A 288,358-nucleotide genomic window follows, 5' to 3' on the forward strand; every position below is an offset into this window, starting at 1 on the left:
TATTATTATTATTATTATTATTATTATTATTATTATTATTATTATTATTATAAATGTCTCCAATCCTCTTCTCGATGTTGATTTGAAAGATTGACTGACAGGCAGGCTCACACACATGGTTTGTTCATCAATTAATGTGCTTTAAGTAAACCAAGATTTTCATAGAACAGGCCTTCCCCAGTTTGCTGTCAGTGGAAGATGTCAGAGAGAGTTTCGTGCTAGCCGTGCTCTACAGTCAGGTCTGAAACAGTAAAGGAATTGTAGGGTGCGTGTGGGCCGTCCCAGTGTCACAGGCTGAACCTAAAAAACAAAATTTATTGAAAATCTGTCACCTTTCTGCTAAGCAGTGGAATGTTTTCCATGGTTTTTTGAGGAAATGCATACCAAATGTGTGGTGAACCAGGAAATCGTTCTCAGTGTTACGGTACGCTTTGTATATAGAACAACTATGCTCAACTCAAACATACATTTGGTTAGATATTGTTTACATGTTTCACTGTGACACTTTTCCCAGGAATCTGTGTTTATGAAGAAATACACTACCACAACAAGGCCTTCCTCAGCACATTGTATTCAGTTGTTCAGATTTAATTGCTTCCTATAGTGTTTTCTTGCCACAAGAAAGCCAGCTCAATCAACATCTTGCTTTTCTGCTGGTGTGTTTTATGTTTGACGAGTTGTTTTTTTTCTGTGTGTGGGCGTGAGTGTGCCAGGGAAGGACACTGTTCTTCCTGCTTGTAGTTTTAAAGCCAGGATGATAAGCAATTAAGTCTTTATATTGGTTGACAAAATAGATGGGCTGCTGTTGAATGGCTATTGCAACGTTCTGCATCAGCGTAAAACCGGTTGTTTTAGGATCAGAGATTTTAGCCAGTAGCCAGACCTACTTGACTGCCCCAGTGCTGTGGCCTGTCAGTATGGCCTTTCTTATTGTAGCTCAGCCAGATGACGTTTAAAAGCTCCTTCTCTGGATTATTTTCCATGACAGCCCGTGTTGGGAGTGGAGAATAATAAGAGTTCTCTAGGTACACTATAGTGAATAAGACGTTGGCTGAGCGCTACATGCAGTAAGGGAGTTTATGATTAGTGTGTCTTTGTCGGCTCTGTCTGTGGTGCAGTGAGGACTGGAGTTTTCCTGTCACATGTACAGTAAAAAGACTCATCCTGGACTGAAGCAAGAGATGGGAATGGCTGTCTTCACAACAAGAACAGATGGAAATGTAGCCCTGCTTTTTAATTTTCATCCCCAGCCTTGCATTCCCCCCCCCCCAAAAAAAAAAAATGGCTCCCTTACTCTCCTGCACTGAATTTGAGGCTAGCTCCTGGCCACTTCATTGCCTCCAGAGCCAAAACAACTGGAAGAAAAGGAAATGGAGCAGAAGGCTGTCGGGGGTGGGTTATACAATTTGATACTTTTTCCATTATTTGAGCCAGCATTTAAATAAATAAACAGAACATGGATTATCTCAAGCTTTTGAAGTCCAACTTGAATCAGTTTAAGTTTGCAATACTTACCTATGGTAGCTAGGCTTAGAAGTCAAACTCGGGACTTTCTGCAGTTTCATCTGTCATCCTACCTTCACATCGCAGTGGACGCAAAGTGTTTCCCCCTGTGCCCCCAGAGAGAAAGCTACATTGCGAAATCCACGTTCTTCCACTCTGTGAACTAATGTCTCCCCCTCCTCCTTCCCTGGTCTGGCTCCTGCATCCTGCAAGATGGTGGCCTCACTGTGAACCAGATGCTTGGAAGCACCTCAAACAGAGAGGATCTTTCCGTAAATTTCCCTTCTGCTGAGGCAGTGGGGGTCACGGAGGGTACTTTTGTACTGATGCATCCATTGTGTTCAGCCGAGTGTCAGGTGGGTGGAATGGAGCACAGAAACAATGACAGAGAGCAGCCCATGACATCCACGTGCGTCTGCAACAGGCCAGGGAGCAGGATGCCAGTTCAGGACAGGGTGGCTGGGAGGTGGTGTCTCATGCTTGCTATGAAATCACAAATCTGAGAGGTGAGGAAAGGCTTTAATGTTGGGAGGAACACTGAGTTTGTGTCAATGTATGTTTGTCTGAAAAGAAAGCTGCGATTTCCTAACAGGCTTCTTCTTCTTCCGCAGTGTAATGTAAAAAACTAAACTCAGATCATTGAAAATCATCATTAAACACCTGGAAGATGTGTACAAAAGAAATAAAAGTAAACACAAGCAGCATCTTCAAAATACTTTTCAAACTCATGATCCTAAATCATGTTACAAAAAAAACAACCCCAGAATGATAATTACTCAGGCTATAATAATTGTATAGAACACAAAGGCCTGGAAATTCTCCCTGTGCTCCACCAATTAAATGTGGCAAATTAGTCAACTGTTTTAGTTTGTTTTGTCCCCCAGTCCTGACCTCTTCCTCCTGCAGCCACACTCCCCAGAAAACACACTTATATGCTTGTACTTATTGGGTGTTGCATTCGTCACGAGTTATAAAGTAACCCAACCACAGTGAAGAAGTATAATCAGAGCACCTGAGCTTCAGATCCACACGGTATCTGTTTGTTCCATGGTTTGTTTGCAATGTGGAGCCTAACCTGTTTGGTTTCTTTTTAGTGCTTAGCGATTTTTGTTTTTCTTTTACAGTAAGTCTAGTTTTAAAAAAATCTAATACTCTTTGTTCTTTTTTCCTTATTGACATCTTCATTCCAATCTTGTCTACTAGCCAAGTAACAGAAAATATTCTTTACTACTGTAACTGCTCCTTGGCATCATAAGAAAATCATAAAGTAAATTTGCACTTTATGCAATATTATAAAGTGGCAGTATGATACACTGTTTCAGGGAGTACAGTATAGTTCACAATCTGAGCAACAGCGAGCAACATATTTTAATATGCTTAAGAAAGCTTGATTTAAAATATGCTTCCTTTTCTAGGTTTGGGAGGCACAGCTGTGTTCAAGTGAGCTGCCTAACGGTCCTGGAATTCAGGGCTGTGGAGCTCCACTGCATGGAGTTTGCATTTCTCCTTGTTTCCACAGGTTTACTCTGCTTTCCAGAAATGTGTTGGCAGGTTATCTGGCTGCTTTAAATCGTCCTGGATCCCCGAAGTCATGTTTCCACTCTGATAGGATGGCTCTGCTCAGGGAGAATCTCCTCTGAGCAGTTTCAGTGCCTGACCTCACTGTGTTAAAGTAAGCACCAGTGGTAAACTCACCAGAACTGTGACTGACAATGTGGAAGCTCAGTGCTGTTATGTCCAGTGACCAGTGATCCCTAAACCTGGTCTTGGAGGAACACTGTCTGCTAGATTTTGTTCCAGCTGATTTCTTAATCACTGGGTAACTGATTTCAGTTTTCTGCATATTTGTCAATTTGTTATGAGCTCTTAAAAGGTTAAATTAATGTGTAATTGTTATCTATCCTATACTAGTGTCTGAGTTTCAGAACTCTTCTTATTCAGAGGAGGGAAGCCAAATGGACCTCTGTAGAAGGAAATAAACAATTAGTGTAGGAGTATCTGATAGTGTCAATTTGTGTCAAATGATCATTCAATGGTCTAATTGTACAGTAAGAGCAGTTTAGTCAGAAATAACAATGAGCAAATTCGGCTGAAGTTCTACTGTATATGCAGAAGTTGTAAGAAGCTATACTGTACCTCTGAAGTTGGCATTTTTGACTCTCAGACCAAAGAAACAAAAAAATCTTAACCAACAATCAGATCAACTGTTATTAATGACCACTGGAGAATTAGAGTTCATCTGGGATGGAAAACAGCAGAGAATGTTCTTGCAGGTCAAGGACGGGATCGCCGATGCTTTCCTCCCCAACCGCACATACAACTGATCACAACCATTTATTGTGCATTGCATAAGACAAAACTCAAAAACAATTTTGATTCTAAAAGTCTGTTGTAAAATCTAAAAGGCTTTGGAAAATTGGTGATTGGTAATTACACAGCTGATGGAAGCTCTTAAGTAAAATAGGTTCAAACACAGACAATCGAGCATTGAGATTCACAAGTGTCTATCCATTGAAGTCTGATCATGCAGATGCACTTATTGATTTGTAAAAAATGACAGACTGGCCTCACTGGAAAACACTGAATTAGTTCTACAGCTCAGCTGTGGTGTACAAATGGTGTGTGCAATGATGAATTAGATGGTGGAAAAAATGTCTACAGAACTTCCCTGGAGATTTTTGCATTTTTCCATCAGAAAATATTCCATGGAAATAGTCTATTATAGAAGTACAGGTGGAGATGTACTGTATCTAATAACTAAAAGATTTATATGAGGTACTGGCATGTGTGAATCTAGGAAGCAGCAGGCTGTTCTCTAAGGAAAGCATCTTTATGCCAAAGGTCCACAGTCACCTCCACATCACAGCTAGACCCAGCAAAGCAACCCCTGAAGCTGCGGCGATGCAATGCTATTTGTTTTTTTAAGTCTCTAAACCAGCATGTAATTATGCTTCAGCACTTCAGCATGCTTTCCTTAAGCAATAAAGAAACTTTTTTAAGTCAATTAAACAATGGCAGATGTTTATGGGGCCCCTTTCAAAACTGAAGTTCTCTTCCCACATCATCAAAGTTTCGGAGCAGAGCAGGACCTTCTTCTGTGGTGAGGGAAGAGTGATGTGCCCAATCCTGCCCAGATGGGTCCCACATCTCACTCTGAATTGAAGTATTTCAAATACATGAGCTCTAATGCATTTTGAACAAGCTCCAGGTGGCCTGGGTTGAGTTGCATTTTCCTGACAGATTGACTGCTGAAACATGAATGGTTTAACAGTATCTCTATTGACAAAGTAATAAAAGCGTTATGGACTTAGATCACAGGGTTTGGTTACTCTAGTATGTCCCCAAAACACACACACACCGAATGAGAGGATAAACACGGGAGCATGGAAGCTGAAGTCGTCATCTGTGGATACAAGGGAAATCACACAAGCAGGGCAGGTGACTCACTAAGTGACTCACTAACTCACGTTTGAATCACTACATATGTGCATCGATTCAAAACTCTGTTATTTAAAAAAGGTTTTGTGCAAGTCTTTCACTTGCAAAATACATGCATAAGTAATGGCCTTGGGATTTATATTTAAAATGTATTTTTTGACTATGGCGATTAAAGTGTTTTAAATACCGAATACCATATTGTGCTATATTTTAGAAGCAGAGAGAGGTGGACTTTGACTAGTGCTGGAGTAGATCTCATATACTGAGATAAAAGCTTTTTCCAAGATAAGAATGACATCCAAGGAGATTTATTCCAAAACTACCTTCCATGTCAATGACCAAAATATACATTGTCTGTAATCCTTTAATAACAACACGTATTGGTATTAAAGTACACATATGCATCAGTCAATAGTTATTTCTTGCACTACAACTCTTTATTTGTATATTATAAATAGATGAAATTATGGCAGATTTTATTTAATCAATCATGAGATCTGTTAGGCTTGTTTGTATGCTGTTGTACATCATAACATTAAATCAATTTTTGAACTGTGGATCAAACTGCACTGTAGCCAGACTGATTTCTTTAGTCTATGTCATTCTTTAATTTCACTTCTGCACATCCAAATGATACTGTACAGCACACTGTGAAGCCCTGAGGGAAGTTGAATCGGAGTGCAGTGTACTTTTCACCTCGGCACTCAGTTTTTGGGCTTTCAGCATTATGACCGTAAAATTCTAGTATCGTTTTGCCTGATGAGCACATCTGGCAAGACACACAAACACTTTTTCTGCTCTGGAGGCTTTCAGGAAGTGCAGATGTAAAAGTTAGAATTCTGTTTCCTAATAAGCCTGTCATCGGGCAGCTCTCCGGTGTCCAGGTACCTATACCATTAGGGAGGGGGAAGGGGGCATTTCATTGCTAAGTTAGGTGCTGATACCCATTTTATTTTAATGACATTCACAATGGGCAGAATATTTTTAAAACTTTATTGGAAAAACAAATATTATAGAGTACTCACTGGCCATGTGCTCACACTGATGTTTTTTTCTCGCACTGTCTGACTTTTTTAAGCTGTGTTATTTAACTTGTTGCTGCTGCTGTTCAAATGTTTTATGTTTTTGGTGATTCCTTTAATATCTTAGTATTGGCGCATACGTCCAAATAAGCATTTCATTACACTTTATTCACAAACTGAACCAAACTAATGACAAAAAGAAATAATATTATTCAAATAGTCTAGGTATTTCATATTGCTGGAAGAAACAATCTTAGCACAATAGGTTGACTTTATGCTACTGGACACTTTCTTTCCCATTTTGTAAGTGGACATGGACAAATATTTCAAAATACTTTATTTAAAAAAGTTCTGTTGATAAGAAAGCAGTTATTGAATGGATTGACTATTTAAATCGAGATTAAATTACTGTCTCTGGTGGCCTTTAGCTGCTTGTGACTCATGGAAATATACTGGGCAGCCAGGAGCAGTGTTTAATTCTTCAATTAAAGATTAGCCAATCTTTTAATTGTGAGCACTATCCCAAAGCCCTTAAGAATGTAGGGGAAAGTAAAACACAAAGTGGATGTATGTAAAGTTTACTTTAAAATAAGGTTGCGAGGTCACAGGCAAGATGAGACCAGTTTTGCTCATTTGGATGCTCATGCAAACAATAAGGTTTCTGCCTTTAAACCCAGGTGTCAGCTATTTAAGTAATGTCTCTCTCAGTTCAAGTCATTCAATTTGAAAAATTTCTAAGCAAGCCAGCAGCACAAAATCAAAGAAATCAATTCTGGTGTTGTAAAAGCAATGTGACCCATTCACGAGCCTGTAAATTTAATAGAGCAGTAGGTATCTCACTCTCTTATGCCTGGAGGGGCTGACTAGGGTACTTACAGTATGCTATGTTAGCATTCACCTCTGTTGACTGCTGTATGACCTACTATAAACACCACTGATGGCCAACTGACCACTACAATTTTCTACTGCAGCATAACATCAGGCCCCTTGGAGGTCTCTTTGTCCTGTCCTACAGGGCAGAGGCACAGCTGAAAGTACCCTTTGAGACTCCTTTGCTTTGTAACTTAAAGAAAGGCAAAATGCAGCATTCATTCGTGTCTGGTCAACGTGTGTTACGGTGCGAGATATTCAAGCCACATGCACAGTCTACATGTGGTTACTAATCACACTACAAATAGGTGTTGAGAGCCAAGGAGCTTTCTGAGACTGATAGCCAAGCTCTTGCCAAACAGTTTGTCTTCATTACGTAAGAAAATGTGACAGTGTTCTCAGTGTTTTTCCCAAATGCAAGTGAATTATAGGCCAAAGGTCCTGTGGAGACATATTTCTACAATGCTCATTGTTTTCACCTCTTGCTGTAGTTTCTAGTATGATTAAGTTCATTGTACAGGATCGGCTTGTGCTGTCAGGTTTTTGGAACTCTAAACAGTATAAATAAATATAATTTGCACTACAATGTAACATTTATTTACATGAATGGTCATAGGTACTAATAAAGACATACAAATGTTTTTTCTTTCTGTAACAGAATGTAAACTTGAGATGCATTAAAAATAGCTACATTTTGCAAATCAATTTCTGTGGCACCAGAGGTGATGTCTAATTTTACGCCATATAATATTTTGAAATGCAGAATCTCTCTTTCCCCTCTCTGTTCCCTGTTTTACCCACATGAAATATCCCCTCATGCAGCTTGTTTTTAGATCAGAACTCTTCTCTATTTAAAAAACATCTGTGGGAGAATCCCTCGCTGTCCTCTTTCCAGCAGAACCGTGTCTCCCATGTGCTAACAGCCAGGCACAAGCCCTTTCCATACCTACATCGATGCATTAAAGGCTTCTGGACTGTATCTGGCTAATATAGAACCTAAAATTATGAGTGCATAATTTTCTTTGCCTGAGATTCTTGTTTACAAATTCCAATTGAAGGCTGTGAATTTGAGAGCTTTAGACAGACAGTGGGAGCAGTACCTTCAGCCATTCAGCCTAGCTCTTAGAGGGTCTCAATGTTGGCATCTCTCTGTGTCCTGCTGGCTGCTGACCCCTAGAGATGAGAGTGGAGAGGATGTTTCTGGAAGTTATTACTTTTGTTATTCAAGTAAAAATAAACAATCTTTGCAGTAAAAGTAGTATATGGATTCAGTTAAATTTGTTAAATAAATTAAGTATGCGTGTGTTTTGTTTTGTTTTTTAAAACATTATGTTGGATAAAACAGTATCTAGGTCTACTATAAATAATGTAATCACATCTCTACTAATGAATACAATGTGGTCATTCTCATATAGAAATGTTGCAATGGATTTAGCCAGTGAGACATGATGCTGCACAAGAGTGGCTCGAAAGTCCCAGGATGTTAACTGCATTGCCTTCTGACCCCAGACCACACACTGCAGCCCAACAGGAGATCAGACAGCCTCCACAAAATACTACCTGCTGAGTCGTTCACTGGAAGCAAACCCCTTTGCTTCTGGCAGCTCGGCCTTTAAAGGACCCAATGCAGACAGCGGTGCAGAAGAAGGGTGCATATGGAAGAGCTGAGGGGAAAAGGTGCCAGTGCCTGTTTCAGTGGGTGTTGGTGTCAGGGTGCCCAATGCAGCACAGTAGGGCTTGATACCCACTGCATCCAAATGGCCTCCTTCTATAACCTCATGGTGAGATTATAGGTCAGATCATGCAGAAACCGGTACTCACCAGAGATCTGCAAATTTCCCAAAGGAAACCCTTTACTGTACTCGGTAAAAAGCCCATTCATTTCTTTTTGAGTCATCATTGGTAGGCTGGTTAGTCCTGGATTCCTATTCTCTAGATGTCAGCTTTGAGCGTTCAAAGTCCCCGAGCGGGACTGGTGTAGCAGGGAGCATGGAGCCGCCGCTGGGACCCCTCCAGGCGAGGGCGAGGGGTCAGCACACACTTTGAAGCTATTTCTCGAGCCTCCCTTCAGCATGGAAAAAGCATTGCCATGCTGACATAACACACGAGCCGCAAAGAAAGCTTGAAAAAATGCAATAAAATGTATGAAGAGGCTCAATGTATACGTGGGAAAATGCCCTTTTTTGATTGGAAACAGTTCCTTACGAGCCACTGTAATGAATTTACAAGAGTCACATAAAACCAGGGGAAAAAAAGTGTTAGAATAACGACATGCTTTCGGCACTTCAGCGCAGCGGGGAGCGCAGAGGGGTGGAGGGATCTGGTAGGTATGAAAATATGGTCACATTTCACTGCTAATAATTAGAGGGCCTGTGGTTTTTCCATTTGAAAATGAGGGGTTTACACGGAAACGTAGCCTAGGCAACTAGTTTTTTCAGCAAGTTTGGAGATCAACGTCATTCAACCTGCAAACCCACTTCAAAGCCTTGTCAGAAAGGGACACTTTGGGGTCATGGAAGACCATCATGCTCAGCTGCAAGCAAGATCCAATGGACGGAAATCCTAAAGCACAGTTCGGCTGCAGAAGCATATGCGCAGCTGCAGGTGTGTATGCGCAGCTGCAAGTGTGCATGCGCAGCACAGTGGCCATCTGGTATCAGGGTGAGCTGAACGTTAAGAATAATGCTAGAACTGTGCTGTCCATTTCTAATGTCAGTTCAAAACTGGAGCTGGATTGCCAAAGCACTTCAGGTAAAAAGCAAAGATTGGTCAGTGTGTTAAGCTCGGAGAGTACTTGGAGTGAAATCTAATGGTGTACAAATACCAATAAACAAAAAGCTGATTAGTTTCAACCATTAATTAAATGCTAGCTTGGTCAAACCTTTTAAGAAATGCTGCAGATTTTGCTGTTTGACTCTCTTGCACAATCCCAAGTGCGGGATTTTGCTCCAACAAGATGTTATTTCAGGAAGAATAAGTCAGATTCCTATGGCAGAACATGTCAGCAGTGCAGTTTCCAAAGAAACAAGTGAAAACTGAATATATCCCTCACTTGAAAGCCCCTAGCTTTTGAACAATCTCTGTTACAGTTGATCCTAATGAATACACACTAGAATGAAAAGATATTGTTTCCATGTGTAGCTCTTCTGTCTTCACCCTTGCGCACTCCAAGTGATTTGTACTCATTCTTGCTGTATAAATAAGAGATAAAATTATCTGAAAATCAAGAAAGAAGTGCTTGTTTAGAAAGTGTGGGTGGCTGCACTGGTGCACACACTCAGAGTGACTTATGCTAAAGTTCTTACAAACCTTATGGAATAGAATTCAAATCCCATGTTTTCTGCAGCAGGCTTGGCACCATGCAGTAAGAAGCCCAGGACGTTAGCTGCTGACTGACATATTTTGGGCTCACAATTTCAGTGAGTGTGAATGTAAAAATGTCAAGGCTACTCACTTTTCTCCTCTGTTTTATTCATATAGAAGGGGTAAATGGAAGGATTGAAATGTCTATAATCATCTGTGAGTCAAATCATTGGCAAATCAGAGTTCTGTGGGAGAGTGCTTTTAATATAAAGCCATGGAGAAACCACTTGAATTGATTTGGTGCTGCCTGCAGTGGCAGCACAATGGCATTATTGTCTTTTAATGCTAAAAATAATACTCAGGTATTTTCTTTACATGTGGCTTTGATTGTACATGCACAAAGGCTACATTGTACATGCTACAACAAGGCCGGTCACCACATGAAATTAATGGTTCAGAAAGCCTGGTACACCGCAATATGTGTATTAATGTGAATGGTTGATAAACTAAGGAGAAGCACTGTGGTGGACGGGGCTGTTATTGGGCGGGTGTTGAGCTCAGCTCTTCTGGTATTAATATGTGTTTTGTCCCTGTGTGATTGTGGGATTGTCTGTCCTCTGCCACTGGGCACTTCTGTGACCACCGTGCTGACAAGAGCACCAAAGAGGGAGGAGATTTGGAGAGCTCAATATGTAATAATGTGATAACGTCTCTTGGTTTATTTTAATAAAAATTGAATAAGCCTTTATTTTGCTTGCTATTGGTATGAATGTTATTCTTCCTGTAAATGGTGTATATGTACTGTAAATTGCCCTGAATAATCAAGTCTGTTAATAATTAGATATTAGTCATTAATATCCACCAATGATTATTAACATCGTTATTCAGATACAGAATTGTTTAATTGGACTAAGGAAGTGATCTTCACAGACATGGTGCTGCATACAGCTGCAATTTGAAAGAAGCAGCTTGAAAGAATCCAGGGTATCTGCTTCAACAACATGGCTGGGCAGCTTGTTCCATACCCCCACTACCCTTTGTGTAAAGAATTCCCTCCTGTATTCAGTTTTAAATCCACTTCCACATAGTTTAAACTTTTGTTCTCTGGTTCATGTTTCACTGTTTCATTTCTGCAGAAATCTGCTGGGTTGAGTTTGTTAGAGCCTATGAGGATTTTGACTGCTTTTTTCAGGACCAATAGTTGTCTTCACTATTCTAAACTAAAAAAGTTTGGTTCCTTCAGTCTGTCAGTGTACGTTCCCTTAGGTGTCAGCATGTATCTGTTTGCTCCTCTTCTAAAGAGCAGCGATACAGTAACCTTTTTTATAACACGGTGACAAAAATTGGTCACAATATTATAAATAAGGCCTTATTAATGTGTTTTACAATTTCAACAGAATATCCCTTGATTTAAGCTTTTAACCTTTTTTCCCCGAATGCTTACTACCTGCAATTGGTGACTTAATCTTTTACCAGAAACTTTATCAAAAACGTTCTGAAAATCTAATACTGCATACCACATGCCCTGTGTGTATTCATTACGGTTGTTGCTTGTTCAAAGAACTCTTACATGTTGGTCAGGCAAGACCTACTTTTCTAAATATGTGTTGACTATTCCCAAGGAAATTATTTCCATATAGGAGATCCTCTAGTTCAGTTCTAATAATTGTTTCCATATCCTGACATGTAATAGAAGTCAGACTAATTGCTCTTTAATGACTTGGTTCAGTCTCCCCCCTTCTCATGAACGGGCACTTCCTTAGCAATTCTGCAGTCCTGAGTGCGCCCCTGTCTGAAGGGACTGACGGAAGAGGTGTTTCAATGGCTCCTGATTAACATCCCTCATTTCCTTGAGTACAATTGGTAAGATAATCTTGAGTGCTTCTATTACCTAAAACACTTCTCCCTCTATTTAATGCTATTTAATACAGAACTTTGCTCTTCTACTGCCTGAGGCAAGTTGTTGACTCCTTCTTTAGTGAACACCTCTCATTGTATAGCATTTCTCCATTTTTGTCCCTGATATTTATGATGTCATCTTGATGGTTCTTTTGTGGCTGTAGTAGTGAAATAACTTATTTATTTTAGCCTCAATTGCAATATTCCTTTCAATGTCTTTCTTGGACTTCATTTTTTTTACCTGTGCTTGCAGTTCATTATGCTCTTTTTTAATCAAAATAAGGTGAGAAGGCTCTATCCTCTGCTGAGTGGAGGCTAGTCTTTGACAGGCTTAAAAAGTTTGAAGCAACAGATCTCACATCAAGAGATGGACTAGATTCGTGGAGTTATTATTGAGATAACTTGGACCTAATCCATTCAGAGTTTTTAATAGTACACAAGATGTAGAGTTTTGAAGCCCTTTCACTTCCCCAGAAGACACGCCTGTACATACAGTATAACGCTACAGTGATCTAAAGTTGATTAAACAAAGACTTAGCATTTCAGTGTCAGATAGGAAAGCAAGAGCAAGAGATTAATGTTGTACAGACGAAAGAAAGGTGTTCTTGTGATATTTTTAATGTGAAAATTCACGTAAGAACAAGCAGCAAACATACCAAGATTAAGAGCTTCCAACATTTTTTTAGGAAATATTTTTTACTATCACTTTTAAACCTCACTCCTGAGTACAGGGAACACATAAACACCTGTTGCAATACCAAATATGTTACAAAATACAGAGCAAGAAGAACCATCAAACAATACAGTGCAGTACTATATGCAATACAATGAAAAACACGAAACCAGATCTTTACAGAACTTTTAATCACAGTGTTGCTTCACTGATAGCAGTGTTGCAGCCTGAGATCATGGCAACAGATGCTGACTGTAACTGAGAAGTGGATCTTTCTAAACTTAAGATGTAATAAAAATAGTCAAACAGATGAGAAAGAGATAGCAGTTTCCATCCAGGCCTTTAAAATGTTTTTTTATATCTTTTGTCATTCCCGCTAGAGTAAAAAAACAGCTAGATTGTACTGATAATAGTAGCTCAAAGACATCTGCCAGAAGAAGTACTCTCTGGGGTGAGAGTACTTGGTAGACACCACATGTCACCAACATGTATTAATTTTCAGGGGCTCTCAGCACATGCTAATACTATACGGTATGTACCCATTGTCCCAGATGCACAGACCTGACATTACAGGCCTTTTATCATTTTCATCTGTACCTTCCTGAGTGGTGCAGCATAGATTCTGTGAGCAAGTTTAAAATGGATAAGCTAGTGTACCAAGTTTTTCTACAATGTGGAAATATTCCCCCGTATTACACACCAGTGAGGAATAAGTAGGTGGGCTCTCAAGACTGATGGTATCTGCGGCGGACATTCTCTCTTATGTGATCTTGTTCCTGTCATTCTTAAAGAAACTGACTAGTGTGTGTCAGCTGCAGCAGGACACTGTGCTGTTTGCACGTTGCTCAACTTGTACGTGCAAAAGTGTGCCACAACCTGTTTGATAATCTTCCACCTATTAACCCTATATTGTATACGGCTCTGTAGACACCCTAACAATGAAAACTTTCCTCACTCTTCCACTGTCCTGTTACAGTAATAGCTAAATTAATAAGGTCTTTTGTATTGTGTCCTAGATGACTATGACACGGAGGATGTTAAGTTTATATTACTGACTGTCAACAAAACAAACTTTGCCTTAGAGGCATTCTGGAAAGGTTCCATTAGTGGATGAGAAAGCAAAGGAGTTTCATAACAAATCTCATATATAAGTAGAAATATAAATAGATATTAAATCAAAAAGAATCCTGACAGTGAGTTCTGTTCTCACAAATCCTGGAATGATTTTAAAATCTACATCTTAGATAAAGGGGCGAGATCATGTTAATTAGGCAGAGTTCTGACAGATAGAAGACAGCATATGTAAGCTATTAAGTGTGTGAAAATATTTGTTGACTTTATTCTATATTTGTAACATGTGAATTATAATAGTGCCCATATGAATCATTATAGAATTTTTGTTTAAAATAAGGACTGCATGCATAAAAAAAAACTATTTTAAGTGATGAAGAGCTGAAAGGAAAACCAGCAGACACCGTGACCCTCAGGGGTGGAGCTGAGAACCTCAGGTCTATAGAATACTCCTGACACTACAGCTTTGAAATGCTTAACAAGTCTGACCCGTCTAGAGTCTGTCTCAAGAGACCCTTTTTTTACCTCTAGGTTTAATTCTTAGCCTGACTAGTCTTTTCAATAAATAGCTCTACACCTCTTCTATCTTTCCTATCTCTTCAGAACAGAATGTATCCCCTAATGATGCATTCAGCTCCATCAATGAAACATTATTAATATTTTGCTATAAGTTGGAAAAAGGAACATTTTTAAATGAAATGTTTCAATTATCATATCCTTAAAACAGGACCAACAAACTGGGGATTCTGGGTAAAATTTCAGGTTCACAGTCTCAAGCTGACATGCACAATAGTTATATTAAATACATCCCCTTTCCTTTAGGAAGCTGTCTAGAGCACAAGGCATGGTGGGAAGTAAAGGCAATATAGCCAACGGGAACGTGTTCGGTTTGATCTCTGACATCCTACCATGAAGAGTGGGATGAAGTTGCTGCTACCTGTCCAGGTCTAATTGGAGTCTAACAGTACACCATCAAGCCCTCCTTTCTAATCTTTGGCCAATGTTTGTGAGGATATTATGTCTAAGTATATAAAGGCAGAAAATACAGAGCTGGATCTGTAACAGATACCTTTAGTGGAATAAAAATAACATGAGCCCTAGTAGCAGGAAAAAGATCCCCAAAAATTCTAACAACTAAAACACTAGAAAGTTTAAACTAAAGGTTTCAAAGAGAGTGTAAAGGGTAGAGAGTTTAGATGGCAGCCTTCTTTGATACCCAGAGTTAAAAAGAATTGATCCTGTTTACATTCAAGCAGTAGATGCACTATACAGCATACTGATCATATACAGTGGATAAATAGACAAATGTTCAGCAAAATCTATCAGATGAAAGAAGCCTGTTTAGTGTCAGAAGTAATTGTCCTTCATGAAAAATGTCTAATCATTATGAGTTAAGGAGAAAACAAATGCACCAAGCCATCAAACTGGATACATTGAATAGATTTTTGTATCTGTATTTAGAAGAGATAATTGGAGAATTATAGTAGATTCTTCCTTTTTCTTAAAATAGAAATTGATGCTGAATTTCAATTTTGGTAGAATGGGACTGTCTCTACTGAGAACTTTAACAGAATTGGGCCATTCTGTTTCCATAATAACATTTCTGGCAGCAACTTCCATCCAAGTTAACTGAGAAAGGTAGCTGTAACTTTGTGAAGCTGATTTTAGGAGTCTATGAGCATAAGTTGGGTTGCATCCATATGTCAATATAAGACACCTGGATAGGGCAGAAACCAAAGCAATACTGTCATCACTGACACCAATGAGGCTTATCACATATCAGTCCCAAGTGCATGATGGTGAATAAACTGACCAAGAAGCAACATGTAAATAAATAACTTGAGATCATAGGACAGCACCCTGTGGAATATCCTGAGCTAGTAACAGATTTAAAAATTGCTCCTGGTTGTTAAATAGGTGACAGAGCAGTGAAGGGAAATGTTGGTAAGCCCAAGGCAATTTCTGTGTGCTCAGTAGGGTTGATAGTATCAAAAGCTGCACTTTTCAGAAGGAGAACAAAAAAGCTGCACCCTCCAGAAGGAGAACAATTTTAGCCAGAGTCCTAAAGGAGTCCTTTAGCCAGAAGCTGTCAGAAAAATCAATAAAACCCATAATATGGACTGTTTCAGCACTGTGCCTCTGTCTACAGCCTGACAGAAAGAAGCACATTAGATGCAAGATGAGATTGTAATGGATCTGCCACCAACTGTTCCAGAATTTTTTGAAGAAAAGGAAAACGTGAAATAGGCTTGTATTTTTTAAATACTTTTGAGTCCATATTTTAACACCGGTGTGATAACAGCAAACATTTAGGCCTACAAACTCAACACCAGTAATGGGGAAAGTACAAAACTGAAAAAAGTGCTGTTCACAAATGCAAGACCCTTTGTATCAGCCCATGTCTTGATAGATTATTACTGCAAACACCCCTCCCTGCTATGTATCTGGCTCAAGCAGACCAGACTCTGAGCAATGGCTCCTGCTTGTGTAAATTCATTGAATTGATGAATAATTTCTCACTTCTACCCCGATCTGGGGTTCAGTGGCTCAGTTGGTGCAGAATGGCTGCAGTGTGCCACCCAGATGGTTACTGCCCTTCAGTGGGGGATGAGTTAGGTCTCTGTATGTAACACATACTGCAAACTTCAAGATGTGATCCCTCTCCCCCTTCCTCTTCCAGATGGGGTCTGGTGCTCTTGTGACACTCTCCTGTGATGCAGGCAGAAATTAAAGGAAAGATGGTGAATGGCACTTCACAAAATAAAATATTAATTTAGTAAGTTTTAAAACATTCCACACGAGTACAATACAGACATGAACATACAGACATGAACAAACAAAAATTTTTATTTGAATGGCATTTTTCCAGGGACTTTATAACTGGGTAAAAGCCAATAAAGATACTAGTTTCAGGTTTTACAGTTGGAATTACATCAAGGGGTCATAGAACCCACATGGGTCTTGATGCCTCCAACATCAACTTCTGAACACCCTTTAAGAGTCTCCTGGCTCTCATTAGGACACAGAACCCTGGGGACTCTGTGGTTGCCATAGAAACCAGGTAAATGCTCTCTGGTTGAAGTGGAAACCACAGAAGTCTAGACGCGCGACAATTTTCATTAAAAGCAATCTACATACCAAGATAAATAGTGCGTTGATCTTGGGAGGAGGGCTTGTCAGCCCAGGCATTTCCTTAAATTAAAGAAAATACCTTTTTACAATAAAATAAAAACTTCTAAGTGAGAAAAGCCAGCTGGCCCTGACCAGGGGAACACTGACTGCAGGGCCCATCACTGCTGTCTCTGAAAGATTCCAGGAAGGGAAGTGGTGTTTGGACCATCACTTCACAAAGTAAAGACAACTGTTGTGATGTGACAGCTTTTTTTAGGTTTTCAAGCATGGACGTTTCTGATCAGTGATGATCAAATTAAGGCCCAGGGGACAAAACAGCATTCAATCATTGTGGTAGACAACCAGACAAATACAAATTAAATGTGGGGTGTTGCAATACATAACAATATCCCTTATTCAATCTTTTGGAAGCACTTAACCTCAAATGAGCTACTGTAATAATGGAGGAGTAGAAGTGAACTGTACTACCTTTCACTAGGAGGAATCCTCCTGTCTGAGCTACCACATAATCACCTCAACTCTTAACATCTGTTACTATTGAAAACACAAATGCTCATTAATAGATAGTTAGTAGATAGTGAGTCATTAACAGTTACAGACCACCAATGCAAACTTCCCTTAATTCAATATCCCTAGAAAATAGAAGGTGCAAAGAAAAAGAAAAGCTGTTGCTAGTGAGTATTGGTGATCCCAACAATGTGCACAAGTGACTGTTAGGGATGAATGTGTGTGTTCAATTTGAAACACTGCTAGTTATAGAATAGTGAAGGTGTGAAAGGTAACGTAACTACACAAAAGCTGGACACATGACAAAGATGTTACAAAGGATAAAACAACTGGAAACTGTTACAGCAAGGCATTTTTTTATCAAAAGAACCTTGATAGTAAACTCGAGAGCTAACATGACAAGCTGTGAAGTGTCTCAGCTTACAGCACAGCATGTAAACCCTTTGCAGAACGTGATTTTACTAAGAAGGGCATTTGTAAGGTGATGGAAATTATGCTCCCAGAAAAAAAAACAGGAGCTTCTTATACAGTAGCCACTCTTGCTCAAAATATAGTAGCCAGTAGAAGTGAGTAAAGATATGCTTAATTTTTCACTGACAGAATAGCTTTTAATTATCTTATGAGAGGGTAGCATGGTGGCACAGTGGCTAGTATTGGTGCCTTGCACCACTGGGCCTTGGGTTCAATCCCTGGGCTGCTATCTGCATGGAGTTTGTATGATCTCCCTGTGTTAGTGTAGGTTACCTCTGGGTGCTCTAGTTTTTTTTTTTCTCACAGTCCAAAAACACACTGGTAAGTTAATTGGCTTCTGTTGAAATTGGCCCTGATAGAAGTATGTTTGTGTCTGTGTGTGACCTGCAATGGACTGGCATCCAGTCCAGGCTGTACCCTGCCTTGTGCCCTTTGCTTGCTGGGATAGGCTCTGGCTAACCAGGGACTCTGAAATGGAAGAAAATGGACGTGTTGCGCTTAGCTGATGATGAGTGTTTGTGCAATGGAAAAGCCCCTTAATCTCAAGGGCTGTAGTGAGACAACAAAAAAGCAAGATTTTCCAAGCAGCGTCAGCCAAGACTGGAAGCTTGTATTTGCCTTGGACTGAGTGTGGTGTTGTGATGTGTGATGGAGTTCCAGCAATGAACAGGGACAGCTAGTTTGACTGGCTGTACAGGAAAATGTCACTGTATGATTCATTAGGAGGTGCTGGGCCTAAAAGTCCTTGAAATGGAGGATGTGATGGGTACAGTAGTGACAATTAGCGTGATTCAGGCAAGAGCTCTCCACCACAGGCAATTTGGTAATTTCCTCTCTGCAACTGACGCAGAAGATGGGAAGGTATTTTACCACAGTGATGTGCGCTGGCTGAGTCACGGTGTAAAACTTCCTTTTCACTCAGGTCAGATGTGGAACAATTGTCCCAAACCTGTGATTACAGCAAATAAAACCTGGAGTTTGTATATAACTACTAACAGACATATTTAATTTTTATTCATTGTATTTTAATAACCACTGTAAGAAATGTGTGTTTAAATACTTATTGTAATTACCATGCAGAGTATGTGTTAGGTGTAGGGTAACTAGTTTTGGGTTCTGAGAATGATTTAGCAGTGAGCAGTTCTGGTGTGAAACTAGAGAGAAAACCAGAAACGTCAGTAACACTGAGCCCCGAACAAACATGCAACAGTCACACAGGTCTACGAGACTCTATATAAATCTGATAGCAGGAGGCACATCTTTACTTTGGGAGTATTCAAAAACCGAAGAATTAAGCATATTGAACATGTAAATTAAGTGTCTGGCTCTGGTAAATTGGACTTGACCTGCTTGGCTAATTGCAGCCCCTTGTCTTCTGGCTGAGGAGGCTGGGACCCCCTGCAGAGTGAGGAGTGACACAGGTAGAGAGGAGGAGGAGGGATGCAGGGGGCAAAAAAGAGAAGCATAAAAGGTGCATATATGGTGTTGATATTTTTATTGAGGAAATAGCATCAGGAATGAGGAGCATTGAACTTCTCAGCTGTCGCCCCTCCTTAATGTTTGTAGTAAACTCCATATAAAGAACTGTAGACGTTTGGAAGAAGCTACCCAGCCAGGCTGTTAAAGGTGGTGCCATGGATTTGTATAAAAGTACTGTATCTTGATGAGATCATCAAACCAATCCGCTCTATGATCTGAAAACCCCCCCTCCCATTGATAACCTTCCTTATGTCCTTAAAACTAAGGATATTTAACAGAACAAGGCCTGGTGATCCCTGTGGGTAATTTAACCTACTAACTATGTAATTATGTCCTGAGAGAAATACTGTAGATCCTTTGAAGGGGAACTGCAACACTATTTTTGTATTTCAGGTTAGAAATAATCGGCATTGATGAGTGCATTTCAAATCACTGTGAAAGTAAAATGCACATACTGTAGTAAATCCAGTTTACACCACAAAATAGACAAAATGTCCAAGTATGTGCAGTGCCATATTCTAGGATTCAGAACAAGGAAACAAAAACGTCTGACGTGATGACATGATGTGGCCCTATTACACTGTAAACAAGCAGGCTTGTGAATACATCTCTTTTGATCCCATAGAAATATTGCTTTGAACTCTGAGACAGTTTTACCAAGAAGTATAACTTACTGATTAACTCTGCGTGCAGATCATGATGGCACATTTGTGCAGCACAGCCTGCGCTCCTTCGCCAGTGTCTCGCATTACATGAGCCATTATGGTGACTAGCGAGCACCACATTCAGGGGAACTGTAACCCGTGACGAGACAGGGGTTTGCAACAATGTGGCGACTTTCACAAAGTTCACAATTTTGTGTTTAATTCAAAATTTGTAAAATGTTTCTATAATGTCAGTGAATTTATTTTGTTACCAAGATTAAAAGACCGGTCTGAGAAACGGGGACTGCAGCTCTCCTTTAAAGGGACAGAATAAATGATTAAGGGTAAGCAGCTTCTTTAACATCATGATCTCACACCAATTGATTGACTCTTTTTTGTTTTCTTTTAGGATCAAGGCTAAAGAGCAGCAAAATCCCATTTTGAAAAGTGCATCACACAGCAATCATACTCCTACTTCATCTTTTCCTTCTTTCTCTTCCTGCTCCCCGTCCCGCGTGGAACAGAGGTGATAATTATTATGTGATGTTCAGCAGCATCCAAGAGCCATAAAATCTCACCCCATTCCTCCCAGCTCTGGGAGCAGGTAGTGCAGCCGGCAGCATCTGGTGATGTCATTCAGCTCCGACTGCGGTTCGGAGCGGCAGCACAGTCCCAGCCCTTTCATCCTGGAAGCACGGCCTCCCTGGATTCCTCCGGCACGCATGACGGATCGCGCGTGTCCTGGAGAACCATTAGCCAAAAAAAACGTCTTAAATTGCTTTTTAATCGCCATCCCTCATGCCTCCTGTGGGCCTCAAGTAGAGTCTCTAAATTGGCTGTATTAATAGCTAGAAAAGGAGCACTTTCATGATTTACTGCCGAGAGCGGTTGTTGTGGGAATGGGGATGGAATCGAGGTCGGCACTGTGTTCAGGATTTATTACGTTTGATATTTCTTTGTTGTAAAAATATGATAAAAATATGATATCCCTTCCTGTGCATGCATGTATTGTAATTGCCAATTGCCTATTCAACCCCAATAAGCAATAAGCATTAAATTCGTTCGTTATTTTTTTTTTTCTTTAGAAAAGCAACCCATCAGATGGGAGAACAAATTATGGTCAAGAGCATAGAAATTGTTTGTATTCCATAATACTTAATTATTTTTTCACCATGTGCATAGTTGTCAGATTTATGGTCTTAAGATTACTTTATTGGCTATATACAATTTCTTGCATTAAGGATTTTTCTTTTCACATACCCCAACTCTTCCTGAGACACACAGGCATGGAAAGAGTAGCTTGGGGTCAAAGCACAAGATCAGCCATTTATACAGCACCCCTGGAGCAGTGGGGGTTAAGGGCCTTGCTTAGGAGCCCAGCAGTGTAGGATTTCTCTGGTAGCCACAGGATTTGAACCAGCAACCTTCTAGCCACCCACACAGATCCTAAGCCACAGTGCCACCACACCACCCAAGTCATCAATGCTACTTCAGAATCCAGTCTTCTTTTCAGTTCTGTCAGTGATAAATCATGTACTGTTTAGTCATGTTTTTTTTTTTATTGTCCTTATCTGTTCAGTTCCACATTGTGACTTGAGGCTTAATAATGCACACATAACATGAGTCATAATACACTGCAGATATAAATATTTGCCCTGCTTATTTATCTGCTAATTGCAAATGGGTGGATTCCAAATGGGGCAGTACTGACATGTCAGTTATCACTGCTGTCTCATAGCTCATGGGTCAAAGGTCTGACTATGCTGGAGTGCTTTCTGTGTGGAGCTTGCATGTTATTCCCCCCATAGTATCTGGGTTTCTTACAACAGTACAAAGACACACTGTGTTAATTGGTGTCCCTAAATTATACCTCTGTGTTTGTGTGTGTACCCTGCGGTTGGCTGGTGTCTTGTCCGTTGTGTATCCTGCCCATCACAGAAACACAATGGGATGATTGTTTAGTGATTGAACATATTATGGTGTGATGTGGGTCTGCATTTCTGCTGAAAAATGCGCAGATCTAGTATCGGTACATAAAGTATCTTTATTGAAAACCCAAGAAACAAAGTATGATAATTATAATAATAATGTTTTTTGGCATTTCTTCAACGTGTCCTTTTCCCTTTAATTTTATTGGGGTAAAATGAAGGATATGGAAATATCATAAAAGACAGAAACTCATTAAAGAACTGGAAAATAGAAAAACTAAATTGAACTTCAAACGAGAAGCAGTAGGATATTATATCATAAAAACAGGGAAAATGCCAATTTGTTTGATATTTTATGTCTCAAAACGTTTATTATTATACATATACTTTTATGGAGAGGTCACGATAAGTGGGGCCCAGAAAATTATATTTAGCAAAAAAAATACTGGCTCTTAGCTCAGTGTTTCCAATTGTACAGTTAGATTGACTCCAAACTGCATACCAGTGCCATATTATTTCACAAACAGGTATGGATGACACTGAAAATATTTTTTTTGAAAGAAAAGTCCTTATTTGAAACTCATGATAGTAGCAAGAGTGCTTGCCAATCCACAAGTATTATTTTAATAATACCACACCTTGTTTTTTCTAAAGTAGAATCATTGAACCTTCGTCATATGCAAAAGAGTTCATACATTATTTTACAAATTCCCAGGTTTTTAACTCAGGATATATTGAGTTAGATGGTGCCTTTGCCCTGTTACTTCCTCACATACTTTACAAAATGCTAAAACCCCAGGAAGCTGGAAGGAGACCACTGCCTGCCTAGGGCATCTGTTCAAAGACAGCACACGTGTGATCGTCACGGTTCCGTGGGTTGTCGTGCCCCCCGCCACTTGTTCTGTCCCATCCTGCAGCACCTGGGGCGCGAACCCAGGTCTCTGGCGTAACGCAACAGGGCACCAACCGCGCAAGCTAAAGGAGACCTCCCCCAGCCCAGGCAGCTGGAGTCCCTGCTACGCGCAGTGAGGGCGCTGACGTCACCACACCAGCTCCGCTACACCAGTATGCTTGCTGGCCCCGCACAGCTCTGGAAGGCCTGGAAGTCCAGGAGCAGACACTGGCCTGTTTGTCCTTGTCCAGTCCACACAGAACCACACAATGAGCCAATACACTGGCATAGCTCCTGGGCCAAAAAACAAATAAACAAAAGAAGGAATACTTTGAATATCCACATCTCTGCATCCTTACACCCTTCTGGTATCTGAAGAGATACAAAACCAAGTAAACACCTAAAACTGAAAGCAGCCCGAAAGGAACTATCTTAGACCAGCTAGGGGTCCAGATTTGTCAAATGGCTCTTTGATCTGTGCCTTCAGGCAAGGTTGAATACACGGACTTTATATTTTGAGCTAATCTTTTTCGCTCCTTGCAACTAGTGACTGGCAAGCTTTGCAGATGTCTCTCCGGCAGCACAGCGGTCTCCCACCTGCGGGGAAGGTCTCCATTACAAGACACATTCACTGTGCTGTGAAAGTGCAGCAGGCAGTCTGTTTAAAATGACCTACCGCAGCCCACAGCAAAAAAACTCATTTCTCCCTTGTAGGTAAGGCAACAGCTTGTTTGGAAACCAGCATGGTTTTCATGGAAGCAGACCCAGCCCGAGGAGCGCGATGGGCAGGAGGAGCCGTAGGTGCGCCAGTCCCCCTGCAAGGGGCCGTTCCTGTGTGAGGGGCCCGCTGAGCGAGCCCTGCTTTCACACTGCAGACAATTATCACAATAGGGCTTCAAAAATGCCTTCACCGTGGAAAACAAAAGAAAACAGCCCCCAGGCCCTGGAGCTCTGTATTATTTGGTCTCACTTTGCCAGTGCTCACCTGGGGTCGACTGGCCTGCTTCCATGTTGCCTCATTATTGAAAGCAGTCTTTCCACTCCTCATGCTGCAAGCACATGGCGGCTGCGCGGCGCTTCACCGGCTGGGAGCTGGTATTGATGAATAAGAAAGCCAGGGTGTTCAAACGTGGCCTTCAAGCTCCACAGTTATCAACAGATACAGCTCAGGGCTGTCCTGTGACTGTATCTTATTGCAGGCACAGAAAAACAATTCTAAGGTAGATTTATTGTCGGAATAAAAAAAGGGACTCAGCCTGCGATTTTGTTTTTCATATTTTCCATTTAAGTGTTTAAATTGCAGTTGTTTCATCCTTTATATTTGTGTAGAAACTATTTGTGAAAACATGCCCTCTGGTGTCCACTGGTGCTCCGCATGACTGTGTCTAGTTTCAGTTGTCTGTGCGCACCGTGCATGAAGCATGTGTATGAGTGGTCCTCTAACAGAGTGGTCTCTAACACCACTGTGCCACCCTCTTTTCCAAGCAGCCTGTACAGAAGTCAATACATGCAGCAGGGGAGCCACACACTGTGCCAATGTCCCAACCAAGCAACCTGTTCCTTGAATGCAGGGTTCATGTAAGTAAAGAGCTCAGCTGCAGTAAAAAACAGCAAAAAAACAGCATCCCCCAACACATCTTTGCACACTGTCTTAAACACACAATAAGAAGATAAAGAACAGTGAGAACTAATGGAATAACAGCGAGTCTTGCAAAAATTAAAAAATTGAGTTTATGCACCTCACAGCCTTTGTGTAAGTGCTGTTACTTGTAGTGGTCCTTGTTTAGAGGTACAGTAAGACCTAAACCTCTTCCGGAGGGGAGAGAAGTACAGTAAACGGAGATCCGGCAGGGTGGGTTTTTAAAGCTTTGAGTTTTAATTTAGAGAAATAGAGTGAGTCCACAGAGATTCTGGTGAAAATATACATTACCCTCTCTAGATTCTTCTTGTCTTGGGCAGATTTGTTGCTATACCACACAGTGATGACAGATCTGTAAAAGAGGGTCATGTGACACTGCAAACCCCTTTAACAGGCTCAGGAAGAACAGCCTCTGGTGAGCTTTCTGGACCAAATGGATGTGTTGACCCCCTATTTTAGAGTGTGGAGATGGTGGTGCCCAGGAACTTAAGATTCTCCACCACCACTACAGACTGACTGGTGACATACAGTATAATAATGAGACTGCACCCTTGCTTCACCCAAAGTCATTACAGGTCCTTTTGTTTTACTGACATCAATTCTAGGTTATTGAGGCAACACCACAGACCTGATTCCCTAATTTATTCGGGTATGCACTACCAGCTCATCATTGTTCGTGACAAGCCCTCTGAGAGTGTTATCAGCAGCGAATGTGAACATTTTGACTAAATCTGAGATTATGTGAAAATAGTCATATGTGTCCAAATGGTGGTAGATTTCAGGAGGAAAAAGGACAAACCTACTCCTGTCTACATCCATGGGAGTGACGTGGAGATGGTGGTCTCGTACCTGGGAGTCCACATCAACGATAGACTGGAATGGTCTAAGAACATCGAGGCCATCCATAAGAAGGGACAGAGCTGACTTTACTTCTTGAGGAGGCTCAGGTCCTTCAATGTATGTACTAAGATGCTACATATGTTCTATCAGTCGGTGGTATCGAGCGCCATTTTCTACGCAGTGGTATGCTGGGGCCCTGGGATTAGAGCAGTGGATTCTAAAAGGCTGAACAAGCTCATCAGGAGAGCAAGCTCTGTCACTGGGTCTGACCTGAACCCCTTGGAGGTAGTGGCTGAGAGGAGAATGGTGTCCAAACTAGAGGCCATCATGGACAACATCTCCCATCCCCTCTATGACAGGCTTGTAGAAATGAAGAGCACATTCAGCAATAGACTGATTCATCCACGGTGCGACAGGGAGCGCTACAGGAGGTCATTCTTGCCTTCTGCCATAAGACTGTACTGTACAATGCATCCACCTTGCGTCTGGGCAGAGGCAACATTGACAGTGACCTGTTTCTGGACTGAACGCATCTACACATCTACTGCTACATCTGTTCTCTTTCTTTTCCCGTTTACAACCGTTTTTTGTGCAATATATATCAGGGACCCGTGCAATACATTTATATTTATATCTATATCTATATTAACATCTATATTTATATTCATATGTGTGATACGATTTTTCTGCATACTGTTCTGTTCTAGTTTGTTCTTTGTGTATCCGGACTGTGAGTAACTCTTTTAGTGCACCCCTCACTGTACTGATTGTATTGTATGTATTGTACTATTATTATTATTATTGTATCATTCGTTACACAGTGGCTGTGTTGTCTGTGTAAAGCTGTGTTGCACTGCAATTTCCCTCACGGGATCAATAAAGTATCTATCTATCAAAAAGTAAAGCAGAGGTAATACAGTAGCAGAGGCACTGTGGCTAAGGAACTGTGCCTGTGGCTGGAAGGTTGCCAGTTCAACTCCTGCAGCCGGCAGAGGAATCCTACTCAGTTGACTCCCTGAACAAGGCCCTTAACCCCAGCTGCTCCAGAGGTGCTGTATAAATGGCTGACCCTGTGCTCTGACCCCAAGCTTCTATCTCCCCGCCTGTGTGTATGTGAAAAGCCAAATTCCTAATGCAAGAAATGTACAATATGTATATGGCTAATAAAGTGATCTTATCTCTTATCTTATAAGACACAACCCTGAGGAGCTCCTGTGCTCAGGGTGAGAGGCATAGAGATAGTGCCCTTCAGCTTCCCCTTGTTCCTATTAGAATGGAAATCCAGTTGTCAATAACAATGGGTCTGATTGATACCCATCTCTGCCAGCTTATCAAAATGCTTGAGAGGAATGATTGTGCTAAAGGTAGAACTGTAGTCAATAGAGAGGATCCGGGCATTTGTGCTGGGTGCTTTTAGATGTTATATCATGGAGCCCCAGGAGAGTTCATCCTCCACTGACCTGTTTGCTCTGTAGGCAGACTGGCATGGGTTTATGTGCACGTTAGACAGGAAATTGGAAAATGTAGACAGGACATTAGACAGGAAATTTCTTTAAAAAACAATAAAAAGCAATGTTTTGAGGAAGATAAGAAAGGAAACTGTCGCTATGAAAGACTATATTGAAACCCAGCAAAACCGTCATTTCGTAGCATTTTTCTCTGTGCTTGTAGCATGCTGTGACAAAAACGCTATCGGTGAGGAAGTCTGGAGTGGGAATTCTGTCATGACCATACAAAGAATGTTTTGATGCACTGACATATTTCTGTAGATTCCCTTCAAAAAGGTTCTTCAATATTCGTCACAGGGAATCTGCCTGGACACGCCAGGATAGTCTGTGTCACCTAAATCAAATCTATGGGATTTCTAAATGTGGAAACACCAGAAAGACTGAGGATTCCATGACAGGAGTTTTAAAGGCAGCTATTGAATAAGGGGTTTATTCATTTTCCCGGACACGTCAATATTACATTGAGCAATTTGACTGCAGGTTACAAGATTGTTTAAGAATGTAAACCTTTTCAAAGTGTATTCAAATAGGGTATTTTTAGTGTTTAATGGTAATTTACATACTAGTTTAATATATTTTATGCTATCTCTGAACTGGCTTCATCACTCTGCTCTCCTCCCCACTGAGAGCTGGTGTGTGGGGAGTGTACTGGCGCACTATGGCTGCTGTCACATCATCCAGGTGGGGCTGCGCACTGGTGGTGGTGGAGGGGATCCCCATTACTTTGAGTGGAGTGTCCAGAAAAATCGCTGTGAATGAAATGTATTGAATGAATGTATGGAATGAAAATATGTTAATTAAATAAATCTTAGAGTTTAATTAATCTGTAATTTGCTGCAGTTTGCCATTTTCCCCAGTGATTTTCTTACCCCAAAATATACAATTTTAAGTCTTTCTATCTTTTTGAAGACATTATTCTATTATTTATTTGCAGATATTTTGAAGTGCTTCAACATGCTGTAGTATTGCATATCTACAGTATATAATATACTCTTGTTTCCCCAACTGCCAACTGCAGGTGCAGCAGCTTCTGACTCACCTGGGGTTGTTTCCCTTCAGTAAACAGGTGTGCAGGTGCACAGGAACACAGGTGGGCATGCAGATCATGGGGAGGGTGTACCGATTAAACTTGAAGGAGAGATAGGGGCCAGCTCTGGGAGGGCAGAGAGGATGAGAGGAAACTTCCTCTCTGGTAAATATGGTGAGGAAGAGGAAGGAGGATGCCTGGCTGAAGGTGACAGAATGAAACACTAGAGTTCAGGAGCAGAGGAGATCCCTGGTATAATTGTATATGCTTTCTTAAAGAGCACCTATCCTTTACACCTAAAACACAGACTGTATAAGTTAATAAAAAAAAATGTTACATACAAACGTTTCCAAATGAATCAGTGTAATTCAAATGTGGGGTTTTTAATTTTTATAGTGACATGCTTTTCTTACAGGAGCTCCACCAAGGAGTGAATTAAAAAGAAAAGTTTTTATTACAGGGAAATCCACATTGGACAGTAGATTTATAAGTGCTGAAAGGCTTGTCGCTTGGAGAGCCGTCAATGTCTTGTACATCCTGCATTTCAACACACAGAAACCCTTTGAATGTACATCGAGACTATAAATTTGGATGAAGGCCTTATTTGTATTTCTCTTTTTTTCTGGAACCAGATCCGGGAACTGCGGTTCCAATTTTTTGGACACAGCTCTGGAAATAGGTCCAGCTTCCTGGAGCAGACGCCCATCACCAGAGGATCGGTCACGTGCCTTCCCGTACGGACCTGGGCAGGCTGCCTTCTGCCCTGCAAGCACCTATAAATCAGCCCTCTGTCTTTGTTTCCTCGCAGACCACAGGGGAAGGAGCTTGAAAATCTGATCCCAGGTCTTGTCCATGCCAGAGGTGAAGTGTGGTTTGGGAATCCAATCCCGGCGGCTTCGGCCACGGGATGTGTCACGCGTGACGAGGACATCTGACGTCTTTCGGACTCCCCCTGGACGCTGGGGCGGGCTAGAGAGTGCTGACATGCTGCGCACCACTGAACGTACATACATCAGTAAACAGCTGGTTCCCACATTTCCATCATGTTTCCCGTAGTGCACAGTTTCTTACCGTTTCGGTTTTAATATGCATTGTTTGGCAAATCTGAATTTTGTCATTCAATGAATTAAGCACTGGAACTGTTACCACGCAAAACAGTGAAATTGTGTATTTTCTGGTAAATCTTGGCTTCCATTTCCATCATGCTCTGGGTGTGCACTCTAATCAGAAAAAAATGCATAATAATCTTTGAATATTAGAATGGTAATTGTCAACCTTAATCCATCAGCTCCACAGGCACTTACTCTGCCAAAGTATTCTGATTGCTTAGCGGGATGCTGTTAATCAGTAAATGCCTCCAAGAAATCTTCACGTTCAAATATCAAGAACATCTTCATGGCGCTGGACACTGGCAATGAAACTGGGAGTGACCTGTATCGTGACTCCTGGCATGAAGAACGATCTGTGTTTCTAAGATAAGTGCTTTAATCTGTACAATCCTGCAAACTAAACTAAAAACCTGTCTAATCAGGTCTATGTACTGTAGCTATGACAATGTTAAAGAGTCAACAAGCTATGTGGAGATTACATTTATTTTTTTGTCCAACCAAGGAAAATAAAGCTGTTGAACTCAGATAGAACTGTTATGGAAGATGGGAAGACGTCCTTCTCGCTTCAGTTTGGATCGCCCTATTTTCTTGCACACACAGCTCTGAAGGCTGTGAAGAAAATGAGCAGTGATTGCAGGGCCAGAGGAACTGGCTCTGCTTTCAGGATTATGGTGCCAGTGGACCTCCTCTGCAGGACAAGGTTAACAAGCCACTCTTAACCTGGCAGCTTCTGAAGGAATAATTACAGGCTGGGCTTCATATTACATGTACAGTACATGCGGTTACGCTCTTTTACTTCAGGAAAATCTTACCAATATCCCTTCTTGCTTCCCACTCCCCCACCCCACTCACTCATCCCTGAGGGGCAGAGCTTGCATATCTTTTCTTTCTTCTTCTGCTTTGTCTCTCTTTCTCTGCCTGAGAAAGAACTGGCGTGGAGCACACTGCTCCTTCTTTCTGGGCTGTTGGAGAAAGAGCTGAGGAAATCCAAGAAATTTCAAAATTTCATAGCAATACACAATGTGTCATCACCTCCACCCTCAACCTTTTGCTCCTAAGTGCCCTTCCATAGGAGAAAAAGTACTGTCCTGTATACAGTATCCACTGGTCTTACCCATTCTGAAATACTGTGTTATAGAGCCAGGGTAATCATCTTCAAATGTTTTGCACTCCAATAATGTAAGGGATGTAAGCATAAGCAATAATTATTATATGGGAGCAGAATAATGACTTACTGTATGAATGTTCACACAACATTCATCAACTGTCAGTTAAATATACCACAGCTACTGAACAGTGGATTCTAGGGCAGGTTTGGCTGACAAGCACTCTTCCAGAACCCAGCTCTGTGCCCCAGTTAGTCCGCCCCTGTCTCGCCCCCTAGTGATCCCTCCAGGCTTCTCTTTAACAAGCACACGTGTTCTCTTACCCCAGATATTGAACATGTCCCACTTATCGCACACATGGAGCATATATACCTCCCCTGCTTGGAACTGTTTTCAAATAGACACTAACAGCTCAAGACCCATGGTCTTCAATTGGGTCTTGAGTTGGGCTGCTCTGTGATTCTACAGGCTCAACAAGTCAGAGCTAAGCAGACAACACATGTGATTCACCAATGCTGGTGTCCATTTATACAGCTGGAGTGACTGGAGCAGTTGAGGCAAAATATAACAGCAGTTATATTGGAGGCTCTGTGCTGTGGGTGTGGACAGTGGGCCCGGGTGAATGGCTCTGTGCTGTGGGTGTGGTCAGAGAGCCTGGGTGAATGGCTCTGTGCTGTGGGTGTGATCAGTGGGCCCGGGTGGGAGGCTCTGTGCTGTGGGTGTGGTCAGAGAGCCTGGGTGAATGGCTCTGTGCTGTGGGTGTGGTCAGAGAGCCTGGGTGGGCGGCTCTGTGCGAGAGGGTGTGAGAGGCCAAATTGCTTTTCTCTCTCTCTTTCTTAAGACAGACTGATTGTTTGGTTGAGGACTGGGCTCAACTACATGGCCATTGTGAATTCAACTGTACTCTGCAGACTCCACACATGTATACCAGTGTGAAAATGCCATATCAGAGCAGGTAAGCCTTTGTTTAAAGAACATTTTGAAGATCACAGCCATATCAGGTGGCTAAACCATATGGAAATGCATAATGTGGAGCACATGGTCTCAGATGAGAAGCTGGAGCCTGGTGGAGACAGCGAGTCCAGTTCATGCTGTGAGAGCTGCGCACACAGAGCAAGCGCTGCACAGTTTAGCGGTGAACTCACACTTCCTGGAACAGCTGCCCAAACCCCAAAAGCTGAGACTCTCTGCAATACAGCTCTGCAAACAGGGCAGGAAGGGGGTTGAGTAAAATAATCAGCTAATGACTCAGTCCATAAAGGTAAGTGAAGCCACCATCCACAGCCCCTACAGAAACGTAGTTTTCCACTGTCTCAAAGCACGCAAGAGTTTCTACACTGATTCTATCGCTAATATTTCTACTGGCAGTGACAGTATTGCTGATTTCATTGAATTGACTAGGATAGAGACCAAACATTCCATAGGAGAACAATGCAAAGAATCTATAGTCTCCAAGATAAACACAGAGAATTACATTAGTTACTGTATTAGCCAGGGGGCTTGCACTTGTCACATCAGCTATTGTGAAATTTAACAGAAAGTAACCAACACGATAGTCCTACACTGACAGACTATAGGGACTGTCTTATTAGTCTTGAGCACGAGGACCATGAGGGGACCTGTTCCCTGAATTATAAAAGAACAGAGGGAACTTCTTTATACACAAAGGGTTAAGGAAATAAGCTGCAAATACTGCTGGACTCTGAAGAAATGGCTGGATGAGATTGTTAGATCAATTAGCTACTGATTACAAATGAATTGGACTGGCCAATAACCTCGTCTCATTTGTAACTGTTCTTACGCTCTAATATGTTTTCAAAAAGCAGACAGGATTGTTAATACCATATTGGTTCTGCATAAGCAGAATGCTTGTATTCAGTTCCACAAAAAGATTCTTTATATCGACTAAAATGGGCTGGTGATTTCCAGATTGCTCCAACCTTAATGAATGCACAGTCCAATGTGAATTGTTAAGTATTTCTCAAACTGTTTCCAGATCCTCCCGTCTTTGTTTTTGAATATCCTGCAGCACAAAGATGGAGTGAGCTAAGAGGGTGGTGTCTGTTAAAACGCATCGGCAGATTTAATGTGTCAGTCCTGACAAGATTAAGCAGAAAGATGATACATTGGAATGCACTGTAATCTTGGAAAGCCTGCCAAGTACTTACTGTAGTTGATTGCTTTTCCGCTGTAAGGTACCTTTTGTGTTAAAAAATTAGAAGGAATAAAAAAGGTTAAAAATGCTACTTTAAATAGCCACAATGAAGAAGCAGTTTAATGTGAAACTTATTTTGAACTGCTGGTATAGCTTTTAGTGGTTTATGAAAGCAATGCTCCTGCTGAAAAGTTCCTGCTTTAGGTCATGCTACTATCCCCCATCTAAATATACAACACATACTGTATACTTTAAAAACTAAGTTTGCATTTACTAAATTAAAAATAAATAAATATGGGCATTCAAAGGAGCTCAAGAGCCCATTTAATCGATAGTTTATTGGCTGGAGTGATCATGATCATAACAGCTGTGGCACATGGTTCAGGGAATTCAGCCCAAGACCAGGTTTTAACATTGAGCAGTCCAAGGTATGGTGAAGCAACTTCAGTGGGACACAGGACACTATTCTTCTCTTTCACCAGGACTTGAATTAGATCACAATAAACTGTTTATGAATTTAATTTTAAAAACAGTACTGAAAGAAGGAAGGACTGTGTGTATTGTTGTAGTTCTTCTGTTACACTATGGTCTGTGGAATTCTTATACTGTATGATCAGTTATTTCAGCCTTTGGAGAAATTGGAGAAACGTGATTGTGAAACGTTTATTCAATGTCTAATATCCCGTGGCTGCCTGAGAAATGACAATAACATCCTGGTTAAAGGCAGGTTAAAACCTGTCAGCTGACACAGCCCCCGCAGCTACGGTACTATCACACCCCACCTACCCACATGGCCAGGGAGGTGACAGGTGAAGCTGACACACTGGAGGTGAAGGAGTCCAGCTTTGACAATGAAACATCAAATTTCCTGATGATACCAAAATAGGAGGAAGAGTGCAGAAGCGACGGGGGAAATTTAGCAAGATTCAGATGCTGTTCAGGACTCGACACATGTGGCAAAATGAAAATCATTTTAGACAAAGTACTGCATGCAGAAAGTGTATATACTGTACATGGACAAGATGTGTGACACTGAGCACAGTTTTAAACACAACATTATAAAAAAGCATATTCCTGTCCTGGAAAAAGTTGGAAGTGATGTTTTTGAAGCATTTTGCTCCAGAGCAGAATTTTCCACAAAGCTCTGAGGATGTCAGATGAGCTGGAAATTAAAATTAATGTTTTTCACTTAAACATAATCTGGGAATATATCATGGGCTCTTTTCTGAAAGAAGAAGAAAAATGGAGCAACTTCTGAGCAAACAGAATGCTTTGAAAGTTGTCCTGTTAATCTCTTCAGTGTGGAGCACAGGAGACTCGGAGGGGTCCCGAGTAATTTGAAACTCCCAATGACTTTCTTCAGGATTGAGAGTGAATTGAGGACCTGCAGACACATGGAAATTAAGTGCATTTAGCCCTGAGGAGAGGAGGGGTGTCCTACAGCAACAGATGACCTGTCCAGCCAGTCTCCTGGGATCCTGGGAGAAAGAGCTGGATGATATCCTGGGATTGACCTCTGCATGTCCTTTTTTTTCGTCTTCCAAATCACAGTCTCAAACACTGATGTAAATTCATTTCATTTTCAGTTCATTGGCCGGCGTTGAATGGGCAGGCGAGAAATATCAGACAGAAAGCCTGTTAGCAGTCTGTGTCGGATGAGCAAGCAAAGATAAAGAAGGAGAAGCTACAGAAGCTACAGCTTCCAAACAAATTAAAGGACTGAATAAAGAAGCCGGCAGCAATGTTCTTTGAGTGTTTCTTAGCACCTTTGTCTCAGATGTTGTATGAGCAGAGCGTTTCACAGGTTTAATGGTGTGTGTGGTTTTGCCAAATAAAAGAGTATGTACAGTTTTACTTTCTTCTCCTTCTTTCTTCTCCCTGTCACTGGTCCTGTCGTCTTGTCTTTTCGGGGATCCACAGGATGGGGAGGAGGAGGGCGCCCACAGCAGGCCGGCGGAGAGCCTGCAGCAGGAGCTGGACAGTTACTGCCAGGTCTCCCCATCGGCCTCCCTCTTGTGATCAGCAACATATGGCCAATCACACGCATGGACCATTTTACACATCACAGTCCTGGGCCGGCTGTTTTGATGTGCCTTGGAGCTCAGTGCAGAGTCCTGCTTCGCTAATTGCAGCCGATAGCGGCTTGCCCCCCCCAGATTTTTGTGGTCCAGAACGGGTTCAGTTCCCAGAATGCCCGGCCTCGCCGCTGGAGTCAAGCGCTCGCTTCCTTTCGTGTTGCTCTCATGCCTGATTATCCTCATCTTTCTCTCATTTCATGTGCAACTCACGCACACGGGCAGAAAGTGTTTCTATAAGAATATAGCGAGAACTGTGCTTGACAGAAACTTGATTCACTGTCCTGTCACTTCAGTCCTGCACAACTGAGAGGAAAGTGCTGCTTGAAATAAGAAGAAGATAAAGTTGCATAAAACAGTTTATAATAATCGACTGGCATACAATTACAATGTAAATGCTGAAAACGTTTGGATGATTTAATTTTTTTCTGTTCAATGCCCATTAAACTCTAGTATTTAGTATTAGTATTTTACTGTAATTCATAGAATAGTATGCAAGTGTTTTTAGTTTCCATTGGATTGATATGGTACAGTATATTGGTATTTGTTAATAGGAAAGAATTAAACAATAGCTGATTATTTTACAAGGAACAGATGTGCATTTTGTGGTTTGGCAAATATCATGGCATTATTGAAACAAAGAGCAGATTTAAGACACTGCACTTCTCATAAACATATTAATATTTATTTGAAATGTCCATAAACTAAATTAAGCATGCACACAATGTTAATATAGAAGGAGATGCTGTGATTTCAACTTGGATCCAGACTGAAGAACTGTCTCTGCCCATTTTGCTGTCTACACGTGCAGGATGATCTGAATGATCACATAATGTTTCCTGCTCCAATGGGACAAAGAAATAGTTCTTTAGTTCTTTATTTCATTGAAAATCTTGCAGCACGTTATCCTGAAACCTTATACTTGATGTCTTCTGGTTTAGGGAGCTCTCTCAGCAGCCTGTGTGGCAAGGGAACTAGACACATGGCCTCGCTCATTGAGCTGCTGCTCCCCTACCTGCCTGTCGAAAGGGGAGCTTGTGGCGTCTTAAACTCAGCCTAACTATGTGGGAGCTGCTGGTACCTTGCAGCTCATCTCTCTTGATCTGCATCTGGTTTTCATTTTGCATGTTTTCAGCAGGTTTGGTCCTTGAAAGAAGCATGCAGACTCCTGCACCTCTCGTTGGCTAAATGATCTCCAGCCCGTCCTGGAGAGGGGATCAGAGCAGTGTCAGCACACGGGGACGATTCTTTAACTGTGCCCGCACATTCTTTAGATTAATTAATTCTCTAGTTTCTTTTAAGGAAGTGCAGGAGGAAGGTAGCCTCTATCTACTTGTTCTTCATGACTAATTGATTGTTTGATTGGCAGATCACTTTACATTCTAGACTTCTGTGCCTGAAGGCCAATGCCAGAGCCCTTACATGTGTCCTTATTTACTGTGACTGTCTTCCATGTTATCTACTCGGCCTGGGTGTGTCTGGCTCAATAATATTCCCTGAATTCTGACAGCTGTCTCTAGTGTTTCTGTGTGTCAGTTTCAGTGGACCTTTCACCTAGCCTTCACAGGGGTGAAGTGAGACCCTCACAATAATAATAATAACTTGTATTCATAAAGCGCCTTTCCAACCCCAAGTGTGCTGTACATCATGAATAAAGAAAAAGAGAAAAAAGTACAATAGAAACACAAGAGCATGTAGGTTGGTTTTTGCAGAAGTAGACAATCACACTTAGATCTTGGTAAAACCGTAAGTTTTAAGATTAGATCTGAAGAGAGTTAAAGAAGTTGTCTCTCGTAAAGAGGGTCATTCCACAACACTGGAGCAGCTGCAGGGAAGGCGCGGTCACCACAAGTCTGAGATTACAGTGAGCAGAGGGCCGGCCTCAACTGAACAGAGATACATAAGGGAGGGTAAACACGGAGGAGTTCAGAGATACACAGTATGATGGAGCCACATTGCTTAGAGCCTTGAAAGTCAGTAACAAGATCTTATATTGAATATGTGACTTTTTAGGCAACCAACGTAGATAGGTGTAGCAGTGATACGCTGTTAGGGTGTGGTGTGAGTAAGTTTTCTAGCTGCAGAGTTGCTATTGCAACTTGTTGAGAAAAGAGTAAGGAGCCCATAATGTGAAGAGTTGGAGAAATCAAGTCTTGATATTATAAATACATGAATCAGGCACTCAGCATTGGACAATGATAGAAATTCCCTAATGCAGGCGATATTTCTTAGGTGAAAGAGATCTTAATCAAGTTTTTCACATGTGGCTAGAAAGACAGGAGAGGATCAAGTGTTACTCCCAGATTCCTGACTATGGCTGACGTGTGAATGGGGAAGCCAACCCACCATTCATGTGAAGCCCTTCAGCTTGTCCAGCTGCCCACCGGTAAAATTTATGTTTTGTCACTAACTTCAGGGAATTTGATGTCAACGAGAGTTTGATGTCACACCAACAAGAGATAAGTGAGACAAGAAGTTTAATCATAAATCTGAGTATCATCTGCATAAGAATTAAACTGAAGACCATGTTTGCATATATTCTGATTGAGGGGAGGCCTGTAAATAATAATAAGCGAAGGGCCCAAGACTGAACCCTGAGGTACACCATGTTTGACAGGGGCCATAGGGGATTTATATGGACCAAGGGAGGCAAAATGCTGCCTGCCAGTCAGATAAGAGCAAAAATAGTTAAAGACAGAACAAGATGATAGACAAGAATGTCTGCAAGCATTTAAGCAACACTGAATGATTTACTGTATCAAAAGCAACACTAAGATCGGGGAGCATAAGGATACTTACAGCCCCCAAGTCAGAGGCAATACATAAAGTGGCCTGAATGGCCGCTGTGTCTCCCCCAGGTGGGGCTGCTGGTGCAGAATGGCCACTGTGTGTCTCCCAGGTGGGGCTGCTGGTGCAGAATGGCCGCTGTGTGTCTCCCAGGTGGGGCTGCTGGTGCAGAATGGCCACTGTGTGTCTCCCAGGTGCGGCTGCACCTCAGTGGAAGATGAAGTCGGATAAAAAGAATTATGGAAATACAAGTAAATAACGTTTACTTTGTTGTTACTATTATTGCTTTCTTAAATCGAAAAAAAATACTTATTGTGCCAGTGTGTCCTAGAGAGCCTTTACAAGACATGAGCCAGGTAAAAGCCTGTTTGCCAATTTTCTTACCTCCTATTGACACAAATGAAAAAATAGCCTTTTTACTCTTGGCGGATTAGACAAAATCCAAGAAGGTGCCATTACCTTCAGGAGCCAGCATGAGAAACTACCAATCACAGCTTTAGGGGTCATTACAGAGATGCATTACCATGTGGCTTTCGTCTGGATGCTGCTCCGAAAGGGAGCGCACACAACTGCTGTTCATTAGTTAAGGTGCTTTAAACAGAAATGCACTAGAAGGGAGTAGAGTATTCCAAGACTCAAACTGTACAAGCATTTAGCTCAGATGAAACTGAGCACATCAAAGATAAGGTTAAAAGATCCAGCACACAGGGATTCTTCATGACTAGGTGCGCAGGTGGGCCCTTTGTCAGGAACTGATCTGGGGAAAATCTCTCTCTCCTGGGAGTCTTGCTCCTTTGGGAGCGAAGGGGACTGTTCTAGTGTGGAAGGTGAGATCCGAGCTGTCAGTGGCGAGGTGGGAGAAAACCTTGGTATCCCCCTCCTGAACAGGCAGTTTACTCGAACAGCCCCCGATATTGACAGGTGTAGCGTACATACTGTAACACCATTGGAAGGGTTTTGCTGGAAAGCAGAGCAGGTAGGACTGAAGATGTGCGTAAATGAATACTCATTTTAACTGTGATCGTTGGGAAGGACACAGCAGGATAATAGGATAAATTACACACGGATCCAAATATTCATAATTTAGGTTTTTGCACACCATTCTTAATTTTTTCCAATAAAATTTTATTTCATTTTGGTAGCCTCACACACATCAACAAACACATCAGATAATAAAGCATATTAAATCTGAGAAATGTCATTACTTTTATCCAAGCTGCAGTTTTGTCTTGTTAAATTGTTGTTTATTTTTGCTGCTGAGGTCAGTTTTTTTATTTTCTCGGAATGAAGAGATTGCATGATGAAAAATGGAAGAGAAACTGTACTAAGGGACAATAAAAATGCAACAAATGAATAGTGTTTCCAATACCACGTGTTACTTCTTAATGCTTTCAGTATATTTGCCTTAAGTAACCAGATGAAGGCAGGAAGCAGTGTAAAGGCTCGAAACAGTTCAGTAGTCTGTCAACAGCAGTGCTGACGTTCATGTCAAGCAGGAATTGAGTAAATGTCATCTTCACAGTGGGAAATCAGTCAATATTAACCTTTTGCCCACTTGATTGACATAGAAAAAAGTAACTCAGAGAGAGAGATGTTGCTGTGCAATCATATTATTTGTATTGTAAAATTGAATTACATGGTATAAACAATACACTTTCGCAGTTATTCAAGATTTATAAGATTGTGGTTTTAGTGAATTAATCATTGAATGTGAACAGACATTATACGTTTATTATTTTCTCAAATAAACAGACATTTTATCTTTTTATATGATACATTTTATCAGAAACCAATAAAATAGTACATGTATCGCAAATATGGGTGCATAGTTTCTAATATATTGTGTACATGATATTGCTTCACAGAAGGCAAAAGCAAACCCATATCTGATGCAAAACAGAATTTTATAAGGCGTCATAAGGCGATTTCTACATTCAGAACAGTGTTTAACATGAACAACTGAAATGTAACATCCCAAAATCAAGAGCTGTGTAATGACTCAGGAGCTTACGCAGGATTTAAATGGCTTTAATCCTATATTTAAATCAAAAATACCTTACATTTCAGAAATTCTCAATAGTTCAGTGCTGTACCAGTGGCCTGAAATATTAATTGACACTAGGAAATAGCGTTCACAGGGTTGTTAATTCACCTCTGTCACTTTTAACAACAACAGTGCCCATTTTTGATCAATTTAAAGCCGCTTAGGTCTACAGAAATATTGGACTGGAGGAAAAATACATCTCTGATTAAATAGCATGTGATGTTTGTAGCATCAGAGGATTTTTATACAACTGACAACAGTGACTAGTAATTTCTGAGTGATAGTTTTCATCAACTAATGAAAAGGTGGTACTGGAAGCTACACTGTGGTGTATATTTCATCAGCTGTAATCCTGGCACCCTGCTGTAACAGAAGTGCTTTGTCCATCATGGTCAGGAGTACGGGAGTTTATATTCAACACGTCCAGATACTGAGAGCAATGTAAACAGAAATAAAAGGTGTCTATAAAATTGCTTATTACAAATGATAAAACTTTCAACTGGCAAGTTAATGAGACTCGTGTGTGCAGTCCAATTTACAGCATGATTAGCTGAAACAGTGAAACTCTTGACATTGTCTTTGGCTTTTCTCAGCAAAATAGTGCAATATAATAAGGATTTACTCCAGACACAGTATACACACGCTCACTGGCACACTCACACATACTGTACAGTGTGTATTTTACACATAACAAACTGCTTTCAAGCTTCAGTTTAAAGGCTGCCAGGTTATTTGGTATTTAAGGCTGAATTATAACTTTAAACTCATTGGAAAAAAATGTATTAAGCACACCAGGGAACATATCTGCAATGAAACATCAATTACTTATTCAGGAATACTGAGGATATAGCACTAGTTAAATTTTTTCTCTATTAATTTGTTTATAGCTCATAGCCTGACATGGTATTAATTAGAATTCTGTGATGTCTGCAAATACGATCCATGCACAGTGTTTTAAAATCCCTCATACGGCATTAATGTCACCATGAAGGCTCATTTGTGTTAATTAAAGGTCTGTTTGGATACGCTTTTAATTAGGTAAATTTACAGTCTCAATAACATTATGCCTCACTTTTATTTATTCATATTTAATTAATAACTGTTGAATCCTGACTTTTATACTAAACTTCATTTTTTGTTGCTGATGCTTTAACAGAATTTGTTAATGTAAATTGAGATTGTAAATCAGGATTCTTAGATATGTCCTGAAACTGCACTTAGATTATATATTTTATGTTAAAATCTAGTGCACACCACTGTAAGAACTATGAGCTGAAAGATGCAGAGGGAAATTGGCTATTTTTAGAGGGAAATGTAAAAATAAACATGAGATCGTGGATCTAACACTTTGGCCAGGTTGCAGCACATAAGGCTTGTAAATCAAATATTTTCATGTCACTAACACGCTGTACAGACCTGTACACCACATGCAAGCTTTGCATTATTACTTTTCAAGAAAGCTTGATTACATGTGGAAGATTAACTAAGTTTGCTTAACAGTCATTTTGCAGTACAAGAGAAATAACTGAAAGACTATAAGATGTGAGTTTATAATGGAGAGTAGTGTTCACCTTTAATGCACATTGGAAGAATTCAGTAATCCTAGCAAAACATTTGCATGTAACTCACATGCAGGCTGAATCTGGCTTAAGCACTCCTGTGCAGTCGCTTTATTGTAACACAGCTCAGCCGACACACATGCCATTTTTAATCCTGCAAGGCTGCACGTTGGCTTAGTCCTAAACTAGTTTTCCTGTTATCCTTTCTTACTCAGCCACAGACCAGGCTAGGGCTATGACTCCAACAGTAAGGAAGACCTTTACATCGGTATAATCTGACCTACACGATGCATCTTAAAGGCTGGAGGCGTGAACTGCCTGACACGCAGAACGAGCTCAGAGCTCCGCTGTCACACACACTCTCACAGGCATGATGAGCACGAGGAGAGCTGGAGGCCGGAGTAACGAGTGAGCTTCTCTGGCAGAAGATACTCTTGACAGCACAAGTCAACATAACAGCTGCCTGTAGCTGAAGGGAGGGAAGTTACTTCTCACATGTCTATATGTCTTCTGTATAGTTTATTCAGCTAACGAGTGAGCGATTTCATATCACTTGCATCTGATTCAGAAGTGTCTTAACACTTCATATTATAAGCCTCAAGCGTAGTTTGTCATGGTAAATATAATACGTCTCCTGATTATGAAGTACAATGAATCATTTGTATGTAATTAGATCAGCCAAAAGTCAATTAGTGTCCACAGGTATACAGGTAAACTATCTATCTACTATCCATTCTTTCATCCATCCAGCCATCTGTCCATCTGTCTTCAAGCAGTACAGTGGAACTGATTCCCATTCCTTTCACTATGTCTCTGCGCTGTCAGTCAGACAAAGAGTGGGGGGTCCAGTCCAGTGTGAGAATGGCTCTCAGCCACTTTCTGGCAAGTATACCTCTGAAACCGGCAGTTGAAGCAATATTTCTGCCATGCAAATACTTTCATCTCCTAAGCCATGTATAAACCTCATGTTTTTTTGGCTTCCTTCATGAAATGCCTGGATGAGGTCCTTGGATCAATTAGCTACTGAAAAAACACAAACGAGTGAAATGTGCCGAATGGCCTGGTTCTTGATTCTAATAGTTGTTATGTTCTGAAAGTAAAGAGCAATTAAACTTCATGTAAAAAAACATTTTTACAAGTTTTCAAGGAACGTAGAAGAGATCAATTGCATTTTGTTACTGGACAGCCATTGCCCATTACAGAGCTGAAAAATGTTTTTTTTTTCTTTTAATTACAGTGAAAATATTTAACATCAATTGCCATGATGGTCTTTGTAACATTCTAGCCTGGCGTTCTCTCTAAAAAGCTGCTGTGTGAAGAGTGGGGTGGGCAGTGCTGGGCTCTGCCAGCGGCGCTGGGGGTCTGTCCTCTCCCCCAGGCAGGTGGCTCACTGGGAACGGCTGAAGGGCCCCACCAGCTTCATAGCAGCATAGTTCTGTAAGAGGAGAAACCTGGGGTTAGTAGGAGTGATGGCTTCAGTTCTTGCTGGGAAGTGCGGCAGGTTGTGGCCTTCCAGTGGGGCCAGTGCTGAGGCGCAGCTGAGGGGCAGAAGAAATACGCTGCTGACACAATGATGTGAGGGAAATACGGTACATTGCTTCACTGGTTAATGTGATCAGTGTTAAGCAGTAATGCCAATGTCGAGCTGTGCTTATTTCATATGTTTGAATGCTGTTGTTTAAGTTTCTGTCCACCAGTTAGCAGCTTGATGTCAAGACAGGATCTGACTGGCCTGAGCCATTGACCGTGCTCAAGGCCAAACAGGGAGAGGTACTGCTTGTCTACCACACTGCTGCAGTAATGCGAGAAAGACTGTTACGGCAGGATCAAAAGTCTCTAAGATGTGAACACAATGTTTCCAAGTAATAGGTTTATTCCAGCTGAAAAGAGAAGATAGAAAACACAACGTTTCAGCCGTTGAGCCTTCTTCAGGTGTGAGCACCTATACACACTATTGCCATTAAGTAAGATTAGAAATCTAAAAATGCAGGTGTGTGTGAACCCATATGCCTTCTGTGTGTGACATGGAAGTTTTAATTGTATTAATTTTGACAGTGTACAGGTGTATGTCGGCTTTCATTTGTTACAATAGCGGACATCATGTTAAAGTAGTAAAAATGAAGAAGACAGTACGAGAGTAAAAAGCAGCAGAGTCAACATTCAAGCAACGCAAAAAACTTTATAATACATTATATACATTATATATATGTTATTTTCAGCTGAACAAAAACAAAAAATAAAAAGCCAAGATTTGTTTATAGGGAAGGTGCTCGTCCTTCACACTGCCTGTCTGCCTGTGCCACCGTCAGGACCCGTCCTTTACACTGCCTGTCTGCCTGTGCCGCCCTCAGGACCCGTCCTTCACACTGCCTGTCTGCCTGTGCCACCGTCAGGACCCCTCCTTCACACTGCCTGTCTGCCTGTGCCACCGTCAGGACCCGTCCTTCACACTGCCTGTCTGCCTGTGCCGCCCTCAGGACCCGTCCTTTACACTGCCTGTCTGCCTGTGCCGCCCTCAGGACCCGTCCTTTACACTGCCTGTCTGCCTGTGCCGCCCTCAGGACCCCTCCTTCACACTGCCTGTCTGCCTGTGCCGCCCTCAGGACCCGTCCTTCACACTGCCTGCCTGCCTGTGCCGCCCTCAGGACCCCTCCTTCACACTGCCTGTCTGCCTGTGCCGCCGTCAGGACCCGTCCTTCACACTGCCTGCCTGCCTGTGCCGCCCTCAGGACCCCTCCTTCACACTGCCTGTCTGCCTGTGCCGCCCTCAGGACCCGTCCTTCACACTGCCTGTCTGCCTGTGCCACCCTCAGGACCCGTCCTTCACACTGCCTGCCTGCCTGTGCCGCCCTCAGGACCCCTCCTTCACACTGCCTGTCTGCCTGTGCCGCCCTCAGGACCCGTCCTTCACACTGCCTGCCTGCCTGTGCCGCCCTCAGGACCCCTCCTTCACACTGCCTGTCTGCCTGTGCCGCCCTCAGGACCCGTCCTTCACACTGCCTGTCTGCCTGTGCCACCCTCAGGACCCGTCCTTCACACTGCCTGCCTGCCTGTGCCGCCCTCAGGACCCCTCCTTCACACTGCCTGTCTGCCTGTGCCGCCCTCAGGACCCGTCCTTCACACTGCCTGTCTGCCTGTGCCACCCTCAGGACCCGTCCTTCACACTGCCTGCCTGCCTGTGCCACCTGCAGGACCCGTCCTTCACACTGCCTGTCTGCCTGTGCCACCTGCAGGACCCGTCCGTCACACTGCCTGTCTGCCTGTGCCGCCCTCAGGACCCGTCCTTCACACTGCCTGCCTGCCTGTGCCACCTGCAGGACCCGTCCGTCACACTGCCTGTCTGCCTGTGCTGCCCTCAGGACCCCTCCTTCACACTGCCTGCCTGCCTGTGCCGCCGTCAGGACCCCTCCTTCACACTGCCTGCCTGCCTGTGCCGCCGTCAGGACCCCTCCTTCACACTGCCTGCCTGCCTGTGCCACCGTCAGGACCCGTCCTTCACACTGCCTGTCTGCCTGTGCCACCCTCAGGACCCGTCCTTCACACTGCCTGCCTGCCTGTGCCGCCGTCAGGACCCGTCCTTCACACTGCCTGTCTGCCTGTGCCGCCCTCAGGACCCCTCCTTCACACTGCCTGCCTGCCTGTGCCGCCGTCAGGACCCCTCCTTCACACTGCCTGCCTGCCTGTGCCGCCGTCAGGACCCCTCCTTCACACTGCCTGCCTGCCTGTGCCGCCCTCAGGACCCGTCCTTCACACTGCCTGTCTGCCTGTGCCACCTGCAGGACCCGTCCGTCACACTGCCTGTCTGCCTGTGCCGCCCTCAGGACCCGTCCTTCACACTGCCTGCCTGCCTGTGCCGCCCTCAGGACCCGTCCTTCACACTGCCTGTCTGCCTGTGCCGCCCTCAGGACCCCTCCTTCACACTGCCTGTCTGCCTGTGCCACCTGCAGGACCCGTCCGTCACACTGCCTGTCTGCCTGTGCCGCCCTCAGGACCCCTCCTTCACACTGCCTGCCTGCCTGTGCCCCCGTCAGGACCCCTCCTTCACACTGCCTGCCTGCCTGTGCCGCCGTCAGGACCCCTCCTTCACACTGCCTGCCTGCCTGTGCCACCGTCAGGACCCGTCCTTCACACTGCCTGTCTGCCTGTGCCGCCCTCAGGACCCGTCCTTCACACTGCCTGCCTGCCTGTGCCGCCGTCAGGACCCGTCCTTCACACTGCCTGTCTGCCTGTGCCGCCCTCAGGACCCCTCCTTCACACTGCCTGCCTGCCTGTGCCGCCGTCAGGACCCCTCCTTCACACTGCCTGCCTGCCTGTGCCGCCCTCAGGACCCGTCCTTCACACTGCCTGTCTGCCTGTGCCACCGTCAGGACCCCTCCTTCACACTGCCTGTCTGCCTGTGCCGCCGTCAGGACATGAGCAGCTGCAACCCTCACGTAAGTAATGATGTGGGATCTTTTTAATTCGTTTCCTCTGCCGCGCAGATGATGCCACACTATCAAATGTCCACTACACACTCCTGTCACTGCACCCACTTGCCAGTGAGGACTTGTGCTGTCCTGTCATATTCTCTATGTGCCATTATCTTCATTCTGACCCGCTATAATGGCGCTTTCATTTAAATACTTCAATCCCAGCACAGCAGACGGACCAGAAACTTCCCTTCCAACCCTGGTGTTCACAATATTTTAGGATTTAAAAAAAGCATATTCAACTTGGAAAGCTTTGCTTCAATCTCAGAAGTAACCATTTAAGTTGCTTGTATTTCGTGCCTGTCCTCACTTGGTTTTCTCTACAGCTACATGTGTCAAACTGAGTTTCGGCCAAAGACCATGATGAGCCAGGCCCTGTGCTTGAAGATCCCAAACACAGCAGAAATGAGATATCTCTCAGGGAAGAGACATGGGGAGGGAGGAGCGAGCTGGAAAAAGATAATAGCCATCAAATCCTGTTACAGCAAATTATTCTGTGTGTTCTGCAGAGTTCATCTATACAATAAATGTGCAATTGGGCAAATTCTTTTTAAAAAGAATGACAGAGCTGGATGCTAGTGTGGAAATGCAGAGACACAGTCTGGAGAGATGGGAAGCAGAATGGTGTGCAAGGAAACATCTGCATGTGGCTTGAATCACAGTGAGATTCTTTTTTGATTTGTTTTTAATGATGTGGAGAAGAGCAGCGATAAGTTTATGGACGTTTTTATAGTGCTGGCTTGCTGGAACAGCAGTGCCAGCATGCAGACAGGAACGCTGGTTGACATTCAGGTCTCCTTGCTCATCCTATTTAATGACACATAACCCCAGCACATAAAATAAAACAGCTCCAACTCTGCTCTCTCTGCAGCCACACAGGAGGGCTGCACACTCCTTCCTGGGGAGAGCAGCTTCCCCCCTTCTCTCCAGATCATCCCAGTACAGCACACTCCATCTTGGGAAGGTGTCAGTGGCCCTTCAACAGTTGATTATGGCAGCTGAACTGCAACCAAGTGGGCAGAAACCAGAATGAGGTTTTGATATCTGGTTAGCCTGAACTCTGCACTGGGCTGTATTGACTGAAGTGGTTTGAAGCGACATTGCGCTGTCTGTACAGTTTACAGACAACATATCAGAGTCTGTTTCTAAGCGTAAACTTCAGATTCAAGTTACTCAGCAAAACATATTTTTGTTCAGCTGACAAGCCTCTTTCTGCTAATGCTAGAGCCACGATTTAATTCAGCCCGACCTCTAAAGCCGTGGAAACTGGGAATCGGAATGTTCTGTCAATTTTTCACTTAATTATTTTTGGGAAAACCATCACAGTAGATTTTGGGACAATGTGATGACTTTGGGAAAAAAATGCTCAAAACGCACTTAACTAAGGTTTTAAATTGCAGCTCAGAGACTTCTTAATGAAAAAAAAATGTAACGGTCCATAGAAATAATTAATCTTAATGAAGGATACAGTATTAACTTGTATTCAACACAAAAGCAAAATACATTTGCACTTTTCTGTATACAGTATGTAGACCTGTAAACCAAAAATATGTTTAACACATGTCCAAGATGCTTTCATACATGTTTCCTATAAACCTTTCAGTTTCATCGTACAAGAGATATAGGGGATTCATCTCATAATCCAATACTCTGTTCGCAATCTCAAATTTCAGGGGGATTTCTTTTTCTTGACTGAACCTTTACATAAGACACAAAATAACAGAAAAACATTTGTAACACAAGTTAATAGTTTCCATGGCCAAAACCTGACTTCTATTACAAATCAACAGTCTCTCTAAATATTGATGAAGTTCAGCCTCACATCTGAGGAGAGGCACCAGCTGGATCTCATTTCCTACAGATCCAGAGGCTCGGGGCTGCCAGCACCGCCTGGCTCCCCTAACCTCCCTGAAACCCAGACCGACACAAGGGCCAGCATTGTGCATGGCGGCATCGCGTCTGGCATGTTGACATTCTCGGCACAACCAGAACGCAGGGAACCCGGGCGGCATCACCTGAGCGGCATGAGCGGGGCCGCAGACGCTCATTCTCATTCATGGCGCTCTGGCGCGGAAAATCGTATTAAATGCTGGCTCGGATGAGCGGGCGGTAACTAACACCGGACTTTTAATGCTGGATGAGCTGAACTGTGGCCTTGAGATCTTGATTAAAAAAAAATCTGTAGTTTTATTCTTGTCTGTTTGGACTGGCTGATATTGTACGCGCTCATTATGCTTAGTTCCCGAAGTTAAAGCGTATAAGCGCTCTGTTTAGTTTACATGCACAGTGCCCTCTAGCTGTGGCTTTGTTTTTTACAGAAGGTCATTGTTACAGGTACGCAAACCTGGAAATAAAATGGTAGGAAAAGAAAGCATGATTGTGTTGCAGGAACAAAGAGACTCTTTGAGCCATAAAAGCATCAGTACAAAGGATCTTTACACTGGGCAGTTATCAACTTGCAGCCGAATCTCACCGCATCTCAGAAACCCAGCAAGGCAGGGTCTGGTCATCACTGGGATGGGAGACCTCCAGGGAAAACCAGGTTACTGGATCACTAGGTGGCGCTCTTCCCACTGGGCCATAATTTCCAACACAATGTCCCAGTATGTTAACTGCAGACAATCTATTGTAAGAGGTATCACCAACATTAAACCAAGGTCTTGACTACTAGGTCACTAAAGATCCCAACGCACTGCTCATAAGAGTAGAGGTGTTACTGCCCACCTTCTGGCTAAATTCACTCTGGGATTACATAGCCTGGCTTTCCTAAAGTCTCCCTTTAAATCCATTGATGATGCCATTTCTCATGTCCTCATCTGATCTGCTCTGGAGTGGGGCTGGAGTCAACCTGCCATGTGACATCCAGATGGGGGTGCTTTTCAGTGGTAGATAATACGGGCCCTGTCCTGCACATGAAGTGCGCTTGGATTGTTTGACTATGTAAAGCTTTTATACAGTATAATTACACCACTGCCACAGGTTTGGCAACACACAAAAATGACATGTTGACTGTTGAAAGAGAGTTTTAATTCTATTTAACTTGCTCAGAAAAACTTTAAACTGTGCGCTGGAGAAGTTCTTTTAATTTTGAAGTCTTCCAATGTACAAAGAAAAGACAGGGTCTGTAAAGTGATATCAGTTTCGGTATGAGGGTGTTCAAAAATGTTTGGAAAAGCAAAGCTGTGTGACACAAAATGTCTTTCAGCTACTAAACAAAAATGCTCCAGCAAAAAAAAAAACGTATCAAGACAAACGGTGCTGATTGGATCTAAAGTGTGATCCTTTCTCTAAACAGGATTCGCAGATGAGAAAGTATTACTGTATTAGACTCCTGACATTTCCAGACTGGCTTCTTCACATATCTGGCATGAAAAGAAGGCTTATCTTGTACTGGATGTTACGTGTATTCAAGAGCTTAGTAAGCAATAAATTGCAATAAAATCAAGGAAGAACATTAATTGAAACCCAAAAGAAACTGTACATAAGATTCTCTTCTCTCTTTCAGTACCAAAAATACAAATGCAGCTCTCGAGTGCCCCTGACGCTGATCTTTGTCAGTTACGGGTCATCTGAACCTGACGACAGTGCGTGACCGATGCAGGCAGATACACTCTGCTGGACTCTGGCCCTGAAGGAGTTGAGGCTGTGCACCAGTGGCCTAGAAGCAGTGTCATAGGTGTGCTTTCTGCTCCATAAAGGTTCTGAAGAGGAGGTCAGGCAGGGTCTTACCGGGAAGGAATAGAGAAAGATCCCGAGGAAGAGCAGCACGAAGAAGAGGATGAGGAGTGCAACGATGACCCACTTGAACCTCCTCCACAAGATGTACTTCATGGTCTTGAAGGGGGAGGAGAACCACAAGAAAGAGGTCTCTGGCCGCCTGCAGGACAGGAAGAAAGACAGTCAGAGGCCAATCTACCCTCCCATGCTTTCACCATGTTTATACCGTAAGTTTACTGGCTTTGCTGTGGCATCACATGGTGTGAGGCTTTGCTTTAGGACCCTGATTTGGCTGTGCTTTAACGACTGATTACGATTGTAACTTCTAAGGTAGCAACGCTTTGTTTCTGGGAAGAGTCTGGAAAACAGCGAACAGAAGATGGCATCTTTGAAAACAAGCCCATTCTTTGGACAGTGAATGAGGAAACACTAGAAGTGCAGTGCACTTATGTCGAATGTCGTTTAATTGTTACAAGTATCACATCTGGCCACTTCTTGCACTTTGCTTCTGCATTACTTTGATAAAAATGCAAAATTAGCTTGTAATGGTCCATCAGTTATGAACTTGAACTTGAACTTTATTGCCATATGTAACCGGTACTGGTACAATGGAATTCTTACTCACAGAAAGTCTCTCGATTGTAAAACAAGTGTAAAAAACAAGACAAAGTGCAAACAGTGCATCAAGACAATGTACAAACAAACAATAGACAATGTGCAAGTAAACATGTAGACAGTTTGAATGTCAACAATACAGACATGTAAACAATGACTGGAGATGTGCGATAGATAATAAATCATAAAGAGGTAGATGGTGATGGTGTAGGTGTGGTCCGAGGGGGATGGCTAAATGTGTTCGCCAATCTCACTGCTTGTGGATAGAAGCTATTGAAGAATCTAGTGGTAAGTGTCCGTATGCTCTTATATCTCTTGCCTGAGGGCAGTGGGGTGAAGAGCTCATGCCTGGGGTGGTGACTGTCCTCTGTGATAGCCAGAATTCTACCACGGCAGCGGTCCTCACAGAGCTGTTTAATCTCGGTGAGACCGCAGCCGATGATCTTCTGGGCCATATTGACCATTCTCTGCAGTGCCTTTCTTTCTCGCGAAGAGGTGTTGCCATACAACACGGTGATCCCGTTGGTGAGGACGCTCTTGATGGTGCAGCGGTAGAAGTTCACCAACGCATGTATTGGCATCCCCCATCGCTTGAGGCACCTCAAGAAATAAAGGCGCTGCTGAGCCTTCTTCATGATAGAGTCAGTGTGCACAGTCCAGGTTAGATCTTTAGAGATGTGAATTCCCAAAAACCTAAAGCTGGTGACTGTTTCCACTTCCGTTCCATCAATACTGAGTGGGCTGTGAGTGTATGGCCTGTGTCTCCGAAAGTCCACTATTAGCTCTTTCGTTTTCTTTATGTTCAAGTCCAGGTTATTGCTATGACACCACCTAAGCAGCTGTTCAAGTTCAAGTTCAAGTTCAAGTTATGAGACATTAGATTATTCCTAGTAAGGACAGTGGCATCCCGGAGCCTAAACTCTGAGTGCAGGATGAAGAGAAGATACCCTGGAGAAGATGTCAGTCCAACTCAAGGCTGACACACACACGACACACAGGATCAATTAAGAGATCCGAATCAGCACAGCCGACATGTCTTTGAAACTGGAGCCTCAGGAATAAAACCCAAGCAAACACAAAGAGAAAAAAATAAAAGCCTGATTCTGAACAGTGCAAATGGTGTATGGTGTGTAGGCAGTGAACAGCTCACTGACAGAGTCAAGAGCAAAACCATTCCAGACCTTAAAAGCAACTATTTTGAATGTGATTCTTAAATCCACAGGAAGTCATTAAATAAGCATTTTAGTTTGGGTTAAAATAGGAGATTCTGAGCTCTGAACACATTGCCTCCTGTTAACAACACATTTTGATACATCAGGAAGTATTACAGTTATGGAGTCTGACAACTCAAACATATGGTCATCTTTTCTGACTTGAAAAGGTTTGTATGAATACAAGCAATGCTACAAAGATGAAAGATGGGGATAAAAACCTTTGCAACAGTAAAAACATGACCTTCAAACACAAACGCAAAATGTCCCTAAACTGAATATTTGAATGGATTCCAAGACATCAACGGGCAAAGTAAAATTTGCATAATTGATAAGGGGGACCAATCAACACAATTTACCAGAGCTCAGACATTGTTTGTTGTATCCATTTTCGCCATCATCTTCAGGTTCCATGAGAACATTAATACCCAAGACAAATCGGACTCAATGGTTACATACAGTTAGTAAGAAAGAACTGGACAAGAGAAGAGCCCTGTGAGACACAGGAGACACTAGAGATTACATTGCGTGTAAGCACGTGCGCAGTGATGCAAAGATTGCGGGACTCACCTGGGCTCCTCCAGGTGGGGATTCATGTTGGGCTCATCTCTCCCCTGCCCTGCTGGTCGCTCCTCGTGCTCCTGCTCTGACGCTATCTCCAGCGTCATCTCCACCTTCCCCTGCCGGAGACAGAGAGACCGCAGTGTCACGCGGGGGGCTGTCAGGCTGTGCTCCAAGAGCAGAAGGCAGTACAGTTTAATGATATGGTTTATTTAAATTCAGTTGGTTAATGTAGTTGAGAAAGGAGCTGCACTGTGCACTCACTGCAATGATCTTCTCCCCGTTTCTCTCGCCAACACAGGGCCACCAGCCCTTCACTGTCTTCTGCTCAAAGAGGGAAACCAGCCGGTCTGCGGAGAGGGTTTGGTCGAGAAGCTCCAGGCCACACTTCTCAGCAGACTTTGCAGGCCGTACCATGTGGTTCAGGTCCATCTCCAGAGAGCCTGCCAGGGACAAAAAGAAAGAGACAGGTGATCAGTAGCGAGGAGCATAAAAGGCAAGTTCTACCAGCCCAAACAGTCAGGAAGGAGTACTTCTATAATCTTTAATTTCCCATGATTCCAATATTTTTCCAATTGGATATCCTATTACATGTGTACTCTGCATGGTTTTTGTTTTGTTAAGGATTAAACCTGAAGTTTTTAAATAACTAAATGTCATTCGATGAATTGGTCGAGAACAGTATTTGTGAGAAACGTGCACACACAGGTGGGTGTGTTGCAAATATTCAGATGTGTTGTTGTAACAGGGCTCAATGCACTGAAGTGATGTCACCCCCTTGAAACATAGACAGAGTAGGATTCTGCAGCAGCAGAGGACCTGGGCTTCTGGCCCGAGAGAGTTTGTGATCGAATCCCAACAGGGGCTCAGCACAGCTGTGCTTGTCACATTGAATCACTCGACAAAGGGGCAGTGGGGAGGCTCTGTGGCTCAGGATCTGCGCCTGTGGCTGGAAGGTTGCTGGTTCGTATTCCGTGGCTGGCAGAGGAATCCTACTCCATTGGGCCCCTGAGCAAGGCCCATAACCCCAACTGCTCCAGAGGTGCAGTGCAATGGCTGACCCTGCGCTCTGACCCCAAGCTTCTCTCTTTGTCTGTGTCTCACGGAGAGCAAGTTGGGGTATGCGAAAAGAAGAACTCCTAATGCAAGAAATTATTTTATGGCTAATAAACTGATCTTATCTTATCTTAATTAACTCCTGTGTTGCTACTAATCCTTGGAGGAGCAAAAAGAGACTCTTAAAGCAACACCACTGGGAAAGGACTTTACCAAGATAGTCATCAAAGGAGAACTTGTCATTGTCCCAGATCTGGATCACAAACTTCGGGGGGATCTTTGTTTCAGCCTTGTCTAGGCTCCAGAAGTGCTCCTGCAGTAAGAAAGCATTCAACATTAAAGTAATTAAGGATGCAATTAGTAACTACAGCAGAACTATAGAAAAACACAGTGACAGCAGCAGCTATATTAAAGGTGCTTCCCGCTGCAGACCGCACACACAGATACATACTCAAACACATGCTCGGACACACGTGCACACACACAGACAAACGCAGACACTTGCGGACACACACAAACATGCAGAGGTGCACACATTCACAGACACACGCAGACACGCGTACACATGCACAGACACACGCACACACACGCACACACATGCACACACACAGACCTTCTTGTTGACGCTGCAGACTTGCTCTGCAGGCAGGTAGTGAAAGGGGAAGACGAGCCTCCAGTTGAAGTTTCCTTCCCCACCCAGGGAGCGGTAGTGCACATCTGTCTTCTGCTTGTTTTCCTCGTGTCCCAGAAGCCAGCTGCGAACATCCAACAGTGACATCTGTATCACAGCTGCACAGTGCAGGAACACAGCAGCACTACTGCATCAACAGTGTGCGACAGCTGGCTTCCAACTATTGATGGCATGTGTAAGCAGATAGACAGACATGAGAAATATCTACATACACTATATACACACATCGTTGCACAATACACTCATGTGCAAGAACACGAAGATCCTCAATACTGCACTATCCTGCCAGCTGTGAGCACAAGGAAGTGCCTCCTTGTCAACAGTGGCAAACAGGAAAATGTAACTGGAGAAGCACATTGCCACTACATCTGTAAAATTGCATGGTGGAAATAGTGTATATCATTACTGGCTTTAATGAACTAAAAATTTCTTCCTTTTTTGTGCTACCAATTGACTGCCAATTGGAAGCTCACATAGGTGCCCTGTTACTTCATCTATGACTTGGTAACCTAATTTCAATGGCAAGCAAGATGCGTGGTCCTGCCATTTCATTCTATAGCTCATACGATACAGAGCCAACCGTGAGATCAGAGACACTTAATCTGTGGCTGTGTGCAACAGAGCCAGCTGCAGTTCTGGGCATTGGTGCTGTAAACTGTATTACACTGTTTTTGAGTGGGGAACTGTGCCAGCGCGCATTGAGCACAGAAGAACAAGTAAAGGTTAATTGCACGTTGAAAATTAATGCGAAGTTAATTAGTCTGTTGAGCCTTCTTCAGCTGTCACACCTGAAGAGCCAAAACATTATTTCTTCTTTCTACTTTTTAGCATGGAAGTAACCTTTACTTGTTCCTCTGGGTTCGTCATGCCTCACACACTGGCGTGAGACAAGCATGTCCCGGGTCTGGGCCAGTACCGGTGACGTACAGTAAACATGAACAAACTACTGCTTTGTCCAGCTGTTATTTGTAAGTATTAGCTTAAGTTTCTGGTCCACTGAACAGTTCTGCTGAACTGGTGTTCAGTGCTCAGAAGGATGCAGAAAGAGAAGAAGTAGAAATAGCTCTTAGTCACAAGTACACCCTTTGATAGTAGTACAAGTGTGAACAAAACTGTAGTCCAGTTCCTTAAACCCACGGAACATGAAACTCTGAGTGAAACGCATTGTTACAAGCATATTTACTCATTAGGAAGTATTGTATGACAGCCATGTGGAAATTCAATGATGTTGTTGATATAGAAAAACACAGTTAGTTTGTCAACAGGTGAGAATCATCCTTTCCTGCCGAGGAAAACAAAATGTTAGGAATTACAGTTAAAAGTGAAGAATTAAATCAAGGGATTTGATTTGTAAGATTGCATAATGGAATTAATGGAATGCCCTAACCAGGCAGGCTGAAAGAGTTTTATCTTCTATTCTTTTGGCCAGGGAAGACTGCAAGAGTGTCTGATTCAAGTGTTCAAACTCTGCAAAGGCATCAACAGAGTCAGCACAAGGGATTCCATAAGAATCAACAGTGAAACACAAACCAGCGCACACAACTGGGACCTGTGGGCATATGAAACTGAGAAGAGCATGTTTCACAAAGAGCTGTGAGAGACCAGAACAAGCTACCCAGCCCAGATACCCTGGTCTCAGCTGGTCTCAACAGCTGGATGAGTTCCTTGCATCAGTTGGCTACTACGTAGCAACCAAGAGAGCTAGATCAGAACCTGTGTAACAGTATGTTCTTATATCCTTCTTGTGAATGGTCAAAGCAGCCTCGCAAAGCAAAGGCTCAAAAGCCAAAACACTGTTTCTTTCTTTATGACCATGATTGGTGGCCTGAATGCAATGGCATTTCCTTTGCCCCCACAGCAAGCTGAAGCAGCTTCCTGCTCAAGCTCCTGCCTACACACGTGGTACACATCTGCATTAAAGCAGCATGTGGGATGTAATCCCCATTATCCTCTCCAGCGCTCATGGTCCTCTATCTCCTGGCACTCATTACATCATACCCTTTGACATATATGTCGCTCATCTTCTCCCCCGTGATGCTGACGTCATCCAGGATGACATCACTGGTGTTCCAGATCACGCAGCGCAGGAAGAACCTATGGGAAATGAAAGAGGAGAACTGTGGGCACAGGGCAACAGGAAGGACAAGAGAGTAGAGACAGATTATGAACTAAAACACAAGCTAAAACAGAATGTGAGCAATAACAGGACTACACTGGGGCAGAGGCGCGTAGAGAGAAAGACACTGAGAGCAGAAAAGCACAGGAGGGTTCAGAACAGAGGTGTAACTTAAGACCCCAGGAAGCCGCCACACTCACACATTCACATTAATCCTAAACACACAGCTCAGTGGCCTGAAGAGAATGTCTCAAGGGAAGATCCCTTCTGAAGTGTGGCTGAGCCTATGGCGGGTGCAGACTTCAGTAAGCACCTCAGATTTTAAATCGAGATATCGCTGTCCTGCTCTTACCTCTTGGCTTTACGTGGGGAAATGTTGAAAGGGGGCCCAGGGGGGCCCAGGGATTTAGGAAACAGGTCCACCCACAGGTAAAGCCTCCCCTGTGAGAACAGAGAAGAAAACGCGCTGGTCAAGGGATTGAAGACACAGCGATGAGATCAGCACCACTCCCTCCTTAACAAACTGACATGCCCTCACGTCTGACCACAGTTCAGAATAAGGTGACACAGGAGGGATGATATAATCTGGCAAGCATTGGGCACAAAGCTGAATACACCCTGAACGAGACGTCAGTCCATCACAGGGCACACACAGACCAATACAGAGGTATGGATACGCTCACACCAGGGCCAGTTTTTCCAGACGCCAATTAACCATCAAGTATGTCTTTGGTCTGTGGGTTGAAACCACACCAGGAAGAAACCCACATGAACACAGGGAGAACATACAAACTGCATGCAGAGAGACTCTACAGGTGTGGAACTAAACCCAGGGCCACAGAGAGGCTGTCTGTCCACTCTGGCCCTGTGCTCTCTCACCTGTTTGATATCAGGCTGCAGTGGGCACAGCAGTGAGGGTGTCTGTCTGCTCTGGCCCTGTGCTCTCTCACCTGTTCAGTACCAGGCTGCAGTGGGCAGAGCAGTGAGGTTGTCTGTCCACTCTGGCCCTGTGCTCTCTCACCTGTTTGATATCAGGCTGCAGTGGGCACAGCAGTGAGGGTGTCTGTCTGCTCTGGCCCTGTGCTCTCTCACCTGTTCGATATCAGGCTGCAATGGGCTGTACAGCGGCCGTGTCTCCACGTGCTCGGGGACGAGGCCCTGTTTCTGCAGCACACACAGTGCCAGACGTTCCTCGGTGGGGCCGAGATGAGGGTTTGGGGGCTTTGAATCTTCTGTAAGACACAACAGAGCAGGGTCAGAGGTGCCACACTGACGTGGCACATGGCCACAGAACCAACACAGCCATCACCTTTCACCAGCAACGTGCTGAGTCTTTACTGAACCAGGTTCTCTTTGTGCTTAAACCAAGACCCAACAACGATAACTAATAACTGATTTCAGCAGAAATTTGTTTCTTCACCTGACGTATTATTAGTGTCTTATTTTATAATATATTGTTTTCCAGTGGTCCTTATTTTTTTACTTATAAGGAAGCCTCTGGGTTTTTAATGGGTAAATGTGCCAGTGTAACTCCTGAGTCAACCACCACTCTCTCCCTGATGTGGTCTAAGGTCCTTCTTTCACAGAAGCACATGGTGTAGGAAAGGGAGTGTGTGTCCTCACGTGCTGGACAGAAGGATCAGAAAACAAAACTCCAGATTTAGCCAGTGAAGAAAGTAGGCATTTGTATAACTAAAAAGGTCCAGCTCCTTCAGCCTGTCAGTGTAGGACATTCCCTGAATCCTGGAAAGTACTGTGTCGCTCTTCCCTGGACTGGTTCCAAAGTAGCATAAATTGTCCATAAGATGGTGACCAAAATTGTGCACAATATTCTAAAATAGGTCTCACTAGTGTGTTATATAATTTTAAGAGTGATCTGAAGTACTGTATTAAAGCAATTATTCTATGAGAAATACTGTTGGTATACCAAGGAGTCGTTTGAGCGCTGACCTTTGTCTGTACAAACAAAGTGGATGAAAGTTTAAAAACGGTGACCACTCCATTCAGCTCTGTCTTTTGACATTTTGGTCTTCTGTCAGTAGATGGTAGTGCAGATTGGCTCAAAGAATGGTCCTTAGATATGTTATATGTTCCAGAAATGCAGCAATCATGGTTTTACTTTCACAGCATGTGCCAAAGAGAGCTCCTTGAGGACCCTATTAAAACACTATTGAACTGGCCCCGTGTATTGCTCTGAGGCAAATCAAGAGCAGACACATTAATGACTGAAACAGGAGCCGCTTTTTCACAGAGGTGTGGTTTCTGGAACAAGCTTCCCAGCGCAACTTTTGGAGCTGGATTCCCTGGGAGGGCTGGAAGAGATTCTTGGATCAATGAGCAATCCCCAACCAGACCTGCAAGGTGAGCCAGGTCCTTTTGCACGCTCATTTACCCAGGTCAGCAAGCGTGTACTCCTGCCCCCTGAAGAGGATGCGGTCCTGTTTGAAGATGGGCAGCTTGTAGTTTCTCCTCTCGCACAGCAGCCTCAGGAGCTGAGACGGCTTCAGCTGGTCTCTCCACTGATTCACCCCTGACCTGGGAAGAGGCACGGCAAGGTCAGAGCAGCACGCCAAAGCGGAAGAGTTCAGGTTGAAAAGCAGAGAGCTGGAGGGCTTGCCACCAGGACCTCTGCAACATGTGCTTTATGAATATGAGCGTTTACGAGCTCGCCGAGCTGTCTAGCCATCTGGTCAAAGCCAACCTCCTTCCGGTATCAGCGGGAGGAGATCCTTGTATCAGCTGGCTGCCAGCAACCAAGAGAGCCGAACGGGCCCAATGGCTTCTCTGGACCCCCAGCACAAGAACTGTGTTCCCATGACAGCAGCCCCAGCCGGGGGTCTGCGTGCCGCGTGCCACTCACAGGCAGTATGACTGGGGCAGGCCGCAGCGCGCCCCGTGCCTCGACAGGAAGCGGTTCTCCAGGTCGATGACGGTCTCGCCGATCTTCTCGTCCTTGGACAGCAGGTCGTAATCGTACAGCGTGATCCTCAGATCCTTCTCCAAGGGCAGGGTGCACGTCAGCTCAAACATCCTGCGGCAGGGAGACAGACCCACGGGGAGTCAGCACAGCGAGCAGGGGTAGAGGCCAATGCGCGGAGGACCTCACTGGACCGAGGTCAGGCTTCTGAAAGATGTCTTTCTAAGGCAAGACATTAACATCAGGGCTACAGGAGAGTTGTGGTTAAGATCACTTTATTGGCCATATAGATAGATAGATAGATAGATAGATAGATAGATAGATAGATAGATAGATAGATACTTTATTGATCCCGTGAGGGAAATTGCAGTGCAACAGCAGCTTAACACACACAACACAGCCACAGTGTAACGAATTATATACTAATAGTACAATACATACAATACAATACAAGAGTTACTCACAGAACAATTATATACAATTATATACAATATACAATTTCTTGCATTAGGAATGTGTATTTTCGCATACCCCAGCTTGCTCTCATTGAGACACACAGACAGGGAGAGAAGCTTGGGGTCAGAGGACAGGGTCAGCCATTTATACGGCGCCCCTGGAGCAGTTGGGGTTAAGGGCCTTGCTCAGGGGCCCAACGGAGTAGGATTCCTCTGCTGGCCGCGGGATTCGAACCGGCAACCTTCCAGCTACAGGCACCAATCCTAAGCCACAGAGCCTCCGTACAGCCCCCATAAGGTTAGGATACTGGCTTTCACAGCAGCATAAGGTGAACAATCACTGCTGTATAGAGCCTGAAGTGTACAGCCAAAGCAGAAATGGATACAATCAGGCTGAAGGGTTCAGAAACACACTCAAGCCTAGTTCAGACGTTTTTTTAGGGGGGACAAAAGAAGGCTGACTCCAGAGCCAGAATTTCAGGATATAATATACAAAATTAAGGCTTTTAGTTAAAATGCATTTTTAATCAATTCAGATTTACAGGATTATACAGCCTGGTGAAGACTATTAGATAAGAATGCATCATGGATTTCAAAACGAAATAGTATTAAATAAACATCAATACCCAAAGACATGCTTTCCTTCCTGTCCATACTGTAATGCAGGCTGCCTTGAGGATGTGTACAATCAGCTAGGAGGCTGGGAAGCTGGCTCTTCAGGGGATACACATGACAACAGACGTTTGTGGTGTCCTGACTCACTGAGCTGGGCACAGTACCCACTGAGCAAGCGCCTTCATTCCTGAGACAGCAGTGACCCCTGCTGTTTAATGACACTCACTGCAGCGCACTGGACATCCAGTTCAGCACACGCTTAGCAGCTCCGCAAGGTTCTCTACTTTATCCTTCCGCAGGCTTATTCAAAACTACTAACAGGTTTCTTATTATACTGAGTTCAGGCCAAAACATTTTTTCTGTATTTTTCTCATACAGTTTTCATACATTCATGCTGTGTAGCAATGATTCATACTTTAGTGGACTATGGACTGAATAAACCAAATTCAGGAAGAAAGAGAATAAGAACTACCTTCCGAAGACAGGGTCCAGTGTGCAAGGGATGTAGTGGTCCTGGTCATTGACTGATTTCTTGCCCATCGTGATCTTCACATAGGGGTCACACTATGGGAACACACAGTTCAAGTCAATGCCACAGTCTGGAAGCAGAAGATACAGTATGAACATGCCCTAGAAAGGAGTGACGATCTGGGGCATGTTGTTCTCAATAGGCCAGCTGAGCAGACAGACAATGGAAGGGTTAATTGTGCTGCCATTTTCTTCTAATTGGAGGAAATCTATGTTATACTAACTACTTTATATTGAAGGCGGCAGTTTGAGTCTAAAGATTTCGCAACTGGAAGCAACAGGCCAGATTTCAGTCTGAACAGCCCTCCCTCCTTGAACCAGTGCGAGTCTTGGACAGACACTGAGACCGGAGGTAAGAGGGGCAGGGCTGCGAGAGGCAGCTCTGTCTCATTGCAAAATCATTCCACTGGCAATGTGCAAGGGCAGCTTCGCCAGCGAGGATATAGGCAGAGCTGATGTGCTTCTGCTGCCCCCATTCAAACCTGCCCCTGCCAAATGCACTTACTACTGAGGAGCTTTTACTTTTTCCTGCCCGGCTGGCAGCCATGAACTGCAATCCCAGTATATGATGTTGGGGTTTTGCTTTTAAACATCAAGGAATCTAATACTGAGGACTGGATTTTTAACTTATCATTGGTGGGCTGTCTGGAGTCATTCAAGACCTCTCACTCAAACTCATGCTTTCTGAATACAAACCGCCTCAAAGTCACAGCAATCAGAGCAATCAGATCCCTGTGGATTCTTCCGAACGAGTCGGCCGGAGCGCAGCGTGCCTCCCGCTCTGTCAGGGACGGGGACACAGTGTGGAGGCACGCTGTGCTCCGGCCGCTCACCTTGCCATTGGCGTCCTTGGGCTGCAGTCCGACGGCCTGGATGATGTAGACACGGACGAGGCACTCCTCCGTGCCATTGGGCGGCAGCTGGCAGAACTGGCGAGGGGGAGTGGGCAGGGAGGGGTCATCTGGCAGTGGGTAAATCTTAAACATCCCCTGTGGAGGCAGAGAGCAGCAGCAAACATTTACCAAAACATACCAAACATTTACCATTTACCAGCCCACCAATGATCTCTTCGGGAATGCACATGGACCGTTGAGTGAGAGCAGCCCGAAGATCTGTTTGTAGCAATAAACTATTAAACAGACTTCAAATGAAGTTCACACAGTGAATGGCATCATCACAGTGGTAAAAGCCCTCGATTTGATATTTTAGACGCATGTAAGATGTCTTTATCGGACATCAGCCAGTCTGATAAAGTTGATCTCTTAGTACAGAAAAAGCATGGTCTAACATGCCAATCAATAAATGAGGATTTGGGACAGTAAGTACAGTCACACCCAAAACAATGCACACCCTTAATATCTGTCTGATCACTTTATATGAATTCAGTCACTGTGTTTGGCCATTTAATTTTCTCAGGGGATGTGCAATGTTAGTCTGGGTTGCCTTGAAATAAAGTTTTTATAGTATTTTTCTTTCTATATTGTATTTTCAACAAGGTTTTGTAAATTATCCCAAGTTTCTAGCAGCTTGTCTAAAAATCACCCCCTGAGGTTTTTTTTATAGTTTCTGACATTTTTCTGACTCCTTCCTTAGTCTTTACCTCGACTGATACCTAACAGACTCCTGCCAACATGTCAGAAAATCGCTTCTCAAGCAGCAGTGATATTAAGATTATCTCTTTAACTCCTCGCTTTTGACCCTTGAGGTTGCCCCAACAAGCCACTCATCAGAAACTGCACCATCCGTAGGGTGTGTGACCCGAAGCCCCTCTTAGAGGTGACCTCCTTTGCGGGGATCTCACACACCTTGAACTCCCCAACCACAGAGGGATCCTCGCTGTCATCCTGAGACTTTCCTCTGTACAGTTTGAAGGTCTGACAGAAGTCAGTGAGCCCCTCGAAGCCCTCCACTTTCTCCAGCTCCGTGTTGTACACCTGCAGGGACAGAACCAGACAGACAGGCGTTGCAGAGCGGCAGCAGCCAGACCCAAACCCAGGAGCCCCTCTGGCAGACACGCTGTCACAGGGAGCAGGTTCCCGTCTGTGTTGCTCCACATCCAATGTCTGAAATGTCCATACCTGCAGGGTGTCACAGCCCTTCTCCAGGTAGGTCCCACACTTGCTGCGCTCGCCTGTGGAGGCGAAGAACTTGCTCCACCAGTCCATGAATTCCTCCTCCTGTGAAAGCAGCAGACAGAAGGAAGTCAGCCAGCGCCTAGTTCTAATGGGCACATATGAATGTTTTTTGCAGTAATCCTACACGCATCTTGTTATATTGTTCTGATAATGCAAAATCCAGACACTAGCATTCCAAAAGCAAAACTCAAACTCCAGTGTTTCCAATGTACTGTACTGTACGCTTCATTTGTTTAAATTGTAGATGAAAACCAAATTCATCATCGTGACAGTATTCTAAAATGCTTAACTCATGCATGCCATTTACTGAAAGTCTGTAGAGAGGAATCCGACTCGAGCATCGCAAGCTCCTGCTATGTGAAAGTCTGTCTTCTAAAGCTGGCCCTTTCAGAGAGCACTGGAGAACAAGAGATACGGTTCCATAGTTCTGTCCACAGTACGTCAGCAGGAAAGTGATATTGTGCTGAGAAACCAACTTACCCACTGTATCTTCTAGTTCCATCAGGAGAATGCAAGCATGTTAGAAACAATGTTAGAATTATTTTATATAGGAGTTTCTTCAGAGTGAATAGTAAAGGGGCAAAACAAAATAAAGCTCAAGAAACAAGTGGTCAATAAATAAGTGATGAACTTATTTTGGTAATGGCACATTCACATTTCCAAGAGGACCTTGTACACGATGCATTAGATGGTTTTTTACAGCTACTGATGATCATGCGGAGATGTCAGGGAATTTAAGATTGGATCGAGACCACACTGGAGACGAAAGACATTGTTGTCTTACAGTAGTGCGTAGGTAAGCTTTATATAAACTTCATATAATACAAAGCACAGGAATGAATGTTGAGAAAACTGCTGCATTCCCTTATGGCTATATGAAGATGGTGAAGACTGAAGAGACAGAGCAATCTGATACTGTACATGCAATTTTCCAAAGACTATGCACAGAAAAGCAAATTAAATGATTTGAACATTCTAAAGTGCTTTTCCAAAATTATTAATTTAATATCCATGTTTTTAATCATCCTCACCAGCACAGTCCTTCAAGGCCTGAAGGACTACGTGTACCACAGAGATTTTTCATCATGTATGTGCTCTGGGCTAAAGCAGGAGAATGTGTTCACCACGTTTGCCACAACAAAGGGAAAAGTTCCTCTGAATTTTGAATTCCTTTGAACATGTGCTGTCACCCATGACTTGACATGCATTTGTTTCACTGTATTGTAACACATATACAGTACAAACCAAAAAACATTTACTGTTTTCTGGATAAGTGGCCATTGTTGGGGAAAGTTACCTTTAAAAAGTGATAGATTACAGTAACAAGCTTCACGTGCAAGGGATTATTTTTTTAAATTAACAAGTGGCATGGGGAAATTAATTTTAAAAAGCCATCACTAACATTGACTTATGTAGTCTGTATAGTTCCCATGTACAGTAAGTATCACATTACTTCTTAAAAGTAACAAAGTATTAAAAAATTGTTTAAAGAAATACATTACACTAATAGCTTGTACCTGCAATGGATTACTTTTAAAAGTAACTTTCCCCAGCTCGGTAGGTGAACATGTGTAGCAGTTCCAGCCCAGGGGAAGGAGGCAGGAACAAGAGAAAGCGGTTCACACTGGCAAGAAGAGGTGACCGGAGATCATATAGACCAAATGATGAGACCCCCGGAAATGTTGTCTGGACAATTTCACATTAACACCAACAGAATCTAAAGCAGTTTGCAGCAGGGAAGACAACCTGAAAGAGGAAATGGAAATGATATGGCCACTGAGTACCGTGTCCGTCTCAGCAAAACAAAATCCTAATTTTGCAACCCTCAAATTGTAAAAAACCTCCAAAGAGCTATACTGTACATCAGAAAAAACCAACAAATCACTGTTGTTTTCCTATTTATTGTTAGTTATAATCAAAGTGCTCATGTTGTTAAACTGATGGGCAAATCATAAAGTTTTGATTAGGAGCAGGACTTTCTTCTTATCTGTTACTAACTGTGAACATGTGGGAGTAATTCAGCCTTCTTTTCTTCTACACAAACAGGTTTTGACTGAATAACAGCTATTGTGAAGGACTGACAGGCCATGTTTAGGTGTATCTATACTGCAAAAGGAGTGGAGTCTAACGTTGTAATGTTCTCCGGTGTGAGATAAAGTGCTGGAAGACAGGTGTCAAAACAACATTTACCAGACTAGATGCCTGTTCTCACAGCATCTTTATAACCATGGGACTGTCTTACATGCAGCAAATTTAACACAGGTCCAAAGTCCAGAGGAACAGTCAGGCAAACTGCATTTAGCCATCTAACTCAATATTACAGGCTAAAATATTAAGCCCCAAGGGTGCTGGAAAATGAAATAGCAAAAAAAAAAGATTTGTGTAAATAGCTGAAGTGCATTGCCCACATACAAAATACAAAGAGCACTTGGCTTTACTGAACCAGCTACTCTGATGTGGAAATTGGTACAGACAGACATTGTTGGGGATTTAATCAGTACCAAGGGACAGATTAGCCAATACAACACTTAACCACAGCCACGTATAGGAACAGCACTTTAGCCATCTTTGATGAGCCCTTCAAAACCAAATTGTTAAATCTAGAAAAGAAACATGCAAAGAATTTCAACCACTGCATGTGTCTGTGTCAAAGTCTGTCTTTAAAAAAATGTCTGCATACCAATTGTAATACTATGGGTTGCCTCCCTTTCCCTTGCTCCCCAACACACACAAATTAAGTGCTTTCCAAGCCTCTGCTCTATGGGCTTGAATAGAAGCCGTTTTGTTCGTTAACGGCAAGCCTCCTCAAATGCCAAGGAAAAGTCAGATGCTTTTTAAGTGTCCCATGGAAAATGGCAACGAGTGCTCCAGCTCTGAAATACTAACTGCAAACTCTTGTTAACCACTTGCCCGATGCCAAGGAATAGCAGAAGGCTTTGAGCTGTGATGGCAGGAATCTGACTGAGGAGCCCGGGCAGGGTAGGGCAGCGAAGAGAACGATGCCAGGCAGAGGTTTAGAAACGCTGATGGATCTTTCCCTGCCAGCTGGTCGGCCCTAAATTGCTCTAATAGCAGAGGCATGTGGCTCAGGACAAATTTCTTTCTATTGTTTGTTTTCAAAAAGCTTCCACTGACTTGGATGACCCAGCTAGTCCTCCGTGGGCTGCTTTTTATTTAGAGATGACATGAGATAGCAGTAATAAACTTCCCCACTCAGCACGCACATCACACGCACCTCTCCAATGGAGAGGGGCACCGACAGGCGGACAGATGAAGGTCAAACGCAGGAAGAAAACAAACAATTCATGGCATCAGAACTCTGTAATTGTTCCAGGGTGTAGAAATATAAACGTTCTTCATTTTGTAGTGCCCTCTCCAGTTGAAAAACAGAATAGAGTACATCTGTCCTCTGTTTTTAATATCGTGCTAGGTTTAGCGTTGTGTACTGTACAGGATGAAGCAATGCAGGAAAATTAAGGACAGGAATTGCTCCGTGAGGCTTGTACTGTAGCTACACTTGACACTTGATTATGGGACTGCTACTGTAGGATAAGTCTTGGGCAAGGTTGTCTTTAAATTTAAAATGGCTACTCCGCTTTGTCTGCTAGTGCTGTCCTCAGGAGAGCAGGATAGATCCCCTAACTGCCAATTCATCATCTATTAAGAAAATCTATTCACATTAGGGGAATCGTGGAACTGGATATGGAGCAACTACTAATAAAGTACTGTATAGCGATGACAATGAATAAAACAAAACAGATAATATTTGTTAACAACCCCCAAATCTGAAAACACATTTTTGCGGCAATATATTATGCTTCTGTTAAGTTTGTGCATAACTGATGAAATGTTCTCATTTTTTACGCAATGCTCCGCAAGAGCAGGACTGGACTGGGATCCCCTGATTCTTGTAAAGTCTGAATCTCAGAAATTTAATTAGGGGAAAATTGATTAAATGCACGTTTCACTTTTTTGTCTGACGTCTGGCTTAGGGATATAAGTCGGGAATCTTTTAACAGCCTTATTTACTTTGGCTTTGGTGAAAGAAATTTGGGTTTGATCATCTGGTTTGAATATTTTCTAATAAAATAAATATCTTTGTTTGCAGAAAGAAAAACCTCCAGATCTTGGCTCAAGAGACAAATTCAGTGCTACATTTGGAGCATGATATAAACAAGCCATTATCAAAAGAGCTTAATGTCATCTCAGACTCAGGAAAGTCACTGAGACCAGCAATCACTTTCGTAAAACTAGCTTATAAAACTGGATTATAAACTGCCAGGCCAAGCACGCACTGACTGTTGTAAGGTCAGCCTTTTATCTCTCAAAATCTGAGTTAAAAAAAATAGGGAAAATAACATTAAAAAACACAAAAAGACACAAGTTTTACTGTTGCTTCGAGCTAGAACACATCCAAGTGAAATATTTGATTCAATTATCCTTTTCAATGTTTAATCTGAACCAGCATTAGATGCATCTGTTCCCTAGATGGAACCTGCAAGTAATTCTAACCGTAACAAAAGAAGGGTTTATAGGGCTCAGATACAAATAAGAAAGCAAATTTGGTTTCACTGTTTGAAATTGAAGCTTTAATGTTACTGTGCCGAAACTGGCAGTTAAGATACGACCAGGGCAATAACTAGCAATCAGACCGGGCCTCCTCCGCAGCATAAGAAGGTGAAAGGAAGAAAATAATTAATTTATTTTAAAAAGGAAGAAACTGAATCCTTACTGCCCCCCCTGTTGTATGATGCTTATACATCTGGTACAGTACATTATAGTATAAACACTACAGTATAATAATGGTGACCTATTAATACTCTTCGTCACCAGTGTTTTACTGTGGAAATACATTCCTGAGCATGCTTACTAACTCGTCTCAGCACATCTGTCTAATAAAAGTAGTGGCTGATCTTATTGTCTTAACTTTATCGTCTTACAAGAGTTCAGCAATTGTTACAAATGAGAGCAGAAGTCAGTAGTTACTGTACTTGATCGGGATCTCATCCTGCCAGTTCTTTAAAGACCCCCTTTGTGTAAGATCGTGTTTCTGATTTCAGTTATAACATACTTCTATCCTCTGTTCCATGTCTCACTGCTGTATTGGGTGGACAATGTCAGTTATTTTCAGGATTTTAAATACTCAAATCAGGTCCCTTCACAGTCTTCTCTGTTCAAGATGAAAAAGGTTTAGGTCTGTCGTTTTTTTTCAGTGTAGGACATTCCTTCAGGTCCAGGTGACCAGAATTTTACACAATATTATAAATTAAACTATACTAGTACATTACAAAAATTTAACATATTATCCCTAGTTTCAAATTCAGCATTTCTAATTAGATATCCTAATATTCTGTTTACTTTTTTTATCCCTTCCCCACAATAGTAGAAGTGGTAAATGATGAGTGAACATAAACACCAAAGGTTTTTTTACAGATAGTGTCTTCGAGTTTAGAGTTTCCCATTTCATGTGTGTAGCTTGTGTTTCTGCTCCCTCCTTGCAATATTCTGTACTCGTCGATGTTTATACCGGTACCACAAATAGAATGAAATTTCTTGAGCAGCCCAAACACAGTTGAAGAAACACGTCTAAAACTCTCTGACAATCCCTTTGCAAAAGTTGTGCTTCAACAATGTATTACACTCTTGATAGGATCTGAATTTGTCTTTACCCCAGAATTCCTTGCCAGTGTGAACACTCTTGTATGGAAATGTTACAACCTCAATGCCATATTTTTGTGAGGAGTATTTGAAAGGGTTGGTCCGAGTCTTGAGTTAGCATTGTGATTGACTGCACCTTTCAGTCAGGATGGAAGAATGAACAGAGAGAAAGAGGAGACATCGTTAAAAAGATACGTACATGAAGGCTGGACCGAGAGGATGAGAGGTTAATAATGGCTGAGCTGCTGGTGCCGTCTGCAAACTACAAATCAAAATGATTTGGTTAGCTGGTTAGGGCTCAACAATATAAAACGTACAAAAAGTCGAGAGCACACATATTGCACTAGCAGAACACGCAGAGATGAGGTGCAGTCACCTGGGCTCTCGACACAGAAAGAGACAAAAGGCAGGCAATGTTAAAGGTCAGGCTTTTGGTCACAGAAGCAGATACAGTTGCTCTAAAGGGCTAAAGAGAATATCTAATTACTGGAATCATTCTCTATCACCATCCAGTGCTAGAGGGCACCACTTTTGCCATCTTGTGTATGTGATAAATTTACAAGTAACGAGAACATGGTCATGGTGGATCTTATCTAAAACCTTAACATTACATCATGTTTGACTCTCATCTTAGGTTTCAGTAACATTTACAAGAACTAAGTTTAAATTCTTAATTACACTGAATAAAAATAAAAGACCAATTCCTTTGGTTTTGGACTCAGAAGTTTATTTTTAGCCTCTGCACTCAACAGTTTTGTCCACCTCTTTAAAATCCCGATGCCTACATTTACATTAACACCTCACTGCCTGGAAGAAGTATTCGTCTTGCCTTTATATTCAGTAAAACACTTGGATCCTGATCCTGAGACTGCATATGTGATTCTTAGCTGGCTGACATAACATAAACCTATATATAGGACCTAACCACAGACCTCCCAGTGTCTAGATCTTCAATCAGTTGTGTTTTATTCGTATATAACTCCAGACCTCACACAGGCTTTGTGAACACGTATCAAGCACAGAGGTGGTGGTCACTGTGGAAATAAAGGGCCGGTACTACAGATGCCTCCAGCACCCCTGGTTAACTGTGCAGAACTCCTGGCAATGTAAGGGAGCAAATGGCATTTGGGTTGACATCCTTTTATCCTGTTCTGGTATTTAATTCTTACAAAATATCAAGTCAGCACTGATTAAAAAAAAGAGAAACCTGACAAATGCCCAAAGACATTGAATTAAAACAAATTGTTTTACTGCACAAAATGTATTTTCTTAACTTTTGAGACAGGGAAGGATTCTGCGGTGAGCATTCTCCCGTCAAAACAGCTGGGAGACAGACTGCAGCCCGGCTGGACCGTGGGCAGTGTGACCTGAAGCTGTGCCAGTGAGGGCATTCTCAGACTCCCCTCACCCTGGCACTGAGACTGAGACAGGGTCATTTTGAACAAGCAACCTTTGAAGCAACAAGAAATGTAGAAGATGGAAAATATTTTGCTATTAAAAACCCCACCCTAGATTAGATTTTACATATTTGAAGACCTTCAATGAAACTGCAAAATTCACCAAAAATGAATGAAGGTTGGTGGGAAGATTGTAAAAAACATCATTTAATTTTGGAAGCTTTTGGACTGGTTTTCAGTCAGGCACACATTTACAGTAGATCTTGAAGTAGTGAGTTTCCTTAAAGAGCACACCTGGACAGAGGGAAAGTCCAGGCCGTTTTGCTCATCGGTACATCTGGTAACACAAAGATAAAGCCACAGACCTGCCAAAGGACAGAAGTCTTTCTACATTTATATATGGAAACTATTTAGAATAAACTTTTCACTTAGTATCTGCCCCACCTGTAGGATCAGAATGATAAAAAAGAATGTACTGCTTCACTCAAACTGGGGACAGACAAAGCTGCACAGTTTGTCCTGTATCCCACAGATTACTGTCGCCTTAATTCTTGACATCCAGCGCATTCCAGAAAAACCCAAACCCCCAGTGTACACAGCCCAATCATCCGCGCTGATGTGCAGCCGCTATGCATGCTTTGAAATGGGACGTGAGCTCTCATGGTATTGGGGACTTTGAAGGGAATGGCACTGATCCTTAGTAAGTGACAAGCAGCATTCCACCCTGGGAACCATGATGACAGTCCAGTAGAGGGAGGTCAAGGGTTCACATGGTGCAGAGAAGGGTCGATTCTGAACATGGGAATGGCTCCTGGAGCTGAAGCGAAGGCGGCATGTTTGGATGGTTTCTAATAAACACCAGAGTGATGGTACTGGAGCCAGCAAGGAGCTGGCGCAGTCGTCCCCTGCTAATCTCGTTGACAGTTACAGTTTATTCACGTCAAACTGGCGCTAAAATGTGGGCCCCGGCCAAGCTGTCTGGGTTCGCGAGCGCGTTGGGACAGAGCAAGCGGACGAACGTCCGTCAGCGGCGAAGTCAGCAGGCGGCAAACGTGCAGATCCAGATGAGGGTCATCATTGCCCTCGGCCTGCGCGGCGCAAGCTCAACCGCCCGGCCCTTTTTTCTCGTTTATCCATCATTAAGATTATCATTATTATAATTGCTATTGTAATTTTTATGTTTCCCCTCTGCGAATTTTCCCAGTAAACCTCTGGCAGAGAAAAGCGCAAAGAAGATCTCGTGGCGCCTGTGGTGACAGAGGCGCGGCCGGCAGAATCGCAGTCTGCCCATGACGATACACCACATCTGAGCGAGCTCCCCTTTAAAGCCCCAGCCTTCACATTGTGCCAGGGCATTATATATACAATAATGCAGACTTCAAAAACAGGCCTCTGCAATGGGGCTAATTAGGAGCAGGCCTTTGTTGTGATTGTCTTTAAACAAGGAAATACTGTACAGCTCTTGATAGCATGAGCTTTTAAGGATCTGTGGTGACACTCTGCAGAAGGCCCGAAAATGTCTCTGACTCTCAATGAGCGGCTAGACAAGACACAGGTGTGCTTCCACAATAAAGAAACAGGAAATCACTCACCTGCTTGAGAAGTAAATACTCACATGTACTGAGTAGGGAATACTACAGGAAGACAAGTACCTAACCTTCTTAAAGAAATTGTCTGTAGCTATGTGCCATGTAACACACTGCCCAATGCCTGCAGTCAGTTGGCTCTTTAAGCGTCTTTAATTTCTTTTTTTAAGGTACAGATGTTCTTCCCAAGCTATGTATTTGGAAACACTATATTTTTTTCTGCTGTAGAGTGAAAGGCAGTGTTTTAGGTTTCAGTTAATGCACCTCAAAGTTTATTTTAGTGTTCTCAACATTTGAAACATGGAGTAAACGGATTCCAGAGTACCCTGAATATATTTGAAACAGTTTTTTTTACCAAACTGGCTCAGAATATCTGCTGAATGCCTCTTTGATGGCTTCCCTTTACTGTACCCCAGGGGTCTGGAAACTGGGATCATTTTAGAAGTTTACATTTTCCACCTGATTTTGCATGATTGTGAAGAAATAATGAAGGAGTGAGCATTAGGATTCAAACTTACAATTAGGGTTTATAATCATGAAGAGCTTAGTGCACACTGATCATTCCGTGGGGCTTGTCAATCAATATTTTGAGTGCAGATCCCCATTCCACTGGTTCAGGCCTCGGCCCTGAACGATGCTCTGGAGAACATCTTTTTTTGCTCAGTCCTCAGAAGCAGCTCCAGCTGTGCTGACTACACTGGTGCTTTGAATGGCTGTTTTGCACATAGGAAAATCTTCACATCAATAATATGGCAGCCCCCCTGTTTAACCCCCTGAACTACAGAAAACTGTGAAGCAGAAGCTGAGCCCCTCTGTGAGATGGTTGTAGCTTACAGTACCTGTAAAGCGCTTTAATAATAATAATAATAAAAATAACATCACTTTATTAACCCTTTACAATTTCTTGCATTAGGAATGATCTTTTCGCATACCCCAGCTTGCTCTCCATGAGACACACAGACAGGGAGAGAGCATGGGGTCAGAGCACAGGGTCTGCCATTGTATGGCAGTTGGGGTTAAGGGGCTTACTCAGGGGCCCAACAGAGTAGGATTCCTCTGCCAGCTGCAGGATTTGAACCAGCAACCTTCCAGCCACAGGCGCAGATCCTTAGAAACAGAGCCACTCCACTCCCCCTTTGAGTGGAGTGTCCAGAAAAGCACTTTAGAAGTGTAAGCAATTATTATTAATTATAGCTTAAAGGCCTGTCCACTTTTGCGTTGTGTCCGAACCTCACAAGGTTCCTTTGCCCACCTCTTTCCCAGCGGAATTATAGCTGCTTAGAGTAAACTTTCCAGAAGTACCTAAACCCTCAACCCAAGTCTAACCTCCCGTCAATGAGCAGGCACTGTACTAGTTCAGGTAAGGAGCTGCGTCAGCATGCGTAGGCTGCAAAGGAACAAGTAAAGGTTTACTCCAGCTGAAAAGAGAAGAAAAGAAACAACATTTTGGCTGTGGGGCCTTCTTTGGGTCAAAGAAGAAGAAGGCTCCATGGCCAAAACAGTGTGTTTCTTTTCTTCTCTTTTCAGCATATAATAAGCACTGCACAACTGTATATCAGTAATACATGGACTCTGCAAATAATCTAACCAAAGATTTGGTCTCCCCACAAGACGTATCTCGAATGACAAGGTCTGTTCTCTAGATACCTTCTCCTGTGTCCTTTACCTGTTCATAGAGGAACGCATTGAAACCAGCTGCACTGGGGTTCTCTCATTCATCCTGGTGTGAATGTTTTCACTCTGTGTAAAGCAGGGGTATCCAACCCTGGTCCTGCGGAGCCCCAGCTGAGTAAGTCTTACAGTTCACCTGTTTTTAAAGATTAGCAACACCAACAAGCTACGTATGTATGAATAAGCAAGTAATCTAATTAAGATAATTCTGCTCCTTGAGGACTGAAAGGTACTTAGATGTTAATCCTAAATGATTTTTAAAACACTTATTTTAGAAAATCATCTGTTTAACTGATCAAAATGAAATTCTTCCATATCCTTAAAAATTGATGATTTGACCGACAGTACAAAACCTGTTGGATGCTGGCTCTCCAGGACCAGACATCCAGTGTCTCTAAGCTGCCCTCTAGTGGCTTAAACCAACACGGACAGTTCCAGAGAGCTGCACTTATACAGACTGCAAAGATGCATGTCTGTATACTTGGACACTAACTGTTTCTTTACAGGAACGTGTGTAACAAGCTATTAGAGTGCATGAAGGTGTGTCGCATGTCATCATTTGCCAGTATAAGATAACACTGATGGACAAGCAGCACTATGGAGAAGTTCTCAAGGCTTCTGGACCAGAGAGTTGTAGGTCACAAGTGTGATACCTTTGAGCAAGTTCCTAGCAGGCATATTGCTGCAGTAAATGTTCTACTGTCTAAAGCACACCTCTGCTTACTCTTTCACCTTCTCACTGAGATAAACAGCTAAGGAAGACTGAGGACAAAGGGGTTTCTTTAAGCAGAGGGAGAAACTGATTAACTTCCCTGGTTTTTACAATATGTATCTGATGCATTCTTCAATGTTTCTCAGCAGATACCACGATGATCCATGTAGTAAGCAGGAGTGAAACACATCATGAATATGCTCCTGTCTTATGTGATATGTTCAAGCATGTTCCCTGCTTGGACTACTGCTTTACTCTATAAATTACAGGTGCTGCAAGAAAGCCTTCCTCTGTCTGCCACTGGAAAAACTAAAGCTGTGTTTTCTGTAGAGCTCATCTCAGGATGTAAAGAAAAAATGCATAAAGGATTCTGACCAGGCAGGCCAGGCTTAGTCCCAAAACAGTAGCAACTGGCTCACAATCTCTTTTTGTTTCCCATTTCCTGCAACCTAATAGCAAGCATGAGGCGAACTGGAACAGGCCGAAGTGTAGCCAGACTGCAGCAGACTCACGAAGCCGGCCGAGGAGCACGGCTGGTTTTGAGTTACCCTGAATCATCAGTGAGGGCCCTGAATGTAAATCACATTATGTGAACTATGTAAACTTGTACTTCTGCACCTCTCATTAAGTTAGAGTAACAGATTGTACTACATTTTGAATATCCAAATATTGTGTTACATTTTAAACATCTTAGACGTAGGAAATTCTGGGGCATTTATCAGCGCATTAATTCATCAAGAACACATGCTTTCATTTTCATTTTTCTGTCATTGTTCACTGGAGTGAAAGATAACCTTTTGGATTGCTCTCAGCGGGACTCAGAAGATGGATCCCTGCTGATCCACCCACAAAACCAAATATTTGACTTTTTCGTGTGGATTGCGGCTGTTTATTTATGCAGCTACATACCATTGTGTTGAGATTCTTGCCAATATTTCCAAAAAGATAATCAGACAAAGGAATATAAATAAATAATTACATAAGAAGTTATTGCTAAACTGAACACTTACTGTAGCTCTACATTTAGTTGCAGTGTGATGTACACAATTGTTAAAGTTTGCACATTTTCAGAATAGCAGGATAAATATTTCTGCTCTGTTTTTAATAATTACACTCTAGGTTTAAATAATTTGACCCTTGCCATTTCTCTTATTTCATCTGATAAACTACTCAATTTTGAACTGTGCAGTGCAGAATGGCCGCTGTGTGTCTCTCAGGTGGGGCTACTGGTGAAGAATGGCCACTGTGTGTCTCCCAGGTGGGGCTACTGGTGAAGAATGGCCGCTGTGTGTCGCCCAGGTGGGGCTACTGGTGAAGAATGGCCACTGTGTGTCTCCCAGGTGGGGCTAGTGGTGCAGAATGGCTGCTGTATGTCTCCCTGGTGGGGCTGCACTTCAGTAGGGGATGAATTGTGAACCTTCCTAAATGTGTAAAGTGCTCTATGATTATTTGGAATAAAAAGCAGTATACAAATGTAATGAATTATTATTCATTTTAAATATAATTATAGGTCATTTCAAAACTGACAAACATTAAAGACCATCAGTGAATCTGGTTTATTCCTCTTATAGAAGAAGACAGATTCTTCAGCGTGGATCTCAAATATTAACATCAAAGTTCACAGGCAAACAGTTTTCCACTGTCATTATATGTCAGGTGAGAGATGTATAAACTTCTTTGTTGTTTTAATTATATAAAGCACACAAGAATGTCTGTTTCTTGATATTGTGAGCTACAAGTTCACAAATTTGTTTACAACAACAGCAAGGGTACAAAATGAAATTGGGCATTTATTTGCAATTAAAGCGTAGGTGATTAAATTAAAAATTTTAAAAAGATTAATTTTTAAACATCTTTCGTTTCATTTAAAGAACCAGCCATTTCAAGTAAAAATGGAAGGGTCAAAAATGTAAATAAACACAGAGTATACAGTGACACAAGCCACATTTATGTGGTCGTTGCTACAGCAACAGAGTAGACAACTCTTCCTGAATTTATTATTTTTATAAAGTGACTAAACAAGAAAAGGCTGAAAGGTTACAGCTGCAAAATTCAAATGATTTTTGAGATGTATAAATCTGCCTATTTCCATAATCCCAGAATTTTTTTTTTATTTTTATTTATTATTTTTACTCTTATTATTTTTCGCTGTAGCTATGGCAGGGAATTAGCAGACTCCTGTCTTCCATGGGATCCAAACCAGTTCACACAGCCGGTTCACACAGCACCTCCTTTGCCAAGGACTGTATTTAAAACTTTTTTTTCACCCCACCATGCTAAATTTACTGCACTGTTCTGAAGAAGAATGTCTTCCTTAACCTACATCTCTGGGTTGCTCTTCCACACATCATCACCAAATCCACAGAAAATAAAAACAACTAAAATAAATAAGCTTTAAGTTTTAATTTAATTTAAACCTTATCAACTTAGTAATTCAGACTGAACCATCTTCTACTTACAATATTTGAGAGCCCAGGTGTGTTTATTTATTTATATTTATTTATTTGCACCCATTTATATGGAAGAGGGCTTTGCTGAATCGCTCTGAGTGAAGTACCTTGCTCAAGTGGACAACAGCAGTGTCTCACCAAAGATTTGAACCTTGGTTACTGCACTGGATCAGAAGATTTATAAAACCAGGAGGGATGCCATTCTTTTTCTCAGCTCCTGCCCTGAGAGACACCATGCAAACCCTAAATGCACTGACAGTCCTCCGCTATCCATTCTGTTAACCTTCTGTCTCTAAGGCACCTTGAAATCAAAACAGATACGTTCTAAAATTATATAGCCATTCAAAAGACACAGGATGCCGTCAAAGACACCGCACAGCAAAGTAATGTATTTAAGCATATGGGAGATAAATGGAGCAGTAACTTAATCCGTGGTAAAACAAGCCTACACGATTCGCCATGAATGCCGCATGTCAAAGACATTCTCTAAAAGAGTGTTCCAGTGCTGTGGGATCACATCTGCTGAAATAATGCCAGCCTGTCAGAAAGTCTTTGCTCAGAGCAGCTCTTAATGCCAGTTTATAACACTTAAGATGGTGTTATAAATTAAGATTCATTTTAAGACGACGCATGAGGCTGAATGGAGCTCACCACAAATAAACATTTAATTCATATGATTTTGATATAAATTTGAGACATCTGGAGCTTTGGAAATAATGCAAATAGTTCATTTACCAAAGAGAAGTATAGTGTTCCCTATCACAATGTACGCCTTCAGATTCGCACCACTCTTATAACAGGATATTGCTTTGATTTGAAGGAAAATGCAGATGAATTAAACAAAATAAAATATGATTAGACTTCTCTTTAATATTTAGACTCATTTGTCTCAAACATGTTTACTGAAGAATTCTGGTAGGAAGAGCATTTAGTAGATCATCACATCAACACCTTTGATGTGTCTGCATTAATAATCTGTGCAGCAGTAGATCATATTTTCTTTAGGAGACCCAGAAGTGGAAGGAATATCTGTATGAACAGTGCTCTGTTGAGTACACTTGCCATCTCCACATGAACGTAGTAGCTCCACCATATCTACAGATGATTAAAGTAATACTCGGACTGTACAGTCCAAGCTGTGCTGTACACAGCGCTGTGCAGTAAAGTCCTGCCTACAGAGCTACTGCAGCGACAGTCGATCTACCAGAACCACGGAGCAACTGTCTTTCATTAGAAGCAGAGCGGGTCCGCGGCGGGCGGGTCAAGGGATGAGAATGTTTTTGCAGCGCTAATACTGCCGCCTCTGCCTCTGGGAGCCAGGGAGAGAGGAGGCCCACGTTTTTATGGACGTCTCCAAGTCAAAAATCTCCATAAATAAATAAAACTTAGAGCTGCACTGCACTGGAAAAAAAACATTCAATAAATTACTGGCTTGGAGACAGCAACAGAGAATCGAATACTTTACAATGGGATTAGGCATTCATTACTGAAGGCTTGACAGCAGCATGGCTTTCACAGGCAACGCTATTGAATAGACTGTGCCACTGCGTCATCAGCCCCTTGCTACATGAACCAAAGTAAACTCCAGTGGGCTGTCGCTGCAGAAGAGCTGCCTTGTAATGAACATTAAAATCAGGACCTTGTCTCCAGCCAGCGGTCGAGTGAGAGGGGCTGAAAAGAATTCTGGATCCAGCCCCAGGTAAATAAAACACAGGTTAAAGATCAAGGTTAAAGGAGGGAGGGTGCTCCTGGAAAACACAGTTTTAACAGACCAGACACCAATTCTATTTTAGAAAATTGATGTATTTTAGATGGGCAGAACTGCAGACAGGGCAGCATGGTGATGCACCACTGTCTTACAGAGCTGGGGCCCTGGGTTCAATTCCTAGGGTGCTGTATGCATGGAGTTTGTATGCCTTCTCTTGTTTGCGTGGGTTTTCTCAGCTGCTCTGGTTTCCTTTCACAGTCCAAAGACACACTGTTTGGTTCACTGGTTTCTGGGAAATCGGCCCTGGTGTGAGGGTGTGTGTCTGCCCTGTGATAGTCTGGCATCCTGTCCAGGATGTTCCCCGCCTCGCGCCCGCTGTGCCAGATGGATGACTGTGAACAAACACACTGGAAACACATTCTGCGGTGCATCTCCAGTTCCCACCCAGGCTACAGGGAGGACTCCAATCCAGTATTTCTAGAACTCCAAGGAAAGGGACCATCTTTTTCAGGGAAGGGTAGGTGGGCCCCACCATTATTGTGCAGTAGTCCTTTTAGCCTCTGTAAGGCCAGCCATCCAGATGTGTTTCTGCTGCGCGGAGAGATCAAGACTCACCATTCAAGACTAATGGAGAGTAGTCCAAGCTCAGAACATGGTGGCACCTTCCCAAAACCAGGAGCCACCAACATTGCAGTAGGACCAGAGTATGTACAAGGGATTGGGAGAAATTTTATCTGCTAATCAGTACAATTTGTATTATTCCTAATAGCGTCCCAGCTGATATCCATCTGTCCCCACTCCCACCTGAACCCCCATGTTGCATACAGTATGTGCTGGCAAGTCTGTGTCCCAGGGCACTCCACAAACACGCTGCAGAAAGGGGAGGACCAAAGAGAAACACAACAGTGTACACTGATGTGCTGTAATTGTAACTCCTGAAAACTGTGAATGTGTGTCTCCTGTCTGCCCATAATGGAAAGCAATAAACTCTACATGGGTGCACACAATGCTAAAAGATAATGATGTGAAAGTGTCATTTCATTTCAGATCCTGTTGCACCTTACAATAATAAAATGCATAACATCAGGACCAAAGTCTAATTTCCACTGCCTGAAAGCAACACCTGAGTATGTCACACTTCAGATATCTGGTGTCTGTGTGCTGATACTCTGCGCTCTTCGACAGGTCCTTACAAAATAGGGGCAGTATAGGAAAGCAATAAATTGCAAGTAAAAATATTCGTTTTTCTGAAAGTGATATGGATTTGCAAAGGTAGTGGTGCACCCATTATTGTCTCCCTCCACCTGCCTTAAAATCTTGTTAAGATTGTAAATTGCAACGAAAATGAATATGGAGGTCATGCACGGGACCTTTGAATGTCTAAGCTGGTCAAGGTACTTGCCCAAACACAGGCTGAGCTCTGTGGTCGTGGGTCCGAGGCTGGGGTAGGGAGGGGTTAATCAGCCATGGCTCACTGGGCTTTCAGCGACAGAATGACATGAACCCTGAGGCCTCCTCCAGCCAGTCCTGCACTGTCAGTACAGCGCTGTGTCTCCTGTTCAAGGGGCTCAGCGCTGGGCAAGGGAAGGAGCCAGTCCACAGCTCCTCAGGCTGGCCTGGGGTGTGGTGCGGGCTTGGGGAGTGGACAGCACTCTAGCTGCGAGCCGACGAACAAACAAGCAACTGGTGAAACTAAAATTGGGTGGGTGTAACAGAAATTTGTAGATGCTAATTTTCTTTAAAAAAAATGAATTATATATATTTAAAATTCTTAATCAACATCATGTTGAAAGGCAGGGGAAACCCTTCTCTTGGCATTGCACTGCCTCTGCCCAATTTCCCTGCTGTCAGTGCTGAGGGTGCTGTGAGGGGGGTGGTATTATAAAAAGACATCGGATCTGTGGATTATGTCCAGATGGAGCAGGAATACTGTGTACGGACCCAGACCCTGTGTACGGGCTGGTCTGAGTGGCTCCCAGGACAACTTCTGCTTAATTTGCAGTAAAGGTGCTCAAATCTGCGCACAGTCTGAACTGTCTGATCTGACGATAAATGGGTTGCCCTTTTTGGATCCCTTCAAAATCCTTGCAGTCTATGTAGCACAAGAGATGTGTTGTCTTCAGTTACTGTGGTTACACTGCTATAGATGCAGTGAAGCTTGCACGGCCCTGATAGACCTGTCTGCAAGACCAGGTATAAAATGGGGAGAAACTGGTGAGCTGAGCAATTTTGGCCTCCTCCTTTAGTCCCACCAAACGAAGGCTGCAGCATGTCTCTGTCCTCATGCATACCTTCTCACATTCACATTCACAGGTGGGAAGTTCCAGCTGCACCAGGCTGAACATGTGGTCGCAACTAGAGACAGTATTTTTCTCAAACACTAGCATCTTTGTCATCTGACAAAGCAGTCCCGACCCTTCTGCAGAGGCTGCAGTTTGCATTTTGCTTCCTGACTGAAGTCATAAATCCATATGAGATCCCAGGCTTCGATGATTTCTGTAAGGTTTTCCGGTTTTGCCCTTACTGGTGTGTAACAGGGACCTGTCCGCCCAGAATTTCAACATTCTGGAATGTACTTCACACAATTAGAAAAAGGAAACTGGACAAATAGTGAAATATGATGCTGTTCTTCCATGGAAGAGTGGTGTAAGGGACTAGAAGAATTCTATTGTGCCATTGCTCTGTCAAGTCACATGACCTCATCCAGGGATTTTTTTTTAATTCCAAAATAAATCACGCCAGTATAAATGTCTTAACTGCAGTAAACTACAATTCCCAAAGGAAATTGCATACAAACCCTGCCACATGCCCTTTGACACCAATTCTGTCCAGTGGCATAACTGCATTAACTTGCTACTCAAGGAGTTGTAAGTTATGCGATGCGTCAGCAAAGTTAATGAATGGCACAGAATGCAGATTCACACATTTTGTGTTGTATTTTTAGACTATGGAATAATTCCAGTATTTGTAGGCCAATTTAACTCCAAGGGAACAGGACTAAATGAACTGAGAATTTTGGTTTTACATAACAAGCACAATTCAATGCTTCAAATACTGAGAAACTGGCCGGATCACTGTCCCTCACAGACCATGGCAGAGTATTACTAGACATGTGGTCAGCTCCATTTACTGTTATCCACAACAAAAACACTTTGCTGTCAATTACAGTTCCCGACCTCCACAACACAAGAATGCTAATTTATCTGAAATGCTTTATTCTTCATTGAGAATGACTGCAACAGCCCACACTGAGTGATATTATAGGATCAGATTAATTTTGGAGGTTTCTTCTTTTTTTTCATCAATTCAGCTAAGCGCAACTGAAAAAAAAACAGAGTTTGGAATTCTGGAACCAAAGCAATAATAATAATCAAATGAGAGCACTTCCTGTCATGTGGGTGTGAGTCCTAAATTATCCTGAGTGGATTACAGGCAGGCACGCATTCTCCAATCGGCAGTAACCTGATATGCACGTCCTCCAGTGTACGATATTTGGATTTTGCTGGATAGTGGTATGATATTTAGGTCCAGACTGACATTGGTATGCCAAACTTCTTCTACAAATGTTCTGAGGTCATTTTACAAAGGTGAAAGCACAAAAAGAAACAGCACTGTATTAAAAATATGGCTTTCTTACTGTGCGGGTGACTCGTAGGACATGTTTGTTCCCCTGCAGCTGAAAATAAGTCCAAAATATGGCTTTCGAACAGCACAAAACACATCCCATTAGGGTACATTAATCTAATTTCCAGAACCTGCTTTTTATTTGAACTTGGACAGAGTAAATTAAAAACACCATCACCTCAGAAAAGTTAAAACATCACCTCCAGACAGGATACCGACCCACAGAGTGACAGGACAGAGAAACCTCCATGTCTCTTTGAGGAGACCCCCAAGCCCACACGAAGAACACCTCCAGTGTCACCCAACACAACACCAAGTACTGTCACACAGACAGCTACTTACACGTCTCAATGCCTTCATCCATCTTTTATATCTGCGCTATTCATGTGAAAAGAGACAAGAGACACAACACAACAATAAACCCTTCAGTTAAACTGGAACCTGGGATTTGAAGGATTTGATTGTTCTTTCTCATAGACTCCCTAATATTTAGTCATTTAATTATATGAATTGATTTGCTTGAATGGTGGATTTAATTTTTAGTTCATAACATGAAAAGATACAATAATGCAAACTGCTGAAGGTTCTCAACAACAAGGGCTCAATCCAGTTTGGGAGATTGACAGTAAAGGAGGTTTTGGAAGACAGCACAGGTAGAAAAAGGCCCTTTCTTACAGTTCTGGAATCTGGAGGAAGTCTGAAACATGGGGATTCCAACTCCAATGATTATTTCATCATCATCATTACTATTTGAATCTACAAATGGCATGCCGAGATCTTATTTTTCTGTGGCCCTATGTGTGACTGCACCACCTACTCTCTGTGCTCTCCACTTAGCCTGAGATTGCGCAGAGGAGCTCAAACATTCTGACAGCTGCACATGTTAACACATTACAGCATAGCCATGCAGCTTTATTGGGTGCTGGGTTCACTGCCCCCTCGCCGTTCACAGAGCAGTGCGCTCTTACCTGCCCTGGGATCAACAGCTCTTTGTCGTCGATGTCAATCAGGACTTCGTCGCGGGGCGAGATGCTGATCTCATCTGGACGGAAGGAGAGAAAATCCTTTGCTCAAATACAGTGAGCCTGTTCCCTGATCCCCTCACACTGCGAGGGCATGAATCTGCTTCTGAGTGTGGCTCATAGCTCACTCACCTCCGTGTGTGGCAAAGGAAATACTTTCTGGCCAGAAAGAATAGGAAGGATACATCTGAATATATGAAGCACATTCTGACTTACTGTGTGGGTGACTCATAGGACATGTTTGTTCCCCTGCAGCAAGCTGCTCATGTACCGCTGCTCGTTTGTCTGCTGCCAAATGTTTTTGCCCTTGAATGTCTCTCATGTGGAAACTGATCAATGTCAGGACTGCCTCTGTGTGGACTGCAGCCCCTGGCCTCAGACCTACCCTGCTGGTCCTCGCAGGAGTCCCTCTCCAGGCTGCCCGGGTGGCAGCGGTACTCCTCCAGGGCCCGGACGGTGCACTGCCCCACCACAGGCTTCCTGCCAAACTGCCTGTTGTCAATCACCTTCAGCACGATGGGAGGCATGTACAGCTCTTTCAGGGGCAGGCGCTGTAGTGGAGCGGAGGGGGTAAGGGTCAGGGAGAGGGCAGTGGAGACAAGGTCTGCGGTAGGAGTCACAGCAGTAGAGGCTAAAGAGGTACAGTACAACGCTCTCAAAAGCGCTTGCTTTAAAAGACAAAGCACCACATCTCCTTTGCTTTTCATTCATTACAAGGATATCTTGGTTGGTCAAAACTGCTTTGTTTTCATCAGAAGGTAAGGAAAAAGACAGCCCCATCAAGAATCCCAATATAATCCATAACACAAATCCTGTATGCTCTTTTGCCTACAGGTAGTTATGGACATCATCAATTATCTTAAAATCCCATGACTTTCAACGGTTTTCTCAAAATCTCAGACGTCAGATTTTCAATTCCTCACAAGAAAGCAACTGGCATCAAACATATTTACACTTTAGAGTGCTGAAAAGGGTTTAATCAAAGTGTTTCCATTTATAACACTACAACATTCTTCTAGATCCTTGTGAATCCTTGTGAAATGAACATAAACACAGAGGACAGGCATAACATACTCAAATGCATTATGAGAAGGGTGCTCCATGAACTAGCAAATGGATGTTATTTCTTTTACAGAATCAACTCGCTTTCACTTTGGAGCCCCTTACTCAAAATATTTCTCAGGCTTGTATTAAAAAGAGGATCTAAAAATAATTCAAACATGCACATTTGGATTTTAAATACTGAGACACTAGGTGCATTAAGCACCTCATCACATCATCATCACACTAACCTTTATTTTATATAATGCAGTTTCTGCAGGAGATGGTGTGGACAACCTTAATATTAGGTAACTGAGTTGTGCTTTGAGGAGAGAAGATGGTGACCCACTAGGAGCTCTGATTTTGCTCCTGGGATTCTCTGGACAGAGGGCAGCTCACATCAGATCTCGGATCTCCAAACCAACACCATCTGAGCCAAACCTGAACTCCAGCAAATTAAAAGCTTCTACTGAGAAGCTCTCAGTTCTTGTCTGTCGAGGGCAGGAGGCAGAGAGGATACTCACCACCTCCATGAAGAGGACGTTGATGTCGAAGTTGGGCTTTTTCTTGACACTGCGAATGACGCACGACTGCACCATCTGGCCCCCGCACTCCACCTGCAGGCTGGGGGAGGTCACACTGGCCAGCTGGTAGCTCTTCAGGTTCCTCACACCCCAGGCCAGGACCTGCAGGCCACAGGGAACCACAGGGGCATCACAGTCGAGCCACACGTGCAGCGAAGCCTGCAATCTCCCACGGCCCAGGTGCAAGGAGGCCATGGAGGAAAATTAATAATAATAATAATAATAATAATAATTGCTTACACTTATATAGCGCTTTTCTGGACACTCCACTCAAAGCGCTTTACAGGTAATGGGGACTCCCCTCCACCACCACAATTGTGCAGCATCCACCTGGATGATGCGATGGCAGCCATAATGCACCAGTACACTCACCACACACCAGCTCTCAGAAGGGAGGAGAGCAGAGTGATGAAGCCAGTTCATAGATGGGGATTATTAGGAGGCCATGATTGGTAAGGGCCTGCACCCTCTGCCAGCACTCAGAATAGGTCCGGAGCCGAATGGAGCATTGAGTGACAGACATCGTGGGGAAAAGCTCAGGGAGAGGAATGGGGTGCTGAGGAGATGGAGCTGAAGTTGAGTCGCGCCAGCCGTGGGCAAAGTGCCAGCAGGAACAGGGGGGAAGGACAGTACTTGCCTCGATGGCAGTTCTCTGCAGCACCGGCTTGATGCCCTGCGGGACCATGTAGATGTTGGGCTCTCGCTGTGGTGGAGGGTTGGGCAGGTCTGTGTCTGCAGGCTGGGGTCAGAACAGAGACAGTTAAAACACTGAGGTGATCCTCACCCTCCAAACCCCCGAACCTCTGCCAGCTCGCTGCACAGGACTACAGGACTACAAGTGCAGATTGTAATATGTATGTAATAATGCACAGAAAGAAAAACAAGATGCTTGTGTCATTTCATTCATTCTGCTACATGGGGACGAACGTCTGAGGAAGAATATGTGTGAATTCTGTTATTCGATGGGTGGAGCTGATCTGCTGTGATGTGCTGTGATCTGCTGTGCCGTGTATCAGCGAGCAGAAGCTGCACTTCAGCGTGGATGAGGTGGATCGCCCCTCTGTACCTGAAGCTCTTAAGGATGCTTTTAGATTAAATGTGCTTTGCAAATATACTGTAGGTAAATAATTACTAATTAAAGATTGTTTCTGTGCTTTATGAAATCACAAGAAATCTAATGCTATGTCAGCATGTTGTCACAAACATAAGATTTTGCCATTGCAGTAGATGAGGCTCTGTGACGGAAGCCAAACATTGCTGCTGAACCTATGACCTGCAGAGCGAGTGGCTGCTTCAGGGTGTGCTGGGATTGTTGATATCCAGCCCCTAATGTCAACTGTACCAATAACAATAACAAGAATAGCACACCAGTCTGAAATAGACACGTAAATACAAAACAAGAACAGGATTCTTACAGCAAAGCACAATAACTCAAGATAAATAAGCCAGGCGTTGTATTAATTTTGTTGGTAAGAAACAGATGGGTACAAATATGTGAAAAATAACAACTCCACGAAGCCATGAAGATTAAATACCCTGCACAAACATGAGGACGCAAGTAACTAACAGACATGCTGTCAAAAGAACAAAAAGAATTCTATATAATTGTTTAAGAACTAGATTGCTTTTTGAATTAAAATTAGACTTAACACTAGATGCATAACTTTTTCAAGTCAGAAAGTTATTAAAAGTATTAAAGATGGCATATTTCACGCAAATTGCTTCACATCTAATTTTGACAATGCTGACAAATGATTTACTTATGAGCGGCTAATAAAAACCAGTAACACTGCAAAAAAAACATGTAGAGACACAGGGAAGACAGCATGCATGGTTGTCTACCAATCATATCAGTGTTGAAAAGATCAATTTCATTTCCTGATATTTACAAACAGCAAACCAGCAGGGTCAATGCGAGCAGAGCAGACAGGGATCGGTGAGCATGAGAGAGTAAAAGACGAGTCACACTGTGGTGAAAAGAGCCGCTGTACAACAGAGACAGTGCCCTGCGCTCTGTGGCTGTGCAGTTGTGTGGGAGAGCTGAACTTTGCAGGAGCTGGGCTGAAAGAATGTATGAAATGAATTCTACCGTTCCTGCTGTTGCAAAGCTTCATGATGTGAGTGAATTAGAAGCATGGCATTACAGTGTACATGCAGATTGCTTAGGTTTAAAGAATATGAGGTTCATCAGTATTTGTATGTGACTGCTTAAGGTGCCATTCTGACACTGCATTTAATTACGCAGTTCCTGTAAAATGAGAAGCCACAGTACCATAAGCAGTGTCTTTGTTATATCCATAAGCAGAGAGCAGACACTGCACTGGATCAGATGAAAAGTGCATTTAACATCAGCAGGTCTCTCCAATTCATTACCCAGTAATAGTGTCGCCAGTTCCAGATTATTTTCATTCTATACAATTTTTTAATCTCCCCATTTTCTTACATCTTACTTCCAAGCAGTTTCCACTTTTCCCTTGGTTCATGTTTTATTGTTCACTCTGAACCAGTCTTCTGATTTTGTCAATGGCAATACAAAAAGCTCCATGGCCTCCTGTCTGTTGTGTCCTTTCTACTATCTACTAATCTGGTATCAGAGGCCCTGCACATGCAGCACGGCTGAGGACACGGGGGGGTCAGTATGAGCCCATTACAGAGACGTGCTAAAGACTTGTTGATCTGATCCAGAGGCAGATCCCCTGCCCACACTGGAGCTGCTGAGGAGCTGCTGTGCTGTACCCATTGTTGCAGATTCCCAGAGAAGAAGCCTGGAAGAACCAGCTGTGAGGCGCCACAGACCCCAGAGAGACAGGCGGGGGAGAAGAGCAGAGAGCACATTACTATCTCACTATTCACTCCGACCAGTGTCAATGCATGTATATACAGAGGATTATCATTACACGGCTGTGCACACTTTCATTCCTCTAAACTTATTGACATTTCTGCTATGTTTGGGGTTGTCTTATATCAATAGAAATAACTGTTTATTAAGGATACATTTTATTTAGGATAAACCAACATGAGCAAAAAAGAACATGGCTATTCATGGATAAATAATTATTCCATGATCATTTATGATCCTGGAGTACTCTGAATTCTGAAGCTCTTTAATGGACATGAAACACACTGGACCATTCCAGGAGTCTATAAGGCCAAGTCCCCTCTGCTCATGCGAGACCAGAGTGGATATCTATTGAGCTGACATGGTGTGTGAGCCACTGTTCTACCTGGCAAAATACAACATTAAGAAATGAGTCAAAACTGAACTCAAGATGTGATTAATTGCACATGCAACACAAGCTATGGAAAGTGATTGATTGATTTTTTTATTGTAAACATACATTGTTGATTTTCCTTAGTTTCTTAGCAAGATTTTTTTTTGCAGAGGGAATGATTGTTCATACAAAGTAACTTCAGTACAAAGCAAAATACCCTGAAAAATGCAAACCTGGGAGTTTTCTGCAATATGTTTATTTTTTAAATTTAGGGACATTCATCCATCTTTCCTTCCAATTCCAGTTGTCACTTTGCTTTATAAATGTATTCACAATATATAAACAGATTAATCAATCCTTATTTATCACCTTTTGGAAAATTAATCTTGTATTTTTAGAGTGCCAAGAAGACAAATTAAGGGTCATTACTTGACTCTCACTGCTACAGTGTTGTAGATACTGAAGTGCCCTCTCTCATAGCCTGCATCACAGTTTGACTTAAACCACAGCCTGCTTCTGTGAAAAACTCCACAACAGCCTGAGGCAGGACTCACCTCATCCAGGGCTGGAGTGGAAATTGGCTCTCCCTGGAATTTCAAGCAGGAAGAATAGGGACACATAAAAAGCAAAGTCAGAACAACCAAAAATTATTTTAAAGCATTCATACACTTCTATGAGAAAGCTCATGCAATTTATTGCAATTCTTCTTATATTAAACAACTGCATTAAGTATTCAATCAATTTGTTTTACATAAAGGATATGTTAATCTTGTAAGGAAGGGCCTAATCAAAATGACTTCATTTTCATTACTGAAAGACGTGAGGAACTGATTTGCCAATGGAATAACAGGGAACATGAGGAAGGCCAGGTTGGGAAACACTGTGGACTTGGCACTGCCACTACTGGCACTGGAGCTAACAGCCCTCGGCTCATGAACTCTGATTTTCCCCAATTTACTGTTGTATCTATCGTCTATTACTACTCATATAAATTTGATTGAGGCCTTTGTCCAGAGCAACTGAAGCAATCTGAGTGCAGTATCTTGCTCACGGGTGGAGCACACAATCTCCCGTATCTGTGTCCCTAACCACTAGTCCCCACCACGACAATGCCGTCTTTAATGACCAAGTGATGAGGAATTCTGTTTAATATCCCATCTTATGGATGGCATACTGTACTGTATGGAGTACTTATGGATGCATGCAGTACTGGCTGAGCCCTGCCTTGCAGAGCGTCTGTGACCTGACCAGATCAGGCCACAAGGTTGCAAAATTGCTGCCATTTTTAATAAGCTATTCTATGAAACCATTCAAGCATTAACTACGAACAAAAAAATCCTAATTCCCTTGCTGGCGAAATGCGCAAAGAGAGCAAATCAGTTTCAGAAATGCAGGATCATCTGACAAGCATGTCACTCCTGGATGTTGTGTTTGGCACGTCACAAACATTAGAATGGATACAAATGAGAGGAGGCAATTTGGCTGGCCTTGCTCTCCTGGTTGCTACTACCTCATAGATCCAAAAAACTCATAATGTTTCCTTTTGTTTCTTTTTTAAGATCCTGCTAAATCAGCAAGTGCTATATGGCTTGGCAGTTTACTGCAAACACCCACATCTGTATGTACGAGGGCAGGCCTCCTGTTCAAAATCTGCTCCCAATTCATTTACCAATTCTGTGATGCTGAACCCTTTCCTGGCCTTGAATTAGAGATGGAGCTGCCTTCGCCACCGTGTCTTTGGGAATCTTGTGGAAAGGAGGCCATACAATTATTCTGCTTCTGCGAACTTCAAAGGTCACTACTCGGTGGGCTGCTGTCGACAGTACATCACAGGCAGAGAAGCAACAGCTTGATTAAAGCTGCGCTGGCCAGGCCAGGTAGATTTATGTCTTTGGTATTGTGTGTGGGAAGCTGTGTCCTCATGCAAGTGCTCAGTTTAATTAAGTTTCCCATTGATTAGCCAGGTCTAACAGTATGCAGCTGGGTTATAGATACGGGGCCACTCTGGCAGGGCTGTTTGGCATTTTGAATCCAGAAGACTTATAGGCAGATTGAGCAATTTGGCTGTATCCAGGTACAGCAGATTTGTCTGCCGATGTTGAGGAGTTGTGTCTAATTATCCTGCAAGGGTTGGTTGATTGAGGAGCGCAGTGCGGTATCCATAGGGAAGGGAGCCAGCCCCTCCTATAACGTGACTAACCTCCAGGCCGGGAATGTGATGGACCGCTGGCTGTGGGAAAGAGAGAAACAGTGGAGTTAATGAGTCTCAAATGAAGGCAATGACTTCATACTCCATTATTAAATTAGCTTCTAACTGCTGGGAAAGCAGGCTTTTCACATGTGAAAGCAGAGTCATCTTAAATCCGAGAGAGGGCCCCTGAGATATCGGCTGAACAGTAGATGCAGTGCGCAGGCTGGGACTGGGACTGTCAGTGGTGTTGCCAATAATTAGGAGGCACAGGGCCATCTGCCTCCACCACAAATGAACGAAGACAAAATCTCCAACCAGCCCGCCCACCTCGAGTTATCCCTGCTACCTTAAATATAACAAGCAGCTTTTTTACAGAAGAGGCAGGGAGATCGTGCCTGCAGGCTGCAGGTACTGAATACAGCTTGAGAGCATTCAAAATAGAAGAAATCCAGTTCCCAAAGGGGCAAAATTCAAATGTGCACACACTGTAGCACTATTTTTCTTCCTTTTGGCCAAACAATCCATACCAAAACAGAAGAGATGGGTCTTTAAATATAAAGAGGTTATTCTCATTTCAGGCCATAATGAGTGTCATGAACAAAATTTACACTATAGTAGACATACTACCAGAAATGACATTCTTTGGCATGCAAATCAAAGTCAAGCAGGTATCTCTGATTATCTTACAACTACTGTAAATAGAATTAATTTAAGGAACAAGTAATCGGTTTATTCAATGCTGAAAAGAGATGATAGAAAACACAACGTTTCGGCTGTGGAGCCTTCTTCAGGTGTGAGGCTTTACAGTGTTTTCTCTCTTCTCTTTTCAGCCTGGAATAAACCTATTACTTGTTCCTTTGCAGGCTACGCATGCTGACGCAGTTACCCACCTGAACAGAATTAATTTAATCCCATTAAATGATGAGCATAATTGAATAACTATTAGAAATTTCTATAGGTAGACCCCGATTAAATGACTATGGAGTTACATCTTTTCAACAGGAAAAACAGGACTCATGACATTTACTGGTGGGCATGACTTCTGTCACATGCTTTCTGTCTGAAGCTAAATGTTTACTCGGCAAGCATCTGCCCTCACCTTCTCTCGGCGGATGAGCTGAAACGCTGCCAGCAGCTCCCCAGCAGCCTTGCCCCCCCGCTGCACCGGGTACCAGGCCAAGCTGGGGGAGCTACTCATGGTGGGCTGGCACACACAGAGACCCATGAACTCGTCTGCCCCCTGCAGGACACAGGCAGAACAACAGCCTCTCAGTGCGGGAGCAAAGCCTCCAGGCAGCCTCACCAGCCTGGGGTTCCTGTCACTTTCTGGGCACTAAAGCTCAAGGCAAAGTCAAAACCTCAAGCACATTTAGACATGGAAACAACTATTTCACAAGGACATGATGGTCAGCCTGTGATTCCTCTTTACACAAGCACTTGTAATACCAGTCACAGTGGAATCCACGCACAGCGCCCGCTGGCCCATGAATGAAGACAATGCTGACAGGAGGGAGGTTCAGACGCAGACTCTCTAAAGTAAAGGCACCCTGACACCCTGGCGTTCTACCTTGGTGACTGGACCCTTTCACTATGCGATATCAGGTTTGTTTCTTGTTGTTTTTTGGATACTAATGAGGTGGACAACAATTTGGGTAGCAGCGTTAATGTCACAAACAGACAGGCACATGGCTTTTTTAAATCACATCATTATTATATCAACTTCCCTTCAGTTTTAAAGAGCTTCAGACTGTTTAATTTTAATATGACCTTGCCTGACATTTTATCCTGTATGTGTGACCCACAGGCGGCGGAGTGGGGCAGTGGTCAGCATTGCTGCCTCACAGCACGGGGCCCTGGGCTTAATCCCTGTGGTGCTGTCTGTGTGGAGCTTGTCTGTTCTCACTGCGTTCATGTGGGTTTCCTCCCGCTGCTCTGGTTGCCTCCCACTGTCCAAAGACATGCTGGCAGGTTAATTGGCTTACAGGAAAACTAGCCCAAGGGTGAGAGTGTGCGTTTGTGTCTGTGTTTGCCCTGCGGTGGACTGGTGTCGTTATGGTCTCCTGCAACCCTGTATTGGATAAAGTGGTTTGGGAAAGGGATGGGCCGATGGGAGGAGGACCTACACTTCACCAGGAAGACGGTGAGAAAGCTCTCACTCCATGGACAGCAGGAGAGGTCCAAGGACACTCTTCGAAGTTGTCTCGAGTGAAATGAAACCAGACATGGAATCTAATATACTGTGATTATAGCCAATGAGATCTGGCCAAAGAGGTGTTGTTATTTTCCATTTTCTCCTTCTTTCTGGTTATTAGAAAGAAGACATATTAGATTGCAAAGACGTTTCTTAAGACACCTAATGTTACTAAATTGGTAAGTTTCTGCTTATTTTGATGTAGTACTAAAGTAAACAAGCTAAGAGATAATGCATTTACTCCAATAATGTTTAGAAAATCTGCAAAAGTCTTGCCCCTGCTTCAAGAACAATACCTCTGTGACTGGTTATATTTAAAACCATCTTCAGATCAGCCCAGTTTGTGTATGTGCTCCATGGTACATCTGATTGAAACAGATGAAGACAGTACCAATGAACCACACACATTACATGGAAACATTTCTTATAGAAGCAAGTAGAATTAACAGGACAAATCCCAATAAAGAAACCATACACCGCGTCAGACTATAACTGAAGAGACCATTTGTGCAGTGAGAAACTGCAATGATTATGAGGTAATGTCTTACTAGTCATATCTTGCAATCACCAGTTATTGCAAGTGTAGTATTAAGCTTAAAAAAACTTGTAGATAAGTACAAGAAAATAAACTTATTTTTGATATTGTTGTATCACATTCTATTTTATTTAGCATTTTCTGTATGTCTGTCTTGATTTCTTTGTCTATTTGTGCATGAAACGGACTCGCTGCCTACGATCACCATTCCTGTTAGTCATCTGCAGAAAGACCTCATCTGAACAGCAGTACTGTACGAATTCACTAAAACTCACATAGGTGTCCTCATCAAAGATCTCCACCACGATGTTGGGGGGGTTCTGCTCTGTGACCTTGGGGTCCCCGAAGATCTCGATTTCGTAGAAGATGAGGGTCTGGTCCCAGGTGGGGTTCAGCGTGTTGCGGATTGTCACGGTCTTCTGGCTCTGGTGGAGAAAGGACACGATGGCGTAGGGGTCTGTAGAAGCAGGGTCACAGATACGATGGTTTAGTTAGTTAGAATAGTGGATTCTAAAGCAGTTTAAGGCAGACAAAAAAATCCATAAATTTCCCAAATAAGAGAAGATGCTTTATTTTTAAAAAGAGAGTGGGAAGCTCCACTGGCTTGTCTGCTGCAAAGCAACAAGGGTCTAATTCTAGACTGAACAGAAAAGGCAGAGTGCTTTTCAAGCACTGTGATCCTCTTCAGGAGTGTATCGGAAAGAGGGAGATGACAGGAACATGAGCCGTTGTACCAAACGGATGAAAGTAAAAAGGAGATTTATCCACTGAGAAAACATTTTTTGTTACAGTTTTTAAAGGTTTTGCAACGTTTTAAGAGGCTTTTTCCTTTTTTTTTTATTCTATAATCGTTTCAGGCTGCTAATCTTGTAACGCTGCACCCTGATGAAAGTTAGTGTCTCTAAATTGATTGTTGCTCCTCTTTATCCCTTTCTCTGAATTAACAATGCTGTAGAGAGCTTTTCATTGGATCCTTCAATTTTCTACATACTGTATTGTCAATCAAAACCAGAAACCGCAAAACAGTCATCTAATCCCCACTCCTCACTTTTTTTCAGTCGGAAACAAGCAAATGTGTTGCCAAAGGTTAGTCAGAAACTGAATTCTCAAATCCTAAAACATCAAAAAGGAAGAAGCCATGCTTTCTTTTTTGAAAACCTTTTTTGTTAAAACATATTCCAAAACAAGAACAAAAATAAATAACATAAAAGCCATAGGAATGCCAAAACCTCCATCAGAATAAATTCCTTGGTAGTTTATTATGTTCAGACATGTAAATGGGTGCCTGGGGATTGTTTCACTTGGAAAAATCAAAGCAGCTTCGCTAAGTGCAGGCTAACCTTTCCCCTTCGCGAACACGAGCTTTAAGGAAAGAAAAAAGAGAAGCATTAAATGTTTAGTTGTTTTTTTTAGGTTGGGTTAAAAAATGTTCCTGATTTAATTTTGTAAAAATAAATGCGCTGATATCCTGTGCCTGTGCCAGCAGTGGAAAATGGTGCACAGATCTGAATCAGGCTCAGAGGTAATAACAATAAACAGACAGTGTGGGGCAGAGACAGCGTCCCCAGGGGCCTGGCATCCTTCCGCAGTGTAGGGTGCCATTGCTGTGTGGGGATTTATTCTTCAGCTGCAGTAATTAAACAGCTTTACTGGTAGCGATATTAGACTGGTCTGCAAGACCTAATTGCCGTAGTCCATACAGAAATAATGATCCATTTAACAAGTTCTGAACCTTATGGCTATTTTAAGAACTACAATTTTCATGGAAAACCCAAAGTATCTGTGTTTTACTCCAAGAAAATATCAAAAGAAAGGGATTAGGAATCAAAAGATGACACTAACTTTTTTTATTTATAAATGAATCATGCTTTATAATGAGCCTAAGTATAATCCTCTTATTTTTAAATTGGTTTATAGGATGTAATAATTTAATGGGCAGCAGAAGCTTGTTTCCATTATCTTGTCGCTTAATGGAAAAAAAAGCCATTCTTTCATCAAGTCTCTTTTCCACCAAATTAATATTGCGAATCTCTCTTGTCTAGTGGCAATCCAGCTTTGTTGATGCAGTAAAAACAAAACAAAATTTAGGGGCGCTTGTGAAAAAAAGCCCTAGCTTTAGTTTTTGCTTATTTCAGCAAATTGTGAAATTGCTACGTACTGTAGCACATCCCTAAAGAAATTACACAAAACGTAAGCACAACATTATTAAAAAAGCAGTTCTTTAGCAATGAACTCGAACATCTGGCCTAAATGCTTTCTCATTCTTCAGCTGCATGTACTGTGGACTTCGAGATGTATTCCACAGCTCCTGCGAATTCCAAAGTGCTATCGATCCAATGTGACTTGAAGCCTGACATCTTTTCTGTTTCCATTCCACACAAAACCAGGGTGCCTAATTGACATTGTCAGGATGTAATTATCTGGGTGTTTCGTTAATTTGCTGATTACAGAACCTGTGCCTGAAACTGCCCCTTGGGCCAGAGAACACTAGGCACTGCCCCAGAGCCGCCCAGAGGAGGTGTGCTGATACCCATGTACTCTACACACGACACTGTAGTGCCATTTAAAAACTTGTTTTTCCAAATGAAACTCTCACTTTCCCAATGAAACCGATGTGTGTGTGCATTCCTCCAGTATCATGTACCTCTTCAAGGATAGTCTCATCCTCATACTTATTTGTCCCTGTATACAGCCTTTCCTTACTTAACCTCCTTTTGCTCTGTATTTCTTTTGAAACAGTTTTGTGCCCTGAAATGTGCATCTTCATCCACCATGCAAAGTGGTTTTCAGCTGACAAGTCCCTGGACTCCAATAAGGAAAAAAAAACTCTCAGACACTCAAAGCCCTTCGGAGTGAGCAGCACAATGTGACGGTAGTTACAGCTGCTGCCTCACAGCTCTTGAGTCAAGTGTGTAACTGTGGACAGGGCACCTGCTGTTTGGAGTTTGCATGTTCTCCTCCAGTTCCCTGGAATTTCTAGACAGTCTTGTTAATGTGCATGTTAGTACCACTTGATGGACTGGTGTCCCAAACCAGATGAATCCTGTGTCTATTGTCTGTTTTGGACTAAACGGCTACTGATAATGGATATAATGGATGGTTGGACAGAAAAAAGTGTTTGAAAAGGACTGGGATTCCTCACTGCAATGTGCTTTAAGAAGCAATAACTGAGCGATGGCTGGAAATGCAATGGTGGTGGTCAGCAACTGTAAAAAGGTACTGTAAAAAGAGTAAAAAGATACAGAATAAAAAGCACTGGTAATGAGAGAGCAGGGTTAGGGTCACATGCTCTTACCTAGTAAGAGGAAAATTATTTACTTTCTTTCTGGGTCCAAATAGTATGATATTAAATACAGGGTGCAAATCAGTCCAGTAAAATGGCCCTCTGACAGCTTTTTAATTAATAAACCAGTTCCACTACATGAGCAGCCTGAGATAAAACGATACAATTCATTTGGCTACCTCGACAGTTCTGAGAAATAACGTGTTAGCTTGCTAATCCTTCGTATGCATTCCTCCATCTCTCTGCTGTCTGCTGTCTCTCCTTCTCCACAGCAAAACATGATCTGCCCATCGTGGTAGGACTGAAGCCATGCCAGTCCTGCGGTTACCTCACTGCTGTCTTAATGTAGGATTATTAATGAAAGAAGACAGTGACAGGGCGATTAGCATCAACTTCTATTAAGACAGGGTGATGAGAAAATGGCAAGAGATTCCCAGCCAATTCAAAGCTGGTGCTTAAAGGGGAATTAAACACGGGTTTGTGGAATGGGACCAGCGCACAATAGCTGGGCACACACTTAGCGAACACCATGTTTCCAGCCCTCATTCACTGAACTCTGCAGACGGTTTCAGTGCGCCTGGATCAACAAGTTGCTCGCAACCATGTTAACGTGACAACTGGAGCGACTGCACCTCACTCAGTGCCTACACTGCTTAATGCATTCCTTTACACACTGGCTATCTCAGGACGGTGGTACAGCACACCAGCTCTCCCCGAGCAGCATGGTTTGTGCCTTGAAAAGCTCTAGCCTTGACCTTTCAGAGACTGGGAAGAATGACTCAGACTGTGGGCTGGTTTTGCCACAGCTGTAAATCTGATGCTATGTGCTTTGAAAGGCTTGTGTCTTTCCTCCAAAAACAGCAATCCATGCCAGAGCAGTATTTTACTCAGTCTTACATCAGCACTCCGTATTACTGCTCTTATTAAGTCTATTTATATTTTTCATCCACTTTCATGCTGTGTAATGTGACCTCACAGCACTTTAATGAAAGACTGTTACTGAGATTCATTTCTTTCCTCTCTTTGAAGCACAAAATTACTCCATCCAATTTGTAGATCGGTAGAGGAAGTGACTGTAATATTTGAAAATGTTAACAGAAAAACTTTTTTCTCATTTGAACATCCATCCATTTTCTTACCGCTTTCTCTAACACAGAGTCATGGAGGAGCCTGTCCCAACAAGCAACAGGGGCAGCAGGATACCAGTCCACTGCAGGGTACACACACAGACACAGACACACACACACTCACACCAGGGCCAATTTTACAGAAGCAAATTCTATCAGCACGTCTTTGGACTGTGAGAGGAAACTTGAGCACCCAAAGGAAGCCCATGCAAACACAGGGAGACCATTCAAACTCCACACAGACAGCACCCCAGGAACTGAAGAAATGCTGACCCCTGTGCCACCTCACCACCTTTTTATTTGAGCAGAGATTTTATTATAGTGAGTAAAAGGGTGCCGTGACTACGTGCCTGAGAAGCTGTCCTTGTCCATCGCGATGAGCTCCCTGGCCTGGTACATGTAGCATCGCAAGTGGTACCGGGTTCCACCTGCAGGGCGACACAACACCGATACTCTGGCACAAGGTACTCACAGCACATGTCATGGCAGCCAGCAAACACACTCAGGTGTTTTATTATCAGTTATGTAATATTTTCAACTGCTCTTTACTGGTTTTATCCTGTTGTAGCTAGGAGCACCTGTTCAGAACAGAACTGCAGTCTGTGAACCTGTCCTGATGAACGCGATCTCTTTCTAGGTTGAACTGATAAAATATTTGACAGACATTGGTTTAAAATTAAAGCTGTTTAAAGAGACAGACAGTCAGATGAAATGTTATTAAACTTTTCAATGTTTAATTTTTTCCCTGTAGTCAGAAGGCAGACTAAAATGTCTAACTCCCCTGCCCTTCAGAAGGTGCCTGGTCAATTATTCTTGATGGTCGTATTCTAGGAATACTATTCCTATTCTATATATAGAATTGATCCTAAACTGCACAATTGTTCAAGAAATCTTGTTGCCTCCCAGACTTCACACAAAAGAGGTCCGGGCGTTTGGCCCGTTTTCGGTCAAGCTTGGAAAATAATTTCAAAGCAGCAAAAAGGTTCAGTGGGAATCCAGTACAGGATGAAGGAGAAAATGAACATCACAAATCTAAGCAAGGTAGGTGTTTTTTCATCTGCCTGTTGTGGAGGACGGCATCACACTGGCTGGTTTTCTTTTTTCATAATGTCCTACCCGGGTGTAGGAATTCTGCAGAGTATGAGAACCCAGGCAGGGCAGCGGCCCGTGATCCCAGTGGAAAGAGGGACCGGAAGAGAGGGAACGTTCGCTCTTCAATAATTACAGGCTGGCCAGCCCTCCCAGTGGCCACCTGAACTTCAGTGGCACTGGCACAGTGGGCACGAGCCGGCTCTGTAGAACTGATGGCATTGCGAACTACAGTGGAGAGTGTGTGGGGACACTAAAGAAACTTCTGGGAAATGATCTCGGCCAAATACGGTTACTCATCGTTGCTCCCATTCTTTAAAAATCTTAGTGATATCAGTGAGAAATAATGTATCTGATAGGTCTGGCAGTTTGTTGTAGTTTTCATACAGCTGTTTCTTGAAAGAAAATAGCATGTCAGCTTTAACAACATGGCTGAAGAGCTTGTTCCACACTCCCACAACCCTCGATGTAAAAAAGAGCCTCTGGTTCTCTGATTTAAATACACTTCCACATAGTTTCCACCTGTGCCCTCTGGTGCATATTTCATTGCTTCAGGAGAGTCCTAATCAAGGGTTCACGTGATATTCAGCTTATCCAATAACAGGCCTGCTCTTAATGTAGCGCTCTTTCAGCCAGCTCAAGTGAAGCAGGTGTGTTTGTTTCTCTGCTCGGAGCTCAGAGCCCCTCCTGTGACGGTCTCCAGTCAGCCTTAACTGGGGGCTGGTACTCACTATCAAACATGCAGGAGATGGTGGGACGGTTCACCCCAAAACTGGCAGTTGCTGATTTGTCATCGCTCTTGTCTTCCAATATACCTCCCTGGTAAAACAAAGCAGAAGCTTTATGAGGGACAGCAGCCTTTCTCCCTTGCTCATCCAATGCGAAGCCATCTCCAGCCTGAGTCGTCCTGGTCTGCAGGGATCAGAGCACACCAGGTAAGTTAGAAGACAGAAAGAAAGATAAACTGTGGATAGCTGCTCTACAATTCACGATTCTAAGTTTTTTCAGTTTCTAAAGTGTACCCTGAGAACTACTGCTGAATGGTTTGTGAACCACAGAGCTGGAAGACATCACAGCAGTCTGAGCATCTGCCAGCACAGGAATGCTACAGGAGCACACAACAAACACACAACAACAGGGCTCTAACAACAAGAATACAACACTGCGGCTCTCACACCAAACACACAACCCTAGGGCTCTCACACCAAACACACAACACCGGGGCTACCACAATGAGCACACAACGCCGGGGCTCTCACAACAAGCACACAATGCTGGGGCTCTTACAATGAGCACACAACACTAGGGCTCTCACACCAAGCACACTACACCCTGCCTGGGTTCCTTTCAGCTGAGCGCTTGCCCACAGTGGAGGGGAGCTGAGGCCCTGAGGATCTGTACCCAGCAATAACCCAGAGCTCTGAGCCCCCCGACCACGAAGCGCCCAGTTGCCTCCTCAGAGCTGCGCCCCTCTGCTTCGGTGGAGAGGGTCAACAGTTTTAAGTTCCTGGGAGTTAACATCACAGAGGACTTAACCTGGACCCACCACACCAACATCGTGGTCAAGACAGCACGGCAGCGCCTATTCTTTCTCCATAGGCTAAAGACGTTCGGCATGGCAACACATATCCAGGCAAACTTCTACAGGTGCACTATTGAGAGCATCCTGACTGGCTGCATCACTGCCTGGTATGGGAGCTGCTCTTCCCGGGATCACAGAGTATTGCAGAGGGTGGTGAAGTCAGCGCAGCTCATTACCGGCTGTGAGCTACCAAACATCCTGGATATCTACTCAGCTGGATATCAATTCTCAAGGACCCCAGTCATCCCAGTCACAAACTGTTTTCTCTCCTACCGTCTGGTAAACGGTACCAAAGCATTCGGTCCAAGTCCAACAGACTATGGAACAGCTTCTACCTCCAGGCAATAAGACTGCTAAATAGCCAACCTGCAGTTCCTTCAGCAAATCACCCCTAATGGCTATATGGACATACAGTTTTCACTGTATTCGGCATATTGCACTACTTGGATATAATGTATTGCAAGTAATAGGTTTATTCCATGCTGAAAAGAGAAGAAAGAAAACAGAATGTTTCGGCCGTGGAGCCTTCTTCAGGTGTGAGTAAGACAGGGCAGTAGGCAAAGGTAATGTAGCGAGAGGACAAAAGCTGGGAGAGAGGAGGAGCGTGGGGCAGGAGCAGGGGACAGAAAGAGAGGCCAGCAACTACTGCTCCACGCTGTACTGTTGTGCATTTGATAAAGAAGCTTTGATTGATTGCCTCCGCGGAGGGGTTAGTCATACCAGGGACCCCTCCAGGGCGAAGACCGCGGCCGGGCCCGTCTTCTCCAGCGGCTCCATGCGGCAGCGCCAGCGCCGGCGCCGGAAGGTGTCAGTCTTGCGCTGCTTCAGGCGGAACCTCCAGCCAAAGAGCGAGGCGTACTCCCAGCCCTCGCACGCCGTCTCGTCCGGCCGCTGCTGCAGGGAGCGAGAGTGGCCAGGGAGCAACACTTCAGGAATGGTTTGTGGCCATGTCTTACCCATCTACCCCCAGGGTCCCACAGACACGTGTCTGAGCGCCATGTCTTACCGGTCTACCCCCGGGGTCCCACAGACACGCGTGTGTGCACCATGTCTTACCAATCTACCCCCAGGGTCCCACAGACACGTGTCTGAGCGCCATGTCTTACCGGTCTACCGCCGGGGTCCCACAGACACGTGTCTGAGCGCCAAGTATTACGTGTTTATAAATACAATCAACACTCTTAAGATTTTTTAATCTTTCTCTTCGGGATCAAGTGTCCGATGCATATAGGAACATAAAACCCTGTTCTTAAAGGTTCTTCATGATGAAATCTCACGACAGATGTCTAATGGACAACAGGGAGACTACAGAAATAGGACTAGTTGTGAAATCGTGAACGGAGTGCGGACAGGATTCCCTGATGCTCACTGAGCACTTTAAAATTTACATCCACCCATTTTCTAACCGTTTTATCCTGCACAGGGGCGCGGGGGAGCCAGAGCCTGTCCCAGCAAGCCATGGGCACAAGACAGCGTACACCCGGTGGCTCTGTGGCTGAGGATCTGCGCCTGTGGCTGGAAGGTTGCCGGTTCAAATCTTGCAGCTGGCAGAAGAATCCTACTCCTGAGCAAGGCCCTTAACCCCAACTGCTCCAGAGATGCTGTACAATGGCTGACCCTGTGCTCTGACCGCAAGCTTCTCTCCCTGTCTGTGTGTCTGTGTCTCATGGAGAGCAAGCTGGGGTATGTGAAAAGACAAATTCCTAATGCAATAAATTGTATATGGCTAATAAAGTAATCTAATCTTATCTTACCCTGGACGGGACACCAGCCCATCGCAGGGCACACACAGACACAGTGCTAAACACTGCACCACTGTACCACCCTCACTTATTTCCTGAAGTAAACTTCCATTCAGTGTTCATTCAGCACCACCTAGAGGCTATTACTGTTACAACAACACCAGATGGGCACCTCAGGATTCCTTGTTGCTCAGATTTCAGAAGCGAGTTAAAGTTGAGTTTTGATCAATATATTTTGCTACCTGTTGAGACATGCAAAAAACGAAAAAAAAAAACTTAAATAATAAGTGTTTGTGTGAATTTTAAGTCACTCTATAATACAGGAAATGGGTTCTAAACAGGACACAGAATCAGCTCAAGTTACAATGTCTCTGCCTTTCGTGTCCCAGCAATGTTAAATCAGGTTAGCGTTTTTTACATTGAGCCTTACAAGCAAGAGGTAACTTTCTGCTTGTGAAAACTAGCCAGCGGCTCCCCTCTGTGAGCTCATGAGGAAATGCTCTGCAAAAACGCAGCGACTTGGAATGAATTGAAATGCATCTTCTCGAACGCAGAGGTGGTGCTGAGTGAGCAGAATGCTCTGTTGAGGTGGATCTGGGGACGAAGCTGTATTTCCGTGGGCAGGCCGCGGCCGCAGTACCTTCCTCAGCGCCTCCATCCTCTTCGGGTCTCTGCGGCGCAACCGCACCCAGCGCCGGCGCCGGTTAGTGTGGTACATCTTCTCTGACGGCACCCAGGACTTGGGCTTGCGGTCTGGGGGGATGGTGATGCCGTATTCCCAGCCTGTTGGGACAAGCAGTGACACCCCGTTACTGCAAGGGAACGCAAGGGAAGGAAAGCCGACGGCACTCGGCTCAGGCAGCGAGATCACCAGGATTCACTACTTTACATCTCTCTAGACGTCGTTCCATTGGCGTCAGACTCAAAACCCTGGTGCTGGCCTACAGGGATCCCGAGGGGATCCCATAACTGTGGGACACAGCCAGGCCCCGTGTTCCTGCTGGGGCACTGAGATCTGTTTCCTCTGGCCAACTGGCACTGCCATGTCTGAGGGGCTGTGAGTCCCAGGCCTGACTGTTCTCTCTGCTGCCCCCCAGTGGTGGAGCAACTAACTTGCCACAGCCAGAACCACAGACTCGGCTTCTGGAAGAAACTGAAAACTCATCTCTTCACGACTTACCCGACCAGAGACCAACCCCCACTTACTGACTAAGCCCTTATGTTATTAACTTATGTTTCTACAGTAGCATTGAAACCCATCAGTGATTATAGTCGTACAATACACCTTCCGTATTGGTACATAACACTGATTAAGTCATTCTTCATTTTCATTGTAAACAAACCTCGCTCACCCTGATGTATAACATAACAATTGTCTGAAACCAGCGGATTTAGATTTATAAAATGATGTTGAGATACAGTTCACTCTTTTTGTTGCTTTTTCCTCCACAGTTCAAAGTGGTTCGCTGTGCTGGCTCCTGGCTGAATTTTTGTTTTAATATAATCTTCTCCCCATGGGTTGGATGAGACTCTCTAGAGTTGTCTTACATCATAGCAGTGATTCATGTGTGAGCCCTTGGCCGAATCACACAATGTGTCCAGCGAGGGATGAGTTATGAAGAGCAGTGATGTGATGGACTGCTTGTGGTTTCATTGGTTAACCAGTGAATCTTTGTAACCTGGTAACTGCCGCTGTAATGATAAACAGGGTTTGAAATATATGTTATTTTTCTTGGACTGCATTGTGCTTCACTACTGTATGGGGAAAGGCCTGAATTCCTTTTACTTTGTCTCTGTGTAGCATCTGCTCACCTAGCCTGCTCAAGATACAATGGAAGCATACAGTGTGTTGTCCTTAAGGCTGCTCATACAACTTAAAGATTTCAACGATACAGTAAACCCTCAGTTTAATGGACTTACAGAGGTGAAGGGGTGTCTGTTATTGCTGACTGTCCATTAAATCACGAATGACGTTTTTTAAATCCAAAATCACAATATTACAATGTATTAGAAAAATATATATGACTGAAGCTAAACAGGGTTGAGCCTGGTCAGGACCTGGATGGGAGACCTCCTGGTAAGCTATGGTTGCTGCTGTAAGAGGTGTTAGTGGGGGCAGCAGGGGGCGCCCACCCTGCGGTCTGTGTGGGTCCTAATGCCCTCATATAGGGACACTATACTGGAGTGAGTGCCGTCTCTTGGATGAGACATTAAACCGAGGTCCTAACTCTCAGTGGTCATTAAAGATCCCCAGGCATTGCTCGATAAGAGTAGGGAGTTATCCCAGTGTCTGGGCCATATTTCCCCCCTCGGCCTTTACCGTGGCCTCCAGATTGTCCCCATGTATGATGGCCTGACCTTGCCCTGGGATGGACTGGCGCCCCGTCCAGGGTGTACCCTGCCTTGAGCATGCTGCTTGCCAGGTAGGCTCTGGCTTCCCCCGACACCATAGGGTATAAAGTGGTTTGGCAATGACATGACGTGATGACTACATATGCTTCCTCTATATGTTAATACAAACTGTAACTGCGCTGTATATTAATATATTGCTGGACTGTTTATTTAATGCACTGTATTGTACCACAGTACAGTAAATCATTGTTTTACCAGATTAATAGAGGGAAAGTGGTGTCCAGTACTGCCGGCTGTCCATTGAATTACCAATAAGACATTTGCAACTCAAAAAAGACTCGAATATGAGAGAACACTATGTCAGAAGTAAATCGAGTTTTTTCACAATGGTAATAGAGTACTGGAAGCTCGCCGATCGTATTCTTGAGGCCCCTCGGTCTCCGTGACGTGCCGACTTTACTGGTGTCAACGTGTGAAAGCCCTCAGCAGCCGCACATAGTAATGCTGGGATCCTTTCCTTGCTGTTTTTACATCCTGAAGCAGATGTCTAGTGCTTGTACAGTATGCTTGCATATTTTCAGGGAGCAAATGCTAGAAGACCCAAGTCTTATACAGGTAGGATACTATGATGCCTTACTCTTGGATAAACTTACTGCGTTCTGTTTCTTACTTCAGTGTCAGGTTCTATCTTTCCAGCGGGTGCACTCAAAGCCTCACCTTCACTGCATTTGAAAATCCTTCTCACAGGGAATTTGGAGCTGAGAGCCAGGCTGAGAAACAGCCCATAAGTGAAATGAAAGACACAAGACAGGAAAAGCAGGGTTTGGGGAGGTGGCTCAGGGTTTGGGTGACATGCCGGATCTGTTACGATTTTGGTGGACTCAGTTCTGGCTTTACAACTAAAGCTAATAAAAGTCACTGTGTCGTACTGTAGCTCTGCATTGTCCTTTGAGTTTCTGACTGTGCTAACACGCTGGCTGGGCACCGCAGGGCACGAAGCGCATGTAAATGTCTGCAAAGCGTCCTGTCTCTGACCTGCTGAGGCAGACCGTACCTTGGTCGTCCACAGCCCTGTTGAGATCCTCGCTCCACTCCACGTCCTCCCACACCCAGCCAGGAGGACACTCGATCTCGTCCTTCGCCAGCGCTTTCTCCCCGTTCTGCCTCAGCACACAAAATAAGAAGTCAGTGAAGGAGGCTGCTCTTTCCATTCTTTGCATCTTATAGTATGGGCACGTCGAAGTGAGGAAAAAAGGGAAAATAAATTAAAATAACTGCAGTAGTGCAGGATTTCATTGGACTGAATTTAGATGAAACCTTTATTTACTTTTCCCCTTCGTGTTTAAGAAAGAAGGCAGACCACCTGTTGTAATTCTGATACAAATCTTCATTTAGCTGGCTAGGCCCCCTATAGAATGATTGACATTTTTTGAGCTGCTGAACAGTTTATAGAATGATGTACTGTATTCTATGTTAAGGTTTAAATATATATTCTTGCCAGGTCAATTCTAATTCTAAGATACTGTATGTTACATAGTTAACATAATAGGTTGTCCATGGTCATATCTAAGGTATTAGAATCTCCCAGAATTGTCTGTGCTTTAAAGTTGAGTGCATAAGAGTACCTTGGCATCTCTCTGCTCAGCTGAGGGGCTTTCGTAACAAACTTATCTCAACACTGCACTGAGGCTTCTTGAATCACTACAGAAGTACCAGTCAGTGCAATTTGAATTAGGAATGCCCAAGGCCAGGTGTGAGAGAAGGCAATCATGGTCCCTGTCCCTGATGCATAAAGTGGTAATTCAGGTTTGCAGTGCTGGAAATGGCCAAAATCCACTAACCACATCAGTGTAGCCTTCATGCATCCCGATCCACTGTCCCCCTGGCAACCGCATCTGATTCTCAAATGCCTCTTCCATGAATGTCATGTGACCCGCATCCACATCATACAGCAGCCTGAGGGGTACACAGGACACACAGCTCTGTGGTTATCAAGACATTGAGCTATGGCAATTAAGTTGCATAACAGTTTTACCTTAATGAATGCCTTTTATTGTACAAAAGGAAAAAAAGAAAGACTTTGGCCCAAGTTATAAAACAGCAATGCAAAAAATGCTTAAGAGAATCCAAAAACAGCAACAAAAAGTTCATGCACATCAAGTGTAATTTAGACAGTTCTCTTTGGGAAGCAGAATAACAACTAGTGGACAGTGAGGAAAGAGACAGACAGGCAGTGGAGAGGTGTGGAGGAGGGAGCCCAGTAAGGAGAGTTTTAGAGGACAGCTGGGGGGGGGGCCCAGTACGAAGAGTTGTGGAGAACGTGGCGGGACACTGACGTCTTTTCTGGACTGATGAACCACTCCCCTGCCCAGGCCCAGCCAGGCGATGGGTGGAAGCTGTCTTTGGGCAGTTTGATTTTCCCCGTGACATCACTGAACTTGGGGTATGTGAGGCCAGTGGTTCCCCAGTTCCCCACTAGGGCCAGCTTGGTCTGGTTCTCATACTGGCAAAGAAAAAAGAAGACAAGTCACTGACTGGACATCGACAGGCCTCACCCCGCCCCCCGCAAGCTGTCAAGGGGAACCTCCCACTGTTCCTGGGCATCACTTGATCTGACGGGCTTGCAGAGCCTCAGTAACAGTGTGACACTGACTGAGAGAGGACATTCGAGTTACTGGAGTGAAAGTTAACTTCAGTTCACACGTGTTTGCTCAATCGGGTCCTCTAGTAATCTTTTCTGCTTGTGTCAAGGAACTAAAAAGGTTTAGTTCCTTCAGCCTGTATGTGCAGAACATTCCATGAAGTCCCAGAAAGTATCTAATTCCAGATCACTTTTATAACATGGTGACCAAAATTCAACTCAGTATTCTAAATGAGATCTTACTAGTCCATTGTCTCATGTCATGTCATGTCATTTGCCAAACCACTTTTACACCACACGGTGCCACGGGAAGCCAGAGCCTACCCGGCAAGCAACGAGCACAAGGCAGGGTTCACCCTGGACAGGGCGCCAGTCCATCGCAGGGCCAGTGCAAGCCATCATACATGGGGACAATCTGGAGGCCACGGTAAAGGCCGAGGGGGGAAATATGGCCCGGACACCGGGATAACTCCCTACTCTTCTCAAGAAATGCCCGGGGATCTTTAATGACCACTGAGAGGTGCAATATATCTCGCCTTAAGTATTGTTTTCCCACATTGTCCGGAAGATGTAAGTGAGTGTCTACGTGAACGCCAAGTATTTTTCCCAAGAATCTTTTCACCGAGTGAGATGGACAGATCTGTTCTCCCTCAGCCTTCCTGACACTCACCGTCTCTGCAAACACTGACAGCTTCCCTTCGGCAAACTGATTGAATTCCTTTGTGTCGGCCAAGAGGCCGAACCACACCCGCACACGCAGCTGTGCAGGGATCTTGAAGTCCGGCCGGCCGTTCTGAGGATACTGCGTAAACACACACAAGAGTCACTCCACACACTGCTCATCGGTGAAATCTGGTAACGTCCACAATCAGAGAGATTAACTGGTCTTGGTTCACCAGGCAGTGGTGGGTGGAGGACTATGAGAGAAAATGACACATTTTCTTACCCAGCTTGGTTTAAGGGCTCTAGGCAAGACAACAAGGTTGGAATTAGCAACTAAGCTATTTCTTGACACTGTAATTTTTAATTACCTGTTGTAGTTAATAGCCGTCTCCTGTCATGCTTTACTGTACTGGATTGGTCATGCCCATGAAGCACATTAAATTAAGCTGAGCTGAACTGATTAACATCACAGGTGTTAAGGCCAAAAACAGCTACTTCATTTTTGTGTCTGCATTTGTTCATTTTAGCACATTAAAAATATCAAATGGTGAATTGTGTTCAGTGGCACTGTGGACAATATTGGATTTCTAGAGTTGAGAACTCTGTACTTTCTCTAAGGAACCCAGGCAAATGGATTCAATGACTGCTTAACAGCTTCTGCCATAGTCCTGCAATCCTCTGGGTAAAGTAGTGCTTCATTCTAAAGAGGTTGTCTGTGAAGAATATGTCTCAGGGACTTCGAAGCAGGATACCTGGGCAACTAAAGTTTGTCAGTTTCTTTCACTGTCCTCCACGCACCTGAACAAATGCCAAGTAAACATCACATCTGTTTGGTTTTTCATTAAGTCTTCACGTCCTCATCAGAGTGCTTTAGAATCCTGAGCACATTAATACAGTGAAGGTGGAAATAGGAAGGAAGTGAGAACTCAAGACACTTATCCATCCGTAACCTGCGAAACACCCACGTGCTGTGCAAAGCTTGTGGTAACAGTGGCCATAGCTGACCCAGAGATTCAGCACCAGGACCAGCCCTGCGGCTCACCTTCATGCGGATGGTCTGTAGCTGCCCACAGCTCCTGCCGCAGTGGCTCCGGGAGTAGAAGACCTCATGAGCGGGAATTCTGTAGTAGGCGAGTCGCCGATCCCCCTGCAGCATCCAGATCACAATGTCCGGGAGGCTGTTCTGGGGCTGGGAGAGGGACAGCGCTGTGAGTCCGCGGCCTTGTCCGATTTCCCTCGGTGTCTGCTTCGTGCCAATGTCCTGCTCAGGCTCCCTCAGCCATTCCTCCACCTACCTCTGTCTACATCTGTCCCCACCCCTGCTGTGCTTTTCCACCTCCTGCACAGCGAGCGGGAGGGCCCACTCTTCCTGACCATTCCTGACCTTACCCGCCATGGATCAGCAGCGCACTCCTCCATCGCTCACCTCCGCCGTTCGCCGGGGCTCTCGGCTCTGTGCACCCCTCCCCACGCTCCCACCCAGCCAGCCCGAGCCCCTGCTGCCGTACCTCCTCGGCCAGGGCCCGGAGCCGCAGCGCCCAGTCCTCCGCCTGCTCCAGCACCACGCCCAGCTCCGTGGCGGGGCCGTGTCTGAGGGCCAGCGCCGCCTGCTGGATCTGCTGGAGGTTGCTCCTGCGCAGGTGGCACCTGGCCTTGTCCAGGGGTGTGGCGCAGGGCCAGCTCTGCAGGTCAGGGAGCTCCTGGCTGCAGCACACAGCAAGGTGAGTTAGAGAGCCGGCCCAGCTAGGGATCGGGACACCCAGAGTCATCTGCGAACCCGCAGTCCCATTCAAATGAGCCTTTCACCAGGGACGTCTTTACACAGTGTTTGCTCTTAAAAACATTCACATTAATAATATTTCCACAAATATATTATTTTATTAATATTAAAATACATTGATGTTGTTCTGTAGTTCTGCTTTTGTTTTGTTCCTAATTAATGACACCATCATCCCGAGTTAAGATTTTTTCAATTTAAATGGTATCTTATCCCTGCCCAAAGGAGACTAAGACCACCTGAACTAGGCCCCCCTTGATGATTTTGCACGGCCCCACCTCTATGAGCCACCGAACCGGATTATACCTGCAGTCAGCGATGACATCGTCTAAGAGACGGGACACCTTGCTGTCCACCTCCTGCAGTGGACTGCCTGCCTTCAGATCCAACTGCACCTGCTCCAGATTGGCTTCCTAACCAGAGGGGAAAGAGGAGAAGAGAGAATCAGACCTGGTTCGCTGACTCTGCCAGCAGGGCTGACAAGCAGTTTGGAGACGACCTTCTCTCCACACCTGTAACAATGCAAAAGTACAAGTCCTGGTAGGACACTACCCTTACAAGGAGTCACTAAAGCAGAGACTCCTAGTGTCCGACTGCCATACTCCTCACGCTGGGCGAGAGCCTTGTCCAGACTGTATGACCGTTGGGCCTGCTGCTGTGCCCTGAAGAACGAGTGCACGCTGGGTCAGGAGAGCCTGGCAGAGGCGGATGTCCTGGGCCCTGGGGCTGTGCACCACCGATCAGCTGCTGCAGACTCACCAGGCGCTCCGTCATGTGCAGCATCATGTTGAGGGCGTCGATGCGCGGCTTCACGTCCTCCCACTCCGAGGACAGCACCACCACGGGCTTCACGTTCCCCCAGGGCAGGTAGTAATAGTGACACCCTGCAGGACAGGCAAGACAGTGGGGTCAACAGGCTGCCCACCTGAGGACTAAGCTGCACACACTGTACACGCACTGCACATATAACGTCATCCCAGCGCAAGTCAATTAAAACCCACGTATACATTGGACAGCTCAAAGGAGATATGGAAAGGTATGTTGTTTTGGAGCCTAAAATGATCCTAAAAGATTCCTTCAGTACTATCGCACACAACAACTAAGAAGGATAAAGCAAAATGGATCCTGCATCTGGGACAATGAAGGGAGATGTCTGGCAAACAAAGGGGAAGTGAATGGTGTAGTAATCGAGCAGTCCTCTCAGGCAGGGAGCTGCGTCAGCATGTGTAGGCTGCAAAGGAACAGGTCAAGGTTTATTCCAGCTGAAAGGACAAGAAAAGAGACGTAAAACGTTTTGGTGAGATGACACCTGAATAAGGCTCCATAGCCTAAACATTGTGTGTCTCTTTTCTTTTCCTTTCAGCATGGAATACATCTTTACCTGTTTCTCTCAGGTGCTCACTGAGGAAGGAGTCAACAACAGGCCTCAGGCAACAGAAGGACACAGGTCTGTATTGGACGGTATCAGCACAGAAGAGGGAGAAGAGTTTTGGGTACTAGGAGCACTCGAGATTAATAACCCCCCCCCAGGGCCTGACAGGATCTTACCACCTCTTCCGTCAGTCCCTTCAGACAGGGGCGCACTCAGGACTGCAGAATTGCTAAGGAAGTGCCCGTTCATGAGAAGGGGGGGAGACTGAACCAAGACATTAAAGAGCAATTAGTCTGACTTCTATTACATGTCAGGATATGGAAACAATTATTAGAAGTAAATAAAATAAATACCTCCTGTAGCTGGAAATAGGCTTCTAGATGATAGTCAACAAGGATTTAGAAAGTGTAGGTCTTGTAACTATCCTGTTACTTAGCTTTCAACCATAGTGTACACGTAAGGAGTATACAATATGGTGTTTTATAAGGTCCTTCATTAAGGATTAATTCTCGAATTACAGAGAGTAGGTGTTCAGGGAAAGGCATATGGGTGGATTTAGAACCATTTAAGAGAAAACAAAGGGCACAGATAAGGAGGGAATGCTAAAATGGGGATGTTGTTGAAACGGATACCCTGTCTTCTTTCAAGAAACAGCTGGATAACATATTTCACTCAATTACCTACTAACTACAAAATGAACAGGGGGCCACCTGGCCTTCCCTTGTTTGCAACTTTTATATGTTCTTAATATTAACAGTTTTATCATCAACAGATCAAAGGAACTTTACAACAAGAACTGTAGTGTTACTGTAGATTTGTTGTGTATAACTGTATGCCGATGTGGATGTTTACTTTAGGCCTGATGCTTGTATTAAGTCTCTTTTTATGTCTTTTTGTTATTGTTTTTTATTGTATATTACTTAATGCATATGTCCAAAAACTCCGTGGTAACTTGTAGTAGCAATGGGCGCTATACTAAATAAAAAATATTTAATTGTATCAATGGATTGATCAATCTTACTTTTTACTAGTTCTTCTTTTTAATGTTTCATATTTGTGGCTCAACTACAAAGCTTTGTACATCTATTGTTAATGAATTTTATTTTTTTTGCAAAGAGAACTCTTCATATATCACTAGAAATTCGACAGGAAAGCAACAATATGTCTTCACAGCACTCAGCTGAAGAGTTTTGCAGTCTGATATGAGACTGCAGACCATAGGCAACTGAACCAGAATATTAACTGCACACTGACACCCCCTGGAGGCTGGAGCTGGGATCTCACCATCGAATACTGCCCGGCTGTACTGAGTGGTGGAGGCCAGAGGCAGGCAGGAGTTGTCAAACTTATTGCCATAGTTGCCAATGCTGACTTCAAACTGTATGGCATCATCCACGTCCTGGAGCAGAGTGGCGGAATAGAAGGCAGCAAACAGGCAGTACTTCCTCTTCCTCATGAACTTCTGGAAAAGTCGCAGACAAAACACGGGCTCAGGACATCGACAGACTACGGTATGTTTTAATGACATCACCAGAATAGGGGCCACATTTATTTTCAACCCAAAGAACAATGTACGTCTTCTACAAACAGTTGTAACAAGATTAAAAGTATGCAAACAATTTTTATTATATCTGTGATACGATTTTTAAAAATAACAAAATCAATTACAATCTTAACCTGACTGGCTTCCCTGGTTTTCTGGAAGCAATAATAAACTATAAGGATGCCAACACTGGTGTGGATGACCATGCGTGTATGTTTCTCAGTAAGCGGTACTGTATGTCAGATTGCAGAGTCACAGTGAGCAGTATGTTAGGCTGTAGTGTCAGTGAGCAGTGTGTCAGGCTGTAGTGTCTCAGTGAGCAGTGTGTCAGGCTGTAGTGTCTCAGTGAGCAGTATGTTAGGCTGTAGTGTCAGTGAGCAGTGTGTCAGGCTGTAGTGTCTCAGTGAGCAGTGTGTCAGGCTGTAGTGTCTCAGTGAGCAGTGTGTCAGGCTGTAGTGTCTCAGTGAGCAGTGTGTCAGGCTGTAGTGTCAGTGAGCAGTGTGTCAGGCTGTAGTGATATTGAGAAGTGTGTCAGGCTGTAGTGTCTCAGTGAGCAGTGTGTCAGGCTGTAGTGTCTCAGTGAGCAGTGTGTCAGGCTGTAGTGTCAGTGAGCAGTGTGACAGTCTGTTGTGTCAGTGAGAAGTGTGTCAGGCTGTAGTGACAGTGAGAAGTGTGTCAGGCTGTAGTGTCTCAGTGAGCAGTGTGTCAGGCTGTAGTGACAGTGAGCAGTGTGACAGGGTGTAGTGCCTCAGTGAGAAGTGTGTCAGGCTGTAGTGACAGTGAGCAGTGTGACAGTCTGTTGTGTCAGTGAGAAGTGTGTCAGGCTGTAGTGACAGTGAGAAGTGTGTCAGGCTGTAGTGTCTCAGTGAGCAGTGTGTCAGGCTGTAGTGACAGTGAGCAGTGTGTCAGGCTGTAGTGTCTCAGTGAGCAGTGTGTCAGGCTGTAGTGCCTCAGTGAGCAGTGTATCAGGCTGTAGTGTCTCAGTGAGCAGTGTGTCAGGCTGTAGTGTCAGTGAGCAGTGTGACAGTCTGTTGTGTCAGTGAGAAGTGTGTCAGGCTGTAGTGACAGTGAGCAGTGTGTCAGGCTGTAGTGTCTCAGTGAGAAGTGTGTCAGGCTGTAGTGTCTCAGTGAGCAGTGTGTCAGGCTGTAGTGTCTCAGTGAGCAGTGTGTCAGGCTGTAGTGCCTCAGTGAGCAGTGTGTCAGGCTGTAGTGACAGTGAGAGGTGTGTCAGGCTGTAGTGTCTCAGTGAGCAGTGTGTCAGGCTGTAGTGTCAGTGAGAAGTGTGTCAGGCTGTAGTGACAGTGAGAAGTGTGTCAGGCTGTAGTGTCTCAGTGAGCAGTGTGTCAGGCTGTAGTGTCAGTGAGAAGTGTGTAAGGCTGTAGTGTCAGTGAGCAGTGTGTCAGGCTGTAGTGACAGTGAGAAGTGTGTCAGGCTGTAGTGTCTCAGTGAGCAGTGTGTGAGGTTGTAGTGACAGTGAGCAGTAGGTTTTGTTTACTCTCAGTAAATAGTGTAAAGTGTTTCCCAGAAAGCACTGAGAGAACATTCTCACCTCCACCACCAACAAATCATCATTGGGAATATCCTCCACCTTCTGCTCGACGCGCTCCGCCAGCTTGGTGCTGAGCTCCAAGAGGATGCGGCCACGGTATGCCACTCCCTCTCCCTGTAGGCACACAGGGCACGAATCAGATCACTGGCATTCACTACATTCATATCTGCACCCTTCTGGAATAGTAGAGGCAGTCCCCCAGAAGGGTCGTGCTCTAAGGGAGAACTGTGATTATTAACATTGAAGTAATCAATGGAGAGAAATGTGCCAAACAGGGAGAGAGCAGGAGAGGGAAAGAGGTTGAACAGGGAGAGAGCAGGAGAGGGAAAGAGGTCGAACAGGGAGAGAGCAGATTGTTGTTGAAGAGGGAAAGTGGTTGAACAGGGAGAGAACAGATTGTTGTCGGAGAGGGAAAGAGGTCGAACAGGGAGAGAGCAGGAGAAGGAAATGGGCTTCTCTGTGTCTCACGTGCTTTGTCGTGTTGTGAAAGGCGGACTACCATGAAACACTCAGCACAATGAGGCATGTAGCACTGCACCTTGCCCAGATTGAGAGCCTCGTAGGGGTCCGAGAATGTGTTGAACTCCCGGGGGCTGCCATAGACATTGACATAGCAGGGCCCGAAGGTGGGCAGGAACCCCAGGCTGTCATCAACTGGGGGTACAGAAAACACAAAGGTGATTAAGAGGAAGCATAAACACTCGTTAACAGCTTATACAATACCCAGGACACCCAGGGCGAGTGCTTGAACTGCCCATGGACTGACGTCTGGGTCTAATTGTTAAAAGAGTCGGCGTTCTGTCAAAGTCTCGGCAAGGCCAGTGCCATTCAGCAGAGGCTGAATTCAGTGATTTAGTAATTGCCTGTCTTTCAGTGAACAAAGAACAAATCCTCCCTGTGAGGAAATACATGTCAAATGTTGTTAATGTGTATATTTCATTTAGCTTAGTTATTGAAGGAAAACAGGTCTACTCTTGGAGTTACAGGTCTATTATGAACAGAGAATATTACGAGAGGACCTGATATAAGCATTGAAAATCACTGACCAGTCAATCAAGAGGATTTCAAAATAAACAATGAAACACAAACCCAGAGGACACAAGCAGAAACTATGTGCAACAACATTTAAAACCTAGAACAGGGGGCACTTATTTACCCAAAGAGTTTTGGAAGTTTAGAACAAACTACCCAGTCATATAGTTGATGTCAGTGTCTTAGCTTCTTCCAAGAACTGGCTACACAAGATACTTGGATCAATTTACAGTTTTATTGTCTTTCCTTGTCCAAATATATTGAAGATAGTATAATTGAAGATCACAAAAAGATCCAAACTCACCTGTTTCATGAATGGATCAACAAGGCATTTTACAATATTCTAATAAAACCATATATTCTTACAGCTGTGTAAATCATCAGTTACAGTGTTGTTTTTGACTCAGAAACACATGCTAGAAAACTGGTAAACATGGTTATCATTATTTGTTAACATCTAAAACTTGAATTACAGTGCATATAAGGAATTCTTCGGATTCCTCTAAGACACAGTTGGACCTGAGAGTCCACGTTTTTATGTGAGAGTCTAAGCAAGAGACACAAACCATTTTATTATCTTCTGGGATGGTGCTGTATTATATTGCTGTTTCTCTGAAAACAAAATCTCTGTAGAGCTTTGCCATACTCTGAGCAGAGTTAATACAACTTCACATAGTGGAACAAGAATAATTCCAGAGAAGAGCACTCAGAAAGATTCCTGGTACCAATGACAACATTGCCTATCACACAGCATAATAAGAAAACATTCCTTTTTCGTCATATAGAAGCCACTGCTGGGGAACACTGCTGTGGGAGTGACTATGGCAGCATTAAGTGTAACATCACAAAGGAGAGAAATGATGTACCAGACGTACAGCTGTTTGTGAGGGTCTTCGGTGGTAAGTCATCTGAAGCACAGAGAGATGGATACACATTAGGAGCGAGTTAGCATGGGGCTTCAAGGAAACAGCAGATCACACAGTACAGAGGTGCACACCAAGAGAGCTTCGATTTCTAGCAATGTTTTATCATTTTTTAACTGGGTTCGTTGTTCTGTGGTCTGGAAATATACAGAACCACTAAGGAGTACTTTATTGCACATGAATATTAGTTTAATTTAAAGCTTTCCACTAACTTGCTCAGACAAGTGCAGTGGATAGAGATATACAGTCAAAGCCTAATGTTTCAGACAGAAAATGTAAAAACAAGACATGACAAATACTTCTGATGCCCGGCAATCATCTGCAAGGGCCTGTAATAAAGATAAACATTAACCTAATTATAACAAATTTTACAGTGCTGTGCATTTCAGATAGTTTTCATCCACTGAGTCTATTTTTTTAATGAATTCTTTGTAAAAAAAATCAGGAGCTGATAATGACACATTTGAAAGAAAATAAACTCAGCTCAGCCAGACTACAAAACCACTGATCTACAAATCCAGTTAAACAGATAAACGTAAACCTTCACCTCTAATGGAGGGAATCAGAAGAGTTACCCTCTTCAGCTAATCAAATCCGCAGATCCCTGGTGTGACAGAGCTGCCTCCCTCAGAAAGGATCAGATCACCACACAGATACCACACTCGAGCCTGATTGTACAGAACTGACCAGCAGATGCTGAAGCAACTCACAGGATTGTGGTTTAGCAGTCCTTCAAGGTGGAGACTGGTTGAAATATGGTTTCTATGCTGAATGTCGCATCCTCTGAATGCAAGATTTTTTTAGGATTCTTAACCTGTGCTTTACATTGTGATATACTGTGCCCCTAAACCTGCTATTGGGTTTCAATCTGAGAGCTATTAATATTACTATGTTGAACCTTTCCAAATGTTCTACTTGCTGGTTATTTAAATGTATATACCATTTCACAAACAGCTATTTTGGATTGTTTTGGCTTTACTCAGCATGTCAAATTCCCAGCTCAGAAGCAACTGGTCGTTAATGAGGACAAGGCCTCCTGCCTGGCCACCTCCTGCTAATGGTAAGCTTTTAGGGAATGTGGCCTTCCAGGGACTGAGACACTAATGCAAACTACTTATCATGTACCTCCTACAAAACTGGACTCCTTTCTCCTTGTTTGTCCTGCTGGTACACAAATGATCTGAGTCTTCTTTTCCCACGCGAGGCCTGGTACCACACAGTGAGCAATAGCACCTGCTCTTGTGCATCTCCACTCACTCAAGGAGAAACTGCTGCTGCTTTTCATCTGGCTTTTTATGTGCAAGTTTTTATGGGTCTGAGTGTTTTTATATGTGAACTATTGTACAGCAGCTATAAATGTATTATTATTTATTCATTATTGTCATTGTTGTTGTGTTCCCTGTTGTGTGCACGCTGTACAGTGCTCTGATGTCAGGATGGAACAGGTTGCAAGTCATGAATGAATTAATTCCTTCGATTTATAGGGTACTTTTCATCTCAAAAGATGCCAAAGTGTTTTTACATTAGGAGGAGATCCACTTCCACAACCTCTGAACTGCAGTCCCAGCTGGACGACACAGAGCAGCCATTCTGCGCCTGTAGTGACAAACTACTTCAGCACTTAAATTCAAGGGAAATGTAGGGGTATTGATCCACAGCACCACTTACAGTCCCATCCTGCTTGTCCTCAGAGGTCTCCTTCTCCAGTACTGATCAGCCCTGGCCTGGATAACTACTAAATTCTGAGCAGATCAGGCTGCCATGTGCCAATGCTGCTCTCAGTAAAGAAAAAAGCCATTCGGAGCCCAGGAGGAGTGGTGGGTCTTGACGAAAGCCAGTTCAGAAACTGATCAGACACCTGCTTCTTTTATTTCACAGTTCTTATTGTGTTCTGCCCTGTCTGGCATCCTTCCTGTTGCAGGCTGTAAAAGGATGCATGTCTCACCCTAACCATGTGGACATTCTCCTCCCTGCAAACTCTCTGCGTGTTGCTGTGACACATGAGTGCTTGTTTTGCTCTGTGTCTCCAAGTGAGATCAGCAAAGCAAAAAACAGATATCACTGAACTAACGGCACGTTGCAATTAGTATTCACATGAAGTGCGTCAAGTATGCGATTTCCTACTAAAGTAAGCAACAAAAACACTTTCCCCAAAGAAGATATATATATTAGATTAATTTAATGTAACCTGTAAAAAACATGGAGGGATTTGTCCCTGAAAAGTGTAAAGAAAATCTAATTTTACTCAACTTAAGAAGCACCAGACACGCCACCAGTGAGCTGCTGTAGTTGTGTACGATCAGGCTGTCACAGAGGTAGAACTGTCTAACCGACACATTTATGCAACCAGTTTTATTCTTGGTGGTAAAGGACATGCTATAAGATCTGCCTTTTTCATAGATAGGCTGACTTTTAAAAAAAGTCAGTCTACCTCTCTAATGGTTTAGTCAGCACTTCTAAAATATGTTATCAGAAAGCAACAAAGGTTTGTGTGTTAGTAATTGCATTAGCAGGTAAAATTCTCAGATCCCAAGAAAATCACACATATCAGCAACTGGACTATCCCTTCAGATACCGCCAGGTTTTATGTGAATCTTAAAGTGCAACTTCATAGTTCTTTAAGAAATCCCAAATGACACTGGCAGGAATTCATCAGGATAGAGTCTCCAAATTCCTCAGTGTCTTTTGTGTGTCTTCCATTACTTGGCACCACACACACAGCACATCCCACACGCTCACCCTAGTCCACTCTGCAGACACACGCCCACCCACCCCATCCAGCACTCCACTCATGGGTCTCATCTGGCCTGCATGTCTTGGGTCTGGGTGAGGAATGGGCCTATTTCTGCCAGTGTTCTAGACCACAGTATGATCAGTGGATACTCCTTGTGCTTGCTGTTGAGATAGCTGTTGAGAGATTAGGTTCGTCGTGGTGTTTTCTCACACGATCCCCTCCTGAGACACACCCAGTTCCCTTCCTTCTCCCTCAACATGTCCCAATTTCCCTTCCTGCTCTGTATCCACATCACCCAGCTCTCCAACCCAGGCAGTCTGCTCCACACCGAGAGCAGCAGGAGGAAGGACTGTGAGGGGGACTGTGGACTACAGGGGAGCAGTGAGACAGAGAAAAGACAGTAAAGACCTGGGCTGCCTTCTCTAGCACAGAGGCCAGTTCTGTGCTAACTGCTCATGGCATTCCTACAGCTGTACTGAAACACTCTCTGAATGGTCGACACCATCTTGATGAATATTCTACTTTAATCGAGGCTCAGCCCAAAGAGGAGCTCTAGCTAACTTATAATTCGGGGCTTTGCAGATCCAGACAGTGACTGATTTGCAAACACTCACAAACACACATTTGCACGCTCACACATTCACACACTCGCACACACCGTCAATCAAAGTAAATTGCAACAATATTTTTGCTATTGTCCCTATGGTGTTGTTTTTTTTATTATATTTCAATACAAGCTCCCTAACAAGATGGTGGCTTGACCACATTATGACCGTTGGACATAATTGCTGACATGTTAATTTGCCAGTTAATTCAACATATGCAGCTCCTACCAACCAAGCAACAGCCTGCAGGAGCATGCAGGAGGATGGTGAAATTTCATTCTCAGACGACTGCTTTAGGGCTGCTCACCCTACAGGTACACCAATTCACCCCATCACACAATTTTGTTACTTAACACAATTCTGCTATTGCTTCAACACTGCAATTTCTTTGCTATAGTTTTCACTGGTTTACATAACAATTTACTATATGCATTCATGCTTTGTAATTATGTCACTCAGCTTTATTACAAAGTCTGCTTTTACTAGGGTAAACTGCAGTAAACTCTAATAAAGGCATTACAAGAGACACCATGAGAAGGGGCAATGATGTGAGATCTAGTCCTCATTAATACAGGACTGAAACAAGCCTGAAAGCACCTGTGACACCTCAACAGTCCAATGCATCCGAAAACAACTAACTGGAGGACACACACACAGAGTGGACCTCCTGGCACTTGAGCCTGACGCCTCCTGGAGCCATCCTGGTACAAGAGGCCGAGGAACCACTTGGTGCTCAGGTCATGTTTGGAGCAGCAGATCTTAAAGCTCTTCTGGCCACAGTCTCTCAACACACACAAACCGATGCCACGTTCACACAGTCTTCATCTTTGTAAGAAAAGTGTTGCAACAGTGTCACATACATTTTTGGGGAGGTAGGCTTAAATCTCGAGTTGGTTTTTCTTAATTTGAGAGATCAAATCATTCAGGGATTTTGTATTTTTGTTTATGTCATAAGAGGAAAAATGGTGATGAACAGTCCAGGAAAACAGCCCAGTCCTTTGAATACAGAACACATCTCAGTCCCCATGCTCTGTAGAATACACCAAGCCACGCCAACCAACCACTCATAAGCAGAAGGCCAAGATCATTGCACACACAGCACAGCGCTCTGGTCTCCTGATACCCCTGAGAAAGGCCAGTTACAGCCTCAGCCACAGAACCACCAGTCTCATTGGTTGGTTGGTCTTGTCTCGACTCTAAACAGTGTTGTTTATAGACTCTCAGTGTCAGACCTCTGCAGATGCCTGAGCAGGAGCGACAACTGTGTAGCAACAAAGATATTGAAAACCATGACATATAAGCAGACATAAAAAGCAAGGCTGCATGTCTGGTTTGTATGATCCCTGTATCAGAAGTGGGTGAGAGTTCTCAGTAAAGAGCAGCCCCACTAAATAAAAATCTGTGAGGCCAGGGGTAGTAACATACCAAACCTCCCGTTACATTTAGCATGTATGTCTTGAACAACCAGCCCTTTAATTAACTGTAGAGGTGATTATTAGTGGATCAAACAGTTAAAGAGCTGGCTGGGTTAAAACCCTGCAGTGGGTGGACAGGGTTGATCACGTATTTGACTACCCATGTAGTAGGAGATACTGTATGCATCCTGTTGCGTAAATTCTGCAATAGTGATAAGTGACATGAACACTGCCTTCTGTGACTGCAAGAGTGAATTAACCGCATGCATTTTCCCACACAGCAGAGCAAGGCTCCCACCACCTCGTAGCACAGCCCATTATCCCCCGGGTACAGTGGGGTTAGCGGCCCACCGCACTACACCACTGTGTTAATCAGTCCAGCGTGCTCCACAGCCCCAGCCTCCCTACCTTCAATCTCCCCTCCCGGCGCAGAGATCTTGGACATGCACAGGTGTGTTGTGCCGATCACATCGTTGTGAGTTGCTCGGTCCCTGCCAGAGAGAACGAGGAAGTGTCTTTAAGAAACACACGTTCAGATCATGTAAAAACTTCACATGGTTATAGCTCAAGGTTACATGGAGAAAACACCTGGAGGTGTGTCACAGAGGGAGATAATGGGTGTGGGATGAAAGGTGTCAAGGTGGGGATGTAAGTTGCACTCAATGGCCAGTGTCACCCTAAGGGTTGGTGTAGTTCACACCTTGTTCTCTGAGCTTCATCCCACTGATCAAACACCCTATTAACACAGATTCCGGGCAATTAGAGACAATCGAGAGGTGACGTGAACTGTGACACAGGTCTGACTGTGTACATATGGCAGGGTCATACTGGGAATTAGCGCTACATAATGCATTCTTACACCTGGCCAAATCTGTATATAGACAGTTCCTCAATGAGCCCTGAGCAATTAGCTCTGCCCCCAAGCTAGACATCATCCCCCAGAGAATTAGACAATTTCAAAAAGACAATGCTGCTGGACGTCTCCTTTGAGACTCTGGGTCCAGTAGCTGGGGTCCATGGGGGACTTGTGTGGGTCTGCCCTTTGGAGGGATATTCTGTGTCATGGATTCTGTTTTTCTCAGTGGTGATGAATGTTGCACTTACTAGAAATTAAGGCCACTTAGGAGCACTTAAACAACAACAGTGGCTGTTGCTTGTCTGTGGGTGCACTGGTGGTTCTGGGGGATAGATAGTATTGTACGTGAGTGGAACTGCAGGGGAGAGAGGGTTGTGGAGTTGTGGAGGTTTGTGTGTTTTCTTTTATTTATGTGAGAGAGAGGTTAAAGAGACAAGTTTTGGTGTACCCTGTTGCAGGGAAAAGGGGTCCTAGCACCCTTAACTTTGCTCAATGGTGTAATCAATAAAAAAGCAATTCCTGCATTTAGGGGTCACAATCCATTAGAGGTGTACACACATAAATACCAACAATCTGTACAGGAAATAGCTGAAAAAGACCATAACTGTCATCGCTATGATCAAAACGTATTGATCATGAAATAACTGTAAATAAAATGTGTTTGAAGCAGCATGGTGGCACAGTCGTTAGCATAGCTGCCTTGCAACTCTGGGGCTCTGGGTTCAATTTCAGACCTGGGTTGTTACCTCTCTGGGTTTGTGAGTGTTTCCTTCAACAGTCCAGACATACTGGTAAGTAGACTTGTGGGGAAGCTTGAGTGTAAGTGTGTGCATGTCTGTGTCTGTGTGAGTGCAATGGGCTGGGGTAATTTTGAGGGTGTATCCTGCCTTATGCCTGTTGTTTGCTGGGATGGAGTCCCACTCCTGCACAACCCTGTATAGGACAAAGCACTTAGGAAATTGGATGGATGGCAAATGTTTAGGCAGTGGGCATATCAGGGTGAGTATTGACTTACCAGTCTAGGATTCGGATTTTCATTTTTTCACACATAGAGGGGAACTGTAAAGAGGGAGACCACTGTCAGAGCATATTTTTTTCTGCACATTTAGCCCTACACACCGTCCCACAAACACCTTTCACTGACCCGACTCTACACACCGTCCCACACACACCTCTCACTGACCCGACTCTACACACCGTCCCACACACACCTCTCACTGACCCGACTCTACACACCGTCCCACAAACACCTCTCACTGACCCGACTCTACACACCGTCCCACACACACCTCTCACTGACCCGACTCTACACACCGTCCCACACACACCTCTCACTGACCCGACTCTACACACCGTCCCACACACACCTCTCACTGACCCGACTCTACACACCGTCCCACACACACCTCTCACTGACCCGACTCTACACACCGTCCCACACACAGCTCTCACTGACCCGCCTCTACACACCGTCCCACACACACCTCTCACTGACCCGACTCTACACACCGTCCCACACACACCTCTCACTGACCCGACTCTACACACCGTCCCACACACACCTCTCACTGACCCGACTCTACACACCGTCCCACACACACCTCTCACTGACCCGACTCTACACACCGTCCCACACACACCTCTCACTGACCCGACTCTACACACCGTCCCCCACACACCTCTCACTGACCCGACTCTACACACCGTCCCACAAACACCTCTCACTGACCCGACTCTACACACCGTCCCACAAACACCTCTCACTGACCCGACTCTACACACCGTCCCACACACACCTCTCACTGACCCGACTCTACACACCGTCCCACACACACCTCTCACTGACCCGACTCTACACACCGTCCCACAAACACCTTTCACTGACCCGACTCTACACACCGTCCCACACACACCTCTCACTGACCCGACTCTACACACCGTCCCACACACACCTCTCACTGACCCGACTCTACACACCGTCCCACACACACCTCTCACTGACCCGCCTCTACACACCGTCCCACACACACCTCTCACTGACCCGACTCTACACACCGTCCCACACACACCTCTCACTGACCCGACTCTACACACCGTCCCACAAACACCTCTCACTGACCCGACTCTACACACCGTCCCACACACCTCTCACTGACCCGACTCTACACACCGTCCCCCACACACCTCTCACTGACCCGACTCTACACACCGTCCCACACACACCTCTCACTGACCCGACTCTACACACCGTCCCCCACACACCTCTCACTGACCCGACTCTACACACCGTCCCACAAACACCTCTCACTGACCCGACTCTACACACCGTCCCCCACACACCTCTCACTGACCCGACTCTACACACCGTCCCACACACACCTCTCACTGACCCCTCTACACACCGTCCCACACACACCTCTCACTGACCCGACTCTACACACCGTCCCACACACACCTCTCACTGACCCGACTCTACACACCGTCCCACACACACCTCTCACTGACCCGACTCTACACACCATCCCACACACACCTCTCACTGACCCGACTCTACACACACCTCTCACTGACCCGACTCTACACACCGTCCCACACACACCTCTCACTGACCCGACTCTACACACCGTCCCACACACACCTCTCACTGACCCCACTCTACACACCGTCCCACACACACCTCTCACTGACCCCACTCTACACACCGTCCCACACACACCTCTCACTGACCCGACTCTACACACCGTCCCCCACACACCTCTCACTGACCCGACTCTACACACCGTCCCACAAACACCTCTCACTGACCCGACTCTACACACCGTCCCACACACCTCTCACTGACCCGACTCTACACACCGTCCCACAAACACCTCTCACTGACCCGACTCTACACACCGTCCCACACACCTCTCACTGACCCGACTCTACACACCGTCCCCCACACACCTCTCACTGACCCGACTCTACACACCGTCCCCCACACACCTCTCACTGACCCGACTCTACACACCGTCCCCCACACACCTCTCACTGACCCGACTCTACACACCGTCCCACACACACCTCTCACTGACCCGACTCTACACACCGTCCCCCACACACCTCTCACTGACCCGACTCTACACACTGTCCCACAAACACCTCTCACTGACCCGACTCTACACACCGTCCCACACACCTCTCACTGACCCGACTCTACACACCGTCCCACACACACCTCTCACTGACCCGACTCTACACACCGTCCCACACACACCTCTCACTGACCCGACTCTACACACCGTCCCACACACACCTCTCACTGACCCGACTCTACACACCGTCCCACACACACCTCTCACTGACCCGACTCTGCACACCAAACCAAATATGTTTCCTTTTTATTCCTATTAATATTACTTAATATGTGTTTCTATATTGTTCCTGTTACTCATTGTTCTCATTACAGATTTACTATTTTTGATAACTCGGCTATGAAGAGCTGTGGTACTGTAGGTGTTCTTTAGAGGCATCTCAGTAGGGAATATCTTACCCGGATAGGAAGAGAGAGGCTCTGGTTCCACTGTGGGTTGGCATTTTTCTCCAGGATCTTAGTGCAGATCTGTCAAAGAAAGAATGGAAAAATAAAACCTGTATGAAGAATTAGCTCATTATTAAAGCTATTGGAAAGTTACACAAGATAACAAAATATTTGCCATTAAATAAGCAAAATTAATATTGATATGCTGGTGCAAAGTGTGTTCATTTTTGTGTTCATTGAAGAGGAATGGGTTGTTACTATTGTGTGATACAGTATTGTGAGTGTCAACACAGTATTGAGCAAGTCGGTGCACTATTACAGAGTCTGCCAGCTCAGCGGTGCTCTGTGCAATGTCAGGGCAGTGTAGTTGAAGAGCAGTGTAGTTGTTTCCCAGTGTTACCGTTTTGCCAGCAAAGTTGACCTCCACCAGCGGGTCCACCAGGTTCTTCCGGTTGCTTTCGAAGCCAAAGATCTGTTTCATTCCATCAAGGAAGGCATCATCCACTGCAGACACAAACAGTAACACTGTTAGATTAACACATAGAACAACTGTTAGATAAAGACACACAACACCACCGTCTCACTGACACACAGCTCCACTGACACTGACACACAGCACCACTGACACTGACACACAGCACCACCGCCACACTGACACACAGCACCACTGACACTGACACACAACTCCACCGTCACACTGACACACAGCACCACTGACACTGACACACAGCACCACCGTCACACTGACACACAGCACCACCGTCACACTGACACACAGCACCACCGTCACACTGACACACAGCACCACCGTCACACTGACACACAGCACCACCGTCACACTGACACACAGCTCCACTGTCACTGACACACAGTACCACCATCACACTGACACACAGCACCACTGTCACACTGACACACAGCACCACTGACACTGACACACAGCTCCACCACCACACTGACACACAGCACCACCGTCACACTGACACACAGCACCACTGTCACACTGACACACAGCACCACCGTCACACTGACACACAGCACCACTGACACTGACACACAGCTCCACCACCACACTGACACACAGCACCACCGTCACACTGACACACAGCACCACTGTCACACTGACACACAGCACCACTGTCACAGATACACAGCACCACTGTCACAGATACACAGCACCACTGTCACTGACACACAGCACCACCGTCACACTGACACACAGCACCACCGTCACACTGACACACAGCACCACCGTCACACTGACACACAGCACCACTGTCACAGACACACAGCACCACTGACACTGACACACAGCCCACTGACACTGACACACAGCACCACCGTCACACTGACACACAGCTCCACCGTCACACTGACACACAGCACCACTGTCACTGACACACAACTCTACCGTCACACTAACACACAGCACCACTGACACTGACACACAACTCTACCTTCACACTGACAAATAGCACCACCGTCACACTAACACACAGCACCACCGTCACACTGACACACAGCTCCACCGTCACACTGACACACAGCTCCACCGTCACACTGACACACAGCTCCACTGACACTGACACACAACTCTACAGTCACACTGACACACAGCACCACAGTCCCACTGACACACAGCACCACTGTCACACTGACACACAGCACCACTGACACACACAGAACTCTACCATCACACTGACACACAACACCACTGTCAAACTGACACACAGCTCCACCATCACACTGACAGAACGACATCAGCGCCGTCAGACAGACTGACGTCAGCACAGTCACACAGATACACTGCCCTATCGTCAGACTGACTGACATCAGCACAGTCACACAGAAACACTGCCCTATCATCAGACAGACTGACATCAGCACAGTCACACAGATACACTGCCCTATCATCAGACAGACTGACGTCAGCACAGTCACACAGATACACTGCCCTATCGTCAGACAGACTGACGTCAGCACAGTCACACAGATACACTGCCCTATCGTCAGACAGACTGACGTCAGCACAGTCACACAGATACACTGCCCTATCGTCAGACAGACTGACGTCAGCACAGTCACACAGATACACTGCCCTATCGTCAGACAGACTGACGTCAGCACAGTCACACAGATACACTGCCCTATCGTCAGACAGACTGACATCAGCACAGTCACACAGATACACTGCCCTATCGTCAGACTGACTGACATCAGCACAGTCACACAGATACACTGCCCTATCGTCAGACAGACTGACGTCAGCACAGTCACACAGATACACTGCCCTATCGTCAGACAGACTGACATCAGCACAGTCACATAGATACACTGCCCTATCGTCAGACAGACTGACGTCAGCACAGTCACACAGATACACTGCCCTATCGTCAGACAGACTGACATCAGCACAGTCACACAGATACACTGCCCTATCGTCAGACAGACTGATGTCAGCACAGTCACACAGATACACTGCCCTATCGTCAGACAGACTGACGTCAGCACAGTCACACAGATACACTGCCCTATCGTCAGACAGACACACGTGTGTGGAGAAGCACAGGAGGGAGCCACACCCTTGGCCTGCACTCACTCTGAGGCAGGTCCTCGGCTCGGTACACTCTAAGTGTGAAGTGAGCCCCTCTCAGCGCCAGCCCTGCGGGCCGCAGCAGGTTCCCCTCGATGTCTTCTCTGTCCTCCACCCCATCCTTCTTGTCCAGCTGAAACACAGGGCTCAGGCAGTCATTCACAGAAACAGAGATCTGCTCTACACTCACTGAAGACAAAGGCAAACCTTAGGGAGCCGGATAGCACTTAGTTTTTCTGTTGTAGCATTAGGGTGGTTCTGAAAATACTGAGATGGTTTTAGCTATCTAAAATTGGAATCCCAGAAAATAGCCTGTTGAACTTTAAATACAGTAGTCAAGGATTTTAAAACCCATCCTTTCCAAGTGCAATTTGCATCACTACTGACACGTGTAACACGATACACTCACATTCTGAAGGAAGGTGCCTCTTGCTCATGTTCCAGTGCTGAGCTCAGACATCTGAGAGTCCAGTTAATGAACACAATTTAATGGAGACAATGACTGAGAGATAATGAATTTAGCTCATTATCCCTCAGTCATTGTCTCCATTAAATTTTCATAATTAAAAAAAAATCTAGGAGAGAAAATTCCTTATGGCCAACAGCCATATTGTGGCTAGGACTTATATTCACACACTCCTTCTATATTCCTTGGATAATGAACAGAAAATTGTTTGATTTTGTATATTTCTTGTAAAAGAACAGTGTCAACAGGAAGATCGAGTTCAGGATGAGCAGCACCGGAAGACTAGTGACTTAAAACAGACTCAGACTCACCGGAGCCTCATCGCCAACCCCCAGCACAAACAGGCTGACTTTCAGGTAGCCTTTGGCCCCTGCAGAGATGTCATCGGGGTCAGAGAGCAGGAGCCACTTCCTGAGGAATGCATGCTCTGACAGACAGACACAAGGAGACGTGCAGTCTGGATTAGATATCTTCACCTGACAGCCCTGATGAATTCAGATGCATGCCCTATTTATTCAAACACTAGGCAATAACTTTCAGTTCGAATAAAGAGACTCTGTAAGTGGCTCATATGCATGTAACAATGATTAATCGCTGGGAAATGCAAAAGGAACTGATTAGCAGTAGCAGATATTGTACAGTGCTTTGCAAAAGCATTCAAACCCTCATGACTTCTTTCTTTTTGTTCTTTGCATTAAATGTGTAGAGTAGGTTGTTTAGCAAGTATTAATTACTAATTCAAAGTGTAAAGACTGGAGGCTTTAAAGCAACACAAGGTGAAACTTGTGCTATGTTCAGAACACTTTCACTAGGCATTGAAAAGACAACATGACATCAGACATCAGCTGGGAGCTAACCCAGAGTATCTCTGTCGCTATAACATCAGCAAGGAAAAGAAGTATTGTACTTACTGGGTTCTGCATAGATTGTGCCCACATCAAGCTAAGAATCAACAAAAAGATGTGATTAGACAGAGGATCTTTTCCTAGTAACCAAAATCAAAACTTGTGAAAATAGAATCATATATTAAAAAAAATGAAATGGTAAATCATGATTATATGTCATATTTTTTTGTAGTAGTAAATAAGTATTGCTGACCCCAAACAACTTCTGAAATGCCTTTCCCGAAGCTCTGTCCTGCCTTGTGCTCATTTGACAATTGGTGTGTGCAGCTGGAGCCAAGTGCCAGGTGAGACCCTGCTGTTGTAATCTTGAGTAAAGTATGTCACCTGAATTCATTCCGGGACATTATCTGGCTATACAAATGTGTGTAAATGCAATTTGCTTTGGATAAAAAACATCAACGAAATAATTGAGTTAGTGATTTACACAGTTGATGCATTTATCTAATGTAAGCTATATTTGTGCTCACTTCGGTAAGGAGGTGTTTTATTGGATCAGCCTGAATGAAAGTCCAGTTGAACAACAGCAGGTCCCTGCCTGGAACCTGCAACCTTCCAGTCAGGGATCCAGAGCTCCAACACGTATAGCACTAGCTCAGTGTGGAGTGACACTGTGATTATTCAACATTCACGTACTGTATATTCCCATTTCCCCTGAGACGCGGGCTCATCCTGAGCACTGCCTCCTGAAACATCGTCCTGATGCAATAATAATATTTTATTGGAATAAAACTGCATCAAAAACCTGCATGTGCTCTGTGTAGTTAAACATGCAAAAAATTAAGAATTAGATACAATGAGCAGGTTGGTTTAACTACTGCATCACAAATTGTGTGAGATCATTTACTGTACAGCCTTTACATAAGTTGTAGAAATCCTCTTAAGGGTAATGGAGCTGAGGAAAAGGAGTCTTACCCTGAATTCCCCAATTACAGAGTCATTACGACGAGATCGAGAGTCAAAAACCTGGGCAGAGAAAAGAAGCTTTAATATTTCATGAAAATCTTCATTATACATTATTGAAATGGCTCTGAGTAGCTAGACTAGATTTAATGCAGTTTATTAGAGTCAATTCCAAAACCAAGACATCAGTGAAGGTAGACAGAGCAGCTCAACCTTCTGAAGGTTTTTTTCGTCAGGATCAGAAAGCAAAGTTTCAGAGGGTGACAAAGTTTTGTGTGGGGAAACGGCTGTCAGGGACTAGACTGACTTGCTATTAGCTTTGCGTGGCCAGTGGTTATGTGTTTTTCCTCATTCTAATCAAAGTCAAGCACAGAAGGTGCCTGTCTACAGGCTTGAAGGAAACAGTTTGCAGAGATGCCACTGACGTACCAAACAGTAAAGGATGGCACGTGGAGGGGTGTGGCGGGGCAGAGCCAGGGTGAACCAGACCTGGGCCAGAGAGGGCAGGGCCCCAGGACACCTGGCCATCAGCACACAGTCAGTTCGTTAATTAACCCCAAAACATGTGCTCTGCCTGCATCCGGGACATCTCCATGACCCCCTGCTCCCGATAATGAGCCCTGAAGGAGCTTTCTAAGCCTCAGGCAGGATGACTCCCATCCAGGTGCTGGTCTATGACCACTGAAGGAATACACAGCTATGGTGGAAGGAGGCATGCCATGGTACCAGGTGTTTGGGGAAACTTGGTCTAGGGTAACTGGGGTCTTTGAGGGTGCTTCTGTGAGTGCGAGTGTCCCTTGTGGATACGTGGTGTCATGTGTTCTGTGTTTTAGGCAGGCAGTGATAGACATGGTAACTGCTCGATTGTTAGAGGAATCAAGAGGACCATACTGATGTCCAATGCTGGTCAGTGGGGGGCAGTGGTGGTTCTGGGGATTTAAACAAGATGTTTCGGGGGAATGGGGTCCTACCACCCTTGCAGTGGCGTGTGTGGAGGAGGTGGCGTAGTCGGTAAAGTTGAAGTAGCCTGCATTTTGGAATTCGTTTTGAAATCCATATTTGTCCGTGACAACTACAGCCGAGTATATGCACACACTGCAATGGGCGTACTCACGGTGAGAAAAACCGGTTCGTCGAAGAGCTCCGACGGGGACTCGAAGAAGTTAAAGAAAAACGTCTGGGGGGAAAAAAAAAGGAGAAAAACACATGAGAGGCGTAACCCACGGTCTCCTGTGCAGTAGGCTGAAATATAACTGAACGGGCATTCTGGTAGCGAGACCACATTGTCACGACCACCAGCCAGCGGAGATCAACACGTAAGCGAGCCAATCAGCACCAGCAGCGGATTACTACTAACAAGCGCCGCCGCACGAGTTATCACACCTGCAATTGCTCTACCGTGCGGCACGCCGGGTTATTTATACCATTCGTACCTGATTCCCGTTGCTCGGTATTGAGTTCTCTTCTTGTTGCTCAGCCTAGCGGTCTCACCCCTCTTTTGCCTTCCTGGAATTCTGCCTGCACCTTTTGCCTTCGGACTTCGGATCTCGTCTCGCCCTTTGGATTGTTTGCTATCATTGCCTGTTTTGGATTTGACCCTGTAGCTCTCTTTTCGACTACGATTCTGTCTCACGTTTTGGATTGTTCGCCACCAGTGCCTTTACCGGATCTCGACTTACCTTCGCCTTCGGACTACGGCTCAGCTCCTGGATTTGCTCGGTACGTTTACTTACCTCCCTGCGACTCCTGCATCTGCATCGGATCCTTTTCACCTCTACAGAGCATCGTTACACACATGGATTGACAGTATTTACACGGAGATGATGTGCTTTTGTACGCTGTTAGAAGAAAGCAACCCACAGCCGCCCGGGTCCCCGAGTGTCTCCTCTCCCACCTTGCAGTCCACGCGTGTCTCCCGCGCCAGGCGAAGAGCTTGCATGTGTGTGGGGGGGCAAGAGTTCATCCCATAAACACGCGAGAGTGTTGTAAATTATTATTAACTCCGTGCATTTTCACTTCGAATCCCACATTTCACCTGAAAACACAGGAAACTGCTAATGGAGCACCCCCGAGCCGGTTTTCATCCGTGGTAATCTGTAAACAGCTGGGCAGGGCAGTTAAATCTTTCAATGTAAACGGTTTAATTTCGTTCAGACGTTCATGAGGTTTATTAGTGCAGATAGATTTCCCTTCTAATGACATGATCCATCCAGCTGTTTCGGGCTTTTACTAAGTCCCATTCTGTAGTTATTTGGACAGGTGCAACGCAACAACCTTTACAGCTCACTTACAGCCGCCCAACAGTGTGCTTGAACAGTCGCGCTCAGACAAGAGGTCACCGGGCGCAGCAGGCATGTCCTCTCCCGGTACCATATTCTTGTCCACAAGCTCTCCGAACATGAAAACTGCTATTCCCCCGCTTTCAGGAGAAACCTTTTGTAGAAACCCTTCCGCATGGCTTATTTGCATACGAGCCCCTGCCTTTTTCTTCCACTTACAGGATGTCGGTGGACAGAGGGACTTCATGCAAGGACACCTGACAGGGGACCGGGGGCCCGTGTTTCACACAGCTCCAGTAGCATGCCCGGAGCAACAGTGAAACACACCCATGCGGGCTCCACTGTTAACACAGGGGTCCGTCTCCTCACCTCGTCAAAGTGCGGATTGTTGCCCTTGCGGATTCTCGTGCGCTTGGTCTGTCCGGCCACGGTCACCTTGACGACGGGCTTGATGTTGACCCCGGGCAGCTGCCGCCCCTCGATGACCCGAGCGTGGATCTGCAGGAGCACAGGCAGGAAAAACCTCAGGCTCAAAGAGAAACCCAAAGTGTAGCTCATGGTTTCACGGACCTGTTCTGTCTGCGTCTTATTTCTTTCAGGGATTGTAGGACTCCTACTCCAGAAATACATGAGAAACCAAGATTATTCTTGCAAAACACTTTTCCGAACACTTTTTTGGTTTTCCGAACTCATACATCAGAAAGACTACCGAAACCAAACTTATCCTGCAGCTAGGATCACACCTTCTCTTAACCACAGACTACTATTTTACTAAATTTTCTCCATTCATTGGAAGTTTCATTTCACACCTTTCTACACCTATCCTGACTTCACACCTCTTGATTGGCCTCTCTTTCTGTCCGCTGCTCCTGCCTCTAACCCCTCCTCCCTCCCAGCCTTTGTTCTCCCGCTACTCTACCTTTGCCTACTGCCCTGTCTCTCTCACAACTGAAGAAGGGTCCATGGCCGAAACGTTGTGTTTTTTCTCTTTTTTTTTCAGCATGGAATAAACCTATTACTTGTTCCTTTGCAGCCTACGCATGCTGACGCAGCTACCCACCTGAACTACTACTTAAAAAATAATTCATTGCAGTTTTAGGTTTAGCCACAAGATGTCGCCAAATAGGAATGTACCCGTGTGCTCATTCCTGAGAAAACAATGGTAATCTGTCAAGGTTTACGTAGGCCTGTTTGAATTTGAGAAATGGGAGTTAGCCCCATTCTTGTCCTGTTGCAGATTTAACTGCATCCATGTGCCTCTCAGATTAAGTGCAATGTTATATTAAGTCAGTACCACAATGAATACACATAACAGATAGCTTCCTCAGCCCCCACCGCAGAGTGAGCAAGACTCAATGAGAGAATCAGAGCTCAAAAATGGAATCAGAGGATAAGAAGATTCTTGTTGTGGAGTTATCACATCACAACATCTCATGTGCACAGACACAAATTATTGCAGAAAGTTCCCAAAGTTAATAAATTTCAGCTTATCATCCACAGCATCTGACATTTAAACTAAAATATCATTTCTTATGTTTTAATATGGAATTATATTTTGCCAAGCTAAAGAAAACCATAAATTAGACAATGTAGGGATTAGACTCTAAAAGTTCCTGTGCTTCTCTGTCTTCTTGTGTCTGGCCAGATCGCCCTCTGGTCTGCCTGAGGTCTTCTTTGCTCAGATTTGGGGGTTTGTGTCCTGACCCTGACCTGGAAATCCTGGGGTTTGTTGGACAGCGGCTGTTTGGTGGCGCGCTTCTTTCTTTTGAGCCCCTGGACAGCGTTTGGGGGGGCTTTCTTGGGGGGTGCGATGGAGGGTTCCTGCCCGGGGGTCCCAGGTGCTGGCTCCGGCTCCTCGGTGCTCTCGGCCTGGTCCTCTGTGTCCTCCTCGCCGGCGGTGTCTGAGGGGAGACAGAGACATCCCTGAGTCGCCCCCCTACCTCAGCACGGCTGCCAGAATCGCTTCAGACTGGGAAACAATGGACACTTCCTGTCTTATCAGCAACGTGTGAAATGGATCGGTGCCGAGCTGTAATGTGTGTTTTTTTCCCTCAGGGGAATACAGTGCAGTTCACTCCCAGTGACTGGCTAGCCCACAGCGACAGAGCTGAGCCCCATTGAAACCGTGTGGGCCACACTGACATTACCTCTTTGAAAAGTGTTCTGAGCAACCCTGATTCCCAGGGCTGGCAGGGCTCATCGCGTTCACGCACGCTGTGGAAGACACAACCTTGCACAGAACCGCTCCGTGCCCCGTGCATGGGTCGAAGCAGAGCCTGTTACACGTGGACCCCTGTGCAGCCTGGCAGCAGCAGCTCTGAGACACCAGGCCTGCGCCTGCCACGCCTCGCTGCGCCTGCCCCTCACTGTGCCCTTTGTCAAACACATGCCGAGCTTTTCCCACAGGAACAATCTCTATGGATCACAGTCATGTGGAACACAGTACCACTGTGTTTCTGTAAAAGAAATTCATTTGAAAGCAGGGAGCTGCAGTCTTTCTGCACCTGTTATTCCACAGTGAGAAGTCGAGTGTCTTCTTTTCCATGTTTGAGTTCACCCTCTTTCTTTTTGTCAATCCTTATTACAGCCAAAAGGTATTTTAGAGGCTGCCTGTTAGTCATGTGTCTTGATGCGCCATTCATAAAAAGACCTAACAAGTGCTGGAAAACCCCTCTAAAGGTCTGGCTAAACACTTACTACCTTTCATCACCAAACCCAGTGATTATAGACTTTGTGCTGCTTTTATAACAAGTTTTATAACAAGAAATCCCCAAAAAAGGAGCTGCAAATGGTATTTTATAAATGACATCATTAACACCACCATAAAAGTAGCATTGAAAGTTTTAGAAACAGAAACTGTCCATTTATACAGTGCTTTTGCATCCGAGAACAATGTTACCTGTGCTAATAACCGGGTAATTACAAAAGGGCTCTACCCTTACCGTATTACAAACGCTCCATTGATGTTCTGCTAATGTACAGGCTATTAAGTCTTGAAGGACAGGAGCTGCGCGAGCCGACCGTTACCTCTGCCGGGAGCCCTTACCAGTCACAGTGTCCAGCTCGGACGGGGCGTGCTGGGCCTCGGGGGCGGCCGGAGGGGGGAAGGCGGGAGCCGCTCCTGGGGGAGGGATGTAGGAAACTTGCAGGACCAGTGTGGCCTGCAGGAGAGAGAGGTGAGATGTAAGAGGTGGACTCCAGAGACAGAGGGAGCCCAGAGAGATGAGAGACAGGTAGGGAACCTTTAGAGGAGAGTAGCGTAGTGTCAACACAGCCAGGGAAAAAGCAAAGGAATCCGGGGTATAACAGGCCAGTTTGCGTAAAAGTGGTAGAGAGGCAGAAAGAGAGTGAAGTCAAGGTAACGATTTTCTGTGGTTGCGATTTCTGGTCCTGTTTCAACTTCACTCCAGCTTTTTTTGTGGAAGTTGGTCCATGTATCATTTTAGCTTCTACCATCTCTGCATGTGAAACAACAATGATCACCTCAGGACTGAAAAAACTGAACTATTATGTTTATACTGTATATATTTCTCTATGAATAGAGCAGTTGAATCAGGCAGACCTCCTGGCTGCAGTAAAGTGTTTTCTATGTGCATGTCTCCATCTAACAGGAGACAGCTGTGATGTACTGGGCATCTATTAGGAGGAGTATCACCCTGGTGCTATCCTGATGTCAATCATTTCTTAAACCAGCTTCAGAAATGTCCCATTTCTCACAGTTGAATTTTAAGAAACATTTTTGTAGTCTTAATTTATTTAGAGCCACACAAGGGGTACTGTATATCTTTGGACAGTCAACAGCACTAAATGTCTGCGTCTTGGCAACAGCCGTGTGGTTTAGATATCATTGTAACACTGAAACTCTGAGGTGCCAAAATGAGTTCGTGCATTTAATTACTTTAATTATTTTTCCTTTATTGATTTATTGACACCTGCAACCTGTTGCAGGATTGTGGGTGTCAGAAACTGAACATGAGAACATAAGAAAAGTTACAAATCAGTGCTGACCACTCCTCATTCCCCTCTTCTTCACTCGGTTACTAGTAGTTAATTGATCTGAGACTAGACTAGTTTTAGAAGTGCAAGAGTTGTGATTTCCTTCTGAGCAGCATGTGACAGGGTTGCGGCTACTGAGACGCTGTGCTGGAATCCAGCTAGATCTCACTGCAGCAGTAACTGTCATGCCCTGACAGGAGGACTGCTCACTCTCTGTTTGAGGAAGTCCACAAAGTTCACAGGCTGACATTAATTTGTGTCTGGCGCCAGGAGTACACCTGGACGCTGAAACAATCTTCCTGAGGAAGTGAGGTAGAGTCCAGAACCAGTCGATCTGCCTGTGTTTATCCATGAGATGAACTTCCACCCCACAATAACACAATACTGAACTGCGTCTCACAGCTCCTCCCTCCTGTTTTTGCCATTTTAATCCCAAAACCCAAGAGTGCCAACGAGACAATGTGAGGAAGCCACCCAGAGGACTAACAATACACTTTGGCATATGATCCCACAGTGATAAATATAAATCAAGAGAGGATGTGAGACAGTGTCGTAGTTTTATAACAGATCAGGGCAACCCTGCCAGAAAGAGTGTTTAGTCTGGGTGTGCCCACCAGAAAAGAGACATTTCTGTTCTGGAATGAAGCCAGGGGGCAGGAGCAGAGCAATGTTATATTGTGGAAGTCGGATGTGATGTACAGGTAGACGTTATGAGAACTTGCTGTTTTTAGCCTGTTGGAAAATAGACGGAGAGGCATCAGCAGAGGTTTGCATGACCGAGTTGTACTACAGCCGCATGTTCTTCGCGCCTGTCCAGCAGGAAGGGAAAAGCAGTGTGTTCATGGATGACAGATTTGGATTTACAACACACTGGCAATGTCAAAGCATGGAGGTGAAAAACGGGGTAATGCAGTGACCACTGAGGCTGGGAGTGGTCAGTTATAGTCCCTTTTGTCTACATTCTCCCTCTGCGTTTTCATACCAACTCGGGGCGTCTTAATTAATCAAGCAAATTATTTACTTAATTCAAAGAATTGACCTTTTTCTCCCTGACCTGAAACAGCCCCTTTGATAAGGATACTCCAACAGAGACACCGTGTCTCAGATAGATGTGACTACAGTGAAATTGCAGCAAGTTGTGGGTTCATATCCAGGCTGGCATTTGTTGTTCCCTTGAAAAAAGTGCTTCACTCAGATTGCTTCAGTAAAAATGCTCAGCTGTATTAATGGGTACAGGTGGAAGCTGCGTTGAATAACAGCATCAACAGCCAAGTACATACAGTAGATACAGTATATGCATGTGCATGTGTAGTCTGTGTGGCAGTGCTTGCCAACAGCCGGGGAAACGGGGAGCTCTGCCCAGTTGCGGTACCTGAGGTCTTGCCTGCCTTGCAGTGACTCACCCCTATGTTGTTTTTCTTGTTGTCCATCAGGGCTACGTTGTAGCTGGCAGCCAAGCTGGGCGAGTGGAGGACGTCCCTCAGGGCCACCCGCGCCTCCCCCAGGAACCTGCAGGAACAGGCACAGGCACTGAGACAGACGCACGCAGAGCCGGGTCGGTCCGCGCAGGCAGCACAGAGCCCCTGCCACAGGCTGCGCCGGAGCTGCTGGTGCAGAGATGCTTGCACCTCATTCCCAAACCTCCAAGTCATTGCTTCGCTGGGCAACACCACATTGCACACAAAATGTGTTTCCTGTGGATCATTCTCTTACTGAATTATTGATATACAGTATTTATATTTTGTGTTTGTTCTTGGATCATTCTTGTGGAAGATGAAGCAGCCAGAGAAGAGAAGTAGAAGCAATTAAGTTTCCTCCATAATTAAAACATGTTAACCTACTTCACCGTGAGTTTTAGAGACACGCTTTCGAGAAGCTGGTTGAGAAGGAAGATAAAGAAGATAGAGGAAAGGAACAGTTTTCATTTTAGATCACACGAGTGACACGTTTTCAGCTTTCAACAGCACGATGTTGTTGGGTTCAGCCTATTCATTTCTATAAATTGCTCTTGATTACTTCCTAAATTTTCAGGGCTTTGACTCAATTTGTGTTTCTCTTTTTCCCTTCTGAGTTGTTTGTGTGGAAGAGCATTACCACACTTGCGGGTCGTATTCCATTTGCAATCAGCCTTAGAAAATAAACCAGAAGAGGAGATATTACTGGCATTTAAGATAATTGTTACACAGCTTAAAAGGAAACTGTAAAAACAACACCAGTACACATTTTTCCCCTTTAAACATACAAAAGTAGTTATGCATTTTAGTTAATTTCCTTATTTTGAAAATAAACTGCATGTTAATGTTTTTCCTAAGAGTTTGCAGATGTTTAGAAGCAGCTCTGACAGAATAGGCAGGAGTCCACACAGTGCGAGGGTAAACACCCCTCCTTCTGATTTAAATAAGTGCCAGCTCATGTGTTTTGTGATTAACAGTTTATTATTTTTGAAAAAGGAACAGAAAATATGAAAACAACAGACATACTAGGAACTATTTATATAGCTCATACTCACAGTAAATGTAAATGTAAAATGACTGTTATTTAATTACTCAGTCCAATAAACACTTACGTAAAAGAGCAGAAACAGACCCCAGTGGGTCTGTACTGTACTGTATGTACTGCAGGTCCACACCATTCACTCTGGCAGCGGATCACTGGAGTTTAACCGCAGTGTGTCTCCAACCACAATTAGCCAGCAATGTGCCCACAATGGGTTCAAACAAGAGTTTAAGAATAGTTTTGTTCATGGCTAATAAGCACACCAGTAAAGTTTTCTGTTGCATTGCATTAAAACTACTTGCTGAATAATCATTAAGAAGAAACAGGGACTGGGTCTCAGCCTTTCACTCAGATAACTGTGAGAGCACACTAGCTACAGTACTTCTTTCCAAAACTGCCTGTTTGCATTAGAGGACAGGCACATCCCATACCATCTTTATATGAAGACAGACACTATAAAATATCAACATTGATGGTTTCGAGGGAGAAAGTGAAAGTTTGATTTAAAAAACATTACAGTTGGGACACTTTTTGTAACAAAGGTACTCCTTTTCATTCTGACATACCCATGCATCCATTTTTGAACTGCTTTTTCCAGTTCAGGCTCATGGATGAGTCTATCCAGTAAGCAACAGGTGCAAGGCAGGGTATATCCTGGACGGGATACCAGTCCATCCCAGATCCCAGTACAGAAAGACACAAACACAAATACTCACACCAGGGCCAATTTTCCCAGAAGCCAATAATCTACCAGTATGTCTTCGGACTGTGGGAGGAAATGCAGGTGAAAACAGGGAGAACATACTAACTCTGTGGTTATCTGTTTCACTGGTTAAAGTTAATCATGTCATGCTGTTAATACTTAATAAGGAAGAAACAGCTGTCTGTGGCTGAGAACTGACTTTATGTGTACAAAAGGGAGGATTACAAGTTGAAAGGCAACAAAGCATTGCAATATGACAAGAGGTATTTAATATTCACATCCACAATTCTTATCAAAATTATAAATCAGTTTATATTCATCTTTACATACTGTGTATTAAGCATGGCTGTAATACCATGAAATAATAATGCAGAAACTATCAAGTCAAATCAGAGGCGTGTTACATGCAGCCTGTGTGAAGTTTTTTGACATGTCCACAGATGAAAGCGCAGAGCCCGTAGCTGTGAGCTCCCAGCCCAGAGGGGAGAGAGGAAGGCTCTGGGCCTCAGGAAGATGGACCTCTCGACAAGGGGAGGAGCAGTGTGTGCCACCGAGGTGACTCACTCCCCCGGCTTCCTGTCAGGCTGCGCTTGCAGTGTCCACAGCTGGCCTGCTTCAATCCCAGCGGCTGCTGCTTCGCTTTGCTGAGATTTGTTTTATTTAAAAAATCCCCCAGAGAGCCTGCAGACGTTTTCAGGCCCATCTTAAAACTGCTCAGATCCTATTCAATCACAGACATTTCCAGAGAATGTTACTAAGAGGGGGGTGTTTTTGTATTTCAGAAGAATGTTGAAATACCACATGAGTGAGTCAGTCTGCCCAAATCATTTAATGCCTAAGCGGACAAGGCCAGAGAGCAAGAAGTGATGCTCAATGTGCTCAAACCTCCAGGACGTTTTGCTCAAGTACAAAATTTGTCTCAACATTCTCAACTCCACATAACCTGCAACAAATTTATGGAAACCATGTTTACTCCAAAAACCACCTGCCAGCATCATTTCTGTTTGCTCACCTTTCATTGGCTCTTTCAGAATTTCTGGTTGTAACATGTTTTACAATCGCTTTCAGAAAAGAGAGGGAAGTTCTGCTCTGGAGCAAAACCTGTAAACACCCCTCTGAGTGCAGGCAGCAGGTTCAATACACTGGCAGGACAAGAGACTAAGACAGAGGGGAACCACACAGCCGCCAGCCGCCAGTCCTCAGCTCCAGAACCAGCCTGATGTGCTGGGCTGACCAGACTGCTGACCAGCTGTGCTCACGATGCTGAAGAGAGCACCAGCTGGAGAAGTGTGAACAAGCTGAGTAAGAAGCAGACATGGAAATAACTGACCCTTGGAGGGGGTGGCTCACAGCACCTGATACTGCTGCAGTTAATGTGTCATTCTCATTCATTGAGTCGAGACTGTAAGCTGTCCCTGGATCAAATGGCAATGCATTTACCCTTCTGCTAAATACTTCCCAGAGTGACTGGAGCACTGAGCTTTTCTTGAATGGAAACTGTCAGAAGTTGAATGTCCACAGGAGTGTTCTGGGGAAGTGCAATTTTTCTTTCATTATCAGGACCCGGGAACATGACTTCAGGGAGCTTGAGACCCTGTCTCTGTCCAGCATTCCCCTGCTGATCTCTCAGAAGCAGAAAGTGCTTTTCTGTTGATTGACACCAGGTAGCCCAACAGCATGGTTACTGTAGTAACTATAACACGTATATAGTTTACTCAGCTCCACAGCTGGCCATGTTACTGCTAAGGCCTCTTGTAGAACACTGTATACAATGTTCATCACAGCTATAGACTGCTCTGCAATCGGTCCAGAGATGAGCAACCAAACAGGTCCTGGGGCTTAACGGAAATCCAGCACTGAAGGGCTGAAGGAATTCAACACTTTTAGTTTTATATGAAGAAGGCTATTAGGGGAATCTGCTACAGTATTCAAAATACTCAAAGTCTGCAACAAAGTCTGCCTAATAGACTTCAGAATGAACAGTGAAACACAGACCAGGAGGCACTACGTTACTCAAAGAGTTGTGGGTGTCTGGAACAAGCTACCCAATCATGTTGTTCAAAACAATGCTCTTAACTCTTTCAAGAAACATCTGAATAAGATACTAATATCAGCATACTACTAAATAGGGGAGATAGACCAAACATCCTGCTCTTGCTTGTTACTGTTCTTCTCTTCTTGTTTCCTTAATGTCTTTGAGAGGAAGTCAGTTTTTACCTTCCTATTGCTCCAGTGCCTCAGAACTCCTGTCAGCATCACTCAGGCACATGGTGTAGATTCAAACCTGCGGGCTCAGGGCTGTAGCATTCTGTCCATCGTGTGGCCAGACACTCTGCTCGCATCAGCCACTCAGGAGCCACGTCCCTCAAAGACATCAGGGTCTTAGGGGCTCATCAAAACCTATAACCCCATATCATGCAATACCTTGTGTGAACAAAGCTGTATGGATAGTTTAAGGACCTTCCTCGAAGAGGTGACTCCTCCTCTGTCTCTCAGGCAGCCACATCTTGAGCTGAAGGTGTTTTCTTGGTTTCAGCCGACTGCAGGAGACAATGGGCTTGCGCTTGGCACTAATGGCTGCAGCTCCAGTGACACACAGCTTTGGAACAATGCATCCTGGTGATGTTTACCACTAGGCACTTCCTAAAGGGGCTTTTCCCGTTTACGTTGGCCTGCTTTTCCTGATACACTGAGAGGGGGACTTGGGAAACAAAGCAACGCATCATTAAAGCAGAGTTAAAAATAATAAACCACTTCAAATAATAAACTGAAGGGATGGAGTGATTGTTGGTGTTGATGGGGATCTGTAAAGCACAGAGAGACTGGACCCAGGAAGATAATTAAAGTGGAAGCAGATTTTCAAGCTTCTTACTAAAGAAAAATAAATAAACTATAAAAGTTAATTATTGGTAGAGTGGTTTACCCGAGGTTTCTGCCATGATAGAAAGCACAGGATGTCTGGAGCTGTTGATGATCCTGTGTGCAAAAATGTAGCTTCCATTCTTAGAACGGAAACTTAATTTAGACAATGCAGGTATGGTCACATTCACAGTATGTGTGTCATTTTTTTAAAAAAAAGGAAAATTAGGAAAAAATAAAGAACGTGGAATATTATGCACCATCTCTGACCACTGTCTAGTGCCTCCTCAAGATCCAGCCAGCTGGATAGCAAGGAGATCACACACCCTGAGCTGGCCAGCGGCCTATAATCTCACCACATCAGTGGGACTTCATGTTTCCTCCCAAGGCAGACCACAGACATCATGTACCTTTGTTTTCATTTGTAACTCTGTGTGTTGTCAATTCAGGTAATCTTTCACATGATCCGCTGTACTTGGATATTGTATACAATTCTTGTAACACTTAACCTAAGAGCATAAGAAAGGTTACAAACGAGAGGAAGCCATTTGGCCCATCTAGCAAGTTTGGCAGTCCGTTAATTAACCCAGGCATCTCATCCAGCATATTTCTTTAAATAAACCAGGATTTGGACTTTGGACTTCAAGCAACATGATGGGTAGCTTGTTAAACACTCCCACAACTCTTTGTGTAAAGAAGTGCGTTCTGTTTCCATCTGTGTCCTCAGGATCGTGTTTCACTGTTCGTTCTGAAGACGCTCACTAGGTCGACTTTGTCATTGCCTTTGAGGACTTCGAAACTTGAACCAGCTCTCCTTCTGTGTTCAGGAATGAAAAAGGTTCACTTGTTTCAGCCTGTCAGTGTAGAACAGTCCTTTAAACCCCAGATTATCTGATTGCTCTTCCCTGGAGTGATTCAAATATAACAATATCTCTTGAGTAGCATTGTTGTAGGAACATTGTTATACTCAATTTCGTAGAAGAGCTTTCACCAGTGCATTGCACAATTTTTTAATAACATCCCTTGATTTGTACTGTACTCGTCACATCATATCTAATTTTAATTCTAAACATTTTGTTAAACCACGCTAATCCATAACTCTTGAACAATAGAGTATTTTATACTTCAATAATAGCTCTTTGTATATATAGCAGCGTAAGAATGAAGGCGCCTGTTAAGTGCATGAAAATAAAAAGGGAGGAAGTACAATGTAAAATACACGATGAAGGTGTAAAATTAATCAGACACTTGTATCAGGCAATTGTATCTCATACCATTGGTTTTCATATGTGTTTTGTGACATAAGGCCTGCATATTTCACCCTACACACAGGAGCACATTCCTATTTATTTCTTTGTTTCTTATGTCACTGACTTGTCATCCTCTGTGAACTACAGGAGTTCAAACCAAGACTGGGTAGAGAGGCAATACTGAGCACTGCCTGCTGTTTGCAAAACAGGCTGTTTTAGCACTGGCTGCACCACTGTCATCCGTAGACAGAAAACAGCATTCGAAAATTACAGCCTTTGTCAGCAGAGCATGTTTTAGCTGAGTCATTCGACATTCAAGTATCTTTCTATAAACAGATCATCTAAAACTGAATTTGTGCAGTACCCCCCTCTGCTCTTTCTGGCGGACATCTTGTCTTTAGTTGGTAGGGATAAAAGTGTTGAGCAAACAGAAAGTAAACAGGAAAAGGCTTCTTAATGGTTCTAAAAACAGTTCTGAATACCTTGGAAAACAACATTAATCTCATAGTATTTCAATATCATTCAGAAAGGTATTCCACATTTCAGCTGGCAGTTATTCAGTCATTCCATTGTCCAAAACAGAGGGTCCAGTTGGCTTTTTTGAGAAAAGTGCTACCAAAAAATATGAATTAATGTCTTAGAAGTAATATTCAATCTACAAAAAGTTTCTTAAAACACAGTGGTGCATTGCACAAAAAAGAATAGTAGAGGATAAAAGAAAATTTTCAGATTATTGCATTACTTAACAAATCACTGCAAAACTGAATGCGATGCAAATAAATTTCTGTAATTAAGGAAATAGCTCCTTCCCCCTCTTTTACCACCAAGATGAGCCTTAATATCTTGATTTATGGAATTCCTGTTTCTACGTGTTGGTTTCAGACTGAAACCGGACCTCTGTGCACAGGCTGTGCTCAGACTGTGGTGTTAAAGCACCGCAGGTATTTGTATCTGTACTGTTGCAGACCCTCAGCTTCAACAGGCACAGACAAGCCCTCTAGCCTGGGGGTACTCCTACTGTATATCGGAGCTGCGTGAAGCCCACTTGAGTCCTGAGCACAACCTGACTTCAGAGCTCTATCTTTTCCAAGTAAACATAAAATCTTTAATATTTTTATATTTCATATAAAAGCATTCATATTGGTTGATAGAATTCTCTTCTCTTTTTCTAATTGTTCATCCTCTATTTGTTTCATGGCCTGTTGTGTTTAGTATTCTAAACTACTGATAGAAAACACACAGGCAAGGAAGCATTCCGAGAATGAAAAAGATAAATTAACCTACTCTCTTAAAAAACAGCATTTTCTAGGTCAATTCTCCACGTCCAGTTTTTTACACTACTGGGATGCTTAAGAAGAGAGTTTCTGAAGAGTCCTAGCCAGTATTTCATTGGTAATTTACAGATACACTGCAGTTTTATTAAGTCTGGATATCTACAATATTACACTTGCCAGACGCAAGCAGCAAGAAGCTTGGAAAGAAATCTTGATGTCACATCTGTGGAGGTGAAGAGAGTGAGAGGGAAAATCAACAATGCGCTGGAGTGTTTATCAAGAGCTCTGCACGCATGGCATGATGTTTGAATAGTTTTGCTAACAGGCATTTACGAGGAAATCACAACATAAAGGGGTTTGTTACTTTAACAAAGACATTTAAAATGTTTCAGACTGGCAAAAACTCTCATACCAAACCAGTGAATACTTAGACTTCAAGCAACCCCCTAAGCCTGAGAAGAGTGTGAACTGTGCAGCAAACTGGCCCTGAATGTGCCAGAGATTCCTACAATGTGAAGATCCTCTACCAAGACACCCCTTACCCGGAGGCAAAGCTCAACATGAAAGTGCAGGCCCACAAAGCACCACCTGCTAATGCACTCACAGAGCATGTATGGTGGAAAGAGGGAGATGGGGAGGGTAAGGATCCCACACGATACATGACCCCCATGAGCCTGGGATCCCAGGATGGGGAGAGGATGATGTTTTGGAAAGAGGGTTTAGGTCACCTGACACACTTCACGTGTTCCAAGACCAGGCTTTCTAACCACCTCTTATTCCTTTACAGATGTCGTCGTTATAATAACATTCCTAAAGGATTTCACCTTAAATGTAACACTTTTTCTTTTGACTCCGGCAACACTCAGAGACTTCTACAACAGTGTTCACAGAAACTAATGCTTTCTACCATCCTCTCCCTCAAACAACAGATGACCCTTTCTGGCAACAACATCAAGGAAGCCAAGGCATTTTAACGGCTAACAGCACCACAGCATCTTCCCTTTATAACTAACTTCATCAGATCCCTCAACTCCTAGCTCTACCAGTTCCTCACTTCAGAGAAGGATAAAAAAACTATAGTGGTTACTGGACCACTCTCTTTCACAGGATGAGCGATCTCTTCTTAGCAAAGGCCTCAGTTTTGTTCCAGTCCCCAAGAAGCTGGACATCCCGCAAACCCAAGTTGACCTCAACGGTTTTCACCGCAGGATTCGGCTCAAAGCTCATTTTGCTCATTTTGCTGACAACTCCTCCTCACCAGTGTTATTCCTCTTTTCAGCATGGAATAAACACTATCACTTGTTCCTTTGCACACTTCACATGAGCAGACTTGCACAAAAGACCTGTAGGGCTGAAGCTAGTGTACAGATTGGAATCGACAGCTGGGAAACAACCATGTTCTAGCAGGTAAGAGTGGCTGGAACAGTAAAAAGGAAGAAGTCAGACCCCCTTTAGTGTCTGTCCTTTTGTATGTGCTGTGTTGATTGTTTCTGTTCTTGCCTGCTTGTTCCTTGTAACAATATCTTACAGAAACTTTTTAAAATATGATCTCTAAAATGGAAACACAAGTTCAGCTGTATCGTGACCTGCAGGAGTCCAAACTGACAGGAGCAGTAATCTTAACTGCCTTCTGCTGGTTCACCAACAGCACGTATAGCAGCAACCTGGTTTTCCACTCCAGTACTGAGCTCAGTCATGTGGTGGCACTGTGATCTTCCAGACTCATTTAGGCATATGAACTCCTTTCTTATATCTACATTGTTACAGTGCAAGGTGATGTCTATAAAACACCACTGACGCAGCTTCTGTGCCTTACAGAGCACCTGTACTCTTAGTCAACATTCATCAGCAGAAATGAAGAGAACAAGTTTTTAAGACATAAGTCAGAAACTCATCAAAAAATCCACATCCACTAAATAGTCTAGCAAATGTCTGTGCTTAGAGAAGCCTGTCATTCCTCAAATCCCACTGACACCACTGCCCAACTCAGTCTCACTTCTGTCCATTGCTCATGCGTGTTGTGACCAGCACCTGACGAAGAGTGGGCACAGAAAGGCATGCTGCCACGCAGATTTTTCCAGCTGTCCCCTCTGATTCATAACCCCGCAGTAAAAAAGTAAAAAATAACATTCTGGGTTTATCACACCTATGACTCACAGTTATTCAAAAATACGTCCTACAGAAGGAGATCCCTTTACAGCACAAATAAATGACTTCAGTCCATGAGGGACAATAACAGCCTAGAATCAGATGTTTCGTAAATGATTGAGTATTTTAGAAAGGATGGTTTTGGTTCGAGGAGGGTCGAACCCTGTTCATAGAGAGGTGTTAACAAAGGGGCAGCTGCAAGGAGGAGAGAAAGGAGGTGTGTGTATGAGATATATAGTTTATTGCTAATTGCGGTAAAGATTATGATTAGAAACAGCTTTGTGAGATTGACTTGTCATCATTACCCTCCCCAATATCAGTTAATCATTTCTATTTTGTGCTTTATATTTCAATTACTAATTCTGCATATTTGTTTTGTAGTGTCCTGTTTTGAAATGTATGTTTTGAACAGTTATATTGCTTTGAAATTAACGGCACTTAGTTTCTTTACAAATGTACGTGTTGAATAAGCAAACTGTTTACATCTGCAGTGATTATTATTATTCCTTTGTATATTAGTGCGTCTCTGCTGGTTGTGTAGCAGTCACTGTTAAGGAGTGCCAGCTGTAGTCCCAGTTAGATTTGCTTCCACTAGCTGTTGCTGGGAAAGTGAAAGCAGGGGGCTTTCACAATCAGGGGACTTCTGATGGAGAAGTGAGAGCAGAGCAGCTGTGCCTGAAGACAGACTGTGGAGCTGAATACCTGTGGTATCTCACTGCTGTAGGAGAATTATCCCAGTGGGGTTTCAGAGATCAAAACATTCATGTAGACCACTGCTGAGCTCCCTTTCTCTTCTCTCTTATCGTTGCTATTCTTGTGCATCAATCGGTCTTAAACAATGCAAAGGTAGTTCTATATCAAGAATCGGAGAAAGCTGAGTGGTTTGATTTTGCATCTCATATATTGTATATTGTTTCTCATTTTTCTCATTTGATCTGCTCATTCAAGAGATACTGAGCTGAATGACATAGAACTTGAAATACTGTATTAAAAATTATCACTTTAAAGATCCCTTTAAATATTCTGTGCCATTTAATTACTTAAACACACTCTGGATTCCAATTGACCATAACAAATGCAGATACCTTGAGAGTACATATCAAGCATTTTTATGTTTTAATTAAACTGGACCAAACTATGTTTAAGAGTGAAGAGTTCCACTAGTTCAGTAGAAGTCCAGTCAGCTCACAGCTAACAATCCCTTAGGTACAGTGAAGCAGGGTGGTGTAAATATTTGTCAGTGAAGAGTAGAATCTTGAAACACACTCTTATTTTACAGTTAAACAGTGCAGTGACTCCAGTGGGGGGTTGACATGAACACCTGATTATCTGTTGTTTGTGGATGGCGGTTCTCATTGCCTGTAAAACTCTTATACTATATACTATATAAATATATAAATATAAGGATTATTCTTCTTATAATAATAATAATAATAATTATTATTATTATTATTATTATTATTATTATTATTATTATTATTATTATCTGACTTTGCATCTCACACAAGCCAATGTCCTTCTGTTGGGTCAGCCAGTCCAAGAGGGACACCCAGCATCCCACACCAGCAGGCCACACCCCCCCACAGAGGAAAACAGTGTGGCAGCAGGAGGGGAGACGGCGGCTGGATCTGAAGGTAACGGAGATGTGGGCAGAGGGCTGAGAAAGCAAGGGCCAGGCTTTATTTAAGCTATCACGTCAGCCAGTTCAGATACAATAATTGCACAGTCAATGAAAAAAACAGTGCAACATAATGTATCCTTTAATATCATAGTTCATAACATGTCATTTTCATCACTACAATAATATGCTGTCATGAGCGTTATATAGGAAAATCATATCTCCCAAACTATTTGCATTGCCAGAGTTATTCATCTGATCTTTAAATAAATTAAGAAGACCTGATATGTTATGTATTTTATTTTCCTTATTATTTTCATAGATATTCTGATATTAATGTATGTTTCTAAATTTATTTAAAGTAATATATAGTGCAAATATAAACAATTGATTATGTATATATGTCAGTTTCATTACTTTTTTGTATTGCTTTTGGTTGGGATATTTGTGTGATGTCTTGTATTGTTTTGTCAACACATAAACTGTCAAGGTTTGCATGGTTTGCTTCTTTTAGTATTTTATTCAGTAATATTTCACAAATGAGGAAACATAACAATGGATGATATCTGATGTCACACTTTATTTAACAATCAAAAGGGTTTTGTTAATTTGAAACTGGGGATATCTGATTGTAATCTTGCTCTCTTCCTGTATGTCTAATATTTCTCATGTTTGGCCCCCTTGGTGCATGTTCATTCTTGCACCCTTCCCTTCACTCCAGCTTCACCCTTGTAGCAGCCTCCCTAGCTCATTCCTTACAAGTGTTGGGGGGGGTTATCAGTCTTGACCTTTCGGCCAAGGCTGTTATTTCCTCATCCTGGCAAGTTAATGCTTCACACTGCCAAGTATTAAGTACACTCTTCCCTTTATATTTGTCAGAGTAATTAACAATTTGACTGAACTACTGAACTTCCCCTTGAAACATTGAGGATTGACTCAAGAAGGGGTGAGAGGAAGGGGAATGGCGTGACTCCAGTGTGGATGAGGTGTGACTCAGGGAGAGGTGAAGCATGACCTATGACAGAGTGAGATTGAGGAGTGACACAGGTTAGACTGAGCTGAGGGATGAGGAGCGAGTTAGCACGATGAAGAGCTGGGAGGGTCCAGGAGAACACCCTTGGATCAAGAATCATGGAAGTGATGATGCAATCATGGAGCCACACGGAGCTCATGCTGCTCTCCGGAATGCAACCAGCCCAGGATTCTCAAATTAATGAGGAAATGAGCTGAGGTCTATATAAAGCCTTTAAGAGTAATTATTCAAAGCCTTATAAAGACTAATTATTAATAATTATCATATAAATGATAAATTATAACATATGTCACAATTGTAAGCTCCTCCTCTTCAGGGCGCTCTGGCTCTTTCTTGTTTCTGTTAATTGCTTGCGCCTGCCTCCTGTTCCAGCCCCTCCCTATAGAAGCCGGATGCTCTTACCAATCTGGGCTCAGCTTTGGAAGATGACACCCGAAAGCCCCCCTACCAGCGAGTCCTGGAGTGGCCCGACGGCATCGGCTTCACCACGGCATCCTGTCCATCTGGGTCCCCCTTTTTATTTCCCCGTCCCTGCACCGGATCCTGCCCCGGCTTTTAACTTCCGTCATGTCTATCGAGGATGGATTAACCGGTTCTGGACTTTTGCTCACCCTAGATTTCCCTCCGGACTCCCGTTGGACTTTCACTTGGATCAGGCCCCCCCAAGCACCAGTGCACTGTCGACACACCCCCCTGTACATCTACCAGCCCCAATCCTAGTCTTCTCTCCCCCGTGTTCATTTCACTCCCTTCCGGATTTTACCATCTGCATAGGGTCCTGATTAACGCTTTGTGACAACGAGAAGGTATACAAACAGGATCTCTCCTGACCTCCTGTCATAGTGATCCTACAGAACCATCAAGGATGTCCCTGAATTCCTCCACTGGCTTGGTGTTCACACCTTGACAGCTTTTTGTTTCCCCTTCTCCAATAACGCTTGCAAAGAAGTGCCCCCACTTCCCAGACCAGAATTTAGCTGCCATTTTTGGATTGCAGAAATGGAAGAGTGGGAGTAGAAAACTCTTATATTTCAGAAGACCTTTTCCAATACCCACTGTGGCACCCAGGGCTGGCCTTCACAAAGAGCTGTGATTCAGGCAACATGCTCGTCATAGCCTGCTGGGGAACTTTTTCACAATTTTCCTCTCTGAGATTGGTTCTCAAAATGCCCCCTCATCAAGATGACTGGGACACATGGAGTGCTTTATTGCTTTCTAACACTCACTCCGTCAGAGCTTGTTCATTCCTTAATGAACCCTCAGCTTGCGGACTCTGGGGCTTTGAATTCTGTACTCGTGACATATTGCCCTCAGTGTCCTTCATGGGCCTCCTCTGAAGTCCCCTTCCTCGAGGTACTCCAGGCACATAACAATACACAAAGATTACTTACTCCCAATCACCTCCAAGATCGTTGTTATAAATCTTTCCCCTTGTGGGGCACACACAATACAGTTTAATATAACCTTGTCCCAGTTCTCTCCAGAGTCGTTCCCTTTATGGGTATACGATACAACACAGTTTAACACACAGAAAGACTCAGCTTAACCAGCCTGCCACCCTTCATATATGCCAGCCTTCTGATATAAATAGGCTGCTGTCCTTGCACATAACCTGCTCACTTGCCTGCACACAGACATTTAACAAACCCGCTCTGCCCCAAAGCTCTAGCCCTGTCACTCTCACTGCTAAGTGGACACAGACACACTCACACCAGCACCTTATTCTCCTCAGTTAGTTCTTCTGCTCTATCTGCATGTTGGGTGGCTTACTCAGTGAAGCTCAGACGGATTCCTAGATATTTCTCCTTGCAGCGAAGTGTGCAGCTGATAATTATAAGATGGCCTGCAGCTGTTGCTTCTTAGATTACAAAGTTTCTACCATTGTGGTCACTTAGCAACACACACCTTTTTAACAAGAGGCTTCCCTGCCTAACAATCACATGCCATATTTTGTGATATCCCCCACACAAATTCAATTGCCCACACCCTCCCACCCTCCACCCTGTTTGGTCTCCTTCTCACCTCCCCCGCCCCAGTCTGACCTGTTTCTGCCCATGGTCTCATGGTCCTTCACCACCACATGGATCTCAGCATTCGTGTCCAGAGGGACTCCCTTCAGGTCCCACTCAAAGCCCTACATGGGAGAGACAGGGTTGGGTGAGAAGAGCACTTTCCTCGGTCAAAGCCAGTGAGAGCCGATGGAGTGTGAGTCATTGCAGAGAGCTCCCTCACAGTTCCCTGACTCTTTGCTGCTCTCAGAGGAGCAGTGAGCAGTGGAGAGCTGTCTGTCTATCTGCATCAGGGCAGTCTATGTTTGTCTGTAGGTGTGTGCAGATCTACCTACATGTAAGAATCTTTCCTTGAGAAGGACACAGAGCACAGTCTATCTGCTTGTCTGTTTTATTTTCAGGCTCTCGTACCTCATTCCATACGGGATTCACATTGTTCTTGATGACTTTGGTTTTCTTCTTTGAACCTGTGAAAAAGGAGGAAGAATTAAAACCAGATTTTTCCAATTCCTGAACATTTGTTTTTTGTCATCACAGGTAGGTGATTCATGGCTGACCAAGGCAGCAGTACACACGTCCAGTCTACAAAGGCTGCAGAGTGTACAGATCTGGGTTTCACCTGACCTTTGAAGGCCTTATTCAATACATTTATGTCTTACCTAGGCCAGTTTAGACTTTTCTAAGGTCTTAACTCCTGGTGATTATAAAACCTGGGTGTGCCCCTCCAGAAGCAGAGATATATATCTATATACCAAGGGCAGTGCTTTTTTTAGTTAGTATTGTGCTTTACGACCTGTATCATATTTAAATTGCACTGATTTGTCTATGTTTACATTTGTCTATTTGTCTATGTTTGCATTGCAGGGCATCAACGCGGATTGTTTTGCATATTCGATTATAGAGTGAATTTTTATGTTTTGTATTGTATACATCATCCTGTATTTTAATAATCTGCATTGTATATTGTGCATTCTGGTCCTGTATTTATATTCTGTATGTTACTGTTACAAGTCAAATGTCTGTAGTAAAGCTGTACCAACAACAATTTTCACCAGCCTCGGACGTGTGGCAATTAAGATTCTATTCTATTCTAATACCGCCTGACCATGGCTTGAAAAAATACCTTAATAGGAGGTTTAGAAAACATTGTAGAAACTGTGATTGACATTGAAAACGTTAGTAGCTTAATCTATTCTTGCAGCATACACAGTATCAATAAGATAAAACTTCACGAAACAAAATCCTAAAATAAAGAATAACAAAAATTAACCCCATAAAGGTGCTTATTTTTTTTCACTAGTTTTTGGAAGTTTTTTTTCACAGAAGCAAATCTTTAAACTAAAAACCACTGGACAGAAGCCTGCAGAAAAGTGGTAAATTCCTACCAGGGTGAACACACACCCTGGCAGCAGTAACAGTAACATTTGCAACACGTAAACTAAATTTAATATGTTTCTATGGTTCCAAAAATAACCCCTTTAATTATTTTTCACCATCATCACACGCACTGGAAACAGTAGCCTGCACTTGGGCTTCTGCAGCCATTTTAATACTTGTCTCGGGACCCTTGTAGTTTTTCTGTTCAAGACTGAAGAGGCTCAGTTCCTTCAGCATGTCAGTCTGCACCTGGTGACTCTTCCTTGGACTGATTGAAAATATGTTTGTACAGTATGTGGTGATAGTAACCAAAATACACAGTATTCCAAATAAAGTCTTATTAGTACATTATACAATTTTAGCAGTAACATCCTTTGATTTAAATAATGTTTTAACTACAGAATAGGTCCTACCATTTTGCCTCGCTTTCCCACATTCTCCACAAAATGTAAATGATGTGTCAATATAAGCTCTTTTTACAAGTAACCTCTTCTATCTGAGTGTTTCACATTTTATATTTATAGTTTTAGTGTTTACATCTTGCAAAACCCTCCACTTGTCTGCTGCCCAGTCTTAATTTTTTTTTTCATCTACTGCTTCTACAGTGCTAATCTACAGTGTTTCCTAATTTGGTATCATCGGCTTCTGTGACTAATTTACTAATTATACCAGAGACTAGATCATTAACATAAATTAGAAGTGCAGTGGATCCCAGTATAGATCGCTGCAGTGGTCTCAGTACAGATCCCATCAGTGGATCCCATTCAGATCCCAGCAGTGGTCTCTGTTCATACTGGTGCAACAAGAGGTGTCATGTATTAACACTGCCTACATGTGCAGTAAGAGCCAATCACATTTATGGGTAGTTCTTGGTCCTAACTGGTATTGCTTTTTAAAACAGTTCTCCTGGAAGCTGAAAGTGATTGATGGATGAAGTTTGAAATGATCATTTGGACAATTCATAAGAAGGTTGAAAGTGTTGCTATAAATGTTCTTGGCTCTTGGGGATTTTGTAAAATTGATTAATAAGGATTAAAAACTTTCTGCGATTCTAAAGAAGCATGCAATCTACAGGGAACACTATTCAGTTTCTCTTAAGAACAATTCTGGGCTCCTCTGCATACACACGCCAGGGTTTGCTGTGCGCCGGTGTCTGTGTTCTGTGAGCTGCAGTTTTCCCACTTCACTGTGCTATATGCCTTTAATTCTTCCTCCCAGCTCCCTGTGCCTCAAGCCTCAAATTTCTCTCTCGGGCCTGCCTGCAAATTACCTCCTTTTCACAGATTGCTTGTCTGATGTCTATAAATGGCAATGGCATTCCAGAGGATACAGCACTTTCATCTGATAGAGCCGCTCTCCCATTTTTCTGTTTGGCACACACTCGTTTCCCGGCTGCTCTGAGCTCACCCACAGCTGATGAGTTAAACATCACACTCCATAGTGAAGAGGCAGGGAGCAAGATATATCCCTTTTCTTAAAGCTCTCTTTAAATCCCTGCTAAGAGAAAACTACTACCTAAAAAATAATTTTGTAGTAAGAAATCAGGCAAAACTGTAAACACCTGAATGAAGCAGTCCATCGATTATTTATATTCTAACCTCTTTATCCAATTCAGGGTCAGGGGGAGCTTGGCCAGCACCAGGCAGAAGGTTGGCACACCCTGGACGGGACACCAGTCCACCTCAAGGCAACACACAAACACACTTCCCTTTGGAAGCATAAAGAATAAATGAGTCTTTTTAGCCAATTGTGGGCTATTCAAGCGAAGTCTTTGTATCGGTAACCTTCTCAGTTGGAGCTCAGTCCCATGTCTGAGGCACTTGTAAAAAAAGCTCATATTCAACAATGGTGTTTTATGAAGTGGATACTCAAGATCTGAAAATCTGAGCAATAGGAAACTACACAGATATAAAATAGAAAAACACCTCTGTGAGTGAAATCATTTCACAGCCCCAGGGAGGTTCGTATGATAAATTCATTCCTTGCGGTCCGCAGGGACTCAGGAGAGGTCAGGATGAGACCAGCTGGGGCCCTGACACATGTCTGCAGTCTGAGAGGCATCAGCTGGCACAGTGTCACCGGTGTCTGTGGAGGGGCTGCAGCACCTCCATCATCAGCTGGGCTCATGGCTGGCCATCACGGAGGTGAACATCTTGTGCATGAAGGAAGGCTTGTGTGGCCCCCCACTGTGTCTTGCAGATAAAGAGGTGTTGTTATGATCGCGCTGTTTTTACAGGGCTGGGATGTGCCCAGCGCACACCCATCATGGCATCCTGGTACCTTTTGACATGTGACAAAATTCACGCACTGCTACATGTGTTGCACTCCTGTCTCCAATTCAGAAGCAATGCTGAGAAAGTCTTTTCTGGGATGCCACCATCCCAGAAATCTTCCCTAAGCTTTTACAGTCTTATAAAGAGACACAAGAATTTACTGAATAATTTCCTTCCTCCTTTTTTACCGTCTGTCAGTATGGTTTTAGAAAAAATGTTTTACTAATTTTAAAACAGCAAAATGAAACCTCAGCTGATAAACTGCAGGGTCATAACTTACAATAACCCACAGATACAGTTACACTCAGTTGAGTCCTACTTGTTCTTCTTAAATCAAAGTTTACAGTTACTCTGCCCTGCATATCCTGCAAGGAGCCGTTCCTGGTGTTCAACAGAAATAAGAAACAGAAAGCAAATCCCTGACCGAGGTGAAAAGAAAACCTTCAGAAATGATTGTCATCTGCGTAGAAACCAGTCAGCACAAGAAGACCTGCTAAAGACATGTTAAGGCAGTGAATGTGACTTCAATGTTCTGAAGAACATTCTTTATATATTTCTATATAACCAAGATTTCCCAAGTGAAAGATGAGGTCCTACCTAGAAATAAAGACCAACCTATGAGGGCATATCTCCAGCCCATGATGTTCTGGGGGCACAAAGACTATTAACCATGACTCCAAAATGTGGGCTATTGGAACTCCTAGTCATGCTCTGTGAGAGCTGTATGTGGAGGGAACTCCACCACATTTGCCTGAAATATTGAAAGATGTGTTTCTTTAAATTAATATATATTGACTACAGTCGGTGGGAAATGAACACAATATACAGTATAATAGTTGTTGTACTTCCTGATTTGGAGTTTGTTTTGGAAAGTTACTTCTTAGTGATTTAGTGCTCTTGGTGTTTGCTGTCACAAACTGGCCACACAAACTCAAATGCCAAAATCTTTCTCTTCCCAAGTTATTTTATTGAATTATTTCAGTACTGTAGTTCTAGATTTACAGGATCATTTGTTCATGTGACTGTAATTAGATCCAATGCAATAAATCTTCAAGGTTAAAACTGAAAAAACACCATATTCAATAAAACCTTTTAGCAAGAAGATACAGTCCTTAAAGGAAGATTTAAAAAATACAACCCAGTCAGCTGACATAAAGTGCACTATCACAAAAATCCTTAGAGCATTGGCCTCTCCAAATGTAGAATTATGAACCCAGCAATTAAGTTTTGTTTGAAAGCTTTCATTAAGCAAGTCAACACAACCTACTCCTTACGTCTTACCTACATTTAAAAATGCATTGTACGGACAACAATAACAATGAAGCATACCAGTGTTCACTAAGCATCTAATATACCCCATACTACTAACCCAAAATTAGGGATAATTTACATTTGCATCACTGCCTAATCAATATGCATGTCATAAATATGCACTTGGTTCAAATTTTTATAAATACCTTTACTGCTACATTAATTTTTAAAGGCTGTCTTGTTGGGAAAGGCTTATTATTCTATCTACAGGAAGGGAAGCATCAGCAGAGTGGTGCTATTGCTTCATCTTCATAGGTGTCTGTCAGATTCAGGGGGAGCTGAGTCAACATCAAGGAAATCAGTCCATCAATTGTCAAGTTGTCTTGACTGTCTGTGCAAACTAAACACTCCTTCTCCAAGAAAACTGCTGACTGATGAAAATGAATTACTGAACTTCAACCCTGCATGGTTAATGTGAGTGCATTCTGCACCAGCAGCCCCACCTGGGAGACACACAGTGGCCATTCTGCACCAGCAGCCCCACCTGGGAGACACACAGTGGCCATTCTGCTCCAGCAGCCCCACCTGGGAGACACACAGCAGCCATTCTGCACCAGCAGCCCCACCTGGGAGACACACAGCGGCCATTCTGCACCAGCAGCCCCACCTGGGAGACACACAGTGGCCATTCTGCACCAGCAGCCCCACCTGGGAGACACACAGCGGCCATTCTGCACCAGCAGCCCCACCTGGGAGACACACAGCAGCCATTCTGCACCAGCAGCCCCACCTGGGAGACACACAGCGGCCATTCTGCACCAGCAGCCCCACCTGGGAGACACACAGCGGCCATTCTGCACCAGCAGCCCCACCTGGGAGACACACAGTGGCCATTCTGCACCAGCAGCCCCACCTGAGAGACACACAGTGGCCATTCTGCACCAGCAGCCCCACCTGGGAGACACACAGCAGCCATTCTGCACCAGCAGCCCCACCTGGGGGAGACACAGCGGCCATTCTGCACCAGCAGCCCCACCTGGGAGACACAGCGGCCATTCTGCACCAGCAGCCATTCTGCACCAAAAGCCCCACTGTCCAGCAGTGGAACCGAGTCATGAAAGTGGCGTTAAGACTCTTTATAAACAATGCCACAGGAACTTTAATATTCAAGTAGTCAGGACCCGAGTTCAAAGGACAGCACTGTCCCCACATCACCACACTGAGGCATGAGTTCTTGCTTTCATTCAGGGCTAGAGAAACAAATGTCCAGTGAATACAGATGTATTGCTGCTGAGCTCTTGTTACTGTGATTTTATTGATTACACTACCTGTCATTTCTACTTCTGATATGTACAAGCAGAAAAAGGAGTAACTTAGAAAATTCATCTTCTTTTTGTGTATTATTCGTGTGTATTATTTCAAGTGGCATGAATTTTAGATTTGCAATAGTAATGAATCTTTTTTTCCTTTCTGACGTCACAACATGGTAAAAAATAATATTTTGTTGCTATGATATTATCAAGACAAATGGCTTACTACAAACCATTGCAATAATTTAAAGTATTATTTAACATCCATTATTTTATTCTCGGGATTAATAAATAAACTGAATCCTCAAGTGGCCAAATGGTATTTAAAAGAGCTCAGGTCATTGAGACATTGCCAATTAGACTTCTGAAATGTGTTTGCATTGAGCATTTTCTTTTTCAAAAGAGTTGGAGAAAAAGTCCAGCCTATCTGCTTAAATGTTCTAATTTATACGGAGAAGAGTTTTGAAGGGAAGACTGGCGCCATCATTTGAAGATAAGATAAATTCAGAACCACAACTTCAGCAAGCAGCACATTTATTGGAAATGAGAGACGAGAATGTATATTAATTGAATATAGCTTGAAGACAATGAAGAAAATAATTGAGTACACTCAGTAAAGAACACCTCCAGTTAAACAATGGAAACACAAGCACTTAAACAGCTTTACATTGTTGCCATGGCTACCTGACACCTAGCAATAGCCTAAACAACTTTATGGACAGGAACCACAGACAATGACAGGAATCTGAAACCATAAAGAGGCCTTAAAATAACTGTTGTTTTTTAAATATATTATTATCACATCTAACATACTGAGCTACCACTAAACAATCCAGTTGCTTTGCATACTCCAAATTCCACTCTTATCACATGAACTGTCTCCCAGAGAGAGTTCATTCTCTTGTCTCAACAAAAGACCCCAAACTGTTGAACCCGAGCACTCTGTGTTTTCCCTGGTCTACGCATGAAGATGAGCAAACCGCATTAAAATCAGTCTCGTCTCTAAATCACTGCATGACAAAAGCCAGGATTGGAAAATTTCCTTGTAGTGATTAATGCTCCCCAGCCTTTCACACACACAGGAGCCCCCCAAGCACACATTTCGGACACTTCCTCTTCCTGTGTCGTCTCCCTCAGACCAGCGCTGCTGCTGGTCCACCCCTGTACTCCTGTACCCCTGCTGCAGTCAGCAGCTGACTGTGGGGCAAACTGCTTACAATAAGGTCATTAACAGGGGTGTAAATTCTGACCACAATCCTAGCACATTCTGCTAGCGAGACCCATGAGTTCTTAAAGCTGCTCTAATGCAGAAAGAAACCTATGTGAAATTAAAACTAACATTTTAATATTCATAAATGATATTATTGCTTAAATATTGCAGGAAAGCACAACATGAAACAACACTGTTTTATGAAGTCTATTAGAAGAATGTCTAATGGTGTGTATTTGTTTGTTCATTGTTTCATTTGTTATCATTCTGTAAGTTTTTAAAGTTTGCTATCATCACAGAGATTAAAGAAACTACTGTTCAACAGCTGTTCATTAGGAAAAGCATTATAACAAGGAATATGAAAATGGAAATATGGAAAACTGCAACATAATCAACAAAGTTCTAAAAGTAGTGAACAAATTAAACTGCATTTCATTTTCAAAACAATTCTTATAAACTGTTCATGGTCAAATATTTCAAAATGAATAATGACATCTGAGAATCAGATGATTTCTGAATGTTTATTGAGTATTTAAGGACACAGGGGAAGGAGGCTCCACCCCATTCAGAGAGAGATGAGAGAAGAGGTGTGTGAAAAACAGATACTGTATATATAACAAACGCTGGCAAGCAAAAGTTGTGATTTAAACCAGTTGGATGATATTGGCCTGTCTGTCTTTATTCCTCCAGAATTTCAGTGAAGATCTTTCATAAAAACACATTTTAATGTTCAATTTGCATACTTTTCATCTTTCAGTTTAAGAAACTCATTGAGATACCCAACAAATGTATATAATTATATCATTTTTACCTACTGATTGACTTGCCCACTGGAAAACTTTCCACATAAAACATTCTCACTCAGACATGAAACACTGACATACTCTCTGCTCTCTGTTACTCTAGTCCCAGGCTCTGATTCCCCTAAACTAAAAATTAGGGTTCACAAATTTCTTCAGGCTGTTCAGCAAATTAGAGATATCCGACTTTGATCAAGCAGTTCTGATTTTTGCTTGTTTTACCCATGACTTCCATCAGTAAAGTACCCCGGTTTCCTTCGGTACATCTCTTTGGTCTGTGGTAATTCCAGAACAGGATATTTTATCTCCCAGAAAAATAAGACAAGTAAGTAATACATCTTAGTTGTTTGAAAAGAGAGTAGAAGAGAGGGCTTCTACTGACCCATATGCAATTCAACACTAAAAACATTTCTATTTAAAATATTATAACTCTCCTTTTTATTGTAGAAGTTGCCAATGCCCTTTTGTTTCTGTAAGTCTCAGCTCATAGAAACACTCTACTAACTCTACCACTCTACCAGCTCCACAGTGACATGCAAGGCACTCAGCGCTGATTGGAGGAGTGGCCTGACTCTCAATGACATCACCACCTGCAGAACTCGCAGAAGCTGACCAATCCCAGCTCGGCTCCCAAAGGCACTGAGCCAATCGTGTACAACCTCTTTAGGGGAATCCAGGTCCCCACTGGTGAACAATTAGACATTTTGCCTTTCTGCTCCATGAGACAAAATATGAGGATGTGTAAAAACGTATTATGAAGAAGTAATGTTGATAAAAAGTTGTGATAAAATCATAAACCTTTCTTTGCAAAAGAAACTGTTACACAATAGATCATTATTCAGAGATCATGGATGAAGGCCGGCAGTTACAGCAATTCTACTCTTTTTTATTTGTTTTACTTATACAGGTAAGTGATTTAAAAACAAATTCTCTGAAAGTGACAACTGGAGACCCATTTATCCAGCGGAGTATTTACAGGGGCGGCCTGAGGGAAGACCTGCTCTAGGGCTCAGCAGCAGTGTCACCCAGAGTTAGGGCTCACACAGAGCGGTGGAGGTCTGCGCTGTAGCCTTTACTATCGCTGTCCTGCTGTGCAGCACCTTGGTTAACATACACAGTCTTAACACTGCCATACTTCCTCTGTAGGTAAGAGTCTCCCTGCAGACTCTTTCCAAACATCAAAATCTGAGAATCAGTCCTGTGTCAAAAAGCTCTGAAACAGTTACAGTTTTCCTGACAGAGAAAAAACGAAAAAAGAATTCAGTTCTCTAAAACTGAGAATATGAGTGAAAAAAGATTAAACATATTTCATATTTTTCTGTTTGGTCTTGTTGGCTTTTCTGATGCAGTGTCCTTACTTAAATCACTGAACAATTAGAAAAAAATCTTTGAACAATTACAAATGACATCATTTCCATCGCCTTTTTATATCTCGTTAAAGAGCTTTGTTTAAAGATATACAGTACTTCTACAAACACCAAACATACTTATAAAGCAACTTCCATCAATGTACGCTCTGCTGTGAAACCAGCCCTCTATTATCTCAATTATTCCTTTTCACTCCTTACAGGGTTCTCCCACATGCAGTGCAATCCCACCGGCTCTGGCCCAGATCCCAGTCCTTACCTCGAAATGTCAGGCTGGCCACTGGGTCGCTCTGCCTGTCCCCCTTCTCCACATTGGGAAGGCTGCTGGCACGCTGGACAAGGCACCTCAACATGTTTCCTTGAACTGGCTGCTACCTCTTCCCCAGTAATCCAGACCAGCCATGCATGGCAGAGGGAAGCAGTGGGGAGGAGGTAATTCTCAAAGTGAGTGAGTATAAGGGCTTTGTCTCCCCAGAGTAACAAGGAGTGGGCTGGATCACCACAGTACGAGTCTGTGTGTGTGTGTTTCAGCACACACTCTCGGGTTAGATTTGTGTTCTCCGAGTGATCAGTATTCCAGCTCTCCCTCACTCACACGCACACACACAGGAGAACTCTCCGCTCCAGTGAGACTCCGCCTTCAGGGAGGATAGAGCGGCGTCCTGAGGAAGTCGGAATATTTCCTCTGCTCTCTTTTGCCCTGCTTCAGGGTTAGAGTTGGAGCTGGGCAGGACTGCCTGGACTGCTATGACACACAGCTACAACAGCACAGCACCTCTTCATACACAGAGGAAGTCGGTGCTGATTAATTCACAGGCCACAATTTCAAACATGGATTTATACAGTATGTTGGGGTTTAGCTTCTCCCAGTAGTGGCATTAAAAACTTCAGAAAATTCCAGTAACCACTCCAGCAGGATGTTGTTACCTGCATCGTGCTTTAAGGACATGCTTACATGCTAGTATAAAATCACATACTTTTGCTTGCAATATATAATTTTTCACAGTGGTTAAGTATGAATCTACATAGAAATAAAAGAGCAAATAAAGGTTGAAACACATGGTTTCAAGTAAATGATTTTAACTTCCTAACTGCTGGAGTAGCAATTGGAGAAATTGGTAAAAGATGAAAATGTTACGAACTTCAAACCCTGAAAAACTAGATCCCTGTGGAAGTGCTCTTGACCAGCTAACATCTTCACAATCCTGGTGTGCAAACACAAATAATTGATTAATGCTCTTTCAAATCCAGAGGAAATCCTTGTTCTACACACGTGGCTCCCTGCTTGCATGTCCCCGTCCTGAGATAAAGGAAGCACCAGGCTGCTCCTGAGCTGCAGGTGAGCTCTAGGGCCCTGAAGCCCCCGGTCTGTGTGAGCAGGACTGCCGCAGGCCTGAGCACCACCGGCAGAGACCCCCCAGGGAGGGGAGGGGCTTTCCTCAGCCAGGCAGGGTACCGTAGCGCCAAACACTGGAGTATTAAGTATGCTGTGCCTCTGAGTCCCTCGTCTTGTCCTTACATTGGAGTTTGACTAAAGGACTGAAATCCTTCATGGACTCTTGGAGCTGGGTCATGTTTGCAGGCTCCATGGTAAGATAGGCGTTTTCAGCTCTGTGAGAACACACTCATTCAGAAGGACCTGTCTGTCAGGGTGCATGCCTGTAAACCCTATAAACTGACTTTATAGAACCTCATTGACCTGCTTGATAGACATCCCAGAAATCCACCTTCTACACACAGTCAGGCATTGTGTTCCAGACTCCTGCAACTCTCATTACAAAGCAGTTCCTCTTATTTCCTGGCTTTCTTCTTCTATGCTCTCCTAGTTTGATTTGTTATATCAGAGTTATTTTTTAGAATGTTTCTGAATCTAATTTCCCCAGAGCCTCTGAGTTTTTTTGACCATTCATTCTATGGTGTGTCTTTATATTAAAGTAACCTTTCATCTGTGAAACAATATTCATGTGTTTTCTTAGTGTTTTCTTCATTTCCTAACAATGCCTGCACCTCCTCTTCTGCAATCCTGCACAAGGTCCTAAAGGCATGGAGCGCCACCTGCTGTTCATGATAACAATCCAACTAATTTCTAACCACTTAATCCAATACAGGCGCAAGGCAGGGTACACTCTGCACAGTCCATCACAGGGCGCGCACACACACACACACACACACACACACACACACACACACACACACACACACACACACACACACACACACACACACACACACACACACACACACACACACACATTCACCAGGGCCAGTCCATCACAGGGTACATACACACACAGACACACACTCACACCAGGGTTAGTCTATCACAGGGTACACAAAGACACAAATGCAGGCATGCAGACTTTTCCCAAGAGACTCTGAAGCTACCAGGACTGTAGGAGGAAACCAGAACACCCGGAGGAGACACGCAGACAGCACCCCAGGAGTTGAACGTATGGGCTGCAGTGCTAACCCCTGCTCCACTGTGCCATCCATCACAAACATGATCATAAAAAAATATATTGCTTTCTTTAACCTCATCTGTCCAGGAAAGGAATGTGCTAGTTGCTTCAATTTAAGGGTTCATGGGTCTGTTTATGTCTGGAGCAAGAGGCTTCTTCACAGCTAAAATAAAACCGCAGAGAGACATGGCAGGAACAAAGAGAACAAAACATACCTGTAACAGATATGTTATTATAATATCGCAGCATACAAATCAGACCTTTAATTTTAGCTGGACCGGTGGCAGAAAATTAAACCTGCACAATCTCATTGACTCATCGTCAGGTGCCCCTCATTATTTACATTGCTTGTTCCTCTCTACACATCCAAAGAGCTGAAAAACTAGGGTTTATACCACCCAATACAGAACCATCGGGACTGACCGCTAGTTTAAAACTGTCTGTAGACCGCTGTGGAATGGAATCTGCAGAATGGAGGAAGAAGAAGAGTACAACAGTGCAAGTCACAGTTTCTATAAATGTCTGTTTGAACAGTGGTTTGTTCATACACATGCACTGTATTTTTAGACTTTTTACTGTTTGAGTCCCAGTTTGTTTTTTTCCGATTCTTTTTCGTTTTTCTATTGTACTCTCTCTAGTGAGAGGAATTAGCACAGCTTTCCCTGTTTCAAATTTAAAATTCAAAGAGCTTTATTGGCATGACCGATGAATTTTGAACAGCGTGGTTAAAAATGAACTGAACATTTACAATATAAATGGGACTTTTCTGGACATTTCATGAAACATTATTAGGAGACCCACATGCCTGTGCCTGGAGATCACATACTGGGCTGTAGCTCTATTGACTTTCCTCCTCCCTCTTCCAGTAGGTTTGGGAGCTGTTGGGAGCTGAGAATTTGGAATAGATTTTTTTTAGGGAAGAATGATTGTCTAATCCTAGAATATTCCTCACAGTACACCAGTGCCTCTGCCTGTGTCCATTTCCTATCTCCAGGCTGAGGTCACTGACCTTGTCCTCTCTAGGCAGTCATGTCTGCTTGTTTCTTTGGCCAGTCTTTGGTCACTCAGCATGTTCTCTCAGGGCAGCCAGGTCTGCATTTGTAGCCCAGGCCAGACTATGGTCACTGTCTATTCCTCCTTGTGGTCTCTTACCCTGGTCAGATACTTGCACGCTGTGTATTGTCTTTTTAGGGTCCTAAAAACATCCTCTCACTGGCTACAATCTACAATGAACAAACACCAGGCAAACAGACCAGGGTAGTCTTATACAGGTCCCAGAGGGCCGGTGTGTCTGCAGGGTGTCTACGCAGAAGTAAAAAATGAATGAGCCATATAGGGATCAATAACAGGAGACAATAAAGATGCAGTTAAATTGCTAAATCAATATTTCAAATGGCGTTTTTACAAAAGGCATCAATAACATGCCTGATCTACTGTATATCAGTGATTTAAACTGTGGAACATTTAGAAAACATGCTAAAATTTCAGGAGGTGTGGTAAAGGGACTTTCCGAAAGACGAGCATGACCAATGAAATTTAACATTGCTACGTGCAACATGACCCCCACCAGTGACTCCACAACACACGAAACAGGAATCTGGATGTTCACGTACAGTAGGTTTTCCCACGTACCTGTCAGGTCAAATTGGGGAAGCAATAGAAAAACAGAGAAGTTAAAACTCCACAACACACTACCAAGACTATTATAGAATTATAACTGAATAGAACATAAGATTCAGTTTTGATAAGCACCCCCCCCCAGAAAGAACATTTAGTTCTTTACATTGGAGAAGTGGGTTTCTGGAACAGCTTTCCATTTCAGGTAGTTGAGGACCAAACTCTGAACTCCTTAAGTGGCCTGGTGAAATTTTATTTTCACTTAGTTATGGAACTGACCAAATTTGATGACTGGAATTCTGTGGTTTCCAGTATTAAGATGCTGCAGTTGTTAAACTGGAACAGCTAAGACAGTAAACATTTCTAGATCTGGTGAGATATATGCGTCAACATCTTCAAGTTGCTCATGCTGCTTCTCCGGGCACCTGTTATTCTGGCATGCAATTTAAAAGCATACATTAATTGATAAAGTGCCTTAATACCCTAATCTGCTGGCTATAAGTGAAAGCAATAAACATGTTGAACAAAATCATCACATAGGGGAACGAAACTCATTTCTGGTCCTAGAAGGCTCAAAATTGTCAGTGGTTGAAGATCCCATCACAGGAGCAATGCAGACTTAACTTCTATGCACGGTTCGATACACTGAATGTTGTGCCTGTGAGGAAGACTATACCTCCTCCCAACAATCAGCTGTCCGCAGCTGATGTGAGTAAGACACTAGCAAAAGTTAATCCAAGTAAGGCTGCTGGAGCTGACAATATACCTGGTCGCGTGCTCAAGGAATGAGTAGATCAGATAGCTGATGTCTTTACAGATGTGTTTAATATCTCCCTGTGCCATGCGGTCATCCCCGTATGCTTCAAATCCACCACTATTACACCAGTGCCGAAGAAGTCAATGATTACAGCTCTGTGGCACTTATCATGAAGTGCTTCGAGAGCCTAGTCATGAGCCACATCAAGTCCAGTCTCCCTACCCCTCTGGACCCCCTTCAGTTTGCATACCACCCCAACTGGCCTACGGATGATGCCGTATCTCATGCCCTTCACCTGGCCCTGTCCCACCTGGATAAGAAAGACTCTTATGCAAGAATGCTGTTCATTGACTGATAGGAAAATTGAGCTTGCTGAACCCCAGCACCTCCCTCTGCAACTGGATTCTGGACTTTCTGACTGAGAGACCTCAGACAGTCCAGATCGGAAAAAAACATCTCCAGCACCATCACAATGAGCACCAGAACTTCCCATGGCTGTGTGCACAGCCCACTGCTGTTCACATTGATGACTCATGACTGTACTGCCACAGTTCAAACTGCATCATCAAGTTTTCTGATAACACGACGATGGTGGTCCTCATTCGTAACAACGATGAGTCACCATACAGAGAGGAGGTGGAGCAACTAGTGGACTGGTGCACAAACAACAACTTGTCTCTTAAAGTAGATAAAACAAAAGATCACTCCTCACTGTACATCAATGGCTCCCCTCTGGAGACAATTAGAAGCACCAAGTTCCTTGGTGTACACATAACAATACCTCAAAACCACCTCCGTAGCCAAGAAAGCACAGCAGCTTCTCTATTTCCTGCAGCAACTGCGGAGGGCAAACCTCCCCCCGCCCATTCTTACCACTCTCTACAGAAGCACCATTGAGAGCACCTTGACCAGCTGTGTCACTGTCTGGTTTGGGAATTGCAACACTTCAGACCACAAGACCCAGCAATGAATTGTGGAAACAGCTGAAAAGATCATTGGAGTCTCCCTCCCTTCCATTTCTGTCACCTATCACAAATGCTGCTTACACAGGGCCTCCAGTATAGTAGATGACCCCTCCTACCATCTGGGAAAAGATATCGTAGTGTACAGGCCAGCTCCACCAGACTCTGTAACAGCTTCTTCCCGCAGGCTGTCAGGCTCCTCACCCTGGAATCTACTGGCACCCACCCCACTTCCAGAAACAGGGTTTAAATCCCCCCTGTGTGTTGTGTAGATTGTGTGATGTATTTTTTATACTATTCTGTAACAGTTAAATTGCACTATGCATATATCCTTTGTACACTGCCTCTGTTCCGGTGTACATTGTCTCAGTTTGTACAATCTTATTTATCAATATTAGTATTATCAGTCCTGTCTACATTGTCTATGTCAGTGTCTTGTCTGTATTTGCACCGTGGACCAGGTTACATGCAAGTGATAACATTACTCCTGTCCTGGAGCTCTTGCACTGGCTTCCTGTCAGATTTTCTGTCAACTTCAATATTCTCGTGCTCACCTATAAGACTCTACATAGCTTGAGATGTATATGTATGTTACATTATTATTATTCCTTTGAAGCTGAATTTTCATCTTCAGCTCATTGATAGCCCACTGTTTTCCTATTATGTGCAAATGTTTTATCTCATTGTGCTGTTATCACTATAAAATCGGTGCACACTGGCTGGGATTTATCTTCCAGTTGTACTTCAGAGCAACTGAGCCCTGGGATGTCAAGGGGTGAGGAGGAGGGTAGGAGAAGCTCACAGCAGAGCCATGGGCAGATTACAGGCTGGGCAGGCAAAATGAAAGAGCTCATAATGACGCGAGGATGGTAAAGTCTCACAACTGCAGGAGAGTAAATGCTTAACGAAGAGCACCGCAGCAGCGTCTTGCTCAGTTTTAAAGTTGTAAACCTGCCGAGTCAGTCTCAGTTGCTTTCCTTTAAGAATTCTGAACGAAGCTGTAAAACACCGCAGGATCTGCAGCTGTAGCTCAGAGCCCAACAGGGAGAAAGCACTCTCTTCCGATGTGTGCCTGTGTGTCCTTGGGGACCTGGTGGAGGACTGACAGAATACGAGGACAAGCTTTCTTTCAAGCACTGTCCTGAAGAACCGCATGTGAATCCTGAGTGTCTTCTGTGATTAAGAGACTAATCATGGGCGGAGCGGTGGCTCTGAGGCTCAGGATCTGCGCCCGTGGCTGGAAGGTTGCCGGTTCAAATCGCACAGCCGGCAGAGGAATCCTACTCCGTTGGGCCCCTGAGCAAGGCCCTTAACCCCAACTGCTCTGACCCCAGGCTCTCTCCGAGTCTGTGTGTCTCATGGAGAGCAAGCTGGGGTCTGCGAAAAGACAAATTCCTAGTGCAAGAAATTGTATAGGGTTAATCAAGTGATGTTATAGATAAGAGATAAGAAGTATTCTGACTCATACAGTGTATATATCTGCCTCACCCCTGCCTTATTCATTGCTGGAAAGTGAAAAAACATAGGTCTTGGAAATATGATCTTCCTGACTCGGGCAAACAGATACCTCTTTACTCAGAGAGTTGTGGGAATCTGGGGCGATAGCATGGCTCTGGGATTCCCTAATCATGTCTGAATGAGATCCTCAGAGAAAACAGCGACTTGGACTTGAAAGAGGACTTCACAGACGCCTTCCATTTATGTTGATCAGTTTATATTCTAGACTACATCTTCATCAGCGCAGAAGCTGTTTGAAGCTGCCATGAACTCTGTAAACATCTTGATCATGACAGTTAAGAAATTCGGATTTTCAAGCAGATAAAGGAAATGCAGTTGTACTTCCTGCTGTACAAATGTAACTGACCAGCTGTCCAATACTTGAGCTTAATCTAACCTTAGCAGCCTTAGCAGCTGACTGTCTTTGTAAAAATAGCTTTACCAAAGGGGTAAGGAAGGAAATAAAAGGTCAACGCTATTTATTCAATTCACATCACATTTCACCTCGGCCTTTTTCCTTTGACTATCATGTTTTCGAAAATATGGTATAGTGATAACATTTTCCAAACTCAGGTTCTTTATACTACAGTTGGCAATATTTGCATGTCCATGGCTGTGCTGATTCCCACTCCAGTTGTGTGTCTGGTAACTGAGTCAGAGACTGGCCTCCCCTCCATATGATCAGGTTTATGGAGCAGTAAAGCCCAGGTGTGACCTCTGACCCCTTCGTTACCATCAGAGACGTGGCGGAGCTCTGCAAAGTCTATAGCTAGATCAAGCTCTGCCTGAAACAAACAGCTGTCAGGAGACCCATGGTGTTGGCAAATCGGTCCTTTCATTTTTTCAAAGGGATGATTAAACAGCATATACATGTCTGACGCTACCTTGGACAACTGTTTTTTAACTTTATTAAAAATCCTCTTCTTTATCTCTCAATAAAGAACAAATGCAGTGACTCCACAGAAAAGGAAAACATATAGTTTGTCATTATAAAATGCTCTCTTTGAGGGCTAAAGCTGTTTTATTATTATTTTATTGTTTATACTGCATGTCAGGCATCACAGTAGCATTACAGATAGCACTGCTCCTGGATCCTTGTGTGTGGAGTTTGCATGATCACTTCTCGGTCACACAGTTTTCTCTGTGCCCTGAATTCCACATGTGTGAGCTGCCATGGACAGATCTTCCCTTGTGGGGTTACACTCTGGACTCACCACAGACTTGTACTGGGCTAAGCAGTTACTTAAAACCATCCATCCATTTTCTAACCACTTCTTCCAATTCATGGTTACAGGAGAGTCAGAGCTCCAGCTCTCTGTAAAGCCAGAAATCCAGCAAGCAATAGGCACAAGGCAAGATACACCCTGGATGGGATGCCAGTGCATCACAGGACACACAGACAAACACACTCACACCAGGGCTGATCTTCCCAATTAACCAGTATGGTTTTAGACTGTGGAAGGAAACCAGATCACAGACAAAACTCATGCAGACACAGGAGGAACATGCAAACTCCACACAAACAGCACCCCAGGTCTGGAACTGAACCCAGGGTCTCAGCACTTTGAGGCAGCAATGCTCACCACTGCACCATTCCTAAAAGAAAATACTAGTTCTCATTCTAATCACTAAAGCAGAAAAAATAAACAACAAAAAACAAAATTAAGATGGAGATTTCCCTCATCGATCCTATTTCTGCATTGAAGTCCTTATACACTCTGCACACAGGAATGAGAAATGTCTGAGGAGTTTGGGCAGAGATCCAGGCTATAGAGGAACCTATGATTCTCCATTTACATGATGTGTATCAAATGTGTATCATGTCAAGCCTTCCTACTCTGCCAAGTCAAAGCACGTGGAGTTCTGTAATTCAGTCAGAAACACGAATGAGGCCCAGATACATTCCTCTTCTGCATCCCTTCACCCATTGACGTGATTCCTGCCCCAGGGTGTCTCAGACTGGCCAGATCAAGCTACCTGTCTCTTGTGGAAGGCTACAGACAGAAAGGGCATAACAGTGCTTCACACGATGGCTGCCAGCCATGGAGACACTGACTGCATTCTAATTTATGGTTCAAAGGAGCACTAAAGAAAATCATTCTCCCCAGCAGAGGCTGCACACACAAGCCCACTAAAACAGCCCTGACTCCAGCTCTATCAACAGCAAATTGCAGCAATCACATTAGCCAAGAGTTATTGATCTTCAGTCAGTAAGAATCTGCCACGGAGGTCTGTGGTTGCTCACTACAGAGACAAACCAAAGTCTCCCCTTAAGTAACACTGGATTAGCTCAAAACACAAACACTGACAAAACTAAAGGTGTTTCGGTTCTGTTTTATACTGTCAGCAAAACATTGGTGACCACAAATAAGCACTTGTTAAATCCTGATTTTGTGCAGAGTGCTATGACACAGAACTGAGAAGACAGCAACAGTGGTTTCAGTGGAACAGAACCCCCATAACCCCCAGGCTGCGTTTACTCTGAGCCTCACTCACTTCAGGAGCACATGCCTGCCTGCAGTGTAACAGGACTCCTCAGATAGATGGGAAGCAGAAATAGGAGCCTGGCTGTTCCAATAATAGCTCCAGCCACAGCGGAGAGAGGGACAGAGCAACGGGCGAAAGTGTCTGCCTCTGTGTTCAGCCTCTTACCTTGGAAAGTGACGCAGCAGTAGGCATCGCTGATGTCCGTGTCAGGCGTCAGCACATTCCCGGCACGGAGCACAAACACGCGCAGCATGGGGAGGCAGGCGGGACGCAGCCGGAGAGGTAGAGCGGAGACGGTCCTCTGACCACAGCACTGGCGTTTCCCGCTGTCCCAGACTGGCGCACTGCTGCTGCTCCTCCGACTATGAAGAGAGTCTGATCACTTGCTCACACTCAGGCGCACACACACACACACACGAGCGCTGACACCAGCTGCTTAAAGGGCAAGAGGCCCACTGTCTGTGCTCTCAGCTCACACTCAGACCACAGGCCAGCCTTCTACACACAGCAGCAAAGAACTATCTTCTGCTGCCCAGGGGTGCTGCCTGCATCTTGGTTTCCTTTTGTGTTCTCTGGGTGACCTCTTGCTAAGGGGTTATTAACATCTCAGTTATTGAACAAACAAGGGATATGATGAGAGGAGGCTAGAGCCCTTGTGTTTGTAGTAGTTGATTGATCCAGGGATCTCATCCTGTGACCTCATTCGAAGGATCTCTGTTTCGTGAAAGAAGATAGGGTATCGGCTTCAACAAAATAGTTCGTTTTCTTGTCCCAGATCACAACAACACTTTGTGTAAAGAAGGGCAAAGTGCAAAGTCCACTGGGCTGAACTGAACAGAAATTTGGAATTTCCTTGTCAAAACTAAAAAGGTTCAGTTCCTTCAGCCTGGGTAGTGATTGTGGGATGTATCATGGGTGGGCAGGAGGAAGAGTACAGAGGACTGGTCAGCAGCTTCATGGAGTGGTGTGAGAAGAACCACCTGCAAATTAATGTGGCAAAGACGAATGAGTTGGGGATAGACTTCAAGAGGAAGAGGGTCCAACCTGTCTGCATCCATGGGAGTGGCATGGAGATAGTTGACTCATACAAGTACCTGGGCGTTCACATTGATGATAGACTGGAATGGTCCAAGAACACCGAGGCAATCTACATGAAGGACCAGAGCTGACTCTACTTCTTGAGGAGGCTCAAGTCCGGTCCTTCAATGTGTGTAGTAAGATGCTACATATGTTCTATCAGTCGGTGGTGGCGAGCTCCATTTTCTACATGGTGGTGTGCTGGGGCTCTGGGATTAGAGCAGGGGATTCTAACAGGCTGAACAAGCACATCAGAAGAGCAAGCTCTGTCATTGGGTCTGGCCTGGACCCCCTGGAGGTAGTGGTAGAGGAGAATGGTGTCCAAACTAGAGGCCATCATGGACAATGTCTCTCATCCCCTCTATGACATGCTTGTGGAAATGAAGAGCATGTGTCCACATGGTTATAGAACTTAAAACAAATGAATTTTTATTTTACAAAATGACAGCTAAGAGTTTCATCAGACTCTGTCGGTCCCACATACTCTGACCCTTTCTTCACACCTTCAGTGCTTAATGGGAACTCACTGAGGTCACACAGAACAACAGCATTCTTTGGCTCTCTTCCTCTGTCAGGCAGGTGTAGGCAGTTCTGGTGCTGGGGGACTGTGTGTCTGCAGGTCTTCTGGGTCTCCTTAAAGCTGCAGCACCTGAAGAGCTGGGAGAAGCTGATCAATTGGTCCCAATAAGCCAACAATGAGCTGATCTACAGTAGATTGTTAGCAGCCGGGTTGGAGTGAAGCCCAGCAGACACACCACCCCCCCAGGTCCTGCGTTGCCCACCTGTCTTATGAATTCCAGTTGTCTGGATTATGCTCACTTCTCAGATTCCCAGATGAGGTGCGAGATCTGGATGAAACCTGCTGCTCCCTCACAATGGCTTGTGTCTGGTCTGTGAGAGCAGGCTGTGCTGGGGTATGCTCTTCTTGCCTTGTTCTGTGAGAACATACACAAGAGTGTTTCACTGCTTATTAATCATTGCCATTCCCTGCCTACAGCGATGCTCCTTTTCTGAAGGCATGCAGAAATCCAAACCACCCCCACTGATGCACAGATACTGTAGCTGTTATGGGCCACAGGTATGGTGTCCTCTTTCTTGTGATGTCAGATATCAGCCAAGGGGTTTAAACGCAGCTGTTTGCGAGAGGAATGAAGCAGACGGCGTTGAAAGGGCTCGTACAGTGAGGTAAAAGTGTTGTGCTAACTGAGCACATGTCTTACAATGGGTTTGTCTTTTGCCTGCAGCACATTATAGCAGAAGTCCAACAATTCTGTTTATAGAAACAGATGGGAAGCTTCACTCCCATGACTGCTAAGAATATTGCAAAGAATCCAAAAATGCATAAATTGCCTGCAATGGGTTTAACAGCTGAATTACTCAAATTATATTCATAAGACCAATATTGTAAAAATATCTTACTTTCACAATAGACTACTGCTTTTATTACAATACTGTGTATTTTAGCACCAGATCATTGTTTTCCTAGAAAGAAAGAGTGAATTTGGAGTTAATTAGTACAGCAAAGCAGATGATTGTCATAATCCAGCTTCATAAAAGATTAAAGTATATTTCATGTAAAATAAAAAATTCATCCCAGTGTTTGGGAATTACTTTGGTAATATTATAATTTGTAATAGAATAATTAGGCCCACGTACTGTATCAATAAAAACGGAATTGGACTTTGTTCTTTACCTTCCACCTGGATCCGTCCTCATTTTGTGGAGACTCCTGCGATGATAGAACTGTCAGTGTCTGGTCTAAATGTATTAGAGCTCAGGAAGCTGGACCTGCTCAGGACTGGAAGGGAGATCCTAGTGTTTGTGGAGCTAATCATCTGTGGGCAAGTTTCTCAAACATTAAACTGGGGCCCAAACTCCTTGAGAATTAAAAGTTCTATTACCTATAATAATACTGTTACAGTGGATATAAAAAGTCTACACACCCTTATTGAAATTACAGGTTTTTGTGATGTAAAGCCAGAAATCAAGATAAATCATGTCAGATATTTTTCTATATTTAATGTTACCTTGCAACGAACAAAAATCAGGAGAAAAACAAATAGATAAGGAAAAATAACAAATAAAAAAACCTGCATCAATCCTGGTTGCGCAAGTGTGCACCCCCTCTCTCCAACTGATACTTTGTGGAAGCACAGCACCTTTTGCATTTATTTATTAAAAAGTCTTTGTGAATTAGTCTCTATCAACTTTACAATTTTATCCCACTTTTCCTTGCAAAAAAAAAAAAAAAAAAAAAAAAAAGTTCAAGCTCCTTCAAATTGCCAGGGGATCTCCTGTGCACAGCCCTCTTTAGGTCATTCCACAGGTTTTCTATGGGATTGAGGGCTGGGCTCTGACTGGAGCATTCCAAGACTTTGATCTTCCTTTTCCGAAGCCATTCCTTGGTTGACTTGTATGTGTGCTTTGGGTCGTTATGTTGGAAGGTGAAATTCCTCTTCATCTTCAGCTTTCTGACGGAGGCCAGCAGGTTGTGCCAAAATATCTTGATATTTGGAGTAAGTCATTATCCCCATCTATCTTGACTAGAGCCCCTGTCCCAGCTGAAGAGAAGCAGCCCCAAAGCATGATGCTGCCACCACCACGCTTCACAGTAGGTATGGTGTTCTTTGGATGATGAGCTGCATTGTCTTTGCACCAAACAGATCTTTTAAAATCAAGCCCAAGAAGTTCACCCTTTGTCTCATCAGGCCATAAGACATTTTCCCACATGGTTTGGGGTGATTGAATGTATTTTTTTGCTAAATTAATATGGGTTTGGATGTTCTTTTTTGTGAGAAACGGCTTCCGTTTTGCCACCCTACCCCACAGCCCAGACGTGCAGAATACAGGAGACTGTTGTCACATGCAAGGAGTGACCAATACCTGCCAGAAATTCCTGCAGCTCCTTTAATGTTGCTGTAGGCCTCTTGGTAGCCTCCCTGATAAGATTTCTCCTTGTCCCGTCATCACCTTTAGAGGGTTGTCCTGATCTTGTCAATGTCCCTGTAGTTCCAACATTTTCTCCACTTATTGATGATAGTCTTCACAGTGCTCCTTGGTACATCCAATGCCTTTGATATTCTTTTATACCCCTCTCCTGATCGGTACCTTTCAACAATAAGATCCTATAGGTGTTTTGTGAGCTCCTTGCAGACTATGGCTATCCCAGTAGGATGCAACCATGAAAGTTTCAAGAAAATCCTACACGAACAGCTGATTTTTATCTGGGGTTAATCAGAATCACTCATTGATGGCAGGTGTATGCTACTTACCTTTGGGAATGATTTTGAATGTGATTGGTTAACTTGGAGCACAGCTACAGCCCCCGTTATAAAAGGGTGTGCACACTTATGCAACCAGGGTGTTGCAGGTTCTTTTATTTCAATTATTTTTCCTAGTAATTATCTATTTGTTTTTCTCTTGAATTTTGTTGGTTGCAAGGTTACATTAAATATGGAAAAATGTCTGACATGATTTATCTTGATTTCTGGCTTTACATCACAAAAACCTGCAATTTCAATAAGGGTGTGTAGACTTTTTTAATAAACTGTAGATAAAAAGAGATCTATAATATATTATATATTTATAATAATGGCACTACTTGCGTGAGTAAGGATGACTCATCACCACCACCAATGTGCAGCCCCACCTGGATGATGCGACAGCTGCCTTAGTGCACCAGTACACTCACCACACACCAGCTCTCAGCAGGAAGGAGGACAGAGTGATGAAGCCAACTCATAGATGGGGATTATTAGGAGGCCATGATTGGTAAGGGCCAATGGGAAATTTGTCCAGGACACCGGGATAACACCCCTACTCATTTCGAGAAATGCCCCAGGATTTTTAATGACCACAGAGAGTCATGACCTCTGTTTTATATCTCATTTGAAGGACGACACATTTTATGTCCCCGTCGCTAGATTGGGGCATTAGGACACACACAGGCCGCAGGGTGAGCGCCTCCTGCTGGCCCCACTAACACCTCTTCCAGCAGCAGCCTCAGTTTTCCCCAGGAGGTCTCCCATCCAGGTACTGACCACGCTCATATCTCCTGAGTTTCAGTAGGTTGCCAGTTGTGAGTTGCAGTTTTGAAAAGTAAATTTCACATCTCTATTCAATTCAGCCCAGTGGACTTCGCACTTTGCCCTTCTTTACACAAAGTGTTGTTGAGGGCGGGGCAGGGCAGGGCAGGGCGGTCCCACTGTGGCTAAGGATCTTTAACCCCAACTGCTCCAGGGGCGTTGTTTAAATGGCTGACCCTGCGCTCTGACCCCCAGCTTCTCTCCCTGTCTCTGTGTCTCATGGAGAGCAAGTTGAGGTATGTGAAAAAGACAAACTCCTAATGCAACAAATTGTATATGGCCAATAAAGTGATCTCTCTTGTGATCTGAGACAAAAAAAAACCAACTGTTTAGTTGAAGCTGATAACGTCTTCTTTCACAAAACAGAAATCCTCAGAATTAGGTCACAGGATGAGATCCCTGGCTCAATAAACTACTACAAACACAAGGGCTCCAGCCTCCTCTCATCATATCCCTTGTTTGTTCAATAACTGAGATGTTAATAACCCCTTAGCAAGAGGTCACCCAGAGAACACAAAAGGGAACCAACATGCAGGCAGCACCCCTGCGCAGCAGAAGAGAGCCCTTCTCTGATGTTGTGTGTCTTATGGCAGTGGTGGAAGAAGTGGGTCCCCTCCTATATGTATAAAGTGCTGTGGGATCTTTTGGGATGAAAAGTATTATATATATGTGTGATTATGTATTACATTTAACTCCCTGAATGATCCCTCTCAACTTTGGACACGGCTGAGATGTTGCTCTTGCTGCTGAGTTATTCATGATAAAAACTCCCAACAGTGATCCTTTAGGGAGAAACTGGATGGTACCCAACCTTATGAGTCCAAACTGACGTGAAATCCCACCTCCTGTATTTACCAGCTCCTGAGGGTAAACAGGTGGCTATGAGCTCAGCTGCCCTGAGAGCAGGAAACGCTGTGGTCATTGTGAAGCAGAGCCGATGACCCCTAGGATACATGATCTTTCCCACTCTCCAGTTTCCACTCCGAGAGTCTTAATTACATCTATGAACATTCATTTGTTGGATACTGATCCAAAGCAACTTGTGAACTCCCTTCATAATTGAGGAAATTACAATGGAAACGGATGTAAGAGATGACATATACAGAGAACGTCTTGTGTAGCGTGCCTGACAGGAGGTACCTGGCAGCCCAAACCCCCCCCAGATTGCAAGGGATGAGCCAGAGAGCTATTGTGGGGGTGTGGATGGGGAAGCAGTGGGAATGTGACAGAGATACGTGAAAGGAAGTTCCAGGTGTGAGACTTAAATACACAGGTGAGCAGAAATGTGCAAGATTACGATCAAACCATCCTCCCGAATAGCTATTGTAACTTCATATCATTCCATTTTAGTACTTTTGTTAGGTTCTAATAAATGCAAGAGAGATGACATAAGCAGATTACATTTGGTGTAGCTCGCCTGACTGAGGGAATTTGGCCCAGAATCCCCCAGCAGAATCCCCTAAAACACAAAGATAAGAGCGAGTCTGTTCGGCTACAGTTTCGCTGGAACCGAGCAGATTAACACGCAACAAAGTAGAGATGGAACAGGATCCACTCGCTGATGCACGCCGGTGAGCAGAATATTATTTCCTTAGTTTTCCAGTTTGTATAAGCAAGTTACGACAATGTCATCACTGTGTTTATGTCTGTTGCTCCGCTGACGCGGAGCTACTGTACCTGAGGAAGAGGAAGTGGTAAGCAGCAGAAGGCTCTGGAGAACCTGAAGAGAAGCTTGATGGCATGTAGGAGGAAGGCTACCGGTAAGCCGGAATACTGGGCTGTGGAACCTGCTGTCAGCTGGAAAAGCTGCTGCAGATTAGACTGATGCAGAACGTGGAAAAGAGCTGCTGCTTTCAGAATTCAACTTCATAGGAGTGAATTTCGAGTTGAACCCCAAAATGGGAGGAGTAATAGTAACACGTGGCTGAAGGCATGGGACGGGGGAGAGATGAAGGCTGGTACCAACCCGTTGGACGCAGAAGAAGGAATGGGCGAATGGTGGAGAGAACCCATCCCTGTAGCTGCCTAGGCCTGAGTGCTAGGGACAGCACGGGGATGAACGAGGAATCCCGGGACCAGAGCAAACCCCCTCAGGGTGCTCACACCTGCGGGGCCTAGTGGGAGCCAGGGACCAGGGGCTTCTGCACTGGACAGGGAAAAGAAGCATGGGGGTGAGGGGGAGACCAAGCAACACAGGCTGGGGCTGTAGGTGTGGCAGGTTGACCGCTTGACCAGAAACGGAGAAGAGGCAGGGGAGGAGAATGGAGTGGGAGAGAGCAGAGAGTAGAGAGAGGGAGTCATTGCAGGGAGATTCTGGAGGCTAGTTGACATCAGTAGGCCTGAAAGAATAATGCAGACAGTACGAAGGTGCAGAGCTGCAGTCCTTTCAATGGAAACATCAAGACTTAAGAGGCAAGAAGGACCCTGCCTCAGGCTGAACTCGATGAAAGTAAAGTCCCGGGAATGCTGAATGCGACATCTGTAAATGGAATGGAGTGGTCGTCGGAATTGGTGTCCTAGTATAAACCTTCACAATGGTCTGAGGGTGAGACCTGGAAGTGTTCACACTCTGTGATCATCAAAATGCTCGTGTTTTTTTGGATCCTTTATCACTTTTAATTTTTATTTAAGTAACTGTCTTTGGTGAACCTTATTTTTTAACTCTTTGTTAACCATATGAAATTTCACTGCAACACTTGTCAAATGGCAAAAATGAAAGCAGCTGTTCCACTGGAAAATAAATTGGTTAACTAGATAGAGGTGGTTTCTCTTTTCCTTGTGATACCACTGGCATCTCATTAGACTTCTGATGTAATCCTTTTGAGTACAGCTGTTGTGAAGGGCTGAATTGTTGCTGCCCGAGCTGCAGAGGAGGAATAACCATATGGTCCTACACACATTTGAAAACAACACAAAGAACCATGTGATGCAGAGAGTGCACACAAAGGGCAAATGGGCGAAATGACAGCAGTGACAAAAGCAGCAAGATACTGGATTTTGGAAAATGTTAAAACTTTGCCACCATTGGTAAATTTAATGTGCTTAAATACATATTTTGCAGTCAAAGGCAGGCATAAAAATGAACACGGGACCGCAATGATCCCCAAGTCGAACACTGAATAATGAAGCCGGTATCAATAGGAATAGAATTCAATTTTACAACAGCAGAACTATCATGTAGAGAAACTAAGGAAAAATACATAAGACTGAAAACAACAGTTCCTTCACAGAAAAAACAGTTTACAGTTATATCTCTAAGGCTGTAACCAATTTGGTTAACAGCAAATGGACATTCTTGCACCTTTCTTTCCCCCCGTAAAAGAAAGTGTATTAATTTATGCAGATTTTCAGCAGAATGTGAGAACAAAGATTGCAGTCTGGTGGCCTGGTAATTTCATGGATGTTTTGGACTAAAGTTAAATAAGATCGTGAAAAAGAGCTCATATCTGGACCAAGATTCATGAAAAGCATCAAAGGGATCTGACAGTAAAACAGTTTTGTTTTATTATTGTACACAGTTCTGCATTTCTCATTTTTCATAAAATCGTGAATTCTAAAATGAAAACAAAAGAAGAATGTACAGCGGTGAAGTGGACCCATGAACCAAGATCAGACAAGACAGGGAGAGTCAGCTGGATGCTGCTATGACTCTTGATCCTTATGTCGTGTCATCAGCTTGCTGTGCTCTCAGCTTTGAAAGGAATTTCTGCAGACAAAACAAGAGAGAGCGTCATTCTTTCTGGAAATTCCCGAAGTTATTTTCTGGTAAAACACGGATCCAGTTTCTTGATGGACTAGCTGATATATGAGGTAGTTCAGGTGGGTAGCTAGCTGCTTCAGAATCTGTAGACTGCAAATGAACAAGTATTAGGTCTATTCCATGCTGAAAAGAGAATAAAAAAAAGCCAAAATGTGTTTTCTTCTCCTTTCAGCATGGAATAAACCTACAACTTGATCCCTAGCGGATGTATGGACAGATGGACTGGACTAATTTTTACATAGATCATGGGGACTTAATTACATTATTTTAAAATAGCTGTCATACTTAATAGGGAAATTGGACTGAGCCCCAGTATTTTAGGTTTCTGGGCTAGTGAGGCAGCCCACTCTCATACCTCCATGTTCTGGTAGTGTTTCAGGCTGCTGCAGTGCATCTTCTTGGCTGCCTCCTCACTACCATAGAACAAGGAGCACAGCTTGCAAAAGAAACCCGTCTTCGGAACCACGAATTCCAATCCTGCAAGCACAGCAGCGGAGAGAACCCAAGTCAGAAAGTCAGCATCATCTAAGTTTCTCCTGCATTAACAGAAGTGCTGTGCAGCAGCACACACACACTCACATAGCAAGAATGCATGTTTCAATGGAGACACCTTCACTTTCAAGTGATGCATTTCATCCCACAAGACCTGAAAAAAACTACTACCAACTTAACATATATACTACAAAAATCTCAATGAATGCCAGAATTGAGTGACCTACGAATCAAAAGCTGAAGCTACAGAGCCTCAAAACCAAAAGAAAATTTTATCTTGCATGAACCTTGAAAGAATCCCTGAGTATGACCAGATTAATTTAAAACATTTGTCTTTATCGTCAGAGAAAAGCAAAATCCCATTCCATCCTTGTAGTCCAGAGTGTGCTATCTGTCTTCGGCTTTATGTAGAGTGATTGGTTTTGCCAGCATCATGGAGTGATGTAGAATGTCAACCTTGAAAACAATCTGTGTCAGGATAGATCCAGAACAATTGGGGGCGGAGCGGTGGCTCTGTGGCTCAGGATCTGTGCCTGTGACTGGAAGGTTGCCGGTTCAAATCCTGCAGCCGGCAGAGGAATCCTACTCTGTTGGGCCCCTGAGCAAGGCCCTTAATCCCAGCTGCTCCAGGGGCGCCGTACAATGGCAGACCCTGCGCTCTGACCCCAAGCATCTCTCCCTGTCTGTGTGCCTCATGGAGAGCAAGCTGGGGTATGCGAAAAGACAAATTCCTAATGCAAGAATTGTATATGGCTAATAAAGTGATCTTGCGTTATCTTACTATTCAAAAGCAAAACACAGGAACTACGTCACAGATAACTCTCTTATTCCTATATGATTCAGTTTACAGAGCAGTTTACAAAAAATTCACTTTGCAAACTATATCTTGCTTTTCCCTTTTGGTAAACAGTAATCTGCGTGTCATCTGAAATAAGGGAATTGGGTGTCATCTTTCCAGCTACCGTCTCCAACAGAAAGAATCATGTCAATACAGTGCCGCTCATAAAGTACTCCTTTAACCTTAATGAGGTCATCCACATTGATCAAACCAAGAGGCACTGAATGGATTAGCCTAGCACCTGTTTATTCTCAAGGTGTAAAAAATTACAATGCACAGTGCACAAAACAGTTCTAGAAAACAATGCCAGTGACAGAAACAGGCCATAAGGAACTGTCAGGGTTTACAGTCTCACAAAAACTTTTGAAATCATCTTCGCCCGGGTCTATATTTTATTTTTTCCAATAATCGTCACCAAAGCTGCTACAGGCTGAGACCTGAACTCTACTACTAGCAAGACGTGAGGGCTGTGGCCTTCATTAACATCTGGTCGAAGAAGGAAATGATTACAAAAGAGCAGTAGTGAGGGTCTAGTGTTCATTTCAGTGTTTCCTTTTTCTCAAACGTTTGTCACGCCTCATCTGGTTGCACACTAGGAAACACCATTCAACACCACTGCTTGTACATGCTTCTAACAAAAGGCTTCATGTACACAGAAGAACTGTGGTTTAGTATAAGAGCAGAAGAGGCCAATACAACTGTCTCATTTAAATTAAAGGAGCGGTCAGAGTGTGCTTATGAAACTACTATGAGAGTTGACGGATACTTGCCAATAGGGCTCTGGGGGTTGAAGGGAGGCATCTTGAAGTTGCTGGATAAGGGAAAGGCAGATCGCGGTTTCTTCGGCTGGGGCTCCTCCAGTTCAACCGTGTCCTGTCGCAGTTTGGACTCTTCTAAAGCCAACAAAGAAATCATTAGCACTTTCTCTCTGGACTATGAGGGGGCATTTGCCATCCAGAAACAGCAGCCTCATGTGCTGTAGTTCACAAAGTGCACCGTTAACAACTGTGACCCAAACTGTAAAAAAGAGTCAACTTATTAATGCGGTTTGTGCTGGTTATGTGAACTTCCCATCCATATGGGTGCCCAGATTCTGGTGAAAGGGAAAATTATCGCACTACTCAAAATAAAAAAACAACTTAAGACTACAAGACAAAACCAATGGTCATTCAGAGGACATTATAGAACCTTATAGACAAGGAAATTTCAGCAAGATTTACAGTGAAAACTTCCCAGTTCTGTCTCTCTTACCTTTGACTCTGGTGTCTGGGGGCTCTTGGTTCACCACAAGACTCCTGTCTGCTTTGCTGTCCACTAGGTAAGCGGGGTCAAAGGGCTCCAGCTTGACCTTGGAGAGCTCCGCTGATGCAGGGAGTTCACTGGGACCAGTCCTCAGCTGAGGAGTCCTTGAGGGCTCATGTTCAGTTTCTCTACTAGGTTCAGGTTCCTGTTTCACTGCTCCTGGACTGGGCTCCTGCAGAGAGTCTCTGAGTGACAGGGATCCTGTAGCATCAAAGGCTGGGTCCTGTGGCACAGAAGGACTGGGAGCTGCATCCACAGGGTTAAAATCCGCTTCTGCCTGGGTTTCGGGCTCCTCCTCCTTCACTTCAGCCGCTGTCCAGCTGGCTTGCTGTCGCCCTCGCCCAGGCTTCCTCACCAGAGTGGCTGCGGAGACAGAGCAGTCATTCTTCACACAGGGGTTTCCAGTGGAGCATCGAATCACCCAGTCAAGGAAGGGACGATCCCCACCAATTGCAAACAATTCCTCGAATTTATTCAGTCACAACAAATTACAGCCGTTCTGTCTGTCAGGTCAGCCAGGGGGAAAAATAAGTGATCAGAAGGTAAGGAGCAACAAGACCAGGACTTTTAATGTGTGTTTTAGTTACATTCATAAACATTTAGAACACTGCAGCTGCTGAACTAACTTACACTTGCTGAAAAGAAATTGAAATTAACAACTACTTGGGATTAACCTGAAGAAGGAAAAAAATTCTTGTAGTAACAGTACTGAGTCCGTGCAGAGAGCACAATGTAAGGGACCACCCATTAAGTGCATACCCTTAGACGCAATAAAACAACCTCAAAAACACAAAAGGCCATATGAATGCAAATGTTGAACTAGTTACCTGTGCATGTTACCAGAGAAAAACAAAACACCAGTGGAAAGAAGAGGAAGCCTCTACTTTACGATCATTCAAACAAAACTTGACTGCGTCCGAGTATCCGAACCTTGCTAGAGAGAACTTGCTAATCTGCGTTTTTAGGGAACTTGGGTTTCTTGGGTAAAAGATACTTCAGTTAGAGACGTCCTTCCTGCTTGTGGGTGCACTTTTAGAACAGGGAGATAGGCTCCCGTTTATTTTGTGGCATCCAGGGGGCACAGAGAGAGATTTAAGTGCAGGATGTATTCCATTTATTACAAAAGGCAGCTTATCTCTTATTGTGGCCACTGTGGGCATCATTTAAGAGTTCAATACTTAGTAGCAGTCTGATGTTTTCTGGTTGATTAGAAAGTTAGGCCTCTGAAACACCTTGTTTGTACATACAGTAAATGTAGTAACTTGTGTGTTGTACATTTTGTTGTGTGAAAAGTAGTGGAATGTAGTGTTTGTATTGTCAATTCCTGAAATTCACCATTTTCGTAACATATCAATATACAATATCCCCCTCTCGCTATGTAATTTACCTGAAATTGTAATTCATTATATTACATTTGTTTCACAATATCCTATTATTTTCTAATGATACAAATGATACTTTCTCTTATTTATTAAACTGTTGGGATCACTACTTTCTGGTCTCTGATTTACTTTAAAGACAAATTAAAGACTGCAGATGCGGAATGGCAATCCCCTTTCCCCTTTACAGCTCCGATACTCGGTTGTTCTTGCAACTTGTTTCCGCATCCTCAGTTACTTCCAAAAACTCGGGATCCCTTCATCAAAAAAGCTACAGCTAAGGAACCTAAATCACAAACAAGGGTAAATTCCCACCCTGTGTGTGTAGGCTCCATGTTGGGCCAAGGTAATAAAGATTCAAGATTGCTGCCAAGCGAAAAGATACGTTTTTAAAACAAACAAGAAATAGCCTGAAAGCCACAAGTTGTCCTACCAGCGGCCTGACGGCGCCTCTTCTTGGGCCGACCTGCTCCCTTCTGGAGGGGACACGGCAGCTCTTCTGATAGCTGCCGCTTCTCAGTCTCTTCCTCTTCCTCCACGACCTCATCCACAGTGACAAAGCTCAACTCGGGAAGCTCCTCCTCTTCCTCACACAGCCACTCCTCCACCTGCTTGCTGGTCTCTGCTTCGGGGGACAAGCACACGCCGCGTCAGAGCTCCGGCAGATGCATTCGTGGAGCTGCAAAGGCATCGAAGCACTACACGCGCTGAGAGGAGGAATCTGCCTGGCAGTTCGGTTAGCTACTGGTACCCCAGCACCATGTCAGGCAGGGCATGATGTTTCTCAGAAAGATCTGGTGCAGTTACCTGGAGTGAAGGCGGCCAGGCCTGGGTTTCATCCACACCTACGGTGTGTGACATTTAAGGTTAAGTATGACTTAAACACCAATTACAAGCAGCAGTTCAGCCCAGCTCATTTTGATTCAAATCACTTAAACGGCACTGCACGTGAACACCTTCTGTGCAATGGAAATATAAACCATAGTTGCAAGATGGCATTTGCAAGCCATCACTATGGAATATCACTTGCTGAGGCCAACCTAGACCCTTTGCGGTTGCCAGTGTTCCCTGTCCCTTCCCTCAATGCTCCTGCTCACCTGGGGGGCCTGGGGACTGTGGCTTGAGCTCCTCCATTGGCTCAAGACACTTCTCATTTTCCTCTGCTGCCTCTTCATCATCACCCTTTGTCTCATCCAGGGTCACCAGAATCTGCTGAAACGGGACATCACACAGAATCGGTCAGTTAAAACAATCATCATCCAAAAACTGCATTTCTGTCTTGTCGCAGTTTTCATTACATTTCGTAAGAGACGAGAATTCACCTAATGCTGATGTCTAATGAAAGCTGAATCTAGATCCTCACTGATCAAGAAACTGCAGGTTCAGTTATTCTTGTGGTCAAACTGCAGATGTAATTAATTTACTACCTAGTGGGCCAATCACCCACATGGTAAACAAGTTTTTTAAAAATAGAAAAATGCTTTGGTGATGTTTCAGCACATCCAATTAAAAAAAATATTTTCTTTGCAAGCACTTCTCATAGGTCTTATATTTCAGCATAGGATAATTTAATTTAAAACTTCAATTTAAATTTATTTCAAATTGCACAACTGCTCCAATCCCACAAACAGATCTTAGTCCGCACCAAAGTTGTGAACAGAAGTGCCAGTTAAATCCTGTCTTATACACTTTTTAAAAAAGTACTAAGGAACTGCTGGAAAACCAAGACAACAGCACCAAGAGTGCTCATTGCAGACAAGTGCACCAGTAGTGTCACTTCAGCATCAACTGTGTAAGATCGTGCTTTAACTGAACTGCCAATACAAGGGAGCTCGTCAGGTCAAGCCCACCTCTGGCAGGAAGGCATCCTCAGACTCATCCCCTAGGCCAAATGGGAAGGACTCGGGGTTGGGACTCCCGCTGCCCTCCTCCTCCACGATCTCGTCCAGCGTGACAAGGGCCTGCAGGTCCCTCACTGCGTGCAGGAAGGGGTCCTCCTCACCCCCGATCTCGTCAACGGTCACCAGAGCCTCCGAGTCACAGACACCAACCAAGCCCCGCTGCAGCCGCTCCTCCTCATCATCCTCAGGGTAATCCTCCTCCTCCTCGCTCACCTCATCCAGCGTCACCATTGCAGGTGCCTTTCGCACCACAGCAGCCACTTGCGAGCTGTCCTCCTCCGGTGAGGCATCGGTCTCGGGCTCTGGAGCTCCCTGCCCAGCCTCTCCACCCGTGGTGGGTTCCAGAGACTCGTCTGGCTGCCTGGTGGTAGCAGCAGCAGTTTTCTTCACTTCCCCTTCCGCTGTTGTGACTGCAGAGACATCCTGAGCTTTATCCTCTGCTGCCGCTGCTGCTTTCTGTAGCTCCTTCGCTGCCTGCTTACATTTCTGAGGCTTGTCCTTGGCTGTGCTTTCTCCTGCTGTTGCGGGTGCTGAAGGTTGTGTTGCAGGCTCGTGGGGGCTGTCTGCAGCAGGAAAGGATTGCGTTTCCGTCTGTGGTTCCTTCTCCACCTCTTCTCCCTTGCCTAGGGGACTGGCCGAGTCCTCCTGCTGGCTGTCTGGCTCCGCAGCCCTGTCGGCCGGCTGTGGGGCTTCTTCCACAGCAGCGGGAGGTACTGCCTTGCCTTTAGCTTGCACCTTGCAGCCCCCTGCTTTCGCACCTTTCTTCTGCAGCTTTGCTTTGGCAGCTGAAACTTTGGGCGATTTTTTCTGCAGCTTGTGGGTTTTCGGAGCAAGTTTCTTCTGTTTGGCGTCCGCGGACCCAGGCCTCCTGCGCTTGCCAGGAGGCTCAGGGGCAGGAGGAGAGTGGTGCCTGGGCAACACCCCTTCTTCCACGGGCAGCTCGGGGTCTGGCTCCTGCTCTTTCCTGGGCTCCCCCTCTCCCTCGTCTCCCACCTCATCCACCGTGACGAACTCATCCAGGTCAAATGGAAACATGCCCACCGTCTCTTCGGTAAACGGTGACGAATCTTCCACCCATTCCTCTGTCTGAGACAGTAAGTCCAAAGCATTAGTTTAGTTTACTTAGATAAAACCCCAAATACCTCTAAAACTTTTCAGATTTTAAAAGATAAGTGAGATTTTAGGTCGCCTCTCCATGAGCCAGATGTGATGAATTGTGTCCCACTAAAAAAAAAATCTCAACCACTTTCACTTTTGAATTTTAATCAAGTCATATTTATAGCTGAGTCATTACTGTATGAATGTATCATACTCTTCATCCTTACAAAATAGTCTAAAATTCTATTTTACGTATCTATTACAGCGATACACGTACATCCTCCTGTATGAAAACAATCATCTGACAAATTAATAAGATCTGAATACTCAACAGGATTACACTGAACGTAGGTGCTGGGCCAGGGAGGCCTGTCTGGCCTTATATTTTCCTCACTCAAAGGAAGCACTCCTACAATAAGTGAGCACTTCTTTTGTCACACAAAAACAAAAATCCAGGTAATAAAGATATCAGGAAGATGTGAACAGCACAGTGGCCTTTCTAAAGGAAGCTCTTCTTAATGAAGCATCTTAAAAGACACTTGGAGGTTTAGAAGAAGGTTCTCTTACTGGTTTGTTGTGCCGTGATTTGGTGCTGCTCCGCGACGACCGCGTAGATTTGCCAGAGCTGTAGCTCTACAAAACAAAAACAAAAAAAACCTATAACCGGTTTTCAGGACTGGCCGAGAGACTAACAAAACAATCTGTGACTGTAGTTTTGCAAGGGGAACATTCCGGTGGCAGGTGCTAATGGGAGACTAGACACGGCTATCTTTCTTTCGGTGCCTCTCTCACCTTGCGCTTGCTCTCCTCGTGGCTGGAAGACCTCCTGTCCTGGTCCTCCAGCTCCCTTCCCCTTTTGGCGCCGGAGCTGGGGCTGCCGGCCTGCACCCCCCTGTGCCCCTTGGCGGAGCCCGCCTTGCGCACTGCTGTGCCAGGCCTGTCCCCCAGCGGTTCGTCCTCCTGGCCCCGGGGCTCCCTGTCCGAGCCCGGGTCTCCCCTCCGGGCCCCCGGCCTGGAGCTTCCCTTGCTCTGGGCAGCCTTGGAGTCGCTCTCTCTGTGCGAGAGCTGCTCTGAGCTCACGCCGCCGCCACGCCTCATCGATGACCGCATGCGGCACTCGTGAACCGCTGCCTCCAGAGCCCTGAGGATTTCCTCTGTCACGGGGGGGAACTCAAGGCACTTGGTGTCCTCATCTTGAGGAAATTCAAAAGCTCCCTCTTCCTTCACTCTGACAGGGGTCAAGCTGGATGGGCTCTTAGCCTGCTTTGGTGTTTGCACCGTTCTTTGTTCTGGGACACCGGGCGCCGCATAACCCACCAAAGCTCCAGACTCCAGAGTGACGCTGTCCTTGGTCTGCCTGTGATCCTCAGCTTTAGGAGCTCTGGGGTCAGCAGCCATCACTTTCATCGTACTCAGGTCAGTTTCTGCAGCAGTCTTTGCTGGAACAGAGCTGTCCTCGGATTCAGCGGACTGTGCGTTCCTTGTGCTCACTGTGAGTGCTGGTTTGTGGCCACCACTGTCCACAGGAAGGCTGGAATCGGCAGGTTCCTTAACTGATACAGTCTGCTCAGTGAGGGATAAAGAATCTGCAGGAGGTGGCAACTCTGTATTAACTGTGCTACTTGGTCTTGCATCGCCTTCATTTAATGTTGCTGTATTACTTGAAATAAATGGATCAGAGGAAGCTTGACATGTGGGAGCTGCTGATGCACCTACCAATTCTGACTTACCCGAATTTGTATGATGCATTGCTTGCCCAGTGGAATTCACAACCTGAGCTGGAAAAAATTCTGTCCCTTCCATTGTTGTACTGGCTTCATTCAAAATGCTTGGACCTTTTTCAGTTTCGCCACAAGACGCAGCCTGAGCAGAGACATCTTCAACAGATGTTGCCTCTTTCCTTGCTTTGCCAGTTGCTGGGCTGCTCTCATCTTCTGTTGTTGGACCACCAGCTTTAGGCTGATCATGCTGGTCTTCTGTCCCAGAGCTGGCACGCAGTTTGTCCTCAGCGCTGCCCTGAGAAGCAGTGGGCTCTTCGCTTTCCGCCTTCAGGCCTGTGGCTTCAGCAGGCTTGGCTGTGTCAAAGGGCTGCGAAGCCGAAGCCACGGGCTGAGGCTGGGTTTTGATTGCAGATGGCAGGCGGGAGGAGGCTGACGCACTGCAGGCTTCAGCCACGGCTGCAGGTAGCGCTGAGGCCGTGCTCTCGACTTTCACAGCAGGCTCGGCAGCGGCAGGTGCGCTGGGGCCCGAAGTGGGCACAGCAGGGCCTGCGGCAAGGCTAGCAGAGTGTCCGGGAGTTGGGGCGGTGTTGCTCGTGGTGGTGGACGCGGAGGGTTTTGAGGTGGCTGTGGAAGTCACGGTGGTTGTCTGAGCCTTTGCCTGGACTGCAGTTTTGGCTCTGGCTGCGGCCGAGGCAGAAGGCTTTGTGCCAGCAGCAGCTTTCTTCATTGCTTGCGTAGGTCTGCCTCCTCCTTTGGTACTGTAAAGGCATTAATATTCACATTTAATTGAATATCTGATTATTTTACATTTGACACCCCTTTTTGTCAACACATTTAAATGGAATTTCACCTGTATGCGCACTAGCACTGTAAAACCAAATTTTCCGGATGGCTTATGGATTCTATGCAGTGAAAAGCAGCTGCTGGTTCTTAAAAAACATGAATTTCCATGTAGAGGCGGATTCGCGCCTTGAAGTAACCATTAGATAACAGCATGAAAAACAAAATGAACACGTTACTTCAGTCTCCGATTAAAAGAAATTCCAACAGAAAGTGCACTTCTGATTCTCTGCTTCACATCATATATGAGGTTCATCCATTTGTTTCCAAGATGAATAATCTTCGATTTGATATAAAAGCTACTGCTGGCAACTAAGCATTATATTATAAGGACGATCACACGCAGAACTGAGCAGAGATTGAGATGTCCCAGGAAGAGAAAAAAATACCTTTTTAATTCCGTTTTTTCTTTTTTCTCCTTTTTAACCTGCAAGGTAGACGACAAGTTACTTAAGCTCTTTGCAGACATCTAATTCACATACAATGCCCAAATGTTCTTCACACAATCCTGTAATTTATTGGGCCCAGAGCACAGATGCCATGAGCTAAATGTATACGAATATAGAAACTAACGAATGAAAATTGAATTACAAAGTTCTAGGATACCACGTGAGCAAACGAGTTTGAATAAACTACTTTTCACAGTTCTGCTGGATCACAGATGGACTTACTACAATTAAAAGACAGCAGACAGAACTAACCTCTTCTTTAACAGGAACCTTTGCAGACAGTGAGAAAGTGAGAGGGTTGTTCTGAATAATGCAGGGGAACTTCGTGAACCACTGATATACTGCCTTGGCAGAAGCTGCAGTCTGCATTTCAAAAGTGATCTAATCCAAAAACAAACAAAAAAAAGTTGAAAAGCAAACAAACGTTTCAACCAAAAAATAAGATAACACAAAATCATCTGCTGGAACAGGATACTTAAAAGGAGCTCAGCTCTGCAGCTCGGCATCGCGTTATTTCACAAAATGCTACTACAGCAAACTCCCTTATATCTGATAGTCATGCATCCAGAAACCTCAACAACCAGAAAAAAAATCAAAGAAATTAAAAATTAAAAGAAACAACATTAAGATAAAAATCTAAAAGATTTCTCGACAATAGGGCAAGTCTGAATCCCACACACTGCAGTGTTTTGCTTAGTAGCGGTATTTCCCTCGACCTCCCTTCAAACTTCTCCTCCAGCGCCATCTGCTGGACACGTTTCACTTCTGCCCTCACGCTCATTATCTGGACCTGAGCTCAAGCACAAATGTGCAGAAACTAACATAACTAAGTTGATTAAGTTAAAACCTAGTTATGTTAAAGATTATTTTTTACCTTTCTTGTTAGGTTTAAAAGTTAGAAGTGAATTAATATAATAATAAAGTGTCTGGTATTACTTCAGTCAGGGGATGGCGAGTATCATATGAAATAATTACATTACATGACTTAATTTCAATTATAATCACTGTGGTGTTGTGATGTTGTCCTGATCTCATCCAGCCAGGCAATCCTCGCATTCGGAGCCCCTTCCTGCTGTTTCTTTCGGATACGAGGGAGTTCACAGTATTGGCATTCAAATTAATTTGTTTTGAGGACGTTTTGAAAAGGAATGTGATAAATGCTAAAATACTCTCGGTCACATACAAAAAAGGCCGCTCAAGACCTTTAGCTTTTCAAACAAATCTTCAGCACTTCTCTGTCTTCAGGAGAAAGGGCTCTTCACCTTGTTGTTGACAATGACACAGTGCTTCCAGGTGCCAAACTTCTTCACCAGGTCCTGCACCTCTTTACCAGCTCGGGTGCTCCTCGGCACATTGCTGACAATGACCAGCCTCTCGGCCAGACCAGCGGCGTCCTGTCCGAGACAGAGGACACAGCCAGGGTTATTCAGGAATTCACACCAGGTTCACACAACTTCTCCTTGAGGAAAAGGTAAACTAACAAATGCTTATAGAAACAGACTGCACTCAGGTTTTCATTTGCCCTGCAGGAAGCTGTCCTCGAGAGCCAGAGGGATGAAACTACGAGGTCCCTGATGCCCTGACCTGTCACATGCAGGAAACAACAAGAACACACTCGACCGTGGATCAATCAGTTAAGATACCGTTTAGACCTTCTTTACAAGGGAAAAGGATAAGGTGGTCATTTACTATGCAAAACAAATCTGAATAGGAAAGGCTGGTTTAAATCTATATGAGGCGATATGGAAAAGTAAAAAGCCAGACTGCGATTGTTCCATTTTGCCATAATGAACATGGTGACTTTGGATTAACAGTGTTTACACAGTAAAACAAGACAGCAGCACTGTCCGGGCCTTGGGCAAATGTTTATCACACCTGGTGCTCTTATATTTAAATTTAATTAAATTTAAAATGAGGGATTTTAAGGTTAAAGTCTCAAGCCAAACTAAATAGTTTTGGTAAACTGTGGGCCATCTGAACATGGTACTTTCTTATGCAGATTGCCATTAACTGCCCCGGCGCAGAGCAAGCAAGCTGATGGCCTCCACACTCAGTTTATGGCACTACTCACCGCAGATTTGTCCAGTCCAAGAACCTCTCGGAACTGCACCTCCTAAAACAAACATGAAGGTGAAGCTTTAAAAAAATGCCCACTATGTCTAGACCGCAGCTGCAAAAGTGGTACAATTCAAAACGCACTGCTGCACATAAAACAGACTTTATATTGGGAAATAAAGGCTCTAGATCTTTCTTAATTAATGTACAACCTGGTTGCATTCAATGTCATATTTAACTTTCAGGTTCAAATTGTGAATTTTGTTTCCTGACAACTTAAGCACTTTCTTGGAATTTCAATCAGCAAACCCTTTAACAGAACATGTTCAACTTTAACAATTAAAACATATAAATAAAAACATATGATGTATTGTATGCACAAATGCAAAGTAAATTCAGCTCATTAAGCACATTAAAGCCAGATATTTCCATGTCAACAGTGTTTTCTTTAAATGGCCAAAGTACAGATTAAAAACAAATCCAGAAAAAACTTGCAATAGACTCACTGAACCTGACAGCAAACACAATGGTACTGATTTAAAGATAATTTAACCTTTTTTCCCCATAACTTTCACAATGCTAACTCTCCAGCTCACACTGCAAGAGGCAAGATGTGGCTCCTTACCGAACACTGCAGATCCACAGGTCTTTTTATCAGAGTAATGGTCAGCTCACTCTCCTTGATCTTCACAGGGGCGGACTTGTAAGTGTTGACCATAGCTTCCCCTGACTCCACATCTGGCAGCTCCATGAAAGCCTGAATTAGATTGTTCGAAAGAAGCATTGTGACCCCAAAACATAAATCCTTCCCTCATGTCAGTGCTAAGCACGAGTATACCACAGCTGCTCATTCATCAAACAAGATCTCAATATCTTGGTCATGGTCAATCTCAATGCATAATGCAAAATGTGCACGGAAACATAACATTTCATCGATGATAGGACTATACTTTTCCTTTTTTGATTCCTTGTTGAAAGAATGGACATTAAAAGAATATTTACTTAGCTTGCCAGTTCATCATTTTGTTTTTTTTATTTCACTTTATATTGCCAATACCAGAAGAATGCAACACTTTCCAACACTTTACAGTTATGAATATAGCTAGCAAACTGAGTCAGGTTAGCCAACCAAATTATACAAGGGTACACTTTGAGTAAAACAGATCCCTAATCCTTCTGGGGGATCTGAAAAGGTTGTGAATTGCGCGCACAGCACACACATTTTATCTTACAATCAGTTTGATCTAGACATATTAGTCTCTGGATGGTGATGCGAACTAACTGCAATGATGTTAGAACTCATATAAATATTACAAAATTTTTGCTTGAAAGCTACTACAGAAGCAACAATGAAATAAAAAGACTAGAAAAACTAATGTGTTTGAAAACATGGCTCAGCAAAGTACTTCAACTATCACCACCCACATTTTCTTTAAGCATTACATTCCAATGGAGGAAAACTTCCTACATCGTGTTGCTGCGAGGGTGCAACATATGACAGACAAGAAGAGAGGCATTCTAAGATATTATTGTCCAAGCCCGTAGACACTGATCAGTGTAACCTTTTGCGGGCAGGAACTCTTGGAACCGACAGCCTGCTACGAGTGATTTCCTGATGTACGGTCTATTTGAAATAAACGTACTACATCAGGTTCACTGACAAAAGTTTGAGCTAGAAAAGGTCACACAGGGTAAACAATACCTTGCCATGTGAAGGTGATATAATAAGCTCTGAGGTAAACCCAAATGGTACAGCAAGCTTAGTGATTTCTTCTTCAGTGTAGTCACTTTCAGGAAGACCAGAGATCTGAATGACACATTTCTTCCCACCATCATGCAAATGAAGAAAGAGAAAGCAAGTTTGAATTTTTATGAAACATTTAAGGTACAAAATCACTCATTTATCAGAATTAGAAAGTTCATGTGTAACAAATTACTCACTTTTTTATCCTTTGCCTTCACAGGAGGGTTACCTGTACAGTAAATAAGAACATCTGAAAAACAGAAAACGATTGCAAACAAAACGTATTTACTGCACTGTGCAACTTCAGGTCCATAAATCTGTGACTTCACAGTTTCAGTATTTAGTAGCGTACATTGTACTTCAATCACCTTGGAAAAGTGACACGTGATGAAACATCTACACAGTCTGGCACTTATAAATACATATACTGTGTAAAAAGCAAAAATAATGTATTTCTGTACAAATCTGTAAATCCATTAGCCAAAATGTTAAAAAAATACACTTTAAAGATAAAATTTAATTGTCCCCTGAGGGAAGTTTTTTATCGACACCCAGCACTCCTGTACATTTAAATAGAATGCAAACAAAAAAAGAAGAAAAAAAGAAAAACATTGCACGTTATACTATTACAAAAAATAAGAAAAACATTGCGCATCACTCTATTGCACTTGTACAGTATAACACATAACATGTAACATTTATAACACATCTCAAAACATATTGCAGCCAAGTGGGTGGTAAGAGTCTAAATTGTGTTTATCCTTAACATTTGCGCTGACAGCTTTAATGGGTAGTGGAACAAATGAATGTTTGTATCGGTAAAGATGTGTGAAAACGCAGCAAAGCAAATGTAATACAACATAAAACCGACGCTTTGTAGTTATTTCATATTTTGGAGCATTAAGATATAATACTGCAGGTTACAGGGGAGAAAATACCAGCCCCAGCATTTCTGCAACTATTTAAAATTCTGCTGGCTGTGGGCGGTGACGGAGTTTGTTTCTGCCTTACAGATTTTAGTGACGTAGAATCTGGTGGACAAGACCTGAGCAGTACCAGGAGGAAGGGTGTAGTTTACCTGTCTTTTTAACAGCTGGAACTTTTGTTTGTGTGGAGGTTTTGGGCATTTCTTTCCTATGAAATAAGGAAAAAATAAATATTCAACAAACCTAAATGTTAATATGTACATTGCTAAAATATAAGGGAAATATCTCATGGGCACCCCAAACCATTTGCAATAAGGACCCTGTCATAACAATTCTCAACTTCTTTAGGCTAAACAGAAAAATGAAATGTTCCTAGTCATAAAACAGACAGCTCATCTTGGACACCTCTTATTTCACTGAACGTACTAATGTCTTACAAAAAACACCCATAAACTCATTTGGCTTTCTATTTCTGGCTAAGAAGACAAAACAAAAACAGGAAAATGCTCACTTTTTAGTGTTGGACAGCTTCTTTGTTTCCTTAACAACTGCCTCCTGCAAACGGACAGAAAGATAACAAAAAGTGACTTAAGCAGGCCTCCTTCACACAAGGGGCTAATTAGCTTTTAAGTAAAATACTCAAGTTACACACAGACTACAGAACAGAAAAGCAAATTTTATTCCTTTAGAATTAAAGTTGAATGGTAAACGGAGACGACCATGCAAAGAGAGGGAAGATGAGCATGTGTGTGAGACAGAAGAACATCAGTTGAGAAGATTTCTGACGTACACTCTTCTCCAAGAAGATCCTGACCGATTTCCCTTGGATGAAAAAGGGTGCGCGCTTAATCGTCTCCATGAAGGCTTTGGCCTCCTCCTCCTTCTCCATCACCACAGTAGCCTGGAAAACGGGAGGGGGGGGGAAATGAATCGACTCCTCTTCTGCACATCAGACCCTGTTGGCAGTATATGAGCAGGACCAAAAACACAGCACTTCTCCAAGAAAATGTGCTTTTACCGAGCTCTTTGTATCCCAAAGAGGGATCACCAGGCAAAACAAACAAGATAATGGAAACAAGGATGGACACTGGAGATATTATTTAAATGGATGGATGAGATGTGGGAAATAAAGAATCTAAAATTGTCCAAGATGCAAAAGAGGGGAATTTACCTAAAATAACCTTATTAAGCATATTAAGTTTTTTTTAGTTCAGAATAACTGTCGAGACTTTTATAATTAATAAAAAATGCTATGCCCTGTAAGTCAGTAGTATTTTCCGTTTTCCCAAGCTTCGGCAATCCTTGGCCATCCAATTATTCCGAAATGTGAGTGTTGTCGGAATTAATCTCTATTCATCTACAATTGAAAGGTCAGATTAAAATCTTATACTGGACTGCCTGGTACCCTACTTTCTCCAAAAGCTATTTGAATAGTTTTTCTACCTGCTCGGAATCCTTCGAGACCACAGCTGAAGTGACTTTTCCATAGGGCTTCATCGCTTCCAAAATGTCCGGCTGACTGACTCCAAAAGGCAAATCCTTGAGGCGAATGACTGTATTGGCAGGCAGAGCACTTTTCTTCTTGACTTTCACCATCTGCACAACAGGAAACCCACAGTAAAAGATGAAGCATCAGTCTGTTAAACAGTGCAAATACATACAACACCCACAGTTTCCTATTCTTAGCGCTCCCTGCAAAAATGAAGGAATTGTATACACCCAGATAAGCAAAACTACACAAAAAACATTTGTGACTAAAATTGAATCATTAATTTAACACATGAAATCAGAAATTGTACATATGTCAGTGTGAACTTACTTTGGGAGTCACCTCCCCTTCCTTGTTAGAGGATGCTGCTGGTCCCTTTGATAAAGAAGAGCTGAATTTGCCTGCTGAAAAAGAGCTGGATTTGGCTACTGAAGACCCGTGTTTTGCCAAGGAGCCGAATTTTGCAGTATATACAGAGCTGAATTTTCCTACGGCATCACTCTTCTTGGCAGAGGGAGAGGAGAGGGTCTTGGAGCTCTTGATGCCAGCAACATTAGATCTGGAGGAGGAAGAGCTCACCACCTTCTTCTTGGCCAGCTCTGCTAGAATGGCTGGGGCCAGAGACTGCATCATAGCCTCCAGCGTTGTGTTCTCAGAGACAGACAATCCTGCAGGGAAGAAATAAACACCCACATACTTGTACACATGCTTGACCCATGTCTGAATTTAAACAGAAATATCAGGAAATACGAAACGGTAGTCTGCACCAACAGAACTCAAATAACAAAAGGAATGGACCAAACAGTAAAAGACAAGACAATAGTTTCTTAAATGTATGATACTTTGAGATGGTTAAGTGGCAGACGGTCAGTGGACATTGAGAAGAACTGAAAACTGGTGGTCTACAGAGACAGCCACTTGACAGTGCGCTGACCCGTTTCGCTCCAAAGGCTGACACCGGAGAGAGCGAAGGGTTTCTCCATCCCCTTTCAGAGCAGTAGTGAGCACGCCAGACTCCAGCAGGAGAGGAGGCTTACCGGTGGACTCGATGAGCTTCTTGGCCAGCCTCTCGCTGCTGTTGGACCGGTGCCGCCGGCGGGGGCTCAGCCGGCGCGGGCCGCGGGCGGGCGAGCGGCGCACGTAGCGAGGGGACGGGGAGCGGCGGGGCGGGGGGCTGCGAGAGCGACGGCGGGGGTGCAGCGGGCTGAGCCGGGAGCCGCGGCGCGGGCTGCGGGGGCTGCGGGAGCGGCTGCGCGTCCGGCTGCGCCGGTAGCGGCGCGGGCTGCGCGACAGCGAGCGGGAGCGCGACCGCCGCCCCCGGCCCCTCGACCCCGAGCGCCCCCGGTACCGCCACGGGCTGAGGGAGCGGGACCACGACCGGCTGCTGGATCGGGTCCGGCGCTTCGCGCACCGGCGCTCGGGAGAGCCGCGGGACTCATTCCTGCAGGGGACACAGACGCCTGCAGTCAGAACCATACGACTGTGCTCAGCCTGCATGACAAGTCATTAGGGTCAAGAGCACATCAGTGCCAATTAGTAAATTAGTTCATTAATGTGGACATTAAACCCTCAACACACACACTCTTTTTCCCCTCTGGAATCTGGAATCCACAATGGATTCAATTCAATTGGGTGTGGGGTTTTTTTGTGACTGAAATGCAATGGTTTAATAATAATTTAATATTTTTCTACGGCAATCGGCGAATACTGTTCTAAATCTCCTGCAGCTGTTCGATAGCCCAGGAAGAGGCAATAAAGCAAGTGTGGTAAATAATTCTTCTAATCCCACCAGCACCCACATCATTCTGACTTTAACAAGTTCTCAGGGTACCACCCTGCTGCGTTCGGAATTTACAGCTCCAACATTTTCCCTCTAAAAACCATGAATCCTCTTTTGGAGTGCTGTACTCTTTCACGTTGCTACTCTCCTTCAGTGAACAGTATCAAAGAGCAGCCCTTACAATACAGGCTGGTAGTTCATCCTCTTACAATTTCCAGTAAAGGCTTAGCTGCCCCACATGAGACAAACGGCAACATAAAAACCTGGTTACTGATAATCGGACTAGTAGGACACTTGCCTCAGATTGGAAATGGCCTCCGGGTTCCAGTCGGGGTACCTGAAAAGGGAAAAACAACTTATTAAAAATATACTTTATATTGCAAACAAAAAAAATGGTTACCAAAAAAGGCACGTTCTGCCCTTAAAATACAAACTAAATGATTTCTCACAAAAAAGCAAAACATTACATGCACCAGTAGCAGTAAATTACTAATGTGTATGTACAGTTTTGATGTTCAACAGCTTTGATGTTCAAACAGATTTTTTCTGGGTGAAAAGCTAAATGTCAGCAGGAACTGCTTATGCATTTATCCCAAGTCGATATCGATCATGGACGCACAGAAATGGTCAAGTCTTGCCACAGACTTTCTACCCGATGCAGGTCAGTACTCTGACTGAGACACTGAAGAACATCCGCTTTCTTCTCTTTAAGCCTCTTCATGTACATTTTGTCATGTCCTATCAGTCATAGTTATGCTAAAAGGTGAATTTTTATCCCAGCTTTAGGTCTGAAGCAGGGTTTTCCTCCATTTCGCCTTAAATTTGGCTGACTGCCCAGTTTCTGCTGATGAGAAGTAGCACAATGACTATGTTACCAGCACCATCCTTGATAGTAATAATGTCAACTAAGCTGAGTCGGGTTGACTATCGGGTGTGTATTTATACCAGAATTTCATTGTCTCATTTGACCATACATTCTTTCGCCATGTTTGCAGTATCACTTAAATACTTCATTACCAACTCCATGGAGGATCTGAAAAGGGTTTGCTCTCACTTTGTAGAGTGAACTCGATATTGCCACTCAGGTGTCCGGGAGTCTTCTCCCTTCCCAGCCACTGAACTTTGTGGCTCTTTCAAAGCTGCCACTGGCCTTACAGTGGTGTCCCTCCCGTTTCCTGCCTGCTCTGCTGGTCAGTCTGGGTGGTACGATATACCTTCCACTTCTTAATGATCACCTTTCACCATGATCAAAGGGATAGGCTGAGTGTTTTTGAAAGGCTTTTATATTCTCCTCCTGATCTGTACCGTTCTACAAATTTGTCCCCAAGCTCTTCTGAAAGCTCCATTTCTTCGTGGTTAACCATGCTCAAAATTCACTACGTAATTGAAGAACGTTACAATGACAGGTGTTTTTGTTCTAAAATCATTAAAAATACTAAACTGAGGTCACACTAAATTGTGTTCCTTGTCAAAAGTAGTTTTATGCACCTGAACAAGGTTTGCCATAGAACGGTTTTTTTTCTTTGCAGCTTTTGCCGACTTTTCACTCACAAAAATGTACAGTTTGAGCATTCACGTTTGATAAAAAATATTCACTTTAAAAACTGTATACATCATTTATATTTCAATGAAATGGGACATAATTGGAAGGGGAGGAATTATTTTGCAAGGCAGTGCACACCTACAAGACAGAAACAGTTTGCTAATGATTAATCAAATCCTGGCTCAAATTAGAACTGCAGAGTCCACAGGAAACAACAAATAACTGTAGACTGTAACAGTGAAGAGACAGAACACAAAAGGTTTTAAAGCATTCATGTGCTATTATTTGGTGAAAAGCAGGAAAGAAAATCTGTTTTTTCTGTGACACTCACCCTTAGGCAATTATTGTCTGTATGGTTATGGAAATGCAACTTTGGCTCAAATTACAAGGTAGAACTCACCAAAACTTAGCACATAGAAGTTTGATATACTTACTGTTTGCGCAAGTGTCTGCAGCTGTCAATATGAAGGCTGTTGTTCTGGTGCTCAATCCAATCCTGTCAACCAAGAACATGTGGACACATGATGTTACTCGCCAGGGTCAGCTGGACCAACGCACCAGGATCAGATCATTTGCACTTGTACTTCAAAGGAAGGAGATAATCCTCAATATTTTAATACCTCGATTTCTAATATCTCTTGAAACACTTGATTCAGTGAACATTAAAGTCAACTTTTAAAAAAGAAACATGCTGCTTACACACATACACACTGACAAACCAACAAAATGACAAAAAATCATTTGCAATGTAGCTTTACAGACTTTTTACATATTCTAGGAAATGCTATGGTGTTTATACCCATCATGCACTGTAATGAAATACCTTGCACCTTTGTCTGAAGGCTGCTTCAAAGCATAAACAGCGGTCCATTAAATACTGCAATATGTTTGACATTCAATCTAATAACTCTGGCACTTCTCAGGAGCAGAAACCACTTTGAAAAAGGCATCTTACCGTTCAATGTTAAAAAAAGGCCCATACATAAGGTACACAAAACATAACAGGAAACGATTCCTTCATATGGGACATATGACACCGCTCCTGCTCAGATTACATCATATTTTATCCAGGGAGCACTCCTGATTCCTATTCAAACAGCCAATTTCAATTCTTACTACAGATTTTCTGATAGTTCCAAGGGAAAACAATCTGCAGTTACTTTCTTCCATACTTTCATTTTTCAAAATACTGCAAACAAAATACACAAAACATATTAGGAAATCCCAGAATTCCTAATAAAAAACTGCTCACTGTTTTCTGAAAAACAGGCAGACCACAAGATTTCTTTAACTCAAAGGGGCACAGATAATGTCAATCTTCAATTCTCATCCAAGTGTCCAGCTAATGTTTCATTAGAGATGTATGACTTTGTCATGTTGTCATCAACAAAACTTTTTAATCTGTCACATCAACACATTCTTGAGTTTTGTTTCTTAAAAATAAACATTGGACAGCAGTGAATTTACTGGCAACTGTTTGGAATTTTTTTTGCAAAGAGTCTGCAAAAAAAAAAGGTGTGCTTTTCCTTTAGTCATCAGGATCCTCCATTTTACTACTATGTATTTTTTCGCTTTCTTCCTCTACAAGCAGTTTTTTCATCCATTCATCATCTGGTCCTCAGAGAGAGAACCTGCACTGCCTGCAGTGCTCTTCTTTAGCCAGCAAACGCCAGGGACCTGACAGCAATATAGGCAGTGCACAGCTCCCAGAATTACACAGGATCTCAGGGTGTTTTCCCCCTAAATTTGGGTGTTTTGATTACACTTTGTGCAGAACCTGTGTTCACGTAAAAAAAGTTGAAATAATTCAGCGTGAACACACGATTCCTGCTACCAAAATCATCGAGAACCAAGTCCAATTCTTTTCATGACTGCCGGTCCACATCTTCCTTCTTCCTTGTCTGGACTCCCTGGCAAGAAGACGACCTCCAGCTTCAGTTTTCTCCAGCGCTCATATCCAGAACACACAAGCTGGCAGGCCTGCACAGCTTATGGAGCTCTGTCACAACGCGTAGGGCGGACTGCATTTTATTTGTTGGGACAACCGTAAGAAAAATGTCAATAATTATCTAGGCTATGACAACTCTGAACCTGCTTGCATACATCAGAGTTTAAAACATGTTTCCAAATCTCATGTAACAATTTCTGCAGAATTTGTAGACAGCAGGTTGTCCTTTAGCTTCTCTTCCGATATGCTGTTCTTCTTTCTTCCCAAGCAGACATCTGAAAGTTACTTGCTTGCAGCTTTCAAAACCAAAGGAATCTACAGAAAACTTTTTTTCTGGGATAATGCTTTACTGGTTCTTTGATAATTTTTCCATTAAAAAAATCAATTGAATCGCAATAACGTAATTACACCTTTTTGTTTTTTTAGGTCTTTATTAGTATACACTGAGCTGCTACTGAACGCTTGATCTAAACGTGTCAATACCCAGCTCGGGGGTGTGGGGGGGACTAATTTTACCACTGAAAGTTCCAGCATCGCATGTCAATTAACATACAGAGGAGACTCACAAATGCTCAATCTAACAACACTGACTTTCCCCCTTAGAGAGAAACAAAGTTCAACTTCCTAATTTGAAAAGGCCATACAATGTCAGTGTCATTGACAACTAAACAGGGAAACAAAGCTAAAACAAAGGAAAGCAGACACTCACCTTCATCACCATACATTCTACGTTACACAGAGAACAAGTATGGGGAAAGATTCTCGGGGAGGCAGCGTAGTAATCATTCATCATGGTTGGAGTAGGCAGTCTCTTGGCAGCTGAAGAGTCGCTCAGGGGGAAGGGTGGGGCCCAGGCCGTTTTCTGCGCGAGGTAACCCGGCTTCACCACTCCACTGCCTTCCACCAGGCCGATGGGATTGCTTCTGGACATGCTGGAAGAAGGGGTGGCCATGCCGGGTGCCGCTGGCTTTTGTGAGGCAGGGTCTCTCGCTCTCCTCGATTGCTCCACTTCACCGCCGGGCTGTTTCTTACTCCCGTCCATCGGCAGCTTCTTAGGCAGAGGCAGACCGCGACCCTTCCCGCTCGAGAAAGAGGAGCTTGACCCCTCCATCGGAAATTTCGAGGATGCTCCAGAGGAAGCAAAATCTGCCTTCGCCATTTCTTTAGCCAAGTGCTCCCGTTTGAAGCCGTCCCGGCCGCCCTCGGAGTAGCCGAACTTGCTCGAGTGTCCATAGTCAATGACCTTGCTCTGGCGAGGCTCGCTGCCTAGGCGCTCTTGGGTACCAGATCTAGCTTGTGACTGCTCGACCTCAGGAAAATTTATCTTCGACTTCCTGACCCTGATGTCCCGTAAAATGAATGGCAGATTGTCAGGAGTAAGCTGTTCATCCGGGTAGTGGCTCAGCAACTCCAGGTCCTCGTTTGACAGCCCAAAACTGGCCAGGATGCTCGTAGCACTCTCTGTGGTGTACCTGTGTTGCTGTCTCTCTCCGGGAATCAGTACTGGCTGGTTCTCCGAACCTCCTCTCTCTCCTTGCATCCTCTCAAGTGGACCTCCAAACCCAGAGGATGGGAAAACCTTAGTTGACGGAGCTGGCTGCGTCAGCATCTGTGATGAAAAGAGCTTTGTTTGCGAATTCTGATAGACGGACCAGTCTGGGCCTTGGTCGTCTGCTCTGTTGGCCACACTCTGCCCAACAAAGCCTGGCCCTGCTGGCAAGATATCTTCTCTTGTCTTCTTCCGCAGGCGGGGATCCATTTTCTGCTGCTGCAGCATCTGGTTAAGCATTCGGACCTCCTCTCTGGCCCCACGGATGTGCATGTCTATAGAGGATTCCAAGTCCTGAGACACTGGTGCGTTGCGCTGGGGCAACTGGAAGCCCATCTGCTGAGGCATCATCTGGGACATCATTCCTGTGGCCCCCATACCCTGAGGTCCAACGCACCCACCACTCATGTCCATCCCAGGGGGGTTGCTCATGCCAAACTGGGTGGAAACCAAGGGTCTCTGGCTAGGGAAGGGGCCTCTGGGATTGTACATTGGGTGAGACATGGTGACCTTCAGCAGGTTGAGCAGTGACAAGGCGGGAGAAGTGTGGTTACCAGAGGTGACCGCGTTCAACTGGTGCAAGGCCAGCTGTGTCTTAAGCTGGGCCAGCTGCAAAGATGGGGGGCCCAACAGTAGTGGGCTCCCAATGCCAAAGTTCAAGGAATTCGCAACAGGCACACAACTTTCCAAGAACAACGCAAAGCTGAAAGTTAAAAAACAAACAGGATTATTGAATTTCCCCTCCTCTCATCACCCAGCTATCACAGGCGCTCCGATTCGAGTCAGGATTCACTTACAAAAAAAAAAAGAATAATTTCTGCTTTTAATTGGAGAACAACAACAACAAAAAAAAAGACTGGTGACATTGCCCTGGTTGGAAAAGAAAAAAAAAAGTAATTCATAGACAGCTTATGTAGCCAAAACGACCAAAATCGTGAATGTATCTGAAGTCCAGAGAAATGTTAGCAATGCTTAATAAGCAACCTAATTCACAGGACTCTCTTAGCTTCCCGTGCAGAAAAAGCACTGACTAAGAAAGATATCTTATACTAAAGGGCATTTACAAAAGCGATATAGGTCACTTCATAAGCCTTTTTCAATTTGCCACAACTATACTGAAACCAAAGGAGTAGAGAGACTAGCTTGCTCATGTCAGACTCTGTATTCCTTAGTGCTGTCTTCTGTTCGTAGGCCAGCATGTTGTTTTTGAAACACTGCGAGTTCATAAAACTCAGTACCTTCCAGCTTATACTTCCAATTCCACTGCTGCTGTGACTGGGGCCTGGCTCTGCACCCAGCCAGGGAAAAAAAAAAAACTATTTCAGAGCTTTTTCCAAGCATGGCTGAAGTGAGGAGATCTTGTGGAAAAATGACAAGGGTTGATAGGATACAGTACAGCACTGTGGTACTTTTTATAGAAACCTGCAGGAGAACTACTTTCAGATAAACTGCCTCAGGATGCAAAGTTATTGGAATTATTCTCATTAATATTTTGGCATGTGGCTACAAAGATCATTCTCACAGCTCCTGCAACATGAACAGTTTGTAAAAGTTACACATTAACTCTGAACAGAATGTTCCAATTTTTACATTGCTAGTTAATATTTAATGACTACGGTGAATATTAATCAAAAGAAAGTAGATTTTACCATGCAAGAAAACACATTTATAATCCCATTTTGTCCTAAAGAGTAGTAGTGACTATGGAATCACTCCTCAAAAAACATACAGTGCCTTAAGAAAGTATTCAGACCCCTCCACTTTCTCCAAACTTTGTTGTGTTCTACACTTATTTCAAAATGGATTGAATTGATTCTTTTTTGCCATATTGTGTCGACTCACAATATCCCATAATGACAAAGTGAAAACACATTTTTAGGAATGTTTGCAAATGTATCAAAAATAAAAAACTGAAATCTCTCATTTACATAAGTATTCAGAACCTTTATTATGACACTCCACATTGAGCTCAGATGCATCCTATTTCTTTTGATCATCTTTGAGATGTCTCTACAACACGACCGTAGTCCACTTGTGGCAAATTCACATTGGACAGGATTTAGAAAGGCACACACCTGTCTTTATAAGGTCCTACAGCTCACAGTCCATGGCAGAGCAAAAGCCAAGCCATGAAGTCCAAGGAACTCCCTGTAGACCTCCGAGATTGTGTCAATTAGGCATGCACCGATATGGAATTTCTGGGCTGATAACGATAACCAATAATTAACAGTTTGTTGTGGCCGATACAGATACCAATAACCGATAATTTTACTTTTTTGCATTCTAAAACGACTCACGCCATAAGTCCATATGTCAGTTGTACAGAGCCGGCAAGGCAACATCAGAAGAGCAGCGGTGGCTTGGGAGAGTATAACGGGGTTCCAAACGCTCAATTAGTTGATTGAATCCTCGATCCTCCACAGTCGAGAAGGGCTGGTCATCAAGTGCCGTAAACTCCACGATTGTGTCTGTGACTGCTCTAGCCCTCGGACTGTCCTTGGCAAATTTTCTGCAATGTTCACATGCCTGTTGGATAGGCATCGCTGCACTTGATACTGTTTTGGCTTTCTCGCTAATGTCTCATATTCTTTAAATAAATCACTGGAATGACGAGTTTTCAATCAGACTAATTCGATCAGTGGTATTGAAGCTCTTTACTTTGTTTCCTCCTCGCCATACTTCGGCTGAACATTTGTTGCACAATTCTGTTGTCCTCTGTTGAAATGGTGAGGAAGTTTCACACCGCCGACACTTTCAGTCTGCAGAAGCTGTTCTGGACCCAGTCTGGTGCGTCAGCGCGCGCATAAAACATATGCTGCGCGAACAGAAACAGGGTGCCGCCTTATTAGCTGTAATTATTGGCTGTAATTCCAATATAAGACAGATAATTAAATTTTCCTATTTATCGGAGAAGAATATATCGGCCTCCGATACATCGTTCACCCCCTAGTGCCGATGCATAGATCTGGAAAAGGGTATAAAAAAATTGGCAAGGCGTTGAAGGTTCCCAGGAGCACAGTGGCCTCCATCATTGTCAAATGGAAGAAGTCTGGAACCACCACAAAACTTCCTAGAGCTGGCCGTCCAGCTAAATTGGGTATACGGGCAAGAAGGCCCTTGGTCAGGGAGATGACCAAGAACCCAATGGCCACTCTAACAGAGCTTCAGAGTTCCTGTGTAAAGATGGGAAAACCTGCCGGAAGGACAACCATCTCTGCAGCCCTCCATCAGTCAGGTCTCTGTGGTAGAGTGGCTAGACGGAAGCCGCTCCTGAGTAAAAGGCATATGACAGCCCGCCTGGAGTTTGCCAAACGGCACCTAAAGGACTCTGAGAGCATGAGGACAAAGATTCTCTGGTCTGATGAGACACAAATTGAACTCTTTGGCCTGAATGCCAAATGCCATGTCTAGCGGAAACCAGGTCGCACACATCACCAGGCTCATACCATCCCTATCGTGAAGCATGGTGGTTGCAGCATCATGCTGTGTGGATCCTTCTCAGCGGCAGGGACTGGGAAACTGGTCAGGATTGAGGGAAAGACCAAAATACAGAGTGGTCCTTGTAGAACACCTGTTCCAGAGCACACACAACCTTAGACTAGGGCAAAGATTCATCTTTTAGCATGACAATAATCTGAAGCACACAGTCAAGATAACGCTGAAGTGGCTTTGGAACAAGTATCTGAATGTCCTTGAGTGGCCCAGCCAAAACCCAGACTTGAACCCCATACAAAATCTGTGGAGAGACCTGAAGATTGCAGTTCACCAACGCTCCCCATCCAACCTGACAGAGCTTCAGAGGATCTGCAAGGAAGGATGGGAGAAACTGCCCAAATCCAGGTGTGCACAGCTGGTAGAAGCATACCCAAGAAGACTCGCAGCTGTAATCGCTGCTAAAGGTAGCCCTACAAAGTACTGAATAAAGGGTCTGAATACTTATGTTAATGGGAGATTTCAGTTTTTTATTTTTCAATTTCAAGAATCAATTCAATCTAGTTTGAAATAAGTCTACAACACAAAGTTTGGAAAAAGTGGAGGGGTCTGAATACTTTCTGAAGGCACTATACATGATGTTTAATCGACTTTGCATACATTAACAGAATTAAATAACTTTAAAAGGGCATCATCTTAAGATCTTGGCATTCATTCAACTGATATCGAAGAAGCTACACATAATTAAATTAATGTGCATTCACTTAATGAGTTGTCTACAGATCTACAGACAAGACAAAGTTCAAATATCAAGTTTGTGAGAACCAAGCCCACTGACTGTTTGCAGTGTCACAGACAGAAATGAGATAAACCAGCAGAGCTGTTCTACACTTTCAGCTCCCACCCCTTCACAGTACTGCATCACAGGAATCAGAAGGAGTCCTGCTGTGGGTTTCAATCTATATAATGTCAAATCTGCCACAACACCAATTTCTATCTTTGTCTTTTTGAAACTGATTTTTTTTTAAACACGATTCATCTGGACAGGCTTAAAGAAGACCCATCCTAACTAGCACTTTAATGTATGATCAAAATTTTCACTTCGGTCTGTTAAGAATCCTTTTTGCCAAAAAGTAGGTTCTAAAAAACACCTGTTTTCATGTATATTTATCAGTGGCCAAAACATGGGAGACTGCTGTACGAAGCATTCATATCCAGGGTTCCATTGTGAATGCCTGTCCAGAAAAAGACTATTCCAATGACCAGTTGTCTCGATTTGGTAGCTGCAATTTTCATGATGAAGCAGGGACTGATAAAAAAAACATGAAAAGAGCTGCCTTTAATTATTACAAGAACCTATTTCATAGACAAGTCAAAAGACGTAACAGAAGTAGGAGACGAATCTACAGTTCAAGCCATTAGCAAAAAGAAAGCAGACTTTAGGAACTGAAGAGTTGTACATGTAGCAATATACCAAACCTCAAAAACAATAAGGAAAAACAGAGCTACTCATGTGTTGAAGTTCCAAAACCCTGACTGATTGATAATTTTGCACACTATGGATATATTCTCAGACTAGCCCTTGACGACTGAATGAGCCAAGCCCAGTGCTGGCCTAAAACTATGTCTGCAAGTTGTCATTCCAGCTCAATTTGTAATGACCCCAGTCAACTGATAACTAGCTTAACTGAGTTCTTTGAGTTCTTCCCAGATTTCAAGCCATTACTGATTTAAAGAGGCCTATAAATGCACAAGACTGTGGTCCTGCAGAAATCGAATTAGACTCTCCTGTTTTCAACCATTTCTGATTCCACAGTCGCATCAGCAACCCCCTGCTACAAGACAGAAAAAGACCAATAACCTGTCTTACAAAAACTGCATGCATACACGTTTTACGTTATCTGATTTTATCCAGATGTAATTTTGCAAGGTCGAATGGTAGATTTTGAAACTCCAACATCTTCCACAGTATTACAGCAATCAGAGATTAGGAAAAACAGAAAAGCTAGTGAAAACTGGAACTCGCCCAGGCGTCATGGGTTCGAGTCCGACTGTGACTGGGATCCCTCCCCCTAGCTGGCTGGGAGCCACCAGGGGTGGGGTGGGGTGGGATTATTCAGGGAGAACTCTCTCAGATCCCAGGCAGACAGCCTGCAACATCCTGGATGCCTGTGTGGAGCTGAAGGCGAGGGACAAGCCCCTCCTCCAACTGGTGCGAGACATCAAGCTGTGGGACCTGTTTGAGTGTCAGAGTACTCTCCCCTGTCTGTGTGCATGGAGGACACACCACTGGTGTGTATAACTAACATAATAGGAACAATATCAATGACAGCATCATCCCTTAATGAAGGCCTACCTCTCATAACAGGAAATAAAATATTTCATACATTTATAAAAGCCACTGGCTCTTCACTGTCACTAGAAGCATAAAAAAAAATCAAACTTTTTTATTGTTTCAAATGCAATGTAGTCCTTTGTTTTTCTTTTAATTCCTTTCCTGCCTCCATGGTCAGCTGTTAATAGTGTGACTTAATAAATTGATATTCAAATCATGCAGATTTCTGGTACACTTGTTTTCACTTTGAAAAGAAAAACTGGTGAGCCATACCTGTGGTTAATATTTTATTAAAGAGTCTGGTCATGGACTTTGAACAATACTTTTCATCTAAGCAGTTACATTGCTTTCCATTGCCAGAAAATGGATCCAATGTGTGACAGGTTCATTTAATTTTGTGATATTCGGAGATTTAAAATTTTATTAAACTATTTTCTTGGGTTTGGTGGAGTTTTTTTAAACTCCAATGTAAAATTTCACATATCTCTAATACCTTACACATTAGCAATTGTCACAAAAACTAAGCTAAACAAAAGCTCAAAGAAAAGCTTCCTCCTCATTACAGCACATGAAAACACAGCACAATCCATGGAAAGCAGTGAAATCAGCAAAATTCTGTTTAGACAGCTTTTCATTATTACCATATAGTCAGACACCACAGCACTGAACTGTTTTAACCAACAGCCAGGAAGAGCAAAAAGCATTCTAGGAGACAAAAAAAAAAGTCCTATCTTCAGTTAAGATTTCTGAAGCCTTGCTGTAAAATGAAAACTACTGGTACCACCATACCTCTGGGTGTCAAAGGCGTCATGGTTTAAAGGACGGAGAGATGGCAAAGAGAACCAGCAAATATTAGCAGATATTGTTAGGATTATACCTCTGACACATTTTGACAAGGAAAAGGTTGGTTGAGAAAAGGCTGGGATTATCTTCTCCACAGTGTCCCACCGCAAGACTGTGAAGCATGCACTCCTCAAGTCTAAACAACTCCTCCCAAAATAAAAGAAACCAAGTCTAGTGAATAAAGGCCACTGTCGCCTATAGGACTTGTCCAGTACTGTGCCGCAGTTTCACGAACCGCAGAACGCAAGCGGGCCCAAGCGCACCCCACCAGCCTTGCAACAGCCTTGCCTTGCTTACTCCATGACTGGTAGCCAGGCCCAGGCTGCACCCTTTCAGACAGGCTCCACGGGCGAACCGGAGCACATCTCCCACCAACAATGCCAACGGAAAGACCAGAGGAGCTGGAGCTCACGATCTTCCACTGGGAGTAAACGCAAGGCGGCCCCGAGAGCATCTTCCACTTCCGTCAGATACAGAGTCTGACTGCGTGTGTCTGCTCGGGTCTGAAAGCGGACCGCCAGCACGGCACACCAATGGACAGGGAGTCTGGTAAGGACCCAGCAACTCTGTCCCGGCGCAACAACCGGGACAGCGAACCCGGACCCCGACACCGAGCCATTCGGTAAGAGACGGGTCTGGACCGGTACCCCTCCCCGGCGGGCTTCGTCAACCAAGATTAACAATGTACTTTCTTCGTAGACAAGTTAAAAACCCGTCAGCTTCCCTGCCTTACTTCCCAGACTCTTCGCAGAGCGCGTACAAGCCTGGTTTTCACGCGTTGCATCCGGCCGGGATTCCCAGGGAGCGAGCGCGCCCGTCGCCTCCCCGACCCCTCCGCCAGCGCGTCGCGAAACCCGGAGGCGACATGAATCTCTCGGGTTTCAAAGCTACTGCCACGGTGCGCCCGCGGACAGTTTCCAAAGATAAAAGATAAAACGATTCGCGCTGTGTAAATTATCAGAAGCAGTCGGCGACGGCAGCCACCCCGCGGTACCGCGGCCCGGTTCCCCCCGCTCCCCTCAGGCCTCGCCGCCATCTTGCCTTCGCACCGCAGCCCGGCGGTGCTGCAGAGCCTGTCGAAGAGTGACGCGCTCCACCTGCCCAGGGAACGGACTCAGGACACACCGCCACAGCTGTGCGTCTTACCTTAGAAGCGTTTGGATTACGTTTTGTACAGTACTCGGTATAATTTGGCGGCTTGTTGCACAGCGCGTCTCCACAGCCTGTCTCTCCTGCTCCTTCGCCGCGAAGGGGCGCTCAGACCCGGCCAATCGACCCCAGATCCGGAGCGGGGCGCAGTGCACGCCGGGAGCTGAAACGCGCAGGGCTTGTAAACACACACAGATACACAGCAGGGGGTGTGTTTATTGGGACTGTTAAACTTCTCAGATGAATGATGATTGTGCCACGGAATTAATTTAAAAATTATATTCATTTTACAAGTTACGGGTGGTACGTCTCGGCTATCTATGAATCTTTGCACGGCCCTTATTGCAGTTGCTGTGTAAGTGCTCTGTAGATGGAGTTGCGCTTCAGCTTCTGTATATAGGTTAGAAAGGCACAAACTCTTTGACACGGAGCTGCACTTTAACGTTGCACTGAAATAAATTCAGGTAACCTATACATTGAGCGTTAAGCCTGTGTTATATTGATTCTGCCACTTAAATAAGTAAACTGCGAAGGTGGTGTTAGCTGATTGTCATATTTATACGTTATGTTTTCAACCTCTCTCCCCTATTAACCAGTCTGTGAACGTTGCTTGTTGTTTCGGATAGATGAACATTTAAACTTTGCAAAGAATACCAATTGCATTTTTAAGAAGGCTAGTCAGCCTATATTTTTGATCAGGAAGCTGAAAGGGTTTGAGGTGAGTTAAAACGTTTTAGAGAGGATTTATAGAGTGTTGCTGGAAAGCATCCTTACTTTGGGTATTATGGTATGGTATTTTAACCTCAGCATCAAGAGGAAAAGAAAATTGGCCAGAATTGTTACTGCAAGAAAATTAACTGACCACCGACTGAAACAGCTTAAAGAGCTTATTATACTGCAGTTCAAAGGAAAGTTCAGCTTATTGTTGATGATTTCACCCACCCTCTTCATTCCCATTTCAAAGTGTTACCTTCGGGGAAACAGTTTTTTAGTGTGTATTAATGCTACGATAAATACATTCCCCATACGTGATTTCTGTATCTTATTGTGATTCCAACCACAGCAGCTCAACGACGGATAGCACAGTCTTATCATATAATAAAGTCAGCTCTTGGAAGTAGATGTTTGGAGGGTGTATATATACAAATATCTACCAAATATATGTGAATATATGACAAGAAGGCTCCACGGCCAAAACTTTGTGTTTTCTTTCTTCTCTTTTCAGCAGGGAATAAACCTTTACTTGTTTCTTTGCAGTTGACGCTGCTACCCACCGGAACATATGTATATACAAATGTTGAAGTAGAACCAGATGGTTATTAACTATCAGCATAATCGTTAGAATCTGCAATTTTAAATACAGATTTAAAAAACTGTAAAGCATAATATTTTTATACTTATTAAAAGAAAGAATCTGAATTCATTCTGGGAGGCTGCTCTAACATACATGATTGTTCTAGCATACTCATGTGTTTTTTTTTCTAAATCTTACCAACCTATTAAATTAACACATTAACGCTATAGGGCTGCAGGGGAGCCAGATAAGACAGATAGCCTAATCCAGGCAGCAGCGGGCCCAAGGCTTTGTCCATCAAAGTCAGACACAGACACACACTCACACCAGGGCCAGTCTTCCTAGAAACAAATAAATATTACTCCACATATCATCCATCCGTTTTCTTCTACTTACATGAGCCTGAGCCTATCCTGGTATGCAACGGGCACAAGGCAGGATGCACGATTATACGATTTAATAATAATAATAATAATAATAATGGGCTAGATTTTGATTACATTCAGCCTATCATTCGTAACTGTTCTTTAAGTTTTCTGTTTTGTTCATTTTAATTTTGCTTTCAGCTCTTAAATGGTCAAATGGGGATCTACCCTCTTCTAACTTCTGAGTTCGGAATGTCCACATTGAGGTGTGTTACCTGAAATCTAACCACCTATGTAGTTGGACAACCTCCTCAGTGTCTGTGTCGTTTGCACTCTTAGAGCAGTGATCCGTGATGCTCACAGAACTGAATCCCCTCAGAGGTTGCCTTTCTGTTTAATTTGTATTTGTGTTTTATAGTGTCAAGAACTGAATAGGGGAAAGCCATGTGCCGATTTGACCACCAGATGTCGCTGTTGTTGTTTTTTTACAAAGTCCTGTTACGTACCGCGAAATCTTAGAATTTTGGACGATATTTAAAATTATTCAATCGCCATACTTTCCACTAAACCGACATACATAGTAATGTCAACTGTTTTTTACTGAACTATTGTCAATTTTCATTGGTTCTTATATTATTGTATATGCATTCTCTCCTTTTGCTCGTCTCCGTGATGAAAAGGCTTGAGAGTCTTGGTCAGGGCAGGTACCGGGCATAATCACCAGTGTCTAGATGCGGTCGCATGCAGTGGTGTGTGCACACAGCCAGCACAAACCAGGAGCACAGTACTTCGTATTTAGCCAGCAGTTATATCACTCTGCAACTCACAACTGGCAGCCCACTGAAGCTCAGCAGGTGTGAGCCTGGTCAATACCTGGATTGGATCACTCACCCTGCAGTCCATGTGGGTCCTAATGTCCCAGTATAGTGACGGGACACTATACTGTAAACAGGCACTGCCCTTCGGATGAGATGTAAAACCGAGGTCCTGACTCATTGTGGTAATTAAAAATCCCAGGGTGTTTCTCGTTAAGAGTAGGGGTGTCCTGGCCAAATTTCCCATTGGCCCTTAGCAATCATGGCCTCTTAATAATCCCCATCTCTGAACTGGCTTCATCACTCTGCTCTCCTCCCCACTGAGAGCTGGTGTGTGGGGAGTGTACTGACGCATCATCCAGGTGGGGCTGCACACTGGTGGTGGTTGAGGGGAGTCTCCATTACCTCTAAAGAGCTTTGAGTGGAGTGTCCAGCAAAGCGCTATATAAGTGTAAGCAATTATTAATTATTATTATTTGTCTGGGGACCAAGGCACAACATCATCATTATTACAGTCAGTCCATCTATGCTGACTCTATCTTTGAGCAGAAGCACTTTCATTTCTGCTGGAGGTCAGACCAGCCCAGAGCCAGTCCGAGCCCAGCGCAGGAGACACAAATATACACACAGGTGCAGTTCAGAGATGCGATAATAAACAATAATACTTCAATGTCTGACTCCTCAGAAATTTGTCTTGCATCAAAGAAGCTATGTTTTACACACGCAAACCTACAAAAACATTCGAACCTTACAAGTAAAGCTACATTAAAAATAAATATGACATTACATAAAAGACATCAACCCATTCAGGAACAAGTAATAGGTTTATTCCATGCTGAAAAAAAGAAGAAAGAGAACACAACGTTTCGGCCGTGGAGCCTTCTTCAGGTGTCAGGTGTTTATTCCATGCTTTTTTTCAGCATGGAATAAACCTATTACTTGTTCCTTTGCAGCCTACGCATGCTGACGCAGCTACCCACCTGAACTACTACCCACCTGAACTACTACCCACCTGAACTATCAACCCATTCAGAGTCATTTCTCAACTCTCCTGCAGGAATCCACAGTTTTTCAGAACCTGTAGGTTCACTGCCCCACAATGACCCCGAGCCCCTGTAACTGCACACCACCCCTCCATCTCTGCACGTGATCACTGACATAAACCAATACTCCCTTACTGTGCACTTAGTTAATGGTTGAATAGTTTGATTGAATCTTTTGTTTGTTTTAATGCATTTTCGTTGCATTTTATTGCATGTGTCTTGTAAAATGCACTGGATGGTTTATGTATTTTGCATGACATTGTTTTTATTGTTGGCTGTGTGAGACTTAAGGAAAATGTTCCACTGTAAGTAGATTCTATTCTATTCTATTGAGTATGGGATAAAAGAAACACAGATTAGTACAGCCGGCAACAGTCTGCAAGTTGTGGGGAAAGCAGTGCACCACGAAACAATTCACACAGATCCTGAGTCAATAAGTAAACCCCACACAGAAGGTTCCCCAGCCTGGATTCAAACCCAGAACCTAAAAGCTGTGAGTCAGCAGCCACACTGCTGAGCTTCCCTATCATTCACCTCATTAATTTATGTGATATTAATTTGGCCAAAAACTGTTCCTCAATTTTCATTGAATTTGAATGAAACAGGCAATTGTTTAAATTAAAACGTAACGTGATGAAGAGAAGCCTTCAAACGAAGCAGTATCGTGCACCATGATGCCCACACTGCTGGCCAACTGTCCCTGCTGGTCCTGTACTTTTACTGGCCGCACAGCTCCTGTCCTGGAGAGAGACCGTCCATGACAAACCGACCCCTGTGAGATGACCTTTCACACGCTGAAGGTTCTGAGCAACAGCAGGACAGCTGGGTTCGAATGACCGTGGGCCTGCGAGTGGAGCGGGGATGGAGGAGCAGGGGCTGTGTGGCTCTGCTCTGCTGACCTGCCTGTGTGTCAGGGGAGAGGGTTGGATCGGAGGCAGTGCTCCAGCCTGAATTAGCAGCCTGCGATGAGATACAAGCTTGTGGAGGATGTCAGGCACGCTGCTGGTTGTCCAAGTGCAGACACTTGGAGGTTCAGCCTCATTCATTTAAAAACAAGGCCAAGCTGGTCTCCTGCTTGCGCAGATGGCAGCAGGGGTGCAGAGTGTCCCCCAGGGCTGCTGCAGCTCCTCCCCCACTCCTGTTCCTCAGTTCCCATGTAGGCCAAAATGGGGCCACAGTCATGAGCACCCCACTATTTGTCTTTTGTGCTGATAGATTATAGTGACCCCTTCAGAGTCTTCTGCGGTATGTCACTCATCTTCATTTGTCTCTTTTTGAAATCGGTCCTAAAATTCCCATCCACGTCAGTGACAGTGAAAACAACAAGCTTATTTGTAGAAAATTCACCTTCTTTTCGTTTTACAACTGTTCTCAATTGACACAGCAGAAATGCCCCCAAAAATAATAAAGATATTTGGTTACTTGCTTTCTGCTATGCTTTTCAATACGCTATATGCTAATTAATGCATAATGCTATTCTTCGGATCATTTCCTATTATGTAAAATGAATGGTAAATTCTTCTATGTTCGGTATCCTTCTATAGGTAATTAGGCTCTTTGTCAAACTTCATTATTGACATCTCCATTACTGAGATGTCCTTAACAGCACATCAGGTTTGCAGAAGTGATCACAGGCAATAAACACCATTAACTTGTGAAGACCATGAAGTCAACAAAGAGTTACTAAGGAACTGATAACATGATGATATTGGGACTGAGCAGAGTTTCAGCACAGTCTCAGATATAACACAGGTATTCTGTGAGCCAGGAAGCAGCAGGCAAGCCCCAAGCTACGTTGTGAAGCCTTTCTGATACCCTCTGAGATGCTCCGAGATTCCTGCAGACTCACTGAGCCAGTCCCATCCCCGATGCTGAATCAGAGGGGGAAAAAAGGAGAGCGTTGCCCTGAAGCTCGCAATCAAAGGAAAAACTCCTCCAAAAATCTGAATAGACATGATTTTCTCTGGGGATGCAGTGGTATGGGTGTCTGAACGATTAGACTAAATTAAGCCAATGGGGTGGAATGAATCTCTTGAAGCCATGGACTGTGTGTAATCTGAACCAGCAATAAATGTGCTGAAGTTTACAGTCGCTGGCAAGCCATGACATCTAATCCTCCTCTCGGTGGCAGTGGTGATGGGAGAGGAGGGTGGGGTTTACTTGCAAAGGTCATTATTGCGACAAACTGACAGCTGGCCCCGTGTTTATTGCAGCCTGTCTTTTCACATGCTCAACTGTTTTTCAAAAAGGAAAGCCTCTCTCTGTGACTCTGAGCTGTCCTTGGTGTCAATACTCTGATGGTGCCCTTCTGACGGTGCCCTTCAGGGGGTCGTGGAAGAGACGGTGCCTATCCCAGCAAACAACAGACACAGGTGGGATACGCCCAAGACTGGCCGCCAGTCCATTGCAGGGCACACACGGACACACACGCAATTTTCCTAGGAGCCAATTAACCTACCAGTGTCAAGCTCTCCCCTGTTGGTGTACCATGAAAAAATAGTATATATCTGGCAACGAGTGGAGATTCAATTGTGTGCTGCCATGGTTACGTGATCAGACAGGAACCCTGTTCCACCTGTGAGCTGTTTATGACCACATCCATCTCAGGTGGAGCAGACTGTTTAATATCAACCTTGGCTTTGCTTGAGGCTCTGGTATAGAGTTTAGCTCTGAGCTTCAGCTGAGTTCCCAGGCTTTGTGTTGCCTGTCTTGTGTTTCTCTTGACCTAGCTTTGTCTCAACCTCATCTTGGTCCCCCTGTGCTTCGCTCCAGTGTCTGCTTGGATCTGACCCTAGATTCTCAAGACCAGGACTCCGGACTGTTTGCCTGTTCCCCCTGTCTGCCCATATTCACTGCACTGCCTGTTACCCTCTGAACCTCACGAGCACAGGCTGCAGTTTTACTCCAATACCGACAGCAGTATGACAACCAGTCAGCTTTTGGACCGTGGGTGAAAACCCTAACCCTAATCAGAGCACTCAAGGGGTGAACATACAAACTCCACACAGATAGATGATGATGATTACAATTATTATTATTATTATTATTATTATTATTATTATTATTATTATTATTATTACAACTACTTCTAGATTTTTTGAGAAGATGTTTTTCATGAAAGCACCTGGATGTTGTATCCATTTAAACAGCCATATATTTTACAGAAGTCTCTCAAGGGTACAACAGCAGTCCCTTACCTGGGATTTGAACCCGCAGCCAATCAGAAGCCTTCTCACATGTACTTTTCTGCTCCAATGACAGGACATGAGTTGTTTCAATCTGCATCACAGCACTACAGTTGGTAAAAAATGTAGACTACTTTCTAGAACTCTGGCAGTTCAAGGGAAACAGAAAAGCAGAAGTAAAGTCTCCAAGAGACCCTTCAGGAAAGTGGATATGACTGTGAATTAATTAGGTAGTAGCAGCAAAATCAGGGAGATAATCCACTCACTGTCCATTCACATTTTAATGTTCTTATTCTCTTAAGAATGTTGTGTTGGGTGGCCTGTAATGAGCTTGTCTGAGAGCTGTGATCGAGTGTGATGCTTCTTGTGACACAGGTGTTCTCTGCTCTCCCCAGACACATGGGGGTGCTGTTCTCTTTCTGTGCCTCTGCGCCCAGTCAGCAGGGGACACAGCACGCTAACAGATAAAGTCCTAACAAGGGACGGCCAGGGTGAAAATTGCCCATAACCACTTAGATGAGTTGGCGACAGAGCAGCAACCTCGAACTGCTCTGAAGTGGCTCAGCTGACATACCAGCACACCGGAACAAAGTGTGTTCAGATGTACGCCAGACAGGGTTTCAGCCAAGAGGCTGGCTCACTGGAGGAGCAAAGCTGTTAAACTGCTCTGGTCTAACATTACACACACAACAGAATAGCTGGCCTGGAAAAAGGGCATTACAGCAGAGCTATTACAGAGTTTCACATGAGCCGGCGTTTCGCTTGAACAGCTCTGATGGCAGTCCAGTCCCCCTGCTATTTAAAACTGCTAAAACATTACCAGGCAGGAGCTGCTGAAGGCCCTCACTTGTGACTCTTGGATTTCATTTCAATTTGAGGTTTTACCTTTCAGAAACAGCTCCTTGAAATAGACAAGACTGCATTAAAAGATTAGAGATATGAAAGATTAAGCATATTAAATATTATCGCAAAGTGATGTATTTCTTTTTTTTTTACCCTACATCCTACAGTAGTCCGGCTTTTCCCTGGCTTTAAATTCCTGTTTACCATGGACTCTCGGTTCCTGCCACTGAGGGCTGCTGTCTGAAAGACATCTTGTAACTAGAACTCTGTGCAGAGGCCGTTTCAGAGAGTAGCAGGAAACTAGATGAAAAGGACAGCTTGTAGAAATATAAGATGTTATTATGTGATTGTAGTCTGTCTAACCCAGAATGTCCAGTTGCTGTTCAGCCTATCTCACCAGACTCCTGCGTCCTGCCAGTTACTGAACAGCCAGGATACCTCAGCATTGGCTGAGAGCGATAAAGGAACCTGGACAGTAACTGTTTTCCACAAACACTGATGGTTTAACAGGTACATGCTTGTTTTGTGAGCACTGCAATGTCAGACCACACTCCTTCTTCCTGGCCATAGCTGAGTAACCACATCAGGAGTGCTCCTGTTTCCTCCCACAGTCCAAAAACATGCTCGTGGGTTACTTGGCTTCTGGGAAAACTGGCCCTGGTGTGAGTTTGTGTGTGTGTCAGCCCTGGGATGGACTGGGGTTCTGCCCAGGGTGTACCCCATCTTGCACTTGTTGCTTGCTGGGCTAGGCTTCGGCACCCTTGCAGTCCTGTTTTGGATAATGCAGTTAAAAATGGACATTGATCACTAGAAGCAGCAGAAATCATACAGACATTAATTAGAAAAAAAAACTGGCCACATTACAGTTTAACCATTATGGTTTCTTTCAATATTTTCCAAATTACTGTCACCAGAAGACTAAAATTCTAATGAGTAACATAAGAATGGTGACAAAAGAGAGGAGTTCATTTGGTCCATCTACCTCATTAGGTATTTAGTAGCTAATTAATCCCAGGATCTCATTGAGAGAAGCCAGGGTACCAGCTTCAACAACATGGCTGGGTAACTTGTTCCACACTCCCACAGCCCTGTGTGTAAAGAAGTGCCTTCTGTTCTCTGTTTTAAACATACTTCCCTTTCGTTTATATTTTTTATTTTTGATTTCAGTGTTGGTTCCAAAGTAATCTGCTTTTCAGTGGGTTTGAGGATTTTGAAGACTTATTGTACATAATGAGGCCTTACTAGTGCACTTTGCAATTTTACCATACTGTAACATTCCTTGATTATATTCAAACACAGTTTGCCTTTTTGTTCCTATCTACTCATCTACACATCATTGAGAAGCTGTAAGCTATAAGTCTGTTTTGTAGGCCACTGCTTCAAGCCCAGCATTTCCCATCTTATAATTGGACAAGATGTAAATGTTGCGAAGTGTTGCAGTGGTTAGCATTGCTGCCTCACTGCACTAGGGCCCTGGGCTGATTCTGGACCTGGGGAGCTCTCTAGGTGGAGTCTGTATGCTCTCCTGTTTCATGTGGGTTTCTTTCCACAATCTAAAGACATACTGGTGTGTTAATTGGCTAAATTAATTGACCTGATGTGTTTGTGCATGTGTTTGTCAGTGTGTGTGCTGAGATGGACTAGTGTCCCATCCAGGGCGTATCCTGCCTTGCTCGGACAGACTCCCCTGTGACCCTGCACTGGATGAAGCAGAACGATAATGGATGGATGGACAAAGATGACATGATACCAATATTTTATTCCACCCAAATGAAAGCAAACTGAAAGGGAGTTGTAGTGCGATTCCCAAGAGGACATGAGTGTTTGAGGTATAAAATGGATAGCCAGTTGGCTCAGGGTAATAAATGAGCACAGCACTGGTCAGGGTTCTGGACTTGTAACTGGAGGACTGTGGGTTCAAATCTGTTGCTGAGACACTGCTAATTAATCAGTTGTTAATTAATCCCAGGATCACCAGTGCTCCACCTGAATTGCTCCAGTTAAAATGCCCAGCTGTGCAAATGAATGAAAATCTAAATTGCTTTAGATGAATTAGGATTAGTAATAAGCTAGCTCCTTATTGAAACACATATTTGTGATCCAAAACCATTCCTTTCAGCTAACTAAACTTTAAGAAAATGAAATAGTGATCATGTTTCAAGACTCATGCAACACAAAAAATAAGAATAATAGAATAGAAAAAATAAGAATAATAAACTTAAAAAATAACAAGTAATAGGTTTATTCCATGCTGAAAAAAGAAGAAAGAAAACACAACATTTTGGCCGTGGAGCCTTCTTCAGGTGTGAGGGTGTGCTCACAGGGTGTGCTTCAGGTGTGAGGGTGTGCTTATCAGGCTTCAGGTGTGCTTACACCTGAAGAAGGCTCCACGGCCGAAACGTTGTGTTTTCTTTCTTCTTTTTTTCAGCTGGAATAAACCTATTACTTGTTCCTTTGCAGCCTATGCATGCTGACGCAGCTACCCACCTGAACTTAAAAAATAGTTTGTTTAAACATTCATATGCAGGCACTGTACAGTGCATGCTGTAATGCCTCGGTTCAGCACTGGCACACGGGGGGAAGAGCAGGTCTGCAATTCAGTGCTGTTCAGCTAGGGCAAAGCCGTGCGTTCATTCACAGCCCAGTGCTGAAAAGCACAGACAGGGCTGCAAGTCCTGACGACAGCTATGTCTTGTACTGAGAGGATTTTCACAATCTCCTCTCATCAGTCACCTCAGGCTACAGCTCTATCTTATCCCTCCCAGTCCCAGAACACATTGTAATGGATGGAAGTACCATAGTGAGAACAAAAATGGCTAATACCCAAATTCATGCCAGTAGCCAGCTGTGAGTGAATTTTCCTGAGTGCCTCCAGCAGATCAGACATGACTGCAGCTCTCTGGGTGCACAGGAGCTCGCAGTGATCGCAGAGAGGGGTCTGGGAGCTGTTGCACTGATCCAAGATGTCAAGACTCACTTGGTACTGTAATTCCAAATTGGGCAAGTATATAATCTTCAGGGCAGAAGAGACTGTACTGTCTGCAGGTTTGTTTAGTTATCTATGTGGTTGAGCCAGGACGTGTCCAGGGGAATCGGTAGCTTCGCATCACTCCACAGGGAATAGGTGGTGTGCACCACTGATATAATTCCCCATCATACCTTCCTCCTGGTGCTAGAAACCCCTTTTGCTTGTTACAGTAATTCATGCAAACACCCAGTAAATGAAAAAAGAACAACAGAGAATCACAGGAAACAGAACACAAGTTACAAAAAAAAGAAAATAATTGTAAAAATAATTTTAATGCTGGATCTACTGTATGATCTCTCTCCTATTACTTTATGAGAAGACATATTACTGTCCTTCTATCCTCATGTTCGTGTTCAGTCCTCTTTGTCACTGCTTTTGAGGGTTTTGAATACTTGTATCAGGTCCCCTCTTCTCTGGGGGGACTTGATACAGGTATTCACAGGAGAGAGTTTCAAATGCAAAGATTCACATACACTGAAAGCCAGTGGGTTTAACTGCCAGAACTAACTCACAGACACAGCAACATAGGTCAGGCTCTTCTTCTTTTTTCCATTGCAACAACAACAAATATTTCATGAAAAGTGAAGGAAAAAATCCAAGGTTGCAACATGACCAAAAAAAATGGTTTTATAATTAACCTCAATCACGGAAAATCAATCAGCAATCCAAGTCATTTTTCATTTGAGTAATGTGTGTGTTATTAGTAGGAGCTTCTCTGTGTTTTCTTTATATCGGCTCATGTTACAGGAGAGAGTAGTAAAAATAAAACACAGGGTGTAATAGATGACACCTACTTGCCAAACATGGTATCCCTCCTGTTGTTAGCGGAAGGGATTCAAGCCGAAAGATCGAGTAACACCATTTGTCAACATCGGCAGGTGCAGTGAGATATGAGGGGCTCTGGGGCCTGGTTATGGGGACATTAATTGGATAATGAATATAAACAACCCCCTTGTCTCCAGAGGTCAGATGTTACTCATTGCTGCATGCTCAGGTTGCCCGCTCAGGGATCTGAACAGCCCTCACCAGCCAGTCGGCACCAGCAGGGCCGGGGAGAGGACGGGCCCGGCAGTCCGAACACAGCAAACAACCCATACTGGACCTTCGCAGCTTCCAGCTTAGAAGAAATGGCAAACCACCTGGCAGGTTTTCAGATTGAAAAACCTTCTAGAAACTTCCTGTCTTCCCAGATAATTTTAGTTTTCAGTGCCTTGCAAAGGTATTCCTTCCTATGGTCTCCCATTTCATGAAAATAATGCACAAACAGTAATTTATTCAAAACTTCCCTGCTCTAGCTATTAAATGTGTTGACTGTATTCATCTCCACAAATTTCTTATTGTCTAAACCTGTCTTTGTTTCGGACTCCATGAGGGATTTGAGATGTGCTTTTGTTATTCTGTCATAGAGGTCCCCAGTGTGGAGGGACTGGGATACAGCTGACTGACTGGGATACGGACTAGGTGCTGCTGACACATTTTCCCCGTCTCTGCCAAGTGATGAAAACCAAGGGGCTGTACAGTTAGGAAACCTGACTTACAGGTCCTATCCCTGTGAAACAGTCCCTTTCTGACGCAGTGCCGTTCCTCATTCCTCTTAACACATTTTGTAATGGATGACAACTGAACCAAGTAAATACAGCTAAATACATTTTACTGCTATTACATGTAATGTTATGGAAACAATAATTGGAACTAAACTACAGAGTTGTCTGTACTCCTGTAATGTCCAAGGAGATAGTCAAAAAGGAAGGTCTTGGTTAGAAGACCTGAGAAGGTTCTCAGAGATACAGCAGTAGTTCTCCGCCCAGTGCTTGGAACCCACATCCTTCCTGGGCCCTAATCAGTCTCCACTCTGCAGCGTGTGCTGTGGCATATTCGCTTTTTACGGACGGTTATAATAAAACCCCACATAAAAGACTGCTCCTCAAAACCCGGACCCTGCCCTGAAGTATTGATGCTGTTTAACCGGGAGGAAGACAGCGGGCTGCGTGCAGCTCGTCAGCCCTCGGCCCCGCCCCTGATCGCGTTCCGGGGCAGACCGGCGCTATTCGGGGATCCTCGCTCTGCTGTTCCCCTTGTCTCAGCGTTTTGCTCTTATTGTTACTTTATTTCGAGTTTTTGTCCCGGACCTGTCCTGCTCATGTCACTGGCCTGCAACCCGCCAGTGGTTCTGGAGAAAACACAGTGTGTCCGAAATGCCCGACACTGGGACACACTCTTCTCTTACACAGTCAGCTCCAGAGCCACGCCGGGCTTTCACTCGGTATTTATTGTTTTTATCCCGTGTCTGTATGACAGCATTGCTGCAGGACAGCGGGATGCGGGGCTGTTTTCCTTTGGTAGTATGAAATGCAGAGGGCCATCTGGTATATGTTCCTCTTTTGTCCTTTTTCTAGTTCGGTTTTACTTGTCGCCTGTAATAAAACAGCGAATTCAGGAACACAAATCTTTCTGAAATATTGACTCTATAAAATGTCAGGCATGGTATTTTTGTGGAAAAGCTAAATAAGTCAAAGAAAACTAGAAAGGAATACATAAACCTTTGTTTCCCAATAGGACTAAACAAAATAGTGAACTTCTTTATTTTGGATATTTCTATATGATGTCATTTGTTTGCTAAAGAACAGAGGAAGGAAACTGGAGAGTAAACAGTTTGCAGAATGGAGGGAATGTCTTCTGCTATTCCAGATAGATTTTAAATATCACAGGAGCTGTGGTTGTTTATCTTGCAGGCTTGTCCTGTAATCGGTAGCCAACACATTTAAAAATAAAAATTTACAGAAGTGACTCTTTTTTTTCCAAACAGCTCTGTGGGTTCAGGACCAAATGCCAGGGCTCCTGTCCTTCATGTGGTCGAAAGGCAAGGGGAGGAGAAACTTTCCTCGACTGATTGGAAAAGATTCATGATGAGGGCTCACAGTCAGAACTGCTGTCTGGGCCCCGAGATTGATCTTAACTGAGCAAAAATAGAGCCATCTCTTCGGTAAAAGAAGGCAGCATACAAAAATCAATCCCAGGCTTTCCTGGCCAGGGATTCAGAGAAAGGCATTTCAGCTTCCGTTCTCTGAGCACTGGGATTCATCACAGACACGGGCTGTGACAAGGCGTCACTCTAATGAAAGCATGCATCAGGATAAAAACAACCTTCACTGATGTGTCGGGACCATTTATATCGTTTTAATAGCAGGACGAGCTGCCCTAGATAATCGCGTCTCCGAAGGTTTGACTGAAACAATTCGACAACTGCTGGAGGAAGGAAACGCAGCTGAGACACCATGCTCTGGTAGCGGCTGGTTGGATACAACTGCCTTTCTCTCAATGTTTGTTAAAACATATATAACATACTACATACAGGAACAAGTAAAGGTTTATTCTTAAACTGTATTATAGACCTGAAGAAGGCTCCACAGCTGAAAAGATGTTTTATTTCTTCTCTTTTCAGCATTGACTAAACTTTTACCTGTTCCTCTGCAGCTACCTACTTGAACTACTTCATACTACACACAATGTATGTTTTGTTTTCTGGCAAGTTGAATACCTAATCTTCAGTATCTGTTTAATTACTGTAAAGTATTTTAGAAGTGTGTGAGGGGGTGAGGGGGCAGGGGTGGGAGACGAAGATGTGAGGTGCCAGAGGACATAGCTGCGCACGATCCCACCAGATTCCTCCTCTCTCCCCCTCACCCTGGAGGGGCTCCGCAGCCGAATGAATCTCCGCGTCAGCAGTCAGCAGTCAGTGACCTCACTGGAAAGTGATGCCGGTTGCTGAGCGGCACAGGCTTCTCCTGGGATTGGCTGTCAGGCCAGGAGAGAGACACCGCAGCCACTTCAGCAACCGCTGGGTAACAGGCAACCTGCCCTGCAACACTTCAAATACCCCTGGGCTTAAACTCCCCACCTAACAAAAACTCGGTTTAGTAACCTAGTATTTCTAATACTAATTTAGTCTCAGTTTCTTTATTTGTTTCCTGAGTAAGGCATATTCCAGGGTTCAGCTCTGAATGGTTTATAAATAGATGGTGCGTCAGTCACGAGGAAATGTTTTCACACAGCACATGAGGTCTGATTTCCAGCTTGTGCACGGCCAGCCGGTGTCCAGGTGGCTACTGTCCTCATGCGGGAGACAAACTGACTCACCGCCGTTATAAAAATGTCACAGTGTGAATGAGGACTGATTGGGTGGGATCATGATGGCCGTACCTGGGCAGGGTCAGTTATTAACATCATTATTATTATTATTATTATTATTATTATTATTATTATTAGTGTGTGCAGGGACAGTGGTTGCAGTGGCCCTGACAAGAATTTAAGTGGGTAGGATTTCCAGGACTGTTGGGTAAACAGAGGGAGGATTGTCACATTACTGCCTGGACTCTGTCCTGCAGTTCAGACAGCACCTGACCACTACAAGAATCCCCCCTCACTCTCCCACACGGCCTGGTTCCTCTACAGACGTCTGACACTGCATTGCATCAGCAAGTGCGCCAGGCCTTGTATGGATGTGGCCTCTATTTAAGACTGAGACAGTCCCAGACACTGCAGCTGAGATAGCCAGGCCCTATCGCACCAGCTTGGCCCGCTTCAGGCCTGTCACCCTGAACCTGTGCCCAGATGATCATAGGGATCATAATGTACCCAAAAAACAATCACAGTCATGGTTCTAAGTCCTTCGTGCAGATAATGACACTGAACTAACCTTATCCTCTCAACACTTAAGGACAATAAAGGTTTTTTGTTAAATCTGGTCGGGCAGAAGAGCACTAATCCAAGGATTTTGAAATAGTCATTGAATGAAGCTGTGTGTCTCCTCTTTGCAATTAGTCCTCCAGCAAGTACTGCATATTTCAACAGAGGCTCCTGAAAGTGTGAATGATGTACCTCTGCCTACCATCCTCTGCTTAAAGTGAATACCCTCAACTGCCTTATTATGATTTAATTTTTAGAATTTCAAACATACACAAATGTTTTACGTCTTTCTCCTCAGCCTGTCACAACTGCTGCAGTTATTTTAAAGTTAAACTCTTAATTGGGATGGGTTCAGGTTCAACATCCTGGCATACAAATTTGCTGTGTTTAAATTTGGCTTTAGTGAGATTCACACTGTGCTCACCCAGAAAATAAATCTTTCATTCTAAAATACGACATGTCTGCTATAGCTGTCACAAAGCCTGGCTTTCATTTCAGTGTAGTTAACTGAAGCCAACAGGTTCAGTTAACTGAACTGCCAACAGGTGGACTGCCTTCTGAGTCAGGTTACATTTGAAGACATCTAGTTAAACATGGTGCGAATTTAAAGAGGTTTAACATTATCATTAACATTTAACATCATATGATTTCCGAAGGACAACATGTCAGTAATATTCAACTGCAGGGCCACTGTGTCAGCAGGTTTTTAAGATCTCTTTGAAGCAGCAGCTGAAAAGCTGAGAGAAGCTGTTAAACTAGTACTATTATGTTCAATTAAACTGATAAAAGGCTGACTTAATTTGTCAAGAGCTAAGTTAGAATGAATACTTTATTGTCCCAGATAGGAAATTTGCTTTGCAGGCAGGTAAAAGAAATGACACAATACACAACACATTTAACACAACATGGACTCATTAGAAAAAAGTAACATACAGTATATATACATGCAGAAGATTAGAAAAAAAAGTTAGCATTTTTAAGTAATCCTCAAAATTTAGAAAGACAAATAAAGAAGTTGAGTCATCAGTGTGTACAATAGACATACAAGATACATGCATGGTGATAAAATAAATAATGTAAAATATAACAATCAGTAGTCCAAATTAAGCAGGTTAGTAGCTGTGGGAATAAAGGCCAACTTAGTTCTTTTGCACTTAAATCTGGGTAGTCTAACCCTGATGGAAGAATTCTTTCCTCACTGTATGTTTGGTACAGGTGTAGCTGTTGTGCACCAATGACTTTGCTGGCTACCTTGACAATCCTGCTCAGTCAGTTTTTATTGTGTGTGTTCACCAGGCTACACAGTGAATGCTGGGATACATTAAAGTTCTATAGAATAAAGTCATCAATGTGGTACAAACATTAGAAAAGCAGAGTTTTCTCAGGAAGAACAATTGCTGTTCTTACATATGGCATCTCTGTTTTCCTCAACAATACTGCTGAGATATTTGTAACTGTTGGCTATTTCAACTTCTTGTCCCTCTGTGACTGCTGGTTTTGCAGCTGGTGGTTACTTTTTCCATATTTTTGTTTTTCGACATATAGAGTTTAAGGTAGGAGTTGCTACAAATTCAATATAATAATTCACCACCGGCCCATGATCAGCATCTACATCTTGGAGGAGACTGACAATGATATCAGCATCAATGAGCCACCAGAAACCCTGATGTGTCTGCACTCAAAAGGGCTCCTACACCTGTCTGCATATGGAAAGTACAGGACAGGAGACAGCAAATGGCCCAGAGGAGACCCAGTGGAAGAACAAAGCTGCTCTGATGTGAGACCATTTCTTTTTTATCTGTTGGTCAAAAGGTTTAAAATCCAACCTTCAATATTAAAATCTAAATAAAGTTTGAAAGCAATCTCTCCACCACTAAGTGTGGATGGTATTAAAAGCTGATGAGAAATCTATAAGACTAATCTTTACCCAGACTCATCGGCTCTGCAGAGCAAGGTTTGAACAGCCCTGTCCTACAGCAGCCCTGAAGTGCCCAAATCATATTACAATACCTGGAATAGCTGTAGGTCGCCTTTCCTACAGTTTGACAACACCTGTAAGTTACTGATGAATAAAGAACATAAGAGAGGAAACAACAGAGAAAAGGCCATTCTAGGATATTCTATAACTTCTATAAATTCAGTTGCCTGACACTTTTATCCAAAGTAATCAATTTTTACCCATTTACACAACTGGACATTGTATCTGCAATTGCAACAGCAGAGTCCTACTGGAAATTTGAACCCACAACCTTCCAATGACAAGATCTGAACCCTGACCACTGCCCACTCCCCCTGAGCACAGCCTGCGCTGATCTTAAACAAATGAAGCAAACAAACACATTAAACACATGAAGCAGATTAAGCAATTAAGAAAACTCTGGTCCTTGTGTGCTGAAGAAGAGTACTTCAGTCCTGGACCTCAACAATCTCTAAGTGGAAATTGTTTCTAACCTGTGAAAATTGGTGATTTAATGGTGACTTGCTAGGGTTGGAGTCCACTATGTATATAGCTCAAGACAAGAAAACAAAACTGTGTCTGTTCTGTTTAAATATTCATTCAACACCAGCACTTAAACTCAGCTGAGCACTCCTGGTTCACAATATATAACAAAAAACATTATTTTTTTTAAATGAGCTTTCAAATGGTTCAAATTTCTCTTGGTGGAAGGCATTGCCTTGGGTTTCTTTATAAAGAAAGATATCAGACATGCATGCATTTACACATCGCTCGTGGTTCTATTAAACTGGTCTTGAGTGCCCGTGAGAAGTTGCCCTCAGCAGCATATTGTACAATTAACACATCTAATTTGGTGAATGAAAAATCCCACTGTAGAGTGAGTTAAAGGTCTTGGCCCTTATGGGAGGCGGCGTGACTTGTTTAATTTGGCTTCTCTTTTATCAATAGCCCAGAATATGGCGCCACAGCATCTTCACCATACATGGCAACTGGTGCTTCCATCGGGCAGATAACAGCCCTATTAAAACTATTTTTACCCCTCATTTTAGCCCCCTTCCTGCAGTGTGCTGTGTCTGTCTGTGCTGGGACAAGAGCAGCTGGACTTCACATGGTGAATAAAAGAGCACTGTTTTCTCTTTCCCTTTCTGCTGCTTAGAGTGCTTGTTTCACCCTGACCAACCTATCAACAGGGTTTGTGAAAGTACCAGATAAGCATCACTTCTGCGGCGAGGGTATCTTTTGGGTAAATGCTCGGGATATCTCACATTGCACCGACAGACTTACACAGACTTGCTCTGCCCAGTTGTGCATCCCACAGATACAATCTGTAGACACCGAACCCCAGTCGCCAATTCCAAAGCAAGTGTGTTACATCTTAGTCTAAGGATCTGCATCTCTCGGTAGCTGAAACAGCTGGCTCAGAATAGTAAACTGGCTGATAATGCGTTATGTTTCCTGTATTTAATTGATATCATGTTTTGAAAAATTGATATTTTGTTTTGCATTATATGCATTTGTATAACACCTAATATATTTTCTTACTAAGGAGTTTTGCAACCCTCCAGACTATAAAAGACCACTGTTGCACCACAATCATTTATTACTGTTACACAGATTATTAAACCACACCTTCATATAGACTACAGATAGAACATATTCCTGATAAAGGGAAAAACTGATTGTTACTTAGTACTGATTGATATCTTTAAACTGTGAGGCCAGTTGGCCCAGCAAATAATCCCAAACAAAGAGGAACAGGCTGTGGTATAGCTGGAGTTTAAATGGCTTGTATTTCAGAGCAGACAGCATCCTGTCTTTTAGAGGCACAGATGTTTTACAGTAAATGCTAACTAGGCACTTTCTTGGGGTTCCTACAGATTACTGTATGTGTCTTTCCAAAGCAATATGTTTGAAATTACATTATAATTCAGAAGAGGTGAGCTGTATTTGAGCTGACCAGCTGGGTTGAGCCATATTGTGACTTATTACTGTTCCTGTCTGCAGCAGTGCACATTAGTGCTCCGTAGTTTATACTCTTGCAAAGTTACACTTTACAGACACAAACGTTAATGTCAGAAAACAATTACTTTTACATTCTGGAGAACCTGACATTTAAAGCGATATGAAGTAATGTTGTTCCAGATTGCAGTATGCAATATTTAAAGATAGCTCACGTTCTGTCACACCCTCATAAATATTTCATTCCAAGCAGGAGCTAAATTCAGGCAACTGTAATCATGTTGCTGAGAAAAAATAATACTCACGATCGAAAAGGATCAGGACAAACAAACTCAGGCTGGCTCAAACTTGACAATCTCCCCTCCACTGAAAACTGGGCTTACTGACGTGCCAAGAGCTTAGAGCCGGGCCAGCCTCAGTGTCCGGGCCTTGCACAGAGCTTGCCACAGTCTCTGCAGAATGGGGGAACACTGTGCTCATGTTTCATTTCCTCTGATTCATTAGCTCTGCTCTGTTTGGGCCCTACAGCTCTGAGACGTAACCCACTCCAGCCTTCATCTCCACCTCACTGTGTCGTGAGAGCCGGTTCTGGTTCTGAACCTGCCCAAGCAGTGTGTTCCTCTTCCATCACAAGTCTTCATTGCTTTATTTATGTAATCCATTAGGTCATTAGATGAATTAAAATCTAACATTTCGATGTCTGATTGAAGGGAAGTATCGGCGAAGCACTTGACCTGCCCACCCCTGAGGGAGCCTCGCTTTCTAGATTCTGCTCTTTCTAGTTCTCCTGGCTGAAGTGCTATGCAGGACTCCTAAAACTGGGACTAATTTACTCGGCTGATGCCTCTATGGAACATCAACTACAACAGCAAGAACAGAACAGCGAACGCTTACAGACACCAGGAGGCCATGTGATGTCCTCTCCTGGTCAGTAGTTCCTATCCAGGTATCCAGGGATCAACTAACTACTACTGATCAAACAGGCTAGAAAAAGGATGAATCACTGACTTCAGTGGAAGCTCAGGGGCAGCTGACGAGTCTCAGGTGACACAAGAGGAAACAGAGAGAAAGGTCCGGCTACATCAGGTCTGTCATACCCACAGCCCCAGCGAGTGCTCTGGGAGAATCCCTCCAGAACTGCGACGTCTGACGTTCAGCTACTGAATATACAGATTTCACAGAATAAATCTCTGACATGATCAAATCTGTAGATTTGACCTGATGAAAGCTGTGGTGCTCACAATGAAAAAGGCAATTTAATAAACTAAAAAGTGACTTAAAGACAGACACTGTGTCCAAGCTAGTCTCTGTCTTGCACTTCTGCAGTACTTGTGCTCAGTTTTTATTTTTAACCTCGCTGGCCTTAGGAACAGCCTGCTGTTTGTACATTGTCAAATTTATTATGTCCTTTTTTTACTTCTGAAATATTTGACCTTTTTTAAATGCTTATTTTAAGTCTGAGCATTTCATGGGGCCATACATCAACAGGTGGCCAGAGTGGCAGATGTCCTGTCCCATTAAACAGCACAGGGGCAGCCTGAGTCTGTAAAAACATGAGCCCAACAGCAGGGAGGTGAAACTTATAGGAGTGAAAACAGGGAAAATCTGATGACTGGTCCTCGACATTTCCTTGACAAACTGCATCTGAATTCAATGATATCCATCATCAGAAAGCCATTATTCCTGGTTCAGGTCTTGGAAACCTGAAACTTATCCTGAATGCATAAGATGCAAAAAGTTCAAGTAGGGAGCTGCATCAGCATGCACAGGCTGTAAAGAAACACGTAAAGGTTTATTCCTGCTGAAAAAAAAACAATGCTTAACGTTTCAGCTGTGGAGCCTTCTTCAGGTGTGAAGAAAGGTCCACTGGAGAAGGCTCCACAGTCGAAATGTTGTCTTTTTTCTTTTCAGCATGGAATAAACCTTTACTTGTTCCTAAGATGCAAGAAGAGGCTATGCCCAGGACATGACCCAAGTGCATAGCAGGTTGCACACACACAAGCACATAGGTTCAAGTTATAGAGCCAGAGTTTAACCTGGCCAGAGTGCCTGGCAAAACTTCACTTCGATGCAGGGAGAACATGCAAACTTGACGAATAAGCCCAGAATCAGACTCACGATCGAAGTGTTGAGACAACAGCACTAACTACTATGCAACAATGCTGTATATAGTACTTATACATATGTGTGCCTTGACAGGCTAAGTGTATTTATATACACTGTATTTCGTACACTTTTAATGCTGTTATTGTTTGTCTTATATCCCAAAAGTAGTCTGAAATCCGATTAACAGCTGTGTCTTAATAATCAATTTTAAATTTCAACCTCAACGCTCCCAGCAATTGAAGAACACGATCATCAGGAAACAGCAGTGCGAGTGGGGGACTGGGAGACCAGCAGGAGCACATCAGCTACCTCATGAGGTCCGAAACTGTGAGCTTCTGTAAGGATTGACTCCACTTTGTGTTAAAGTGGCATAATGAGATGCAGCCTTGAGCAGGCCTGCAGTGAGTGAGACCCTTGTGAGTGGGCAGCAGGAATGGCCTGAATGTGGCTCTGTCTGTGCAGTAAAGCCCACAGACTCTGAGCACCAGCGTGGGGTTGGAGAGTCCACTGAGCTGCAGTTCTCTAGACACATGTCTCTGTGCTGTCCCCCACGGCCCCAGCTGACCTCCCCCTTCTCAGAACTGTCTTTCGTTCTTCTGTGTGCCACCAGTCCGTGTTAAATGTCAGCACCAAAACGCAAAGGTTACAGGTAACAAAGTCTCATCTTCTGGAATGACACGCATACACTACTTACAGTCCCAGCATTTCGGTCCTGTCAAAAGCCTCTCAGTAATACGCTGTAGGTGTGTTGTCTCTGCGCCACACAGCATTGCTAGATAAGGTGTTTTTCATTGTCTCTCCCTTGCAATAACTGAAGATAGACCTGCAGGCTGAGATGTTCACTCCACTGCCTCCACTGTGAGCTGATCTGCAGACACAAGCCCCCCGTCCAAGGGATGGGAACAAGGCCACAGAGACGTCCAGTGGACTGCTCCTCCTCTGCACCGAGATGCCAGGGCGCCCTCCCCATCGCCAGGGCCTGGCACTCCGGCTGCCCACTGTGGGCAAGGCTGGCTGTCTCCCTGCACAACACTGCAGTCATTCAGCTCTGCGGGACGGAGGCCCACCAACACTCCAGACAACACCAACAGGAAAAACAAACACAGCACTGGAGCACAGCGCTGCTCTGTAAACACGCTCTGGCAAAGAGGCCGTTAGGGAGGGTGGGTCAGGCACAAGCTCTTTGACAAACAACCGCCAGACCAGCTCACACAGAGGAATATAACGGGCGTTTCCTATTCTGATTTCGTTTCTACAGAGAGCTCTGGCTCCATTAGCTTGCCTTAATTAAGCAGCCTTGACAGGCTGAGAATACAAGCGCCGTGAAAACAAGCAAGAGCAGACACAGGCACAAGCGGCCGTGTCCTGCAGCCTGGCCTTGCTCATGAGCATGGCATGCAGAGCTCTGAAAGTGCACACGTGTCATGGGAGAACTGGACGGCTCCACTATTTTAGGGGTACACATTGAAATACAGACAGGGCCGGCCACCCTGCCTATTAAAAAGATACTGCAGAATTTTCTGCTGCTCTTCGGCTTCACCACACTAGCTCCAATAAATTCTTCCAAAAAACTGTTTGCAAAGATGCCTCAGAGCTGATTTGACAACGTACTCATGGGAAACACACTAGTGGAACTAGGGGAAAAAGCAGTGCTGGGGAGCCCAGAGACAGAGGACTACGTGCTTAAACTGGTGCAGCACAGATTTCTCCTCACTGTGCTCAAAGGAGCCATTGCAGAAGTGGTTTTATTTTCTTTTGAGCATGTGACCTGTGACTGTATAAAGCAAGAATCTGGGTGAGAAATCTGGCTCATGTTACATGATATGTAATAGTTTAAAAAAAATATTTGAAACAAACATTAAGCCACTTGCCTTGTAGCTGAGAGGAGCTCAGCTGATGTTATGAATGCAGAGTAGCTCTGTTTCTAATGCAGCGAGGTTGTGTGTGTTAATGGTGAAATGTGTTTCAGTTGTGTGAAACTAATGCAGTGATAATGTGTGTGTTAACGATGCACTGTTGTGTATGTTTCTAATACAGCAAGATTGGCATGTTCATAATGCTACTGTATGTTACATGTGCATGTTACTAGAGCAGCAAGGATGAGTGTATTAATAATGCAACGTGATGTCGCCGTGTATTTCTAATACAGTGAGATTGTGTGTCTAATAATGCTGTGTTAGAAGTGTGTGTCTTGTGTTTGTCCCTCTCTCACCCTCCTAATGCCTAAGAAACCCATTAAATCCCTAAATCCTTATGTTATATTATTTAGAAACATTTACACTTTGTGAAAGAGACACTTAAATTCCCATCTCAACACATTTGAGATCACAGAATATAAGCAAGGCTGTGCCTGGACAGTATTGAGGTGGGAGACCTCTGAGGAAACCTGTCACTAGACTACTGCTTTAGGCGGTGTTGCTAGATCGGCAGAGGAATTATTTCCATAGAACAGCAAAGCCCCAGTCTGATGAGCAAGGACACACACTCAGGTGTGATCTCTAAAGCAGCAGGACAAACAGTAATACACAGACACCCAATATCACAGACAAATCTCCAGACTCAGAACAATTAGAGTCAGGCAAAAGAATTTAGGAAATAGCTACAAATGTACACAATGTGATTTTTGCTATACCATTTCTGAAACTCGCAATCTGTTAAATATACTGGGAATTCCTCATCTGCGTTGTTTGCTCCTTAGCAGGTGTAAAAATCTTAAATACAATCCTGACTGATTCAATGCCCTAATGTTTCAATGAAAAGAGTATTGCAACAATCAGCATTTCAACAGTTCAGCTATAATAATGAAAAATCAAATCATTTTTTTCAAGTAATCAAGAAATGGAAGTATAATAAAAAGTAACTCATTTATCTGACAATTTCAAATCTACATTAAACTGGAGAAGTAATCCTTTCCAGATTTCTGTTAGTCATATAAATACTCTGCAAAAATGCCAGAGGGCCCCAGCTCAATACAATTGGAGAATATTGCTAACTATATTTAGAAAATTTATTTTAAAAAATAACTAATGATATTGCTTTTCATTTTTTATCAATATTGTCTGCAATTGTATTTAAAAGAAATCTTCACAGTGAAAGGTTATAAAGTTATATGCTCGCAGAAACCAGTTAGTTTCTCTTCCTGCGCTACCTGCCTTCAGGACCGATTCTCGCTCACGTTACTGAAGCTGGAGCAGGTCAGGCAGCACGATGACGCCCCCACCCACAGCGCGGTCTACTCACCGGTTGGCCGGGTCTGGCAAGGCTGGGCAGGGACTGCTGATGGCACTAGGAACTCCTTCCTGGGCACTGAATTTTCTGCTGGATTTGGGCATCTCTCCTGCCAGGGATGCCATCGGTTCCCCACTCCAGACCTTCCCCGGAGACTTTAAATAAAGTGCTTGAAGTAGAAGGAAGAAACTCTGGAGATAAAAACCTAGCGATCAAGCGTCTGCCCAGGCTAAACCAGAGAAGCGTCTTTCCAAACGGGGCTGGTGTTTCCCAGCTCTCCTTCTTTCAGAGCTCAAGGTAGAAGAAGACCCAGGGACGGCTGCTTCTGCGCTCTGTCAGAGGTTCTGCCTCCTCCTTGTGGCTGCAGCTCAGCGTCACTCGCAGGACCCCTGGTGGGAGTGAGGTGATGCATCAGCACAGGGGCTGTGCAGAGAGCAGGGAATTGCAGACTAATCCAGGTTTCCAGTGAAAGTACTACACTGGGTAGATCCTCCTGGCTCCAAGGATTTTCCTCAGTGAAGTGCAATTTAATCAAAGAATATCTACAATAAAAAATAGACTTTGTAAAGTATTCCAATAAAACACTGAGTGGCGTGAAATCCAAGGTGGAGATGTTACCCTATGAGCAGTCCTGTGAGAGCGGGTGATTGGGAAATCCCGGTGCTGGTTTTTGACTCCACAGTGATCGTGTTCATTTCCATTGTGAAGCGTCTTGGCATGTCAACATCCAATTTAAAATTACTGGCTACGGCGAGCAGTTTCTGGAGCCATGAAGGAGAATAACTTTGTTAATCTGTGATTGCCATGTTGTGTCCAGGTCATTTCACATCGCAGAACCACGTGTTACCCAAGGAATGGAGTGTCTGCTACTGAATTGAAATCTCTGCACCACAGACTTAAGACACTAAATAGCTAATCCAAGGAAAAGGACCTGTCTTCAGAGTTCCATTGATCTCCAGTCAAGGCCATTCCACAGTTCAGAGCATACTTAAGATCCCCAAGAGAACAACCAAGCTCTCCTTCTTTTCTCTCTCTCTCACTGTACTTTTCTTCCTCCACGCTCCCACGTCTCCTGTCTCTCTCTGTGAAGAGCAAGCCCAGTTCCTTTCCCCTTGCTGGACGAACAGTGACTCCCCCTCCCCCTGCACTCTGTGGGTGCTGCCTGTGCCCTCCCTCTCTCTGGGGACAGATGCACTCAGCAGGGTGGTTTTGCTGCTGTGAGGGCTGAGCCTGCGTGTCTGCTGGTCTTCAGGGATGCCCAGGAAACAGATCCGAGTGGGAGAGGCCGGAGCTGCTGTGAAGTCTATCCCCACAAGCTGCCTACCAGCCCCTTCAGCACAGTCTGTTGTCCAGAGGCTCCAAACATTCTCTTAATCAGCACAGGAATGTGCTTCACTCGACAGGGGTTAAGCAGCTGTCATTGAGAGCTCAGGGTCTCTATGTCCTAATTAAACTCCCCTCTGTCACTGCAAAGGCAGCTCCCTGCTCTGCTTTCTATCCTGAGACACAGCTATGAGCCAGGGAGCTGTGCTTCCTGGGAACGGCCAACATTGCACTTTAACAATTTAAAGATTCAATGGAGAATTTGAAAAGGGGAAATTAGTGTTTCTATCTTTGTGCAAACACTTTATGGAACGCCTCTGCTCTTTAATTGCAGAATGTAAATGTTTGGCATGTTTTGTACTTTTTCATTTGAAGTTTGAAATGAAATGCTTTTACGCAAAGTAAAACCTGTGTCTCCTGCAGAGCTATTGATCCTCTCAGGATGGGGAGAACGTAGAGAGAGAACACACGAACAGCACCCCAGGAATTGAACCCAGAGCCCCAGCACTGTCATACAGTAATGCTAACCATTGTGCCACCATGCCTGTGTTTGAAACAACAACAGTACATTTATAGATAGCACCAGTTCTCACAATCAAGACTTTTTTGCTCCACTCAAAGAAACCACTTGTGAGGCTATTTTCAACCCATCAGGACTTGGGGAGCTGTCACAGAGCTGTATCGATGCCCCCTGTTGTGTTAGAATCAGGGTGGCTCAGGGGGTCACCGACATGCACCTCAGTGATATCCTACCTGACCTCTTTGCTCTGTCCTCTTTGATGTGATAAAAGGTTCTCTCTGACACTGCAGTGTTGAGAAATACATGCACAGTTCAGTGACAAGGGCTCGCTCACAGCCTGAGAGCTAACACAGAGAATCCTTAGCATCATAATCATAATATAAAACATAATGGAATCCGACCATGTGCAATTAAATAACAAAGCAAATGACCAGTCTGTTAGTCACACAGCACAAAGCTTTCTTTCTTCAGAGTGCTACTAGGCCTGCATATAACAAGATGTGTACTGTGAGGAATGTTTGGTCAGTATTGTTGTGCAGCAATCTGACAGCCACACAGGGAGTAGTAAACAACTGAGATATCAACAAGGTCTTCTTTATAAATATTTTAAATTGTTGGTAGTATTTTTCAGAGATTTATTCATTTTTATACATGATTTAGGGACAAAAGGGTATTAAATACTCTCTTCTAGCAAAGCTTGTTAGAATTCACTGCCTTTGGAATTTAGTTCTAATGCATTAATGCTTTCTAATTGTTTCAAGTGCTCTGTCATTCATCAAATCTACTGTAAGAATATGTCTTTGTTTCTTTTGACTTTTACACAAGGCAACTCTGCATGACAAACAGCACACTGACACCCTGGCAGACATGAGCGATGAATGACTCCGAAACGAGAGCAATGGTCTTCTGTTCTGGACCATCTGAACTCTCAGTGAGGCTAACTGACCTGTTGATTGTTCAGCCTTTATTCAGCCGACAAGAAGCTGAGTAAATAAGTTGAAGGGTTCAAAATGTGCATCAATTCTCAATTTATGGATTTAACACCTCAATATCTTGGCAGCAGAAAACTGCAGTGGAGACGTTTTTAAAACACAGACAAGTGCAGATGCAGGTTAAAAAATATTTAACCTAGCATGTAGTTCAGTTACAGAGATCAACTCGCTTTTTAATTAACTTTTTAATTGCTTTCGATTCCTAAACTTGCAGGAGTTTGCTTTTTATTTGTAGCTTTCCCTATCTTGTTTAAAACCTCCAGGCTCTGAGTAGAAAGAAAAGGATGTATCTAATTAAAGAGTTCAGCTGCAGGTGTAGATCAGAGGCTCCCTGTCCTCACCCTGGAGGATCAGTGGGTCTGCAGGTTTGATGCCCAGCTGGGCTCACAGCAGCCTACATCAGCTTTAACAGCTCACAGCTCTTCCGGACCTCCAGCATTCCCTGGTCCCACTGATCAGAGTGACTGTACACCCCAAAGCTCACTTTAAATAACTGGGGTCCCCTGAATATACATCTCTTGGTGAGGGAAAGTATTCTAACAGTGTCTATGTTGTTAATTCACCTGAAATTGTAACACCAGCTTGCTAGGAGTACTTGAATATTCAATCACCGATGGAAGAGACCTCACTGTCAATCGACTGTGGACGATGTGGAGCTGACACCGTGTCAGCGCAGTTTGATTTCGGACAGGCAGAGGTGCTGGGCGGATCAGGGTTCACCTCGGAGACGAAACCCCAGAGCCCTTCGATCCGAGATGAAGTTTCGCCCGCGAAGCTGAGCCTCCCGCGCTTTCGGGGGAGTGTCTGGGGGGAGTGACGGGGGAGATTTACAGCTCCCTGCAGCTGATCGATTGCGTTTCCCTTCAGTGTCTTACAGCAGCTGTTTGATTGCGACTTCAAACGACAGAAGGGGTAAACTGTTTTCACAAGGACTTTCAAATTCTCAGGGCTTGATCTGCGTGACCGATGAGTTACAGTGTTACAAAAGCGGGAACAATTAAAACAACATTTACAGACATCTACATGCATCGCATGTCAATGTAAATTGGACATGAGAAGGCCACTCAGAGCTGCCATTTCCTCTCACCTGAGCCTGAAGAGTGGGGGGGTCACAGTGACACCCCAGCGCAGGAGCAGGGGGTGCCAGGTCCAGCAGCGGTTTTCTATGGGCCTGTTGAGGATGACACGGGGAGAAGCTCTATCTGTTTGGTTTGAGTGGCTTGTGCCTTGTGTCGGCCGAGCAGATCCACAGAAATGTGTTCCTGTTGTGTGTTTAAATTGAACCTGGCCTTGCAGCAGACTGAACTTGCTGGCCAATGTTCCCAGAAGCCAATTACCTGTTTTTGGACTGTAGGAGGAAACCAGAGCACCATGAAGATGACAATGCTAACCACTGTGCCACTGAGCCTATCACTTACTGAATCCTCTAAATTCAAATTAAAAAAACCTAAATGGCATGATACACTTAACAAAGCATTTACAGACATTTACAATACAAACATACAGAATTATTGGACTAATGTATGTAAATCAAAGACAAATTCTCATTTACTTTAACATCCTGAAGACCCATTTATTGTACGTTTATTAGAGCTTTCCGAGTAAAGTGGTCTCTCGGTTGTCGTTACAAAAATCCCAGGGTGTTTCTCGAAAAGAGTAGGGGTAACCCCACCCATTGGCCTTTACCAGTCATGGCCTCCTAATAGTCCCCATCTATGACCTGGCTTCATCATTCTGCTCTCCTCCCCACTGAGAGCTGGTGTGTGGAGAGCATACTGGCACAGTATGGCTGCTGTCACATCAGCCAGGTGGGGCTACACATTGGTGGTGGTGGAGGGGATCCCCATTACCTGTAAAGTGCTTTGAGTGGAGTGTCTGGAAAAGTGCTATATAAGTGTAAGGAATTATTATTATTAAAGTACCTGGGTTCAAGGTACAACTGCCACCAGCATCAGAATCAGGATTTGAACCCATGATTCCCTGGGCTGCTGGCTGGAGCACTTGTCACACCTCCACAGAGTAAACATGTCTTTTTGAAGTTCATGAGCTTTTCACATGCATCACTGGCCTACTCTCCCGCCTCAGGCATTGAGCATTTCATTTATAGTTACAACTGTGTTGAAACAAAGCGCGGTTCTGATAGCCGCAACAATGAAGTCATTGATGTGTGCTCAGATTACTGACGCATCTGAGAGCACACACAACAAAGGCCTATGAGGTGGATGTGCGTGATTGTGTTCCTGCGCGAGGGAAGCCTGGAATGCTGCTAATTGCTGTGCGAATTGCCAGAATGCAATGTGATAACATCATCAAACTCTTCAAAGAATTTAGGCCCAAACTGGACTCAGAGCTCAAGCGACACCCGCTGGTCACATGTGTAGGTGCAGCAGCTCGCAAATATGGAGCTGCATTGTCACATGAAGGAATACAAGAGTACAAGAAACTCTGCGAATGAGAGGAGCTAGCTTGTTAAGTTCTTGATAGTTAACTGTTCTTACGAAAGTAAGAAATTGCTGCATCAATGGTTGAAAGGAGGAAATTTCAGTAGGTTAGTTTCCAGCATAGTTGTGATATCTTCACCAAGGATTCCAGTTAATAAACTAATTTTCAAGTCCAGCTTCAATTATTCAACTCCAGCCACTGACAGACACTTTACATAGTGTACCTGTAATTCTGTGACACAAATATGTGAATTTGACTGCACACATCTCTTATCTATCTGTTTATCTAAACACATCAGGACACTTGTTTATTTCACTCCTCTCTGTTGCACACTTGCCTGTCACACTCTGGATCTGCAGAGTGCTTCAGGACTCTTGAGCCTCTCCCTCAGTCCTTGAGTCTTACTGACATGTCTTGAGCTCTGGGGTAATGAAGGGCCTCAGGCCGCAGTGGTGCTTGGTCCGATAGGGACTGCAGGCCCCGTGCCTGAGAGCCACTGGACAAGGAGTCCGCTGTCCTCTGCCATCAAGAGCCCAGTGTTCATGATAGGGGATTAGAACAAGGACTCACATTATAAATGCGCCTTGAAGAATGGTGTTTCTGTTTATGCTTTCTGTTCCAGTTCTGTCACTCTGTTTACGACACAAAAGAGCCCCAGTTTGTTCAAGATTCCATCCTTTATGTTTGTCTGTGTTTTACGGATGAATTCAGCTCGGTGTCGGAAGACCCTCTTATATTCTACAGGCACAAGCAAAGCATCTTGAATGGACTGATGTCCAATGGTGTCCTGTGTCTATATCCTGCATAACCTGGCACGGGCTAACACTTTTGTTTCTCTTGTCCCAGAGGGCACTGGAGCAGTTTCCACAGGTGTCCAGAGAACTTTACCGCAAAGACCCAACTGAGACACTAATCCTGCACAGAATAGTGGGCACTCTTCTGACTTCAAGGAGCTTCCCTGTCTAAAGCCATGGTGACATTGACATGAACTGACATCCCAAGGCCTCAGACAAACCAGATTTCTATGTTTTGGCCAACGTACAGCAACAGGGTTATATCACCGATGCTCCTGGACAAGTGATTATTACCAGGGTCTCGTCCCTGAACACTGCTTCCATCAACAGCCTGATGACCCCCCTCATCCACATGCTCAGCTGGCCCAGCAGTGCTGCTCTTCAGTGATCGACAGGCCAGGGCTTGTTCCAGTGGGGAGCTGTGTCAGAGGAACACATTAAGCTGAGTGCCTCTCTGGAGACTGGAAGGAGAAGCACATGGGCTGGCTGTTCAGCTTCTTCAGTTGACACCGCAGAGCTCAGATTCTAACAACAATCAGACTGGCGACAGAAGTATTTTTCCAAGATGAGACCCTGAAAAAGACTCAGCAGCTAAAACAGTGCATTTCTCCTTTCTATTTTCCAGAGGGGGAATAAACTTTTACTTGTTCCAATAAGTTAGGTTGTCAAGTAGTTAAAGGTTAAAGATCACCTGGATCAAGGCCTGTAAGTGTTCCCTAGTGTCACCAGACAGGGTTCACAGAGGGCTGAATCTAACTTCAACTTGAATTATTCCACCTCCATTTAACACCAATTCAACTTTTTGAAGATATCTTGAAACAAGCTTACGATTGTTAGGAGAAGAAAAATAAAGATTTTTGTTAGGCACAATACTGTAATTCCACAGTATCACGTGCAGTTTAGGGGAAAGCAACGTCTGAAAAGTAAAGCATTTTTTTACATTAATAAGGGGGATTGATTTTTCATGGTATTACATTACATTGTAACTACGCACTACATCAATTAATATTTGTTTCTCCAAATTGTCAATTTGAAATAGTCATTCCTACAACAGCAACTTGCAACCTTAAAGCATTACTTGTTAGTACGGTGCTCCAAAGCGCAAGGTAATTACCGCTCATTACACTCCACCCTGTGCTGCAGCCACGGGCACTGGGAATAGCCGTGGCGCCATCTAGTGGCTCCAAGGAGCCGCTGTTTCCCTCCATTCAGGACGGTAAAGATTTTTTCTCAAGGGTTGGTTCGTGCGTTCCCTGGAGATTACTGTTTGTAAATCGGCACCTACTGCAAAACACTACTCAAACGGGATCTCTGCAGCTCCGACAGACGCTCCAGTAAATTACTCTTCATATTGACTTTTACAGAGCAAGATGTATCTTTGCTCTCTAATGCTGCTTTACAACAATTAACAATGACCATCCCCGCCTGTACTTTATCCTGGATGACGGAAGCTGCTTGAGAGCTGTGAGGGTGACGAGTTCCTGGGGTGACCAGCACCCAGACGGCGTTTGGCAATTTTATGAATAAAATTCTCACCTGCAAGGGGCGCCATCGGTGTACACGCTTAGGTTTCCTGCTGTCGACGGTTTATTGTTCATTTTTTTAAATAACTATTTATTTATACGGGCTTCCATAAAAAATAGAACAGTACTGTAAAATAAAATACGGCATAAAACCAGTTCAGATGGTTTGTCCCAGTAATAGTTAAACGGTAGTAGATAATGACTTTTCATCTGACTTTTCATCTGGTTTGACCTGAAACATTAAGGTTCAGCCAGGAAACAGCAGAAACCTACTGTGAGTTTTGCAAAAGCCTGTCAATAGCTGATGATCAACAGGACAGGGATGGGACCTGGGCTGCAGGATAAATCCTTTGCTGCTTTGATAAGGAGTTACAGGAAGTTAAAGGAAGATGCCTAGCTCACATTTAATTGGACCTTAATCATTTAATTTTCATATTTCAACAAGTCACACATCTTTATCCTCTTCCCAAAAGCTCCTTGTAAAAAACCAGTTGCAGATGAGATGACTGTTACCACATTTCACAAGTCTGAGTCTCCTGCTGAGCCCTGCCTCCTCTGCAGTGACAGGCTGCTGCTGCCACTAGCGAGAGGGGTGTGTCTGACAGCACTAATTACAGCCTCTCCTGCAGCTCAACTCTGCATTTTCACACTTTCCATTGTGTTGTTTTCATGTCAATTTAATAATTACAGAATTATTGCAGGCTTTTGTTCCCAGAGCTGTGATATTTTTCAGGTGGATAACATAATTTTATAATGTGTAGGGCACAACAGAGAAATGTATTTCTGTCGTACCAGAAATGCAATATGCAAACCTGCTAGAAAATAATTAAAGTTTGATTTTCTCTGATTTGAAATTAAACTGATTATCTAACAGGCTGAACAAGCTCATCAGGAGAGCAAGCTCTGTCATTGGGTCTGACCTGGACCCCCTGGAGGTAGTGGCTGAGAGGAGATTGGTGTCCAAACTAGAGGCCATCATGGACAACGTCTCCCATCCCCTCTATGACAGGCTTGTAGACATGAAGAGCACGTTCAGCAATAGACTGATTCATCCACGGTGCGACAGCGAGCGCTACAGGAGGTCATTCTTACTTATATTTATATTTATATTTATATTTATATTTATATCTAAATCTATATCTATATCTATATCTATATTTACATTTATATTTATATTCATATGTGTGATACGATTTTTCTGCGTACTGTTCTGTTCTAGTTTGTTCTTTGTGTGTCCAGACTGTGAGTAACTCTTTTAGTGCACCCCTCACTGTACTGATTGTATTGTATGTATTGTATTATTATTATTATTGTGTAATTCGTTACACTGTGGCTGTGTTGTCTGTGTAAAGCTGCTGTTGCACTGCAATTTCCCTCACGGGATCAATAAAGTATCCTATTGATCTTGAATCCTTTATTCTATGAATTGGCACTGAGAGCTGGTGTGTGGGGAGCGTACTGCCGTCGCATCACCCAGGTGGGGTGGAGGGGAGTCATCATTACCTGAAGTGTTTTATGTTAAAGTTATAACAGCCCCTCCTCCTCTCCTACAAACCCCCCTCCCCCCTTCGCCTCCCAGCAAGTGATCTTTTTAAGTTTAGATGTACTTATGTTAAAGAAGTCAGGTCATAGAAGACAGGTGATGTTTCCTAACAGATGGTCTGAAGACATTAGCAGAGGACAGAGAGCCTGGCAGCAAGACCTTTGTGTTAACAGCAGTCCATGAAAGATGCAGGTGATCCACTGGGCACAAAGACGTGCTCGATTCAATGCAAGTGACTGTTTACAGTATCACCAAAGTAACTACTTAGCAAAACAGAAACAAAAAGACAAAAATAACTCAGAGCTAGTCTCTGAGTTTTAAAGTTGCAGTCTTTCTAGGTACAGCTATTTGAATCTCTTTGGTGATAGCAGGTAGGTCCAACAACACAAAATCAAGAACACAGTTTCTACCTGTGTGTGTTGAATTGTATACACAAACACAAACCTGGAAAGGAAAGTTTTAGGTGAAGATGGATTAAGAAAGTAAAACGGTGGAAGAAATACTCTGGATCCAGGAAAATGTATTTGTAAAATACAGAAATAGGAAACTAAATTGTATTTTAAGTAAGATGTTTTGCTGTTGAGAGGTATCTGTGTTTGCGTTAGGGCTGAACAATATGAGGAACATCCTTTATTAACATGGCAATACACGTTTTGTCAATGATATCAGCATAGTATCACTGACAAAACATATTAGTTACCAAACTATTTACAACACTGCCATCAGTCAGTCAGTGTCTGTACGCAGCTGGCAGAGGAATCCTACTCCGTTGGGCCCCTGAGCAAGGCCCTTAACCCCAACTGCTCCAGGGGGGCTGTACAATGGCTGATCCTGCGCTCTGACCCCAGGCTCTCTCCCTATCTGTGTGTCTCATGGAGAGCAAGCTGGGGTATGCGAAAAGACAAATTCCTAATGCAAGAAATTGTATAGGGCTAATAAAGTGATGTTATTATGTAAGGATCTAATTGATTTTATCTTGTGCCTCAACTCTAGGCCAGATCATTTCAGTGTTCAGTGTCATGTTTCCATGTTTCCATGGTCCCATGCTAATCCAAAGGCAGGTTAAATAACATAAGAAAGATAAGAGAATCTCATCCCATCCAGTTTCTTGAAAAAAAAAACAATGCTGAAATGTTGTTCAGCAACATGTCCCATGTATTGATTTCCCTCATGGGATCAATAAAGTATCTATCTATGTCTGGATGGCTTGTTCCATACTCACACAACTCATTGTGTAAAGATGTGTCTCCTGCTATCAGTTTTGTATGTCTTGTCTTTGACGTTAACTAAGACATAATGAAGAGGCCACACTACAGGGCCGTGCGAAGTGCCCAGGGCTCAGGGGGCGGGAGGGAACGCAGGGCGGCTGTGGTCTCAGACACGAGGAGACGGTGCTGACGAGCTGGGAGAGCTGAAAGGCCTCCTCTAGTTTACACCTCTCCTCTCCGGGGAACTGATGACTTAACAGCTCTCAGAGGACTCACAGATTCTCACAACACCCTAGCAGTCTCAACTACAAGAGCCTTTCACTAACGGCATAGATTTCACAGCAAGACCTCAGTTTGAAGAAACACAAAGCACAAGAGGTGACAGTTGGGCTCTAGGTATGAGGACAAGTCAGGCAACAGGCAGAATAAACAGACTCTAGGGCTGCTACTTTGAAACCACAGATGTACAATGCAGCATGGTAGTGGTAAACAAGAAATAAGTAAATAAAAACTTAATTTTATAGTTGTCATGTGACATTAGGAATTGATATATGTGGTATCTGAGGTGCTTGAAAAAGAGTAGAATTTCTTGATCAATAACATGTTATTGGTTAAGGAAATTCTGAAAGCTATGAATGTAGATGTTTCTCTACCCACAACAGTTCCGGACAGGATAGTTGTGATTAACAAATGGTGTCCTGTCTTTGTCAGTGTGAAATATCTCTCAGGGCTCAGTCAATAAGTTTGTGCTAGACGTTTATTTAATTAGTGGCCTAACCGAAAGAGATATCAGAACAGCTTTAACTTCTTGTCTGAGGGACAGAACTTAAAGGGGGTGAGGATTCTCACTACGAACTTTTAAAGTTTAACACTTCTAGTAACAACAAGGGAGGAATAGAGGAGACAGGGCAGAAGGAAGGCATGGTGTTTAGGGTGTCCTAGTGCCCCTGTATGAGTTTATACAAGGTGCTACAGTCCCTTCAATCTTCCAAAGACAAACTGATTAGGCTAATTGTTGCCTCCGAATTGTTCCAGTCTGTGTGTGTCTGTGTGAGTCTTGTGATGGACTGGCTTTCTGTCCAAGGTGTGATCCCATGCTCCTGAGACACGCTCCTGATAGCCACCAGCCTTATTGTGGTGTCAAGGCTCCACAGCCGAAACGTTGTGTTCCCTGTAATGAGCAAGTACCAGTCCAGGATGCAGTCATGCACTTCTAGACTGACGCATGTACCTATTACTGATGGGTCTTTTACTGGCGAAATTCAAGTCAAGCACCTCGCTCAAGAGCACAAGCACAGTGCCCCACCCAGAACAGTCCAGGTACAAGTCCAGAGCCCGAACCGCTGCTCCACCCTACTGCTCAGTGCACGCAGTAGCACCAGCAACACAATCCCTGATGATGAGGCACGAGGCCAAAGTGCAGTCTGCTCAGTATCCAGTGCAGCTCTTACTCTGTCTCACCCACCAGTGGGATGTCTGTGAAGCTGAGATCTGTTCTATTACTGGCACTGGCAGCTGTTTTTCTCCTTTCTGCCCCAGAGAGTGAACAGCAGCTCATGTCATCTTGCTCCCTTCGACACCGGCTAGTGGTGGGAAAGGGCAGGAATGTCACCGGCCGAGAATGTCTTCCCCTTGCTGTTCTCACATCCACCAGGAGGTGGAGCTCTGCACTCGGGAGCAGAGCCTCAGGTCTGGAGCAGAGCAGGCCCTCCCTGGGAGCTTCAGGCCTGTAAATAATTAACTTTTATGCTTGACTGGTCAGAAGGACCATTTATTCACATTGTACAGTTGACAGGTGATTTTAAAGAGAGCTAACTTTGCAGGACTGGAGTTCAACACGATGAGATTCAAGAAACTGGCTCTGGAGTAATTTATTTAAAATATACATAAATTCCAACAGTCACAGGGCATAGAGCGCAAACTAGTCCTACAAGTGTGAGGTCCTTTGCTATTCTGCACAGAGACTTTTGTTAGTCAGAGCTGCTCCTTCATGCTGTTTAATAGACCGTTCTGTGAACTGCAGTTAACTGCAGTTATTGTTGCTCTGCTCGTGTACAACCATTCCCTAGTCTCCCTGCCATTGTCATTGAAAGGCTTCCCGGCCTCTCTTTCATTTTCCCCCGCCTGCCTTTGTAATCCTTGCCTGAATGGCTGCTCGCTCTGTGCTGCCCAGGCCATCTGCTCTGCCCGGCTCCACGCTGTTGCACCTCTGACCCCTGTCTTTCTGCATGCAGCTCATTCGTTCTGCTGGACAGCCTGCCCTTGCGCTGCCTGCAGACAAAGCACAGGCATTTTAATATTAAAACCCCTTCAGATATGCTGGTGCTGCTCTTCCCCCAATTGTCCTGTGGGTGTTTCTGCTGATCCTGACTACCAGGTGAAAGCTGCACTACAGTGGGAGGTGGAGTGGGATCCCACCTGAGATGAAAGACACTGTATATGAATGAATCACAAAATGCATGTTTCTTTTTGATCACAAACTAAATTTGATCTTTGCTAACTGAATCTCTGCATAAGGAAAAGTAGCTCAGTGCAATATACTCCAGGGAATATTCTCTACAATTTTTTTCAATCTTTGTTTCTATGTGGAAGGCACTATGGTCATATCTTCAGTCCTCGCTATTTGCTTTTCTGGTCTAAAAGCTTGAATGGCTTTTTTTGCATCTTGTGAGAAGACTGGGTTTTTTATTATAATTTTTTTAGAGCGGTTCTGTGAACAATTCAGTAGCCTTGTGGCGCTGTGCTTGAGCTGTGATCCAGAATGAAGAGCTGTGGTGATTTTTTAATCTTAGGTGCAGAGAGTGCTGAAGATTTTTTTTCATAGCAGATGTAGTCAGAGTACCTGTCCTTTTGCTTTGGAGCCTACTCAAGCTGACACAGCTACCTATTTGAACTACTTTCTGTAAAATACTTTTTACATGAAATTACTTATACTTACTTTACTTATACTTATACTTATTACTTTACTTATACTTTTACAATTCACTATGAATTGGCTACATTACTCTGCTCTCCTCCCTACTGATAGCTGATGTGTGGTGAGCGTTCTGGCGCACTATGGCTGCCGTCGCATCATCCAGGTGGGGCTGCACACTAGTGGTGGTGGAGGGGAGTCAAAAGCGCTTTGAGTGGAGTGTCCAGAAAAGCGCTATATAAGTGTAAGCAATTATTATTATTATTACATTTTCATTCTGCAAAGTCTGTTTGCTGCTGTCAACGTGTAAAAAGGGATTTATAATTGGTATCAAACCTGTACCAGTCTCCGAGTTCCAAAACTGTTGGACCTGAAACTTTGCCAGCCAGATTCTGCAGAAGGCAGAAAGAGGTCATTGTGGGTGTTTTTCATGCAACTTTACCCCCACCTGTGTCTGCTCATCATGTTTGATAAGGAATAAGCATGAATAAGTTCAGGAGAGGGTGTTTAAAGCTCTGTATACAGAAGCTGTTTGACACAATACGCTTGAAGGGTATTTTTGAATACCCTAGCATAGAAATAAACAAGTTAGCCAAAAGTCTAAACAAGCAAGCAAACAAATCAAATAGATCAGAACTCAACTGGAATGGAAAGCAGCAGAGACAGTTACCCCAGGACAACTGCACCATAGAGCCAGATTTCACACATGTTTTGTTTTATATTGTACATGAAAGATTGTATTTGCCAAAAAAAATATATGTAGCTGGTTGGTTTTATTACTCAGGGGAGCATATTGTACACACTGCCAACATACTGTTTAATTGTGCATAATGCTTTAGCAATACCTGTGTGACATGTCCTGCCAACGAAGCTTCTTTGTATTGTATTGATTAAAGAAAAATTGCAAAACTGCCATTTCCATGACATTCTCAGTTGTCCTTTTTGCTAACTCAAAAGAACATTATCTAGTGCTGTAATGAACAAAATAGCCTTTATACTTAGTAGGGACTCAAATGAAATGGCAAACACGTGCCTGGAAGTAAAGGGTCTATCAGCGACACTTTTCTCCAGTCCCCTGGGGATCTTTCCTACAGTTTCTACTCTGGACAAGGAGTTGCTGAGAAATGTGACTCAACAGTGGGACAGCCAGTATGGGGCTCGGCCAAGAAGGAGGAGGGCTGTGTTCTGAAAGGGAGCAGGTCTCTCAATGTGCTGGGTGTTCCTTCAGCCGGCTGTACTGCGTCTCAAAGCACAAAGCAGCCAGCAGGGGCCCCAGCCAGCTGTTCCCACAGAGAACGGGCAGCAGCTGCAGCAGCTCTTACAGCACATGGCGGGGCTGAGGTCTTGGCAGCTATTGTGCACAATCGCTGGGGAAATTGATATGGAAATGTCAAGGGCACTGGCCTCTCTGGAGCGCTGCAGGGTGTCCGCTGGCCTTTCCTGCCAGGAGCGGGCAGACATGCCCCTGGTCTGAGGGGAGAGCCCCGAGCCACGTGGGACAATAACAGGAGAATTAGTGATCCCCTTCTTCACACTCACACTAAGACATCACTGCTTTGTGTCAACTAGAAATAAAGAGAAACATTTACAAATATGAAAGCATGGAATTATCTGGAGAAAGGAAAGGTGCTTTATTGATTTTAGCAGGGAAAATGAATAACAAGCCTGACAGCTGTTTATAAATGTCTAATTGCTAAAACTATTCCGTCTCATCCTATGCAGGTGTGTGATATAGCACATTTAACACTTGAATGAGAGAGAATATAGCATTTGAATGAGAGAGAATTTCAACCAATATTCACCATTTATAACCAGAAATGTCTGTTTTCAAAGAAATTTTAGGAAACATGTATCTATCTTTAAGGTCAATCAAAGACTTTATGTCAATGAAAGAATCAATGGTTGCATTAAAAGAGACAGACTCTGTGTTAAACTTATTCATATATTCTGAAGGATCTGCACATATAGTAACTGTTTTTGAAGCCATTTCAGCATTCTCTGACTTTTATTGACTTTTATTGCCTCCTTCAAGTGTGCAGGGCCAGAAGAGCTTTAGTAAAAGAAGAGGTGTGCACTTTGACATAGCACTAGATCACTGAGGCCAGAAAACAGAATTAGTAAAGATGCAACAACGTGCTGGCCTGTCCCATGCCTCCGTTGAAAAACTATGATTTCAAATAAATCTTGTAATCAGAAGTAGTTCAGGTGGGGAGCTGCGTCAGCATACGTAGGCTGCAAAGGAACAAGTAATAGGTTTATTCCATGCTGAAAAGAGAAGAGAGAAAACACTACGTGTCGGCTTTGAAGCCTTCTTCAGGTGTCAAGTAATAGTAATAAACCTATTACTTGTTCCTTTGCATTCTTGTAATCTGGGCTGAGTCAGACCAAGCTGCCCTAGTGAGGACACACACCTGGAAGACCAGGCTTTCCTTTTTGAGACTAACACCTCGCCTCATCGAGCAGCTCAGGCCTGGCGCATTCTGTCAAAGCCTTTTTCCTGTGATACAGAAGACTCACTGTCTGTCCTGCACTGCGATGCTGCTCACTGTTATTCACAAGTATTATGTGTGAATAAATTGAGCTGTGTTAAATACTCTTCTGTATCCTTGTGCTATGCAATGTTTGTCGTAATAGTGCTTGTACGTAGTCCCGTAATGTTAGAGTTTTGTTAATTGTAGGTGCTGCTTGTTCAGTTTTGTGCTTGAAATGTGTAGTACTGTTTACTTACAGTATGAATGGGTAAGTGAAGCACCAAGGTAATAGTTTGTGTCACTTGGTTTCAAATGGCTATAAATTATGTAGTTGGTAGCAATTATTAAAATACACAGTAGAACAAAATCACTGAGGCAAGTCATGCAAAGTCAGAGTTTGTGCGTACTCGTTTTTCTTCACAGTCAAAAAACTGGACAGTGATTGGAAGAGATAAGCAAGAACTCTGCCTTACAAAGTGCACAGCGAGGTTATCACACGCCATGTCAGTCCAAGAACACCTGGCTGGCTCACTGCCTGCAGCTGAGGAGCATATTTTAAATGTCAGCATCTCTGAACAACTGAACTGACAAAAGATAACAGGTCTATAGAGAGCAGGAGAGACCTGCACTCCCAGTTTCTCAACTTCCCTGTCTGGGTGCTACTTTGAAACCTTCCTACGTTGTGATAAAGGAATCCTGAAATCCCGAAGAGGTATGTTAATAGCTCTGCCTCTGTGCTTCAGCTGTCTAATTGTGCTGGATGAAGGAATTCTTCACATCCCCAGAAAGAGAGCTGCAACCATGAACTCCAAACATTTGAATGTCATCTATCCTTGTTATTGAAATTTTAAAATTCAAATTCAAAGAGCTTTAGTGACATGACCAATGAACTGTAATGTTTCAAACATAATGACATTCTGTTGGGGTGCCAATCTGTTATTCAACATAATAATGATAATGAACTGTTACTGCTATCTTTTCCTGGAAGGTATTAGAATGTACAGTAGGAAATCAGTTTGTTAGTGGAACAGTTTTTTTTTAAAACAGAAAATATAACTCTGTTGTAACAGAACAACACAGGAAAATAACAAAATTAAAGATAATTTTCTATGCCCATCACAAGCAAATTTAGCTTGGTAGACTATTTTGTGAGTTGACGTTAGAGTCTGGGACATTCTTAGAGGTTGTTTTTGCTTGCTTATATTTCCTGTAATTGTTTATACAATTGTACAACGTTACAATTGGATGGCAAATATTTTACACCACGTCCTATAACATGATCACTCCATTCCCCCAGGAAGAGAAAGGGAAATGTAAAAACCGGGGCAACCAGAGGGTTCTAGTGTTTGACCAGCCTTGACTGGAAAACTGCTTAACAAATTATTTCATGTGGAAAAAAAAAAACAGAACAGTACAGTTTTAATGCCCTTTTCTCCACAGTCCCAGACAATATCATCCATCTAATCTCCTGAAAAGTTCTCTATTTCTTCTATGCCTCTTCTCTTAATAGACCATTAAACTTTTAAAATTTGCAAATATACTAAATTTGTATCCCTGCTAAGGTGAGGTAAAAAAGATCTGAATGAACTTCTTTTTATTTATTTCAGCCTTCGTTGCATTATTCTGTTCAATGTTTCTTGGCCTTTCTAATATCTGTTTTACCTCTGCTTGCAATTCATTGCACTCTTTTACTTTAAGTACTGTAGATCCTGTTCTTTTTAAGCATTTCTGATAAAAGTGATTTTTGGAGTTGTTAAACCGTGATTAATCTGTTCTGTTCTTGAAGTACAATCTCTTTAAGCTTTTACCTTCCATTCTCTACTGACACTATTTTCATCCTGTCCCAATCTATTGCCCTTCAGTAAAGTGTAAGTCAAACCTCTAACTTCTCATTCCTCCAAGGTCTGCTTCCCTAAAATGGTCAACTTTTAAAATTTAAATTCAACCTGTATCGTTTCAAAATACACTTCAAACCACACCACATTATAACCATAGTTCCCTAGTTGTTCTCACACCTTGATTAATTGAAAAGTCTAGATCAATGCAAGGACTCGAACTGAGCAGGAAAGCATTCATCAGTCACATTGACCATTTCAGTTTTGGCTGCTGACATTCCTGCTTAATTATAGGGTGCTGGGGATTTATGATTAACTTCAATTTAATTTAATTAAGAAAATGAATAAAATATTAATAGGTTTTTGCTTGAACTTATTAAGGGCTCAATTTGGAGAGTGAGAAAGGGGAGATGTTTTTTCAGCGGGAGACAGATTCTTTGAAAGCAGATCAAAAGATGGAGAGATAACATTTATGTGGTATTGATTGGGTTTCAACTTCTTTCAGGAAAGAGAGTTTTAATTACTCCAGTGTTGCATATTGCCTAAAACCTCTTCAAAAGAACTGTTATAAAATGTACTCCTATCGTTCATACTAGCCTAAACAATATAGGAAATAGGGCTTCCTCCATTCTCTTTGTTATTGACATCGCAGGAAAGTGAGGCCTCATTCTTCTTGACTCCTGAGGTTTACAGCTTGTAACCACTGCTGACTTTATGCAGAAGAATAAAACACACACCCCTCCAACTGAATTCTGTCCATTTATATATTTTTATGAGTAAACCCATGATTTTTGTGTTATTTTAGCTCTTTTTAGTGATTGTTTTGTCATCATAAATCTGCCACACATGAGTTATCTCATGACTTCCATGTCTGTCCTGGTGTGTGCTCACAGCCGAGCAGTCAGGCCACTGCTGGAGTCTGCAGTCTCAAACAAAACAAATTCCTGGCTTCAGCTCAGTGAAACTGCTCCAGCGGGTGATAATGTTCCAGTGGGTGATAATGGCCCGGGGGAGTGGGCTCCACAACAAATCATAGCAGACCTGAGAGGGGTCATGAGATGGACCCCCCAGAGTGTTTTCCCTCTGTCGCTGTGGGAACACAACCCCCCTCCAGAAGCCCCATCTTCCTTCACTCAGGATCCAGCACTGAGTCCCCGTAATACTGTGAGACCTGGACTGTTTCTAATTTCATTTGTATTGTTGCTGCAAGTGTATCACGTCTCATTATAATCCAGGGGCAAACTGATTTTCTCTCAGGGAAAAGGTGAATAGAAAACTGCTGGCACGATCAGGCTGCGTGTGCCAGTTTATCGAGTTGTGCATGCTTTTTCAGGTCGTGCTAGAAAATGATTTACATGCTAAAAATGTGGTTAATCCTGAATTCCATGTCCTTGATCATAACAGGCATGTAGCTCAAGTGCCCCTTTGCACAATCTTTCAAAATTCTCCTAATCATAATATCTATTCAGTTGCCAAAATATTTGTCCTGGTGTTGAGGGGGATAGAACTAACTGGGTTAGCACAAAATGATTATTTTCTCCAAAACTTAAAAAGGGGTCCCAATGTAGACTAATAAGTTGACCTGATTGGTTAAGAAACACCGTCAGGAGATGCCTGTGCAGCTCAGCCCAGGAGCAGTCCTGACTGGCCTGTGCAGACGAGGGGACAGGAGGTGCTGCTGGACCCTGTCAAACGCCCCCGCCGGTCAATCACAGTGATCTGCAGGTAATGCTTTAGGTGAGGAGCTACCAGCACCATGCTGTCTACATGTGATACAGTAACCAGAATTAACAGTGATGCAAGCAGAATTAAAAGTGATAGAAGCCAGCTATCGGTGTGAATAAGGTGGATAAGTGCCCTGATAAGTGCCCTGATCTTGACAACAGCCTCAACCACAACACTAACAATAGGACAGTGTGCAGAAGGTAGCTAGTTCCACTAGGTATCAACCAATGGATTATTATCCATTTTTCAGAAGTGCAATTTAGTGCAATTTTGAAATTCCTAAACTAAGGGGTGACAAATCTATCTGACAGGTCTGGCAGGGCAGTTGTTGACTCAGGCCCTCTGGAAAATGACCCTGTTGTGATGGAGTTCTTTTGGGGAATTTTTGCAAAGCAGATGTAAAATGTATTTTAAATTGAATTTGTGTTTCTCTGGTCTTCCTAAGTCATCAAAGATTAGTTTTTCTGATTGACTTAAATTGGTTATTTAAACTTACACCAGGGTAAAAATAAAGATTTTGTCACATACATTAAATGTCACTTCCAAATCTATTACTTATTTCTATAAGTTTTACATACTAAGACAGACATAAAAACCATAATTAGTATCGAGAGGAATTTATGATCATAAGTACCGTAAGTACCTCTATGAATTGGCTAGATTACTCTGCTCTCCTCCCCACTGATAGCTGATGTGTAGTGAGCGTTCTGGCGCACTATGGCTGCCGTCGCATCATCCAGGTGGGGCTGCACACTGGTGGTGGTGGAGGGGATCCCCATTACCTGTAAAGCGCTTTGAGTGGAGTGTCCAGAAAAGTGCTATAAAAGTGTAAGCAATTATTATTAATTATTATTAATAAAATATAAGACATAAAATATCAAGAGTAATTTGTACCTGGGCACTAGGATGAAGTTATGAGTTAATCAGATGATTTAAGAGAGCTGTATACAAGAGCTGTATAAACACCACCTTCAAAAACAGCAGCAGAGATCCTAAAACGAAGGCTGATTTCTATATTGGCCTTAAAATACAAAGCTCTCCGGTGCCAGTTAAACTTTTGAATACAGAAATACAGAACAGGATAAGTAGCTTTATGATAAATAAAACAAAAGAATATATGAATAGGAAAATAAGAAAACGGATTAATGGTGAAGTATAGCCATGGAAAATTACACTTTAATAATGCAGCTGCTGTTCCAGCTGTTGTGCACAGTCCTGGATCAGCGGCCAGTTTCAGAGCTAGTTTAACAGTTAAGTACAATTGCCTTTGGAAGGCAATGAGTTATCAGTGCTAGTGAGCCTGAGCTAAAACTAAACCAGTCTGATAAGACATTAGAATTGCAGTTACTGGATGATACAACACAGAATACCCACCTTGGTCCTGTTTTGATTTTTTTCTAAAGGCAAAGGCTTTGAAATTGGTTGTTTTTCTTTGTCCTTCTTGTTGACCAAACAGATAGTCCACGCTGAGCAAAGAAATCTTCTCTTTAGTCTGTAACTGCAGGTGCTCACTGCTTCCCAGCATGACAAGACATGGAGACTTGTACCTCTCATTTTCTCGTTAACAAATCTAAAGACAGACCCATCAAGGACAGGAATCTTACCCTAATCACCTTTTCTTTCTTTATAATTAATGTTTCTGAGGATGTTGCACCGTGTAATATGTATTTGTATTTGTTCTGAGGTTGTCTTGAAGTTTTCTATGTGAGTAATGACCCAAAAAGCACGGAAAAGGAAACACTTTTTTTTTCCAAGTTGCATTGACTTTGGGTTTCTTTTGTTTAAAATGTTTTTATTTTGCATGTGTGGAGCTCAAGAGTTGTGTACTGTCCTTGCTCTGTAAACTAAACATAAACTGAAACTGCGCGTACTGTACTACAGCCCTCCACCAACAGTAAGATCAGGATGGAGGGCAATGCCACAATAATTTGTGAGGTGGAAGGACGGGCTTGTTATAAGAGAAAAGCCAATCAGGGTCCCGGTGAAAAGCGGTTATGAACGGACCATCTACACTCCTGGCAGCTGTGTGACAGCGACACCCCGCCCCTGGCTCTTTACTAATGGTATTAGGATGCCCCAGAAGCACTGACCCCGGCGGACACGCCATTCCCGGCGATGACAGGACCCGACAACTGCGGCGCGACCGGCGAGCGGCTGGGTCACCGCATCCCCGCGGAACCGGCGACTTCCCACAAACTGGAAGCTTTATAACTGAAGTCGACGTCTTAATTCGTGGTTTCCCCATCCACCTTACAGTCTTGTCCTGTGAAACACTTTCGCAAGAAAAAGCAGTTTGAGCAAAAACATTCAAAAGAATTAAATAATAGAAGAGCACTTTTTTTATTCCGATTTGTATAGAATAGTGTGCCCACCCCCAGACTGGAGTGTTGTGCGTTTTGAAACTTTTTTAGGTAGTCTAAACAATCGTTCTGAGAATAAATCATCACAATGAACTTTACTTACACATCTTTATTACACATCTTAAAGCCCATGTGTGTTCCACAGCCAGTGGGTTCCTTAATGAGATTTACTGAGTTTTTCAACACTTCTCTGATAACGACAATCCAAATCAGCGTTAGCGTTAACATTGATTAACATACATACTCATAGTCAGTTACCTTGTTAATATTTATATATTTATTTTTAGAAGAATCTACATTAATTTGGCATGTAGATGTATATTTTCATGAAATGTAACAAATCGATTTCTATTTAAACCGGGTATCTTTTAAAATTTTGCTGATTCCTAAACAACTGCTAACTGATTATCAATTAAACTCTCCCAAAACAATCTTAGTGACACAAGTTAAATTCCACCTGGTCATGTAAATAAAAATGCTAAATGAAATGAGATCTGATTCTTATCACCTGGCGCAGTGATCGTGCTAATTTCCAAACTTGTCCTTCTGTAAGGCACTATTTGGAGACAAATCAATTTAACGTCAATAAGCTTAATAAAGGGTTGAATTTATCTAATCTCCGAGGACAAGACTGAGCAAAACGTGAAGAACCTCGTTGTAGCTGAACCATAGACCCAGGAAACAAATCGAAACATGTCTGATGGGTGAAGAGATGGTGGCGCTCTCCACAATCGCGGTCGCATTTCTGAACGTGGGGGAAAAACACTGCGGAGGGAGAATGAGCTTCGTTTTTTACAAGAACCGAGCTGCACCGGCTCCCGGCGCTACCCGGGGTGTAGATAAAGGCTCTGCTCTCCACATAGATGTTTTTATCCGGTTTTCATGCAGGACTCTGGGACAGCTGTTATTGTGAGCTCTGCTGGGTGAAGCCACACACACACACACACACACACACACACACACACACACACACACACACACACACACACACACACACACACACACACACACACACACACACACACACACACACACACACACACACACACACACACAGCCTCTCGCGTGGAGCCGCACGTCTCAGGAGCTCAGGGCCCAAACCCGTCCGAGCCTATGCTGCTGCCGGCATTAAACACCGGACTGATACCGAGACTCTTTAATGTAGCATTTAGTCCAACTCCTGACCGCACTAGCTCCACTTTACAAATCTCCCAATTTTCTTTCTTATTGCCTCTGTTGTCTCTTGTGTGCAAATTGTACGGTGCCTTAAGTTTCCTGAAGGGTGCCAATACGTGAAATACAAATAAAATGGTACAGTTGACAATCCTCGCTGTGGAGAATTAGCTGTGCAAGAAGAACAAATGGCGAAGGCCTATAAAAAGTCTTGCCTTTAAGAATGGAAAATGTTTTAACATATTGTAATTTGATCAACTACAAATCCTTAAAAAGTAATCTTATTAAAATGCATTGGAATTCTTTTTACAGCAGAAATTCGCATAAAAAATGTCAATTTAGAAGCCACTTCTGTCTGAGGAAGGAGATAATTCGTGCTTTGGAATAAAGTTCAGTAACTGATTGGCATGGGAAGTATTCATTCCGCTGTGAGTGTGTAATATTTTTTAGATTCCAAGCAATGGATGAAATGAAGAGTTAATAAAACATTTCTTTTGTGTTGCGTGTTACAAATTTAAAACTCCCTCTCCTTTTTTGAATAAACAGCTGTTTCTCTGAAACACTTTTAGAAGGAGGGGAGAACCTACGTTAAATATTATGAAAAAAAGATATAACTCAGAAAAAGGCTCGGTGTACGCAAAATGAACCTATGATACAGATCTAATAACTAAGATATCGATATTTTATCTTTTATATTGAAATAAATATGCCTTTTTGTTATTTTAAAACTCACTCCACCCCTTTAATCGTGAGAAAAGTGTAATAGCACATTCCATTTTGGAGTTCGTAAACCTGTGATTTCATTGGCTGAAGCCCTTGAAATGTTCCGCGGGAAAAAAAATAAAGCTATGTTCGATAGTTCCACGCCCCAGCAATTCAAGTCTCAGCGTGTGATTGGCTAACTTTGGAAGGGCGCACGCCAGAAGGATGGATCTGATTGGCTCTCGGTCGAACTCGTTGTCAGGTCAGATTTGTATATGGTTTTTTCTATTGGCTTAGAGCTCGCGAATGCCGCGAGAAAAAGAAAGCTTTTTTGTGATTTGCCAGAACGGGAGAGGGGAAATGTAAAAGCGCTCCTGATTGGCCGGGAGGATTGCCGCGCGTGTGCCTTTTCTTTTTGAACATAAATAGAGGATGCGGGCGAATTACAGCATCTAGATTTCAAGGGGAGGTCAGAGGAGGAAGTGGAGGCTGTTCTCTGGCCTGCAACATCTGCAAGAATGCTTTCCTCAGCTGTTTAGCGTCTTCTTTCTGTCCCTGGGAAAACGGCTTGCTATGCGCCCTGCAGCTAGTGTTTTTTAAAGTGTGCGTCCATCCTGTACGCTCAGCCCTCCGCCGAGCGGCCGACTATCGCGCCTTCGAAACAGCCGGAGGCCCGCAGCCGCCCCCTCTTCCTCGATCTGCCCCCTTGCAGGCACGGATGATGGAGTACAGCGAGGTCTTCTTCAGCGACTTCAGCCCCCGCGTCCCGCAGGCCCGCGGCGGCGCGCTGTCGCTCCCGGGGCTCGGCTCCCGCGACTCGCCCTGCACCCGGACCCTCTTCTCCCCGGAGCCGCCGGCCGTGCTCTCCCCCGTCACCAACCTGGCGCTCAACATGACGCACCTCGCCGTGCTCGGCAGGTAGGAGCCCGACCCCGGCGGGGGCGCCCCGGCCGCCCTCATGGCGAGGGCCGGGGGGGCACATGGGCAGCGGGCGCTTCTGCAGCTGCAGCGTCTGTCTGAGCTGGTGACGCTGCAGCCGCCCGAATAGCTAGGAGACGCGGGGTGTAGAGGGGTGGCCCGGCCTGGTCCCCGAGACCAGATGAGTCGGCTTCAAACCGTATTCTCGTTTATTCCCAGTGCTGGTGTCCCGGCTGATGGACTTCAGCTCCTGCCTGGCGCGCAGGGAGTGGGGATCAGCTTGATCGTGGAGGCACAGCCGTGTTGTCATGGCACTGCTAACTTTTTTTTTTCCTCTCGCATGAGAATCTGAAATTGAATTGCCGATCGCTGTGGTTCGTGGTCTCTTGGTGCTCTGTGCTCGGCTGATCTGGCCGAGCGGCCGCGGTGCTCATGCAGCCTCGCCAGCTGCGTGCCAGCACGCCTGCCCGGTCGGAGGGGGGCGCAGCCGGCCGGTGGGTCTGGCGCTGCGGGCTGTAACCCTGCCAATTCAATTCAAGGTGCTTTGTTGGCATGACCGATGGGTACAATCAGTGTTGTCTCTCTCTCCCCGCCCGCAGCCAGTGCGACACCCCGAAGCGCAGAGCCCCGGTCCCGTTGCTCAAGATCCCCTCCTTCGCGTCGGACGCCTCCTCGGACGCCGGTGAGTTCAGCGGCTCGGTCTGAGCGCTTGAGCTGGAGCTCCTGCTCGTCATTCGCTACTTTATTCGCTACCCGGGCTCAGCTGCCCTCTCCTGCCTGCCTCGGGAGCTTGTTCCGCCGCCGGTGCGCGCAGTGTCGGGGTGCCGGGGTCTGGGGGCGGGGGCTCCCCGCTGCCGGACCCCGGCCTCACCGCTGCTTGTGATTGCAGGTCTCGGGATGGACTCCCCCGCCAGCCCCCTGGACCCCGCTGCCGTCGAGGAACGGTGAGTCCCGGGGCTCTCGGCTGTCTCGCAAAGGGAAGGGAGCCTTGAGGTTAAGGTTTTGGGGGTCGGCGCCGCTGGGGGCTCGCTGGCCCGCAGGCCTGTGGGGGGCCGGTTCTGGATTCACATGGAGAGAACTGGGGGGTACAGCTCTGTTAGACTCTGGGTGACGGGTTAGATTGCAGCTGTTTCTACAGTCTCCCTCCGTGTTCCTGTACCCTGTACTTGGGTAAATCAGGAGTGCTCTAGAGCGGCATTGCAGGATAGAGACAGCAGGCCCGTTTGAAGCATAGGAGTTGGCATTTTGCTGCGATCAGCGGTTGGTTTGTTATTTCCTGCCGGGTGTGTCTCTCGCCTGCGGGGCGCGGCGCTGCGGGTCGCCGGTGCAAAACCGCCAGCTCGTCGTGCATCGGGGCCGGGGGTGATAGGGGGCCTGTCCGTCTCTGTGGCGGCAGAGACGGGCTGGGCTTCCTGTTTTTCAGTGCCCCGGCTGAGCCCGTTCCGCGCCCTGGCAACCTCTCGTCATGCCCGTCTTGAACAGTGCGGGTTTGTCTGCGGTGTGGAATATGGTGCTGATGGTCTTTGCACAACTGCAACTGGGAATGGACTCTGGTTCACAGTTTGCGTGTTGGTGTACTTGAGAGGGATACTTGTGGCCTGTCTGTGGGGCAGACGGGCCCTGTGTTGCTGAGCGCCTTTCAGGAAGTAAACTTGTCCTTTCTTCCTAGCCCTGGTCATCCGTGCTGTGGAAGACAAAGTTCTAGCTGCAGATTAGCAGCGGTCTTGACTTTTTAGTTGATTCTAATCTACCGTGTGCCTACCGTTTATTCCAGCAACAGACGTGGTTCATGTTCGGTTTTCTGAAGCAAGGTGGCAGCTGAAGTGACTTTGCTATGTAGCTACAAGCATGTTGCCTTCTTGCAATAGGGGGGCTTTTTTATAATGGCCCGTTTGCTCTTTGTGGGCCAATTTCTTGGCTTGCAAAGAAGACCTTTAGCTATGAATCGCAAGCTGCAAGTGGAAAGCTTGGGGTTTAAAGTATCCTTCTCTGAATTGAATGTGGGTGGCCCGGTGCCTGTGTTTTAATTAAAGGACTGCTCTTTGAGAGGACTCAGACATCTGATCTTGCCACAGTCTGTCTGTTGATGTGCAGGTTTGTCTCCGCAGTGTGGTGGAGTCTCCAGCTTAGTGGCTGCACAGCTGTCTCTCTCGTTTTATTTTGGCTTGCAAGCTGGATTCCTCTGCACCCACAGGTGCCTGTACCAGACAGCGAGGCTTCAATTAACTCGCCCTGCCCCCCTCCAGTCAGTGGCATCTGGCACGCTTTCCCTGCGTCCTGTTGATTGATGCCGTCGGAGAACGGGGGTGCTGTGTAATCCACGTGCTGAATAGAGGCCCGAGCCAGCCCAGCCAAGCCCTGCTTCCTATTGTAAAAGGCACCCCAGCTCTCTTATCTCCCTGCTGCCCTAACAAAAGGCTCCTGCTGTGGGGGTTGGCGTGATGCCTTGAAGGAGGCATATGGCAGATTAAAAGACCCCCCCCCCACACACACACACACAATCTATTTTGCATACAGGTGGACTTGGGGGATGCATGATCCAGTCTCCGCACAAAAGGAGGCCACCCTCACTCCTGGGGGTCTCTTTGTCTGTTTTTTTTTTTGGCCTCTTTCTCGTCCGAATGTGGGTCAGGGTCTAATTGGTTCAGCAGGGCCGCTCTGGAACTGTGGCTAAAGGCTGTGAAGGGCTTTATGTCTGGGAGGACATCTAGGCTGCCCTTATTTGAGTAATTGACCCCAATCTAAAATGTAGCCTGTAAGAGTACAGTCAGTGGTTCTGACACTGTGCCTCCTCCTCCCTTTTCGTTTCTGCACGTAAAGACTTACTAGAGCACGTTGCACCTGGTTTTATTTGCCTTCAGTAGTGGTGCTAGGATTGTTACCAACATGAACATGGGTTCTGACGGGTTGTTACTGGTTGCTGTTCCTACAGGTTTGAAAAAGCTTTACTGGAGTCTGGTGCCATTCTAAGGGAGTAAGTATTTTTTAATATTTCCGGTGAAGCAATTAAATATTGCATGCTTGAGGCAAGCTCATGTTATTTTTGTGCAATCTATCTTTTGATCTGTTAGGCTTATGTAAAAGACTTAACTCTTATTTTGCATTGTGAAGAATCTCCCCTTTGCATTCCTGATCAAGTGAAAGGTTGAAAAACCCAAACCTGCCCACTGTTTATATTTATGAATGAAGCTGAGAGCAGAGCCCCGTCTGCATTCCACAGTGTCTGGTTACAAGATGTGGCGGAAGTATGCATTTGGGGGGAAACGCAGGCAGATGGCAGTGCTAGGTTACCTCTAGTTACTAGGAAGATCCTGCAGATGGGTGCCAGTTCACACAGAGCTGTTGCTTTAAGCACAGACTTGGATATGATGCTTAAAATTCACCTTGACCCATCTGTATAGGACATCAAAACAAACCTTATTATTTTAATATTTAAGTTTTGCACTTTTTTCTTTCTGTAGTGACAAGATCCCAATCCGAAGAATTAATTCCTTACCGGTAAGTTGCTTTAAAAGGAGGTTTCCTGTTTTGTCCCACCTCGCAGTTTAGCAGTAGTTATTTAAAGACTTCCTGTTCGCCACGAAGCAGCGGATGCTTGTATGAAACTGTGACAAATGTTAATTTCGTAAGTTGTTCTGGTTTTAGTTCCCCTAGCAAATGATGCGGTGGCAAGAAATGTTTCTAACCAATACCCAGAATTTTTTAAAATGAAGTATGGACCTGTCATGGTTTACTTTCATTTTAAAAGTTGGTTGAGTGGGGATCCCAGTTATTGCTAATGTCCACACTGTACCCCTCAAGGACACTGGCTTTTCTGACTTCCTTGGCCCTGGCAGTGACGTGGGACCTCTCCTTGCCTGTATTTTAGGTGCGGCTCTTGGGTTCCAGTCCTGCGCTCAAACAGAAGGACCCTGATGGCAGAAGCTTTGGCATTTTCAGCCGAGGAGGGTCTGAGTCTTCAGGAAACAGGAGTGGGAAAGAGAACTTGCATGAAGTGAGGATCTTTTAAAGTCTGTTAGAAAGCAACATCAGCTGTTCAAACAATGTACATCTGAAATGGATGGGTGTTTGCTGCTGCTAATAACTCAGACAGCTCTAGTCATTCCTTGTACGTGCTGCATCAGCTTAACCAAATGGGTCGAAGGGAGTGTTAATGTAGGGAAATGTCCTACACTGAAGGCAGACGCTCGTCTTGACGGGGGGGGCTGAGGACCTGATCCAGGTATTGGGGAATCATTGGGTGGCTTCAGAATTAGTGGTAAAACAAACCAGTAAACGCAAGAGGATTTAAAAGGGTTGTACGCATTTTGTAATCTTCCCCGGTGTGCTTGTTGAAGCCGATACCCTGGCTTTTTTTCCCCCCCGAGACCGTTTTGTCCCCACTGACTCTTCTCTCCACCTGCAGGGGGCGTTTGAGTTCAAGAAGCCGGCCGTGCCCATGTCCCGCTGCCGCCTGCGCTCTTTCCACAGCACTGAGGCGCATGACCCCTCCGCTCGCCGGCCCAGCTCCGCTCCTGCACTCATGGTGAGCTGGCGCCCTGCCCCTCTGCACCCGACCGCCCCTCAGGGGTGCAGGGTTTGAGCAGGCCAGCGCCTCTTTTAGAGTCGCGGTGTCCTTGGTTAAGGGAAAGGAGCTTTTGTAACCCTGCGCTGTGGTTTCTCTTGGCAGCTGTCCCCCCCTCCTGTGGCGCGGCTGTGCTCCTTGGAGGATGGGAGTCCCGTCGTGCTGCGGCGCTCCTCTCTCACCTCCTCCCTCGACGACGACAGCGATGACGGCTTCCTCGACGTCCTGGACAGCGACATGGAGGTGAGGCTGGCGCTGATTTTGCAGGGCTGGTGGGCAAGACGGCGATGCGTACCTTATATACGTGAAGGTTATGAGTAGGAGGAGGTAGTAATCTGAGGAGGTCCAGACTCCCTGTGGGTACAGAAGTACCTCCTGCTCTCTTCGTTAACTGTGTGCAAGAGCACGTCCCACCCGTGCGCTCGGGTTCGTGTTTCACTGATTCTGTAGAAGCAGGATCCTGTGAGGGTTTTGAAATACTTGTATCCAGTCCCTCTCGGTCTTCTCTGCTCAAGACTAAGTTGAGGTTCAGTTCCTTCAGCCCTGAAGTTTTTTATTCTGGTCGTATTCTAGAAGGGCAATCTTGTTAAAAAAAATCAGTGAATCTAGTAGTATACGGTGTAATACGTCATACAATTTGCCCACGATATCCCTTAAACTCTGTTTTACCCATATAGATAACTACAGACTAGTATTTGGTTTGCCTTTTTAATTTACTACAGAAGACAAGATAACCTCCCCTACCTTTATCTGTAGCTGATAAGCAGAAAGAGTTTGTGAATGGGAAGGTTTGTCACTAGGAGAGTGTGAGAAGCGTTGATTTAGTGTAACTGGTGTCGTTCCCTCTGTGCCCCTGCAGAGTAATGCAGAAATGCCCCTGGGCATAGCCAGTCTGCTGACTGCTCCCTTAGTCCAGGAGAAGGAAGAGCAGAGCTTGGACTCGGTAAGTGCACTTGCATGGCGAGTTTGAACTCAGACGCGTAGAACTGCAAAGCTTTTAAGAGATTTTAACTGGCCTTTCTAGATGCAAAGCTTGGACATGCGGCCACTAGTTTGTGTTGTAGGGCAGTGTTTCACAACCCATTCCATCCCACTGCACTGCTATGTTAACATAGTGGGAGTGCTGCCCACTGCTGTCTCGTGCCTCTTCCTCTCTTCCCTGCCTGCCTTTCTCCAGTCTCCTCTCTGCGTCCTCGTTGGCTTCCTGCTTCTCTGCAGCAAAGTCTCGCGTGTGGCCTGTCTCTTACACCGAGCGTGCAGCGTAACATGGCCCATTTCCGGAAGTCCGCGGCTGAGCAGCGCTGTGCAGTAGGGTGACCTGCTGGCTCGTCATGGTAACACTGTCTCTCTTCCCTGCAGCCCATAATCCGGTGCCGTCCCCGCGGCCTGTTCCGCTCGCCCTCGCTGCCCGCCTCGGCCGGCCGCGCCCACCTGAAGCGGCCGGAGTGCCCGCGGGACGAGCACACGCCGGTCCGGGTGAAGCGGCGGCGCAGTGTGGCCGGGACCGTCCGGCCAGAGGACACGGAGGTGGAGGAGGGCACGCCCGGCATGGTCAGTACCCCTTTCATCAAGCCCTCCCAGTTCTTCACCTGCATCCTAAAGTCAGTTTGCAGCAGTGAAGAAATGTGCTGGGTATTGTGGATATGGTAGAAAAATACTTTGAAACCCTGGCTGTTGCCCTTGTACTTTGGTGTTAATTGGCTCATCTTTTTTTCCCCCAGTCGTGCCGGTTGGTGCAGAGGTCCAAGTCCTTCTGTGATCAGGACATTGAGAAGCTGCTGGACAGTGATGTCAAGGAGCTGATTGGAGACTTCACTAAGGTAAGGAATTGGAGCAGGTATGTGTGTGTACACCCAACTACAATGTTGTGCAGGACAGTGTTATGGACGGACTCCTTTTATGGAGTGTTTTCATGTCTGTTGTCAAACGTGAATGCACAGGTCTGAAACAGGTGGTCAGCTTGTCTCAAATCTGAGTGGCTTGCAGGCAGGTGAGGTTATGCTGCCAGTGCTGCACTTTTGCAAAACAATAGCAGAAAAAATGTCACTAGGCCCTGCCTTGACAGAAAGGGCACATGAAGAAGCCACAACTGTGAACTTGAGTCTTCCTGGAGGGACAAGCGCTTCAGTGTGCTGAAGGAGGGTGCAGTACGAGGTGATTGTGTGGTGAGGTTTGCAGATCTGCGCCGCTGTCTTGCTCATGCTTCTCACTGCTGTGCTGTCGCCCTACAGCCCTTCGTCCTGCCCACGGTGGAAGGGAAGCACCAGGATCTGAAATACATCACTTCTGACATGGTAAGAAGTCCTAATATATGGATCTGATTTTCCAGAGGGGGTGGGGTGGGGAGATGCTGTCTGTCCAGTGTCATTCCAGTTCAGCTCTTAAACTAGCCAGCAACCTGAGCATTGAACATAATTGGACAAAGATTCCTTTTCACACAAGACCCATTCCGTCTCTTTCCTTCTCTCTTCCCCCTGGGGTGAACCGTGGTCCTGCTGCTCAGATGATGGCCGCTTTGAAAGGGGAGTTTAATCACCTGGTGGAACAGATCGTGGTCATCGACTGTCGCTACCCATACGAGTTTGAAGGAGGACACATTAAGGTGAGTTTGGTGTTTCTCTTGCGTCTCTCCCAGATGTGTGGGCCGTTTTAAGTTGGCCTGGTAGAGGACCTGTGTCAGTTTGGCAGGTAGAGCCACCTGCCCTGTTGCCATCTACTGGTTTGCTGCAAACCTCACCAGGAGAATTAATTTTCTTCCGGCAGACAGTGCAGATTTCTGTTTGTCCAGTTTTTTTTTTCCTGATCACTAGGAGAGATTGGATGTGTCCACACTTGCAGCTCTGTTCTGCACAAGCAGGTCTTTTTAGTTCTAAAACTGGGTCCTGTTTACACGTCTAGTTTTGATGTGTAATTGTACGTCCTGAGCTCCTTAAACTAATGGAGTTTCTTATTTTGGCTAAATGAATCCTGAGTAGAAACATTCATACTTGAAACCACTGGGGTCCCAGTGCAGGGGGAATTGTGGGTAAATGCCCTGTGTAGGCGGAGGACGGTGGCCCTGGAGAACATTAGGGGGGTTTAAAGGGGTTCGATCTGTCCTTGCAGGGCGCCCTGAACCTGCACCTGGAGGAGGAGGTGGAGAAGCACCTGCTGAAGACCCCCATCATGCCCTCCTCGCCTGACAAGAGGGTGCTGCTCATCTTCCACTGCGAGTTCTCCTCGGAGCGCGGCCCCCGCATGTGCCGCTTCGTGCGGGAGCGTGACCGCATGATGAACGAGTACCCCAACCTGCACTACCCCGAGCTTTACGTGCTCAAGGGCGGCTACAAGGAGTTCTTTCCCCGCTATGAGGTGAGTCCCGAAGGCCCGCCCCGCCCCGCCCCACCCCGCCGTGCGCTCGGCCCCGCGGCTCGGCTCACGCCTGCTCTCTCTCCCCGCAGGCGCACTGCGAGCCGCAGGGGTACCGGCCGATGCACCACGAGGACTTCAGAGAGCACCTGCGCAAGTGCCGGCTGCGGAGCCGCACGTGGGCGGGGGAGCGCAGCAAGAGAGACCTGTACAGCCGGCTGAAGAAGCTGTGAGGCCCCTCGGGCTCGGAGTCGCGGGTTTGAACAGTTCCACCCGGACCAGAGGGTGCTTGTTGCCTTGTTTGCTCCTCAATCTGCCCTGTGGGCTGGCTGGGTCTTTTGTTGTCGGACTTCTTTAAGCTGAAGGCAGGGTCATGTGTTCTGGAACCTGCAAGTGGCCCAGTGTCTCTGCTGTGGCTGCCCGGACGTCCTGCTTTGAGCTGGAAGTTTGGGGGCCTTTCCCACTGGCTGGATCGGGTGCCTGCTTGACGCCCTGACCTTGTTTGCACAGCAGCAGGCCAGCTCGCCACAGACAACACCTCCTGCCCCCTAATCCCGGCGGTCCTGCCTGCCATTAGGAGTCCGTATCCGTTACTATGCACAACAAACAGTCGTTCACTTGAATTGGCACCTGCTCCCTTCCTCCAGCTCTTTAATTGGGGCTCTAGTTTGGACAGATTCCCTGGAATTAAGTAAACAGACCTGACCCTTGTTAGTCCTCTCAGATTAAGGACTCAAAACTACAGGTTCTTGTCACCGTTCTGGAGAAAGTTTTTAACTTCCCTCTCGGACCGTCCAAGTGGTGCTTAGTCTTCATCTTAAACGGTCGATTTCCTAATTTGTTGAATTTTAAAAATGGTTTTCTTGATTCCCTCTTACCCAAGCCTGTTTTGGTGCAAGGTGAGTTTTTTCCTTTTTAATAAAACTTTGACCATGGCAGTGTGGAGACCTGTGGATAATATAATTTCCATTGTGAGGAAAAAGTTTGCCTCAGTTGAGGGTTTTTTCTTGCCCCGGACTGGAAGGCTCTTGGAACTGAGTTGGTGCTTTTACCTCTGAAGTGCAATATCTCCTGTCTGGATGTTTTTATCCTGCACCAGGAGAAACCAAGATAAAGATCTCCTTCTGAACTTCCATTCTTGACAGCAACTGAACTGTGGGTTAATGGATGGCATTTAACTCCAGATTTTCCGGAAGAAATTCTGAATTTGTCAATATCCATGGACTCCTCCTGCATACTTGACACTGACCTGCACTGTTAGAATCCTGGATTTACTACAGAGGCAGTTTTGTATGGAATGTGTTTTGTAAAAGCAATGTTTCTTTTTAATATACCATATTTCCACTACTTCTATAGTAGAATTAAAATGTCTTTCAATTAATGGGCCATACTTACAAATTTTCTGCAAGGCTTTTGACCTGCTGGTATTCACTTTTAAAGTTTTGCTTTTTAGCAACTTCAAAGTGAACGGTTTGTAATCTGGCTTCCCTCCATATTTAAGTAAGGCACCGAGGGCTGTATTCACAGAACACAGATGAGCCGTTTGTGCTTGTTGCATACACCTCATTTATACTGGCTTTAGAGCTGGTTTGTGACCTTGAAAACTTTTTAAAATGTGCTGGTAGCAGAAGAGGCCCTGGTTTGTTCCTGGGTTTTAACTGCTGCTACCGGGTCTGGTAGACCTGAGATGTTTAAAGTCCAGCATTGATGACGGCTGTTTGTAAACCAGCAAAACAGCTGGGAGACCATTTATGAAATGTTGCCTCCTTGAGCTTGGACATCCTCATTTCCCCCCTCGGCCTTGGCACAATGCCCCTCTCTCCTGGCTCAGGACTGAAATGAGCTTTGCAAGGGGAGAAGAGAAGTGCTGCCGGTCAGCAAAAAATGAGTTTCGGGTCTTACTCTGGTAGAAGCGAGGGTGAGGGGATTCTGTTTTGTGGTTAACCTTGTATTTTATTAAAGTTGTACAGCAAATAATGAGTGGCACTGTGACCTCTCCCCACCAGGTTGGGTGTCCAGGCATTGAGTGACTATCCATGTGTGAACGTGCTTTTGTTGCTGGTTTGCTGTTTGTGTGAAACTGGTTGTATTTTCATACTTGCCTCGTCATTTTGGCAGGGATAAATAAACATCTGAACTTTTCTTTTTGGGTCTGGAATTTTTTTTGGAGTGTATATGAGCCTGCATAACATTGGTGTCTGTGTGTCTCCAAAGAAATACTAACTTCTGCCAAACTGTTGTGGGAACCTCTCCACACTGTAAAAGCAATTTATCTGGTTGCCAAGCGTGTGTACGCACAAGGCCAGGAATGCAGGATGTGCTGATCGGGAGGACTCGAATCAACCAGAGCACACGGTCTTGTGGTTATGGTGGAAGAGGAGAGTCCACTGCTCATGTTCAGCCTGTAGTCCTTATTGCACATAAAAATGGCCCATTCATACTCCGGTAAGGTGCTTTCTTTCATCTCTGTAGTAGGACACCTGGGAAGCTGGGTGTCTCTGCTCACAGACACTGGTTTGTCTTGTCTTCTGCAGCAGTAGACCCTTAGGCCTGTGGGATATGACATTCCTCTGAGCTCAGGAAGGTGGTGGTGTTCTGTAACCTGTCCCAGTGGCTGGAGAAGCGAGGGTCAATGGTAGGGATGGTTATGCTGGTTAGGTTACCTGGCATCATGTTTTAGGGAAGGAAGGAGGAACTCAGACTTGGCAGAACGTGCAGACTCTGCACAGACAGCCCCAGTCTGGTGTCGAGCTTGGGATGTAGGAGCCCACGGGCCAGTGCTGTAGCCATTACCTGCTGTACAAGGCATCGTGCGGCCTGCCAGTTTTGAGTGCTGATCACACTTAAAAAGGGCAGGGGAGCCGGACTTGGCTCTTGAGAGAGCTGGAAAGCAGAGATGGGTGAAACCAGTCTGGCATTGGACTACAGCTGCTCTCTATTGTGGACATTTTTACATCTTGCTCTCTCAGGAAGGCTGGAAGTATCGCTGTAGTATCCTGGTTTCTCCTTTTTCTTCCCTCTGGTAATTGTTATAGGAGCATAAAGGTATGACCTTCCAGATTCAGAGACCGTTTCTTCCCACAGGCTGTCAGACTACTGAACTCTACCCCTGCCACTGGCTCACTGTGGGTTTTTTTAAGTTGTCAATTATTTAACTTGTCGCTGCTGCTGTTCAGTGTTTTTTTTTGGGGTGTTTCCTTAATGTCTTTGTATTGGAGCATACATGCAATTCTCATTTCGTTGCACTTGTGCCTATGACAAACTGAACTGAACCTTTTAATCCAGTTACCTGGGTTCTAAATTATTACAGTGGGGGAGGATACAGAGGGCGTTTTCTCACTGCTGTTGCTGCTCCTTAAACGGAGGCTGAACGCCCCAGTTTAAATAGTTTCAGCGGCCTCATCGTAACCTCTACTTCCCTTTGAAGAGAGATGCACAGGCGAGAAGCCAAACGCAACATGTATGCAAAGCAGAGAAGGCGGCTGATCTTCTGAAAAGATGAGATCCGCAGTACAAAGGGTTTCGGGGTCTTTCACCTGTCCGTGCGCGGCGTGTTCGGGCAGGACCGGGCAAACACGGCAGCGCGCGGCGCACAGATAGTCTGTTGGAAAAGCACGTGCGCGCTGCACGTGAGGCCGTTCCCAGTGTCAACACGCGCGTCCAAACGCTTTTCAAATTCCGCACAGGAATGCCATTGGTCCTGGGAGACCCGGAGGAAAACAGAACCATTTCCTGCCTTGGATAGTTTAAAATGATTTTTTTTAAAGATTTGCGATTACAACTTTTTTTCATAAATAGCTGGAACTTAAAAAGTTGATAAAAGATACTGTGCGGTACGTCTCTGTGCCAAGTGACAAGACTGCACTAACTACAGCAGCCAGAACAAGGCAGGGCCATCAAGCACTGCTGAAGGGAGCTCGGGGGACGTAGCGGAGTGTATAAGCAGACGTAGAGGCTACTTTCACGCTGAAAAAAAGAAATCAAAGAATGTTTTGGCTGCCAGATTTCCGTGTTGAGTTTACCACCGGGGCAATGAAAGACAGTCTGCGGTCGGGGGAGCAAAAAGAAATTGCTCTGGGCAACGTAGGTGGTGTGGAGCAACTGGAGAGTCGGGGCGCTGGGAGGCGCTCTCTCTCTGGAGGTGTGGAGCGACCGGAGAGTCGGGGCGCTGGGAGGCGCTCTCTCTCTGGAGGTGTGGAGCGACCGGAGAGTCGGGGCGCTGGGAGGCGCTCTCTCTGGAGGTGTGGAGCGACCGGAGAGTCGGGGCGCTGGGAGGCGCTCTCTCTCTGGAGGTGTGGAGCGACAGGAGAGTCGGGGCGCTGGGAGGCGCTCTCTCTCTGGAGGTGTGGAGCGACCGGACAGTCGGGGCGCTGGGAGGGGTTCTCCTGCCCTGCTACCGCGCCAACAACGAGTTTCACAGCTCTCGCATGTCGCAGAGCATATGAAGAGAAAATAGATTTCCCTTCTGTTGAAGTGACCCAAACTACGAATTTGAGTCTGACCTGACTGGCACATGCCCCATATTAACACTGTAGAGCACAGATGATAATGTAAAACTTTAAATGCCCATTAACATGATTTTGAAAAGTGGTGCAGCTTTAAAAATGTCCTGTGATTTCACTGTGGAATTCCCATACATTCAATCCTTCTATGCCTCGGATGAAAACTACACGTGCAACAGCTGGATATTTCCATTTCAGATTAAAAAACTAAATTAAATTATTAGTCATGAACACGATTTATAGACATTGAAGTCTGGTTTGGTGGTGAATCGCCTGGGCTCAGTCCTGCAGTGCTCCGGAGAGGGGAGGCTGGGTCCAGGAGCACAGACAGTGCAGGGCTCTGCAGCTCCAGAGTCTCTCTGTGTTGTGTGGTGGTGTTTGCTCATCCTGGGAATGTCCAGGCTCCTTCTTTCACTCCCACATTTCTTACTCTCTTCAGTTACCTTAAATAATAGCGAAATATGGTGTAGTTCCACACGTCATCAAAAACTCAATCTGCCTTACTTTCCTCACTTGTCTATACATTCCTTTCAACAGGCTGCATCCTGGAGGAAGAGTTTGCTTTGTTGTGAACATGCAATGTCACCTGTCTCAAAAACCACACTCGATGTAGCAGTGTAACACAGGAGTGTTGCATCTCTGACTTATCCAGCATCGACCTGTAAAGCTGAGAAGCTGCATGAAAGCAGTTGTCTTATTTTTCATGGTTTTAATTATGAGATATCACCGATTTTTCAGTTGCAAGCTGGGTGGCACTGAGGCAATTTCCTGTTCCTGTCAGTGCTTTTCTTTCTTGTTTGAATCTTAAAGATGAATCATGGAAAAAATTAATTGCAATTCACCAAAATGTGACGCCACTACAGTTTCTCGAGCCACTCGGGCTCTGAGTCATTGCAGGGAAAAAGTGCTACAATACTGGTACAACAGACCGAAACGAAGATTCTTGATCTGGAGCGTCTTACCCGCACCTGCACTGCAGTGTTATATTCTATACCTGATACATAATAAAAACTAGAAGCAAGTATACAGTAAAAACTGCCTTGCAGCCCACATGACTGGGGTTTTCTCAGTATAAAACTGAACTGAACTAGCGTTTTTTCCAAAGTTGTGGCCGAGGGTGCCTGAGCTGGAGGTTCTGTTTCTCCTGTGAAGTCACCGAGACCTGCAGCTGTCTTGTAACAGTTGTCTCTGGAATGAGCAGGTGTCGTTACCCTGAGACACTGGGACTGTTCAGCCCCCAGCTCGAGTGCACACAGCTGCCTGATGCACCCCCACGCAGTCTTCCAGCGCGCGATCACCAAGCTGGTGGCCGGCTCTGACCTCTGTGACGAGTCTCGGCATGTTTGTAAGACCATCGTTTGAAGGGACATTTTGTTAAAAGTGTATTTTCTATATATAGGAACAAGTCAAGGTTTATTCCAGTTGAAAACAGAAGAAAAGAGACACGTTTCAGCTGTGGAGCTTCTTCGGATGTCAAGGGTTCTTGGGGGTTCTACCTGTTCTGTATACATGTGTACAAGGAGAGGAAGCCGGTGCTGCTGCCTCATTGTGCTTAGGTCCCAGGTTCGATTCCTTGTGGGATTCAAAGCCTGAAGCACCTTCACTGTGGGATGTGCGTTATCTCCCTGTGCTCATGTGGGTTTCTCTGAGTTCTCCAGTCCCCCCAGAAGACATACTGGACATCAGAACCTGCTGCATGACCTGCTTTATATCACTTTCTACTGTGCTTTATGAATGATTCCAATTAAAGTTCATTTGGACAGATAATTTAGACAAATGTTCCCTGAAATATGTTATGTGGCTGTAGATTTATGTATACTCTATATTATTATATTCCGAGTAACTTACCTTTGCACCCATGTCTACACTGGAGAGTTTGCTGGTGCAGAACCCTGCTGCGTGCTTCATGCTCTGCAGGGTTTGAGCCCTCAGTCCCTCTCCACCTGAGCCCCCCTCTTCTGGCTCTGGTGCACTGTGTGTCCTCACTCTGTGAGCCTTGTGTATCACCACCCCTAAATAAATCAGAGACTAGGCCACACTGGGAGCTTTCAGATGTGGGCTGAAAATCTCCTTTTTTGAAAGGCATCTCTGTGATTATCTTTTACATGTACTTGGTTTTGACTTTGATGTTTTAAAATTATTCTTACATGTGTTTTTTATATCTTGCTTTTAAGTAAACTTCATTGTCTATTTAGAAACAATAAAATTTGGGAACAAATAAAATGAGGTGGAAATGAATGTTAAACGTTTTATTATTCATTTTTGCGCTGTTCTCTGTGCAGTAAAATAGACACCGTCTTCAAATGATGTAATTATCATATAGTTGTTTTCTTTTGTTGTTCACTCGTAGTATTTGGATATCTTTTCTCCTTTATTTGCATTACGTAAATGTTTAATAAAACTTAAAAAATGGGAACAATATAGATACATGATATGTGGCTGCCCTCTAGAGGCAATTTCTATGTTAACATAGCATATAAACTAAAGAAGTAGTTCAGGTGGGGAGCTGCGTCAGCATGCGTAGGCTGCAAAGGAACAAGTAGTAAGTGTAAACTTACACCCGAAACGTTGCGTTTTCTTTCTTTTCAGTATGGAATAAACCTATTACTTGTTCTTAAACTAAAGAAAATACTTTCATACACACAACGTTTCACTCACGCATTCCGGAGTCATAAACAGATTTTTTTGTATGTAAAATTTCCTTAAGCATTTAAAAAATAGTTATACATTATTGCAAATTGTAATATTCTATATATTTTTATATTTTTGTGCTTAATACATTCGCCTGTGCACTGGAGGGTACCGCCAGAATATTTCCTTTAAAACAAGCGATTTTCCCGTTGTTTTCTGGGAATAGTATTTTATACTTCAACGAGATCCTGTATTTCCCGAATGTAAATGACTTCATCAACTTCAGCGACGCACTGAAATTCTTCCTTGTTAAAGGCGACTCGGTAAGTGCATTTTCTTGGCATATAAAAGGTTCATGTTATTCTGTTTAAAATCTGGTTCAATTTTGTTATGAACCAGCACAAATCGATATTCGACGTGACTAGTGCACTTATCTACCCACCCTTCCACTATCGGAAAGTCATTTAACTTCAAAGGAAATAGTTGGCAACGATAATGTGATGTCCTGTGGTTTTAGGGAGTCCTGTGTCTCTTCTGCTCCATAAACGGCATCACCGTCTTTCATTGCGTCCTGCTTTTGTAATATAAATCTTATTGGCGTCTTCATTATGATGACGCAATCATAAATGCGCCAGTCCCGTCAGCAATGATGTCATTCGTCATCAGACTGCGACGTATAGAATGATTTTGTTTGGTAAGACGAATTCCTTCAAAAGAAAAACATTAAGGAAAATCTGAAATTATATATTTTTAAAAAGAGATAAGGACGGTCACATTTCTTTTCTCTAAGGCAATTCTAGTATGTAGTTTCTGTGTTTTCCCCGCCAGCCTACTTACCTGGACTCCAGAGACAAACCAGGGTAATATCATGACTCATCTTTTCAGACGTCTCTCCACAAATTAGAGCACCTGTAACTAAAGGCTCTGTCAACAGCAGCAGCTGGAGTACTTCAAGTCAGTCCTAGAACTAGGAGACAGTTTCAGGATGATAAATTTGGAGATATTGGCTTGTTGTTGTTGTTTTTTGTTCCGTAGTTTGAACGAGCTGAAGTTTGGATATTCTGCACTACATTTGAGTTTACAACACATTAGCCTATCGGTATTTTTCTGATTTGATTCTGATTCTTGATTCTCATTTGTTTAAAGAAATCACAGTATCGTGGAAGTATTTCTAAGATGGAGAAAAGAGAACATTCGACTTTTTTTTTTTACAAGTAAATCAAATGAGAGCTCTTGATCATAAAATACACTCCAATTACACATAAGAGGCACTGGGTGCTGAGGCTGTCCTGTATTAAGATCAGGAAGTCCAGGGTTCTTTTTTACTAATGTTTTTTCCACTGAATTAAAGAGAAAAAATGATTAGACTAGACATTCGTTGTTTGATGTCAGGAAGGCAGGAGAATAGATTATTTATGGCTGAGGGGTCATGAGGAATCACAGGCATACAGCTGTATGTCATCAGTAAGACAGTGGAAGTTTCCATTGCGTTTCCAGATGATATCCTAGTGGAAACATGTGTGGAAGCCAGCATAAATCCCAGCGCAGCTCCCTGGAGGACTCTGCTTGCTACTTGTGATAAATAAGAACAAGCATAATTTGTCTCTGTGTATGGGAATTTGTTAATCAGATCAGGAAAAAGGTATAAAAGCATTTCAGAATGCCTTAATATCTCTTTGAGCATGGTAAAGTCGATCATTAAGAAGTGGAATTCACCCAGACCAGCCTGACCATACTCAGCAGCCGGGCAGGGCTGGCCGGGGTGCAGCTGTAAGGCCAGAGGTGACTACGGAGTTCAATGGCTGAGATAGGAGAAAATGCCCAAAGTTATCAACAATATTCTGGTCACTCCACAAAACTAGATCCTCATGGCAGAATGGGAAAACTCATCTTAAATCCCACATAGAGTTTGCCAAAGTACCTGAGTGATGCTCACATACATGTGGCAAAATCTATTATAGTCAGACAAGATAAGATTGGAACTTTTTTGTCTAAATTGCAGTTGTATTTGCTGCCATAGGTGCTTCCACCAAATACTGATATGCAATCAACTGATTTCAGCCTTTTCTCTTTAGTTTTTGCTGACCCTTAAAAGTCTTGAGTTTGAGCATTCAGGTTTTGAATCAAATATTAAATGTTAAAATGTGCATGAAGCATTTGTAATTTCACAAAATGGGAGACCAGAGAAAGGGTTTGAATACTTTTGCAAGGCATTGAAAATTAAAATTCTCTTGAACCTGGACACCTTGCAGTTGGTTTGTCATTTTTTCTAAACTGGAAGCTGAGAACTGCTTTTGTGATACAGCTGTGCAAAAGCCTGCAACTTGTAAAAACTGGAAATGGGTGAGAGAGCAGCACAGTGGGATTCTTACTGTGCTGTTTCATGAACAGTCATTATCATGACTGTTTCATGATAATGAAAATGCACTTGTGTGGTAACTGATGCTCGGCCCTTTCTTTTGATCGATTTCCAGACGAGAGGCCATGGTGCACAGCTTCCTGATCCACACTCTGTGCCCGGTGGGGGCGCTCTCGGGCACGGAGAGCCGCGTGCTGTACTCCTGGGTTTTCGGTGCAGATCTGACGCAGACGGGGCCGGCTGGGGACCGGGAGCAGGAGTCGGAGGCCAGGCGACTGCTGGAGAAGGAGCAGCTGGCGGTTGTGGCGCGGTGAGACCGGGCTCTGACCTCTGAATCCCAGCATTTTCTTTTCCTGCTTGATCGAGTTCTCACATCGTGGTGAAGAGGTTAATGACATGTTGACACAAAGACCCGAGTCTCTTTCATAAGTACCTTCTATTAGCTCAGCGTTTCCCAATGTGAGTCTACACTGCCTGTAGAAAGTCTGCACATCCTGTCCAGCGTAGCACATTTTGAGGCTGCAGGTGTATGTACATTTACCTGGCCCATTTCTCTAGATTTTCATTTGTAATTACTTATCAGAATGTTTGAGCATTCATTTTTCACTTGGAGGTTGTATGTTACAATGACATAGGCACTGTATATGTTTTGCTACATGTATTTTTATCATTATTTATAATATCGTTTGCTGCTGTAGAAATCCTCCTAATCCTGACCTCCTTGGTATCATTTGCAAAATGGACTTGTTTTCTAATGATACTGGAATACAACATTGATATAAATTAGGATTCACTGATCCCGATGGTACTCCACTAATTACATCATCCTTTATCTGTACCCCTGTTTTCTGTTTAATAACAAATTGTCAATACAAACTCTCACATTTCCCCGAATGCCTATGACCTTCAGTATACAAAATAATAATTTATGATGAACTTTATCAAAGGCCTCCTGAGAATCTCAATACACCATATCACGTCCCCTGTTTGTTGCACATTCAAAGAACTCTTAACAAATCCATGCCTGATTATTTCCTGGGATACTATTTCAATATAGACGCACTGGTTACCATTGCTGTCTCGCAGCAATGTGTTCCTGTGTTCAAATCCAAACCTAAGGTGCTGTCTTTGTGGAGTTTGTATGTTCCTTCTTTGTACTCATGGGGTTCCTCTGTTGGCTTTGGTTTCCTCCCACAGACATACTGTACTGATATGTTATTGGCTTCTGGGACTGGTGTTCTGTTCAGGGTGTGCTCTACCTTGTTCCATTGCTTTCCGAGGTAGTCTCTGGCTTGCCTACAACCTTCAGTTGCATCAAGCAGTTAGAAAATAGTTAATACAATAAATTGTAATTTATAATTTATAAATGGAAGGATTATATCCAGATGGGTGTCTTAGGTTTTTCCAGTCTTAACATTAAATAAAAATGTAAAAAGGTATAATTTGTACTGCTTGGTACAAGCAGGACAGAGCTCACCAGATAGACGGGTGAGGAGTGTGTGTGCTCTGTGCAGCAGGGTGGAGCTCACCTGGGCTCTGTATCTCAGACAGGTGAGGAGTGTGTGTGCTCTGTGCAGCAGGGAAGAGCTCACCTGGGCTCTGTGTCTCTCAGACAGGTGAGGAGTGTGTGTGTTCTGTGCAGCAGGGAAGAGCTCACCTGGGCTCTGTGTCTCTCAGACAGGTGAGGAGTGTGTGTGCTCTGCAGCGCGAGGCAGCAGGACGGCCAGGTTTGCATGAGACGGGCGCAGTTCTGGGGGAGGAGGAGGCGGCACTGCAGGAGGCGGACAGCGGGGTTCTGCGGCTGGGAGAAGGGGACCCCTTTCCTCGCGAGCACACCGTGGTGTGGCTGGGCGTGCAGGCGCTGGGCTTCGTGCTGGTCTGTGAAGCCCATGAAAACCTGCTGCTTGCAGAGGGCACCCTGCGCAGCCTGGCACGGCACTGCCTGGAGCACTTACGCCTGCTGGGCACAGGAAGTGAGGTAGGTACTGGACCCATAGTGTTCTGCTCTGTAAAGGGACAGGTGTTTCAGAAAATGTGCTTTTAGTGTTCTTGGGCAATATGAGCTGACCTCCATCCAGGGAGTTGTAGCATTTTCATTAAAATTATATTCAGTGTTTTTAAAAATAACACACAGCACACATTTCTCACATGACTTTGAGCACTTCTGACGTTCTCTAACGAGGTGGGGGGGTTATAACATACACTATGTTATGTTATACTATGATTCAACTGCAAAGAACATTAAAAAGGCTGATTTTACTGCTGTATACCACATACAGCAGTTAAGGAAATGCTGACTGTGTGTGTATTTGTGTATTAGAGTCTTATTTCTCCAGGGAAAAAATGTTTCATTAGCTAAGTAAATTTAGTCCCATTCTTCCAGTTGGTTTCCTAAGATGTACTGGGGACCTTCTCTAAAACTTCACACCATAATTTTTCTATAATCCAACATTAATTTACAGAATTGAATGATATTAGAATTCACGCAGGTTTGTACAGGGTTTATTCATATTTTGGGAAACCCTATCCTACCAAGCCAAGTAGCTATATCCTTTGAAAAGAAAAGTATTTTAAAATTAAAGGTGTTCACGTTCTTAAATGATTCCAAGAAATGTGTTTCAGTTCTCCACCTATTTTTTGGATTTTGGGATGATAGAAATAATAACTGATTAAAATAATAATACCACTGCTTTTACTGCTTATTATAAATACTACATCTTAAGGGCTGTGAGTCCTTTGTTTACAGATCAAGTACAAGGAATTTGCATAAAAAATGTAGTCGTCTGTTGAAAACAACATTTAGTGACTCTTTAATAAGTTAAGTCTGGTTAATAACAAAAAGAAAAGCATCAGTCTGAAATTGCTGTCCTTCTCGTCTAACAGTATCACCGGAATTAAATATGCAGATATTATGTGACACTTGAGAAAGGAGTAATCACTGTAGCGATGAGGTGGTCCCTCTGGTTCTTTGTAAGGTCCTTGTCACCGGCGTGGAATTGTGCAGCGCTGTGGGCGCTGTCTGTGACCCACTTCAGTCTTTGACGTTCAGTTTTAAGAAGACTTCAGGTGGAAGTCTGAGCTGACCCAGCTAAGCGCTAGGGACAGAACTGAAGTCCTGAAGATGCAAATAGTTTCACAGGTCAGACACTGCTGAGAGACAAGGGGAGTGCTGGGGAGTGCGTGCAGTATTAAGCCGGTGAACTCCGGTGAAGGGTGGATTTATTTATGTAAATGTGAACGAGTTGTTAACCGCGTGAACCTTCAAACAGCGGAGGCGGATGTCGCTGTAGCTGAGGACAGAACCTCGTTCCAGGTGCTGCTGAAGGCCGACCGCATCGAGGTCCTGCTGCACCGGCTGCTGCCCCACGGCCAGCTGCTGTTCCTGAACCACCGCTTCAAGCACAGCCTGGACAAGGAGCTCGGCGCCTGCCTGGCCCGGTGAGGCTGCTGCCCACAGCCTCCAGGACCGGCGACGTCGGCCAGGGACCCGATCTCCGGTCTCTGATCTTAATGGAATCTTATCAGCTAAGGGTCGACTCAACAAAAATAAAATTAACTGAACTGCCCTATTCTGAATAAAACCCTTCTGCCATTTACTGTTTTTTTTTCCCACGTTAGAAATATTAGCTTAAACGATTCAAAGTGTTGGCCTTATTGCGTTCACAACTTCTCTATTAACATTTACAGATTACAGCTGTAACTGAAGAAATGTATATCTCATACCTGAACCCCGATATCCCTGCAGCCCACAGCCATGCGAGAAAGGGCCGAGCCTCTAGACCAGCGAGGGACAGGCTGGTCTCTGGGGGGACTGTAGGAACAGCCAACCTGCCGCTAGCCTCCACCACCTGGAAATCTTTACATGGGGTGTCACTTAATTCTAGTATTATTGGAGAGGTGTAGATCACACATTAACACACAGGTGTTAATGAGCGATGTGTGTTGGTATAAAAGGGGCTTTCGTAGTGTAAGAAGTGAATGGCTTTAGGGAAGCAGGCAGGTTGAGGTGATTTCTGTTTCTAGTGGAGAGAAGAGAGCTTTTCTTTATGGCTTGATGTCTACAATAAATCCTCCCACAGTGTACAGTGTCATCCTTGTGAGTTTTCATGCACTCAGATCCATTGAGCTACCATGTCTGAGTGAAACAGGTTGGCTCTATGTGAGCCTTGTCCCCAGAGAGGCACTGACTCTGTTTCAAAACAAGAATTTCCATCTTTTTGTTATATAATATTTTAAGAAACTTTGATTTGGAAGATAGTCGATTTTGGCTGAATTGGCCTTTCTGCAAAGTCTGAACTTTGCAGATTAATATGTGAAGTTAAATTTCTTGGTGAACGTCTTCATACAAAGTGGCCACAAGAGGCCAGTGTTTGACCATGAATTTTTAGGAAATTAGGTGGTCTTTCCTGAAATGGGAGCTGTGGATGCAGAAATAACCAGATTGGCCTGAATTTTATTCCTTGTGTAAATTCTTTGAATCACGTTTTTCTAATTGTATCTTGAGATTCATACTAAATGGATCCATGATTTTTCTTCATGTTACCAGATACCATAAAAACATCAAACTTCCAAGCGAATTCAGAAGCTTGATGGAGACAGTGTCATGGCCTGGCCATGCATGGCCACCTCTGGAACTGGCTCACTCATCTATATTGATGATGTGACTAATGATCACAGCAGCAGAATGAATTCTGAACTCTATACAAACATTTTGTCTGTTTATGTATATTGTTATATTCATCCATATTGATCTTATGATCACTACTACAAATTGTTTTACAGTAAAGCAAAAATAGAAGTTTACATACCCTCCAAAAGCCTATATATAACAGGAGGAGAGGGCCTGCCCTGTGGCTCGGCTAATCAGCATGCTCACCTGGAGACCCTTGAGGCTGGACTTGTGTGCTTGTGTCTGTTAGCGATGTGATGTTTGTCCTGACCTCATCTATATGGGCCAGACTGAACCACACAAAAACTGAACTGTGTTTCATGAAATGTATTAAAAACTGATTTGATATCTGAAAGCTGATCAGATCACAGATGGCCTGTGCCATCGTACCTGCGTAACCTTGCTTACTGTCTTTCCCAGACCTTGAACCAGCCCTTGAATTGGAAAGCTCATAAAATAAGCTGTTTATTTTTGTAATATCAGTCTTCCTACCGAGCTGTGGAGTTGCTTTCCTTTTTTAATGTAGTGAGGACTGTCTATGACGAAACCCTTCCCAGAAGCCATGTTGTGCTCTTTTCACATGGCAGGGAGTGGTGGTCCTGAGACACTTGGGATGTCAACACTCGGATCCGATTTTTTTCACAATCTAGAGTGATCCAGCGTAGAAACACAAGAATGTTTGCTAACAACAGGAGGCTGTTTTGTTTGTCTAGCTTGTTTCGTAATTAGTAACAAATTCATCCAAAGATCTCATACAGATGTACCTTAAAAGAAGCCAGGGTATCGCCTGGGCAGCTTGCTCCAGACTCCAACAACCCTTTGTGTAAACAAGTGTCTCCGCACGTGTAGTTTCTCCTTGTATCCTCTGGTTTGTGGTTTATTGGTCTGAAGAAACCCCCTTGGTTGACTTAGTCAGGGCCTTTGAGGATGTTGAATCAGGTCTCCTCATAGTCTTCTCTGTTCAAGACTTAAAAGATTCAGTTATTTTATTCTGTCAGTGTTGGTCATTTCTTTGAGCTTAGGATTGCATCCAGTTGCTCTTCTCGTGACAGAACGGCAATATCATTTAGTTTCGTGAGGATCAAAATAGTGCACAGTGTTCTGATAGTGGTCTTACTAATGCATTGTTAAATCAACATCTCTTGATTTAAATTCACTCTCATTCTGTTTGCCTTTATTATTGCTTTCCCACTTAACTGGGTTGAACATTACTTATAGACTGTTTTACTCAAGAAAACGGTGTTGGTTTAAAAACTGTTGGAAGGCAGGTCAGTGAACGAAGAGGAGAAAGCAGAACTCTAGTGGTTTGCCAGGGAGAAGATGTGCACAAATGTTTACACAGCTGTGCTCTCCTGCCTCCTGTGAAAGGTCAAGAGATCCAGATAACTCCTCACTGAGGAAGCAGCCCAGCTAGCTGCGCAATTACTCCCTGGGCCAGAGGCTCGATGAGGCCGGCAGTGTGTTTGCACAGGGGATGAGCTCTGTGATTCTTTTCCAGCTACTGAAGACCCTCCCCCTCTCCTCTAAGGCTTTGCTCTTCATTGCTTCACACACAGGTCTTGCTCCTCAGCTGGGCTTTCAGTTTCTGCCAGCGGGCAGGGAAAAGTCACTCAGTGCGTTAAAGTTTTCTGTTATTTGTCACACTTCCCTGTGCTGATCAGATGGGCAGCATTCCAGGATTCCGCTCATCTTCCTCTTCCCTATTTCCCAGAGATAATCTCTTTTAGCACAATTGGTTACATAGTCTCGTAGCACACGTTTCTGTATAACACAGTATACAATTACATAGTAGCGCTTGTGTCAAGAATTCTTCCAGTCAAGTTCAAACTATTTCTGAATGTCCTCCTTATAAAATACTGCAGCATTAGCAGAAAAATTATGTGCAAAGTTCACTGAGACCCTCTGAAAACACACACACTCTTAATTATTCTGGCAGTCTGGTGACTTAGCAGGTCAAAAACTGGAAGAGTCTGGTGCAGCAGTTGGGCCGCAGAGATGAGACTGCAGAACAGGATAGTGTGAGCCAGTTTGTCATTGTGGGCTGTTGAAAACCTTCCAGTCGGAATGAGAGCGGGAAAAAGAATCGCCTTTATTCAGCCAAGTGGATTTCATGTACAAGGAATTTACTCTGGTGTGCTTGGTGCTATAAGTATCTCTCTTGAAAATTAATATTTAAAGTGTTGTGCTTGTCACTTTAAGAAATGTGAAGCAAAGTACCAGGCAGTTCTCTGTTGCAAGGATTTGCGTTTATATCTTTACACATCATTCACCTGCAAACCTCAAAAGAGGGGATTACAATGTCACAGATCCTCCCCAATTTAATGAGGAGTCAAACCCATAACATGAGGTGTCAAATCCATAATGTAAACAATGATCTAGATTCAGTGGTGATGTTTGGAGCCGTGACCGAGGGGTAAGAAAGTCTTGGTGAAGCCTGTGTGCCGCTGGGTCTGTGTGAGGTGTCTGACTGCAGGAATGGGTGTAGGGGGCGCCAGGTCTCGAGGGCTGTGGGGAGTTAAGTTGCCTTGATGGGCGAGTGGCACCCTGGGCTGATGCAGTTTCAGGTCTTGCTCTTCATTCTCAAAAGCCCCAGGCAGGCAGCTGAAGAAGAGTCTGGCATCATCTTCCTCTCCCCCTACCTGACACTGTGCTCAGAGAAATCAGGGAGGGGGAGAGCATGAGGGAACCAGGTTGTTTGGGCCGACCAGGACCAGAGCAGAGGACAGACCTGCCGGGCTGCAGTACATTGGGATATGTATTCGATAGCGGGGGTCCAGTGGGGTACTCGTGTTGGTCCAGAATGTGTTTTGTTTGGAGTTGGTTTTGTCTGTTGCTGGTCTTTGCGTTCACTGGTGATTCTGGGAGATCAATAAAACCTGTGGCAGTGTTCACACCCTTTATAATTACTGATAGGCATAGTTGTCTAAAAAGTAAAAGTTATTCCTGAAATTAGCCCTACCCATGACATGAGTTTTAGGTGAAATCCTGTTGTTTAGAGGCTTGTAAGACGTTCACCTGCCTGTTGCTGTCCTACTGAGGGACTACAGAGACGTTAGTTAAAAAAGCAAAGAACAGCTTAGGATTCGTTTTTTTTTAATTAATTTTCTTGCACTGCAAAACAAAGAGCTCCTACAGATGTGTTTCAGTCTGTTTTCATAAGAAAAGACTCAAACACAGTTCCTGTTCTGTGGGAAGATTGGGCTGTGTTTTGTCAACTTTGCTATTTGCCATCCATAAAAGTGAAATGAAAATGCAGGGAACTTCTGTTGATCTATTTAAAGAATTTAAAGAATTATCTATTTTTTAGAATGATCTATTTAAAGAATTACTAAAGATAACTATACTGGAAAGGTGGTGTCAGTCAAGCATGGTTCACATTAATGTTGATAAAACCAAGGGCTACTTGTGATAGTACTCTGTTAGATTTTCAACCTCTCTCTCTTATTAATCACACTCTGGAGGTGTTTCAAATACCTAGAAACAGTAATAGAAGAACATTTAAACTTTGCAGAGAATACCAATTGCATTTTAAATAACGGTAGTCAGCGTATATTTTGATCACGAAGGTGAAAGTGTTTAGGGTGATAGAGTGTTGCTAGAAAGCATCCTTACTTTGGGTATTATGGTATGGTATTTTAACCTCAGCATCAAGAGGAAAGGAAAATTGGCCAGAATTGTTAATACTGCAAGAAAATCAACTGACCACTGACTGAAACAGCTTAAAGAGCTTATTATACTGCAGTTCAAAGGAAAGGTCAGCTTATTGTTGATGATTTCTCCCACCCTCTTCATTCCCATTTCCAAGTGTTACCTTCGGGGAGACAGTTTAGAAAGCCTTTGGCCAAGACAAATGTTTACACGACTCTTGTTCCTTGTGCAATCTGTATATTAAATGCATTAAAAGTTACTGTTTGCTGTCTGAAGCTATTGCGTTAGTGTAATGATAATAAAATATGTGCAGAGAGAAATATGTGTGTGTGGATATATATGTATTGTTGCATGTCTTGGACTATTGTTTTTTTAATGTGTATTTACTTTAATGTGTATTTGTTTTTAATGTGTATTTTCTATTGAGTGAAAATTTCTGCTGTAGACTCAGCTTTCTTCCTGTGGTGGGCCCAGTTAGAAGACAAAAACATGCTGAACTGAGTCTGAATCAAATTTAAAAATAAAGACTTGAAAAATTAGAACTGAAAACATGGATGTTTTTTAAACTGAACCAATGATTTGCAGAGTTACTGAATAGTGTGATTATTGTGCAAACACACTCCTCTCTGGTTTCGCAGTAATGTGATCGGACTCTCATTTTGTCTTTTCTCTTCTGATAAGGTGCCATAAAACTTAATGTCCCACTCCATCAGCAGGGACAACCTCTGATCATTTTTACAGCTAACATTATGCCCAAAAGTCCTGTGTTAACATGAATCGGATATAATTTCAATTCCCTCTGCCATTTTTGTCTGGCCCTTTGAATTTCAAACAGGAGTCTGAAATTGCCTCTGAAATGTTAGGAAGGATAATGTTTCATCTATCTGTGCCATAAGTGTTCAGAAAAATGACACTATTATTTTGGGACATGTAACTTAAGATCAAAGTGTTTGCAGCATGTGGAATGGAAACTCTTAGTGGTAAGAAGCAAATTTTCTCTTCATTCCTGTCTTCAAAGGCACATTTTTCATTCAGCATCCTAAGACTAAGACACACTGTCAATGAGCAATTTATAGAACCACTACAAATTAACACTTTTTTAGCAAGAACTCTCCAGCACACATCTGAAATAGCCTTTCTGATGTGCTTTTTGTGTTTACTAGATGGTAAATGATGGAAGCTCATGAAAGGCAAGAAATAAGAGGAGGCAACCTGTATATCATTCATGCATGTACATCTTCTATCTAAATGATAAACTGAGAGGTCGGCTGAAAACAGTCCTATATCTGGGGGTTCCCCGGGTGTTGCTCCTGGACCTCCCTGTTGTGACTGGGGTGGCAGTACTCAGCAGCAGCACTGTTAGGAAAGGGAGCCATGTTACCCTGAAGGGCCCAAAACCACTTATTCCTGAATCAGAGGGTCTCCAACCTCGATTGGAGATCAAGTAGAGACCTACAACATACAGTAACTGCAACAGCAGAATGAACTTAGATTTCAACCCACACAGTTAGGACAGCATTACATTACAAACGCTGTCATCTTTCAGAACACAACAAATCACTTTCTTTCTGTAGGGTTTGCTCTTAATTTGAATAAGCTCTGTACATGCAGAGGACGACAGACACTGGTTGTGTGCAATGTTTGCAGCTTTGCAGCATTTCAGAGCAACTGGGAGCTGGGAAATAAGCTGTATCAAAAATACTTGAACTTGAACTTGAACTTTATTACCATATGTAACCGGTACATGTACTGGTACAATGGAATTCTTACTGACAGAAAGTCTCTCGATTGTTAAAACAAGTGTAAAAACACAAAGTTATGACAATGCATCAAGACAATATACAAACAAACAGTAGACAATGTACAAGTAAACAAGTAAACAGTTTGAATGTAAACAATGCAGATGTGTAAACAATGACTGGAGATGTGCAATAAATAAGAAATCATAATGAGGTAGAGGGTGTAGGTGTGGTCCGAGGGGCATGGCTAAATGTGTTTGCCAATCACACTGCTTGTGGGCAGAAGCTATTGAGGAATCTGGTGGTAAGTGTCCACATGCTCTTGTATCTCCTGCCTGAGGGCAGTGGGGTGAAGAGCTCATGCCCGGGGTGGTGACTGTCCTCTGTGATGGCCAGAATTCTACCACGGCAGTGGTCCTCATAGAGCTGTTTAATCTCATTGAGACCACAGCCGATGATGTTCTGGGCCACATTCACCATTCTCTGCAGTGCCTTTCTTTCTCGAGAAGAGGTGTTGCTGTACCACACGGTGATCCCGTTGGTGGAGATGCTCTTGATGGTGCAGTGGTAGAAGTTCACCAACACAGGCACTGGCATCCCCCATCACTTGAGACACCTCAAGAAATAAAGGCGCTGCTGAGCCTTCTTCAAGATAGAGTCAGTGTTCACAGTTTAGGTTAGATCTTTGGAAATGTGAATTCCCAAAAACCTAAAGCTGGTGACTATTTCCACTTCCGTTCCATCAATACTATTGTATTATGTTCTATGGAGATGAGTATGTTGGTCCTAAAGACATGTGCAAAGGCATTCCTCTCCTAAACACAATGTAACTAAGAAGGACGTTCTGAGGTATAAAAACTGTTTTAAATGTTCAGCCGAAGTGACTATTTTAGGCGGCCCTTTTAACCACTCCAAAGGGCCATTTTCATTAAAAAATTCAGTCTTTTCAAAACTTCACTGAGCAGCGCAGTGACTTCTAGCATTCCTACATTCCTACATTCCTACGGTGTTAGGAAATGAACTGACATAGGTCCACTCAGCAAGTTGTGTCGTTCATTATAACATTCTGGTTACAGTATATAAGGCTGCAAACTTCATTTTACAGGATGCTACTGGTCCTGCTTCTAGAATCTGCATTGGTCTGAAGATAATCATGGAGTCCTAGTGCCTTTGTTTGCTACATTAATGTAATATGTAATAAACACTAATATATCAGCCTTGTGCTCTTGTAATCTAGTATTGAATGTATGTTATCTAGAAATACTGGGCTGTAAAAAACTTTCAAACAATGCCTGTTATGTAAAGATGCTGTATTCAATAACTACAAACAGATTGATTGCAAATCGATCCACAGTTTATAAAGAGATTAATCCAGGCCTGAGGCATCGTTACAATGTCATGTGTAGTGGCCACCCAGCTGGCTCAACCAGCAGTGACACTTGCCTGAGTGCAGGGCGAGCTCTAGGAACACGGGTTTGAGTCTGGGTAAGGGGCTATGATTCCACCAAGGCCAAGAGGCTGGAAGGTGCATTTAATGGATAAGTAACTACAAGCCACAGTTGAAAAACACACAACTCCAAAATCAGGTGATATGACAAAAATAACTGGTAATTCTAATGTATATAAAAAATAAATGTCATATGGTTTCATAGGACCCAAACAATAATCCTATTAATGAGATTGTAAAAGCACAAGCCTTCTGATGTTTCCTCCAACCTTAACACACAAATTCTTGTTCCCGTATCGTCAGTACAACTTAAACTCTCAAGGAATTAAGACTCTGGAGTGTCCGAGTGTTTAGTCATAAAATTGTCACATTCAATATTCATTAATGACACACATTTTTATCCCTTCAACATTAGATTTAAGATAATCTTTCTTTGCAACACAGATTGTTTTTTAATGATAAACTTTTATGGTATTTATTTGGTGCATCCCCTACTCCTTATGGCTTCTGTGCTGTGCTCACGATCTTGCAGGCAGAGTGCTGTTCTTTCTTCGCTCAGACCCAACTGTTAAGGAAAGTTTGATCACTTCCAGAGCCATGGCAAAATCAATGACTTGTGTTCTCACAAAATATTGAATAAACAAATATTCAGTATCGAGAAAACATTTCAGCATATTAGATTGAAAAAAACCCTGTGAGTTTGAAAATAGTGCAAAAGTTCTGCAAAAGATTTGAAATTATTTGGGCATGCTGTGTTTAAGACAAACATTCCCTTCAGTAATATTTTGCTTGAATATCTTTAATATGAAGAAAATCAAATGCTTAGGAAGTGCATTGCTTCAGCGCTGAGTGCTGCCAATGGGTCCTTATTGGGACTATAGCCCTGAGCATGACAGTGCTGTGGAGCGTATATGCAAATGAGTGTGTATGTATGATATTGCACTAATACTAATTCACTGGTTACATTTGCACTCGAAATGGCTCTCCATTCTAAAGGATCCTAAAGAGCTTCACACTCAGGAGAGGAGCCACTTCTCCTAAAGTGTAGCCCTACCTGCTGACACAGGGACACAAGGCAGCCGAGTCACTCAGTGGGACTCTGGAACAAGCTGCCTAGCCATGCTGTTGAATCTGATATCCTGGCGTCTTTCAGGGAATGCCTGGATGAGATCCTTGATTCAATTAACTGTCAAATGGGCTAGATGTGTCAAATGACTTCTAGTCATTTCTTATGATTAAGGGACCATTAGGAAGGCCAGATTGTGGACACACAGATTCTATACTCACAACACTGCAAATGAGAAGCATTAAATGACAGTGGCAAAGGCACTGAAGGGCAGGACTCAGTCAGAATCCCTCCTGCACTATGCGAGTGTGAACACCTGGAAATGGAAATCTTTCAACACAGCACATGGCTGAAGACAGACGTCAGCTTTCGACCACTGGAATCCTTCCTATGGTGAAAACCACATGTGCAGTCATGATCAATCTCAATGGAATAAGAGCATAGAAAGTCTGGGAACACAGTTAGAACCACAATGGCGCTTTAGTATGGAAACTGTGGTCCAGAGGGAAGAGCTCGTCCTAGCTGGTCTGCTGAAGCTGACAGGCAGGCAGAGGCAGCTGGAGCTGTGCTGGTCGGAGACGGGGACAGAAGTGGACTTGAACAAGACCACCAGCAGCAGGACGAGATGGGAAGCCGGAGTGAGAATGA

The 288,358-nt window shown here is 44.0% G+C and overlaps 4 protein-coding genes and 1 long non-coding RNA gene across 24 annotated transcripts; 2 read left to right on the forward strand and 3 right to left on the reverse strand.

Moving 5' to 3' along the window:
* Positions 1-38,179: 38,179 nt before the first annotated feature.
* dysf (dysferlin, limb girdle muscular dystrophy 2B (autosomal recessive)) lies at positions 38,180-169,425 on the reverse strand. 14 transcript variants are annotated; one of them, XM_088639088.1, is made up of 59 exons: positions 159,531-159,878; positions 150,095-150,150; positions 149,717-149,808; positions 135,697-135,802; positions 133,344-133,458; positions 132,008-132,198; positions 130,667-130,795; positions 129,133-129,195; positions 128,031-128,081; positions 127,125-127,155; positions 126,525-126,640; positions 125,754-125,880; positions 123,555-123,658; positions 123,167-123,235; positions 120,650-120,693; positions 119,187-119,269; positions 113,968-114,009; positions 112,608-112,723; positions 112,070-112,183; positions 110,262-110,439; positions 108,365-108,489; positions 107,912-108,018; positions 107,337-107,532; positions 106,871-107,017; positions 105,836-105,967; positions 104,861-105,027; positions 104,366-104,480; positions 103,579-103,684; positions 100,813-100,955; positions 99,837-99,974; positions 99,151-99,324; positions 97,580-97,667; positions 96,110-96,187; positions 91,625-91,806; positions 89,723-89,863; positions 88,633-88,662; positions 86,987-87,019; positions 85,957-85,998; positions 83,858-83,959; positions 83,161-83,322; positions 81,981-82,146; positions 81,542-81,615; positions 80,916-80,951; positions 67,625-67,687; positions 61,711-61,809; positions 61,438-61,566; positions 60,466-60,621; positions 59,577-59,668; positions 57,978-58,148; positions 57,510-57,652; positions 56,210-56,349; positions 55,470-55,558; positions 55,000-55,095; positions 52,924-53,065; positions 52,524-52,623; positions 51,519-51,697; positions 51,264-51,373; positions 48,880-49,027; positions 38,180-42,116 (listed from the first exon to the last, which is right to left on the reverse strand). In XM_088639088.1, the coding sequence occupies exons 1-59, from the start codon at positions 159,622-159,624 to the stop codon at positions 42,069-42,071; spliced, it is 6,510 nt and encodes a 2,169-aa protein (XP_088495214.1). In that variant the 5' UTR covers positions 159,625-159,878; the 3' UTR covers positions 38,180-42,068. The 14 variants fall into 14 exon arrangements, with proteins under 14 accessions (XP_088495214.1, XP_088495098.1, XP_088495222.1 ...); XM_088638972.1 differs by lacking the exon at positions 99,837-99,974 and having other exon boundaries at positions 159,531-159,877; XM_088639096.1 differs by lacking the exons at positions 80,916-80,951; positions 99,837-99,974; positions 159,531-159,878 and adding an exon at positions 169,216-169,425 and having other exon boundaries at positions 113,977-114,009.
* Positions 169,426-177,693: 8,268 nt separating this feature from the next.
* On the reverse strand, positions 177,694-234,618 carry znf638 (zinc finger protein 638). 5 transcript variants are annotated; one of them, XM_088639232.1, is made up of 26 exons: positions 233,307-234,618; positions 200,187-201,729; positions 197,964-198,025; positions 196,285-196,323; positions 195,244-195,647; positions 194,537-194,874; positions 194,161-194,313; positions 193,508-193,618; positions 193,229-193,272; positions 192,870-192,925; positions 191,989-192,020; positions 191,750-191,869; positions 190,673-190,804; positions 190,064-190,105; positions 189,255-189,386; positions 188,245-188,373; positions 187,933-187,970; positions 185,775-187,461; positions 185,550-185,615; positions 183,834-184,970; positions 183,081-183,195; positions 182,417-182,608; positions 180,554-180,967; positions 180,073-180,195; positions 178,328-178,449; positions 177,694-177,918 (listed from the first exon to the last, which is right to left on the reverse strand). In XM_088639232.1, the coding sequence occupies exons 1-26, from the start codon at positions 233,417-233,419 to the stop codon at positions 177,871-177,873; spliced, it is 7,392 nt and encodes a 2,463-aa protein (XP_088495358.1). In that variant the 5' UTR covers positions 233,420-234,618; the 3' UTR covers positions 177,694-177,870. The 5 variants fall into 5 exon arrangements, with proteins under 5 accessions (XP_088495358.1, XP_088495351.1, XP_088495335.1 ...); XM_088639225.1 differs by having other exon boundaries at positions 182,417-182,605; positions 183,081-183,192; positions 191,989-192,041; XM_088639209.1 differs by having other exon boundaries at positions 183,081-183,192; positions 191,989-192,041.
* Positions 207,182-209,870, reverse strand: LOC148679043 (uncharacterized). The gene is made up of 2 exons (XR_015940035.1): positions 208,783-209,870; positions 207,182-207,498 (listed from the first exon to the last, which is right to left on the reverse strand). It is a non-coding gene; the product is annotated as an uncharacterized LOC148679043 (long non-coding RNA).
* Positions 234,619-257,185: 22,567 nt separating the features above from the next.
* Positions 257,186-267,791, forward strand: cdc25b (cell division cycle 25B). The gene is made up of 15 exons (XM_088639254.1): positions 257,186-257,737; positions 258,337-258,419; positions 258,627-258,681; positions 260,670-260,711; positions 261,199-261,235; positions 261,606-261,731; positions 262,143-262,262; positions 262,407-262,544; positions 263,161-263,244; positions 263,661-263,852; positions 264,023-264,121; positions 264,533-264,595; positions 264,805-264,903; positions 265,407-265,652; positions 265,742-267,791. The coding sequence occupies exons 1-15, from the start codon at positions 257,538-257,540 to the stop codon at positions 265,880-265,882; spliced, it is 1,725 nt and encodes a 574-aa protein (XP_088495380.1). The 5' UTR covers positions 257,186-257,537; the 3' UTR covers positions 265,883-267,791.
* Positions 267,792-272,676: 4,885 nt separating this feature from the next.
* On the forward strand, positions 272,677-278,733 carry ap5s1 (adaptor related protein complex 5 subunit sigma 1). Of its 3 annotated transcripts, XM_088639283.1 has the most exons (5): positions 272,677-272,693; positions 273,009-273,105; positions 275,257-275,451; positions 276,819-277,119; positions 278,455-278,733. In XM_088639283.1, exons 3-5 carry the CDS (start codon positions 275,267-275,269, stop codon positions 278,581-278,583), a joined length of 615 nt encoding a protein of 204 aa, XP_088495409.1. In that variant the 5' UTR covers positions 272,677-272,693; positions 273,009-273,105; positions 275,257-275,266; the 3' UTR covers positions 278,584-278,733. The 3 variants fall into 3 exon arrangements, with proteins under 3 accessions (XP_088495409.1, XP_088495392.1, XP_088495401.1); XM_088639266.1 differs by lacking the exons at positions 272,677-272,693; positions 273,009-273,105 and adding an exon at positions 273,331-273,476; XM_088639275.1 differs by lacking the exons at positions 272,677-272,693; positions 273,009-273,105 and adding an exon at positions 273,483-273,642.
* Positions 278,734-288,358: the final 9,625 nt, after the last annotated feature.

The sequence above is a fragment of the Lepisosteus platostomus genome, chromosome 1 (genome assembly GCF_059453375.1).
Source record: "Lepisosteus platostomus isolate fLepPlt1 chromosome 1, fLepPlt1.hap1, whole genome shotgun sequence".
Taxonomy (NCBI): domain Eukaryota; kingdom Metazoa; phylum Chordata; class Actinopteri; order Semionotiformes; family Lepisosteidae; genus Lepisosteus; species Lepisosteus platostomus.

Excerpts from the sequence above, each read along its gene's own strand:
- dysf (XM_088639088.1), bottom strand. The coding sequence starts at position 159,624 with ATGTTGAGGTGCCTTGTCCAGCGTGCCAGCAGCCTTCCCAATGTGGAG. Across the intron at positions 87,020-88,632 it reads ATCACATTCCCGGCCTGGAG|GGAGAGCCAATTTCCACTCC; the intron begins GTTAGTCACGTT and ends TTGAAATTCCAG. Across the intron at positions 83,323-83,857 it reads TGCAGAGAACTGCCATCGAG|GTCCTGGCCTGGGGTGTGAG; the intron begins GCAAGTACTGTC and ends TGTGGCCTGCAG.
- znf638 (XM_088639199.1), bottom strand. The coding sequence starts at position 233,419 with ATGGCATCCCTGGCAGGAGAGATGCCCAAATCCAGCAGAAAATTCAGT. Across the intron at positions 191,870-191,988 it reads TGAAGGCAAAGGATAAAAAA|AAATGTGTCATTCAGATCTC; the intron begins GTGAGTAATTTG and ends GATGGTGGGAAG. Across the intron at positions 180,196-180,553 it reads CCCAGACACCAGAGTCAAAG|AAGAGTCCAAACTGCGACAG; the intron begins GTAAGAGAGACA and ends TGTTGGCTTTAG.
- cdc25b (XM_088639254.1), top strand. The coding sequence starts at position 257,538 with ATGATGGAGTACAGCGAGGTCTTCTTCAGCGACTTCAGCCCCCGCGTC. Across the intron at positions 258,420-258,626 it reads GGACGCCTCCTCGGACGCCG|GTCTCGGGATGGACTCCCCC; the intron begins GTGAGTTCAGCG and ends TTGTGATTGCAG. Across the intron at positions 264,904-265,406 it reads TTGAAGGAGGACACATTAAG|GGCGCCCTGAACCTGCACCT; the intron begins GTGAGTTTGGTG and ends CTGTCCTTGCAG.
- ap5s1 (XM_088639283.1), top strand. The coding sequence starts at position 275,267 with ATGGTGCACAGCTTCCTGATCCACACTCTGTGCCCGGTGGGGGCGCTC. Across the intron at positions 275,452-276,818 it reads CAGCTGGCGGTTGTGGCGCG|ACAGGTGAGGAGTGTGTGTG; the intron begins GTGAGACCGGGC and ends TGTGTCTCTCAG. Across the intron at positions 277,120-278,454 it reads TGCTGGGCACAGGAAGTGAG|GTGCTGCTGAAGGCCGACCG; the intron begins GTAGGTACTGGA and ends ACCTCGTTCCAG.